Source organism: Prorops nasuta, unplaced genomic scaffold (genome assembly GCF_024137725.1).
Source record: "Prorops nasuta isolate Cenicafe-Biocafe unplaced genomic scaffold, Cenicafe_Pnas_1.2 PNAS00065, whole genome shotgun sequence".
Taxonomy (NCBI): Eukaryota; Metazoa; Arthropoda; class Insecta; order Hymenoptera; family Bethylidae; genus Prorops; species Prorops nasuta.
Window position 1 is genome coordinate 198,308 of NW_027116862.1, and position 285,125 is coordinate 483,432.

A 285,125-nucleotide genomic window follows, 5' to 3' on the forward strand; every position below is an offset into this window, starting at 1 on the left:
ACCTGGTAAGACTCGATTTAAATTAATTAAACAAACGAGCGATTCAATCAGTCTGTTATTTGGACTCGTTTTGTTGTTCCAATACGATGATTATATGTCATTTTGCAGACTATTATTACTACTACTCGTTTTACAGGTCTATTGATTTAATTCTGTCCATAGCTCGCTTTATGCAACCATACCGTTGGTTGTACAAATTATGCAAATAAACTCGATGAATCATTCATTATAATTGTTGGTTTATCTGGAGTTTGTATAATTCTATGGAAAATATTAAATGTAAATAGAACAAGGAGGGATCTTTCATTTGAGCTTTTGCTGGATAACACGAGGCACAAGTTTCGTTATGGAGCATCTTCCTGGGTGACCTCATCAGCAATTTCGAGAGTGCGTCACTCTCAATTGCCTCGTTTAGAGTACGTCAATGCATGTCACTCTTGTACAATGTGGTAAAAATTTTAACGTCTAAACAGATTTGTCACGATACTCCTCGACCACTTGTCAGACAAATTTAACAAATTATTTTTTGTTATCTACAAAACTGCAATTTTTTAATTAATTATTATATAATGTTTAACAATATATCAATGATTTTATAATACTGGTGACTTTTTATGAATTTTCTAGAATTGCAGGGTGACGTTGATAAGTGTTGGTGAGTGGTATAGAATTTTGATTAATTGGATTACAGTAATTTTATTATTAGGATTTAAGAAATTTTAATTGTTTATTTAATTGTACAATAAAATTTACCATATTTCGATGATTTTATAATATTGTTATGGATTTCCTAGGAATTGTAAAGTGACAAATAAGACTTGGTGAATAGTCTAGTGGTGTCAACTGATTAGATTGTAGTAATTTTATTATCGTTGAAACATATAATACTTTATAGAAGTGTTGGACAGTTTGTAAGAATCTGTGGAAAATAAGGTCTAATGTGATAACCCAATGAATAGGTCAAACCACTGTAATTTCATATGTTTAATTTTAATTTGGAGATTTCGACTCTTTTGTGAAAATTAAAATGTATTTGTTATTTAAATATGTTTATAATGATGTAATTTAGTTTCAAAATTGTTTATTGTACAATTTTTTATTCGAGGAATGGTATCTAAACGTGCAAATGGTGAATACACTATTTGTCATTCAAATGGGTTCTGGATCTTTATGGTAATATAGAAGTTTTTGAAAATATATTTTTGAAAATTAGTTTACTTGATGTAAACTATTTATAAAATTTTATAATCTATTTCCAGACAATAAAATGAAAACAAAAATTATTTTTCATTAGAAAAAAGTAATCTATTCGTAATTATTTCATTTTATTAACATATGAGATTTTTTGCTCCCAAAGATGAAATACTTTGTTAGTACTTCCAGATGATAAAAATGTTTTGCAATTTTAGAGTGGTTATAGCTACTGGTGCAAATTATTTTCCAGGAATAGCTTATGCTATACTGCAAACTTATATAAGACTTATGTGAATATGACTCATTAGTACTCAAACAACACTCAATAAAGCAAAAATATTCAATATGCAATACTTCTTGAGATGAGTTTAAATTTGCAGGAAGAGGCTTATCGATAAAGAGATGGTAATATTGTTTCTATATATTTTTATTATGAAAAAAACATTATTTACAGTACAAGTTGTTCTCATTTACGCGCTATTAGGATTAAGATCGTAACAAATATTTCACAATAAATTCATTGAACAATAATTTATGATCCTTGGCTTTGAGCCATCTCTTCATTAATTTTCATTTCAATTTACACTTTTCACACATATGGATATATCTGTAAGTATTCGGTGCATTTTAAGTAACGTTTCGTCACTTTGGGGAATCAGTGATAGTTTCAAATCTAGAAAAATACTTTCTTCTTTACTTTTCCCTCATTCTCTTTAAACATTATTTGAAACGATCGACAAAGATCAAATTAAACGATTATTTAATATAAATTGATTCACAGATTTTGTTCTGCTTTGCACGCCCTGCGAGAAAAAAAAAAGAATCTCGACATACGAAAAAGGAAACAGACAATACAAAGTCCAGGAAGTTTGTTAATAAAGCAAAATCTAAGAGTATACATTCTACAAAGTTAAAAGAGCTCTATGTAATTTAACCACTCTTCAGACTTGTTCGCTCTCTCTTCGTGCGTCCAATCTAATTTGTATCATCTTGTTTAGGTCAAAGACCGTCTCCAAATCTCATTCGTTCTTCTCCTGTTTCAAGTTATTATAATCCAGCTGATCATCCTCGTCTATCGAAACAAGAATAAAATTGTATAATCTATTTCAGCATTGAATTGGAGAAATCAAAGACAGTTTTAATTACCCTCTCCTTCGTCTTCAGTTTCCTCAATGGGAATCACATTTTTCACCTGGTTATCTTTATCATAGTCAAGGTTGTCATACTGATCATCGTTCTCCTGAGCTGCCCCTCCTTCGTCCCCACTAGAAAGTAAATAAAATGGATTCAATAGTTCAATTTAAATATTAGATATAACAATGAATCAGAGTAAATTGAAAGAGAGTGCAACTGACCCAGCCAGCCTTCCCAAATGATTAGGCTCATCGCCCACTTCCTGCACGTGAGGCTTAACCCTGAGCCAATCAGGGTTGGCATGCCTATTTAGAATTTCCTCTCCAACATGCCTGCCTACATTTTCCACAGGACCATCATCCAAGTCAATTTCCTGGGCTTTCCTTTTCTCCTTACTATCGTCCACTTGGCTAACTTTCGACTGGACGTCGATGTTTTTCTCTATCTGTAATTTTTCTATAATAGGTATAGGCACCACTCCTGCAGGAAGCTTCATCTTCAACCTGGACGTCTTCTCCAAGGGCTGCTGCGATACCGAACTCGTGTTCGCTCTCATTGGACTGTCGAATTTCAACACTGATACAGCCTTCATGGTACTCGTCGAGGCTGTACTCTGAAAAAGAATTTTTCTCTTGTAATTTCTTGTTTTCTTTGTGAATTATTAGCAAAATACCAGTCATAATAAATAATCCAGAAGGATACTGTGTTTATTCATTATTTTAATAATAAGAAAATCACTAATTAGTGCGATTAGTTTAAACACTTCAAATCACCACGGTTAACCAATACTTACCTGAAATGCTGCTCATTTTTTGGCCTCCTGTAATTACCGCGCTCCAAAAGAAAAATTGTGAAGCATGCAAGCTGGGAAATTCTCAAGTTTTTAATTTAGATTAAAATTAATCAAAAGCTAGTAAAAGCTTATTAATTTGCTTAAAATATTATTTACAAGGTTTTACTTTTGTTTTGTTCAAAAATAAATTATATCACAATAAATAAAAGTTTCTATATTATTTTTTTTATCCTAAATATTTATTTTCATTCGACCAATTGAGTTTTTCAACAAACTTGTACAATATTTTAAGCAAGGCAGTGCGAGGGTAGCAGAAAAAATACCAGCAAATAAAAATAATAAGATTTTATTAATGCAAGTAACACAGAGATACAGGCACACTGCAGGTAACATTTAACGGGCCAAGCTTTCTCAAAAAGAGAAGAAAGTAACAAAAAATAAAATTAGAGCCTATTAAATAATAACAACAATAGAAGAAAATACTAGAAAATTTATGATTCACGTAAAAGTTCAAATTGACTTGGGTTTCATCTAACAGCATTTAATAATAACTATTTTTCAATAAAATATGATAATAAATTGAATATTGCATCGAAAATCATTTACTGGTAATTATCGCGTTATGCAGGCTGCGTTCCGAGTCACGAATATGCGCGCTTAAAGCGCTAAAATTCTATAAGAAACGTTTTGTAAACTATATACTTTAAGCGTTTAGGACTCCATTTGGAACACAGCGGCAGTAACTCGCAACAGTGCTTATTTATATGACGAGTATAATTGTGTGATTTATAGTAAGAAAATAAAAATATATTAAATTCTATAAAACTTAGTGTCATGCCCTACTCATGCTATCTAATGAAATGCACGCTCTATTAAAGCTAATTAAATATAATATAAGCAATTGACTAATAACGTTTAAAATTATATTTGCATAATTCACAATTGTACTTGAAAACTTTTTCCTATTCGTCTCAATTTTTGAACACATTTTCTATTATAAAGAGTTTTTGTTAAATATAATTGTAGCACATAAATAGATTTAACTCCAAGTGAGATTGTTAGTAAAATTTATTAGAGTAAGAGACATGTGTGATTAAAAGTTCTTTTTCACTGGTAATCGCAGAAGCATAATTACTTTACTTGCAAAATTAATACCAATGAGGTGTAAAGTTATGCGAGCTTTTTCTAAAGCACAAAATATTTTGTGATAGAAATGATGGCTGAAATTATTTTGATAAAATTGAATCCTAATAATATTACTGTGTATCAAACAATAACAGTGTTGCGTATTTCTAAACTACATTAATCAAGCCTCTACTTAACGGAAACAACGAAGACTAATGCTACAATAATTAACAACGATATTTCTACACCAAGTCAATTCAGAAATAAGCTAAATATCTCATTTACCTCCCGCTTTGTTTCATGCAAACTACAATACAAGAGATTTTATAACCCTTGCACGATTGTACAAAGCTGTGAAATTTTTAAAATTCCCTTCAAGTATACCAATGATCGATAAGGCAGAATAAACAAGACAATAGTATAATATAAGTAATCAAGGTTTAAATATTTTTAAAGTAAATTTTCTGTTAAACAGCAAAGAATTAATTGCTTTTCGATATTATTCTAATAGCAAAAAACAGATAGTTATAGAGTACTATAAATCCCATAAGACGTTTATCTTACAATATTTAAATTGTGCAATAAATGCCTTATGGCCTTACTTTGAGCATTCGTGCCATAAGAGATCTTTACAGGCTGGACAGTTAATGTTTTTATAATTGCTAAAAGCATAATTTGTTCTTACTAATGGTTAATAAGAATAGAATTTACATTCTTTTGTAAGGATTGTAGTTCATCGTTATCCTCGTTTATCCCTTTCGCCACATTGTCGTCTGGCCTTTCCAAAGGTTCCACTTTAGAATCCTCTGGTTTGGAGAGGGAGGTCCTGAAGACCTTAGGTTTCTCGATTTTTGCATCTTGAGGTCCTTTCGACGAGGATGGCACGTTCGAGTCTTCCTTTTGTTCAATTACACTAGGAGGTGCCAAGACTTGCTTGGGCTGCTCGTCGTCTTTTATTTGACCATATTTGTTCTCATGGTCGTTTCCTCCTTGCTCGTTATACTTTTTTTGTTTCTCTTTAAAATCATAAGGCAGAGGCAGGGCTGCGTGGTTCTCCTTAGGGTCCACTGGGACTATGTTACCATCTTGCAGAGCAAATCCTGCTCGACTGATGGAATTCTGGTTTTCATCGTTGAGTTTCTCGTTGCTTATCAAAGCATCCCCGATAGCATGATGATCGCGTGGAGCATGTAGAGGCTGCGGATTTACGTCAACGTTGCTGGGCCGACTTACCTGTTGTTGTTGCTGTTGTTGCTGTTGCGGTCTTATTTGTTGCTCACCCTCGTCAGGCTTTGCCAAATTGGCTGGACTCGGTCCTTGGGATGTCACTTTGCATGATTTCTAAAAAGATACAAATCTTTTTAACAATCTGCCATAATATTCCTCTTATGCACTCTTTCTCCTCTTCTTTTAATTACCATTATGTTTCAAATATGTAAACCCCTTTTGGGTACTTAATTCGAGAATAGTTTTTAATCCTAGAGTACAATACTTGTATCTTTCAAAAAATAAGTACCTTTTATAACATTTAATAATCTACGATGTTGCATAATCTAAAGCTTAAGCCTTTACCTGCATGGCCATTAAATCCAAAAGCCTCATGCATTTACCAGTTGGTCACGACAATGACTAACAGAATTCAAATGATAAGAAAACTTTTAGACTTCCATAATTAATCAATAAATACATCTAACTATGTTGCATATCACATTTAATACAATATTCTCACAATTTACAATTTACTTATAAATCTGAACGACATGGCGATACCTTGGAGTCTTCCAGCTCAGTCTGGAGTTGGAAAACTTCTTTTCTCAGGTGTTCAATCGTACTATTAACATTTCCATTATTTTTAATCAAATCATTGTATTTATCCTCGAGCATCGACTTGTCATTCTCCAACTCCATGTATTTGCTTTTCAAATGCTCCATGGATTTCTCTTTATTTTCTTGCGCCAATCTGAGCTTCGATCGTAAATCCTGCAGAGTTGACTCAAGTTTGCCGTTTTCCTTCAGAGCTTGCATCTGGCTCTTCTTGCACTCGTCTTTGACGTCCTCGTGTTCAGTTTGTAACAGATTATATTTTTGCTGCAAAGAATTAAACCTTTGCGTTGCCTCGATGCTATCTTTATCCCTCAACGTCTTTTCCCTCGAGGCCCTTTCCTGCAGCTCCTGCTTAACAGCCTGTATAGAACTCTTCTCCTCAGCCAACGACTTTTCCAAACGATTCTTGTACTCAAATATCACTAAAAAAAAAGTACAAATTAATTAAACTCTTGATTTAACATTAAGCTTACAAATCTAATTAATATAACGAACAATTATAAATCACAGAATCTCACAAATAAACCTTATAAATAAAATAATTAAACGAGATTAAAAAATATATTTCCTTATAATCCTAAGTGAAGTGAAATTAAAGGAACAATTTAATCAAAGAGAACAATTGCCAATAAAGTGGATTCTGAAACAGTTGAAGGATTTTATTGTTCAATGAGTTTCAAAATTGGGCTTCACCGTACCTTGTAGCTGAGTTGCCAGGGCTTCTTGTTGATGAGCGCAAACCATATGAAGTTCCCGTAGCCTAGCCATTTCCGAGGTGGCGGCACGATAAAGAACTACAAGTAGTATCATCACCACTCCGCATCCCCCGTACACGGCCAGTCGACCACCTCGCCCCCTCCCAAGAAGAGAGCTGCTCATCTCTGCAAAAATACTTTGTTATAAACAAAATTCTAAAATATTTTCTATTAGCAATAAATAATTTATTGCTTTACATAAATTAAAGAAACAAAATTTGCAAAACGTATAAAATAAACAAATAATAAAATTGTTAATCAATTAAAAAAAAAAATGGTTCTTTCTTCGAAATGCGGTTTCCCAGGGGAAGTAACATTATTGCAGCTGCGCAAATCCACATAGGAAGGTCAAGGGGCTAGTTTGCTCGTGCGGGAAAGTAATTGTTGCTCCTACGCAAGGTTTTCTGGGACTCGGAGTGAAAGTCTGCCAACAACCTAGTGCTTAGAGCTTTCGCTATTCGCAGTCGAGGATGATTCCTCTGCATTGTTGAAAAATAATCGAGCCTTTATTTTTTTTCCCCAACTTTCCCTTTCTCAAACGCTCACGTGTTGATATATGTATATATGTATAAACATTTCTCTTCTGAGTCGAGGAGCTGAGCAGTTTTGGAACAAATGATTCATACTCTAATTTAAATGCTTGGATCTAGGTTGAGAGTCACTAACCGACAAAGATTATGCAACACTGAAACAGAAGTAGAAGCATGAAACAGTTTGAATAAATTTTTTCTATTATTATTAAAAAAAAATACCAATATCGATAGTACAACATTTTCAGCAAAAGTTTGTTTTTATTTATCGAATATAAATCCTTATTATTTATCTTTCAATACTTTACAACAAACCGTCTTCGTAATTAAATACAGGAAATAATTTCAATGGAGTTTTTTTTATAATTATAGAAAAGAATACTCAAACCCATGGAACAAAATTTTAAGAAAATTATTCAGTGTTCATAAGCATTCTTTCTTGTTTACCAACTCGACCGAGTAATTCTTTATTTCTTTTCCGTCAATATTCATTCTTTCCATGGATATTTGTTGTTTTCTTTCGCAGAAGTATCATTTCCTTTCTCTTTTTCTTTATAAAGTCGTTTGTTTTCATTGGCCGATGGCTATTTATAGGATTTATGGTCGTGAGAAGGGGGGGGGGGGGACTCTGACTTTACAAGGTGAATCCCAGTGGGCAGTAAAAACAAATAAGAGGAGGACCGTAACTATCTCTCACGTCGTACCTCATAATTTTTGCTAATTACTCGTCCTCACAAGCGACCATACGGTATCTCGCTGCGAGGACACGGAAAATGGTAATTGCATGCTCTCACGTGTTGAGACTGTACCGTTCTCTCCCTCTCTTCCATTAAAATTACGTACTACTATGTACATATATTAATTCCATTGTGTGCAAAACTCACACTGGAATCCTTCCATAATCATAATTATTATTACAAGAACGATAAATTCTTAATTTAGCAAGTCCTTATTTTAATCGAGTATTATCATTTATAATATATATGGTTCAGAACAAAAAATTCCTGTGATATATAGCTGGAGGTTCCCAAGCAGAAATGTTCGTTTTGAGATATTTTTGGAAGGTAGAAGTAGCTCTTTTTTCAAGGATCATTCAGTCGAAGGTCAGAAATAGGTTAGGCAAAAATAAAATCTAATCCGTTTATCAGCCAAGGTCAAATGAATAGATGTTTATAGGGCCAGGAGTACCCGGGCGGGAATACCTGGGTGTAACCCTCTCCATTCTCATATTTTTACTGCTGCTGGAGCGTTTCCCCTTCTCCCTGTTACGTGTCAGCAGGTAACTTAGGTCGAAGTATCTGGTTTCAGCGATAAAAGCCATGCAGAGCAGAGCGGCTCTTGTGAAAAAGTGGCCTCCGTTGTCATAGAGAGGTCAGGAGGAAGCTAAGTGGTCAGAATTTTTACGAGCTCTGCTCAGTAAACTAATCATTCGACACCCCATACGTCTCCTGAAATAACCACAAAATTAATATGCCACGCCTTGCTATTTCAGTCTAATTATTATTATTAAATTGCAGTAAATACAAAACATGTGAAAATTGCTTGTACCTCCCTTGGTCAATTTTTGTTTCAACTGTATTAAATAAATAATTATTGCGTTATTTATAAATTTTTATTTCTCTTTTGTAATTAAATTGGTTTTAATAAGTGCGATATAAGGGTTAAAGTTTCAAAGTAATTTTCGAAACGCCTTTTATAATGGAGATATAACTATATAAAAGAGTAGGAGAGAGGTTATATGGCATATAAAGTGATACATTTTTCAGGCACATTTCCCTTAGACACGAGAACCCATGGCGCGTGCTCGGAAATGTCAGTGAACTCGCGAGTATCCAACAGCTTTGGCCAACTCCCTCAGGAGAAGTCGTTAATTTTTCCATATACTTTTTGCAAAAGCTTCTCGACGACTTGAGTAACGAGGAAGTGTTCGATGGTAGCCTGTAGCCATATGCAATTTTTGGTTAGGTTCAGGGGTACGTGCATCCAATCCGAAATTAAAATGGAGATTCTTTTGTAGTTACCTGTATTCAATTTCACACGTTTCAAGTTCATCATATTACTTTTCCTATGCATCAAACTCGATAAGCAATAACGCTCTTTATCGCACCCTAGCTTCGAGTGTCACGCAAATCTATTCATTTAGCAATTCCCCTCTTTGGCGTCTCGCGCATGCGCAACTGGTGAATTCGATTTACCCGCCAATTTATTAACATTGCGCAAATTTCACGGCTCTCTTTGTCGTCCGTTATACTCGCGGTTCTCCTCCAAGACGCAGCATTCCGGCTTGTGCAAAATACATCATGCCATTAGCGTAAATCTCACGCGAGCGTCAAATATTTTCCTTCGGTGCATAAGAAAGCTTGGCTAAACGCATAATGGAGAAAATCGTGGTGTGTGAAATATTTTCTCCCGAACTTGAGCAGAGAATTAAACTGGTGATCACATGTACGCGAGGAAAATAATTTAGGACAGACGAAAAATTCCGCTTCGTTCGATAAAAGATTGCAGTTGCATTATGCAAACGACGCCCGTACACGCTAAACGCTGACTTGAGAGCGTTTTGCAAACATTCAGTAATTCTGAAGTTTTTCATTATAAGACTACATGAAAAATACTGCATAAATATGCGATGCGCAAAAACCTGTTGAACGACCTATACCCATTAATTTTATCGACGTCGTCCCTGCGGTAAATTTATTTATAAATCCTGCAGCCTACTGAAATTATTTCGCATTCATTTCATCTCTTATTGCAAACGAACCTCTGAAATGTGAGAGGATTGTGGTTAGTACATGCTTGTGTCAGATGTAAAGTTTGTTTTAACGGTTCGAGCACGGAAAAAAGATTATAAGCTTCCACTGTGTTGTATCTTCTATACATATAGTTATATAGTACACAGATTCACACAAATAAACACATGACAAATTTACACTTTAATTCTCAACACTATCGCGTAATAATGGGGTATTAACCATTATTAACCTCACTAAGCTAGCGTAACGTTTTCATTCGGGGAAAATAAAATTCTTGTTTTGCTTTGTTTTATATATAATAAAAAAAAACGCTTGTCAGGAAAGCCTTAATTGCTTTGCAATTCTTCGTTTCACTATTAAAACTATCTGGATCATCCATAATCACTCACTTTCTACGTACTCTAAATATACTCTTAGCTTATATTCGAAATGCACAAAACAATTGTTCTATCTAAAAAACAATGTGGAAGTTATCTGAAAACAATGTAGACCAGATAGCGTGCATAAATAAATAAACTGGAACGAAGTATAAAATTTTGATAATTCGTAATCGATTTGGTAGATAGGCGAAACACTGAGAAAACTATCTCATTAAACAATCAACAGTGAATTTTTCATGAATGACCGTCAGTTGTGCTAATTTATTTTGGTATAATTGAGACACTTTAAGTTTGATAAGAGAGGTCAAACGAGAAAGTTGAAAGTAAAAAATATTGCTGTATTAAAATATAAGACAAAGACATACGCTTATTGGAACAAAAGTGATTAACAATTGTTGCCCTGATAGTTGATAAGCTTAATTTTTGTTACACATGTGACTTTCAGAAGCTACAGGTTTTATGGGGAACGAATATAAGTATTGAATAGAGAGAAATAGTACCTCTATATGGAAAATAGGAGAATTATCCTCTCAGCTTTTCATGATCAACCTTCACCCGCGCACGATAAATATTGCAAAGTTGCCACGTCTAACAAATTCCACGTGTGAATGGCTGGCGAGGCGAGCCACTAACCGAAAAGACACGAACGAAATGGGTTCAGTGGAGACGACTTTGGAACGAAACACAAACAGGTTAGAAACTGCTGGTGTTAAGCTGTCAGGGGGATTCGGCGCACAGCAGGACGCCTAGAAAACACGACGCCATTACGCCAGAGGGGTCCAACCAATAGCGAGCTTCCACTGCGCTCACCGACCAATCAGAAGCGTTTCTCGTACCAACCTTCATTTATTGCAACTAGACTGAACCAGTGGTGCTTAATTAATCTCCCTAAATCTCTACTGATATTACCTCATATATTACGGAATCGCGCCTTAAATAATTTATTATTACATCTGAAATATACTGTTTCCACTCTCTACTGAAAACAATATCAAATAAAATCAAAATTGTTATTCGAATGTACGCATATTTACCGCCTAATAATGACAGGTGGATAAATTGAAAAAAACTTATCTATAACATATTGTTGCAAAACGCGTCTAGTTATATACATAAGCAATAAAAAAGATAAGAGCATATTCGTCACGTTATTTCTGATCATTAAAATACTTTATATATGTTTTAGTAGTATGAAACTGAAAATTGGTAAGCAGATGGACTTATCGGGTTGAATGAGAAACACTGTATTCAAATGAATTCTAGGGACGCGAAGGTTAAGGTGTAGGACAGTTGGCGTAACTGGAGACTCGCGGGGCACGGCTCGACAGGCTTCGGGCGGTCAGTCAGGAAACTCGGCTGCACCGAATCGGAACAAGGGAGCAAGAAAATCGCAGGAGCCAGGAGAGAGAGCCGAACTCGTCTCTCTCGGCCCTTTTTTGCTTCCGGCCATCGGAAGTTCAGTCGGAATTCCCAAGTTTTCCATCGGCCGGAAGTGCCCGGTAGTGCGAAATCTGGCAAGGACAACTTGGGATTTTCTCGTCTTCCCGATTTCTCTCTCCCTCTCCTTCTCTCTCACTCCATCTTTTTCTCTCACTCTTCCTCTCTCTTTCTCTATCTCTTTTTCTCACTTTCTTCCTTTGATCTCCTGGACTCCATTCCGGTTTCCCGTGGGTCGAGAACTGCCGAAAGTCGTGACACAGTGATGTGGAGTGTTTGCATGGTGATCCCTGTAGTCGTGGCCACTACGTGCCTACGTGACTGTGACTTGCCCGTTTCCATCCCGAGTGACGTGCCGAGATGCTGTGAGTACTTTTTCTTTGGAATTTTCTTATATTTTCCAGCAATTCCGTATCCAACTTTGTGCCCAAATTCACCAAAACATAACCAACAATTCTGCTTGTAGAATATTCCCGCGAAAGCTTCGATCCCCACAATAAGCTTTATTATTCTCCATTCTAGCCAATTGGCAAAATATACGAAACAATTTTCACTCCTAAAAAACACTTCTCCTAAACAGATAAATATTTCTAATCGTTTAGGATCTGGCGAAATATATTTTCACGTTTTATCTCTATCTTTCTCTCTCTCAAATAAATATACGTATTTTTCTACCCGATAAAGCGCGAAAGAAAGATTTATAGTGTCATTTTCATTTTCTCTGGTAAAGGGCTGATCTATTTTTTGAAAAATTGTAAGAAATGATATGGTAAAACTAGTTTCTTTGTAAAGCAAATGGAAAGCCTTGCTTGGATGCTACGATCCGTGTCCTCAAATGGCGAATGCACTTGCCTCGTGTTCTATTTCCTAGTTCTATCAGTCTTCTTACATTATTCGTAGCGTTGGAACACAAAATTCTCGTTTTAAGATCTGGACTGCGCGTATAACCGAAGGTAAAACTTGGTTTCTCGTTATAGAGAATCTAGTGGGGCGGTATTGGGAAACTTAGAAAATCCGAGTAGTAATTGCAATCTAATTAGGGTCGAGGTGGTTGGTAAGAAAAATTGGAAGCGGAGTTGGAAATTGCTTTGGCGCTTGCAGCGTAGTTACTCGACGCTAACATGGACGGATTTCCCAAATTTCCCCGACGGCAAATGAAAATTCCCTTTCTACGAATTTTCTTCAGTTTTCGGTACCCTGCACTACCGTTGAATGTAACTAGTTAAATCTTAGCTAGATCTAATAATAATAATAATTTACGAAAAAACTCTGAAATTGGAAGAATGATTATTTGTTTAGCTTTACTGCACATGGAACAATTTAAAATTTGTTTAAAATGTTTAATATTTTTTTATCAACGTTGACGAATGAAGTTGGATACATTTCAGAGGTTTCAGCCGCCAGTCTGGATATTACGATTGAAGTAATATGTCCTCGCGGCGTTATATTCACCCTAGCAACAAGCTATCCGTAAAGAATTAACAAATCTCAACTTCATATTTTCACGGTTTCTCGTTCCGTACACGAGCAGTGAATGGAAAGATAGCTGGAGCAGCATTTTCTTATCAAAGAGGAATTTTTCACTGGGAGAAAAGCGTGAAGTAGTTGAACGGCGTCGATCAGCAAAAAATACTTTTCGCATTTGGAAAGAATCTGGTAAATCGTGAAGCAAATTAGTAAATTTGGATGGATCAAATAAACAAATGAAATAACTCATTAAAGGCTTGAAGCTTGATTTATCCAAATCTAGATACCTGTACAATTATCAAAAAATTACATTAATGATTTTTGGTAATAATTTTAACCGTGAATTTTCCAGTAATTTAAATCTTGATTTTTTGGCATAGATTGGACATTTGATAATAGCCGAGCCACAAAGTGACAAAATCACGATTCGAGATTAAGTATCATGAGCGGCTTGCATTATTGAATGATGCTATTGTCCGAGTATCGAGATTGATTTTATTAATTCACGTATCCAGCAGACTTCGCACTGTTTGGAGACTTTCTGTCGCCAACTTTGCATACAACGGGGTGAAAAATCGCAACGGTGCTGGGATTGTAAGAAGCAGCAATTTTCTCACAAGTGAACAGAAAACAAAGTGCACTTAAATTGAAGAAAAAAAAGTGTTTCCTCGATATTGTTTAAAGGAACGAGACGTTTGAGTAAAGCTGTGAAAACAGACACCATTGGAAATAAATGAAATATTTCTTTACGATATTGTTGAAAAGGATTAATTCGAATTCAAGGTAAGAATATTTCTTCTTTTATCGTGCAATCAAAAATATGAAAATATTATTTACTTTAAAAATTCAGAAATTCAAGGATAATATTTTCTCCCACCGAGTGAACATTATAATGGTGACGAATTGCAGAGGAGGAAGCCACTAGGGATATTTGGGATTGTTCCTAGTGGATGGAAGATCTCTGATACGTGAGTGTAAAAGTACCGAAAGGTATTGTGTTCGCTATGTGCATATGCACACAATAGCAGTGAAATGAAAATGTGTAACTTTATTCACATACGACAAAGGCCCTACAAAATGACAAAATCACCGATGGATAGTGCCGACAGTATACATATGCATCATTACACGTTTTACCTTAATATTATACTGTGTTGGTAAGTACACAGCGAATATTTATGAATATAAAATTTTTTTACTGTGAAATACGATGGGTGCTCGACATCGGTACTCCAATAACTACTGAAATAGTAGTGGAGAATGGCGTCCGATCGGTTCCAGATTCTTCCACTTCTTCCAACTTTCTCATCACCGATTCCATATTTTCTTAAAAAATACATTTTTTAAATTTTATTCCTTATACTTTATATAAATATAACTTTTTCCAAACAAATGCATTTAATACTATTTAAAATTATTTTCTTACATCACTGTTACTTTTCCAAGAAACGTGTACGTACGTAGTACCTTAATATACCGACTGGTCGGTGGTTTTGGTGTTAATTACGTGGCATAAATTCGTTATCATAATCTTGCTATTATTTACTAGCATACATCGATTGTTGCTAGCTGCAAATAAAGCTCGATTTTGAATGAGATAGCGAATAATTATGGGTACACAGAGGGAAAAGTGATGTTTTTATTAGGGACAATTTTATAGTGGAATTCGAGTGGTGATTGGAGGGAGAGGAAGAGCGGAAGGTTGAGCACCGTCGGCTTTGAGGACCGCTAGTTTTTGTCGGGATCGATTTGCCGGATAGGAGAAGCATACACGTTCCTCAGGGTCGAAACACCTAAACGAGCAGTCGTCGTGTTAGGGGATCGTGGTTCTCGGGTTGGATAGTGAAATAAAAGGAATAAATGGAAACAGGAACATTCAAATTCCATACTGTGCCATAGACCAACCCTAGACGAGCTCTACCTAAGTCTAGCTATATATATACACTTCTCGCTTGGATACATCAAAATTAAATTTTTCCATGCGATTAAAAAAATTACTATTAGCCTACATAGCTATATTCGAGTAACTCGTCATGTCTATAGAATTTTAAGAACAGAATTGTTCAAGGTTAATTATAATTATAAAACATCTCGAGGATTATAATATAATTAGAATTTATTCAGCTATATTTGTTTTTAATTTACAAAAAGAAGTTTAGAAATTAATGTGTTATGTTTAGAGATATGTGGAATTGAAAATGTTTAACTAGACTATATTATATACCGTATAATTGAAATTCAAATACAATTATGTAGCTTTTTAAAATTTGCCACACAAATATACAAAAAAAAATTAAAAATTGATGCATTATATTTAAAGATGAGTGGAATTGAAAATGTTTAATTAGACTAAATTATAAACCGTAGAATTGAAACTCGAATGCAATTCTGTATCTGAGAATCAATATTTCAATCGTTTTTCCATTCGAGCGATTTTCCTTTCCTTCTATACAAATCTTGTCACTTTGTAAAAACCACATCATTCTCAACAAAATATTACGTGGAGGAGCTCGAATAAAATTTTGTTGGACGCAGATGAAAAGGACCTGAATAGGCTCGATAAAGTTCTTCCGAGATGCAGGACGATTAAAGGGGAAGGAAACGAACAGCGCAAAAATTTTTTCCGACAATCCAGACAATTAAAGGCGAGGGAAATGAGGGAATCGAGCAAAATTTCGCGGTACCCCACACGTGCCGCAACAGGATTCTAAATTCCTTGATTTTCCCAAACATCTGTGACGTCACGATATTTATCCCGATACCTCGCGACAAACCAATCTCGACGGTAAACCAAAACGGCAAATGCAACTGTTACTAAAATAGCCAACCATAAAGCCCAGTTTCTGCCTGCTAATTAACTCTCGACAAATAAACTCAATTTTCCCCCAAATTGCATCGTCTAATTTGCATAAATTTTCAAAAATCATTTCGCGTCTGTAAATTGAATATAGAATTATCAATAAAAAAAAATTGCGCGTGACAGAAAGATAATTACTCGTGCAATTAATTCAATCTTGACGAAAGAATGATAAAAATTGAGAATAAGTACAAAAACAAAGAGTCGAATAATTCATCGTTATTATACGGACGAAAATAATATAATTGCGATCCGCTAAAGCGCGAATAGACACTTAAAGGAAACCGAAATTTCAGCAAGAAGCGAGAACGCTTTTAAAAGCTCTCCTTTTATGCCACGAGAATCTTCGCAACTTTCCAAAGTTCCGCTCATTTTCGAGGCAAAACTTTCGGCGCGACGACGAATTTCTGCTCGCTCGCAAATGGGTCACCCGAAGGCGTTGCCATCGGGAACGATATGCTCAGTTAATGCAGTTGTAATCGTTGTTGCAATTCCAATCGTGCGTTCGCGATCGACCGTGCAAACGGAGCTTCTTTAATTTACATATTTAAAAAAATAATTTTTTTTTGAAAAAACTACGCGTGCACTTTGTACATGCCGATTATAAATAATTATCCCGTGCACGAGCTCTTAATTTCATTCAACACGCTTCATTTTTTTCCAAGCGTGTAAATGTTGATTATATATATATTTTTTTAAATTTTACAATTTTTTAATTTTTTAATTGTCGAAAATTCGAATCATCGGTCGAGTCCTATTTACGCTTTTGGTGATAATTCATATTTTAACTCGTAAGGTATATATATAAACGTATATACGAGTGAGATTTTCGCGTTTATTTCATAAACTCCAATCCATTTTTCCCGTTGCTTCGACCGAGTGGAAAGTGCACATTGAAATAAACAAAATTCAATTGGAAATAACACGGTTTCGTCACGAACTTTGCCGAAGATGTGATTAAACTTTAAAAAACCGATTTTGTTATTATTTTGTGAAAAATCATTTTTGGATACCGACGGAGAACTTGGAAATTCGAGGTTCAAGGGAAACGGTTGCAAGGTCACGAAAATCATGGTTGCCTCGAGCGCATAAAGAAATCATTAAGTGGATCCCACAACGTTATCGAAACACCACGTTAAAAAAAATATCAAAGGCTTAAGCGTTTTCCTTTTGGGTAAATAAATCTCGTTGGTTAAAAAAATGTCTCTGTAAAATTTGGTCCACGCTCTTAGCCCCCGCTTGATTGGGCGTTAATAACGCTTTTTCTTGGCTGCTTAGTTGCTTCTTAAATGCAAAAAAGCTGTCGCAGTGTTTATTGGATAATTATCAAAAATCATGATTATCCCGAATGCAGAAAGAAATCATTAAATTGGTCCCACAACACTATCGAAACACCACGTTGAAAAAAAAAATTATCAAAGGCTCAACTGTTTTCCTTTTCAGCAAATAAATCTGACTGGCTAAAAAAATGTCTGCGTAAAACTTGGTCCACGCCTTAGTCCCCGCGTGGTTGGGCGTTAATAACGCTTTTTCTTGGCTGCTTCGTTGCTTCTTAAATGCAAAAGCTGTCGCAGTGTTTATTGGATAGCTGTCAGGACACTCGGCAAGGCTGAATGTGCTGCATTTTGAAAAGCAAATCAATACCACCTCTCTTGTGCACTCGCACGATGGAATCTCGAGCACACGATCCTCCACTGGCTCCTCGTAACGTCTGCAAAATAACTCGTAAAGTCGAAGAATTTTTTCTTTGAAATAATAAAATTCCCAGATAACGCGTAATAACACGGCCAACGTAGCATTTATTGTGCAGCTAGAGGTGTGCTTTGTACGCGCGGCGTTGGACGAACGTGTGTGCGTTTCCTTTCTCGAGAATCAATTAGTGCAGAGCCAAGAGATTCTAATTGTAAGAGGCGTTTATTTTGAGATGGAGCTGTGTGGAACGATGACGAAAAATGAGAAACCTTGTGTAAGAATCTCGATTGGTGAATCGAGACTGATCTGTTCTATATACACGTGTGTGTGTGTGTGTGTTCGCGAGGATAAATTGAGCGCTTTCTTTCCCTTCGATATTCACCGACCAATCGACTCTCGTCCTCTCTCGATTTTCTCTCGAAGCAACGACCTGGTACCCCGAAGGAAAAAGTGGAAATTTGCGTCCTAATGAAGGAACGCTCGAATAGCATTTCTCTTCTTGGTTGGAAAAACAGGAGGGTTCTTGTTGTGTCTCTTTCGGGAGGAAAAGTACAGCTAATCCCGAACGAGACGAGGTAATATTCCGAGTAGCGAAATATGGCGGGAAAAACAGTTAATTCAGAAAAGTAACTTGCCTCTCATCGATCCACCGTTTGCTCCTCATATTTCCATGATTTTCTTTCGTTCCTCTTCGGACGGTGATTCGAGGAAAATAAGAGGTCCGTGTTGTGCGGAAAAAAGAGTGGAAAAAGTTGGGAGAGGTAGGGTTTGGACGGGGGGGGGGGGAGCTGCAATGACGCGTCTTTGTCTCGACTAGATTCGAGCATCCTGTGTTTTTTTCTGTTTTTTTTTTGCGAGCATTCTGAGGTAGAAGGAGCCCATTGTACCGAGAACATTCGTGATCTACCTTATCAGAGAAAGGAAAATAAAAAATGTAATGCACCGTGACGTATCAGAACTTTCTAGAAACGCTGGTAAACGTCAAAAAGCTTCTACCAAAATTGTATCGCTGTATCAATAATTTTCATTATCCTTACAGTGACTGGTAAGACGCTACATTAATCTGCAAATAAAAAATTCAACTCTTTTGGTCTGTTTTTTTCCTCGTCCTTGAATGGTACTGACCGAAGCCAGGTTTCCCACCTGTGTTATGTAGAGAGTGAATTTTTGAGGTTATGAAAAATGAGAGATGAGAATGATTCGATAAGAGTAAATAAACGATCGGTTCTATTGGATCAAACGTTCCTCGGCAGACCTCGCGCTAAACGCTTAATATTTGCTGCTGGTATTTGTACCTTCAAAATTGCGTCGATAAATAACCGCCGGTTGATTTCTGACACTCGTTTTATTAATATAAGTACGAAATGTGAAGCGACATGCATCCGTATAAATCAAGCACGCTCGAAGCTTTGCTGTGTTTGGACGGAATGCTGAAATTCTGCATTCCGACGTGGAAAAGTCTGCACTGTGACATACAGCGATTCTTGTGTCTTTATTTTTTTCATTCTTACCTATATTCTTTTCCTCCTCCTCGAGATTTCCTAAAACTCCCCGAATTTATGAAACAAACTCGCTGGGCTTTTTGTCCGAGGGAGTTCTTGTTTACATTCTTTCGATAAACCGTTAAAAACTGAGCGATGTTTACGTTTTGCACAATGGCAATAGTCGCTCTGATTAAATCTGTATATAAATTTTACTGAGAAATCTGGTAGGTTTTTCTCTCGTGTATTGGAAAAAGACAAAGTTGCCTGGCTCGCAATTTTAGGAATTTTATGCTCGTTTTAATTTAAAAAAGAAATCACAATATAATTCACTGTAATTAAATCTGTATATAAACTTTACTAAGAAATCTAGAAGGTTTTACTCTCTTGTGTATATTAGAAGAAGCCAAAGATGCAGAATTTTAGAAAGCCTGGGCTAGCTCTGATTCCTGTAAATTCACAATAACAACAGGAGCTTTTGGTGCAAAGCCTCGGAGAGTAAATAGGGGGGGATGGGGGGGTATTCCCAGTATTAAACGTCGCGACGGTTTGCCTGAATTATCAACAGTTCTGTGTCTGCTTAAACGCCCATGTTTGCGTTCTTAATGGCGTTCGAAAATTCGAAACGCAATGACAGTGAAATACCATGGCTGTTCTATTTGACTTTAACATTACTTGAGCATGAGTAATAAAGGTCGGTACACAGTGTAACGTGTAATAGTCAATGGCGACTTGATTCAATGATGCCAATGACACACGCCGCGTCACGCAGTGTTTCTCAAACTATTCCGCGCGAAGTTTACAAGTGCATCATAACAAAAACATTGATTTCCAAAACAAAGAAAAAAATTCCAGTCTTCTTGGAATTTAAAGAACTAAAATTCCTGCGAAACGAGTGAAACTTCCAACGAACGCATTTAATTCGAACGGAATTAAATTAAAGTATCGGTTCGTACGGATGTTATTATGGTTATTAGAGGATATTTCGCGTTCGGAAATTGATTTTGTTTGGTAGTCACGGGCACGAATCTAGAATTTCCAATTTTCACCTGCGTGAAAATTCCAGTTTGCTCCGGGTTTTCTCGAAAACGTCTCTAACTTCTATTTCCAGGTCTCCCTGCATGCTTGTGTGCGTGCAAGTGTGTGTATACGTGCACGTCGCCATCAGGCCTCGCGTTCGATATTTTAAGTTCTACGACCGGCGTTTGGATTACTCTCTCTCTCTCTCTCTCTGTCTCTCATACTCCTGCTCTCCCTCCTCTCATGTCCTTGGAAAAAATTCGTAATTTAATTCCTCCAGCAGCATTTTATCCACTCTAATAAACGTTCATTTTCCCCTATTCCGACTAAATATTATAAGGATTTTAACGAACGTTTTACCTCCCCCCCCCCCTCCCCCCTTCAGACGCGTCAGTGTCAATTCACGAATCTCGTCCCTTCCGCTATCAATTAAATTTCGCTTCTACCAATCGATGAAGGAGAGAATTTACGAAAAGCGCGTTAAATCCGTCAGTCATAAGTCCGAGTCAATTGATTTTAAATTCGAAGCTAAAAACATATATCGAAATGGCTGAAAATCGGCGGAGGAGCTTTTTTTTTTTTTTTTTTTTTTTTTTCGAAAATTAATAGCGATGGTCCATTTTTCGAGGAAAACCCGATAGGACGCTAAAAATGAATAAATGGACGAATAGTCTACTTAGCATAGAATTAATGCACTCGCGCGATATATCTTTGCATCATGCATATTAATCTTAATCGGAACCACACCTCTGACGTAATACCACGTTTTTTTTCTTCAAATGTCGAATAGCAAGTTACACGGAGCCGATATCGTATAACCTATGATAAAAGTTTCTCCATAAATTATTAATTTCCGGTGGAGACTTTGTCGATAATCTCACTAACTTGGTTAAATAGAATATCGATTAATTAGTAACTATCTCGCATACTATTCCCTTAATCGATATTCTCTCCTTGATCTCTTTATTTAATTATATTTATTTGTGTGTGTGTGTGTGTATATATATATATATATATATATATATATATATATTGATTAATCAAGCTTCTCTTATTTCGTTAATATCGAGTTTCTTAATTTCGCAGATGTAATCTGTTGAAATTTGTAAAATTTAGGGAAAGTTGAGCATCACTGTAAATGCAAAGTATGGGGTCTGCTAAAAGTGTGAAACACGAAACTCTTATAATTCTCATTTTGTCAGGATGTTCATCCGGGACTTCCCTGGGGGAGGGGGGGGGGGATGAATTATTAGAGGAAAGTTTGGAAAATTTTCCGGCGCGTGAGGAAAATAAGAAGGGATGGGGAAGAGGTAGATGTACGACGAGGGTTTTAAGGAAACAGTCTGGTAAGCTTGGGAACGAAAAATAGTATCGGGTCGAAAAGTTTGAGACGAACAAATAGCGCAATGAGGAAAATAGCTTGGTGACTTTTCACTGGATGTTTTTATCTGGTATAGAAAATGATAAATATTGTTAAGTATAATTTTTTCGTGGAGGCTATAATGAATAATAGGAGGGAAATAGTGTATTAATATTTTCCAAAGTCTGAAAAGACTGAGGTGTGAGTATTTTAAAGGCAGAATTAAGCCTAGTAGACTGGATCGAGATGAAGTGCAGAGTTGAGAACTCTCAGACGAGGAAAATAATGCAATGATTTTCACTAAAAGTTTCCATCTTGTTTGGAAAATGAGAGAAACGATTAAATACACGAATATTTGTTAAAAGTTTTGATGAGTAATTGGAGGTAGATAATATATTAATTTTTCCTTGGTATTTTCCAAGGCTCGGGAAAAATAAAGATGGATGGGAAATGAGGTATTTAAAGGGCAGGTACGAGTCTAGTAGGCTGGAGCGAGTAATAGTATCCAGACGAAATTTTTCAAGAAACTGAGTAGCACAAATTGGGTTAAATATTGTTGGAATAATTATGAAGATATTTTGATGAGTTTTTACTACCAGTTATTATCCAGTGTATATAAAAAATAATAATAAAATACGAAATAGTTTTCGTGAAAGTTGTGACGAGTATAATAGGAGGAAAATAATAGATTAATTTTTCCTCGGTATTCTCTAAGACTTGGGGAAATTAAAGAAGGGTAGGAGGTATACGAAGGGTACACCTATATATATATATATATATATATATAAGGAAGAAGTCTGGTAGATTCAGGCGAATAACAGTATCGCGTCGGAGGCACAAAGTTACGAACCGTTTCCATACACAGGCGAGCTCACACTCACCGACACACTTGCATTACTCTCGTATTGTGGATGGCAGCGCTTTGCTGGAGTGTGTCGCTGTGTGTGTGTGTGTGTAAAAGAGAGAGAAGGGAACGGATTCGTGGAGGATCACGATACACGATGGTACGGTCTCGAGCTAGGCCTTCTGCACCGCTGAGGCAAAACCAGCAGTGGTTCTCAACTAGCGGCTCCCTAAAAACTAATTCACACCAGTGGCTCTCAACTAGTATCTTCTCTGAACTGAAAAAAAAAACAATTCACCTAATCTCACCTTCCAAATCCACCAAACATCGAACCAATTACAACTCGATATTACAAAAAGAACAATATTAAAAATGTTTTGTCGATAACACAGCATTTCTCATTAATAATTTCATCGTTGTAAAATTGAAAATTTTTTAGTTTCTAAAGTTAATCAATTTTCTAGTGTAGGTGTTATAAGGCAAGGTTAGGAGGAGGGGGGGGGGGGGGGAGTAAAGGATATCGACGCTTTGCATGGCAATTAGCATAGAAATGGGACTAATGGTGGGGTTACGTTTTGCAGGCTGGGCAGGATGGGGGACGCAATGCTGTTAGACGCGACTAGAAGCGTCTAAATGTCTCCTGCGAGGGGGTCGCTAGCACAGCATGAGGGAACGCACCCCCTGCGCGAAAGACACCCCCCAAAAGGCCCCGTCAGCTCCGTCCAGAGGTGAGTCCTCGCCCTTGCTCCCCTTTAGACAATAACTCCCCCTCCCATAACATCCATAAAATCAAACCAATCCCAAAAAGCTCTCATTGCATTGAAATAAATTTTTCTCGTAATTCTCAAAATTATCAATCGACTCCAGCGTTTCTCCGTATTAAAGCTTTAATCTTAATCATATTAACAAGATACATACACTTTAACAGATACTTCAACGCGAGTTCAAGAATCAAACGAATTCGTTAAATCAAACTTTTCCTTTCCTTCGATTCGTTTCAATACAATTGCGTAGGATCGAATCGATCGAATTTTTCCACGATTCTCGTATAATATTAACGGCGAGTGACCAAGGAAGCCTAGCAATGACAACTTCCTTTGTTTCATATTTCCATGGCGATCGATGCTACGCCGGCTAGTTTGCCACTTTGAATTTTTTCCAGGCCGCCTCTAACGAAGAAAATTTTTCTCGCAGATACACCTTCGTCTCGAGCTTCTTTCTCATTCGATTTTATCGACGTTGTAATTTGCGAGCGTATATTCGTGGTGGGTGACGCCAATGCTGGACGAGAAATTTGTTGGCTGAAGCGCCCGAGGGTAAGAAGCGTCCGATTGGTGGAAAGAAACGGAAACTCGAAGGTTGCGAGAAAAATCGAGTGAGGCCGGATGGAGGGGGTTATGGGACGAGGAGAAGAGTTTGATGGAAAAAAGGAAACTCGAAGGTTGTGGCAAAATCGGGAAAAACGAGGAAACCAAGCGGAATCCACGAGAATCGTCCAATGAATGACTAAACAGCGACGTTGGCAAGTGAAGAGAGATCCTTGGAGAGTCGATGCCGGATCGTGGGATTTATATGCCCCTACTGCCACTCCCGTTACTCGTGTTACTAACCGCGAAATGCTCTTTCTGGGAGCGCAAAAAACCCACGATATGGCATCAGTGGTTGGTGACACTGGAATTGTCGAGAGAACGAGAGGGATAGTGTTTGATCAATGCCGTACCGTGGGATTCATCCACCTCCAACGCCTATGTTACCAAGCGCACGGAAGACTTGGTGGGAGACCGAAAATCCCACGATATGGTATCAGCGCTTGGTGACACTGGAATTAGCGGGGAGGGGGCTCGACATTGTTTTTCAAGGCTTTTAGCCTTACTGGCACACATACGTATCGCGTGTGTGTATATGTGTCTGTACCTCTGCGTCAGTGTTCGCTATATAGCACATCGGCAGAGTTTACCAACTATCGAAGCTTATCGCTGACTGAGCGAGCTGGGTGCGTGTCACACGCACTGCGCACACACCTATAACCGCGCACGTGACCAAATAAACTTGGAAAACATCGACACACGCACACACGCGTATACGTTCGGCCGTTGGAAATATCAATGGAAATCTCTGGTGCGGGGACTACGTCAAGGGATTAATTGACACGCACGGAGAAGTTGGCAATAAAATCTGTGTTTCTATAAACAAAAGTCTTGGCCGGAATGAACGGTACTTCAGACGTTTACTGAAAGTTGAAATTTTCTGGGCGGGCAGTCCACTCGAGTCCTTTTTAAAGCTGGAACGGAGGATGTATGGAAAAAAATGCCAACGAGGTTTGAGATTAATTTCTGACAAGAATTTGTAGATGGATAAATTTTCTTTTCGCGCTTTTAATTGTACCTCGCGGTGCTTATATTTCTTTGTATATTTACCGTCGAGACGAGTCTCTTGTGGTGTTTCGTGTGGAGCGCTTCGTTTGTTAATGGGTAAAAGGTTTTTAGCGCAATTGCAAAAATTATATCGTGTAGGGACCAAATAACACGAGTGCGGAGAAATTAGTAACAAAAATTATGGTTTTATAAAAAAAAGTGTTTTTCCAAATGAAGAATAAATGTTGAAAAGTATATAAACTGATTATTGTCCTGTTTAGCGGTATTAGTGATTTATATCAAAGGCCCCGTTTGTTGATAAGTTGGACAGTTTTTGTCTGGGAGATAAATTCTTCAAGAATAAAAGGTGAAGGGATGAATTGTTCTTTTTTGGAGGATGGTAAAAAAACAAGGGATTTTTTGTAAAAGCATTTTAGTGTATAGAGGCAAGAAGGTATTCACAAGAAGCAGACCTGAAACGCAGCTGTACGCACACGGATTGCGTAACGCAGCGTGCATACATAGGGTGTTTGGAAAGTAGTCACGCAGGTCGATCGCAGCTAGCCAAGAAGGTGCCTGTGCCTTGTGACTCGAGAATCGTCCGTGCGATGACAAATTTTTTCCTAGACACGCTTGCTCCTCCCCCAGAATTGCTACCCATATCGCAATTCGTTCCTTCTTCAACATTCACTACTCCATCAACAGTTTTCCAAATTTTAATTTCAGTATTATTATTATTTTTCAGCCACATTGTTTAAAATAAAAAGAATTTTCTTCGATATAAACCAAAATAAACAAGCTTTAGAATTTGCATTTGTTATATTTGTTTTCCTTCAACCATCGGTAACAGCATTTAGTAACAATATCATTCAACATTGACGAGTATTAATCAAAATATTATTTCTTCGTGATTGATATTCTTGATCTCTGTCGTGTTTCCAACAATAATTGTCAAAATTTAAGTTTCATTACAATTGTTAGCGTTGAATCATCAGTAACACTAGGCAAATATTTGATAACAATGATCAACGTTAATAAAAAAAATTTTTTTCCTTACTAATATTCTTAAATATATTTGTGTATATCAACCAGTAATTTCTTAAACGCAAAATCCATCGAAATCATTATTATCCATCATCGATAATGAGAAAAGTATTATTCAACGCACGAGTCAACATTAATCGAGAAATTATTTTCCATCGACTTACAGATTCTCGAATTATTTCCCTCCTGAGAAAATGACGTCACGTTTTTTCTTCCTCTTACAATAAGAGCTTGATTTTCCTACGAGCATCGATATACATATCTATCACTGGCATCTTCTTCGATTAAAGATATCGGAATTTCCGAGTAACCGAAGCAGCCGATATCCAGCGATCCTTGAGTTACAACGATAAACATTTCAGTATTCGGAATTTTTCGTTTAATCTCGTTCAGAATTCTCCAAGGAGCATCACTGAGAATTTTGTGGAAAAGGAGGTAGAGTCTAAGAGAGAGGGAGAGAAAGGATTAAATTATGTGGAAATAAGAAGCTACTCTCGGATATTTAACGGGAATTTTTTGAAGTATCAATACCGCTTCATTTTTAATGATACTTATTCTTACTCGACTTTTATCTTGAAACTTATCAACGTGTTCTCTTATCTCTCGCACGCCCCTAGCTTTCCCCCCTCTTCGAATTTCAAAATTTCAGCCACCTCCTCTCGAATCGCTTCGGAAAATGAACGACTAATAATCTACCAGAAGCATCGGCTGAAAATCAGCTTTTTCATTGCGCTTACGTTGCCCGATAAGATTATATCCCCTTTAAAAGCGACGCACACGTCGAAAAATACAAGCCGCGCTGTCCTAAAACAGACGTTGTACATATTTACAAATATACTATATATATAATACCTGCTTTCCTCGACAGAGAGAGCAAAACAATATTATCCGCTTTCTTATATCTTTTCATCCTGCACATTTTCATTCTCGTGCTAATATTTTCCTCTTGTTTACATCGTGTAATTCGTATCGCGTTGTAGCCTCTATAAATGGGCACGTAACTCCTCTTTGTTTACCTATCTCTCTCTCTCTCTCTCTCTCTCTCCAGCTTCCTAGTAATAGCCTTCTCAGAGCGCCTATAGACTTTTGTTTACATTTTTTCCTTTTTCTTTCCTCTGTTCATTCTTTTTCTCCGAAGAAGGCCGAGGGATCGAAGAAAACGAAACCGAATATGTAAAAGCAAACTAAACACTCGGCATTTGGCACTCGACCAAAGTTTATAAACCGCTCCTAGCCGAACCTAATCGTTCTAAAGCTGAACGCTTGGATAGTTTCATCCGAGTTTTGTCATTGAAGTTCGAGTGAAACGCTTTCGCGTCTACGCTTGGAATCGAGCCGGTGTAATGACAATTTCATGATAACAAGTGACTACGTAAATTAGCGCGAGGAGTACGATAAATAATTATCAACATTTTTCAACGATCGACGGAGAAACTTTGGGTGAATTTCTACGCGCGTGGATCGTTTAATACCGATAATCTCTTTCGTTCGGAGGTGAATTTTCCAGGTAAGGTCCGGTTGACGATGAAACTCGGTCGCTATATATACATGTGCGTGTACCAACTATCGCTCGAAGATTAAAAACTCGTGGCAGAATTTTCTCCCTCGCATCTTCGACCGATAAAATTTTCAACTTTCAAACCTCGAGATAACAATATAAAAAAGCAATAAAAAAAAGTTGCACAACTCGTCAGCGTGTGATTTAATCACGCTAGAAAAGAAAAACAAGCAAATTTATTTTTAGATTATAAGGAGTAGCAACTTGGTTAGAGCCGGAGTAACACATTTGTGAAGCTGTCTCGCTCGAGAATCAACTTAAAATAATGATAATTGAATGAGACGGTGCGGAGCAATAATCAAGCAGAAAACTCGAGTTCGACGGATGAAAATACCTGAGAATCGAATTGATGAAAATATCAACAAACCAATCGGTGCACGAGTTTCGCGCTATAAATTTACAATTTTTCTAATTAATGAAAATACGCTCGATTACTTATCAATAAAAAATAAAAAACTTGGAAAATGAACAAATGATTAAAATATATTCATAAAAATGTGATTCAAATGATTCTCGAATCATTTTTGGAGATAGGATGAAGCAGTGTTTCCTGGGAAGAATAAATAAAATGATAATTTTGTGGAGCGTCCAGGGGAAGGGGGGTGGGGGATGGTTGTGAAAGTAACGATAGAAGAAATATTTGCCACAGGATTAGTTAATTAACGTGTTAATTCAGGTAGCATAAGCTTGGAATTTCTGGCACGAATAGAGCTGCGGCCAAGCAAACGTGGAGTTTGCAGGCTAGCCGGTCCCCCCTCCCCCTGCCCACCCTTGGTCCTCTTCGCAGGAGGGTGCAACCCCTTCGGCGGGGCGGTTATCGATTCCGACCACCCCCTTCCTTCTCATTCCCCCCCTTCTTCGTGCCACCAACATCCATTTCCGGCCAAAAGGGCGTCGAAGCCTCCGAGAGAGTATAAAAGAACCTTTTTCTATCTTTATTTTCAATATTTCTAATGGATATAAATGTTAATACTCCCATATATATATATATATATATATATATATATTCTTCATACCTTAACAAACACTCTTTTCTATATTATTTAACAAAACTTTCTCATTTTCTCTTATATTGCTCATCCTGCACAGGAACTTTGGTACGTTTCATACTTTTTTTTACCTTTCTCTCTCTCTCTCTCTCTCTCTCTCTCTCTCTCTCTCTCTCTTTCGTTCGTTCGTCCTTTATCCTCACTTCATTATATCTCTTATCCCATTGTTTTGTCAAACCAAAAAGCAGCTCGCTCTCACGCTAATCTTCTCGCCGCGTCCAGTCCGGTAAAATTTTACATCAGGTTCAATTTTCTACAACGATTAATAATCAAAGAGGGACGACGAGTCCCACTTTAAGCTTTGTTTCGTGCCTTTCACGATAGGAGGGGAGGGGAGATTTACGATCTATCAACATCGAGGAAAAATTCAAACTAGTGCGAGAAGAGAAGCGTATAAAGGGTAATGAGGTTACTGGACGTATAGCTGCGCAACGTTTTCCTTCGATCGATCCGGGGACTCGATAATCAACCTTTTTCCCAACGCACAAACTCGTGCAAAATGCAAAATCTGGTCTATCGCGTGTGTAAACCGTGAAATAATTTAGCCTGGACGAACATTCGGCTTTGTTTATAAGGAAAATTTATCTGTTTTTCTTGTTCATCCTTTGTCAATTATTCCCTCCTTTTTTTTTGTTCATCTTGAATTTTTCTATCCAAAATGCGAATGATAAAAATTAACGTTAATTTATTGTTTTTATTATTGGCAGAAATTTGTTCGTTTTGAGTTTTTTTACCACATTGTTTACCCCCCTCTTTTTATATATATATATATATATACTTCCTGCTTTTCTCACCTTAAAGCATTTACCTCCAACTACATTTCTCTATCCTCACCTTTATCTTATCTCTCTACTTTGAGTTTCTTTTCCTCGTTGAAATTGTATCATTAACTAATAGAAAGAATAGTCGAAACTTTAATTTTAAGCCATGTTATATTTTCCTAATCTAATTTCCAGCTCTCCGCCCCCTCCACCCCCCACTCAACATTTTACACAATTATTCGAACAATTATACCACTGTACAAACCGTTTTATTTGTTTATAATAACGCCCGTCTACCATTTATCGACTTTTTATCTCATATTTCCTTTGTACATACGGTTATAAAGCTCACTTTGTACGATAATAAACATTCTATTGTGTTATATTATTTTTCCAATCCTCTTTTATTCGAAAACGTAACACTAAAAATTGACGTTTGAAAATCTTCGTTATTCACTCGTATAGAACCATCCACCTTGAGTGTCCTTAATTGCATCGTCCTCGTTTCTCCCCCCTCCTTTCTCTCTCTGACAAATTCCTTAATCGAAATTAAAGCCACGAAAAACTCAGCGCTGAACAATCGCCTTAATTCACAGTTAGAAATCCACTCGTTAAGATCGTCTCTGAGCTCATTATCCTTGTTTATATTCTCGACGTATACTACTCCCTCGCCCCTCCCACTCCACGATTTTCCACCTCCAACCGAAGCCAATAATTCCAAATTGTAATTTGGCGCGAAAAATAATGAGATTTTTGAGGGAAAACAGCTTGACGACGGATTTCACTAATCGAATTGTTTTGGCGATAGCGTGAAGCCGAGCGGAATGCGCACGAGGGCTGGGTTGAGTTTGCCGGTGGGAGGGGTTAGGAGGAGGGGCGGGGTGGAGGAAAACAGGTCGTGGGAGTGGGTTATTATTCGATTTTACGTTCCGCCCGTGTTTACCGTTTCCACCACGCAGGAATCGTTCGACTCGCCATGGTCCTTTCCTGTCCTCGTTCGCTCGCCAATTCGACTACCGTGCATCTTTCATCGTCCACCTGCAAAACTGACCTATCCCGAACCTTCGAACTATGACGTCACAAGGAAAATTCGCTTTTCCCTCGTAATTCCTTCGGCCAATTTTTCCTTTCAACGCTTTTCAAGTTCAACCGTGAAGCTCGGGTCGATCGAGACTCGCGTCAGATCGCGATTGTTCGATTCGGATTTGTTAGCTTTGTGACGTCACGAGGAAAATTCGCTTTTCTTCGACCGATTCGATCAATTTTCCAATCTCGCGCTTCTCAAATTCGGCTGTTCAATTCCGATCGATTAAAATTCATAATCGCGATAGAAATGGTTCAATGGTGACCTTTCCAAACCTACGCTTTATAACGTCACGAGGAAAATTCGCTTTTCACAAGATCGTGTGATAAATTTAACTATCACGCGCTTCCGAAGCTCGGTTGTTAAATTTCGATCGATTAAAATTCATAATCGCGATAGAAATTGTTAAATTTTAACCTTTCCAAACCTACGCTTTATGACGTCACGAGGAAAATTCGCCTTTCTTCGACCGATCCGATCAATTTTCCAATCTCGCGTTTCTCAAGCTCGGCTGTTAAATCCCGATCGATTAAAATTCATAATCGCGATCGAAGTTGTTAAATTCTCACCTTTCCAAATCTACGCTCTATGACGTCACGAGGAAAATTCGCTTTTCTACGACCGAATCGATCAATTTTCCAATCTCGCTCTTTTCAAGTTCAGCAGCCGAGTCACGGTCCATTGAAACTTATAATTACGATCGAAATTGTTAAATCTTGAAGTACTCGGTTCTGTGTAAGATTTATGACGTCACGTGGAAAATTCGCTTTTCTCAAGTTGCCTTAATAAATTTTCCAATCTCGCGTCTCTCAAACTCAGTCCTTGAGCTTCGATCGATTAAAATTCATGATTAGGAAAATTCTTAAATTCCGACCTTTCCAAACCTACGCTCTATGGCGTCACGAGGAAAATCGCTTTCCCGAACTTTTCCTACAAATTTTTCTCATTCTCGCGGCTCCCAGTTTCAGCGATGAGGCTCGATCGGTCGAAACTCGGGATTGCGATCGAAATTGTTGAATTAACTGGGGTGTCGAAGAGTGAAAGTACATCGAAGGGGCAGCGATTAATTTAAGCGAGTCGCGCCGTTAAATGGCGGCATTAAAGCTCGATGTAAATTAGAGCTTAGTTGGAACAATGATTTTCCCGAGCGCTATATTGGAATTCTTCATTTCTCGCGTAGCTGCTCCAACGTGGAACTGCGCACGGAGCTTCTGTAAAATTCTATGCATCTCTGAGCGCCTCGTTATTAGAATCCGGTGTGCTACGACTGAAAAAAAAAACGTGAAAAACTACTTGAATTTTATCCACCCTCTCCTTTACCTTTTGTGTTACCCGTGCTTCCATTTTCCTCCAGCCAATATAAAACGATCATTTCGTATAGTTCAAGAATTCGCTGATTAGTCACTCGTTCGTCAATCGTGACGGCGTTCCGAAATCGATTTGAAACCGTTGACTCAAAAAATCTTTTACATCCCACTCTTTCTTTAATTTTTAAACAACAATTTAAAAGATTTTCAAAATGAAAGCTAAAAATTAAAATTTTTAATCAACCACAATTACGAATAAAAAAATTGTTAAGAATTTCCAGCAGGAAAATTGGAAAATTGTCAAATGAAAATCTGCCCAAACGAGTATTTAATTCGTAGCTTGATTCCAGAACATGGCGCAATGAATAATCGATCGGACTTTTACAGCTTTCCAAAGTTTTACGTGATTTGGCGCGAAAGAATCGTTCGTCGAGCAACCTTTGTGCAGTTTTCGTATTTCAAACGCGAAACTTCAACGTTAAAAACGGGGTAGGAATGAATAATTGTATCGGATGATACTGCCATAAATTTTTCATCGTTTTTCATTTTTCCGGAAGCGTAAAAAGAAAAACTGGAGAACTCGAAGAGTAAAATAATTAAGAATAAAAACGATATATTTTCAGAGGCTTCGTGGGCTGACGCAGGAGGGTTGAAGGTGAACGGCGGGCCGTTGGGGGCGGCGAAGATTTCACCAGGAAGTCTTCCCGGGGATAAGATGGTAGCGTCTGCGCACGAGCTGGACGATCCGAGCGTTAACCATCCAGCGAGTGCGAGCAGCGAGCGTCAGCAGGGAGGCAGCCACGGTTGCAAATCGTCGCAGAGTGCTCAGGACAAGCGCAGTCGCTTGAGCAACGTCATCAACAACCTGAGGAAGAAAGTACCAGAGCCGAAGAGCCCGGACGGTTCGCCAAGCCCCAAGGACGACCGTACGAGCGTCGAGAGGAACCTGGAGACCCTGGAGAAATACGTCATGACGGTCCTCAATGGGGTCATAGAGGACGAGGAGGCTGAAGAGGAGACCAGCGACGGCAAGAAGGAGCCAGGAAACTCGGAGAAGTCGAAGGACTCTGGAGAACCGGAGGAGAGTGCCGAGGAGGACCGTTCCAAGGTCACCGATAACAACCTGGAGCCCTCGAAACCGACGGAGAACGGAAGAGAGGCAGCGGTACCAGCCGAACTTCCGGAAACCACGAAGGACGACGTCTTGGAGAACCAGAAGGATAATGGCGTCGAGGAGGAGGACCGTTTGGAGAACGGCAGAAGGTCAGAGGTCACTGACACTGGTGGCTCGAAGGGGGACCAGAGTGGGACCGTTGATTCGGTGGAGAACGCTGGCGAACCTCCGAAGGACGCTGGTGGTTGCAAGGGTACCAGCGAGGATGTAGTGGAGGAGAAGAAGGAGAGTAGGTCCTTGAGCGAGATCATTTTGGATCGTTTGAGCGATCAGCAGACCTCCATCGAGGATCACGTTGAAGATAAGTTTACACCCGAGGACAACGCGGAGCTTCGTGCCATCTGCAGGGATCTCCTGGATGACCTTGTGACTGGTATCAATTGTGGTACCGATGGGAACGACCAACTAGGAGGAACTGGAGAGACCTTGGAGGGGTCCCAGGAACTCCAGGCTAGTCTCGAGTCTCTCACCAGTCTGCACTGCAGTTTGCCCTTGGACAAGGTCGCTCCTGTTCTCCAGAATTGCACCTCCGACCTCGCCCCTCAGGCACCCACGAGTCCTCAACCTGCGACCTCAGCTGGGTCCACAAAAACCTTGCAGAAAAGCAGCTTGCCAAAGGTCAGCCACCTTTGCCTCTACTGCGACAGAAAATTCCTGTCCATATCCCTGAGACAGAGACACACCGAGAGGGTGCATCAGCTGGGTGGTGGCAGAAGATCCGAGAGAAACTCCAGAAGAGCCTCGCAGAACTGTCAATACTGCTCTGACAGGTGTGCGGACAGCCTCGAGAGTCTCTTCCAACACATGGTTCACACCCATGCAGACAAGTACCATGCTTGCCTGCAGTGCACCACTAGATATCTCACCAAGGACGCTCTGCTCACACACACCACCGAGATTCATCAGAATCTCGACAAGAATGTCGTGCAGGTAATTACACTCCCCTTTAAACTCGCGAATTACTCTCGTTATTAATATCGCAACATTGCTCGAATCTTCCAACGACTTGTATCTTATCCGAAGGTCAAAACTTGACCTTTATTTCGTTACTCGAATCACACTCGGAGTACGGTTTATCTTGAGTCGTATCTATACATCGGATAGAGAGAGATTAGAGTCGATTGCCAAGTGTTTTGAAACGGAATGTGTTTTCTAGGAGAAGGCGAAGGAGGCGTTACCGGTTTGCAAGGACGCAACCAGTAGCCAGAAGGAAGTAGCGAATCCGAAGGACAGGAAGACGGAGGGTCTGGAGAACGACGTCAGATCCGAGGCGACGAATCCCTGCAAGAAGGAACCTAGCAATTCCGAGAGTTCGGAATTCGATAGCAGCTTCTACAGCAGCGTCAGTTGCAACATTCGTGAGAATCTGCTGCATCACTTGGATGGGAAGTTGCACCCTTGCCCATCCTCGCCACCACCTCCGGCTGCAGCAGCTTCGTCCTTGGAAACGAAGCAGCAGAATTTCTACGACCAAAGCACGAATCAGATTCAACTGCCAATCGACATCTCCTTAACAGCAGCCACGCCTGTTTACAACAAAGAGTACAACGAGGAGTTCCTCAACTCCAGCAAATACGCGCAGAAACCTGGGAAGAGCCGGTCTCATCCACGAAGGGTATCCTTCGAGAAGTACAACTTTCCAAGGAAGTACGATGGTAGGGAGCAGTGGACCTGCTCCATCAAGGACCTCAGCAAATTTGACATATATACTCAGTTGACTTTGAGAAAAAAGCAGCAGAAGCTGAAGGACTCTTCAGGGTTGGAGAGGCTGCAACCTATAGTCCTGAACGATCAGGAGGCACCTGGCCAAACCAATCTTGAAGAAAAACTCCAGTCCACGGAGTGCAATCGTGTGGACAGCATTGCTGAAGAAGCTAGTCCTGTGGAGAATACGGACAGGAGGTGCAGTAACGAGGATCGTAAGACCAGTGAGAACGGTTCGGACTCCTTCGACAAGAACGAACTCTCCTCTGGTCAGATTTCTTGCTCCTCGAACGTACCTTCCCCGAGCACGATTTGCTCTTCTTCGTCCTCCTCCTCACCATCCATCACTGATACAGAGTTCAGCACAGAGTTTGCGAAATTCATGATGCTGAGGAAGTGGAGTGAAAAGGGCAAACAAGACTCGAAGAATCAGCAAGTAGTCTATGCAGAACTGACCGGTGAATGGTCCAGGCCACGCGTTTATATTTGTGGCGCCTGCAACGCCAAACACGTAAGTTCCTCTCTCGACTAGAATAGATCACGCCAAATTATATTTATAGATGGAGAGGCGTCGATTTTAATTAGGGTCGAAAAATGCCAGTTGTAAGATTTTTGCGGTGGTTGTAAAGTGCAATTATATGGCGTAGATTATTTATCGAGTAACTGCTTGATCTTTGACACTTGCCCGATGCAGGCCAGCAGTTGGACAACCATAATTCATCACGACACGAGCTCTTACGACAGTTATCTAGCGTGTACCCTTTCCAGCACAAAATAACTCTCCACATTTACACTTATATGAAATGCGTGTCACCTATTTTCTCAGTGAGCTTTTCACAACTCCATTCCATCCATATCTCAGTCCAATTTATAAGAAGATAATTGTGGATGAATAATGCAAAAAGTTGCAATTACGTTTGATGGTTCACGAAATTAGAGATTAAGATTGAATCACACGTGGTGAATGCGAGATAAGGATTTTGCTTGGTAGTTATTCGAGTAGTTTTCTATATCTATTTGATTCGTTTTTGATCGATCGTTCTTTAAATTGCACGTTGCTCCTCGATTGTGAAGAAGATCCTAATTTTGGTTAACGATTTTGCAGGTGACCTTGAAAGAAATGGAGGACCACAAGTCGTCGATGCACCCGAACGTTTGGTGCTCGCACTTTGAGTTTTCTGGGGATCAACGCGAGCTCTACAAGCATTTGTTTCTTCCGGGTAGAAGCGTACCAACGGCGAAGGCGAGGAACGCCATACTCTCCGAACGAATTTGCACGAAGTGCTCCAAGATCTGCGTCAGCTTGGCCGAATTGCACCGACACATGCTGGAGTGTGGCGGGGACCAGGCGTGGCTTTTGGGACTCTTCGGCAACGGCAAGAAAAAATGTAAATGGCGACCGTTTGGTAGTCGAAGTCGACGTAGACGGCAACGTGGGATGAAGAGAAATATTCAGAACTCGCAGACTCCTAAAAACAACAACGTGCCCAAGGAGAAGCCCAACAGTGGACCTAGGGTCCGGCCTAGCGACCGTAAGCGTCCGTACTCTTTTCATGATCTATCTAAAAATTTAAGTTACTGATAAGATCGTAAGATGAAGTGGGGTCGAGTAAGGAAACGCGACCTTTTTTTTGTACATAGATGTATATTACTTACATTTATATGGAATGCTTTATATTTGCATTTTGGTTCAAACTATGTAAACTTCTGGACAAAAAAAATATGCAGAGTGCATGAAATGTACAGTTTTCTGTATAAACGTGAAATTGTTAATCCTGAATTAATTATTGTTTATACAATTCTGTTGATGAAAAGCTTCGAGATACAGTAATACTAGAAACGAGTATAAGTAAAATAATCACAGAAATTTTAATTTTCAGACAAAATTCTACATTTACCCCACTTCGTCTCATTTCTCACTCTAAAACCCGACAAAAAATACAAAATATTGTCCGAGTAACCTTGATTAAAATTTAATTCCTCGTTTGTGACATTTAGTGAAGTTTTATGTTATTTTTATAGGCGAAAGTATCCAGAAGATGCTGGCCAATTTGCCACCGAAAAGAGCAACACGAAAGGTCCTCCAGGAGAGTCAAATGCGAGTTCAGGGTAGATTACGGAACGTAAGTTTCAACGCGTAAAAAACCCTTTTTTAATCTACTCAAGGGAGATAGTGTATATAGAGATAGGAATAAATATACTCGACGAGATTAATCAAAGAAATTTAAAAGAAAAATGGCAAAAATGAAAATACAAAAAATGTAGTAAAAACATAATAATACAAGGGAAGTATCAAAGATGCAAAATCAAAGAAGAAGAGGATTTAACGAGGGTGGACGAGGTAATTGTGGGAGATTTTACCTAGATTTCCCAGGGTCTGAGGGAAAAAATGGAGACTGGGTGATGATAAGGCAGCAAGGCTGTTGGGTGGACTTGGACGAAATGGATATAAGTGAAGTATTGATTAGTCAGCACAGTTACACGTGTGCACACTCTTGCATTTGCCATGGGCAGGCAGCGCCCATACACGTGGCGTCACGTAGGCCAAAGGCTCTTTTCATGTTCAACTCCGACTTCGAAACAACCCTTGGGACCAATGCAGCTTCTCCAACCGTCGCACAATCGTCAAAGATCCCCAAGAGACTGGCGAAATTCCTTTCCTCATTTTATACGCTCTCCTATTATCATGAAAAATCTACGAAAACCTCCTAAACTTCATTCCCTATTAAGAAAAATATGTAGTAAATCCCCTTCTTTTAGTCTTAAACTTGCCAAGAAGCTTACCAAAGTAGTATTATTTTATTTAAGAACACTATTTGAATGTTTTAAAGCCGATGTACTCGTTTATAAAATATGACAAGATTAGAATTTCTGTGAAAGCCTCGCCCCTCCGTAACGACAAAGTTTTCATAACATCCTAAAATGTGCTTTTCGTCTTTAAACGCTAAGAAAAATTTATTGGAAAAAATATTGCCCGAACCTGGAAGCACAGTTTAGTCTCTTTAAAGATGATATACTCGTTTGTAGATTGCATAAAAATAATCTAGTTAATCATTCGCGCAGACTAAAGTATTAAACGCCGAAACCTTTATAAGCCCCTGTGCAAGGTTTAATTTAATTTTACGTGCATGGTTTGTAAAGAGAGCAAAATATGATCGCACATGATTTGTTACTGGTTTATTAATACAAAACTGGGGTTTGCAAATAAGTTATATCCAAAATACTCTGTTAAATCCTTCTTTCGTATGGTAATTCAATTTTTGCCATTGATTTACAACACTGATTTACAAAAAACTGTATGAAATTATAGGAGCTTGATGAAAAATTGTAATTTGTTTATTACGTTCGCTACAATATTCCAATATATTCGATGTAGAATCTAGAAATAATTAAAGTACTGCTTTTAATTAATTTATCGTTTAACAAAATTAGTGTATAAGATACAGTAGTGCCTCGACGGCGGTATAGACATGTCTATACCTACTTTTATGTACTTGCCGTCGAGACACTACCGTGTCTCTTGATAATTACTGTATCAATTATTATACGTTACTACAATTTTGTTAAAATTTGCAGATGCAAACACGGTCCAGACCCAGGATCGAAGGGGAGAACTCCACAGCTTCTCGAATATCACGAAACAAAGCTGTACTCAGGAACAAATTGTTGAAGAACGCCAAGTCGATTCAGAGACACCGATGCAGAAGCGACAACCTCTCTGCTGTGATCGAGAGCGTGGTGAATCATGTGGATCCTCGGTCCTTAAGGTCGATCGATGGTCAGAGGAAGGAATCCAGGATGGAGAGTGAGAGGAGCAGAGTCGAGAGTGGAGCAGTGGGCAAGCGAAGGTACCTGAAGACGAGGGAAATGCTTGCAAAAATCCAAAGAGGAAAGAGTTTAAGAGCTGCGGATTCGAAGAGCGAGGAAACTACGAAGAAGAGGTCGAAAGACGAATCTAACGAATCTAGGTCGAAGGTCGGATCGCCACCGACGCCTAAGAGGAAAAGAAACGTGGACCCTATAGCCTCGTTGAACGCCTCGCTCAAGGCCAAATCTCAACTGAGAACACAGGATGGTAAATTCGCAAAGAATCCTAACAAGGATTCTCCTAGGAAAGAGACTAAATCACCGGAACAGGGTAAGGCTAGTCAGAACACTGCTCAGGAGTCGCAGAAGCAAAGAGGTAAAATGTCAAAGGGCAAGTCGTTGGATAGTCTGCCTAGAAGGACAACAAGATTGTCCTCTGACAGCGAAAGAATGCCAATCTTGGAGCCAGTCAATAGAATGGGCGAAGAGGCTACTGAGAAAACTAGCGATTTGCCCATTTTGTCTCCAGCTTTGATGGAGAACAAGAAGACAACAAGGATGTCCTTGAAAATGGATAGAGAAGAGAAGAAAGATCCTGTTGAAAAGGAGGAGAAGCCAAAATCGAACAGAGGCAGGAAACCAAAGGGCTACGTCAAGCCTCTTGAATCGCAGAGTAATAACGTCCCCAAGGTCGAGGGTAACTCGAGGGGGACAAGGTTGAAGGGGAGGAAAAGCGAGCCGTTAATTTTGAGTGAGAAGGAAATCCCCAGAAGAATCGACAGCTTGAGGAGCACGAGGAGCAACGATAATTTATCGGAGCTTACCAAGGACGTTAAAAGGGTTAACAGAGATAAGAAAAAGGATCTTCTTAGACATCCAGAGACCAGAAGCAAATCCGTGCAAGAGGGTAGACTGGACTCTAATGATGAAACAATCAAGGTTGAGAGAGTGCCTATGGAAGTGAAGAAACTTTTGAGATCCTCTAGGATTACGAGGTCCCCCGATACTTTGACGAAATTGAGCGTTCAATCTCGCGAAACAATAACCAAACGTAGCCTTAGGCAGTCAAGCAAGTCGAAGACTTCGATTAGAAAAGAGATCTTGGACAAAATCGAGCCTGACACTGCGGAGACCAAGGTCCTTTTGAAGAAGGAGAGGCAGCCGAGGAAATCCTTGCGTTCGGAGAGAAAATTTAGTGAGGAGATGGAAAGCAGCACTCGTTTTGAGACAATCGTGCAAATGCACAAGGAACCTGAGGAGCCAAAGACGAGCCATTTGGAAGTGGGTGAAAACTGTTCGAGGGAAGATTTGGAATCGGAGGAGAAAGAAGAGTCTACTGGAGAGAAAGAGAAAGATTTAAAATCCATGGAAAAAGAGGGTGAAGATGAGATTGTAGAAGATAGTAATGATTCGTTAAAGAAGGGTACTACGTTGGGTAGAAAACGTGGTAGAACGAAGGTGGAAAGTTCTACAAAAGTAAGTGACGACAAGAATCGAGAGAGGACTTTGGAGAACGATCCTATCGAGGAGGAGGAACCTGATAAGGATTTGAACTCGAAGTCTGGAAAGAAGTCAGAAACATTGTTGGATGTGGAAAGCATCTCGATGGAAAAATTTAACTCGCAGACGATGAACGTGAACTTAAATAATTTGCAGTTGGAAATGGGAAATTCTAACATAGATAGTGGGAAGGAAAATACACTGGAGACTTCGATGAACGCACAGAAGTTGAAGGCATCGAGACCTAGGAAGTCTTGGGGTACGAAGAAGGAGAGAACGTCCAAAAGGTCGTTAAGCAATGTCATTGGAATTTTAACGGAAGGTGTGAATATTCCAGTGGAGGTTCAACAGAGCGTTGTGTTGACCATGCAAACTGTAGTTGATAATGGAAATCCTGAACTTCTCCAGAGTAACCTTCAACAGCCAGCGGATAATAATGCAACAGAATCCTCGAACGAGGAAATTAAATCCTTAGAAAGTAACGCACAGGATGTTTCAATGAATCAGGAAAACGAGGGGCCTTCCACTTTGTCGAATGTTAGGACGGAATCACCCTCCAACGATATCATCCTGGATTTATCCAGGAGAAAACCCAAGGGCAAAGGTTCGTTCTTGGAAAAAATCGTGTCGAAAATTGCCAAGCAGAAGGATGCGTTGCTCGAAGGCGAAGTCGGATCATTGCTGGATAACGCTGCCGATGAACTGACTAGTATTCTAGATGAGGTTGGCCCAGCTTTGACCGAGAACCCAGAAATTAGCGAAAGGATTGACAGTGGACCGGAAAAGGTCGATAATTCGACTGACGGAGAAATACGTGAAATATCGAATAAATTGGAAGATGAGCCTATTAAAGATGTGGTTAACATAGATGAGGCTAATGATGAAGTGGGTAATGAAAATATGGTTAACAAAGAAGTGGCTAACGAAGAAGTGACTAACGAAGAAGTGACTAGCGAAAAAGTGGTTAACGAAGAAGTGGCTAATGAAGAAGTGGCTAATGAAGAAATGACTAATGAAGAAATGACTAATAAAGATGTTGCTAAAGAAGAAGCATCTAACGAAGAGGTGACAGAGGAGAAAACAGTAAACATTGTTGAAAGGGAAATTTTGGTAAAGGAACCGAATGTTACCGAGATTGTTGACACCTCAATGAAAGTTCAAACCGAAAATTCTGTTAAAAAAAGCAAGAAAAAATCATTGGATTCTGCAAGTCCAAGAAAAAATAAACGAAAATGTGTAGATAAAAATGAGCCTGTTGAAGAAAATCCTATTGCTGATGAGCAGTGCATAGCTGAAATAATGAAATTGATCAACGGTTCACGAGTAGGGAATAACGAATCATCAGAAAGGAATGAAGGAAAATTGGACAATGGTGAAAAAGAAGCTGCTCCCACTAGTAAAAGAAAAGCGATAGACGAAACTGTATCAACATCTAACGTAGATGACAATGTTACTGAAGAAAATGATTCTAAACTTGTCGAATCTGTAAAGAAACTAAAAACAGACCAAACTATCCTAAATATAGACGAGCAAGAATCAAAAATTGAAGATGCCGAAGCTGGGAAAACATTTAAGAAAAGGGTCAGAAGGAAAACAGATGTGAAGGAGGAAGTTAAATCTTCCAGACGTGGTAAGAGAAAATCGGGATCAAAGGACGAAATCCCAAAAACTCCTGAAGACTCCTTAGAATTAGAGGCATTACAGCTTCCAGAAACTCGTAGGAGGAAATCTTCTCGAGGTAGATCATCGATTAATTCTAGCAAACACGATGTCACTGTAGTGGAAGATATAAGTGATCTTAAGGCTTTGGATGACTTGCCAGTAGAAACGTTGATAACCGCAACAGAAGGTATGGATGAAAAGAATAAAGAAAAACTGAACGAGGATAAAGAAGAGAAGATTAATGAAGAAGCAGAATTCCCAACACCTGTTAAGAAACGTGGAAAGAGGAAGAAAGTCCATGAAGCATCCGAAGCTGAAGAGCTGGACAATTCTGACACTACAGATATTTCAGCAACAAAAACCGAGTCAGTTGATGAAGAGATGCCAAACAAGAGGCAGATACTCAAGAGAAAAGCTAAGATGAATATATCATTGGTGGATGATGATTTGGTTTACGATCATATCTTGATTGATTCTGAATCATCTTTAGAAGGAGAAACGAAAGAACCTGAAAATCTAGCAAACAGTATGGAAGACGACAAATCGACCAGCGAATCTCTAGACATTCCTGATAACGAATCGTTCAAAATTCCTGAGGTAACCGAGACTCTTCAGCACAAGAAAAAGACAAAACGAAAATCTCTGATCGACGACCTTGAAGGCCAATCTGAATCTGAGGCTAGTGATAACGTGGAGCCAAGAAGAGTCGAAGAAGCGATAAACGATGCTGAAGAAGTAAATGAAGAATTGGAAGGATCTGTTTCAAATCTGAAGGATAGAACTCGAAGATCGAGCTCCTCCAGTTCCATAGACTCCTCATTTAGAACCACAAGGTTGTCCAAGAGAAAACAGCTGGATTCTGATCCTGATTATATCGATTCTGATACCAAACAAGAGCAACAGGTGGTAACTGAAAATAACGAAATTAATGCTGGTTCCCAGAAACGACAGAGCCTGAAGAGAAGGGTTAAGAGAAACATTCCTTTCCTAGGAATGGAAAGTAATGAAAATTGTTCAATAAAACTGCCAATAGATCACGAAAAGCAGCAGGAACCTGAAGAGAAATTAGAAGAAAAAAGTGAAATTCTCGAAGAATCACATGAAGAAGCACAAGTCAGCATTACCACAATGGATTCTGAATCAATAGAAGCAGAAAATGTTTCGCAGAAGAGACAGAGTTTAAAAAGAAGAGCCAAGAAGGACGTCCTTTTAGTAGACACTGATTGTGGTGAGAATATTTCAACCAAACCTTCAGTGGACGATGAAAAACTTGTGGAACCTGAAGAGAAACTGGAAGTAGAATCAGACAAAATCGAAGATGAGAAAATATTTGAGAAATTGGAAACTGTGATTGGGAACGAAATTACTCGAGAGAATAACGAAGAGGCTGGCAACAGCACCGAGGATAGCGTTCAATCAGAATCATCAGCCTCTGAAAAACCTCAAACTGATGACGTTCAGCACCACGAGGACTTCCAAGCACCAAAAAAGCGAGCTGCAGGCAATTTCGTGGTGGTCCACACGAAGAATGGGGAGATTCTCATTGTGGAGAAGAGAAAAAAGCTCACGAAAGAGGCTGCTCGATTTTTTTGCGACGTTTGCGCGACCAGCTTCACCAGGAAAAGCTCCCTGAAGAAACACAACATGTCTCAATCTCATTTGTTGCAGGTGGCAAAATCAGGTAAAGAAAAGAACGACGAGCAGAACCAGGATGAAATAGAAAAGTTACGCGAGAGCTGGAATAATGGAGAGGGCTCTACAAATGAGGATAACTCTGTCGATCAAAGTGACCTTGAGAGAACCAATAAGGAGAAACAAATTAGTTTGGTCAAAGAGCTCTCACAGTTCTCCATCCCTGAAACCTCGAAGACAGTGATAGGAAGCGAGGTCACCATGGAAGCTCTGGAGGACGAGCTTTTGGACGAGGAAATTTGCAAAATCACGGAGAACATGAGCCATGAAGAGTACGTTCTCACAGATCACGTGAGTCCTGTACCTGAATCTTCATCGACGCCTATTAAAGTATTACCAAAACTCGAAGGGAAGAAAAAGAGGTCTGAGAGAAGAAAGGAAAAGAAGAAGAGTTTGGCTGAAGAACATTTAGCTTTGGATACTCCAGAAACTGAAGAGTCTCTGGTAGCTTGCAAAGAAGTTTTCAACGATGAAGAACCAAATTTACAAACGTCAAGAGTATTGATGCCGGAAGTAGATTGTAGTACTGATACAACGGTTGTTTCTGATGTAGAACAGAAAATCTCCATTGACTGCAGTTCTAATGAAAATGAAATGTCTATACGTAAGTGTAAGTCCAGAAAGAATCAAAAGAAAACTGTGGAACTTTCTAAAGATCAGGACAACGTTGAAATAGACCAGGCTGCGAGTGACAATCAAACGAATAAAATTAGCTTGAGACCTCGAAGAAATCATAAATTAAACTTCAGTAGCTTTGACGACTTTGAATTCGAGGATGAAAATTGTATGGATCTGGCAGAGACAAATAGTAGTTTGAAGATGGATGAAGATAAGAATTTTGAGGAGCAAGAGGACGCAGTTGTAACAGCTAAATCGAGGAGAAGTAAAAAAGAGAAACTAACAGAAGAGCCTCGAAAATTAATTTGCTCCATTCAAACTGACAATTTGATACTCGATACTCCGGTGGAACTTTCCAATAAACAGAAGACGTTCAAAAAAACTCTGGAAAACGAAACTAGAACAGCGTGGTCAGCTACGAAATTCGACGAAGGAGATTTATCGGAAAAGGGGAGAGGCGACGATAAAGGATCTAATGTGAAAATTTCTGAATTCGACAGTGATGAAAATTCAATGAATACGGATATGTCAGCAGATATCCAGAAGCTTTTGGATGATTCTGAATTAACTGAGAATACCCAGAATGACTCTCAAATGTCCTCTGATGATTTTGAAGTCCCAGTGGTAACCTCATCATTGGAGACAAATCTAGAAGAGCTGATTGTAGAATCAAAATTACCTGATACCGACAAAGATCATGTAGTCGAAGAGAACGAATTAAAGGAAACTGTATCTAAAAAGACAGCAAAGAAACACAAAACTTCTCCAAAAGGTCATGGAAGATCAAGAGCAAAAGGTAGAAGTAAGAAAGAGAACAAAATCCAAGGGATTTCGAGTGAAAGTGATGGAAGTGATAACGAAGATGGCATAAAATCACAAAATAAGAGCAAAATAGTAAAAAGTGTTTTTGGTAGAGTTTTCTGTGGAGAGAAAACTGATAAGGTAAAAGAAGTGTTGAATGATTGGATATCAAAATCAGAGAGTGACACTGATGAGTCCAGAATAAATGAGGACTTTGATCAATCCTTGGAGAGTGCTAAGGGTCAGGATGACAAAAAGGTAAAGTATGGATCTAGAGGGTCTTCTAATATTAAGAGAAATTCTAAGAGAAATTCAAAAAGAAGTAGTTGGTCTCCCAACAATGGCAAAAGTTCTGGGTCCGAAGATGAGAGCGAAGAGAAGATGTCTAAAGAAAAATCCAGAAACTCTTCCAGGAGTCAAAAGAAACACGATTCCCATTCTAGCCAATCAGATTTGACCCTAAGCGAAGCACTCATGTCAAATTCCAGGTGCAGAGAGAGCAAGAAAAGAGCAGAGGAGAGAATATCCCATTCGATTGCCTATGAATTGATGTATCTTGGGGATCAAAGTGATAAGAGGCAAAAGTTTAAGAAAGATTCATCCTACGAACTAAGGAATCAGTCTAAGAGCTTGAGCCTTGATGAGCACGAGGTAAAGGATAAGGACAGTAATTTGGAAAATATAAAAGAAAGTGAGGAAGATGATAGGGAGAAGAGAAAGAAATCTGTATCTAAGAGAATTAGGAGAAGGACGGAGGATGAAGATTGGAAGGATTTGATAATAATGAAGCAACCAAGATCCGATGAGTTTGAAGACAAGAAGGGTAAGGAGACTCCTAGCAGGATCTCTACGTATACTGAGATAAGTTCTCCAGGAGACAGCAGTCTAGCTCCTAGTAGTATCAGGAATCGTTCACCCAGTCCTGACATAAATTCTCAGTCCAGAGACTCTGAAACTGAAACCAACGAAAGAAGAATTTCACCTTTGTTCATACACGAAACACCAGATAATTCTATAGAGTATAGTTCAAATAGCGAGAACGAGGAGGAGGATGAGATTGGTGGAGACGAGGCCAAAAAGAACAGCGAATTTTCTGGGGAAAAGGTTGTTATACGTTCGCCAACTTCCAAGGACAGACCAGAAGTCATCACCATAGCACCCACTGACGCCATAGAGGACAATGCACTGGATGCCCCTCAAGAAATTAAAAATACCAAATCTAGGCAAGGAAAGGTACTGAACTTCGATGAGGAGCTGTTCGTTGAATGTTGCTCAAGATTAAAGGCAACTACAGAAACAGAATTAAGGGGTGCGAAAAAAATCAAGCTGGATCACTCCGAATCTTACCACAAGAAAGAGGACCAAGGATTCAGGACTGGCAGAGACAGATGGCGAGATGTTGAAAGTCAAAATAGTCTCGGTAGCTTGCTTGAATCGGTCAATCAAGTAAGTTGTGAATTCAAATAACGAGTTAGAATTGCCTATATACATGCATTACACCAAATTTAATTTAATTACTGAAAACTTTCTCATTCCTATCAATAATGTATAATTAGTCGAATCAACATTATACACTAATGATCATTTAGACAGTTTAATGTTAAATTAATTAATGCTGTTATTGAAATTTGTACAATAATTTTGCAATTAGAAATTACAAATAAATGGAAGAAATATTAAACACGAATTTGAACACAAGTATAAATAAAATATGTTTTATATTTATTATATATTGTTTCCCCTCGAAGATCTTAGCTAATTATTGTTCAATATCGACGTTAAAAAAAATGTATTCTATAATATGTATTTTTTTGTAGTTGTTGGGCGAAGAAATGTACAGCAGCAAGGAGAACAAACGAGGCGGACGAAGAAGCACTAATTCAAGTAGATCCGCCAGTCCTGATATATCTCGTATTGACAATCTTGGATATGAGGATAGTTTAGACGTTGCTTTCGAAGATAACAACAAACTTCGAGATAAAATCGAGCAACGTATGCGAGAAAGCGAGAATTTAATAGCAAATACGTTTAGTCAGAAGAACCACAACGATCGTCAAGTATGTATGGAAAAGGATATCCAATTGGATAAGAATCCTTACGACTTGGATTCTGGCTTCAAGGGTAAAATGAACTCTTTGGGGGGACTCCTGGACAAAGCATTGTCCAATTTATTGCATAGCAATGGAAAACATGATCATAAGTAATTAAAATTAATTAAATTACATAATTCTTACTGTTATTGTAAATATTAACTATCCAACTAACAATTTCTTACTTTTTCAGTGGGTCTACACCGATGAAAGTTCTGGCGGAACTAGCCTGTGCTCGTGCACCCACATCTACAACGCCAGAGGACTCAATAATGGAAGGCAAATCATCGCAAAATTTCACAAAAGATCCGATCGAGAACCCAAGCATAGTTTTGTCTAAGGAGTCTCAACTGAAAAAGATTAGAAACCCTATTAAAGAGCTGTTCGAAAGGAAAAAGGAGATGAAGCACAGGAAACTGCATGAGAAAACCAAGTCAGAGGCTGCACTACGAGAGTTGAATGTTCAGAAGCAACGTAAAACGAAGAAAACTAAGAAACATCCTGAATTCCCTCTTATTAGAAGAAATGAACACCTTGGAGGTTTGGCAGAGAAGAAGAAACGAAGAGACGGTTTTGACAACAGGAAGGAAGAATATTTGTCTGATAAAATCAAAGATGTTTATGATTTTGATGATGAGGAAAGTCAAGTGGAGCAAGGCCTTGGGTCGGTTTTGTCTTATAGGAACAAGGAAAAAAGCTACGAGGGATCCGAATGGAAGAAAGAAACTGAAGAAAAAAGAGGAAAGGAGAGAAGCTATGAAAACAACTGTTTAAGGTCTAACGAGGTTGACATTGCAAAACTCATGTCCAAAGCTATTGGAGATACCTTGGAAAATGGCAAAGGTGACCCACTGGGTATCAAGCTTGAGTCGATGATCGACCGGAAATTCAAGGAGATGGAGAAATTCGTCCCGAAGACAAAGGGTGCTTTAAAATCTTTTCAAGGCGAGGAAGTCACTGGACCGATGGATGAATATATTGAGCGTAAGCAGACTAAAAGACCCGGCGAGCAAACGAAGCTGCAGAAATTGCAGAGAAAGCAGCGGAGTAAAAACTTGAAGAAACGAGCCAGGAACTGGAAAGACCAAGACGACAGTTCCGATGAATTTAGGACAGCAGCGAAAACTGAAGATATTGGCGTAGGCATATCCAAATCTCAACGTACTTGCTCTAAAGGAAAACAGAATTTGTTCGCAGAAATGTCATCCTCCGAAAGCGAATTTGAGGAGGAAAAATACGAGGTCAGGAACCCCAGTCGCAGAGCTGATAGAATCGACGACGTTAATTCAGTTTTGAGCTCCGGCAAGTATGAAATGGAGAACGAGGAAAATATCGACATCTGGGCGGAGATCAAGGCAGGAACCAAACGAAGGAACGAAGAGAGTGAGACTAAAAAATCAGAGTCTGAAAACTCAGAAAATCGTTTAGTGATAGACGAGCATAAGGAGGATGATCAAAGAAATTCTGAGGACGACATTGACAATCAGTCAGATCGAGGATTCGAGCTGGATGATTTGTACAGGGAAGATAGCTCGGTGGTTGAATCAGATCCTGAAGAAACTGAAGCTGTTAGAATTAAAGAGGATGAGAAGAGGGGCGTGGAAAAATTACCCGAGATAAAAAATCATAAGCAAGAGGAAGATTTAATCCCATTAGAAGAAGCTTTAGACCTTCTGGATCAATCAACCGAGCTTAAAGCTGAAAGTCAACTAAACGAAGCTGGAGCTGACGAGTTGAACGATGATTTTAAAAAATCGATCATAGACGAAAATATCGTAGAGACTAATTCGTTGGGTCAGAACGATGAGCGTGAAGAAGATATTATGGAACTACCGGAAAAATTGTCGAGCAATGAAAAACCACAGGAGCAATCCGATAATTTGCCTCTTCATGTTTTTCTCAGCAGGAAAGTACAGGAATCGAAGAAAAGAAAGCAGCAACAATTGAGAAGAATGCAAGAGGAGCAAGAGAGGATATTGATGGACCTGCAGCCAACCAGAAGACAGAGGAAGTGCGCAATTGGCAAACAAGGATTATTAGCAGAGATCAGTAGCTCCGATGAAGAAGTTCTAATAAAGGAATCTAGGAGAAAATCGGGAGAAAAACTGGATTATGAGAGACAGCACCGTAAGCCCAAAAGAGAGTCCAAGGAGAAGAGGAAGGAAAGGTACATCGAAAAGAAGCACGAACAGATAATAGCAAAAGAACAGAAGGCAATCGAAGAAGAAATTCTACGAGAACTGGGGAAGAAAAAAGATTCGGATGAGAAAAGTGATAGAATTATGGAGGAGAAGGACTCGGATTCTGAAGAGGGTGCTTCGTCCGAGAAGAAGAAACATCAGCAGAAGAAAAGATTTAATAAAGATGAAGAAAAGGGCAAGCAGGATAATGAGATAAGTGATGCTGAAAATAATTGCGAGGAGGAAAAGCGACCGGTTGAGGAGGAGAAGAATGAGGGGACCAAAAAGAAGTTATCTAAATCTCCAACGAGGAAGAAGCCTATAAAAGTCGAGGCAAAGGTAACTGCTAAGAAAAATAAGACACCAACTACAGAGAAGAAGAGATCGTTGTCTGTGAATGGAAAGGAGCCGAAGGAACGTAGGTCTTCTTCGGGAAGACGAGAGTCCGATGACGAAGAATTGAAAACAACAAAATCTTGGAACAAGGTGGATGAAGGTGTAGGTGTTGCTATTGGTAGGCGAAAAAGGGCTGCAGCCAATCAGCTCTATTACTGGTCAAGTTCGAGTGACGAAGAGGAAATAATAGAGACTGCGCCAACTGTCGAAGAGGAAGAGGACGATCGTCAGGAGCAGCATGGTTGGATCGTCGGTGATTCCCACAAGAGGATGATTACTATGCTAGCTATGGAGAAACAATTGAAGGAAAAACGTCGCAGAAGCGAAGATGAATTTGAACCTGGCAAGGCAAAAAATAAGAAGCACAGGAACAGCACCTCTTGATACTTGTTTCTCGATTAATATAGACAGTAATTTTTACATTAAAAAGTAAATAGCTGAAGAAGCTGTTCCTCGACTAAAATAGATTCTAACGATACTTTGCCAAAATGACTGAGGCAAGGTAATATGATAACTGTTTCTATAATTGTATGTTTTTTCAAGCTTGCTAAACAATTTTCACGATTTGATCAAAGGAGACTAAAGGAGGAAAAGATGAAAACTCTTCTTGCGTATTTCGTAATTAGCTTTTTAAGCAATATGCGAATTAAGAATTTCATATAAATTTTCCGTTCCTAGATAAGTCATAGGAAAAAGTCTAAACCTTTTTGTTAAATCCTCGAGATATGAGGCCCTTCACTGTCGAATATTAGTTTAGGATGCGAGATTGTAATAAGAAATTTAGCATAATTTTATTGCACTAGAGCCTGTTTGACCTTAAAGTTCCATTTTCTATGGATCAGTCAGCACTGAAAGCATATCATTTCCAATTGTTTATTATTGAATTAACAATAATTGGCGATTAACGTTAAACTGTCCTGCTAACTGCGTATACCGAGTAAACTACTGCCAGAATATGTTAGAATTTTGTTTGCGTTCATTGTTTCAGATTAAATTTTTTGGTTGTTGAAAGCAAAAGCTAGAAAGTGATTGATGTGTTTAGGAAAATATAAGAAATAGCGATTTGTACATAGCCGCTTGGCGTTATTATGATAAGTTTAAGCATCCCGAGATAATTCCAAGATCTTATTATAAATAGTATAAATATAATCTTGTTTAGACTGAATGTATGAAATAGAGAAAAGGTGTGGAATGAATACCTTTAGACAATACTAGAAGGGTCATAATTGACTTTGAGATTTTCTCAAGAGACTTTGATTGATCGGGTGAAACTAAAACCAACTTGCTTAGCGTTAAACTAGCGAGCAGGGGTCCAATCGCTTTTCGCCAGCTTTTTGTGATTCGTACATATCGCAGACGAATTTGGAAGGTAATGAAGGGTTCGGGAAAGCAAAGTGAATCATAACGTTTCAATTGTTTGGTTTTTGTTTCTTTAACAAAGAATCGCTTAAGTCCAAGAAAAATTTCTATGCAAACATTCGGTTTACGTTCGTTACTTTTCCTTTACATAATAATAATACTAGATCTCATATTAAAGGCGTATAAGAGATATGCCACGTATTTAACTGGATGCTTATTAATCGACGCGAAAATTATATACATATATAAATTCTTTTATATGCCTAGTGGATGCACATAATACGCAGATTTTCATATGATATACAAATAAATGATGTATGTATAACATAAATGATCAATGATAAATAGACTTTAATGTAAATGTACTGCCATAATCATATTATACGAAAGCCTACGCGATTAGTTTAATAATATTCCTGTAAAGATGAAATGTTAGCACAAAACTAGGCAACAATCCAGTGTAAATAGAGCATATTTTCAATGTGTCTGGAAAAGTATGTTTTGTAATATAAGGATTGCAAAAGAAAATAAAATTATTCAAGAATTCTTTCTCTTGTTCGTTCTTTTCTTCCATTTATCCTTGCAAAAGTAGTCTGCCTTATTATTTTCTTGTTGTGCTAATTGAAAATGAGCTAATAATTTAATTTCAATCCACATATTGTTGTAAGCCGAGTGAGTAGGAGCAGCCATTGCAGGATATAAGTTGTATCGGTATATGCATCGTATTGTATGTCAAAAACTTAAATGGATTGTTTATCAGTTCCCTTGGAGACCAGTGAAATGAACACTTGCTCAATTGATTGCTTTGCTTTGCTAGCTAGACCAGCTTAGTCGATGTCGATAGGAGTGATTTAAAATTCCATTTTTTTAATTCAGGGGGTTTTTGGGGGGCTCCTTTTAAAACCACTCAGAATAGTAATCTTTAGCGATTTCAGCTAATTGAAGAAATGGGTACGAAGGAATATATGATCATAGGGCACTCCGCTCCGAGGTTTTCACTGAAGGACTGGCAGCTTCACAATTGTCACAGGTAGATCAGCTAATTTAATTCTCGAAAATATAAGAGTAAAACCTATCTAAAAATTGTACAAATATTTCCAGATACACGTGTAGTGAAATTCAGCAAGAATTTGCTGATTGCTTCTTGGAAAAATCTAATAATCTTCGTAAAAAAAGTGAAGAAATTATTAAAGGCAATAAAGAGGAGACGGACTTTCGATTGAAAGAAAAAATAGAAGATATCGAATATCGTAAAAAAGAACTGCTATTTATTAGAAAAGAAATTTTTCTGGAAATAGATGCTCTTAATTTATATAAGGAACGACTTTACGATACTTTGTCCAGCTTGAGAAGAAATGCCCTTGTTATATGTGAGAAATGCCTCGAAATTAGGTGAATTACATTTTTTTTAAATTTCTATTATCATCGTTTTATCATAATTATTTTTTTACAGAGAACAAAGAATAGGGATAGACTTAGTTCACGACGAAGTGAACAGAGAATTAACTAAAGAATCCAAAACGATAAAAGCTGCTGAAAGCACCATAATTAGGACATTAGAACAGACTCAAGAGCAAATTCGAAGATTAAAGGCTTTGATGTATTCGTTAGATCGCGATCTTCAGAATAAAGATAGTAGTTTAAGAATTGACAAGAGGAATCTTCTAATCAAAGAAAACAGCATAAATTTAAATTTATATTGTGGAAAAACTACTCTTACTCCTTCGTAAGTCTAATCAATAAACTATAAGTGTATTTGACAAAATAATAAAATAAAAAAATATATTATAGAACTGCAAATCTCGACGACTGGATTTTATACACACAAACATTGACAACAGAAGCAGCCAAGGAAGGGAACTCAGCTAAACAGCTGAGATGTTACATTAATCATATTATAAATCAAACTATTGAAGATTTAAATAGTCAGAAGAATTTAACAGATGCTGCATTTTTAAAACGGATAGGTGACACTAAAGCAACAAAAACCAAGCTGGAGCTTCAACATACAGAAGTGAGTTTCTCCATTTTTTTCTTTCACATTTTTATGAAATTTTTATACTTCTGCTTATTTATATTTCTTCCAATTATAGATTATGCGCCAAGCAAAGGAAATGGGTCTAAATATTGAACGTTTACAAAAGGCAATAGAAGAAAAAGAACCCTATATGGCTGTGGCACAGACCAGATTAGGCAATCGTTGTCAGAGACCTGGTTTTGAGATGATATATGATCGTGTAGAATCTAATTTAATCAAAGAAATCTCTGATATTCAAGAAATAGTAGCTACTCTTAAACAGGCTTTAGCAGAGGTTTTAATTTCTTACCATTAGCAATTAAATTTGCATCCATTTACATTACTGAGCATATGTTATAACTCTTTTCCAATTTTATTCAGGCCCAAGCTTCACAGCGTCGCTTGCTACAGAATCAGATTCAAATTGAAGAAGAAATCAATATCAAAACGAACACATTGAAAATTGATGAAGTTGAATGTATGACAATGCGCCAAAGCATCAGCTTTTATGCATATTAATTATACTTCAGAAGCATCATTTTACCAATTCTACCACCCATGTATAAATGTGTGATATAAGAACAATATCTGAAAGAAAGTATTTATTAAAAACTGAATTGATAAATCTTTGTCTTTAAATTACAAAAACTTTTACGCTTGTAAAACATTGCGTTTGCAATGCTATTACAATATTTAACTTCTACTTAACAAAGAAAAATTTAATATGTATATATTAATAATAAAGTACTACTTTTTCGAAATTTGGAAAAAAGAATGATAGACTTAGAATTTCTCATGTAATGTAATTTTCAGTATTACGCTTCTACTGAACATGATAAGTTTCTTTGCGATATGAAACAAAAATAAGATAAATTTGTAACCAAATTTTTTAAGATTTTTCATTATTCCTCTTTAATCTTTTAAGATGGGTATTGGACGGTATCATATCATGTCATATCAGGGCGCGTTAATTTCAGGGACTGGTGGCTCCATCCAACAATCACTGATATTACTAAACATACCTATTGTGATAATGTGATGGAGCCAGCAGCCAGCTTCAGGTTTAACGTGGTATTATAAAGTTTCCCACTCCTCCTGTATTCGAAAGCATCTAAAAAAGGGTTCAAGAAGCGCATTTATGCTCCCAAAAAAATTCTTATTGATTGCATTTTCTCATATTTCAATCAATTTTTTGTAAATATAACCTTAAGGTCGGTCCTGCTCCCAGGGAAAGTTTCGTTCGATTGTGTACACGTATATGTTAAATTCTAGCCTGTATGATGCTAGAATCTTTAAAGTCTAATTCTAACACCAATAGGAAAACAAAAGAGATATGGAAATACGTTGCTTTCTCGCGAAATTTTCTGCCAAAATGTAAAGAGCCTTCAACATAATTGAGATTAAGTACAAGGCTTGTCGCGCAATACTTGTATCATGACTTAAAATTTGACTCTCAATACTCTAATATTTTTGGAGAATTTTTTAGGAAAATATCGGTAAAAATATTATATAAACTTAGATAAATCTCTTTTAAGGAACTAATATCACATTTTTATTGCAGAAGTTCATCAGCCTCTGCCAAAATGTCTAAAAGGCCTGCTGATAATGGAGACTCTGTCTCTCAGCCACCAATTAAAAAAGTTCAATTTGAACCAATTTTGATAGGACCTATTTCTACTCTGGAAGAAATGGATATGAAAGTCTTACAATTTCAAAATAAAAAGCTGGCTCAGGTAACCTCAAAAAGGATTGATTTTACTATTGATCAATTAACCAATGATACTAACAAATCTTGTTTTCTTTGTACAGAGATTGGAGCAGCGCCATAGAATGGAAGCAGAGCTTCGTCAGAGGATAGAACAGTTAGAGAAAAGACAAATGCAAGATGATGCAGTACTAAATGTGGTTAATCGATATTGGAATCAACTTAATGAAGACATACGAGTTTTATTGCAAAGATTTGACGCTGAAACAGCGGACGAATCAGAAAATAAAAGTAAATTGAGATGTTATCTCTCTTTTTAGATCCAGTTTAGTTAATAATTATTTGGCTTTTGTGTTTAGATGAAAGTGAAGCTACTACATCATTCCTTATGCAGCTCTCATCATGGGACAAAGAAGAATTAGATGACAAGCTAGCAAATCGAGTTCAAGTTTCAAAGCGTGCTGTTTCAAAAGTAGTTCAAGCATTTGATAGATTATCTCAAAGAAATGAAAAGATAACGTTAGCTCTCAAAGGAGAATTTGATGGAGGTAACATTTTTTTAAAAACATTGAAATAATCATACTTTATAAATTTATCATAATAATTATACTCTCTGTTTATAGAAGAAGCCCCTAATATAGATGAAGTTGTGAAAAGAGCCAATTCAGAAATTCAAATGGAAAATAGGAATTTACAAGCAATTAACATTCAACTTCATGAAAAATATCATACTATTTCACTTAAGGTATTTAATTTTTTGAAATGAAAACTGATCTTCTTTGGAGAAAATTAACTAATGAAATATTAACTTTCAGATGTCCGAATTGCAAGACACAATAACAGGAAAAGATACCCTAGCAGCTGAGTTAAGAAATCAGGTTGATGATCTCCAATATGAATTAAATAAAGTAAGAGCAAGAAATGATAAATTGGAGCACCATCTGGGAGAAGCTATAGAAAAATTGAAAGCATTTCAACAAATCCATGGTACTGATGAAAAAGGAAGCAACAAGCCAAATACACTTGTAGCCTCTAGTGTTTCACAAACTAAGCTTGATGATTTACAACGTGAACTTGAAGAAACTCGCGAATTAGCTAACAATAGACTACAAGAGTTAGATAAACTACACCAACAACATAGGGATGCCCTGAAGGAGGTGGAAAAATTAAAAATGGACGTGAGTCAAAAAGAACCTTTCTTTCTGAGCTTATCTATCTCACTGAAACATGTATATTTCTTTATAAATTTTACAATACATTTTTTGCATTTAGATACGTCAACTTCCTGAATCCGTAATTGTGGAAACAACGGAATATAAATGTTTACAGTCACAGTTCTCTGTACTTTATAATGAGTCAATGCAATTAAAAACACAGCTGGATGATGCCAGACAACAGTTGCAGTCAAGCAAGAATGCGCATTTACGGCATATCGAGATGATGGAGGTACTAGTCACAAATTCACTAAAATCGATAGCATAATCTATCGTTAGCTATTATTTTAAAACAAACTTATATTTTTAGAGTGAAGAATTAATGGCGCAAAAAAAACTACGTGGTGAGTGTATCCAATTAGAAGACGTTTTAGCACAATTAAGAAAAGAATATGAAATGCTGAGGATCGAGTTTGAGCAAAATTTAGCAGCCAATGAACAAACTGGACCAATCAATCGTGAAATGAGGCACTTAATTACATCCTTACAAAATCATAATCAACAACTGAAAGGCGAGGTTCACAGATACAAGCGAAAATACAAGGAAACTTCCACGGAAATACCAAGGGTAAAATGTTAATTATGTACGATACCTACTGAATAAACATAAATTTTTAACGATAATCTTAATCAAAATTTTAGCTGAAAAAAGAGATTGAAGAACTTACAATTAAATTAGGCCAGCAATCTGCTCAAGAAAATAAGGAAGGAAATAATTCCGATGGTAGTGGGAAAGAAGAGGATGCCTCGAATTCGTTGCCAAACTCTACACAGGTAAGGATATAAAAGCTAAAATTTTCATCGATAATATTGTTTTAAAATTCATTAAACTATACGTTGTTTTAGATAAAAGAGGAAAATGCATTAACAATAAAACGAGAAGCTGGAGGTGACGAGGAAGTTGAAACGATCGAAGTAGGCGAGGGAGAAGGTAGTAAAGGTACACCTGATTCCGCTGCGCTAACATCTCCTACTTTGAAAAAAGAGAAGGATATAAAACGCGAGAAAGATATTAAGAAAGAAAATATAAAAAATGAGCACAGGGACTCTGCCCACCGTGTAAAAGAAACAAAAGTAGCTGAATCTGAGATAGTCAGGGACCTGAAAGCACAGTTGAAGTAAGAGAGAAACTACTCGTAAACTTTTAACCTATAATTTCGATGTGATTTTATTAATAAACACTAATAAAACTCATGTAACATTACAGGAAAGCTGTAAATGAAATGAAGGAGATGAAATTGCTTCTTGATATGTATAAAGGAGTTGGTAAAGAGCAGAGGGATAAAGTACAATTAATGGCGGCGGAACGTAAAACTAGGGCGGAACTCGAAGAGTTGCGGCAACAAATTAAAAAGATACAAGAAAGTAAACGAGAAGAAAGAAAAAAGTTAGCTGACGAGGACGCACAGATAAAAATTAAGAAATTGGAAGAACAAGCTTACACCCTTCAAAGACAAGTAGCATCACAAAAGCAGGTAGATCACAATCTTTCTACGTTTTTACAAAGATTATACTTACATTCTATTACTAATCCTACTTATCATCTAACTCATTTACCAAACTCACCTTCGTTAACGATCTAAATTTATAAAATTATAAGCTAATAAATGATGGAATAATTTAATCTGTAACTCGACATTTAACAAAAAACACCCCTTTCATTCTAAATTAAACGATTCTCAAAGATTTTGTCATTAACTGTAACTTCTATTGATACTAATAGAAAGCTTAATATTATTAATTGAAAAAACAATATTAAGCTATAGAAATTGAAATAAGTATGAGTATGAAGAGTAATAGCGTTTGCCATATTGTTTAATGATATGAATACGAACGGTGGTGTAACGCTGAACAGAACTGTGTCTGGCTGCAGGAGGAAGAGGCTTTACTGAACGAAATGGAGGTCACTGGCCAAGCTTTTGAAGATATGCAAGAACAAAATTCTAGATTGATTCAGCAACTGCGTGAGAAAGATGATGCCAATTTCAAATTGATGACTGAAAGAATTAAGAGTAACCAGTTGCACAAGCTGGCCAGGGAGGAAAAAGATGTTTTAAAGGAACAAGTTACGACTCTAACAACCCAAGTTGAAGCTGCCAATGTAGTCGTTCGTAAATTGGAAGAAAAAGAGCGTCTTCTGCAAAATTCTTTAGCTACTGTTGAGAAAGAATTAGCTTTACGACAGCAAGCCATGGAAATGCATAAACGGAAAGCCATTGAAAGTGCTCAATCTGCGGCAGACTTAAAACTTCATTTAGGTAAATATTTTTTAAAAATTTATGTCTCGATCGAGGAAATTTGTGTTCATGCTATCATTTTCTATCCAGAAAAATATCATTCGCAAATGAAGGAAGCTCAGCAGGTAGTTGCCGAGAAAACAAGTTCATTGGAAGCCGAGGCTTATAAAACAAAGAGATTACAAGTAAGACTTAATTAACTTTTTCTTCGGGAAATGATTCTGATGACTGCTTAACGTTTGATTGTTATTTGTTCAGGAGGAAATAGCACAACTTAGACGAAAGGTGGAAAGGATGAAGAAGATCGAATTAGCAGAGACTCTAGATGAAGTTATGGCCGAAGAGCTTCGCGAATACAAAGAGACTTTGACTTGTCCATCGTGTAAAGTGAAAAGAAAAGATGCGGTGCTAACAAAGTGCTTCCACGTATTTTGCTGGGACTGTTTACGTACGCGATACGAGACTCGACAAAGAAAGTGTCCAAAATGCAATTGTGCGTTCGGCGCAAATGACTATCATCGATTATATCTTTCCACATGAAAGGATTCATCAGCAATTGTTCTTAGTTATGAACTAACGTTGCTAATAGGTTTTAGTATAATTTGTAAACTATGCGCATTTTTATTTTCTTCCTCAAAGAAGAAGAACTATTTAAGCTACGATATTTAATTTGCTAGTGAAATCATTGGACAAAACTTGGAAGTCTTTAATGTTTAGTATTAATCTTTTTCACTCTTATTAGGTATGTGTATTAGACAACATTGCAGATCGGTGTAATGTAAGAAGTAAACGTATATTTTTATTCTCAGTCGAAAAAATTCGTCGATGTTATTACTTTCTTTCTTTTCTGGACAGTTGCCACTACTTCCGTTAAAGATACGTCAAGCAATCCCGAAATATTCATTTTTTAAAAACCTTGTGTTCCATATTTTAAAATACTGGGGAGTTGGTACTTCTACTGAGAAAGTATAATAAAATATTTCTGTTTTTTTAATGAATTAAGAGACTGCATTGAAAAAGCTTTATTATTAATTTCAGGTTACTGTTTTAAAAAGAAGAAAAAACTTGTTTGTGATTCTGAAAATCCAACGGATCGTGAATTTTTCTCGTACGAATAAGGAGACTACGATATGATCCAAATCGATATAAGCAGGATATAATTTTCAATATTGTCTTCAGGCCATTTAATTTCCAATGGGAATGTTTCTATATCACCACAAAGTATTGGAATCAGAGGTTAATTGAAATCAATTGATCAGCTGCAGCCAATTGCAATTGTGAGGATGCAACAGAAGCGTGTGAAGGAAGTGAAGGAAGGTGTACCGAAGAGAAGGGTGAGCGGAACGGGAGCATCTTAGAAAAACAGAGGCTCGTCTATAGTGACGCGCGCGTTAAAATTAAATCTAGCTTGGGGCTAACGACTACGTTCTGCCTTCGGTGACGGCGCCGACGACGATATTGGAGTTGGGTTGGGTTGGTATGAACGCGTCCTCTACTTCAGTCTCAAGAGCACATCTACACTGTGCACTCTGTTCTTACTCCAATTTTTTCACCAGCATTCTTATCCTCGTCTTATCTGGCACCTATTATAAATATTGTAAGAAACATTGGAAAACTTTTGCCCTGCGACAATAACCTCGTCCCTCCTACCCTAGCCTAATCTTAATCATACCAACAATAATAGAAATAATATTAATAACGATATCGATAATCTGGATCGTGCCCAGAACTGCATCTCCGCCATTCTTTCATTTTACCCCATCTTACTACTTTTGCTATTCTATTTTTACTCATAACACAAAACACAATAATAACAGTCATAAACCGGGCATACGATAAACAATTGAGACATAGTTTGTATATTTATACGAATCGTAGAATCTAGCTTCTTTTATGCATAGCTGAACATTTAACAATATAACTAGAACGAATAATATTGCCTGTTACATTTTAGCAATGGTAATACTAAAAATGTAGAATGAAAGAGAGAGACACATTTGATTTGGTGTAATGATGAAAACCGTAGCATTACTCATATTTAGACCTAGTATTAATAAACACTAAACATGGGATGGCTTAGTTTTGCGCTTGACCTCTGCAATACAATCCTTTTAGGGACTTGATAAAAAGAATGCAATGCGTTGCGTTTGATACATAACCATTTTTTTTTCTCCAACTGAACGTAAATCAAGATTGAAACATTGTCAATTGAAGATGATTAAATCATTATATTGATAGATGTATAATATTTATTGGCTAGGACAACGGATAAAATTATTGTTGAATGATAGTTGAACAAGCAGTAGAAGTCAACATCGTGTCATTAGGTTACTAGCCTTGATCATCTGCCAAATAACTGAGTAAAGCTTGGTTGTCACGTTCCATGCTAATTCTATGCCGTAGAATAACCACCACGTCTTACGACGTAAAATTATTCATAATTTATCCATTTCCTAAGCAATCAAAATATTTTCCTTTTTATAAAAATTCGGTTGGATAAATGTATAAGTTTTTCTACAGTCGTCTATCTCAAAGAATTATATTTATCAATATTAACTTTTACTATATTGTCAACATTTGTTCTGATATATACAAACTAAAATCTCCATTTGTTTATCGGATCTTTTTCATATCTTGAATATAGGTCAGTTTAATTGTTTACTATCACAAGTTGTAACCAGAAACTTCCTTTACACAGAGGGTTAAATGTACTTTTGTAAAATCAAATTATTGGCTAAAATCACTATGACAATCATACCATTTAAAAAAGTTAGATAAGTACAAGATCCGTTTAATTTTTGATAATAACTAGACTTTTACAAAATTATCTTAGCCCTTGTCTAATAGTGCTATGGATATTTATAATAGTGTAGCCACATTGGAGTTATGTGCCGAACTTTTAATAGTATCAGTCAAGTTTCTTATGTAATGAGAGCAAAAGAAAAATGATAAAAGCCGCTTCATTTGTAAACTGAGACAAACGGTTGTTATAGATGGATCGGGATGACGATGATTTTGGTGAGGGTTTCATTGCGGAATCGCATCCTCTGAGGCCGACCCATCTGTCAGTTCCTCCAGGAATGAGACCTGATTCGAGAGCTCCTAGTATCAGTAGCAGTGTTAGTGACCTTGACGTCCCAATTTATACCAGGGAAACTACTATACCACTTTCCGCTAGAAAGGTAAGTGAACTTATCGACAAACAAATCATAAAATACACTTCTTTCTCCGTAAATAATCCGTTTGTTTACTATGATATAATACAAAAACGCTGAGTGGCGTCTGGTGATAATAATTATTAACGCTTTTTCATTAAAATCATCGAGACTGCTTTATCGATATATAAACATCCGTAATGGCGGCAAAGAGGTTAAAGTCGAACCCGTCGAACCAATAAACGACATTCTTTCCTGAATTATCGGCATTAACTCGATTATCAACAGTTGTCGCGTCTAAAAGCTGACGAATCACATAAATAGAAAAGATATTTATTAGACATAAACGAGCTCCGAGAAAAAGCGGATGAAAAGTGTTTACACTGATCGGATTAATCGATCGAAGCTAGAAATGCTGTTGAGGGTAAACAACCAGTTGAATCTGGGCACAATTGATTAGAAAATAGTGGGTAGTTATTGACGAAAGCACATAGTAGCGCGTGAAAATGATCAATCAGCAGTGAATGACGTTGAAGCAACACGAGGCAAAACGGTACACGTGCTATTATTAGACGTCTGTTGAGAAACTGTTGTTATTTCCGGTTAGGTTAGGGAATTTCGACAGGTGTCGAATTTTCGCGTGGCATCCCTCGCATTTTTTTCACTTACGTTCGTTCTCATCATTTTGAAGATGAACACGTGCGAGGCGCTAAAAAAATCATTTCTCTTATCTAATAAGGCACGAGATATCTTGGATGAAAATTCAATTGCGTCTCTGTATTATTATGCAATCGGTTGTCGTTTAGTTCCCGATAAGATAATAGTAACAGTATCGGCAAGTCATTTACCTTTATCTGTTTATGTGGATTGTAATAAATGGCATTTATAAATGCAAATTATCGGCCGATGCACGAAAGACCTTTGAATCATCGGTAAATGTTGTAATTATTAAATATGTACGGTAAATAGGTTAAAAGATTTGAAGGACATAAATTGATAATTGAATGAATGAATTGTCAACCGATACAGAAAATTCAGATGGAAAATGATAACAAACGATGTACCACATTGCTGTGTATATGCTGTAATACAAATACAGACGTAAAGTATACGTCCCTGTGTAATGTAACTGAACCCCTACACGAATGACGTAACAAGCATAACATACGCACGTTTTAGTGACTGGAGAGCTCTTTTCCTCCCCCTCCCTCTCTTTCTTTTTTCCAACGTCTCTTCTCCTTTTCTATCTTGTTTTTTCTATCTGTCAAACCATCAGTATGCATTTGACTCGATTTGATGTATTCCAAACAGTCCAAACGTTCGATTGATTTTTCTCTATAATATATATGCATCAAATAAATACACTTATGATTATTTCTAAAAGATTCTAGCTTGGGCATACTGATTTTCATTTAGACAACAAGCAAATATTGGTAAGTCCGCTGCACATATCTTGCTCTGTTTGTTTCATTCGTCGTCTCTTTTGTACTATTTCAATGACTTCATTCCTTGTTCTCTCACTCCATCAATTTGTCTGTCTTTTTCCACTGCCCTTCCTCCCTCCACATGATGAAATTCCAGCTAGATTTGCTCTTGTGACGCAATAACTAAGCTTCTCGGGATTACGCTAACTTTTCTTCTTCACGTCCGCATCGTTACAATTCTTTTTTATGTATTTTTCTATACTGAATGCTGCTCGTATGCATTTATGCGTTGAAATCGATCGATCGGACACCGTAAACAAAATCGCTTATAGTAGTAGTTGTAGTCTTTCATCCTCACCCATCGACACTTCTACATTATCGATCCTGCTTCTTCGTTCTTTCTCGCTCCTATATACCGAGAGTGATCTTTCTTCCCTTTCGAATTTTCTAACCTATAATCTCCTCGCTCGCTGACTCGGAAAACTTAAAAATCACTGACTCGATTAGTATTTAATCAATATTTATACAGGCACTAAAAATATGTCGCACTCGATATGGGATAACCTTCGTAATTGCTTACTTCGATAAGATCTTTTCAATACTAATACATGATCTTAGAGAAATTACAAATAAAAAGTTATTCCAATTCGATATGTGCTATATATATATATATATAATTAAACAGGTCTCCGCTCTTCTGTTTATCTTTGAACGAAAATCTGCAGAGTTGGATGATATGTATCGGCTTTTTTTAGAAGTTATTTTTTTCAGAGATTATAAAATTAAATTAATTCGTTAAGATAGGGATTGAAGCAATTGTGGGGGAATAGAGTTAATCGTTCTTAATATTTTTTTCTCGAGCAGAAATGATGAAAGTGGAGTAATGGGTAATTAAGGGGTTTTCGAATGGGCTGTCTCGGTTCGCTCGAAGGGTGGAAATACAGGGTAGGAATTTTGCGCCTGCGCCAGAAAATGGAGCGAAGTTGGTCGTCATACTATATTGCTAAAGAATAAGCGCACACGAGAATCGAACGGGAGTTTCTACAGTAAACTAGTCGGTCTTAGCTGTGCAGCTGGAAAACAGTAAGTGAGAACAAGTTTTCTGACAAAAATATCACACACAAAAAGCATAGTCTCACAGTTTGAATCCTTCGTTCTCAGAAAAATCACAAAACATACAAAATGGTGCCTCCTTTATTCCTCTCCACAGAAACTAACAAAACCTACGCCTTTCTTCCAGGAAAGTATAACCAACAAAACCGATCGGTTTATTAGCTTGCTATGTGGTGTGATAAAATGCAAACATGATCTGAGATTTCTTTTCCCTCGTTTCAATCCATTTCGCCAACAGAGGCAACGTATGTTATGACCTCCAGTTAACCTTTGCCCTATCACTCTTCTCGGAATCCACACTTTCAAGAATTACAACTTAAATTTTACCGGTTTTACGCGTAGATTTCGCATCGAGGCTTCGATCAAGCAACAGTACTTATTACGTTCGTTAAACTTCAACTGGCGATATATTGTAACGTATGTTGTGCATTCGATTGTTCTGATGTAGCCACGTGACCTCTCGTGAAATAACCTTACCGGTAAGGAACGAAAAAGACAAGTCGATAATACAAATGCGGCATTGTTCGAAGAAAAATAATGAGAGAAGCATTTGATTAATTACTCGCGTCATGCTACTCGATCATCTGTTGCGTAATCGTTCATCGAGATTGCGCAATCTTCCAAATATTCAATTGACCGATTACAAATTGAAAAGACCTGTCGCTCAACTATCTTCACCATTTTTCCTATTCCAAAATTCCCATCGAATACTTTTCTCACGTCCCGTTTGCCGTATTCTACTTTTACTTTTTTTTCTTACAAGCAGCTTCGTGATGGATGAGAATAACGAGAAGGTAATTAATATCATGCCTCAGTGGTGCACATAAAATTTCTATACTCTAATCAAAACAATGTAAAGTGCGGTAGTAATTGTTTCTTCTATAAAGTCCGCTTTCATTGGCAGTATTCGTTCAAAGAAGTCAATTAATGTATTTGTCTACTAATAATAGATATTAAAAGCATTCTTAGCTAATCCTCCTATTAACTAATTCAGTCGAACGAGGACATTCAGGAACAATCTGCCACTCCAACTGCCCTCGCTCCTGCTCAGAAGGTAATGTAGAAATGAATGGTACTGGAAATATTTCTTTTTTATAGTATAATAGCATTACTATTCATTTTTCTCGTTTTCTTCCCTACCCAACCAGTCCAGTAACACTGATAAGGATTGGGTAAGTGCGACATGAATAGTATTCTTTCTCTTATTTTATACTATCCACTAAAACCCATAAAGAGAAACAGTTCTATAGGACACTCCTTTTTGGCCTATAGCTGATAAACCACCGATGATTCAGGTGTGTGTTCAGAAGATGTTTGCATACGTGCCTTTTTTAAAATATCCAATCGTGCACCTATGAAAAAGGAGATATCAATTAGTGTCAAGTTAAAAGTTTATTTAACGCTAAAAGCAGCTTAAATATTAGCTTTATTTTAATGGGAAATTTTGCCTGATGTATCGATAGTAAATATAACCAATTCATTTGTCGTCGGGTAATTTATAATCTACTAATGACCTTCTCGTCCATCTATAAACTTTTTTAACTTAAAAAACAATTTAACAGAAGGTTTTCATCATAGATTTTGTTAATTGCTGTTTCCCATTCATTCTTAGCGTTCGCTTTATAAATGTTGCCGCTGTTTTCTAGATACACATAAGCAGATTAAATATCGGCTTGTACTGTTTACTTTTTTTTAGAAAAGTAAGAGACGAAAAAAGTGAAATACACTGATAACAGCCGTACTTGATACATCGGATCAGAAAAAAAAGAGAAATGTTAAGATAGCAGACCCGAATATTAACTCGTATGAGATAATAAGACTGCTATATTGAACAACTACATTTTTCATGTTTTCGAGCAGTGTCGAAATTCTATCGATAAAAGCGAGATTATCAGTTCTCAAATAGATATATTTGCTTGATCCTTCGTGGAACCGATCGAACGGTCCGCGTTTAAGGTTTTCACATTCCCAGTACAAATTTCAGTAACAAAGAACGAGACTTGCGACCGATCTGTAAAACAAAAATCAGGATGAAAAAATATTATCAGTCCAGTGACCCTGTTTACTATCATGAAAAAAATACAGAGGAACATACTAACAGCAGCATCAAAGCCATGTTGAATATTTTAATGAGCTGATATTTCACATACCAGAATTTATCAATCACAATGGCATTTTATTTCTCTTCCAATAGTCCATTCCAGCCAATTAATATATTAAACTGACTCAAAGGGCCTGAATTGTTATTAATGCTAACCTTTCAAGGGCACAAATTAGGAGGGTCGTCAGTCATCGTAGCAGTGTATATTACTGAAATAAACAGAATTTTTGAAGATGTAATTATCATCGCTTATTTAAAATTTCTAAAGATTGATTTGACTCGAGCGAAAGTTCTAGAATGCTTTGAACGAGTTTACAATATCAAGTAAATCAAGATTACGTTCGTTCGAGTGGGCACTCCAGTTGTTATTTCTTTTTTTTCGTAAATGTAAACATTAATTTGCGTGCTCATCCATTAATCTATCCATTCATCTATCCATCAGTCCGTGCACTCGTTTACAATGTTAGTAATTGCAAAATTGGCACACGTGATGAGACGAATATCATCATTAACAAATTGTTTCCGCTACACACCACTGTGATGTCTGGGCAAGATAATATCAACGTTATGCCTGAAATAATGCGCGTAATAATGAAAATCTAATGAAAAATTCATATTCGGCTGGAATCAACGAATGATACGTGGGATAATAAAGACTTAAAAAATTGGTTTATTCAGTATTAAAAAAAGTTCAGAACTAATAAAACTTGAAAGAAAATTTATAGCGTGCTTGTCTTTGCATTCGAAAGAAGCCACGCATAATGATGGAAGGATCAAGAAAATTTATCGAATACTGGTTTGTGTTCTTACGTGAAGGTTATGTTCAGGTTCCATACGCTCTGTATTATTCTAAGTGAAGAGTATTCAATGAGAGGAGCGAGGAATTGTTTGGTGTTTGTTTAGCTTTGGCATTGGGAGAAGGAAAAAGCTTGTAATGCGTTTGGACTGGAGGGGTTATGTTACTTATGTTTTCAATGGAGATCCAGGTGTCGCACAAGTGGTCTAAAATATGGAATGGAATATGGACTCACGACGAGATGGATGGAATACCGCTGAATAGTCGAGCAATTTGCATTAAAGTGACGCAAGTTCGGATGACCCGTCCTCACACCAGTCAAACGTCCAACTGTCGTCACGAATACTCTCGATTTTTACTCGTCCTCGCATTTCCAATAGTTAACGGTCGTTCGAAATTCAAAACAAAATTGATCATCGTCCGAATGACGCTGTTGATACTCGATCTTTGCTGTCCACCCGAAACTAAAAATCAACTCATCGAACAAACATGTTTTCTTAATTATCGCCAAACACAAGTGCCTTACGATTTAGCGAAAATATCGTAAACTTTTTCTCATCCGCATTCGAAGCTCAACAATTGCACAGATCGATTTGATTGACGCTGACTGGGTAATTTGTAATTCTATGTACGCAGTTAAGCATGTTGTGTCAATTTATGTCAATTTGCGTATCGTCAAGAAGCTTTTTTCACCATCTTTTTCTTCTTGTCGAGTCAAATGGTTGAATATCGTCGGTCGAGCGTGAATTTTTTGACTTACCAATCCTCATAGACAGTTTCAAAACGCATAATGTTCATTATAATATTTGAGCAATAATCAACTTCATTTATCGCACAAAAGATAAATAAGGGGTAGAGAGAAAAGTTAGTCACAGTGGAAAAAGAAAGGTTAGTCTCTTGTGCATTGAGAAGATTTGGATTTTGGAGGGGGAAGGAAAGGGAAATGAAAGGAGGAAGGAAGAGGTTTGTGGGATTGACTACGGATGCGGGTTAAGTGAGGAAAATAGATAAAAGTTTAATAGGTATAAGGTAGGACGTAGGTTAAGGCGATCGCCTAGCCGAGACGAAATGAAAGGTCGAAAGAGGAACGACCAATCAGAATCGTGGAGTACTCTGTTCCAGCATATGGTAGCGCTGAATAGAGTGGAAGGCCTGGAGAGGGAACTAACCAAATTCGCCTTTCTCTTCGTTCGCTTTAGCAGAGACAGTTGCGCGCGCGCGATCGTCACCGAAACGTGATCGAAGAGATCAAACTTTAAGAATTCTCTCAGAACATTTTTTTCTCCCAGTCTCTCTCTCAACAGTGAAATCACAAAACTGCGTGTATTAATAGTGACCGGCAGCTTCCACAGCAATGGGTGAGACAAAACTGCTCAAGGTACGAATTATCTTTTTCTTTCCCTCGCTGTCACTTGGACTTGAACAAATATTTCTGAATTTCCAGACCTTACGATCCTTAACCTCTACGTTGACCCTTTTGCCTTTGTCATATGAACTCACGAACAGGCCATCGACCTGAGTGCGGTAAATCATAAAGTGGTTGTGTCGATGGTTGTTTCAATCTTGTCTGCGAACTTTGACGATCGACTGGAGACCTAGGACAAAAATAACCGTAGAAGAGGCTCGTTTGAAACGATTTAGAAAGAAGGCGCGACCGTTGTCGTTTGTAAATATTGGATCTTAAACGAAGGTCGAGCAAATGTGAGAATTTTTCTGTCAAATGTGAAAAAAGTGCTTGTACATTCTTGCAAATTGCCATCATTTAAAGGCTGCCCATCTTCGGCCAGAGTCATTAATGCCCAAGAGCAGCCATGAATTTTCATCAAGTTTTTCCTGTGTTCGTTCGAAGAAACCGCCAGTTATCCCTTCCGCCTTCTGTCGATCATTTGAATTTCAGGTTATTTAGCAAACTTTGTACTTTGACGGAAAAAAGAGGTGATAAACTCTTTGATATGATTATATAGAATGAATTTCTACACGGACGCAGCATTTCCGCAATTGCTTACGAATTACTTGGAAGTAGCGAAGGTTTTCATTCTCTTTCATTCGTATCCTGAGAACTTTCTAATTTTTTATACATATACAAATGTGGTGTTATCTCTGTTATTGCTATTTTTCTTGGAAGTATTTTGTCCCAACAGAGACGATAATAAGAAAATACACATGTCCAACTGTTGAGCGCCAAATGTGGGAAGCTTAGGTTAAAATTCTTTCTCTCTTGTAAGAAAAAATAGAATAAGGGGGGGGTGCAAATCAGAGACGGAAAAGCATTAAAGCATGAAGGTGACATAAACGGAAATTCAAGTCGTTAAATTTAATGCGGTAGGTTGTCTATAAATAAAACTTGCTCCAACTTGCGCAATTACGGTAATTAATTGGATTAGATCTATCGTTTTTTTCTTTTTTAATAGAAAGGTATTTACGTTTTTATACATGATTTTCTACACCTGTAGAGTATTGGACTATTTCACTTTCACGGCAAGAAATAGAATGCTCGACGGCGATGATTCGGTGTCGATTGGCTGCACGTGGAAAAGAAATCAAGGAAAACACAGATTGAATTCAATAGGATCGAATTAGAGGTGACCTTAGCCGTCCCGAGACATTGAAAAATACTTATATCATTATTTCTATAAAGTAACCTTCCTGCGTGTACATGATGATGATCCTTAAACAAATGCTTTGTTATCCCCACCCACGTACATATGAAATCTCACTAATACATACACGTATCGTTAAATCATCGTTCGTGATTCATCCATTAAGATCTCTGTGCAAGAATTCAAATTTAAATTTAACGGTTTCTATCCAAAAAGATTTTACCTCATCAGTTACATAAACAAAAAAAATGTTTTTTTGCAAAAGGAATAACTATTTTTCTACGAGTTCTTATCGGCTCAATTTAACCGTCGACTCGGTAACAGTTATTTATTTAAAAAAAAATTTTTTACATTTCAATTGAAACGGATGAATAATACATTGACCGATACAATGATACACAGCGCGGAAATGGAAAATTTAAGTGCTAATGAGGAAGAATGGAATAAATTGTGGAGTGCAATGGTGAAAATGGCATGCAGAGGTGGGTTTCGTTTGAAATTCCGAAGCTCCATAGAGAAACGAAGCTTCTATTTTTAGAAAGACCGACGTAAAATGACGCGGTACCATCTGGCCTTGTTGGGGAGGCCCGCCGTAGTTCGGCCAATGAGAGCTCGGCGCAGGTGACGTGCCTCCAGCTTGACCAATGAGTATCCCCTCCCCTCCCTTTTCTTCATATACCGGATTAAACTAACACCACTTCTACTTCTTTTCAATATCATCTTCCCTCTCCCCCTTTTTAACCTCCAGTTGGCAATAATTTTACCATCAGATACATTGTTGCTTACATAATTCATAGAAAATGATGCAATCAGAAAGCATCGAAAACAACGAAATCGAATGCTCGAATTTTTATAAAATAAAAACTAGCTAGTGTGTTACGATTTGTCGGTTAATTGGGCCGTTTAAAAATGGTGCAGCTATTATTTTTTGCTATTTAATTAGCGAAAAACTAGGCGTGATGAAATGATTCGTCACGATGAAATACTCAAAGACTGACACATATAGATATGTTCACGGTTAATTCGAAACACGTGTCATTTAGCGATTCGTTTGAGAGGAAGGAGGGATGGTAACGCAGTTCTGCAAGTATATTAAAAATAATCGATATTAATGTTCTAATAATAGCCTACACAACAGTTGTAATTTTACTAAACGAAAATAGAAGCATATTGATGAAAATTCTCCGTAAAATGATGGCTTTTCCAATTTATAATTACTGTCCGAATAGGAATTACTGGAAAATATGTAAAACGCATGATTACACTTATAAGTATTGGGTAACGTACATATAACAATGTGCAAAGTTCATCCATGAAAATAATAATGAGACAAAACAGTTGTAAGTTGAGTACAAAGATTACAGAAGCTGCTTTCTATCAAGTCCTCGGTAACAAATATCCGATGCAGGAAAAGTTTATGTATCATTTTTCGTTCTTTTCGAAGACTCATTAGATGTCCGCAAAGTTCGGCAAAAAAAAATGATAACCTAAATATCACTCGTTTTATCTAAAATGTTTTAAGTGTTTCAACGTGTCAGATCGAGTCTACGAATATTTGTATGACGCCATTTGCAAATTTAAAAAAGGAGGAAAAACTAGAAAACTCACAAGATTTTTTCGGTAAGAATACTTGTTATAATAGTGTAGTTCCTGTTGTGGAACTATACCACTTTAATTGCATTTTAACCAGAAGGTTTGTTTCGAACCTTAAAAGTATAAGCATGAAAGAATTTGGTCAACGCAACGGTTTATAAAGGCAGATATGGAAATAAAGGTCGAAATCGTCCGATGTCTGGGCATTTAGAGGTTAGAATTGAATTTTCTTGTCTTTTAGATTTATATATAGATCTATACAGGTAAATCGAAGGTTTGTAAGAGATAAAAAGTATGGTAGGAATGTATGGGAGTGGTGGGGAATAGATGGAATCGCCAGACAAATTTTCTTTGTGCATTTTCTGCGAATACACTGGTAGTTGTTTGGTCGTGCGTACGTCACGTCGATGTGTGCGCTGTGGAGGCCAAGTGTATAAGTAAAACTGGCGGGGGTAGCGACCTAGCAGTCTGCTGCACGTGCTTCGAGAACTAACTGGAGAAGCCAAGTGGTGATTGCCGAGTGTCTATTAACGTTGGATAAGAAGCTCGTGCCTATCGCAAGCCGTTTACAGCTTTGCACGGCTGTTATTACACTCGGGTTTACCTTCGCTTTCCAAACTCACGCGACTCGCGGATTAACGATCCAAAGTCAAATCCGTTCAAAAACAGACGCCACGTTAAATTCCAAGGTCTTTTTCTAATGAAATTGGAACAGAGTATGCCATATTTTAAACGCTCGGTAAGTGAATTAATCTAACTAAAAAATATATATATATATATATATATATAGTTATATCACTGAATCTGTTAATCTTTGCAAACCGACAAATTTTATCGCTGCTCTGAACACACACTTGGTAAAATTGAAATGAAACGAAGAAAGTCGAGAGAGATTAAATGAGTTTCGCAAGAGGACTAAGTGTTTCGAAAAAAAAAATATATTTTTGTTTACCATAAACAGCATTTTTATACGAGTTTCATAATACCTCTCCCCCCTTCTTTTTTTCCACTATAACGTGATCGAGAGTATTGAGTATCGAGCCATTGTTTAAATACTGAAAGATATCGAGGTTTATTGAATGGAAGAGTTTGGCTAATTGCAATTAACAAATCGTCGTTGATTGTTAAATACGCTTTGTTGCAGGGTCTAAATGGACGACTGGCATTCGCTATTGCAGCAGCCGCCCTTGGCTCGTCCTTCCAGCATGGATACAACACTGGAGTCGTCAATGCTCCTCAGGAGGTAACAAAATTTATAAAAAAAAAACTTGATATACTTTACCACTGAGATTCTCACATTCTGCTTACATTTTAGTCTAATTTAAGACCACCAATCGGCTCTAAGACGACTTTGAGTTGACCGTACAATTAAAGTCATTTTCTCGTCTCAATTAAGTCTATAAAGCGCTAAAGTGGAGTATTAATGGAATAAAATGTTTTCAGCTTATCGAGAGCTGGATCAGTGAAATCAAAGAGAACCGGACAGGAGTGCCGACGAGCCAATCAGAGGTGACGATGATCTGGTCAGTGGCAGTCTCCATATTCTGCGTGGGAGGAATGATAGGAGGATCGATGGTTGGCTGGGTAGCCGACAAGTTTGGAAGGAAAGGGGGACTTCTTCTCAATAATATTTTGGTCCTGCTGACTGTGATCTTCGAGGGCTCTGCAAAGGCAGCGCGAAGCTACGAGATGATAATCATCGGCAGATTCCTCATAGGAATAAATTCTGGCTTAAACGCTGGGCTGGCACCAATGTATTTAGCAGAAATCTCACCAGTTCACCTCAGAGGGGCCGTGGGCACTGTTTATCAACTGGTCATCACCATTTCTATTCTAATCGCCCAAATCCTTGGCCTTGAACAGATCTTGGGTACATCTGATCAGTGGCCACTTTTGCTATGTTTGACCGTTGTCCCTGCAATCTTTCAACTGGCTACTCTGCCACTTTGTCCAGAAAGCCCTAAATTCCTTCTGTTGAGCAGAGGGAAAGATATGGATGCTCAGAGAGGTAAATTTTATCAAGCTTTCTCTAAGATAAATTTTTATCGTTCTAATGATTTTATTTTTAGCTCTTTCCTGGCTGAGAGGCACCGTGGACGTGCATGATGAGATGGAGGAAATGAGAACCGAATACGAATCGGTTAAACTCGTTCCAAAAGTAACGTTGAAAGAATTGTTTATGAATCCTGCGCTGAGAATTCCATTGACCATCGCTATCATGATTATGTTCGCTCAACAATTGTCCGGAATCAATGCTGTAATGTTTTTCTCCACGAGAATATTCACGATGGCCCAATTGGATAAGAGCGCTGCTCAATCAGCCACGATGGGAGTGGGCGCCATGAACGTTCTCATGACTATCGTTTCTTTGGTTCTGGTTGAAAAGGCTGGCAGAAAAACGCTTCTGTTGATTGGATTCTCCGGAATGTTCGTGGATACTGCTTTATTGGCAATTTGTTTAGCATTCGCTGTAAGTTTGCTGCGAAACGTTAATATTGAAATTTATTTTAATGCGATCTGTACAAAAATAAGATGAAACTCTTTGTTCCAGGAAACTTCACGTGCAGCAGCATACTTCTCGATTGTTTTGGTAATCATGTTTGTCGTGCTTTTCGCGACTGGACCAGGCTCTATTCCCTGGTTTTTGGTTTCTGAATTATTTAACCAATCGGCAAGGCCAGCGGCTACATCTGTTGCAATTGCTGTCAATTGGACTGCTAACTTTATCGTCAGTATCGGATTCTTGCCACTTCAAGAAGCGATGAACGCTTATGTGTTCATAATATTCGCGGTACTTCAAGGATTCTTCACGTTCTTCATTTACAAGAAAGTTCCTGAGACTAAGAACAAAACGAGCGAGGAGATTAGCAGTATGTTCAGACAGATCTCTTATCAATGAAGCGCATAAAATTTTAATCGTAGGCAAGTGAGAAAGGAAAAAAGAAGCAACGGAGAATTTTTTAGTAGCGTATCAAACGTTTTCATCATTTTCCGCGAGATTGCTTCGCGTTCTTTAGCCACGAGAAGGAAACGTCACGCTTTTTATTGACAGTTTCGGGGACCAGGGAGAGAAATCACAACGAAGTGTCTTATATGTTAAATGGCCAAAATAGGAGGAGCGCGCTTCACTGAAAATTGTTTTATAATTTCTGTGCTCCGTTCCGGTATAACCACGCGTGATAAACTGCTCGAGCTAGTTACGATCATTTATCGGACAGAATTAACTCTATTTGAATAAAGCGAATTGTAAAGACAAAAAAAGTACGTAATGAAAAATTTCTCTAGTATTGTCTCCTGCATTGTCGGTTGGTGCCAAGTTCTTTTTGACCTTCAGTTTTTAAATATTGAACTTAGTTCCTAATAGACCCAGCAAACGATGTCAGGGCCAATATTCGTAATCGAATCTTGAAACGCGGATAATCTTATTCCTCGCTGGAAATAATGAGTTTAAATGCTGGTAGGTCGACAGGCCAAACTCGTTGATTTGATCAACGCTTCTGAATATTATTGCTTAAGACCGTAACCATGATTATCCTATTCTTTAAGATCCAATATTGTAAGCTTAGGGATCGCCATGAATGATTGTCTAGTCATTAATCACATTTCTGTTGTATCGTCAACATCCACGGATCCCTCTCTGTTTTAATTTCCAAGTATTTTTTAACTGTAGCTGAGACTTTTTTTTATATATTTTAGCGTCGAACAAATTGATAATCATTGTTTTATAATCGTTGATGATGGGACGTATCAAAAGCGCCTTTATTGATTTTAATAATTGTTCGCGTTTCTGTGCGTCGAGACAGAATTGACGTTGTATATTAAGAATTTTACTTTATTAACTATAAAGTCGCGATCTATTTTATTACTTGATTATTGCGCAGTTTTTAACAAGCGAAAAGTGTCATAATAATTGTAAATATAAACATTATATGGAATAATTTGTGTAGATATAGTCCAGAGAAAAACAAACATTAATTTTTATGCATGCACGCAGTTTATATAAATGTGTAAAAATCATTTTATTTCTCTCTGATAAATTGTGCCGTGATTTACGAAAAAAGGAAAAACAATTTCAAGTGATTTTATCGATATGAATGTAAACTTATCACATCTCAGGAAGATATACTAAATTGTAAACTATGCGGTGTTCCGTGCGATTGTTTATTCCAGGCCGGAATACACATTCATCCAAATATTTATATGTATCGTAGCTCTGGGAGTAATTGGAAATATTTTTGAAGAGCATAATATATACGTATATGATGTGATGTCTTTATTATAGAAAATAAACCTGATGTTACTAGTCCTGTCACACGTGAAACATGCGAATGAATTTATGAATTGTCTCCACATTTGTCGTTTTGTCATGTGTAGCTTCGGCTTTCAAATTTACTCTGGTTTACTCATCTTTTATTATTTTATGTCTAAACTGCTGATTTTAAATTTAATAGTTTTAGGAAGTTCCAATAATCGTGCATTCAGAGGAACACCCATGACTGTATTTTTCATGTCTGAGTTTCTTCGAAACAATCGTAGCATTTAGTTCTTAGCGAAATCTATTTTATACACAAAACCATCTATACACTGTTGAAGGACTAACTATGTTTTCAGGATGAACGTAAATATAAACATTGTACAAGATTTTTGCGTTATTTTTTAACTGTTTTCTTTTTTGCTAAATACAAATTTTAATTTAGAATAACTGAATTCATCAAGACAAGTTTTTTTCTAAATTGCCTATGGATAAGTAACCTGGCAATCATTGATTTTGTTCCGAAAAATTGACGATTGAAATGTTTTAACCAATAAGTCTCTCTATATATTTCTCTTTCTAATGTCCAGAGCAAAATCGATGAAAGTCAGTTTATAACAAACTAAATACAGTTTCACACCTTTGATCCTTGAAAGACTCATTGCAAGAAAAATAGTTGAAATACCAGACCAACAATAGTGTCACAAAGTATTCTCATCGTTAATAATTATTATTTAGTAATGCTAATATGTTTTATTGTTTAAAACTAAAATAACACGTGTTGTTTTCTTATGATGTAATATAGAAAAAAGGTTACATAACTGAAAGAGAAGATAAATTTATTCATTAATAAAGTGGGCGATGAAAGATATAAAAAGGAGAGCTACATATTTTATATTTGAAGGTGGCGCATGAAATTTTGAGCAAGTGTAACAGCTGGTAAGAAAGAACGAGGGAACGACAATTGGAGATATAGGAAGTTGAGACAGATGCCGCCAGGCACTCGATTGTTGCGGCAGCACTGGTAATAGAGAGAGAAAAAGAGGAAACAGAAAAGCAAATGGAGACGAGAGAAACAGAGAGAGAGAGAGAGAGAGAGAGAGAGTGTAGTATACGGTTAACGGTAGTAGTAGACCTGAGACCGTAGATGAGCGTAAAGAGAAGCGAAGAAGCGAATGTAAGGGGACTAAAAGCAGGAGAGGCCGGAGGCGTCCCCGTTCGTAAACACGGCCAGGCGCCAAGTGCGCAGTGGAACGGCTGCCATTTTTGTGAGCATTTGTCATCAAGGGAAAAGTTAGCGAGGAAGTGGAGTAAGAAGGGCAGCCGGCTGTCCTCCGAAAATCGTGGGAAGGCTCGTACTAAGGGGAGAAGAAAGGGAGAAAACAACAAGCCGAAATTGGAGTGAAAGGTCGGTCGCGGTGTGTCGGCACGGTAGGTTGGTTGATGGAAGTTTGGGAAAGAAACAACGTTGAAATACAGGACGCTTGATGGTGAGATTGTCGAAACGTGGCACGCTGGATGCGTCCACGAGGCTGTGCTGGCGTCTCCTGGTGAGAGTGGAAAATGTCAGAGGATGGCTCGACGTTTCTCGTGAACGTTGAGAGAATCGGTTTAGTCGTTGAGGAGGATCTCTATTCCGTGGAAAAGGTTGGCAGGCCTGGCTGCCTGTTTCCTGGTGAAGTCGTGTGTGGCGCTGTTCCGGAGGAAGGAGGTGGAGGTGGAGGTGGAACGAAGAGAACGATAAAAAGAGTTGGTGGTGGTGGCGTCGTGGTGCATGGTGAGGATGAGGTGAAGAGACAGGGGAACGGGAACGGCAGGTCGCCGCCGCCGGTTGATTCGGAGTTAGGGCTTTGCTTGGCCGTGGTCTCCGGAGAGGTCGACGACGTAGAGGGTGGTAGCGTCGTCGGCTACGAGGAGTTGGAGGAAGTAGAGGTGGGTGAGTTGCATCCGGGTGGGGCCTGTAAGTCGGGCACCCTGGGCTTCGACGACAACAACATGGTGGCCGCGATGAACGAGCACCTGAATTCGTCGAGTGGTGTTCGAACAACGCTCACGACGAGCACCACCACCACCGCTAAGGACTTTCAGCCCAACAACGAGGATGCTGACAAGGGCATCCTCAGCTTTCCCTGTGATTTTGACCATATGTACGCCAGCATGACCGATGGAGGAGCCCCTGCCACTTCCGCCCTCGGTGTCAGCCCCCTCCGAGGCAATGAAGCCAGGCAGAACGACCTCACCGAGGTCAAACATCTCAAGGAGCTCCTGCTCCTTCACCTAGACCTCATACAGCAACAGTCTGAACAGATTGTCACCAAGGACAAACTGCTCGCCGCACTTAGACAGGAAAATGAAACGGTATCTACATTTCTCTCATTCTTCCTCTTCTACCTCCCTCTTTTCACTTCTACCCCCTTTCCCTATTAATTTTTTTTAAACTAATCACCTAGTATTTTCCCTGCATCTCCTCCACTATGTATCTATACTTTTTAAATACATATACACTTTTATCTCCAGTTTCATCACATTCGTTACGATCGTTGGATAAGCTATTCTTTAATTGCCATAATTATTACACAATCGTCATGAAAAAATTCAGCCACTTTGTGTACAATATAATGCTATCGGGGTTGTTGTTTATCTCGAATATTTATCAACCAGTTCAATTTTTGTCGCGAGCATTCTAGATGTTTTAATTTCTCTACATTTTTAGCACAATTTTAATGCTTACGTTTTAAAAACTTCATCGAGATGAGTACTGTTTTCGCATGAAAACTATCAGTAGCTACATGTTTTTAGACATCGATTTGCCAATAAATTTTGTATTGCCTAGAAAACTTTACAGTCTCGTCATTAATTTTTTAACTTGGAAAGCTTTTTCTTTCCACCTTGAAGAACGGTCATCGCTGAATGAATTCTCGGTCGGTGCAACTTTGTTTCTTTCAGTTATTTATTGATGCAAATTTTTGTACCTTCTACAATTTTGGCCCTGCGCCATTTTGTAAAACGTGCTTCATAAACATTGCGCACATGCACAAATGTCATTGGCCCCCACTTTTTGAAGTGTCGTGTTGCTGCTTCTTGACTATTTCTCAAGGTCACTTGACTTACTCACCGAATGGCGCCACTTTCATCATGATCCCTCCACCTACTCCGTATCCTAGAAGAGATGATTACTGCCCTGACCTCCAACCAGAGGCCACCACTGTACCATTGTCTTCCCGCTCAAAATTCTTAAATCTGTGAATATAGCCTATTTAACAATTCGCGAAATGTCAACACTAATTGTTAGCTCTTTAGCATCATTAAAATTGTGCTTACCTTTCATTTTTTCACTTTTATTTTTTTTTTCACTTTTCTTAATTAATTAAAACTTTATACATGTTTACAAGAACTGTAATAGTATTTTATTAAGTCATTTAAAATTTTGTATAAGATATCTAGAACACTTAAAGTGAAATATGACATTGTTGCAGCTCAAGCTTCGTTTGGAGCGTATGGACAGGAGGGTGAATTTACAGAAGCTTAGGTCCGAAAGTAGTGAGAATTCCAATGTGTCTGATCATGTAGCCTCACTTTCACCATCGGCTACCAATTCAGTAACAGTGCCATCGACCAGTGAAATCCATAGGAACATTCAGTCTGAGTGCAATAGTCCTCAGTTCAATGAGAGTTTTAAAATAAGGTTGAACACTAGTGGTGGGATTACTACTGTTAAGCAGGAATATAGTGAGAATCAGGACAAATATGATACTAAGCAGGAGTCCAGTGGTGAATTAAAACATGAGTGGGAAGGAAAAAAGAAACGTAGAAGTGATCTGATTCCACTTGGTGGTGGTAGTAAGAGAAAGCGCGGCATCTCTTGTTCATCTGCAGTTAGCAATGATACATCACCTTCACAGGATAAGTTAAATAATGAAGGTAATAGAAAGTCTGACAAGAAGGGAAAAGGCCTAGTGAAAAAAGAATCTTTCCTGATTACTGAAGAACATTATTATACAGCCTTGGGTGAGCCAGGCTACACATTAAACAATATGAAGGAACCAATAGATTCAGATACTAGTACTTCTTTAGAAGTACCAAATTGGCGTGTAAAAATATATACAAGCTGCTACACAATGGAAGGAACTGAAAATTTGGACGATGAAATTTTTAACAAACGTCATTTAAAGTTAGAAAATGATGAAAGGCGGAGGAAGAGGTGGGATGTGCAAAGAATAAGGTAAAAATAATTCTAATCTTGTAAAATTTTATAAATGAATAGCTTATAACTGAGTAGTTAAATTTCTATTTCTTATTAGAGAGCAAAGGCACATAGAAAAGTTGAAGCAGCGTCAGGAAAGGCAAAATCATCAAGCAACTTGTTATAATACTAATCATACCGGACCATGTCCCTCTGCAGTAGAAGAAGAAGCTGTAACATCTTTGTGGCCTGATATCGATCAAATTCAAAGTCTTCAAGTGGACACTCAGTTGCCGGTTACTGCATTTGGAGCTCCCATTCCTAGTTTTACCCCAAGGTATACAAACATTAGTAGTCTATCGTAATGAAATATAACCGTAATTTATTAATTTACTTATATGGTTTCAGTGAGTTTATTCTACCTTGGTTAGGTACAATGCGCTCGAAGAATCGACGCCCAAAACGGTCAACTGGCAGAAGAAAATCATGTAGAAGATAAGCTTTTAATTAGATTGGACAAAACCGCTTTAAATCTCGCGCGTTACTTTTTAATAACAGTACTGATTCCTCATTATTACATTGTTTTTACTCCAGCGATTATTATAATACATAAAGTAGGGGCACCAAAGATAATTTTATTACCATTTTTCTGTCCTTTTTTTTATTAAAGTTTACGATATACGAGAAAACGAGAAAGTAAAATAGAGAGTTAGCTTTTAATAGCTTGTGCTCTTTTCTAGGTATTTTTTTTCGCGTGTACTAAAATATTGGATGAATTTAGTAAAGCTCGTGGTATATGATTCCTTTATCTTCTGTATAGATGTACTTTGTAAAAATATGTTTATAAGACTTGTAAAGAATGCCTGGAGCTTTTTCAAACGAGTCTAATGTAATGACCGATATTCAAAATTTTGTACTTAAACGATAAAATTTCGTTACGGAGAAAAATATCCGATTTAATTTCAAAATTCGATTTTAAATACCGATCTACGTACGTTTTGATATGTCTAATTTTTGACTACTTTCAATTGTTAAAGGGTAAACTGACAAAGAAAAAAGTTAGTCTATAATTTCTTTAATTAGAGACGCTTCGAATGTGTTTTGATTGACGACCAAGAATAGATTATGAAATAAAATTTTTTTATATTTTGTGAATTATTTGAATGAGGAATACGTGAGAAAGCTATTGTATAAATTATAGATAGAAAACTATGTTATGTAATAATTTACCCGGAAATTTCACAAGTGGACCCTTCCTTTTAAGTACTCGTTTGTGATATAAGAAAAAACAAACTGACAATTGCAAGTGTGAGCTTGTTTGTTAACTAATGGCACTATTTATGACGAAATTTTGGAAGAATTTTACTTTCGTCCTTTCCAAAAGTTTTGTTGAGAGTACAAATTTATGTAATATAATATAAATATATATAAACTATGTATTTATAGATGCGAAAATAGGATATTTTCAATCGTAGCTGAATGAAACCGTCTAATTCATGACAAGTATGTGTGTGCAGTTGGTCTCTCGTGTAGAATGTCTTTTTATGCAAAGAAAATTTGTACATTCTTTTATTTCATTTAAGTTGGAATGGCTAGGCTACGGTTTTTACTATTGTAAATCTGCTTCCTCTTTGTTCTTTCTTTAAAGGAAGGGAACCAATATATCGACGAGATCCAACACACTAGGAGAAATACTGTATTAAATTATATTTTATTGCTGATTCCGTACTGTTTTCCTTCATATCAGCATCGTATTATGCAATTAATTTTGTATAGAAACTTTTGAAAAGAAATGGCGTTACGTTATAGAGCAACTTAATATTGGAGCTTCATCTTGGAATTGTCCTAAAAAATTAATCTTGACTCCGAATAAAAAGAATAGAAAGAAATATTAGTTATTTGAATTTTCAACCACAAAACCAATTAACCGTCCATGAAAATTAGTAGAGGATTTTTGCTTTGACCGAAGATTTATAAATACAAGCGAAACTCAGTAATAGATTGTAAATAGAACCAAAAACTGAATTTTGTTTAATAAATCTGAAATACTTTTGTTGAAAGTTTACTGAACGAAAGATGAAGGGACAATTCCTGTGAGCGTAAAAAGCGCAATTTATAAATATAAATAAATAAACTGACTAAACAAATAAATCGTATGTAAGAAGTTACGAATACATGAGTGAGAAAAAAAGATAGTGTGTATAATACTTTTTATTTTAATTTGAGATCTGCCTTAAAAATATTGTTGTAAATATCTAAATATATATATATATATGTATATGCGTTATGTATATGTATATGTATATATATATTTAACTATTTATATATTACGAGTATATTGTAGTAGCAAAAGATCATGTGTAATAAATACGTTTTATTTTATATGTTAAATATTCAACTTTTAATCTTCCCATAAAGATCCTTGTTCAGAATTAAAATATATGAAAGACAGAAAAGATAATTTTAGAAGGAGTTTTCAACTATAAAACTAACAAATTTTATGAAAGTGAAGAAAGCGGAAAAAATTGTAAACAATTTTTTTTTTAAATTATTATAAAAACACAGAAGCTGTATTGTGTTTGTGTAAAATATGATGACATTAAACATTATTATGTATATACGTATATATTTGTATAGCAAACTTTTTTTCTGTTTCACTTATTTTTTCTTTTTTTCAATTACACATATAGTTTATTCGTACAAATCAATTATATCAGCAGGATCTACACAGACCTTAAGTATCGTAACATTTTTTTGTACACAATAGAAATATTACAAACAGGTACAAAAGCTGTACTAATTCCTTATCTATTACTATCTTTATTATTTTTTTTTATTCACTACGCTTTATCTAAAATTGATATAATTACGAATTATACAATGATGAGCAATAGAAAAGGAAACGGGAGGAACAGATAGCATCGCCTGTTCTCTCATGAGAAAATTGATTTTCCGATAAGTTTTTGAAGAATGAAAACATTGGATGTAGAACCATAGAAAAAATCAGTCAATGGATTACACAGTACTTATGTTTCTTAAAATGTATATATATGTATATGCAAATTTATGTATATATATATATATATAATAACAATATACAACGAGTCTTATATCGGCGCTTAATACGAAATTAAACCTAGAATCTTGATCTTCCTTTATGGTTTCAATATATTCAAAATAAGCTAAAAATATGTTTATCTTATATGGGAAATCTTAATATTTTTGTTTTTCATTTTTCGTGGGACTTTCAAGGCCACCCATCCTTTGGCTGGTCTAAACAAAAATATATACTATGCGTGCGAGAGATCTTTGTAGTGTATAAATTTGACATTGGCCACTTTCATTTCTTTCTGTTTTCAGCAGTGACATGACTTATTGCAATTTTTTATCGCATTATACAAGTAGATTTATTATTTAGCGATTAAAAAATGTGCGAGGCAGTTTAGTATCGTCTCATCAATGTATAAGAAACTTAAATTATAGGTATTATAAAAATACTTGAGAAATAGGTGGGAGGATACTTGAGTACAGGGGGTAGAATAGAAAGGAGCTGGGGATTAGGATTATGTAGTTGTAAAGATGCACAAATTATCACATTCTTCCATTGTAAACACAGGTATAAAGTATTTTCAAATACCTATTGATTAATTTAATCGTGACTGGGTAAATGCATTTCCTTTAAGGTGTACATGAACTATTGAAAATAATTTTCCCAATAAATCTGACTGGAGACCTCTCAAAAGCTCGTTTTTTTTATTTTTACATAATAATGTTATCTTAATAATCTTATTAACAGTTTTAGGACAGTTAGTCAGGGGCTTTTATTGGGTTAACATTAATGATGCATTTTTGATCGATTAAGATCATAGATTACACGTAGAACTGAAAGCTATCAATTGATTTATTAAAAAAAAGATATTTACAGTAATACAATGATGATCTATACATTTTTAACTGTTATTGATTGTATTTAAACTTACAAAGCAAAAATAAGGACAAATTACATGATAAAATTAAATTTCGATCAGCTATATAAAATCATGGTCCCGCTTCTAGATTTTTAAAAAATATCGTTTGTACACCTTAAAGCAAGGATCCAGTTTATATTTCCTTCTCATTATTATCGCAAAGCTACTGTAATATTGCTGGTTCGTACGACAAAAACAAAGTAAACATGCTTCAATTAAAGTTAATTATCACACAGAAATATGCTCGCAGTGTCTAAATTGTAAAAAAAATGAACATATTTTGCAAAATTAGAAATACTGAATCATTGTAACGGTAAGATGATTCGAGTGATTTTGTCATCTCTAATATTAAAGTTATATATACACATGCATATTTGTGTATTTTTTGAACGAGATGAGCTTAAAAATACGCATTGTCATATGGATTTTGTTCGGATAATAAAACTTTTTACAGAGAACTAAAATGTAACGCATGTGCTCGATTTTTAAGTTACCTAGCTCCACTGGCCTGAATCGAGCGAGGAACATCTCACTAATAAAATAAAAAGAAGTTACAGTAAAAAACAAGGAAAAGAAAAGAGAAAAGAAAAAACCGAAGCACGATAACGACCAATTTTATACATAATAATAATAATATATATAAATGTATATATATATATATATATATATATTTGTATGTATATATATATATATCAGGTATACAATTCCCAATGGCCTATACTACAAAATTTTACAATTGAAATTCATCTACTCTTGTCACAGACTGATATTCATAGTCATTTCTTAAAGGACAGATTGATCCTATTCGCTAAGCTATCGGTTAGTTATGAATAAATTAAGATGAAATGAAAGGCTGTCAGTCAATATGAAAGAAATTGTCAAAACTATCGTTTTTAATAAAACTTATGAATAATCAACTGTTCCGGTGATATTATTAGATTTGTAATGAGATCTAGCTTATAATTTAAAAAGAATAAGATCATTTTGTCTATTGATCAGACTAAGAATACCAGCCACGATATTTGTACTCTACGCGAATCTAAGTAACTTGATACTCATCATATATCAGGTATATAATTGCAAAAACATTTACAATCAATTACTTAGTTCCAGCAATGTATAAAAATTATAATACATCAGTCTGGCCACAACCGATTGGCTGGCCAAATAATTAAACTACTCTTATGTTTTAAATGCCTTCTACTCATTTACTCGCTCTTTGTTTCGTTCTGTTTAAAAAAACAGTCATGAGTACTCAATACTAAAGATTATCATCGTTTAATGTTAATAATAAATGACCCTTCTCGTTTTCCTTTGTGCTACAGAAAGTCCATTCAGGCCATTTTTTATCTAACTACTAAATTCTACTTCGCTGTACAATATTAGTGGCAATGAGTACCAGCAGCTATCTGCATCGGTTTGCAGACTATCTATTTTTCCATCTTTTTTTTGTAACGTGAACTTAAACGTTGCAAAACGTCTCTTCGTTTTCTGATCTGTTTTACGGTACCTCGTTGACATAAGATAAGCACGCTGCTTATCCAGTGTAGTAAATGAACGAATCAATCAAACAATTAATTCGAGCCGATTCAAGCAAATTAATTTAACCTAGTAAATTAATTCGTTAAATGAAACATGTCAACGAACTAAACTGTACGAGTCAATGAATGAAAAATAAATGCATCGGTGGTAAATGAATTTGACAATTAAAACCGCATTCCTACTTCGTAAAACAGATAAAAAATTTTTATTACGTTACGCTACCTATTCACCTTACAAAAAACTAGCACGTTAACAATAAGAATAACGTTCTACTCTGTCGGTTTTACGACGTATAATACAATTTTCACGAAACATTGCGGCTTTATTTGCCAAAAGATCTTAAAAAAAATATGAAAGCTCGAAAAATATACAATAAATAATGAGGACGATATATTTATATAAATAGTCATATTTAGTACACCTTCACAAATCCTGATCACCTTTACTTTACGTATACTATATCAAAGTACCGAGCTTACTATTCATATAAATATATCATTTATAAAGATCCTTAAACGGAAGTTTGATATTAATCAACTTCGGAAGAACTCTGTAAATGTGCACGACACACCATTATATCATAAGTTTATTTGTACAGTTCCTTAACTTATTCTATCGATATCGCTGTTTCTCTCAGTGCCGCGTAAAAATATGAGTCTCAAATGACTGACTCACCGCTGAAAAATCAAACGATTTTTAAATTTTTCAGCTCACACATTGCTACAAATTTCATGCAAAAATTCAAATCGATTAAAAATTGTTTGAAAACTCTCGAATATAGTGCATGTCCCTTTCATTTTAATACCATACTGTATCACAATTGAATCTATACACATTAAATTACTGGAAGGTAAAGTAGAAAGTAGAATGTAAAAAATGAAACTCGAGCGACCAGTACTTTCAATTGCAATCAGTTATTTTTTTAGGGTTACTTCAGATATCGTCTATTTTCAGTTACCCCAAACGTTTTGAGGGTTTTCTCCTCGATATGGTTGGTGAGGAGATGGTCATTCTTGAAGGATTGCTTCAACAAAGCTGTACATTAAATTACTCGTGTAGCTTACTTAGAAAATCAATGTAAAATTCTAGACCAATAATTTGGACCGTAATCCTAAAATCTTACGGCTAGTTGATTTTGAAGAGGAATCACCTTTAGACAGTTTCAGTTCTGAGAAGAAAATCTTGTTCTCTTCGGGAAGTGCTTGATCAGGAGATGGCTAGCTGCCCCGTGAGGGTTCGACGGTTTCCAATATCGATGCCATACAATTGCTAAGAAAATCTCACGGCACCTTCTGGATGAGCCAAAATAATGCAGCCATACACAGATCTTATATTTCTTCATATAAAATGTTCCTCATTTCCATTGTATTTTCTTATCGCGAGAAAAAAATGACAGCAGTGGTGGGAAATAACGGTAGCTGCCGTAATAAACTAGCCAATTGCTTCCAGTCGTTCAGTTCGCTCGAGTACTTGGAATTACGAATTAAGCGTAGTTTTTTTAGTCAATTTTGATAAAAGAGCCGGTGCTAGCCCCAGTTCTGATTAACAGGGGAGTTTTTCTCCTGGATGTGGTAACTGGTTGGTAAACATAATTGCCTTGGATAGCACCGGTAAGCGTCTTCTGCCTTTTGGCGGTGTTCGGGCTGATTTGGTATTCGAACTCTTTTGGCTTTGTAATATTAAGCTGCATGTGCAGGGCACTTTTGTTTTCCTCAATGTCGATCTCGTCGTAGAGTTGCTCAGTTATGTCCACGTCGCAATCCTGACTGCTTTCGTCGTAACTATCTGTGACAGAATTGGCTGCGATATGAGTGTGGTGAATTGTTTGGTCGTACACCGTTCCTTCCTCCGTTGTCTCGTCACCCGAGCTTTCCGTTTCCTCCGACAAATCGGTGTAACCAGTCAAGTACTTCATCTCGCCCCTTTCGAGCAGCTCCAAATGATCCGGATAAATCATCGCTTTCTTTATAGCCAGGGGATCTTTCCGCGACCATTTCTGTACCTCTTCATCCATCTTTGCCACCTTCGCTGGATTTATCGCCCAAAGGCAGCCTTTCCTCTGGTTCCCGTTTCCCGCTGGCTTCTCGATCTTTTCAAAACATTTATTCAGCGACAAATTATGCCTCACCGAATTCTTCCAACCATTTGGCGCAGTTTTGAAGTATGGGAAATGTTCGCTGTAAACAATGTTTCTCTATTAGTTTCAAACAATACCTCTGACAAGCATTATGAATAAACTAAATTTCAATAATCGCGTTACGATAGAATACAGATTGAGTTTAGGTTTATTTGAATAAAGTAAAAATCGTAAATTACGTTTATTGTAAATTAATAAAAATAAAAATCGAATTAGACAAAATTAAATCCATGTGTTGAGTCTAATTAAGCAAGTATCGACCAAAGATTCATGGTTTGTATTATTGGTGGCAGGAGATGGGAAGGAAGAATAAAAGCGAATTGCATTTTCTATGGGGACTGTACCCCGACATGCACCTGGTGCACCTACAAGGGCCCCTTACAAAATGGCAGCTTGCTTCGAGTTCTTCCAATTGGTGCGAGAAAGAAAGGTAGTAGGAGCAAAACAGAACATAGGGTGGGGTGATTGAAAGGGAAAGAGAGAGAGAGGAAGAGAGAGGGGGCTTGAAAGGACAATACTTCCCCTCGTCCCTTTCCCTACAACGTCTCCCCTCAACTAGGCACACGAGGGCTTCGAGCAGTCCCGAGCTCTTCCGGCCAAATGGCCCTAACCAAACCAGTCCTTGGCCATATGACACCGTTCGAAAATTTCCTTTTATTTTTAGGGTCCCAATATACAGCAGTAAAATTCTCTCATTGCCAACCAAGACTAATTATTTCAAAGAAAACAAAATCTAAACGTACTTTAAAACCAGATTTAAAAAAATTCTGAACTTCAAATAATTCTTCAATATAAAAAATACTATCTAATGAAGCATAATAAACAAAAAAACAGGCAACAAAAACATTAATTTAAAAAAATTATCAATTTTAAGATTGAAATTTCTACGTAAATAAAAAAAGGTTCTCGTTAATCTCAGCCAGGGGATGACTCGATAGTCGAAGGATGATCGCAGAATAAATCAGTTTTTGGTAAGGGAGAGTTTGGCCCAATGGCCTGAAAGTCGAAGGTCGACCATGACATTGAGTGAAAGGGGAGTAGAAAGGAGGAGAATGAAAAGAGGAAGATGGGAGTACACACGAGTGACGTAAAATTAGGGAATAAAAAGGGAGCTAAAAGGTGAGAGAAAACGTGTAAGCTCACCACATAAAGTTATAGATCTCCGAGACAGGTAATGATCCAGTCTGGCTATTCTTAAGCGCCATAGCGATTAGGCATGAATAAGAATAGGCAGGTTTGGGATAGAGTTTCTCGTCAAAATCGTTTAAGCTGTAATCCTTTTCCCTTTTGACCGCTGCCATGCTCGTGCTAGGGCCAAGATGAATATTGTTGTTGTAAATCTGCTTTCTGACGTGGTGTGTCTGGCTGGTGCTAGGCAGGACCTTGAAGTTCTGCACCCTGATGCCTCCTATAGTGTTTATCTTAGCAGAGTGTGTCTTGATCTGCGGGGGAATCGTCTTGATCGTCGAACCCGTCAATTTAGCCTTCAAGGTCACCTTGGGCACCACTCGGTGCTCCTCCTCGGAATCCTCGTCGCTATCCGAGCCATCGTTGTCGTACTGTCCCTCGGTGTCCGTATCGTTATCATCGTCGTTTTCAGCATCGTTGCTATTCTCGTTCTCCGTCTCGTTGTCTTCCACCTCCACCTTGACCTCGCTCAGCTGTCGCTCGCTGCTCGACGTGAAAGAAAAGTTCCTCGTGCCTGGCGTCGGTGACCTCGTGATGTCAGGCATCACGGAATTCGGGTTCACCATAACCGAGGCTGCATCGTTGCCACTGAGGTCCAGGTTAAAATTGCTGCAAATATCAATCAACAATTAGTTTTTAATTCCATGAAAAACCGATCACCACGTACTCTCTCCCAGTCACTAACCGGTATATAAATACAAAAATCAACGATAAACGTGCACTAAACCGTAGAAGCGGTAAAACTTATCCAAGAGAGAATAATAATTAATGGATATACCGAGGAACGAAGCAATGCTGATAAAGCTGTAATACAGCGAGCAATAAACTGAAATTGGCATAGCGTTCTGCTGATCTTCCAACTTGAAGCGGAGATGTTTAGAGATAAAAGGGTGAATATCCATACCTAGTAGAACTATTGCTATTTCCATTAAGCATGCTGTTGCCATTCAACCAGCTGTTTTGGTTCCCAATCGGGTCGTCGTCGAGCTCCAAGGGTGCCAAATCAGCAAAGTTGAAGCCGAGGTCGTTGAGACCGCCGATCACATTATCGGTCTCGCATTTGATATCGACGTCGAGCATCTCCTGCAGGGAAACGCTGTCCGCACCAAGATAGTAATCCATCGTGAGCCAGGGGTCCCTCGTTAGCCCCTGTTCCAACCCAGCACTGGGCAAGCTCTCTGCTTCCAACATTTGTTATAACTGACTGGAAAACACAAAACCAAAAATCAATGAGGGATCTCTCAACGATCGAACGTATTATTCTCTCTTATAATTAATCATTGTTGCTTTGTAGAATTAAATTACACTAATTACGCTAATTAATTATGCAAAATTAATTTCCACTAATCATAACGGGCCTATTATCGTGGCATTGATAAAGGGTGAGTGATTAGGGGGTGGGGGGACAAAGAAGTGAATGAAGGATCGACGAGGTGGGATCGATGAAATTGATCCGGCTTAATGAGCGTAAATGCATGCGTAAATGTGAGCTTCATTCGCCGTGAATCGTATAGCTCGAAAATCCGTCGGATGAGAATTCTTACCAATGTTTGAATCGCGGCAAGGCCAATAGATTCCCGCGTATGCGTGACCTCGCTTGCCGCGTGTGAGAAACACACAAGCACAAACACACACGCACAAGGGTGTAGTAATATTGGTGCGCGGGCGCGGCGTGAAGCGGGAGAGCGATACTGTGTGTGTATATATATAAAGTAAGACTTGGACTGAAGTGGAATGAACGTCTGAACGAGCGACGAAGAGCGAGAGTAGTTGGTTGGTGGAGTGGGGATAGCGAGGAAGAGGGTAGGGGTAGACACGCGCGCACACATACAACCGGACGGACGGACCCACACACGGAGTAACAGGTAAAACGAGTAAGTACGTTCAACGAGGCTTTTGAACTCACAACCGGCTCGTGGGTGTGACTGACTCATAGTACTATAGTCGATTTACTATAGAACGCGTGGCTCGTAGTATATCCCCCTCCCCCCTCCTTTACCTCACCCAATATCTCTCCTTCACTCTTTTCCCCCTTGACGTACCAGCGAGACTCCTTCGACCACCCCCCCCCCCCCTCATTCTCTTACACACTCCATGGCCGATGTGACACCGACTCTACCCCAACTCTGCCACGAAAACTATACGAGCTTTCTCTTATCATTCTCACCGATCGCTTTATCCATCTTCATCCTCCCTTTCTACTTTCAATACTTTTAGCTTTGCTGCATATACGCGTATTTTTCTTGGTTTTCTTTTGCTCTTCGATTTCTATGAATTGTGTCTTCGTGTTTTGGTTTCTAACCTCGAAACGTTTATTTTGTATTTTGAATCGTGTTTTTGTTTGGGAGAGCATGGACGAGAAGCTCTTCAAGGTAAATGGTTTTATTTGTTTTGTTTTGTTTTTTTTTTTTTTTTTTAATAATTCATAAGAATTACTCGAAAGAGCTAGCAGAAATTAATGGTATTCACTGATTGATCTGGTAGTCGAGGATGTACAGTTGATGGGAAAAAATGAAGGTCGGTATAAAGCGCGAACTAATAAATAACGAGCGAAGATGGGTCGTCGACCCGGATAAGGACAGGCAATGGCGGGTGGTCGGAAAACAGCGAGAGCATTTATAAGCAGAGAGATTCTTGTTTAAATGCCGTCCGATAGGCTAATCTCAATGGGAATTCCGACTGGAGCAAGAAGGTGGAAGATGGGGAATCGATTTTTGGCGGGAAAAGTTTGATTCGTCGAGTTTCGATATTATCGAATTTTGTAAACGATTAGGTATTATGCAGCGGTGGTGGGGGAAGCAGATGCTGATTATAATGGGTGGGTTTCTGAATGAAAAAAGAACAAAGGGACTGGAGGAATTAAAAAAAAATTGAGCGTGCGGGGTGGGGGAGGGGTAGGAAGAATGTGTGTAGATTGGGTAAAGAAAAATGAAGATATGGGAGGTGAGGAGGGCAGGGGGGGGGGGAATGGCGCGAAGGAGAAAACGGAGGAGTAGAAAAGCGAGGAGAAGGAGAAGGAGAGAGTTCGAGCACGTCTGGTGCGTCTGGCGATACGCGAGTTTGCTGGTCTTTGAAGAGACAGAGTCAGACAAAGGCAGGCCTCGAAAGAGAAACAGACGAAAATAAAGCGGCCAAGGGCCCAAGGCTGTTCCAACTCAAGTCTTCCAGTCCCAGGATGAAAGAGCACTGAGCGGAACGAGACACGCTCGCATTGTTACGCCTCATATCCTTCTCTTTTTTTCTTACCTTCTTCTTCTTTCTCTTCTCTTTCTCACTATTCCATCTCTTTCCTTCTTGAGTACTCACTTTGCGCGCAGTCCTTGACTTATTCGCTTACCAAATTTCTCGCAATTATATCTCCCTGCGCATTAATTCACTTTGCTCTCTAACGTTTTATCTTTCAGTAAAATATAACGCAAGAACCAATCATACATCCTACAATTTTTCTTTTTACTCGAATCAAAAATATTCGAGCATTATGATGCCTCTCGTTTTTCGGGTTATGAGACAAAAAGTTTTCACGGAATTGTCCTAACCTTCTTGGTATTCGTTTGTTGTCGTTTCTCGAGGGTTCCACGAATTACGAAGCGAGCGGAGAAGGCTAATCCGCTCTAAAAGGATACAAAATTTGCGGTAACAGCAAAAAATGGCTTATCCGATGACTTCCTTTCAGGCAGAGTTAACATTTCAAATAATTCTCGGTAATTCGTGATAATTGGTAACTCTAGCTTGTGTGTGAATGACGGAATTTATTGTTTTGGATTCGTCTATAGAAAATTCCGAGTCCATTTTCGGCTACTCCTAGAGTCCGGCCGAGCAATTAACAGGGAAATGAGAAAAATGGGCTAGAATCGAGCAAGCTAAATTGCTTCGTTATACAGGCCATTCTATCTGGTAACTATTTACAACAATTGACGAGATTTCCCTTTCACCGGGCTTTCGAAACTTCGCCGCTAGACCGCCGCGAATACTCGGGGACTCCGTCCAAATGAATTCTCCATTCAATTTCGCGTGATTAATCACTTTATTATACGATTTCGTAGAGTCACGAAAATTGATTCGGTCCAAACGACGAATCTAATTAAAAATCTACGCTACGATTAAAACCCAGGTCTGTTGCTGAATTTTGAAAATCTCGTAGAATAAAAAATCCTATTCGCATATGTAGATCAAAAGAGCTTTCTAATGGTCTAAAACAGGGAAGTGGTATTTATTAGCCCAGGTACTGGAATAAAACGTAGTAGGATAGGTTAGGTACGATTTCTATGATTTCTTCGGTAAAGTAATTTGAATAAATTCCGCTATCTTGAGACGCGTACATTTTTCAGTAGGTTTTTAGAATAGCTTTCTAAAATTTTAAATAGAAATAGTATAGAAATTGAAGTCTTGAGCGAGGGATTTAAACAAAAGTTGCTAGTAGGATAGGTTAGGCATGCGCTGATAAGGTAGAATTCCAAAAGTATCAGTAGCAGACTCTTTTTTATCCCTTTTTTTTTATATATAAAATCCTTCAAGAGTGAAGTTAGGTACGGGACCGGGACGGAGCAGCGAAGTTGCGTGCGCTTGGGAGCCAGGTTGTTTCTTTGTGATCAAGCGCCAAGAACCGGTTTCTGGACGAGCTACGAACTTATCAAGCGAGTCCAATGTGAATCGCGCCGTTATAATAAATGCATTTTCGTCTATTCATTGTCCAATTCCAGGCAAACCAAACACACACTTGCCACCGCAGTAAGAATTTATTTTATTACAACTCTCGATCCTCGCCTTTGTGGCAATTTTAAAATTCTCGGAAATACTGTTGCTATAGACAAAGCCGACGTTAGCTGTATAAAATCGGTCACCCTTCAATATTAAACCTACAAATAAATAGTTAACAGTTATCCAGGAATTAAGAATACAACCGTTATATACACCAACACAATGGACACAATAGTGAAATCTCAATAAAGATCCTAATATAACCTTTTATTAGAGAAAGATCCCATTAAGGAATTGCTGGAAAAATCTGCGAGTTCCAGGTAGGTCTACGAACGAAACGTCCATTAGAATAGAAAATTCTGACGACTGAAACTCTGGCGGCTAAAATTTGGGTAGTAAGAACAAAAGCGGTAATTCCCGCGTGTCCGGAATTTCAATGCGGTACAATTTTGGTTATACCTGCTTCGTACCTGACGCACACAGAGTTTTCCTGATCCTTAAATTCTATTCAGCGTCTACCTGACCCCCGGGTCTTCCAAAGAGACCCAACGCTGTTCCGGCTCGCTCGGAGACGAAATTTACACTTCTACCTGCTGAAATCCGCCAGTTCCTCGGCTTTGCCGCGCAAGGCCAAATTTTTCCCTAAAACCACCACGTTCCATTCACAGCGGCTCTATTATTCTACCGTCGGATTTTTATCTTCGCTATAGGCATCCCGGCAAGCTCGGTCTCTTTTCTCGCCAATTAAGAGAACTGTCGTTTCTTTTTAGGTAACTATTTTCATGTACAAAATAGAACCAAAGTTCGACTATCGAAAAAGGGAGAAAGAAATCGAATGAAACAAAATCAACGGGAGAATGTGCTTGTAGAAATATATATTTTGACGAGTAGGAAATGCGACGGGGATAAAAGTGGAAAGTTGCGGGGTGAGTTGGGGCGTATCCAGAGGGCGCGGAGCTCTTCTCGGGGATCCGCGATGGACCAACCGCACGTATCCCCCCCCTCTCCCCGTCCCTAGCTTTCCCCCCGCAAGCCTTACCCAAGTATCGATCTGATACTCTCCACCACTCGCCATTTACGAGTTTCGATGTCTGCGCCCCGCGTTAATTCTGCGCATGCGCAGCGCAGCCTTTGCCCATCTGTGTACACACGTTCTCGTGCCTGCGTGCGCACACATTTCTCCCACGTATATGTACGTACGAGCAAACAGGGGCTGCTCCACGCACGAATATTCGTTTTTCACCGTGTGCAGCCTCGTTTAGCGCGCGTATCGAGAGGGAATTCAGCCCTTTGCGTAACCCCTTTCCACCTCTAACTTTCAAAATCCAGCCTCTCTGTCTCTCTCACTCCTGTATCTCCTGAATTTTTCTAACCTTCCATAACGACCCCCAACAATGCCGTTCCTCTGTCACACACGTTTTAAAAACGATATGACGAGATATAATAACGCATAACGAGGTGTAATAAAACCTGACGTAGAACGAAGTAGCAAATAATTCTGAAACAATATCGTGTTTTAGTTTATAAGAAGATAAAGATCCGCGTGTAGAATATTTCGACTCGGTGAATACGGGACGTTCTAATATAAACAAATATTAATACTCGATGCCTCTCTAAAATTTAATAGACTCAAAAATACTTACCATATATCGTAAATGCATGATTTATTATTAATCTAGTCTCGTTTAATGGCGCCAACTATAAATATTTGTCCTTATAATATATATATACATATAGGTACTATATATCTCTCGTTGAATTTTCTGCTTGATTGGTGGACGATTGGATAAGTTAGCGCGAAAAAATTCTGCAGCGACACATCAATAAATTTAATTGATGATTCCCGAGAGACGTTCTATTTTAGTTCTGGTCTCATTAGACAAGAGCGAGCTCGTAACATTAAAACTTTTAGCTTTCACCAAGGATGAGTCAATCGCGGATTAAATGCTTTGAAAAATTTTGCCGGTGAAGAAATTAGACGGAGACAGAGGTTCTCAAACCCTCCATCCAAATTCCACGATCGATATTCCATATTTGTCCTACGATAATTCTAGCAAGGTCCGTCCCGGGGGTTAATGCTACTTCATTTTACCTATTAATCCTATCGATTTTTCCAGCTTCAAGCCCATCGTGAAAACTTTATCCTATTATTCTTATCGGCGCAATATCACACGTTCGATAGAACCGTGCAAGCCAATTGGATTAACGAGTTATTTATTATTGTCCAAGGTATTACTCTATAAAATATATTCCACAGGATTAAGGTTGTAAGAAGGGAATCGTATAGGTGCTTCGGTGGGAGAAATAGCAGGAAATAAATAAAACGGACGAAGATTAATGGATTTTTTGCTATATATAGTATTTTTGCAAAGAAAATGAGTAAAACGGAAAATTTTAGGAACGGCCTATTGAATACTCGTGACGATAGACGTATGGCCGAGGGTAGAGTTCCCAGAAGGTTCCCACGGTCAATAGCTTTCCTGGCGACGGAGCTCGAAAGTGTTCTCTCTCTCTCTCTCTCTCTCTCTCGCTACTCCTCCTGACTCTGTATCCTTTCCGCCTCCTTCTGATTTTCCTTTGGCCGCTTTTTCTACCTACTATTTTCCCGTTTTTCGGAAATTTCTTCAAGCACGTATCTCGCAGGTAAAATCATAAATCAAGATGCTTCCCGAAATTATTTTTAACTTTTGTTGTTCATGGAAAAATTTATTCAGTCCATTTACTAATTTAACGAATCCACGCCCTTCCAAACGGTCTCCTTCAATTAGGCCGCACATCCGCCAATTTCATACGCTTTCATTGCTTTATTTTTAGCGACTATCAACTTTTCATCGAATCAATCGCGGAATACCGCCACCACCCCCAGTTAAAACGTCTCGTTTCAACATGAATTTTACGTTTATCCAGTGCACCATCCAAAGTTACCGCCCAAATTAAACAAAAACAAATTGACTTATTTACGCTACATGCATTCAGCCGTGAATGATTTTGCGACCAGAATGAGAGGTGTCTATCGTAAATAGCGAAAAAAATTACGAGCGAATTTCGATAGACGAGAAGAAATTTGGAGAAGGAAATATTTAAGTAAAGAAATGAGAGAAATATTGGCAAAACATTTATCGAGTCTTTGGGAATGTCAGAGTGTTTCTCGATAAGTCACTGGTTGTTAGTCGAGATGTGGATATAAACAAAAGCTACTCTGTATTGTTTATACTCGTACCGTTGGTAACGTCATGCGTGCATCTTTGTCAATTTCAAGCAGTCTGTTTGCTTCCATCTCTCTCCGCGATGCTTTTCCCGCCCAAAACATACTTCGTACCATCAGACACACGTTATTCATGCTAGTTATTCGTAAACAAATGCATGCGAGCCTCTAAAAACAGTAGACGTTCGTCGAATCGACGAAAAATTACAAGAAATTTGTACACTATAGCTGAATTATTTTGACGAAGAAAAATAAATGGACGAGATGGGTTGGGTTGGTTAGATGTTCGAAGGGTCGAGGGGAGAAATGGTGGAAACTGGCAGGAAAGAGAGAGAAAGAGGGAGAGAGAGAGAGAAACGACAAATCCTGGAATTCGAGCGCGGGAATATCGCCGGGATTAGCGGCAATGAAAAATGGCCGTGTTTCGTAAAAAAATGATAAGGTAAAGGACAGAGCAACTCTTGTTTACAAATTGTTGGAGGATAGGGGAAGAAAAGGCGCGAAGAAAGTGGAAAATTTCGATCGGGGACGGAGGAGCTCGTTCATCGCGTACATTGACACAAGAGGGCCGGCAAATTTTTATCCGACTCGATTTCCCCTCAATTTTCCCACTTCAATAACTTATTACGATAATTAGCACTTACCTTTTGTTCGACGATCCTCGAAGTACGTCGTCTTGCCAGCAAGATAACACTTTCACACATATATTTACGAGAAATTATGCGATTTTCGGCAGCTACCACGTACAAACGAACACCGACACAGGGCCCCCTCACGGAACTGAGGCAACGTTGACGGTGGACTTGTGAACAAAGACCACGCACGATTTCAAATCCCCGGTGGCTGATTGGCCGGCCAGTATCACGTGATCCGACCGCTCAAATCTTATTGGACCAGCCGTCCAGACTACGAGGACATTTTAAATAGAGCCCAATGCACATGGCCGACAATGAAAACTACTTTTTTACTAAAATAAATAAGGATCGATCGATAAAATTTCATCAATAATTCATTCTTCGATATTCACTTTTAAAATAATTCTCATTAATCCTAACTGGATTCTTGTTTTAACGCGGTTTTCTCTGCTCTGTCTGACAGAAACATCGCCCTCCTCCCTAACCTTCCCCACTTCAAAATGGCCGAGCCCAAAGTTGTCTATATTTTTCTAAATTTACGCTGAATGACGTTTTTCTTTTGAAAATGTGCTCTCAGAAAAAATATTTGACTATTTTTTTTAATGGTATGTCCTGAAAATTTTACACATCTTTTCCCTCTGTAGAAAGAAAAATATTTACGACTTGAGAGATCGAAGATGACGGACGAGTCCATTTGAGTTTACTACAGAGGGGCGCCTGGCAGGTTGGTTAAGAATGAAAACTACGTACAGTAATGGCGGGAAGCACGTTCACACACACATATTTGTTGCGTGACGTAAGAAAGAATGTACAAACCATTATCGTATTTTACGATTGAGTCTGTGTGATTTATGCGATACGTTGGTAAACATTAAATCCCTTTTCGATTGATGAAACGACATAAAGATATTTTTATTACTGCTAAGGTCAATAACACTTCCTCACGGCGGTTTTTTCGTTTTTTCTCTATTCCCTTTTTCTTATTTTTTAAAATGAAAATATTTAACGCACTTTTCAAATTGTTATGGATTTCTTATAATGCAAATTCATAAATAATTATCATTCATTTACTACCACTGTTTTTTTGTTCGCGATTGTTATTTTTTCCAGTACAAAATTGAACATCTATATTTTTTCCAATATTTTCAGATAGTCGTTTATATCATTTTTTTCCCTTTAATTTCTTAACATGTTTCATTACAATCTTATCTCTGTAAAAATATGTTCTTTTTTACTTTTATCTTGTAAATATTTTGGTATAAACAGCATTCTCTGTTGATGTTTTCACTTTTCGTTTGCACTCTCGTATATTCTTATCTTGTTAATTATTTTATTTTCAGTTTATTGTATCACCAATATTGTGATTTCAATTATTGACTCTCTTACAGTAACATATTAATTCAAGTCTTCAAAAAGTATATTTTTAAGAATACGTAACAGTTATAAAATCTATAGTTTGTATAACAATATTAAACATTTTCAACGATATGCCTTCGACTTTTTCTTATTGCACATATGAATATCAAACTTTTCTCTCTTCCTCTCTCTCTCTCTCTCTCTCTCGTGATATTCTCTGTTAAATATATTCACGAGTTCTTAAAAGTTTCTATGAATTTGCCACTGATGGAATTATTTTCATGTAAATTTCAATTCCACGTAGGAATATATCCTTGTTCAGATACTCATCATGATCATGCAGGAGAATTTTTGTTTTGTTCATTGGCGAGAAGCAAAGGGCAGGAATTCCAATCTAAAACGAAATATATTATTTCAATAAATTCTGTTAAAATCAATCTTGTTTTAACATAAGTAAAGAAATAGTAAACTTACTCCTCGCAAGTAACGACTGTCTGTTCCACCCGGAAATATACCAATTTCCAAATTCAGTTCAAGTTCATCTATGCTCTTTTTGAAAGCCATCCAAAACACGTTAGTCTCATCTAACTTAGTATTGTTAATACTGGGGTCTTTTCTTTCAAATACGTAAAATACTCCTTCTCCAGCTTCCTCGCACCATTTTTTAATTCTGTTTTCAAATTCAACGTGATCAACGTCCGTGCTTAAGCGTAAATCGAATATTGCAATAAGCTCGGGTGGTACAACATTAGTTTGCACTCCTCCCTAAAAGAATATTATTTCTATCATTAATGTTATTTCGATAATTTGTGTAGTAAAAAAGAAAATACTGTAGTATAAAATTACTTCATCTTTTTAACAATAGAAGATTATTCGCCAACCAGAGGGTACTTACCATTTAAAGGATTCCTAATGAAACAGGCATGAAAACAAAAGATGCGGTAAAAATTATGAGCAATGGAATTCTTATTAAAAATATTAATTTTTAACTAATAATGGCTATTTCTAAAATAAAAGTTATTTTGATAAATATTACAGTATTTTAAAAACACACCTTGATTTGAGTTAGATTTATGGAAGTAACATCTCCCAATTGCTTCTTTGAGTCCTTTAGTTTCTCTTTCTCAGCTGCTCGCATATCCATAAAATGATCTATGATAACCCTTAACTTTTCTCCAGCAGTATTATCCATTAACATAGAGCCATGTCCAGGATTGCCTGTACAGTGAATCTCTACATGCCAAATTGATCTTTCACCGTAGAACATAAAAAAGCTTTCAGTTGGTGAAGCCACTCCTTCATCCAGGGAAAATCCAATATTCAAAGCATCAAATTCTTTTGTCTTAACAAACTCTTTCATTCCCAGAATACCACCGATCTCTTCATCTGGTACAAAAGATATATGAATAGTTCTTTGGAATTTTTGGCCATTCAGTTTTAAACGACGGATTGCCTCCAGATATTGAATTCCAACACATTTCATATCCTGAGCACCACGGGCATAGATATTTCCTTTATCATCCATATTTGCACCAAATGGTGGGTAGGTCCATTTATCCTAGAATCAAATAAATTTACTGCTTATACAATCAAAGCTGAAAAAGTAAAAATACAATCAAATTTGGCATTGACAAAAATTATTTATAAAAATTCATTACAAACCAAGTTTAATCTTAAAAGTTTAATTTACCATCATAATAATAATTTTGAATATTGCTTACTTCAAACACAGGAACCACATCCATGTGGCTGTTTAATAAAATTGCTGTTTTTGAAGGATGAGTTCCTACCCATGTGAGTACAACAATAGGTTTGTCCGGATGGCAATGGTAGACTTGGATTGGCAAGCCAAGGGAAGCTGCCTGTTTTCGTAAGAATGCCACACAGTCATCTGAAACATAATTCTTCTTAATACTAGTCCATAACTTACAGTGTACAAAAAATTACATTATACGTATAGAAATTTAAAATTAAATATTCAGTGGAATTTTCCTCATAGCAAAAATTTATAAATTACAGCTTTCAGGAGGTCACCTTTAAACAGATTAATCATATATAATCCAACAAAGGAACCAAAGATAAAAATATTCTTTCACTCTCATTATCATTATATTGAAATATTAAGAAATTATTAAGAAAATTACAAAAATTAAAAAAATTCGCACATCCTCTAATTCAACAATAATTTAAACTTTTAGACGCGATATACATAGTGGAAAGCCAGCCGGCTTGTATAGCTTGGCAATCGTTGTATTTTAAAATAATTAAAGCTTTGTATTAAATTACGAGTTTTACGTGAATTTTTTCGGGAATAGTGTCAAATAGTATTAAGAATTCCAAACTAAAACCAAACAACAAAGTCTAATCAATGGCTAGTAGTAAAAGCGGAGAAGGAAAAGACGAAAGAACTGTTAAACAATTCATCAGATTAATTAATGGATTTTGAAAATTGCTATTCTCTTAAAATGACCCAAGAAAATGAAACAAAAAAGTTGTAGAAAATTTCGTAAAATCAGAAGACTTCCTATGTAGATATAACGCTTCAATAGTGGGGACGACAGGCAGCTACAAGCTGAAACAAGAATCTCTCTTATCCCTCCTTCTGGAAAATTCTCGTATTCTTATCAGTTACAGAAAATTTTTTAAATTATTGCACCCAATCAAAATTATGCCAGAGACACGAAAATAGAAGAAAAATATAAACAAATTTCATTGTAGAAAAATGAACAAGGATAAGGTGAAAGGTCAGGCAAGATAATTGAAAAAGGACGAGGTAAGTAGGCGGGTAAATAGCGTTGCCGAAGAATTTATGAAAAAATCTGGGACGACGAGAGAAATTTAGAATGTTGAGAGGGGAATTGTGTACGAGATAATTTGGGTACTAGTGTGTAAAATCGTGTAAAAATAAAAATAAGAGAGAAGGGTGGGGCATACAATGGCTGGGAAGCGTCTATGACGCTGCTGCGTCCTGGCCAAATTTACATCTCGGATTAAAAAGGGCTACTCTTGTAGAGGAAATCAACTGGAATCGAATGTAGCGAGTCTGTTGAGTGGTTGGAATATCAACGAATTGGATAATTATATACGAGCTAAGTAGGAAACGGATCGTTGAGCGACCCCATTCCAAGCCAGTGAGAATGATTTTCGTTTTTAACGGGCTATCCAGAATAAAATTGAATAGTTTCCAATGGTTTATTGCACAGGTCGAACGCGAATGAGAATTTTCACACAATGGAAAATGACTTACCGTAATTGATGTTCGGTTGAACGGATGGAATTCGGAGGTACTCGCGAAAATTCTCTACAGCTGTTGCGTCCAGCTGAGATTGAGGTGGTGAAGACATTGCGTGGCCTGCTGATCGCGTCGGACGCCGCTGACTCGACTGTCACAGCAGAAGTCTGTCGCTGCATGCGGCCAATTATATCTTCTTATCTGCTCTGACGTCAAACCAGCGGACCAATCCATGGACTACAACGACGACGCGGGCTCGCGATCCAACGCGAATCATCTTTGAATCTCTGACGGATCAAATTTCAAAAAAGTGACCTTTAACCATGATTCAAACTTCTCTTCCTTCATTTTTATACCAAGCGACTATTCTTCTTCGTGCAGTCGTACTTCTGGTCAATCTTTATTATAATGATAATAAATCTATCGTCTTTTTGGACGGTGGAGCCTGTTACGTTCAAAAACTATAGTCGCTAGCGCGGTATTTTCGAATCTTTTCGAGATCAAACTGGACCAAAATGATACTGTCCACTATGAATTCATCTACTTTTGGAAATTATCTCTCCCAGGTCAAATTTTATCAAAATAACCTTCGATCCTGGGTCCACATTTTCTTTTTCTTATCATCGATAATTATTATCAGCTATTTTTTTGATAAACATTTAAAAATTTCTGCTTGAAGTTTTTGTATGATTTTTTACAGAAGCAGTCTTCAGCTAATTTTTGCTTGATATAGCGAGCTTCTGAAAAAACTGAATTATTTTTAAGATACGAGCTACGTTATCTATACTCTTTCGTTCACCTTAAAACAGTGTAAAATCTTTAATGATACAAATGTAGAAAAAACAAGATAGACTAAGAAGAATAATTAAAAAAGAAAGAAATATAATCATTTTTAAAATAATAAAAAATCTTTATTTTCAAAATAATTTTTTATTTATTTCCTCGTATTCTTCTGAATTCTAAAAATATAATATAGTAACGAATAAAGGGTAAAAAAATAAAAAGAAAGATCTATAAAACGTACCAGTTGAGATATAGATTAAAATTCACCTGTGTGCTTTGCGCACGGCACTCTAGTTTATTTATGATATATCTTGATCTTTTTCACGTAATATATGCGTAGATCACAAAGCTGACACAAGCGACCGTATATTTTATCGTAAGATGCAGGCTGGTTGATTGGATCTATGATAAGACGCCCGTCATTCCAAACATTGGGAATAAAGTGATTAAAAAGGCAGATATTAATTCATAAAATGTATTCCGATTTATTAAATTTCATGTATGCCTAAATACGAGTTTCTTTACATATTATGCCATAACATATATCATTCAGTTTGATATTGATGAACTTGTTACATTTATTAAATCAGTATTACGTATTAAATTATCATACAATATATATGTAATGCAACATGGCTATAACTAAGCACATACACGTAACAGTGAATCGCAAATAAAAAAATTATGTATTATCTGACGTATTATTATAAAGTTTAATATGTAAATATATGTTTTTATGTATAATAATTGCTATGATCCGTTCTTTATTTACAACATTAAAACGACTACTCTAACAAGCTATATCATGATATCGTGTAATTCATAACAATATTCATCTCTTATTAGAATGTCATTATACAGATATAGCAAGATCTATCAGTGAATTGTACAACGGGTTATTTTAATAATAATTATCATATTAATAATAAGCATAGTAGCTGCAAAGCGATTTTTTTGTCTGATATCGTTACACTAATTGTTCATTGAAATTTTAAAAGAGATATAGGAGTTTTGAAAGAGGATATACACGAATACTTAATGTTATCTTACAAAAATATTTACACGCTTTCATTTTATATTGTGGGTAGAGGAGGACATGAGCTGTACACTATTTTTTCCTTCGTCTCCCACTTTCATCATTAGCTTACACTAGTTTACACGTTTGTTACAAACTATTGGATAAAGTATAAAAGAATTTACGAAATGCCAAAAATATGTTTGTTTAGACTTATTACATTCATCCTCTTTAGCTCCGACGTCCTATTCCTTTTTAACCCCTTCAACGTCTTCACCAAATCTAAAAACGTAAAAAACCCAAGATCTTTATGCACCCCTTTAAACTGGATTTTTCTCCTTTTGTAAATTGATGAGATCTTTATGCAACTGAAAATTTCATTAAATACTTTCATAGATAGTACATAAATATTACAACTGAATTTTAATGCCTTACTTCCTAATCACAGATCTCCAAACTTTGATATTTACTTAGAAGAGATGATTACAAAAAAAGGTAATAACAATATTTGTACAAATATTTTTTCCTCCCAGCGTTACATTCCCTATCCATTTTGCTTCTCTAGCGATAAATTAAGTATTGTTACAAACATTAAGTATAGAAGTTTAAACAAAAATTGATAATCAACTCGCATAAAAGTTTCTTCCGTGTAATAAATGAGCCAACAAATGAAAAGATCATCAATTACAATAAATCCTGCCAATCCTTTTGCTTGGAGAAGATACATTATTCTTTTTCGTAAAATTAATAGTTCGCGTATATAAATCAATGTTTTTCAATGTGTTTTTGTTCAAAAGCAATATCAATCTAATGCGCGTTTTATTTTGTACTTTTATCAGTGAAGAACTATGGCCCTATTTAGAAGGTAAAATGCATTGTCTGCTATAAAAGAATCAAATTTGAAAATTATAAGAAAATACTATTTTATATCACGCAATGCTCATGGGATCTTGATTATCTTATTTAACATATAGTTAATTAAAATTTTTGAAAAAAGTAAAACCTATAGACTTTTCTCGCAAATATAGTTTCATTACAATCTTGGATCAAACTGCTTTAATTATTTTGTAAATGATTTTGATCACCAAGATGTAATAGATAATATCCAATTAAAGTAAATGTAATTAAGAGCATTGAAAACTGTGAATATAGATTGTAGGGCCTTAATTATTCACGCATCAATTCATTCAACATGCACTTTCAATACTGCCTTTTCTAATAAAAAGAGAAAAATAAAAAAGGAAAAAGAAAAGAAACTAAAATCGATAACATTGAAATGTCCAGGTACAAAACACTGGTTCGGAAAGACCCGAGAACGTCATTAATATCGCAAAGTATAAAATAAATTAATATGCGAATTGCACGCAGTACTATCCGAGTGAAACTCAGAATGAAAAATTTTAACATGTACTATTTATTATCAACTAATCATCGGGGTTTTACAATAAAATATGAAATATATTTCTATATATAATACGGTGCGTCAAATAAAACGACCCAAAGCATAGTTTCAAGGAAACACGTTTACTTCGATGACTACAAGAGATAACGATTTTTCGCAGACTTCTTGATACAAATAGAAAGGAGTTTCAATAAAGTCTTATACTAAAAATTGATATCTCTAATAGTTAAGGAGATAAAGGTTTCTTTGCATACTCGTCATGAGACGTTTTAAATGACAGTATAAATATATGTATATATATATAGAAATTTGGACACACTGCTGTGACTTAACATTTCTTCCACATTAGACAGAATAACACAGCACAGTGTCTTTCTTACCTACAAATGTATGCCTACAGATCGTTTTAGAAACTATGGTTAAATAGATAGCATGATATTATCAATAATAGTACGACTATATGCAAGGAATATTTACAGAATAATTCATCATTATTTCTAGTTCAAATGTGTATAGTTTATATATATAATTAGAAATGATAAAAGTATTTGAACCATGATTATTTACTTGGATTACTCCAACTTTCATCGTAATTCTATTATATATATATATATATTTATATGTATATATAAACATTTTGAGGAAACTAATTTAATGTTATACAATACAAGGTTTCTTTAATATTTTGTCATTTTGACAACCAATTCGTTGAAACACCAACATTTCATTTAACAGGTTTCAGCGATCGATTCAAATATATGCTAATATGTTGAAAATATTTAACTGTAGCCTTAGGTCACATGAATTTCATAGAATATCCTTCAAACCCGTCTATTAGTTAATAATACTTGACTGTACTTTTCAGTCTGTCCTTTTTTCGTTATTGACTAAACGCATTTCAACAGGTTGCGCTATATGTATATAATGCATATGTATACATTTTAAATATATATACATACATACATACATGTATATATTTTAAATACTTATACATGTACATAAGATATATACACACACATTTATATATATATATTTATATAGTTGTCAGTTTATCTTTTTACACGAACTTTTCGCGCTTTAGATCGTGTAATATTTTTTAATTGCGATGATTTTGTTGACTAATTCGGGCTTTATCCACATTTATTCTAAACTTTCAACAAAGTTACTCTATTATGCGGAACTATCTTTTCTAGCAAGCTTGATTGGCGTTCGGCGATACCGTTACCAAATTTACCGACAAACTAAGCTATAAATTGCAATTATCTTATTAAAAACCTATTTACCGACTATGTTGTCAGTGCTCGATGATCGCCAAAATAGTTACAGGAAAAATCAAAGAATGATCGAAGAATTCTTCAGTTAGTGCGCTGGGAAGATCCAGAATTGCCCAGCTACATTAATAATAGTAATAGTAGCAGCAATAATATAAGTCAATGATCAGTTTTATAAATTGATACTACGATTAGTATATATTTAAAAGGATCATTGATTATTCCTTGGTTGTTCTTTGTTCACTCATAGTTTGTTGAATAATATATCTTGCTCACTTTTTCAATGCACAATGTTGGATAAGACAAGCGTCGGTTACGATCTGGACGATGGATGATTGAAGAACGTCTTTTGGGTCTGCGGAGGATGTTGGAAACTTGTGGCTACGGTCGGTGGCGTTGCAGACTTGAATTTTGGAGGTGGTGCAGCTGTGGTGGTCGGTGGAATAAATTGCGGGGGATAAGGATTTGATCCTGGCGGCGCCTGTGCGGTCTGGGGTACTAAGAATGGTGACGTCTGTTTGTTGCTTGGTGACTGAACCGGTGTATTTGAAAATGTAGGCGATGTTGTCGCTGGCGTAGCTGGATAAGCCGGGAATTGCGAACAAGTTTTATTTTGAAACTGTGAATAGTGAATAACCGAGGTGCCTGGAGGTGGAATATAGGGTTGAGGTGGTAAAGGATACCCTGGTGGTGGATTCGACATTGGTACCTGACCCGGAGATGCTTTTCGAGCTTTCAATATTGCCTCCGCTGTTAAACCTAATAGGTAAAATAATAGTGTAAATGATAATATATCGTAAAACAATCTTGTGCCAAGGTTATATCATTTTACTGTAATAATATTTTACCTTGCTTGCGAGCCCTTTCTTCCTCATCATCGCTTAAAAATAATCCAAATTCACGTTTCAATCTTTCTGTAAGATTTTCGCGTTGCCGCTCCACGAGGGTTGGTGCTGCAGACCAACCAATCGTACCTTCTTCGCCACCTTCATTGCAAATTAAATTGAATAAACTTTCTATTCTTGTAAACTATGTACAAAGTATTTCAGTATCTCCCATGAGTTAGACTTTACGTTTACCTTTCTTTTCCTCTGCTTCATTATTGGTAAACAACGGTAAGGCTGTGAGTCCAGGCAAATCATGATTCACAGCTGCCTTGGAAGCTTCCTCGTCAGAGCTAAGGGATGAAGTACCACTACTCGCGCTATCCGATCTGCCTCTTCTTGCTGCTTTATCCGCATTCGTATCGCTGGTTGGTTCAGGCTCTGGGGGAGTTCCGGATGATTGTTGTTTTCTTTTTCGGTACTCGGATATCGATAGCTACGAATTAAGACAAAATGCATAATCAAAAACGGTTCGATTGGGATGTCCTATACAAATTAAATGACACGATGATATAAGCTACTTAGAGAAATTAATAATTTTAATAACAAGAGAAAAAAAAATAACTGGCTGAATGATGAAGCGAATGAACTAAATAAAAAAATCTGCGCAAGCAGAATCTTAACTAAAGTCCTACCGTTCTAACCTTGCGTTTCACAGGAGGTGCAACTTCCTTGAAAGGGGAAGGAGCAGGCATATTGTTGGGTACCACTGTCCTTGGATCTTTCCTCTTAAATTCTTTTTGAGGCTCCTCCTCTTTAATAGGATTAGACTCTTGTGTAACATTTTGTACTGTTGGCTGTGTTACATTAACTCTTGTGAGATCTTGAAGAGATGGAACAAATTTATCAAGTGCAACAGTTTTTACATCAATTGGAACAATATTATCTATTCTATCCAGTTTGTCTACTTCTATTTTTTCTAGCCTTTCTATTCTTTCCAGCTCATCCTTCGTATTTATTTTGCGCGGTTCATTTATGATTTTCATTTCTACTGATTGTTCCTCCTCAATTTTCACTTCTAGTAATTCTCGAAAAGCTGTAGACAGTAGCGACTTCTGCTCGGATCTTTCTACATCCTCGACATCCGCAAGGTCAATTGTCGATTCTATTATGGCTGCCTCAAAATCTAATTTAGTTTTTGGCGCTGGAGTATCAGTTTTCTTACGAATTCGTTCGCTCAATGGAGGGATCGATTGGAAAATCATTTGCGGCTCCATCGGTTCTAAACTCTCCATGTTAGATGAATTTTCTATATTTATATCCAAACTCTGTTCCGTGTTCTCCGTCTGCGTATCCGATACGGAGTTCTCCGATGACACAATACCTTCTTTCTTAATAAAATCTCCGCACTCTTGGATCTCTTTCGAAAAGCTTGATGAACTAAACTCACAGTCCTTTTCTTGACTCGTTTCGTGATTGACCTTGAACATTTTAAAAGGTGCTTCGTAATTAGAGTCATCTATTTCCTTATCCTCAGATTCGGAATCTTCCTTGGAGCTGTCCATCAAACCTTCGATACCATCCATGCTTTTGTTATCTTTTTCTGAACTGGTATCAACCTTTTCCTTATAATCGTTACCATCGTCACCGGTAATTTTCTTCATTTGAGCTTCTACGTCGAATTCGTCTATCGACAAACTGTCCTCCGACTTTGAATCGTTAGTATACTCCTTCTGAATGTTGAGCTTGCTGTTTTCGTCAGTTTTTCTGTCGTCGTCCGACTTCTCGTTTTCGCTGGCAATGCTCACTATCTCAGCAATGCCTCCACCGAATTCCAATCTCATTTCTGCTACTCGTTGCTTCAAAATGGCGTCCGACTCCATAGTAGCTACGGGCGAACTCATATCATCCATTTCTGTATCAGGTTCATTTTGATCTACTATTTCTACAGTTCCCGTTCCTTCCTCCATTTCTACAAATTTTTGAACTGCCTCCCTTTTAACCACGAATTCAGTTTCATCCACTTCGTACTTTATCGGTTCCTTCTTCGCTATCTCTTCTGATGTAACGTCAAAATCGCTTTCGTCTTTTATTTCCGACTTTAACTCTTCTTGTCCATATTCTGATTTAACCGATGCCTCTGCCATTGTACACTGTTCATCTTTCTTTTCTATTTTTATCTTGTCGAGCTGGTAGTTCTGGGTAACATGATTTTGTATTGGTGATTGTGGTGCTTCCACGTAGTCGTCCTGCAACATCAATAAGCTTATCAGCAAATTCGCTCGTTCTAATTCATCGAAATTCATTGGATTGTAACGTAAAAGAGTTCAGTTAAAAATATAAGAAGCAATATGGAAAATAACCGAGCTCATTCATGTTACAAGCCAATATAATTACTACGAAATGTGAAGTGTCATATAAAAATTTTGATGTTTTAGTAGATAACTGAATTATAGTGATTGATCAAACAGAAAGGTGTGTCGTGATTTTAACACAGAAATACAAGCACATACGATTAGAAATCTAATGGGGCATTCCATGTAAAGTGGGATGATTTTTGTCCAAGACTGGCTGTATGCAAAGATGTTCTGGACTGTGACTCATTATCATTCTGCAAGAAGTAATCTATAAATATAGATCAAACTTAATTCATTCGTCCTTTAAGAATTCCCTACTACCATTTGTTTCTTTCGTTTTCTTTTTTTTTTTGTAATTATAAAAATCGAACCCCGAATTATTTAAACCGGAATAAAATCGTCCCACTTCACGTTAGAGAATAAATCTCACCTCTTGAGAGCAGAGAGATCTCCCGTTGGAGTTGGTATCCGGTACCAGCATAGTAGGAGTAGTAGGCGGAGTATAATTATCGGACGACAAGCTTTCCCTAGCGATTCTTCTCTTTTTTGGTGGCGCGATCATTTCGCTGGGAGGACTTTCCGCCCTGGGTGAGTCACATTCTTCAGAAATGGCTTGACGCAGCCATCTCTTCTTTGCCGATCCAGAGGACACGTTGCATGCATTGCTTCCCGATGATGATTGCTGTTTTCGCTGTGGTGGAGAATCACATATAGCAGAAACCGAATGAGCCGCTTGTACCAAAGTTGCCAGACTTTTAGCAGCGTAACTTTGGCTAAGGAATTCAGCGGATGGATCAGACCCAACAGCCAATTCCGATGGTCTGCATAAAGCATTTATAGAATTCTGATTTGAAGGTAATGGAGATACTTGAGGAACGGTCGACGGAGGGTCCGGAGACTCTTTCAACCACTCGTTCATGAGAACTTTCTTCGTTTTAGGGAATTTGAAGCCAGGGGCGAGGGGACCCACGGCAGCAGCGACTAGAAGACATGCGGAAGACAGAGGAGTAGATGGCGTTGAACTCTGGGAACTACTACTAGCTCCACTGTCGCAAGTTGGACTTTTCGCTGGTGTTGGTTGCTGCAATGGTGGTGAGCTTGAACCTGGTGCGTTGGAATTAGCCAGTGCCAGCAACAATCCAGCATCCGTCGAGATCCCTGAAGATCCTTCCGGTTTCTTGCCTGGAGTCTGAATGTGGGCATATTGTCTGCTGGGGGGCCTGTTGGATCTCAATGGCGGGCTCTGCATAGAGTTACTTTCCTCTCCGGAAGAAACATCCGAATCTCCTGAATTCAACCTTGATCTTCTATTCTGAGATTGACTCGTTGTTCTTGCTCTTCCTTTTCTCCTCTTCCTCCTCACTACTCTTTCTGTACTCTGTTGTTTAATGGGCTTGGCAGAAGCAACAGCCTCATCTATATCGCTCTGCGTACCTCCAGATTCTTTTCTCTGAGCATTTCGAGCTTGCACTTCCTGTTTTCGTTGTTCGGCTTTCTCCAGTCTCTCAAAAGCCTTCATAATAGCCTCCATTTTTCTCTCTTCTCTCGTCATTTTCTTCTTATCCTTTTTACTTTCCTGTGGCGTGGCTTGTCCAGGATTCGGTGATGTTTGTGCTTGAGGAACCATCACGGGTAGTTCTTCCTTCGGTTGGCTCGCCTGACGAGGCGTACTTATCACACTTGTAGTAGCCACTGCTTTCTTGGGAAGTCCCGTTGTGATTGTTGCTGGAGGCGTAGTGATAGTTTGCGTGACCGTTGCCGCGGCAGCGACTGTCGTTACTGTTTCATTATTGTCCTCGCTGATTGTGTTTCGACGTCCTCGCCGTCGCCTTTCCCGTCCGCTATGATTTACAAATACAAATTATTACAATTACTCGTATCACAGTTCCTTTTGAATTATAAATTTATCAGATTATATTGATTCATAAGGGTATAAAGAATACCAGTTGCAAACTTACTCTGCATTCTCGGCAAGAGCACCATTGCTTCCTCTCCTACTAAGCTGAGCAGAATTGTTGAATTGACATTCCCGTGGATTGTTGCAAGCACAAATAACAGGCATCGTCGCTGAATTAGAGTTTGGCGACAATAATAAATCGTGTTGTTCGTGTTTGATGGTAATTTCTGCATTCTTTTCTATCGCAGTAATAGTGACTATGTACAGATGAAGTGTTCCTTTTTCTATACAATGCTTGACCTCCGCATTCGGTTTGCAACTTCTCCGCACGAATCTCGCATCGTTTCCGTATGTTCTAGTGTCCACGCAGACCTCCGTACCGTCACGTGGTAATCGATAAAAAAATACGAAAGGTCCAGGCCTCTGAGCATGTTGTCTACCCTGCGGATGAGACGGCCTGTGCTGTGTACTCAGCATATATTTACCACGCAGTTCCAACACCGGCGTATTCGGTAAAAGATACATGGTTGCAACTAGGAACTAAAGGAGAAGATACATTTTGAATTATTGGCATATTTGTTAAATAAAATGTACTAAAAATTATTCATTCTAAGATCCATACTCACTTTGAGATTATTACTATGAACGTTGAGTCTGCATTTCCCAGTGGCAATGGCATTCATGTTGCTCTGTCTGAGTTCTCCGTGAGTACCGTTGACCTTGATACTAGATATCCTCGCTCTGAGCTCAGGACTGTAATGATTGGTGACTGCCTCCTCGTATCTCTCGATCCATTGCCTCAGTGGTGCCATGTTGGAACCCCAGGCATCAAGTACATCGTCCTCTTTTTCCTCCCCGCTCATTCTTCGCTTGGTTTTTCGTTTTCCAGGACCCCGTTTCGTTACTTCTTTTTTGCGCACCGCACTCGGCTGTCTCGGATGAGGTTCTCTTCGTTGGCGCTTCGACACCGTGTTGTTATTATTGTTGTTATTATTATTCAATCGACGAACCTGCGAAGACTCTGATTTCCTGCGTGGAACTTGTGTCATCGGCCGTTTCTTCTGACCAGAATTTACGCCTGGATCAGTGTCTGCAGAGCTTGTTGACGAAGTATCCGATGAAGTGTCAGAATTCAGCAGCTCCTCGCGCTTTCGCATCTGTAGCGTCCGCGCTCGTTGTCTATCCACCCGACGAGGACGACATATCTCGCAAAGATACTCTTCAGGAATGTTTGAACGATCTATACCCATACAGTCAACATGTTGCCATACTCTGTATTTAAAAAAATAATAAATTAATTATTTATATTCCCCTATATAAGTACTAGTAACAGAATGCAAAGCTTTGATACTAACAGACATCGATCGCAGCATATCATATATCCATCATCATGCTCAAAATCACTGAAAAAAAAATTCATTTCATTATTTAAGTTAATGTTAAAAAACTTTAGACATTACGAGATATGCAATAGTTTTCTTACCAGATACATCTGGTCACACTATCCTCGTCGTCACCTTCGCCTTCTGGAGCCGTTTCAGTCTCCTCACCTTCTGGCTCTGCTTCCCTTCCTGGTTCACTACTGATGGCACTAGCAGCATCGTCTTCTATGTTTGCACTGGGAGGCACTGGAAATAAATTAAGCAGATGGAAATTAGCTCAAGTTAAAATTAAATGTTTAACGACGCACACAAATATATATTTACCTTGTCCATAAATGAATGAATTCTGGGGCGTAGGTGTGGAGCTTCCAGCACCATTAATTGGCTGCTGCTTTGGATGAGGTGGTGGCGAAGGTGGCGGCGGTGTCCTTGGCGGTGGTGCTCCGTAATTGTGGTCTTGGAGAACAAACTGGAGACACTACAATTAGACAGTTGATTTTCAAACCATGCATCACAAACTACCCTTTAACCTTCATAAGAATAATCACGTGGATAAAAATCATCGAGCAACAAAAATTTTAAGCATACGCCTTGAGTTAAATCAGTAAAAATGGTGTAGACGCAAAATATATCAAACTAAAGAGAAGCTTACAAGTTTGTTTGAAATTTTCTACGAGAAAAATATAGATCTAAACACAAATGACAAACACTTTGCAAAAATGCCTGCTCAAGATGCTATGACATTACCTCATAGGGTAGAGGCATTCTTCTAACAGGAGATTTGGGGGACTGCTGAGAGTCTTGATCTTTTAACATTTTTATTTCTAGCTCCATTCTGCAAGAAGGAAACATTAATTAATATATATATTTTATTTAAGAAACCGTATATTAATCTTATTAAAATAATTCATTTGAGTACTAACGAGTTATCATCTTTACGAGGCTCTGTGTTCACCACAGGTAGAAGAGTTTTGATCTGACCGCTACCTTGAGGTCGAACTTGTTGAGGATACTGAGGAGCCACAATCAATTGCTTCTGTTGAATAGTTTGTTGCTGAATTTTTACAGGATTCTTGTGAATCAACATATGTGGCATATTTGCGGTCGGTTGAGGCAGCAATGTCTTAATATTAGTCTTCTGCATTGGCGTGGTTGATGTCTGAGCTTTCAAGGTCGTTATGTGTGTATTCAAAGATGTTTTGATGCCAGGAGCCTTCTGCGTGTGATTCCTTTGGATGGTTTTCTGGGGAGGTATTGTCTTGATACATCCTGGCTGTTTCTGAACACTCTGAGGACCCAGTATATTTTGCTGCGGCTGCTGAATGATTTTCATCGACTGAGAATTATTGTTCCTATGCATTGGAGACTGAACATTACCAGGAGCACTCTGGGACTTTACAGTATTGGCCAATTTTTGAGAAACCCCCCTGAGTGGTCCCTGTTGAGCATTAGGTGATTGATTCTTCGGTATGCCCATTCTCAATATCATTTGTTGCTGCTGCTGCTGTAACTGCTGTGATTGCTGCATCTTAGCATTAGAGGATGACTGAGGTCTCTGGTTATTGGGTAACGTGGCTACTTTTTGATGAGCATTGGTGACACTATGACTCCTCTGATTGGGATTTGTTTGTTGCTGAAGCTGTGCCACAGTCTGAGTCTGTGGAACAACCTGCTTAGTGATGATATTAGATCCTTGCTGCAACTTCGCTAAATTTGCCACGCTGTTGCTCTTGGTAATATTAGTAATGGTCTGTGGCCTGGCAACAGATGCAAGAGACTGAGATTTCTGAAGAGTTCCTTGAGGCCTTTGTTGAGGTGGTCTCTGAGTTTGAACTTGTTGCTGATTCTGAACTTGCGTTTTCTGTAACCCAGCTACAGAATTACCATGTTTCTGCACATTATTCACAACTCCCTGTTGCCTCTGAGGCCCCACCTTTTGATTTTGAACCTGCAGCTTCTGCACAGTTTGCTGGTTAGTCGGAAATTGTTGCTTGTGGTTCAATTGATTGCTCAGCAATGGTGTTTTCTGATGATTATATACCTGCTGTACCTTTTGCCCACCAGCATTAATTTGTGTTTTGGCTAGACTATTTACATTCTGCTGAACTCTCTGTGCTCCACTATTTGTTATTTGACCAGCTGATACCGCAGTGGCTATCACTTGGGATTTCTGTGCAGATTGAATTTTCTGTGTGGAGTTTCTCTGACCAGTCTGATTCATACAAGTTACGGTTTTCATCTTCTGAAGATTCACCGTCTGCGATTGACCAGCAACCGGCGTTTTCACATGAAACCTGTGGATATTTGACATTGCTGTCATTGTTGCAGTAGTGATTGCCTTCACAGAGGCCGTTGCCAGGATCTGTTGTGCAGATACAGGTTGCAGTTTCTGATGCACGCTGCTTGGTATACTCGTTGCAACGTTGTTTGTATGCTGTTTTGCAGCAGTGGCATCAGCACTGGTACTTTGAACCGGTTTAGAAGTTTGTGTAAAACTTTGGGGACTAACAACCCCTTGCATTGGGTATACATGAGCCACGGTGCCGCCTGGTGAATGCAATGCGGCTGTTTTCACTGGAATCTGAGCTACTTGAGGTACAACAGCGTTATTCTGCTGTTGCAGACCACTATTAGATACTTTTTGTGAGACTACACGTGTGGCCAAGACCTGAGTAGTGTTGGTAACAACTTTCTGGGTCTCTCTGATGATTTTGCCAGGTGTTTGGTTACCACTGGAAGATTTCTGAGCAGCGGATGCTGCTAATTGCGTATTGCACAGCTCCGTATCATGTGTTTGGGGGTTCTGGGACTTGACCAAGGGTGGGTCCTCGGGGACGACGGTCGGAATTCGATTTGGGACCGTCGTGAGGATCGTTTGAATGGGTTTGGGTGGCTCCTGGCCACCACAACGATCGACGCTGGGGCTTTCCGTGGAAACGGCCGGCGTTTCCACGGTCCCCAATTGGAGAACGAAGCTCATGGTGGATCCATCCGTAGGCGCCAGCGCTTTCGAAGCTCCGCCAGAGGTTTCGATGGCTTCCAGGTGTTCTTTCTCATGTTTACTTGGTTCGCTGCTCGGTCCAGGGGATGAAGGGGCGGGTAGATCGGGCCCTTGGGACTCCTCGCCACCGCCTTTTCCACCCCCGGATAACTTTGTTACCGACAGGGTCGACGTCTTGAAGGCCGTACTTGATCACAACTTGTTAAAACTCCTTCGTGTCCCCGTTATTGTGCTTCCTTCTCAACCCCTCCCGACCTTCTCCCGTGATTTTTGATTCCGCTATTTGAGGGGTCTGGACCATAAGCTGAAAAAAAAACCAAATCAGTATCCAATATGAAAATTCCCTAGAATCTTATTCTAGAACAATTTTTAATGAAATTTAGCAATATTCATGTTAGTATATATATATATATATGGTATTCATAGAGGGATAATATAAAGCTTTAATATAAATCTTTTAATTTCCTACATATCAATCTTACATTGAGTCAGATTGCTTACTTTTACCAGAGCTTTCTAACTGTCGATAGTTAGCATAGTAGGAGATTATACAGTCGCTCGTACATCAGTCTAGAATTTTAGCATAGTTTGCTACGAGCCAATGTTGCCTCGTTGCTTTCTAAGCTGGGAAGACGGAAGTGCGAGATTCCGTCCGGTCTTTGTGGATCCTAAGTAACTTTCACGTCTATCCCATTTACCTTGGGCTATTCTCGCGCAGTGTAAACAGAACGACTTGATTTTTTCTCTTCGAGTGCAAAACATCGCAATTCCTATTTCAACGCAGTCTTTTCGAGGTAAACGAACGGAGTCTGATCGATCGCTGGTGGTTTTTCGACACATGACGCTGCGTTGCTGGATAAAAAGTGGAGAAGGAAATTCGATCAAGCGGCGAGTATGCCGAACAGCGTTGACCGAGGTTATGTTCGACGCGGGAAAAGAGAGGGGGAAGGGTGGGGGTAAATTTAATTTTATCCAATGCTCGCAAAATGATTCACGAAGTAGAATTATTTTCGTCAACGATGTGCAATCGTGGCTGAAATAAAAGTTGCTTTTCCACCGATGAAGCTAAAAATTGAGTAATCCGGGAATCAAAATGGTGATTGGCCGCGTACCAAAATTCTCTTTGGACGTTCTCGAAAATTCAGTGTTTTCAGGCTTCGTCTCGATTATTAATAAATTATTCATTCGGTTGGATCGTGCGCGGGAGTCGCGTAAGTTGAAAAATAGTCAAATGCGACATTGCAATCCTCGCAATGTTGGCAGCAATGAGATCTGCGCCGACCTACTTACCGTACCTCGACCCTCGCATCGATTCGATACCAACGAAAATTCCTCATCTTTCAACCGCAAAACGATCCCCCCCATCCTTCCTCTAAGCAATTGACCCCATTTTGTGTCTTTTTCCAACGAGTCTTCGCTCTACCTTACCGACACAAAATCATAACCTCTGGAAAATTTTGAATGGTAAAAATAAAATACGCAAGGTTGTTGTGTACAATACTGCACTTTTACTGTATATGTTGTATTTTATCAGAGATTAAAAGTGGAAAGAAAAATATTCTGTTGTATCGATAAGGTTTTATTGCACTTTAGTTATAATCCTTTTTACGAGTAATTGAATATCATTCCTATATCAGCCGGTGTCGCTTAACATCAACGGCCGATCAATGCGAAATATCAAATGTAACAGAAACCGTGACGCGAGTAGAAATACCAATTAACCGTGAAATTTAATCATTATCCATCATAGAGCTTTCTGTCTTTTTTGTTTGATTAAACTGCTGTTTTACTTGCTGATTTTTATGCATTTATTGATCGAAGTTCAGATTCTCAGGGAAATTTCGATTTTATATGAGGTGATAAATATTGAGAACGAAGACTCGAGCATCAAGGAGTGAAACTGTAATGCAATGCTCTTTTCGTTCGACGTACGTTTACCCCCCCCCCCTAACTCGCTATATCCTGATCTACCATAACATGTACTCGTACCAACGCAAATGGCACCGGTAGCCATCCTCGAAGACCACGTCTCTCGCAAATACGCATTTCCCAGCACGAAAATATTCTCGAAACTAAAGTGGAATAACGAAATTTATTTTCAACGAAATCACCCTGCAGCGGAAGGTCGATCCATGAAAACGATTAAATTTTATTCTATATTATCAATGTAAAATAAGGATAAAATAATTATTAGTTAGTAACGCGGCTCGAGAATACTGCCAATTTGCTGTTAAATTAATTAAAGATAGCAGCTATAACGGTGATCTTCGAAGATGGAATGCTCTTGGAATTGTAGCATTTATGTGAGTTACTGTACTTGCACAGTATGTCGCCTCCTGAGAGAGAGGAGGGGGGATAGAGGACTTTACGCGCGCGTGCGTAGCATTTAGAAGTGCATCCACTGACCGTACAGTCCAGCTGATTACAATAAGCAAAATCCGAGGCATGGTAATTATTAAGCTTTCAAAAGTAACAATACATGATTTTGCAATCTTGATCAATTTTAAATCAGCAAATCTAATAATATAGCGTGAACCTGACACAGCTGTCGAATATCCGAACGACCAATACCCCTCTCGCTTTTATTCACGGAGAAGCCATAACATAGAACGGTTTATCTTCATGAAGACCGAAGTTAGCTGAGCATGTTCATAAGAAGTATAAATATTTATAGAAAATACGAATATTTACAATCGAAAAGAATTCTAATGCAAAACTTCTGATCTAGCAGTTCTTTGTAAGTTTTCAACATTGAGCATCGGCTATTCAGTCGTACTGGAAAGTTTTTTGCACTTTACATACACATGCGCGTGTAGCAGAGGTTAGTTTGCTGTTGCCATAGTAGAGGGCCGAGAGAGTAGTCAGGGGTGGGGAGGGTTATGTGTGTATGTGTAGAGAGAAAGAAGGAATTAAAAGGTAAAAGATGGCGCGTAACAAGAGAGGGGGAATGGTTGCGCGCGCAGCAGCAAGTATCGCGCTGCTCCTCGGTTCGATATCCGCCAACTATCGCCGCTTCCTTCGTCCACGGACCGAAGTTGCAATTTCTTCCTTCGTCTCTTGCTCGACAAGATTGCAAGCTACGGGGAGGAAGGACGCTCGGAGAATTCCGGAGCTGAGACTGGAAAGGAACGAGCCAAGGATGGTGGGGAAAAAGGAAAGTAAGAAGGAGAAGAACGGAGATGTTAAAAAAAGACGAATGGCGGCTGAAAGGGGGACTGAGAAGTTCTAGCGGTTGAGAGGAAGAGGGCGGTTGCACAGACAAGAATGAGCGGGGAAGACCGAAAGAGAAGCTTGGTTAGGTTAGGTAAAAGGAGAAAGAGAGCTGAGAGAGTGGAAACTGTCGAAAACGAGAGACGAAGAAAGATGGATGTAAAATTGGGAGAAAGAGAGATGAAAGCTTGGTTGAAAAGTGAAACAAAGAGAGAAATAGAGGCGAAAAAACAGGATGGGTGAAAATTGAAAAGAGAGCGAACAGGCAGAGTTTTCGTTGCCTCTTACGATCCTTTATTCGCATTGTGCGCCTTCGTTTCTTGCCATTATACATCCAAGGCTATACGTATACAAAGAATTAACAGTATATGTGAGCCAGTAGAGTATATCAAATATCATAATAAACCCTACAAAGATAAACTACAACGGTTAGTACATAAAAACATAGTGATAGCTTCTTGTAAACGCATAAAATCATATGATATCCAACAAATAAATTATTGATCAACACTAATCAATGTAATTATTATACAGAAAAGCAACGAAGAATAAAGATTAATTACATAGAAGAAAATAATATACAGTCTAGGTTAAAATGAGCAAAAACCCGCATTAGCCAGGAATAAAACTGTCAAACGGATACAAATGAGAAGAGAGCTAATTACGATGGGAATAAAATTGATGAGTGTCATCTCTGAAAAAGCTACTTTTATTTCAAAAACAGCTCGAGGTAGTATTTTTATTCGGCACTTGTTAACCATCAACTAAAAATTAATCGAAATTGGATCTTGCTGAAAATAAAACTGAGCAGCGACTCTCACTGTCTAGCTTTTACCAGGAAAAAACTTAAGAGCTTATGCAGATAGACTCGAGCATCCGGCCAAGATTTTTCCGTAGCTTGACGATCGACATTTAATGCACGTGCACGAGGAGAGTAGGAAAATAAAGGTATGAGAGAAAAATAAGCAGGGAGCACGAATGGCAAATCGAGATATACGCAAGCAAGCGTGAACGTGCGTTAAGCAAAGTTGCACGCGGCTGGATGAACGTGCCTGACGCACGTGAGTCTCGAGGTTATTTACACAGAATCTCGCCGTCCATTCAATTTCTCACCATTCTATTATTTTTAGAGAGCAACGCCACTTCTTTATCTTTATTCATACCGTCGAAACACTGTTTCTTATCTCCTTGCACCTTTTTCTTCGCGAAAATCAGGTTTTTTATTACCAATAATTAACTGATCATTAATCTTCATAATTCATGATCATTACACACTGCTTAAATACCTGTAATTTGTTTTTCTTTGGCAAATGCAACCGATAGATCGAAATTTACTTTCCCATACAAGCATTTATGTTTATATATCTCAAACTGCAAGTAAACAAACCTGAATTCCAAGAAAGCAACTTACTTAAAATTGTATTTACGCTGATTGTTTGGGTTGTAGGTCTGAGATTTTGTGGCTGAATATATTGCGTATTTCGGTATACGCTACAATTGCAGGCGTTGCATTTGCGCGAAGCTTGCTCCGCGTAGGAGGCCATTAATAAGCGATGACGTAAACGGACAAAAACGCGTCAAATCTTCGTGATATTGACCGATTGGGTAGTAGCGCCTGGAAAAAACATAATCTTAAAAAAATTCAAGTCGAATAACGACATTCTTCACGTGGTAAGTTGTATCTAACCTTCAAATTATCTAGATTAATTGTGGTAAACATTCTTTTCTCAGAAGTAGTCAACCATTTTGCTGCTTAAGAATATTTTCAAAATTGAGACAGCAACTCCTTGTATTACCTAACCTACATTCATATTTTGTTTTCAATTTTATTTTAGGAAAAAGTCCGAACGAACAAAAAAGCGTAATTTGTTGAAAAAACCGATAGAGGTTATGTATGAAAGGGTGGGTCGAAATAAATAGAGCGGAATTTGGTTGATGCGAGTGAGAGACTAATAAATTCACAGATAAGCGGAAGCGTGGGTGATTCTTGGTGACAATGAGAACAGTGGGCGAAAATATCGACCGTAAAGGGTAATTCGTGCATTAAATAGTAGAGGCGACACTTGCTCGTAACATTTTAATACCAAGAAGATCGTTTGATGTGAAAAATACACAAGGAAAAAAACGGTCTTTACGCCATACGACTTTATGGCATATTCAGCTGCCGATCGATATTCGCAGAACTTTCAAAGCCCGAGCGCCATGTTAAATTCGAGAGAATCCTGCTAAATTTTACTTATCCCCGTAGGAAATGGCATTTAAACAGCTCTTACTTAACCAAAACCTCGTTAATCCTGTCAACACGTTTCAAATAACCCGGCATTTATATCTTTCACAAAAAAATAATAATTTCTTTTCAATCTCAACGCGTTTCTTTTGGAGTAAACATGACTGAAACATTTTCTATTTGTTTTATTATCTAAATAAACAAAAAAATCTATTCCTTAAGATAATAAAATTTAGTTTTTGAAAATTTCTAAACAATTACTTATTTTCGTGCGAAACCCATCTTTTACCACATTTTGGGGGAGGGAAACCATATAGGTTTTTATCGAGAATCTTTTTGTTAACAAGATTTTGGTTAGAAATGTGTGGATAAACTGGCATTGCCCGTAAATGATTTAAAGTTTCTTGAAGAGAAGTAGAGATATCTGTGAATAAGAAGGGAGATAGGTGGAAGGGGGGGGGGGTGGATGTTGGCTGGAAGCGAATGGCGAAAGAAAATAGGAAAAACACGAAGTAGGTTTGGGTAGGGAGGTTTGGAGCGAAGAGAAAAAAACGGGTAAGAGCGAGCTGAGGGAGGAAGGAGGGGAGTAGAAAGAAAGATGGCGTTCGACGGGCGAGTCGAGCGCCGTCTGGTAGCATTTTTCTATTAACGCCATGAAATAGTGGTGTAGCGCTGCTCTAACTTTCCTTTCGTGAGGTTATAGCACGTTAACTCTACGTTGATAAATATTCAAAACAAATCCATTTCAAATTTACCCGGCATATCATTACTTTTCCAAAACAATCATCCGTTTCTTGTAAAAAATATAATAATTTTTTGCAAACGGAACGGCTACTTTTTCCACAATTTAAGAAATGCTTCTGACCAATACATTATTAATATATCACCAAGAATATATCACTTATGCATTCTCTTACAGTTGTAATTATCCATAAATGTTTGTCAAATTAGGGCAATCTGATGTGACATTGATACTCAGGCATTCATATGGTACACATTATCAAACTACTCCTATTAGAGCCAATGTCTCTCATGATGAAAATAGTGTTTGCTGCAAACAGCGAAAATAGATATTACCTTCTTTATTATTTCTTTAGATAAAAGTATCTATTAACACTGCACATGATTATTGATAAAGGGATTATTGGAATATATATCGTTATAAAATAATCACTTTAAATGTAGTTGGTCCATTAAAAATTATTATATTACAAGCAGCAGTTTTGTTAATGATAATTATCCAATTGACGAGATACGTATTGTGCTTGGAACATGGAGCAATCTTTGGAAGACTAATAAAGGACTTTATAATGAAATTAAATAAGTCTTTAATACTAAACAAAGCAAATGCATGTATGGAAATTAACAATCACACAAGTCCACTATTTACAACTGTGTGTATATATATGATGTGGTTGACCTGCCCTCACTTACCACTTTTCCAGCCAATGGTGCCACCATGTAAAAATGAAAATTGCAACTTTATGATAAATATATCTTTCAAAAGGTTATAATAACAAATCAAAGAAATTTTGGAGGGAACTTGTTGACCAGAAATGAGAAAATCGTTTGTATCTTCAAAATATTTTTTTTGTGCTCTTGGAATATGGTTGAGGCTAAAATTGCGGGAAGGCACCACCACAATATAGCACATTTTATCAAAGAACGTTTTATACACAAAATCAAACATATTAGTAATTATTACTGGCTAAAGTAGAATTAGCATAAAATATATAGAGCGATGTAGTCTAAACGTCACAAATGGTTCGGTAGCTGGTAGCTATGTTTCCTCTTCAACCGCACCAAATTCGTTTACTTTTAGGAAAGATTAATCGTCAGCTCGCACAATTGCTCGTGTCTCGTCAATTTGTCTTGGTAAAAATCGAGAGAAAAGCGTCGCTTACCTTAATATGACAGGAATACAGAAGCTCACTTTGAACTTGGATGTAAACACAAGCATTTTTTTACGGAACAGGCACCAGGGCAGCTTAAATAATTCACGATTAAACACTTCTTACATCGCGAACGATCTTTCAGCACTATTGAAAATTTTACTACGTTATTAAATACCGTAATAAATACAAGATTTCACGATCTCTTCGGAAAACATCCATCGAAAACTAAAGATGGCAGCCATTCTTCTGTACAAAACAAAGGTTCACATCCACGGACTCTCCAGCGATAAAACCTCGAACCCAGATTGCTTCCGGCGCTATGATCGGCCCGCCAATTTCAATTACCCATCTAAGATTCTCCATTTCTTCTAACAGTATCTTTTCGAAATTCGTTATTGTTTGATTTTTTAATACCTTTTTCCCGGTTTTATAAAGTGCTCAAACTTTTGGAAGTTTTCATTGTGAACGAGGCAAAAAAAAAAGAAGATATTATAGTTTATTCAAAAACTCTATTTCTAAATTACTCGATAGCTGGCACTGGAATCGATTAAGTATTTCCGACATCTAACGGCAAACTAAGGAAATACTATCATTGCCAACTTCAAGAGATTTGAAATCAGATGCATACAGCTACATAAGTTTTTAAGTTTTTATTTCACTAAATAAAGAAATAATTTTTTATTGGCTTTTCTAAATACTTCGTTATGCCGTAATACGGAGGATTCAAGTGTTTTATTACTATTTGAAAGCTTGATTAGCAACAGAAGATATAGTATACAATATTTGGTTAGCTTTTTGTCTGAGACAACACATATTTGCAATAAAGGTTGGTACTATTTGTTACATCCTTGTATGAAATAGAATTCTTCCTGCAATGTCCCATTTCCTAGAGTTTATTGATTTTTGTGTAAAAATATTGAATAAAAGTAGTCGTGTGAAGAACTACTCATGGCAAAGATATTCATGTTTTCAGCACATTTAGCTGAGTTAAATATCAAATGTATAACTGATTTGGTGCTTTCTGATTATTGTCACTATTCAAGAATTGTTTATTGTCAATAACTTAAAAATGGCTGATGTAGATCCACAATTGAAAAGACTGTTATTACCAGCTGAAGAAACATTATTTGAGCAACTACTAAGATTTGGATTGTATGTTGGAGCTGTTTTTCAAATTTGTTGCTTACTGGCAATCGTTATTTATCAGTCAGGCCCATCTGATGGAGTTGCAGCATTAAAGGTTTGTTCTCATGCAGACTGTATTAGGTATATACTAACAACAAGATATTTTTATAATAACAATTATTTAATATAGGATGATCCAAGTGATGTTGAATGTTCGGAAAACAGCCCCCAGGTTACTCCAAGAAAGCCCCATCGTCCACGAAAGCAGGAGAAGAAGAAGAGAAGATAAAAAACAGAGACTATTATTTTAAATTAGTAATTTAAAAAATCATTATTTATTATTACCATTTGATCATGACATTGTAAATATTCTAAAAATACATTCCATAAATATAGTCATTATTTAATTTAAATTTGCATAATTACAGTTTAATGCCAAGAGATATAAAACTATTCAAAGATATTTTTGATCAATATGGTATTTTCTTGCTTCCTACTTCTGATATTTATGATAACACATACAATGGGGGGTGGGGGAGGGGGGATAGAAAATTGATATTTAAAAAAAATGAGTATGAGAGTGACATCTATCGAAGTTTTGCAAGTGATATTCGAACGAAGGATCTTATTGAATCAACTACCTTTATAGTTTATTACCTCTCTGTTTCCCGATTATCCTTGGTTTTAAAATTTAAATCCAACCGATTTACACAAATACACGTAATACGTATTAAAAGTTAGAGAAGTCAGAGAGCTGTTCAATCACCTATACATCTATATTCAGCTTTACCGCAACAATTGCACATAGTAATAATTAGCAATCTATTTAAATCTTAAGATCCTTAAGATGGGTAATGCTCAAGGGAAACTCGAAGTAATTGAAAGTCTCGAAGACAAGCAAAAAGAGATAAAATCGGAGGTGACATCAAGCGGAGAAAAGAAATTAAAGCCTTGCTGTGCTTGCCCGGAAACGAAAAAGGCGAGGGATGCGTGGTATGAATTTAAGTTCCATTACTAACCTAACACCTTAAGATCAAGAGGTTATATTATAAAGATAATAATCTTTTGCTATTTAAAGTATTAAGTATGTAATGTTATGCAATTTCGCATTACGATTTTTGTATATTATCTTAAACCTTAGGTTAGTTTTTACCTCTTATCTAATTATCGATTAAGATTTACTTAAAACTTTAAATATAATAGTAGTTTTTTAATAAGATGATATATTTATTTGTAAAATAGTATTAATTTTGTATATGTAAATATTATGGTTATAAGCCATGATTAATGTTTTATTTCAGTATCATGGAGAATGGTGAAGAAAATTGTGGTCCTCTCATAGAAGCTCACAAAGCTTGTATGAGGAATATGGGATTTAATGTTTAATATTATCATATCCCGAAATATACCTTTAGATAATTTAAAGATATTATTTGTACATTATTTACAAGATGTTAAATAATACTTTGTATCTCAGACTTTAGTCATTACTCCAATAAAACATGTAAATAAACTAGTATAGGTAACTTAAATCTTAAAGACAAGTTATTAAAATAAAATTGTTTTTGTTGTACAAACTATACTAATTAATAAAAAATTTATTTTGGTTTATAATATTTATTCAAACTAAACTTGTTAATTTTACTGCAGTTTCCTGTTCTAAAAGAATATTTGAAAATCAATGATTGCTTGACTCTATAGAAGAATGTAAAATTGCATTAACAAATTAATAGTAAAACCTTAGTAATTTTTATGATTTTTATTTATTTCATTATATGATTTCTGGGTTTTAAAATATATATGAGTATAAAAGATAGTTTCAATATTATTTTTTCCTATAATATAAATTTTTCTTTTTAATAAGGGTAACATTATATATAAGATGATTCGCAAATATCATTATATTTCTAACTTAGAGAATAATATTAATATATTCTAGTAAAGATTGTAAAATTGAAAAATAACTTCTAGTATCGAAATACTAATAAATAAGCTGATCAGAATTAAACATATTACTACAACATTATTAGTACAAGTTGTTGAATAGAATCTGGTTATAAGCAGCTCCATATAGGATATTTTTTATGTTAACATTCATTGCAATATGCAGAAAATACAAGTCAAAATAGGTACATTCATGAAGAGATAAAAAATATTGGTTACACAATTAAATTCAATATCATAGCAAGGCGTGTCTTATGGTGGAACAGGACAATTGGCTTTATCCATGTAATCAAGTATTATTGGTTTTTATAGAAAAATAAATGTTACAAGTTGTTGTTTAATAAATTCTATCATCAAGCAAATATATTTAAATAGCTAAAGCTTTAATTCAAAATCATCATAGTTACAAGAATTTAAATTACATGAAAATAGCTCCATGCCCGTAAGACTTGAAAATTATTCTTTTAATTAAAATAATGTTCACAAAACTTGCACAAAATAATAGTGATAAATATCGAATATAGTAGCTTCACTAATAAAGTATACATTTGAATTTAATATGCCAATATTAAAAAGGTACAATTTGAAAAATATAATTAATCCTAAAGAGCGTTTAATGTACAATGAATATAGGAGAAATGTTTAATTTGCACATAGTGTAATTAATTTGCTAAGCATTCAGTCATGATTGTTGTATATGGTCCTAGAAGGCTAAAAGACAAGCTTGCATACGACCAGTACATTATTTAATATAGAAGCTATAAAACAATGATGCAAGCCCTTACTCAATACATGGTCAAAAATCCTTCAACTATAATAAATATCTTTCAATTTTATCAGTACAATTCGTGAAAATTGATAGAGTAGTAATACAGTTTTGCTAAATTATAGAACTTTAAAGTATATATATTTATATAATATATAAATAACATGTAAATGGACTAGTTCATTTTTATTTTCACAGCATTGGAATTGGACTTACGAGCTAGGGCATGAAGTAGCCCTTTAGCCGATGATTAGATAATTAAAAGGAATAGATTATACTATATACATATTTTTTTCTCAATTAATATGAATTTGTTGTACTTTGTGTGGTGAATAGCGTACACAATATAACAAAGAATGTGCAAACGTGTGAAAATGTAAATATATTATTTACTATATATATTACAACACTCTGCAACACAAGTTGTAAAAATCTCAAGCACAAAAATGAAGAAACGCGTGCAAATGAAAATTTTGAATCAGTTCAAATCCAGTCTAAAATAAAGTCTATTAAGGGAGACGTCAATTAAAACTTTTTAACGAATCCCGCAACTTACTATGCAAAAAATTCAAATATCTCATTCTACATTCAAGTGATGAAAAATGGTGACAACAGCATAGGATCCGAAACAGTTTTTCTACAGAACGAAAAGGAAGTAATCTACAAGTGTAACACTTAGTGGAAAGGTCAAGGATGAAGCAGGGACTATATATATATATACTGTTGATCTAGGAAAGGCATACCAGGTGATTGGTGTCTTCTTTTTTTTACTACTTTGATAAGTTGGCGAATTGCCAAAGAACAAGATTTCCTGAGCACATTTCAAATTTCGGACTAATACAGGAACAAGCTAATAAGCAGGAAAAATACATTATGACTGAGTAGACAGATCTATAAAAATCATTATTACGCGAGATTATATCTTCTCGGTTATATATACAATGATATTATATGGTACCCACCAACTTTGCAAAAAGAAATTAATTATGACCCAGTATTGCATTGAGTGTTTGATGAAATTTTGGTAAATGTCATTTATAAAAAAAGGGAAAATGAGATAATCTTAGAACAAGCTAATTCAATTAGTAAGCGTCTAGCTTAGAAATATTTAACACCACTCTCTTTCTCAGTTATATTGAGGAACCTTTTCTACGCGTAGTTAACCAGTTAGCTGCGAGATTTGAAGCTATAATTTGAAAGAGTTGATTTCCAAGAGGAATACCTACAAGATTTTCTTCGATATAAGTCTCACTACTAAAAAATTTGAAACAGTAGCTTTTAATAAATACTTAATAATAAAAACAATTTTTTTGTTTCGTTGTTGAGTATACCACTTTTACGAATTGAACGAACGATTAAATTATGTTACTTCATCAGATAATAATTAGTATTATGTTTTTCACTTTCATCTTCATATTGTTGAATATAACAATTTTTAATATATTGCAAAAAATTTATGCAACTAATTACAAGCTTCGTATAATTTCCGGAAAATTATTACATATTATTTTAAATCTATTTTAAGAAATATTTTCTCTCTTCCTCTATGCTTTCTTCACATATTTTGAATTGATACACTTATGTGTTTATAGAGATTTGTAAGATTATTAAAGTATTATGTGGTTTTGAGAGGAAAACTATGGTTTAAATTCATATTAAGGTAATAAGCTGGTTAGTAAGTGTATCATGGGAAAATGCGTGCGGGGGATGATAATAGTCGACATTGAATGAACAAGAGCATCACAGTTATAATAATAATCTCATTTCCTGCCATGGTCTTTTTTGTTTGTATCACCGATTAATTTGAAACAATTGATAGACTTAAAATATTAACACAGTTGGCTCAATGGAACGATTATTGAGCAAATCGCTTTTTTAAAGGAAGCTAATGGATAAAGAATATACATTTTTTGGTTTACTAATCCATTCAGAGAATTTTTCTTTTCACCCAATGTACGATTTTCACGATAAAGCAGTGTAGAATCTTGAATTTTTATCATTTGCGATGACAAACTTATTTACTCACAGAAAACTGTTCTCCCTTTATCCATACTGCAAGAATAGAGCAAGGGAGTTGGAAAGTTAGTCAAAAGCAAATAATATATTAATAACGTCTTAAATCCTTAATACTTGATATTATCGTTAATACTTATTGGTAGAGCTCATTACGTTTGTTGACGAGATTACGAAATATCAGAAACGTTTCGCACGAGATTACAAATTATCAGGAACGTTTTATATCTCAAAATACATTCCAGATTTAATTAAATTACAATTAAATAACACTGCTATAATATAATTAATAATAAAACATTTAAACTTCATAGATTTATCAATCAATTACAATTGTTCATGCTTCTAATCTAGACTATATTGTTAAAAGAAATAATAATTTTACACATAATTATCTCGTCGTAAAAAACATCACGATTTACAGAATATCGGTCAAATAAAATCAATTAAAAATATTTCCATAAAAAATGTTACTCTAATAACAATTAGGCATTTTACTCTTCTCTTATGATTGTTAAACTTAATAATGTAAGAATATTTAATTTATAAAATTTTACAAATTACTTTTTACTATAATATGATTCTTCAAAAAACGCTTATCCATCATGAATATAGCTACAGATGCAAGAATATTAATAAATTATATTTTTCCAGCTACTGGATTGGAGCAAACGTTGCTAATAGTAAAATTTAGAGCACTGCGGTCATGTAAGAGCAACAACTACTGACAAAAATGCTTTATAGCTATTTTGTAATATCATACCGAATTTCTTGTTTTCCGAGCTGGCAGGTCTCACCTATCTTGAGGAACGCGCAATGAGCAAAGAATTTTGCTTTGCTGAAAAGTAAGTTTACGTACATTGGTGTATTATTAAAAAAGTATATTAATGAAGAAAACTATTACTGCTATTATTTTAACATACATGAAATTGTAGTTCAGTGTCCATTGTACCCGTAACAGCGACCACTTGATATTGCCTAGCCTTCATTGCTGCAGTAGACTTGCGAATAAGACGCATAGCACTAGACGCGCTACTCGTACTGCTAAACTGTGCCATTTGTGCTGGTGTATGACTAGGATCCAAAACCAACATCGTTATTGAACCATCTCTCAGAGTTTCCACTCCCATTATCGTCCTACTATGACCTGAAAACCAAAAATTTTCCTCTAACATTTGTAAAATATAACAACTTTAGCTGTTCCTTCCCAACAGAATCTATAGAAAAGATACCTTGATGCTGTAAATATAGAGGTGGTTTGAAATCATCACATCTTTGAAAGTATCGTAAAACCCAATTAAATAGCTCTGGATGACCACCATCTGAGCTAGTTGGTCTGTGAAAATCCACAAGCTGGCACCTGAATATGATGGAGTAATCATTGAATATAAAATACATTCATATAAGAAAGAATGTGAACTATGTAAAATAGAGAATAATGCGTACTTTATTCGTAAGCTAGATAAAAGTGTGACTACTTCTGTAGCACCAATCCATTTTCTGGTATTAACAAGCTTAGAACCAAGCTGCTCAGCTCCTTGAACATCAAAGCCCATGCTCCAGGCATATTCAATCATCTTTTGTAACCTGGAGATGGAAGGCATAGAGCTACGTAGGGGATTGTCAGTTGAACTGCCACTTCCCGAACTCCATGCTTTAAATACTAACTCATTGTACCCTGTATGCTGTAAAAGAGACGAAATTAACATTTGCATATTCCTGTAGCCACAGCCCCATCCTTTATCTCCATAAGTTGTGGCATAATGGTCCACTGTAGAACACATCCAAGTTGACATGACATTACTACAAGCTTGGCTAACTGCTCGTACTTTTGAGACCAGCCCTACAACCAAAACAAATCTATTGAATAATACTATTAATAGTATTTAATTTTATATACACATATTTAATCAATGCAAAACTTACCACGTGTACAAGAGCTTCCATCATCAATTCCACTGCTTTCAGCAACTCTGAGCTCATTTTGTTTCTCATAATAATCTGCTACTGTCATTTCACCCGCATATACAGCCCGCTGCATATTAGTGACACTTTGTTCTCTAAAATTACCCTGATTATCCATACCATATTGGGCTCTGAGCATTTCAAATTCACGTTGTTCCCGTAATTTTCTCACTTCCATTTCTCTTCTTTCCATATCTTTTGCTAGCAATCTGTCTGTTGAAATGTCTGGTGTAACTGGTGATGGTGTTCCCTTTTTACTAAAATGATCTTCAATATGTGCTGTGAGATCATCACTGTTTTTAAACAATGTACTAAGGCATACTGGACATGTTGGAGTATCATTAGCAATTGTTGCTATATCAGAGTGTGTAGCTGATCCATTTGCAGGGCTAAGAATATCTTTATGCTCAATATTGACATGCAATTCAAGATCAGAAGAGTTTGGAAAAGATGTAATGCACAAGGGGCAGTTGAATCCCCCATCTCTTGATGAAGGTGATTCTGGTGGGAGAGATGGAGAAGTGAGATCAAAATGTTTTCGATTAATATGTTCCTCTAATCTTAGAGGACTGTCTGAACTATAATCACACATAGGACAGTTTTGAACTGGAAGCTTTGGAGAAGCATGTGAGCGTAATTGTAGATTTAAGCCTGATCTTAATGGAGACCCATGTCCAGCAGCTCCTTCTAATACTAAAATTTGAAATATAGCAATAAATATCTTTCATCACTCTTTTAAGATATAAATTTAAAGTAGTTTATTTTATTTTACCATTATTAGCATTATTGTTATTGTTGTTATTGTTTATATTAGCACTTGCGCAGGGTTGTTCTTGATTTTTAATATTTACTTCTGGTTGTTGTAACTGCATTGAATGATGGCTTGGTGATGCACCCCAACCATTTTGAAGTTGAGGAGGTCGTAAAAACATTGCTGGTGCTGGTCCACTACACTCATTGTACCTGTGGTCGTCCAGTGAAGAATCATCGTCAATAAAAGCCATCATATCATTATCAGGGGTGCTACAAACATTAGAAATTCTCTTAAATTAATTGTCATTATTAATACTGTACAATTTAAATTTAGAGTAATTTTGTATAAATTAATTATTTCAGTATTATATGTGGCTTTAAAATAATAGCAAAACGTTTTAATTATTGCTCAAGTTATAATTGTATAATAAAAATAGATGAAATTTTACTAATAATATTTAAACATAATCACAAATAAACTTCGTTCTCTCAAATAAAATAAGAAATTTAAAATCACACCGATTAAAAGTAGATCGAATACATAGCGAAAGCATGTACTAACCCGTATAACACATTCATGTGTAGCTGCACATAAAAATTATGGTAGTATGATATAGTCTGACATAATGATTTGGCGGGAAAGGTATGTATTATATACAATATCGATATTAAAATATCGAAATTTACAGTTTTAGTAATAATTCTTCGCTGTACATGTTCGATATATATTCTAATATTTTAAGTTATATTTATGGGAAAAAATCCATACAGGAAAATTATATATCTATCAAGAAATTTAATTTAAAAAAAAAATAATTATATGCGCGATAAAATTGGAGTCATTTATTAAATGCATTTATATAGTATATATATATATATTATTTACCTTGGTGTTAAGTAATCCAAGTGAGCACTGTTTACATGAATTAACATTTCGGTTGGTGAAATTTCTCCTAAATCGCAAAAAGGACAATTCGCAGCGCCCTGTAGATGATAGAGTACCATGTGAGACCTCATTTCCTCATCATTAAATCCTTCCAAACCGCAGATCTCGCACGTGTAATTTATTTCCGGTGGTTTGCTGGATGCCATGGTGAAGCCTCGTAGGAAAAGCGATAATTTTTTCAATTAACGCACAAATATTTGAAGAAATATGGCATGCGAAAAAAATTGCTTTTAATATTAAATAGCTGCATCTATAAATATTGATTTTTTTAACAACATATCCCACAATCAACCGAGGATTAATCGTGAAAGGTCTCAAATCTGCATGTTACGAGACAGCATATTAATAATTAACGTTGTTACGGAAAAGTTTTGATGGAAGTTTGATGGATTAGGGTATTATGCAGCACACTTTATTTTTAGGAAGAGCGTGAGATTTTATTAAATATTGGAGATTTGGATTGGCTAAAGCTAATGGAAATTATGTGAAGAATTGAGATGTAACCAATAATAAATAAATAGAGGGAAAAAAGTGCATTTTTCTTGGAAAGGTGAACTCTCACCTTGCAGCTTGTATATCGGGTAGTTATATCAATAGTATAACCAGAGCATATAACCTAGGCCTAGGAAGTCTCGCCTAGTTGATTCATTGTTTTTTGTTAAGAAATGACCGAGGAATCCATACTGCGGATTTTAACATAAAATTCAGTATTATTGAGTCGAGGGAAAGAGAATAACAACAGTATAATAAGGAAAAATGGTTAAATAAAGAAGTATTGGTAGGCGTGTGGTAGACTGACAGTTCTGGTCGTGCAACGACAAGATAGCGCTTTTACCCTTGGAACTCACTTTTGAACTAAACAAACCAGCGTCTCTAGTCTCTAACAGGAAGAGGGTTCATATCGGCTTGATGGGTCGGGCTGACCCATTTAAGACCGCCCTACGTGCTCTCGACACCGAAACATACTTTTCTTCGCCACTTTGCTGCACCTGCACTTTCGTCAACCACTGCCACGGTGCCACCACCTACGCGGTTACACCACAGATCGATCAGAAAATTTTCTACTTTCTACTTTCTACTTTTTGACCCTCTCCTCTCTCTCGCTCCCTCTTACTCTTTTTACTCTTAAGTTTTATCGGACATACCGTGAAGGATCGTTTGCCCAACACAGTTTTCTTTAGTAATAGTTTTCACCACATGTATATAAGTATAAAAACACAACAAAACTAATTTATATCCCTTTACGCCTGATAAAAGCTATCCTTTGTATCTTTTGTAAAACTAACCCCTATTTTCTAGCTCATCTTTACCGATTCAGTTGGTGGTAAAGAAGATTGCATAATGAAGAAAAATTGACCCAATGATATGGTAGGTCGAAAAATTTGGGCCGAAGATATTGGGAGCTTTCCAATTAGACTTAAAAATTGACATAATTGGGTCAGTAAGTATTCAGTTTACAGAACATAATTTTCGCAGAAAAATATTTTTGCAGAAAAACGCTAACTCTGAGTCAATTATATTAAATGGCAGAAAATTGCTGTAGTGATACGTCAGTCATCGGTATTTTACGATTGAGATTAAAAGAAAATAGCTTAAATGGAGTATAGAAATACTGACAGTTTGACAGGACAAGGTTATGATACATGGAATTGAAAGTCAGATAAGTAATTTCATTTTGTAATTGAAATGCTACATACATACAGCGGAAATTTGATAAATGAACAGAATCCCATAGGCCCGGTTCCACAAGCCTTGTTTAAACTGGATTAAGTTAATTTTGCTATATTTTATGTCACATAGAATATAGAGACCGTCCACACTAACACAATGACAGTGAGATAAGAATGTTTATTGGTGTATATGCATACTATCAGCGTAAACTATCGGTCAATTTTCGCAGTTTTTGAGTGTAATTTATTTATACGTATACAGTTATATATTGACACTTCGCTATCATTGTGTTGGTGTGCACGGTCTCTATAGCATAATTAACTTAATCCAGTTTAAACACGTCTTGTGGAATCGGGCCATACTCCTCCGTCTGTTCATTTGTTGTAGATACTTCTGTTCTTTTTCGCTGTATTACTGCACTAGTGCAATAAGTTAGAGCGATAAAACATATGTTTGTCTTATTTCAACTAATTGCGCCAGTTCGATAGTGCAGTGAGAAAGAACAAAGCCACTGTCACGCACAATAAAAGAACGTATCCCATAATTTGGTATAGTGCAATACTTGCCTTGTTTATACACAATTCATCTGCACCTGCGCGTCTATCACCACGATTCACCGCACGTCCGCAATCCAGCCGGTTTTGTTTCATAATTTTCAGTAAATATAAATATTAAAGAGTTTGTTAAAGATGGAATATATATATCGTGTACCGTTTATAGTATTAGAAGCACCGAACTTAAAATTGAAAAGACCATCATGGTTTGTAAAACCAAGTGCGATGACAGTATTTTCAATGATATTGTTATCCTATTTTTTGGTTACAGGAGGTTAGATCTTTTAAAAATTATAATTTCATAATTATATTTATGTGTTAATGGAATGTAATAAATCTATTTACAGGCATTATATATGATGTAATTGTCGAACCCCCAAGTGTAGGATCTACAACTGATGAACATGGTCACACAAGGCCTGTAAGTAAATTTTATTAAAACACATTAAAATGATATAATATTTATTTCCTTTTATGTAGGTAGCCTTTATGCCTTATCGTGTCAATGGTCAATATATAGTGGAAGGATTGGCTTCAAGCTTTTTATTTACATTAGGAGGCTTAGGATTTATCATATTAGATCAGACACATAGTCCATCTACTCCAAAACTAAACAGAGTTCTATTGATATGTGTTGGATTTATAGGAATAATAGTTTCTTTTATTACTTGCTGGATTTTTATGAGAATGAAATTACCGTAAGGATGTAATATTTATTTAAATAGTTATTTGTTTCATGTTAATGTAAATCTTGTTTTAGGGGATACTTGCAATCATAGTCCTATATATTTTATAAGGGTTTGTGATATACTTAAAACACACATCCACCAGCATAATGTCAAAAAGTAAGCATTTCTTTGAGTTTATATATTTTCTTTAAAAGAAATCAATAAAAACATATAAATACATATCAAGCTTTAAAATATATACATAAATTATTCAAGATCATTTTATACAATTTATGACAATAAACCCATGAAAATGAGCATTCCTTTTTTTTTAAATAAATACAAAAAGAGTAACAAATCTGGTATTTTTTTAGGCCTATACCTGGATAATAATACATCATGATCAAACAGTGTTAGATTATTTATTAATAAATACTATTAGGCTATATTAATCAGTACTGTGGTCAGCCTTTTGTCAGCTTAACACTAGATTACCCGGAAGAAGTCATTTTGACTGCTTTTTAATTTCAGTTAGAAAAAAAGTATGTTTATAATAATAGAATGTTTTAGAATTTTAAGACATTTATATATGACCATGTATAAAGTTTTAAAATCCTAAGAAATTCTATTATTATAAACATACTTTTTTTTTTCTAATTGAAATTAAAAAGCAGTTAAAATGACTTCAGGCAATCTTGTATTAATTAAAATTTTTATATTTTATAAATTTATACGAAAAGTCCTGAAATTGATAAAAATACATTAACTTTTGAATAAAAGATCTCATTAATATATTCTTGAAGGATCTTACTTGGTAAAGTCACTGCTCTTATCAATAATATGCTCAAATTCAGCAAAACTTAGTGCTCCATCATCATCCAAATCAGCTTCATCAAGAATATATTGTAAAAGCTTTTGCACATCTGTTTCACTTAGTCTTTGTGGTGCAGTGAGCCTATCAATCACTTGTCTTAAATCTCCCACTCCTAGCATATCATCACCATCAAAATCTTAAAGAATTAAACGCAAATTAAAGCATTATTAATAATTTCATAAAATTAAAAATAAACATTTTATTAGTAAAATTATACCAAAAATTCTGAAGGCATGCTCAGCTTTTACAGCCTTTGGTGCATTATCACTAAAAACTGACATCATATCTAAAAAGTCCTCAAAAGTACAATCTCCATCTTGACTAGAACTAAAAACTTTACAAATTCTGTCACCAAAAGGATTAACCCTCAGTTCAGGATACTGTAGAATTTTTGACATAGGCAGTTTCGCATTTCTATTGTGCCCAACTTTTTCTGGTGCAAGAGCTTTGAACTTTTGATGTGCATTTAAAACTTCCTTTTTGGTAAAATAAGTCAGGTCCTGCATGAAATATTAAATAGTATACAACTCTTTGTTTAAAATTTCTAATGGACAAAAGAATGCCTACTTGCCTGATAATCTTGCAGTTCTTCTTCTGTAAACTGACTCTTTCCAGCACCCATGATCAAAATCTTATATATTTTGTAATTTATATGAATATGCGTTTTAAATTCAACAAAAAAATTCTTTTTATGCAATACATTTAATACATGTTTATCAAAATACCATATTAAGCATTAAGCAGTTGCATTGTTTTGATAGCAGTAGCGCCAGTAGCTGTCAAATCATTAGAACACTTGGGAATGCACGTCTGACGTCACTCCATATTCAACACAATTCAAGCCATTCCGTTTGTTCCTTTTCGCTGCACTATCGAACTAATGCAATTAGTTGAAATAAGACAAACATATGTTTTCTCCACTCTAAGGGCCTCCGCACACCGTTTCCGTAGCTACATTACGTTACGTTAAGGCAGGATTAAACTTAATCTTAGCTTAGCGCACACAAAAGATTGCTAAAGTTAAGTTTTTTGAGGCAGGATGCTTGTAATAAACAGGTCTGAGGTGATATTTTTATATTTATAAAGAATTTTTGCAACTATTATTGTAGTTGCCTTAACGTAACGTAATGTAGCTACGGAAACTGTGTGCGGAGGCCCTAACTTATTGTGCACTAGTGCAGCAAATAGCGAAAAAGAACAGACCTATTATAAGTTTGAACCCCTGTGTGTGGCCCCTGTGTCGGCTGTGTGAACCAAAGCACGAGCAGACCAAGAGGTTCAACCGAGGTTCAACAATTGAGCAGGGAGGGGCAAATACTAATGGATCGTTCACGCGCGAATGGCGCTAAATATAATATTTTTTTCGTACATTAATTACTATAACTTATTACTTAATAATACTTAATTTCTTTATTTGCGAGAATGTAGTGTGCTGAGTGCACAGTGGTGCACAGTTGCACTCCCAACTGTTTTGAAAAATACTCAATATGATTGGTCAAATTGATATCTCATATACTGTTCAACCAATCACATTAAATATTTTTTGCAGAGCTGAGAAAGCACCCTATATACATACTATGGGTCTGTTCTCGTTGCCTACATTTTTTACACTTTGTGCACTTTTTAGGGTATTAACTTATACAATGGACAAAGACAGAAATACGGAAAGTGTAGAAAGTGTTAAAAGAGTAGGCCAACGAGAACAGACCTTATAATACATTCATATTCTGAGGGAATCACGTTAGTTCCAGGAGAAAAGGCTGGGGTTCAGATGGCGCAGCGGTCGCCACCCTTAGAGGGCAATCCCGGCAATCTCCCCCTTAGAATCTATAGTATATGTGACACATCTTATGGGTTTTAACAAGGAGTACTGATATACGATACAAATGCTGCAATAAATGTCACGCAAACTATGGAATTGTGTTCACCGCATATTAAACGTCAGGTCTGGCCGGGTCCAGTCCAGTCCAGTCTTGTTGTTGTCACTCAGTCTCGTGTCTCTCACAACTTGCCAATCTTTGCCATTTAGCCCTCGATCCTCACGCCTTTAGTCAAGTTCATATTTATTAGTTTTTTGTTTACATTAATGTTCGGACAAATAATCGATTTATGAATTTGCGTAGGTTATCATCTGATTCGATCCTTACTTGATGAAATCTGTTAGGAATATTTCTAGCCAGATTATTATCCTTGGGATTGCTGATTTGAGCACGTTTGTAAAATTGCTAATATCGCTAATATGGCAGAAGTTCGGGTCTAGTGTTGTTTGAGTTGTAAAAGTAATTGGCAAATAGTATTTAATTTACGAACGCATTAAAGGGTATTGTAATGTGAATAAAACTTTGAAGTCTCGTCGAAGTCATCATCGTGTTGCTTGGATTTTTGTACGTGAAACGATAAACATCTCAATTGAATTCTTTAATCAAGCTAGCTCAAGTCAACATCGACGTTTTAGTGTTTTTTTTCTTTCCCCTTGTATTCCACGGCTTTGTTTATTATGAATTCTGTCGAATCATTGAACCAATAATATTCAAATCTTCCTCGTTTTTCCTATTACAACTTTGTTCGAGCATCGCTTTCCTCTTTAATTGAAGCTTAGCCCGATATAACCTTCGCTCCTTTGTATTTGTCAACCAATTTTTAGTTCCCGCACTGTCAAGAATACAAACGAAAAATTTCTGTTTCTGTCAATGCTTTATAGCGTTTCGAATCAACCAAAAAAATAAACGCATTTAAATTTATTACTGAACTTTACAAAAGATTTTTTTGGCGCAATATCCTTTTAAAAGTCAGACCTTACTACTATTCATGTATTACATTAATGTCTTAACACTACAAGTTTCTATGGTAAACAGAAATCTAGTATTATCAGTATGAAAGATCTCTCTTATTTTACACAATTAAGCTTAACTTATTGTATAGTCTATTTCAAGAAAAAAGTTGGAATAAATTTAGTAAAATTATTCAGAAATGCCATTGAACCAAGTGTCAAATATTTTGAACAAACTGGCTGACAGATGTGACTTTTAATTCTTATACCAAAGATCATCTGGGTAACATGAGTTTCTTTATTGTTTATAGATATATCTTCATTCCTATTCTGTAAAACTACATAGCCATTATGGTAATACTAAAATAAAAAGGTAAGAGGTAGAAAATAATGTATGTACTAAATATACATTTTACCTATGTAGTTAATATCTTTTGTTTTTCATAGGTAACTTTTATACATTGTCATGGATCATCAGTTTTATGTAGTTGCCAAGATTTTAAGTGTTTTGATAAAACAGCAGTGATTGTGGTGTTTGGCATAAACAAAAAGTGTTGGTGTGCTGCAGCAGATACTTTATAGTGAAGCCAGTGGGCTATGGCCAACTTGAACTTTGAGCAACCAACACGCAGTATTGCGAATGCAAGTCTTGCTACACGAGCAGGTGCTGGGGGGAGTTTAAATTCTTCGGCCCTAACGGGTCATGTAACGCCCACATCGGGCATGTTTTCTGGCTCATCTGCAAATACTTCTAGTACAGCTAACACTGCAGTAGTAGCAACTAACATATATCCAGGAGCATCAGGATCAGGTGGTGCACAAACCAATCATCAAAACCAGCAACAGCTCTCACCTATGAGCAGTAGAGGACTGTTCGGACAAAGAGCTTTCACTGATAGACGTACAATGCCTGCTCTTGGGTTTGTATAACTTAATCCACATGTTTACATTAATCAGGAACCATAAACTTTCAAAATATTTACATTTTTTATTGCACCTTATTCTAGAACTTCCAATCCAATGGGTAGTATGGGCAGTTTTGGTATACCTCAAAGTCGTAATTACGTATCTCAAGGCACAATTAATAATTTCCACTCAGTATTTGGGAGTGGAGGTGGTGGTGACACTAGCACACCTCCTTTACTTGATCTTTCGGAATTTCCTTCGTTAACTAATAGAGGACAGGGTGATTCTATGCCCCAGCCTAGCCCAATGCCAGGGAAACAACCTTATGGTATGTTTTGTAAGTTTTGGTAAGCTATTATAATACTTGTACAATATTGATTGATTTATTTGTCACTTTTAATTAGTTGGAATGGTCAAGCAGCCAACATCGGAAGCTAATGAGTTCACAATGAGCTCTGAAGACTTTCCTGCGCTGCCTGGCACGCAAAGCAGAGATGGTCCATCGCCAGGTGGTAGTGTTTCTGGTGATAAAAATATGGCTGTAGGTCTTGGATCAGAACTTGGTACAGACGTTTTACATAGTAATAGGGCACCTGGATCAGAAAAATCGCAGTCATCGAAAAGAGGCATTCAAACGTCGCCCGATGGTCTGCACATATTATAATTTTTTATAAACATAACAGTAAATATTGTACGTATTTTAATACTTATGGTGTCATTATCCTTTTTGGTAGGTAAAGTAACAAATATACCAGCAAGTATGGTAAAGGATCAATTTGGTATGGTGGGACTTTTAACATTCATTAGAGCAGCAGAAACCGATCCCAATTTAGTATCCTTAGCGCTTGGTCAAGATTTAACTGCGTTAGGATTAAATCTTAATTCACCGGAAAATCTTTATCAGAATTTTGGTGGACCCTGGGCGGAAACACCCTGTCGACCGCAAGATATTGACTTTCATGTGCCGCCCGAGTATTTAATTAATGCTGCTATCAGGTACTTCAACATTAGTGAACAATATTTTCTTAGGCGGCATTCCAATAAGCTAAATCAATGCTTAATATTTCAATTTTTTACTTCTTATATATCTTTATTACCTTATATATCGCTGTTACAGGGATAAATTAGCACCAGTTAAATTAAATCGTTATAAGGATGATCTATTATTCTATATGTTTTATACAAACGTTGGCGATGTTTTGCAGTTGGCAGCTGCAGCGGAATTGTAAGGCTCTTTTATGAAAAGTTGCATATAAAACCGATAGGGATATATTTAATTTTAGAACAGAATTCTTAGGGTAACTAAGACCAACTTTTATTAACTTGAAAATGTTATCTTTCAAGTAACATAATATAGCATATTTGAGTTAATGTGAAATGGTTTTCTTTTGCTCTTAGTATTCAAGAATATCAGTGCATCTAATAATTGTGATATTTATTCATACAGATATAGTAGGGAATGGCGATATCACATGGAGGAAAAAGTCTGGATAACGCAAGCTCCTGGACTAGGACTTATGGAAAAGACATCAACCTATGAACGCGGTACTTATTATTATTTTGATGCGCAAAACTGGCGAAAGGTAGCCAAAGAATTCCATTTGGACTACACGAAGTTAGAAAGTAGACCTCATCTTCCCACGAACTTTCACCAAACTCAGCCTTGACTACAGGTATTTTAGAAGACTTCTTTTTAATAAGTCACTTTTCATAATTTTTAAAAATGTTTTTATTCTAAAATTAATGACATTTTTTCTATTTGTTGTTTTTTTTTAGATCTGCCTGCAGGCCATTGTGCTGTCTTTAAGCTGGAAAAGAACAGCTATTGTATAAATGAACAAATTTAATAATCTTTAATAAAAATATAAAATTTGAAGAGTAACGATAATATTTGTTAGATTTATTAAGCATTTCTTCCAAGTACTTACAACCACATAAGATTGTATATCATAATTCGACTTAAACCACTATTTTTTCACATGCTTTAGAATTCAGTTTGTTTATTTACATGCCATTAAACGACCCGCTTCTTCCGCAAGCTCCTGTACATTTGCGGAGGCATTTATTATGTAATTTTCGATATAAGAGCGACTATTAATTTCACAGTCCTCCAAATAATATCTGTAAACAAATTGACAATATTCAAGTGCCATTGCTTCACTATATACATTTTGACAAAAGAAATTAAAAAATTTACCTATAATTAACCATTAAACCAAAACTATTTGCTGCTCCGCGTGGAGTTGGATCGGCCAACCAATTTATTCTCCACATAACTGCTCCATTTCGCAAATGAAAATTGGCTAAGGTAGTTACAATTATATCTTCAATTAGTATAAATACAAAGTGATGTTTAGCCAATAAATATAATTACCGAAATACGTGAGTTTACGTACCAACTTGATTTAATGCATAATTTCGTCTTTTTTCTTTATATAAGTACCACGCGCACGAACGAATCAATGGAATCTTAAATATTTCTTTTATATCAACATCGTTTGTCCATAAAGAAGTATTAAAAATTTTCTTTATTTCTAAAATAACATCGTCTGATTTAAATTTATCTTGAATAGCTTTATATTCATTACTTGTAAATATTTTTGTGGGATCTAAAATTAAACGTATTATTTTTCTTATCTTACCAATTGAAAATAAGTGATTTAAATACCTTGTTTAATTTTTTCAAAAAACCAAATTCTAAATTCTGGTATCGGAGATAACGTAGAAAATAAGTTTATCAAAGGGAATTCTGCACTAACTTTTTTTACTACTTCTTTGATTAGATAATTTCCAAGTTCTATACCCTATTAAGTAATTAATTTTAATAATATACATAATTTCATATTTTTCTCTATTGATTAAGAAAGAATAAGACAAACTTTTAATCCCTTTTGGGTTGAAGCAATAGAATAGAAAATAGCTGCTTTTATTTTACATTTGTCTTCTTCGATAAAGGAAACCTCTTTTTTGTCCTTTCCAAGAATTCTTACTTCAGCTTCCTTAATACCTCTTACAGATTCTAATTAATAATTTTGATTTATTAAATAAGAATAATATTAGATATATTGTAAAAAGTGAATGCTTACCAGGTATAGTATCACATAACGCTGTGTGTAATACCACAAGTGGCTCCCTGGGCATGGATGGATGTGAAAAAATATAGCATCTTCTGTAAGGACCTACCCTCTTTTTTAAATCCATCCAGTTTTTCATAGGATGTATGGCTTCATACTCTGAAACCTTAACAATAAATTTATAATTGTTACTGACCTTTGCAAATGAATCAACAAGATATTAATGTTGGTAAATATATTCATACCTTTTGAAGAATATCACATGAGCTTTCCCAAGTTATTCTTTGAAGATGTAAAAATCCAACTGAAAACCAGAGTAGCAGTAGATCCCTTAAAGTTTCATTAAGCTGCTCGAGTAAAATACGTTGCTCCAATTTTGCATCTGTATCTTTTATCTCAGATGCTAAATCCTAATAAAAATTGTCCTGTGGTATTTAAAATTGATTGAAACTTTTTAGAATAGAAGTGTTGATATTTATTATCAAGCATGAAAAACAGATATAATTACCAAAACATCTTTTCTGATGTCGACTAAAAATTTGACTCCATGTTCAAGTCTTCCAATCATAATAAATAACCATTGATAAGGAGGTATAAGAGAATTTTTTAAAATTTTCTCACATGAAATCATTCGTCTTTCATTGTTAATCTAAAAAGAACAGATTTTGGTACATATATACTTATGTAGCAAAATTGGTCTAAGATATCAAATTTGGTTTCACATTGGTACAGATATTATAAAAGTTGAAATTCAACAAATGATAAATATGAACAAACCTCAGTATCAACCATTTTTTTAGCTGTTTCTATCACATTTTTATGCTGGACACCAAACTTTGATGATAGTGTAAGTAGAAATTTTTTTCGATCTTTTATTGTACTCTTGGTGTATTCATTGCTCAATACTCGTACTTTATTCTAAAATTTGAAAACTATTATTAAATCTGTTTTAAAATATTTTTAAATAATAGAAAGCACATATTTACCTCAATAATCCAACTACTAATGTTTGTATTTCTATAATTAAATGTTTCTCTCAATTCTTCATAATAAGATGACTTTGCTAAAAGCGATGTTTTAGAAAAATAGTTTTGTAATACCAAGTTTTTAAGATATTTACTGTATATTTGCCCAGTGAATAAAACCTTATTTGAAGCCATTGACAAATTATTTATAAAATGTAAAATATTTACTCTATTCCATATTTATCAAATACTATATTTTTCCTTAATTAGCACTGCAACAAATAATTCAATTTTGCATATCTTTGTGGAAAATCATATTTCAATCTGAAATTGGAAAAAGAGTTCCAAAGAGTTTCCGTCGCATCTCGTGTTGTACTCGTGTCAGCTCGTGATGGTTCGTGACAATCGCGGCTCGTGTTCGTGTCGTTCCGTTAAATTTGTCGAATGTGCGTTTATTTGAAAACTTATTATTATAGAATATAGACGGTTAACCCTGTACACTAAACCAACTAAACGAAAGAAACCGAATACGACGACAAAGTGCGTGAGTGGGAGGAAGTAAGGACTAAATAAAAAATCGGATCAAACAAGCCAGGCAGTTACTTGTGGTTACTGGTGGTTACCTGCTGTACGAATGTGCGTGTATTGTAATGTCGGTGAATGTGTGCTTTTTGGAGTTTGCTCATAATTAGCTCATAGCTCGGCGCTAGCGTCGGTTCGTTAGCTCAAAGCTCATTTCTCATCACTAGAAGAGAAGTCAGCACTGTCAGCAGACCTCAAAAGTGGGCAACAGAGCCCAGAGCCATTCAGAGAGGGCACGGCCGCCCGCTCATACGCTCATATCTTGTGTTGGTCCTCTCGGGCAGCGGGCAGCGGCGTATGTGTGTGTGCACAGTGTGCATACGCGTGCGTGTATATGTGTATTGGAGCGGCTAGTAGTCTTACTGGCTTACTCATCACACACAGCTGGCCGAGCCGTGAATTCTGCAATCCAATAATAATTGGTAATTTGCCGAATTGGGCCTTGCCTGCCTTTGACTTTGCCTGTACCTGCTGATCCTTCAAATACTAATCGAATCTGGCTAAGTGAATCGATCGCAAAGCACCGGCTAACCATGGTCATCAAGATCTACATATCGGGTATCAGCGGTAACAAGGAAGTAAGTCAAACCCAGCCAAACCCGTTCGCCAATTTCTCAACCGGAGAACAACAATACCGATTATCCGTGAAAATTGTTGAAAATTTTTCGATATCCTGACAATTCTCGAATATCAGGTTACGACTGGATATTTAATAACACCGGGAGCTCTGTTTATCTTGGGTTTTTCTCTTTCTTATACACACGTACATTAAAAAAAGATACGCGCACGGCAGAATCATCATATATATTAGTTATTTTATTTTAAAGGAGAAACCGAGAGAGCGAATGACGCGAGGTTTTTTACCAGGTGATACACCGTGACATCATTATCGATGTATCGAATTTCGCTTGACAATATAAGATTCCCTGGCCAATTACCACTGTCATTTGATCATTGTCACCCGATATGACGTGTTGTACGTATGAGTGTTTGGTATTGGTGATACGGTAGATGTTTGTTTGTATTTTCTAGTTGCTCACTTTGATAGTTTTGGATGTGGTCTATTTTTACAACCAAGCAGGTGTTTTCAATAATCGACATACTTTAACTCCGAATCTCGATTTCGGACTTGAACCCCAAGACTGGACAGCATAAATTTCAATTATGATTTTTCTGCAATTTGAGTATAAGGATCTAATGTTTTCTTTGTATCGTAGGTGAAGAAAAGACAGCAGCGAGTCTTTATGATCTTGGATAGCAAAAATGTAGAATACGAAAGCATTGATATTACCGAACCAGGTAAGGAAGATGTGAAAGAGTTTATGCAAAGTAATAGTAAAGCAAGGGACAGTAAATATCCACTACCGCCACAAATCTTCAATGAAGATGATTACTGTGGGGTAATTATTTATTTCTTTACAATAATCTAGAAAAATGTATATTTTATTAAAATTTATTTTCTATTGCAAATCATTAAGGACTACGAAGATTTTGATTTGGCAAATGAAATAAACGAGTTGGAAGCATTCCTCAAAGTAACTCCAGAATCCAGTACAGCGGAACTCACTACAGACTCTAAGTCAAACAAAGATTCCAGTCAGCAAAATGGAAACACATCTAGTAGGGAGGTAAGGCAATAGATCACAAGAAAAGAAACTGTTCCTGCTATGATAATGTAACACAAAAATAAATATATTGGTAAACACTATTATATAACCAGAGAGTACAAAAAAGACTAACTTGTGTCATACACTTGCTTTTACACAGTGTAGTATCTCTTATTAAATTCTATTTCCTGTCTTTTGCTCCCCTGACCTTGGTACTAAATTTGTTTTATATATAGCTCTTAGAGAAGTATTACATGTTTCAGCCTTCTACAGACAAGGATGCTGTGACAGTACAATCAGAAAGGTGAATGTGATAAAAGTGTATTATGAAATTTGATGAGTATGAAACTAATATTACACAAATTTTGTGCTTGTTGCATTTCAGTTTAGAAGAAAGAACAGGACCAGTCAGTGAAAATGGCTTAGAGGACAATAAAACAGTCAAATCACCTGAGATTGTAAAAAAAGACACTGAGGATGATGAAGCAGATCAAATGGAAGATAACGCTGATAAGAACAAAGAGGAGAAAAATGACCAGGAAAAGGAAGAATAAAATTGCTGATTGTTAGTAATATACTACAAACTCCAGCTATTCCAATGAAAAACCTCCATCTTACGTTTTCCATTAATAAGCATAATTTTGAATGCTCTATTCGTCCTTGCTAAGGTTGAGTGATGATACTGCCAAGATAATTTAAGTCACAAGAAAAACCAAACTCTACACCAGCTTTATTTTGTTTTTCATTCTTGAAGTGTGACGAATCGAATTCTAAGGTTTTTGCATTTTTATTGTTTTACTATGTTGTTAATTTATCGAACTTTGTTTGGAAAAAAAGAATAAGAATTTACAATCATAAGTTTGTTTGACTCATAATAATTAACAATTTCTGTTTTTGGAAAAAAAACGACACAATATTAGAAAATTAAAATTTATATTCTGATTAAACAGTGCAGTATTAATGTGAGGAAAACTAATTTAAATGGTTCCACATGAGACTGTATTTTGCTGAACGTTAAAAAATTCAGCTGTTTAAATGTTAAATTTTCATAACTTAATGAGCGAGAACCCCCGACAAGTCTTCGAATGATAAGCCTTCCGACATTTAATTTCGTAGGAATTTATTGAGATTGTCTTCTCAAAGTATTCTTTCATTTGTATACGCTATTTCACATGTATAATTTTACGTGAACTCCTGAGAATGGAAAAATTTTAAGGGCCTAGACTGAATCGACTCTTCCAGCCAATTAACAAATATACAATATCGAATTAGCTTAACTAATTTATGTTAAATTGTACTTCAGTAAATATTAATCAATTTAATTGCGGAATATTGCAATATGGATTCACTAGTTTTAATTAATTCTTGTGATCCTTAAACGCTTTTATAATCAAATTATCAATTGAAATCGGGAAAAAATATCCAACAAAAAAGTTGGTTTATAGATAAACAAATATACATATAATTATATATATAATGTTATATAATTTTCGCGGAAAGTTGAATGCTATGTTAAATGAGATTTAACATATATATATATATGAATGTATAAATTTGCAAGTACATTTTATTTGTATTCACAAATTTAAAAGAAAATATATTCAATACACGCGACATTATGTATATGAGTATCAATTATTGTTACAGTACGTATAAAAATTTACTAATAAATATGAAAATATAAGATACATATTCCTTAAATCCTAATTTCTTATTATAACAATGCCTTTAGTAATTTTTAACATCATTAGCAAAGAAACAATTTTATATTTCAACCAATATAATATTTTTGAATATACATCTTTATTAACAAAATTTATAACTTTTAAACAATAAACAATAACAAAATTAATAGCTTATTTCATCTAATGCTCTATAATTATTCATGCAAAAACGTGATTCTCTTAATCAAGGGTAATTAGAAAAATATTTGGTTTATTAGTACATTGCAAACTATTTTAGGCAGAAGGTTCATATAATATTTTTTTAATATTAAAGAACTATGCTTGGAGATTAAAAAGATTGAGCAAATAGTCTCGTTAAATCCAATTCATAAACTTCAAAGATTTCATTGATCATTTTATGGAAGCTCTTCAAATCATTCATCTATGAACACTTGAGGTCTCTCCTACAGGATGGGTGACAACAGCCTACAAAATAATAATTTTTAAATTGTTTTTAATAATACAAAAGTTTTGTTTTACGATTTTGTTAAAAACTTTTGTAAAAGGCATTAAGAAGAACGTTTCTTTATAAAGAAACTGAAAGCAGGCCTATTAACCGTTTGGCTGCTGACGTATTTTTTCGGACATATGCCAAAACTGCGGCACTAATTGCATGTGTATGAGAAAATATGTAAAACACTTTTCATACAATAAATTCACTTGTATTGCATTGCAACAACAAAAATTAAAAAATACCAATTGTTTACAGAAATCTCGCATTTTTGGAGTAATACAAGAAGAGCGTGATAGCGCTCCTCAGCAGTCAAACGGTTAAACTCATAAATAATATGTATTTGGAAGATATAATTGTTATCAGTATCATAATTAATATATGCTCATATATATCAATAAATTAAATGTAAGTAGACCGAGTCACACGCATATTTATTAGTACATATACACAAAATTCTAGTGAGCAAAATTTTTAATAGACAGATAGTGAAAGTAGTCCGGAGAAACTATTTTGTTAGTAATATTGGGAAAAACAATAATTAGATGATTAATATCGTAAAATAAATAATAAGTTAAAAAAATTAAGATGACTTTTATATCAGTGTTCATTTATTCCACATGAAATAATCGCCAATCACTGGTTTTAGTGACCGTTTATTCACCTACATGTTTTTTGCACTATTTATCAATATATAAACTAAATTTGATTGTAAAATATATTCGATTGTGTAAATCTAAAATAATTTACAGTTTAATAATACTAAGCATACATTATAATACAATTGCTAATTGCATTATGGCTTAATGCAATGCATCTATTTCCCAGATAAATTTCTTGGAAAATTTAAAGTCTTGAACAAAATTTTTAGTTTTTTTATGAACAAATATGATTTAATTAAAGATCAATTTATGGCTAAGATTCTTTTACAATTAAAGAAACTTCTCTAATGATTAATTATTGTACAATCATAGAGTAATTTTAGACAATTGAATATAAATAACTATTGCTTTTCAGAAGAGGAAAATGCTTGATATAATAGTTCTTATCATATTTAAAAGCTACATTTTATTCCATATAACAATAATTTAAAAAATTAATTTTACAAATAATTTCTTTTAAAAATTCAAAAAATCAAATAATAATGCAGCAGGCAGTCAATAAGAGTAATAGAAAGCTCTAACAAAATGCATTATTTACAATCTAATGACTTCTGAACAAAATTGTTTTTTTATGATTAATTTAACCAATTCTTTTATTAATAAAATGATCTTGGAAAAGAGATACATTTTATATTAAATTAAAAAGTCAATAGACTTATATACTGTAAAAAATACCCAAATGACATATTAATCTAAAGTTAAAATCTAGTCAAAAAAGAAAACTCAAATAAAGAAAGAAATATTTCTATAGGTAATGAAAGAAATTTAAATCATTAATAGTACCTCAGCTAGCACGAAGAATCCTTTAGAACAGTTTTGGAATTTTCTTTAGTAGCTATAGAAAAACATTCTTTTTTAAACTCTTTAAGAATTGTAAGACGTTTTCTAAGTCATTTGTAGTTCCAGAAAGAACTCATTTGTACTGTCATAAAATGGAACTCAAAAAGAATTATTTATGCTATCTGGGACTACAATAATTCATTGTTTCATTAAATGTATGTATGTATATATGTATATATATATATATATATATAAATAAATATATAAATATATTCATGTTATTATTGCCTGATAAGAGTAAAATATCCGCATTAATAACTGTAAAATAGGTATTCTTAATCGATGTTGTAAAAAAAGTTAAAATTTTATTTAGTGATTTGTAAAATATTATGCTATTTCACCTTACATAAAAATTGTTTGCTTATAGTATATAATATATTATAGTCGACAGAAGTAGCTTATATAGAAAAAATTTGGTTTTTATGTTTTAGGCTATGCAAAAGTAGCACTGAGTTAAACTTTAAAGAAATATTCTAAGATAATAAGATTTCTTGTCTCTCTTTGCAATAACTTCGATTTTTCAGTTAAGCTTTATTACTTTTCAAAAAGTTTAAAGCTATTAGTGAAAGATTTATTAAACATGTATATATATAATAAAAAGGTGTCAAATAAAAGCAGAAAGATCTGTTCTGCTTAACAACGACTTTGTTGTAAATTTTAAAAATAAAAATGGGCAAATTAGTGAATAACCAGATCTTATGTGTAATGATAAAATCATAAAAAGCCACCTCTGGTTATTAAAATTATGCGGTAAGTAATTATTAAGATGTAAATAAATCTGTATAGCAATACTAAGATTTACATACATTGCTGTAAACATTAACCGAGCTGATTTTATCATACAAAACTTATTTCTTATTATATTTACAATATACTGTTGGTACTCAAAAATCATGAGAATGATATTCTGCTGTATGTGGTCAGGTAAAGTTTAATATTTCCATATATTAAGTGATGCTGTTGCAAATGTACCACTAACACAGTCTTAATATATATTATATGTCTAGACAAAGTAGCTACTGAAGGTTAGCAAAGGTTAATATTATGCATTGTGATGGTATTTTAAAATTATGAAATCAATCATTAATTCTTTTCACTTATATCAGTATAGTACAGAATGAATGGTATAAAGAATATGATCTATTAATTAGGCTGACACAGGTCTTTCTAGCAAGAAAGTAAAATATTAATTATTGGAGCTTTATAATTCTACAATTAAAATATTATGCATTATTTCTTCATTAAGTACAAATTCTTCTTTTAAATAGAGACTTAAAAGCATATTATAAAATAAAACTAATAGGATTTATAATCATACAAAAGAAGCTTAATAAAATTGTAAATAATCTAAACAAAATGTTCTAAATATATTGATGTTGTAAATCATGCAATATCAATATCAACCAGGACAGTAAGTCTTATACAGCACTTCATCTACTGTGAATAGTAGTGATCTTTAGCCTTACTGATAAAGTGATTCTTATACCTCATGCAACCTTCATTAGCTTATTTTCCTTAATATTAATTATGTACTTTCTGTTTTTTGTTATAAACTCTGTATTAGAGAAATTTAATTAATCCGTACCAAAATATTTTTGTCCAAAATGGTTCGGAGCAACACAGTGAATCTCGGACGTTAAGATCTTTATCTAAAAGAAATGTATTTTTTAAGATTATTCAATCCACGGTTAAAATTCTTTAAAATCCATAAAGATTACCTGAGGAAAAGTAGTGACTAGACTCTTTGCTGCAATTGGTGTGCAAAACAAATTAGATAAAACAATATTTTCTTCAAGAACCTGATGTTCCTTTAAGACAGCAATAGCTTTTATTACAGTATTTCCAGTACCTACGAAATTTGAGAAGCCACTGAAAACTCATATACTTCCCAGCTTTGGAAGTTAATATTAATTAAGTTTAATTCAATTCTGTACTAACTTATGATAGGATACATTAGTAACACTTTTCTTTCAGATATATCATCTGGAAATTTGGCATAAACCACTCGAGCTTCGTGTGTGTCTACATCACTCTCAACTAAAATTTTTCCAATCCTTATGCTACGGCAGCAATCTCGTAGACCCTATAAAACGAAACATTTGAATCCTTTCTTTTAAATTGAATAAAGATGATTCTTCATTCTTATACCTGTTCCATAGCTTCTCCACTTCTTACAATGGAAACACCACAGTTACCTTTTTGGTATCTTAAACCTTTGTAAGTAGCTCCAGTTGGCGTTGTTATAACACATTTTGAGAATGGTAGCTGGTTCAAGCTCTCCTCTATTACTAGCCTAATCTGAAATGGTTAAGAGATAACCAAATAGCTAATCAATTTAAAGGAAAAGAAAAGAAAAGAAAAAATATAAACAGAGGGATTCAGGAAACAAAACTTACCAAACGATCGGCATAGAATTTGAAATCACTTCTAGTGGTATTCCTACAAATAAAAAATCGTCCCCACGTGATTTTAAAATTAAATGACAAGTAGTGAGGTTTAGTTTTAGCACCATTATTATTGGAAAAATAATTAGGGGGAACATGTGAGAAAAAGAGAGAGGAGGAAAGAGGATTTTACGCAGAACAACTTTTACTTACTTGTCTCGAAGAATCGTTTGCAATTCTTTAACCTGATTGTTGGTAGGTAAAATTTTTAAGTTTGGCCCGTATTCATCGTAAAGATCTTTAACATCATTGACAAGCTTTTTGATAATCGGCGTTTGATCTGTTGTGCCCATGACGAGCTTAACTTTACATCACTTTAGAGATAAAAGTGATGAAAGTAATAATTTAAATCCTGACCTGCAATCAATTTAACCTCTATTGAATACTGGTTGCGAGTGCCGGAGTCGGATACTTCCGATGGCTCCGATACCGGATCAGCCGGAAGTCAGAATAGCCGGAAGACGGAATAACTGAATGCGTATAGTTAATTTTTGCAATTTTAAACTATCTAGGGAGAGGCTGAAAACAGAAAACATGTTGTAAGCGCTAACCGCTTACGTACGCCGTAAACCACATGCAGTAAACCGTAAGCCGCCGTAAGGCGTGTAAACCGAGATCCATGTGACCACGTCACACTCCACGATTCACAAATTGCACTAGGTTGATGGACCTGAGACACGCGTTTGCCAACACCAGCGCCGCCTACCGGTAGGGATTGCCTCGGGACCTCGCATGAGCAATCTCCCGTTTCATATCTGCCAGTACTGCGGATATCGTTATATCTTTGTCAAGAATGAAGCATTGAAAGAAGACAGAAGGATATTCCGCAGTACTGCCAGTGAATTTTGAAACACGATCTCAGTTGATCTTCGTCTTAACCGCTAGATCTCTCGTCAAGTCTAGTATCTCTCTTATACTTTTTATCTGAAATCGATTAATTTTTCCATAACTTGCAATATATTTAAGAAACGAACTACAACACGAATTTGAACTAGACGATTTAAGAAACAGCTACCTTACGACAATATATGTATTAATGAAACTATTAACATGCCACCTACAATTCTTCTCGTAACACTCTCAGGTAATATCATTACTTTATTATCAGTTTTATCATTTAAGTATATTATAAGCATTTGTTGCACTTTGCAAACAATTTTTCCATGTTTTTCATAATACAAGAACAAGAATAAATAGAATATCAGGGAGAGACGTGACACGGCTAATATAGACAGGCAGTTTAGCACTTTGTTATATTTCAGGGCTGCACATTTATAATATAATATCTATTTTTTGAAATAAATAACGAAATTGAATAAAACTAGAAATAATCTATTGTTAGTAATATTGTTTTAACGTATGCAGATTCAACTTAAAATTTGTATGTAGGACGCGGTTTTTGATTAGATTTCTCCAAATTAGCGTAACGAGAAGAGTATGCTGTATGATGGAGATATGGAAAGGTTATCAAGAAATTATACCATTTCGTATATATATATCGGCGCAGAATAGTCAAGTGAAACTTTATTGTACTTTTAATCCTCGTATTCACGGTACAATTTTTTTGGAAATTATAAAAAAAATAAGGAGAGAAATAATATTTTGTTAGAACTGTGTGCAAATTTTAAATTGCCTTTACAGACAACGATAAATAATTATCGATTTACATTCAATGTAAACTGGGAGCGGGGAGGGGGGGTCAGTAACAGCTTATTATTTTATTCATACAGGGTTAGCCAGATAAAATGACTTAGGTCATGGACATAAAATGCTTCTTTACTTCGTAACTACAAGAGATAGTAATTTTTTTTATAAGGTCTTTTTGAACGCAAATCAAAAAACCCTTCAAAATGACCTTATAACAAAAATTGTTTTTTCTTATAGTTACGAGGTTAAGAAGCATTTTATGTCCATGGCCTAAGTCATTTTATCTGGCTAACCCTGTATATAATTATAATCTATATAAAACTTAAAAATATTATAGCTGTACAGTCCCTGGCCACACACATATTAAATTATTATAAGAAAATGTTTTACCTAAGAAGTTGATTGGTATATATCTGTTATTCAAATTTAATATTTAGGTTATTGAAGATAGATAATTGAAAAGTTATTTTGATTAGGTGTAGCAGCATATGCTGTAGGAAAAACAATGAAAGATGCAGGTGCGTCCAATACTACTGCGGTAGTAGGGGGTATAACAGCTGGGGCAGCTTCTTATTATTATGGAGGAGCAACTATAGTCGGAGTACCCTTGAAGATATTGGGATTCTCTTCATCAGGAATCATAAAAGGTTCCTTAGCGGCTTCGGCTATGAGCGTACTGTATGGTGGATTTACGCCTGCAGGAGGTGTCATGGCGTTTCTGCAGAGTGTGGGGGCTACTGGTGTATGATAAATATTACTACAGTTTGTTTAACCTGTCATAATAAACAAGATTTTTTATCCTTAATAATTTGCATTTATGTTCGAGATTAAATCTAAGAAAAACTAATAAAGATTAATGTGTGTGTGATGAATATAAAAATCATTAGAACCTTTTTTTATCATTTATATTTTTTAACGTTATTAAAATGTTGACATTACTTTTGATACTGTTGTATATTTGAATACCACTAATTAGTCTCAAATTATTCGGAAGTTTCAAATTTGCCTCCAAGCGTTGCAGGATTACCAACAATACCAACTTGTATTCACGATTGTGTTGGTTGGTAAAGCGTGTTTTGACATTAGTTTAAGATGGCGGTTTTTTTCAGTGTTCGTGCGTGAAAGAGTCGAATATTACGTGGTTTTTCGCGTTATCGGTGGACAGTTTGTTGACATTTAAGAATGGAGGCTGGCGCGAGTGCCGGTACCCGCACAACGCGTTTTATGATGGAGGGTGTCGGTGCCAGGGTCATCCGTGGACCTGAATGGAAATGGGGAAAACAGGTTAGATAGGTTAACAGCCCTAACCATATTCCAATACATTTCCTTCATTTTCGTTGATAATATTTTTTTCGTCTCTAATTTCTTCCCTTTTATAATTTTTTTCCTCTCTGGCGATTTGTTTTTTATACTTTACAATTCTTCAAATAAATTTTTATCATGTATTTCTTTAAGATCTAACATTATTAACTGTTTAACATCACTGACTGGTTTTATTATCTTTAATTTCCCTTCATTGTCTTGTCTTGTTTTATGTTTATTGAAATGTTTTCTAAAAAGAAAGTTTCTGTTTTTACTAAAGAATTTAAGTAGATCGTTTTTATTTATTTGGTAGTTAATGAAAATTAAACTTTATAGAGGTGTGGTAGAAGGTGCCATATTCTTTTTATTAATAAAACATGTAGAATCTTTTTTATACATACCTTTACTTTTATAAATTTGTAATTGTTTCAAACTACTGTGTTATAGTACTGTTAGCAAATAATGTAATTAAGAAACTTACTATTTACACTTTTTTAGGATGGTGGAGAAGGTCATGTAGGTACAGTAAGGAATTTTGAATCACCTGAGGAGGTTGTTGTGGTTTGGGATAATGGTACAGCAGCAAACTATCGTTGCTCTGGGGCCTTTGATCTAAGAATTCTGGATTCAGCTCCAACTGGTGTAAAGCATGATGGGACAATGTGTGACACCTGTCGCCAACAACCAATTTTTGGAATTCGCTGGAAATGTGTAGAATGCCAAAATTATGACTTATGCTCGATTTGTTATCATGGGGACAAGCATCACTTGAGGCATAGATTTTATAGAATTGCTACTCCGGGTAGTGAAAGATTATTATTGGAGCCAAGGCGTAAAAGCAAGAAGGTAATAAACTTTATATATTATATTTCTTTTATTAATTTTGATAAGCCAGATTTAAATAAAGATCTGTTGTGTTTTTTTTAGATAGCCATAAGAGGCATATTCCCTGGAGCAAGAGTAGTAAGAGGAGTCGATTGGCAATGGGAAGATCAGGATGGTGGAAATGGTAGAAGGGGAAAGGTTAATGAAATCCAAGATTGGTCTGGTGCCAGTCCACGTTCAGCAGCTTATGTTATTTGGGACAATGGTGCCAAAAATTTATATCGTGTTGGCTTTGAGGGAATGGTAAGTAAATGTATTATAAATTGAAATTAAATACTTCTGCTTTTAATATCAATTTTATCATTTTTACTGAATCATGTTCTTTTCAGGCTGATTTGAAGGTAGTTAATGATGCAAAAGGGCAAACAGTTTATAGAGATCATTTACCATTGCTTGGTGAGCAAGGATCAGGAAGATCAGGTCCTCATGGTTTGCAAATTGGTGATCAGGTAACGAATTTGTTATTAATTTGGATATTTATTTACTGCAATTTGTAATTAATGTGAACAGAAAAAGTATGAGAAACAGTAGTAATGATCTAAAATATTCTTATTTAGGTCAATGTTGATTTAGAATTAGAAATTGTACAATCTTTGCAACATGGCCATGGTGGCTGGACCCATGGAATGTTTGAGTGTCTTGGTACTACCGGAACGGTAGTTGGTATTGACGAGGATCATGATATAGTAGTATCGTATCCAAGTGGAAATCGATGGACGTTTAATCCAGCAGTTCTAACTAAAGTACAAATACCTGTACCTGTTAGCAGCTCAAATGCGGATAATCAAACTTTTGCAGTTGGAGATTTGGTACAGATTTGCAATGATTTAGAAAAAATTAAATTGTTACAACGTGGACATGGTGAATGGGCTGAAGCAATGGCACCGGTAAATTTCAATGTCCTTGATTTAAATTTAAAATCATTTCATTTTATTTTTCCATGTATAATCAGTTAATATAAATCATGTCTTAACAGACTCTGGGCAAAATTGGAAGAGTGCAACAAATATATCACGACGGCGACCTAAAAGTTGAAGTATGCAGTACATCCTGGACCTATAATCCTCTAGCAGTTACCAAAGTTGCTAGTAGTGATGGTAGTGTTCCAGGTAACAGTAGTGGAGGTATATAAAACTTTCTGTGGAACATTATATATAAATTCCACTTTTATACGAAATATTTTTAGAAGTATATTTAATTAAAAACAAAATTTTTAGAACGTTTGTCTGCCTTATTGAAAAAACTGTTTGAAACGCATGTTTCGGGTGATGTTAATGAAGAATTAGTAAAAACAGCAGCGAATGGTGATGCAGCAAAATGCGAAGAATGTTTGAAAAGACCAGAAGCAGATGTAAATGGAGTTTTTGCTGGTCATACTGCCTTGCAAGCAGCTAGCCAAAATGGTCATCTAGAAGCTATAAAAGTTTTGCTCAAGTATAAAGCAGATGTTGAAATTGAGGTAAACATGCTTTTCTTTGAAGAGCTAAATCAATATGCAACTAAACTAAATGTAAGAAATGAGTTAAATATAAGAAAGAAAAATGAAGAATGTACGGTTACATTGTTAATGCTATATTTATCGACATAACTCTTTTTTCCATCAAATTGATACGAATTATTCCAATTAGGACAAAGATGGCGATAGAGCTGTGCACCATGCTGCATTTGGAGATGAACCCGGAGTGATGTCACTCTTAGCTGGCGCTGGTGCAGATTTAAATGCCCGAAATAAACGACGTCAGACTGCCCTCCATATCGCAGTAAATAAAGGTCACGCGGGTGTAGTGAGGACTCTGTTAGAATTAGGATGTCACCCGAGCCTGCAGGTAAGTTCCACCTTACACCAATTTTTCCACATTTTAGGTTTGTCCGATAAGGATTTTGTGGAAAGATAGCGCGCGCTAAATGGCCTATAAATAATTGATTTGTCAGCGGTTCTTCGTGTTTGCATAAAAATATTTATTTCTGTTGGAAGCACAGAAGCCACGATTCGTTTAGCCGGCTGCTCATGCGAGTCCTGAATGCAGACATTTGCGGTTTATACGAGCGAAACCCGCACCGGAATCAAATCTAGTGAAATATAGCTATGCGCGGGGGTAAGATTTCGCGAAGAGACAGGCTTATTTATTTTATTCCTGATCTGTCCGAGGATGATATATTTAGGGCCCATCCTACGGCTCGAATGATTTACAACGATGCAAAGCATCGCAGACCTAACAATAACTGCGTACAGACACACACGTAAACGTTCACGTACACTAGCGAGAATTTTTTCATAGCAATGCAGCTCGTTCGAGCTGATAACGGACCAGCCAAATCCTCTTAATCCACAGCCAGCAATTTTTTACATGCCTCTTAAGCCCTCGGCCAGCTTTATCCTCACCTTGGATTTACCCTGTAAGAGATTCTTTTCAAATCCCGCTCGCTAGACCATTTCTCCCACTGCCAAGAGATTACTTCTGATTCCTTTACTTTATCTTCTCCGCTTCTTCGACTAAACTTGACCCTTTCCCTTCTTCGACTATACTTTTAATTGATTAATTTCCTCAATTTATGTATTTTATTGGACAATATAGTGGACAATTTTCACTGAAACAAGACTCGGATTGATGTGTGTTATTAGTGAGTTAAAATAGCGAATTCTGGAGGCTCGATAGAATCTCTTACCAAGTAGAACAAAATTATGAGTTACATGTGAATAAAACTCAAAGAATGTTTTTCTTGAGGCACTACAATTTTTATAAATTAATTTAAACAGTACTCAGACACGTAATAATTCAGCGAAATCTTTTTATTCAAAAACAGAACTACTAAAATATATCCTGCTAAAAGCAGAATTGTTAACCTTTATTACATTATTTAATTCTTCACACAAAAAAATTCTCTGATACATTGCTGAAATTTAAAAGATAAAACATGAGTTAAGAAGATACTATATTTTTGTTCTACAAGCTTTACATAAAAAGTTATAACAATTAACGTTCAACAAAAATATTGATCATTTAGGCCTGCAAGGTAGGTGTATTTGCAAATATTATTAAAAACTCTTATACCTCTTATTAGAAAGTGTTACTTTCAAACAAATACATTTCTATATTTTTCGTGCAATGGATAATGCCAAATGACACAATTGTTCTTTTGTTCCTCGCATCCACAGACTCAGCAGCCACGTTCGTCAATAAAGTAAAATTCCAAGGAAGGACGCATTTGATTGCTAACAAGTATATAAGAAAGCCTATTAGCTCAGAAAATAAAGTCTCCTGAAAGTAGCTTACGAGAGAGGAGAGCAGTGAAGCTAGTTTTATAAAATGGGTTTCTAGCTGGTTGTAAAATCAATAAGTTTATAGTCTACAATGAAAGTATAGCGCGATAGGAAACAGTTATGATTATATAAGATTCATGCATTATGCATTAGCCGAAAGGTTTCTGGTTTGGTTTATGGGAGTATCGCTTGTGCCAGGCCGTTCAATCAGTGCTTTCGTAAAATTTAAGGGATAGGTCGGGGCTTACCTGGAATGGCTGGAATAAATTCGAGTCGAGACCGACGTGCTAAGGTGGGTTGCTAGGGTGGCAATGAAGAAGTAAGAGTTTCCAATCAAAATATATATCACTGCATATATTACCCCGGCCCTTTTTTCCATTTTAAGTCGAATTTCGCGGAGCTCCCGGATATGACCAAACTCGGCTATATTTTATTATTAATGGCCGGGGTCTCTTTCGCAATTTACCCAGCCCATTTTCAGCATTGCTAAATGGTCACTTTTATCGGGGAATCATTTGAGAGATATTCAGCCACTGGGAATAGCTGATTTGCGGTAAATCGACGGAGATCCCGAGGAACGGTCGTACGACTTTAATCGCTATTGATACGAGAGCGAAGAATTTATCGTGGACTGCTTTTGCGTGGGGTGGAGTTTTAGGGAGGAGGAGGAGGAGGATGGGGGGGGGGGAGGGCGATGAGGAATAGAGGTTCTTTTAGAGGGCAGTAAAATTGAGATTATTTGGGGGTGTATCGTGGATTTGTGAGTGCAAGTTGGGGGTTGGGGTTGGGGTGGATTAGTGTTAATTCGGCTTTGTTAGAGGCGGGTATCTCCTCATTTGCAGGAGACTTAATTAATTCGGTTATCTTGGCAGAATAAGGCACGAATTCCAGCTGCGTTACGAGTGTCGCGGGATTGTGTTTGAGAATACGCGTTGTGCATAATTAAGGGAGGTCCGCGCACATCCTGCGAGGCAACAGCAACACGGCAGCAATGGCTACGTGCTATAATGCCGCTCTCTGGTACACCCCCCCGCCCCCTCCCACTTTCCTTCCTTCCAAACAGTTCGAAGCCAGGCCAAACCGAAGACAGCCAGGAGCGTTTTTCGCGATAAACAACCCCTACGTGACCGGCATTCTACGACGCTTCCGATCGCTCACCGGAGCATAAAAACAACCTTAAAGATTTCGATAATAAAACTGACGAAACAAATACCACTAGGCGTCCTCTCTTTCTCTTTCTCTCTCTCTCTCTCTCTCTCTCTCTCTCTCTCGTTTCTTCCGATTAAAAGTATTAAAACGGTGAAAAACATTAAGGCGCAGGGGACCCTCGCCCTCGCAAGAACCCACAATCAGCTAAGACGTTTCTTTAATGAATTCGATTAGACATTCTTTTGCTATGTATATATATATATATATATATATATACGCGTTCATTAAATTTAATTACTTTCATTTGGCGTTTTACTCCGTTTTAATAATGATTCTAGTGTTTCGAAATTTTGTTAAATATTTTCTTAAATTATTGTAATTTGTAAATACGTTATTTGGTGGTTTCGAGTGTACGCTTTATTGAATTTAACTCGAGCCTCGAAGCATTGTTATTTTAGTGGAATCGTGTATGGGGTAAGCAGTCGATTGGACCCTGGTTGGTTAAGGGGAGAAGCGACTAGAATTTTCGTTATCTTGCAGTTCTCTCGTCCTGTCGAAATAACAAGCTTTGAAGTTACACTTGCCACAGCGTCCACTAAAAATTTGCAAAATTAAATCTTCTCATCACTCTCGCGCTTTTAGTAGGAAAATTCTATAAAAATCCCTCGAGTTTGTGCAGGGTCTTTGTTAAGACGTTAAATTATGAATTATTATTATTATAACATAGGTTGGAAAACAAGGTCGTTGGTGAAAATCGTTTCTAGACTGTGGATATTTAATATATTTGTCTGCACGAAGTTACATATTTTTATATATCCACTGAATTGCAAAATTCTATTGGTCGTTTATATGCAGGACATATCAGAAATGATGATTTTAATTTTAATCACGTATTCTTGAGGATAAACTAAGTGGAAAAGTCAAATACTATACCATCCGTAGAAGCATCATTGCTGAGATAAATTAATGCTTTGATTCAATGGAAAAATTTTACTTTACTCTCACTTTCGTTGAGTTTCCTTTCGAAAAACAAAACAATGTTGTACTTTTTTACCGTTCCGTATTTCCATACACGCACACACAAACATGCACGCAACTACGACGATTATTAATTATCAGCATATTGAAATGTTTCAGGATCAAATTATTCTTAAATTGAAAATTACTATGAAGAAGTTATAAAGATACTAATATTTTTCTAGGAAGGTAAATTTTTCGAGGTACCTTCCCTCCTCTAGATCCATTGCATTTTTGCAAAATCAGGGGCACCTCGCGAAGGTTATTGCAATGGTCTTGAACGGAGCAGAGGCTATGTTTCTTCCTTTTTGCTTTATTCTTTTTAAATATACAAATTACTTGTATATTTAAAAAGAAAAAACCAAAAACGAACAAAACTCGTTACGCGTAACTCCGTTCCTGAGCATGTTTGCTCTTACCCCCGGGAAGGGATGGGAAGGGTAACAAAATTTAGGAAAAAGGAACCTGAAAAGGAAAGCCTGCCTATCACCGAAAGCTATAACGCCTACCTAGTACGCAAAGCTAAAATGCCTACCTATATCGGAAAGCTAAACCTGAAAAGAAAACACACGCACGCAAAATATAACGCAAGAACCTGAAAAGAAAGCCTGCCTAACACCGAGAGCTATAATGCCTACCTAAAACGCAAAGCTAGGGGGCCTACCTAAATCGGAAATCTAAACCTGAAAACACAAGAAAAAATATATGAAATGGTTTTAACCGAAGAAGGACCGATTGGAACCTACCGGTAGATTCTCTCGATCATTCTTTGGTTAATAAGAAAAATCCACAGTTTTACCCGTGGGACTCACTCATTCGGCGAAAATCCATCGATGATCCGTCCGCAGCCTGCGGGATATGATGACGATGACGCGAAGACGGCACTCGCGATAATTTAATTTTAAATTAATACGACGCGACTCGACGCGGATTTTTTAATCGAAGCTAAACACGCGACTCGGATATTCAAAGAAATTTTATTTTACGCGACGCGCACTTCCATCTCAAAGTGAGATCGCCCACTGTAACAAAGAGAAAAAGAAAATTTTATTGAGTTAAATTCTATTTAATTAAAGTTTCGATTTATTTTATGTAACTATGAAATCAAAACAATGATACTTACAGGCTATGAGAGTCCTTGAGGCTGTTGCCCTTGGCCGCTGCATCCACCAAAACACTGCACTATCACAATACTCGCGACGCGCACTGTCTTTTTTTATGAATTTCTTTCGATTTTTAGCCGAATTTCTACGTGCGTACTTTTATTTTAATCATACTATGCATATTTCACTATTACATTAATTTAATTAAAGCCGCACTGAAAAAAATATCCTCGATTAATGAACCATTTTTCGTTATAACAATGGATGAATTTCGTTAATATAACGAATAAATTTATCGATATAATAACGAATGGTTTATTACGTACTAAACTATTCGTTAAATGAATCAATGTATTTATTATATTAACTACTTTTTATCATTCTTATAACAAAAATTTGTTCACTACTTGAAGTATTTGTTTCCGTGGGGTATAATTAAAAATCGCAATAATGAAATTACACGTGCCTGATTGAAACAAAGTATATTTAATTATTTTTAATCGCGAATAATTAATTGGTTGTCGGTGATTACGACGAAAAAAAAACCGGCGCGCGCGATTCACCGACAACCACCACGTGGAGACTCGAAAACTGAACTGCCACTTTTGACGAGCAACGTGCTCGTCCAAAAATGACGTAATCGATTCTGATTGGTCACATTTTTGGACTACGCTGATCAGCTGCGATTACTGAGTAAGCTACGTAATGAACACTTTCAATATGGATGATTTTAAAACTGGAGCCATTTTGGATTCAAAATGGCGGTTGCTAATTATCTATTTCGACAAGAAATTACCAACGAAAGTGAGAGTAAAGAAATTTTTCCATCGAATCAAAACCCTGATTTATCGCTTTCAAATTAATTTATCTCAGCAATGATGCTTTTACGTACGTTATAATATAGAACTTTTCCACTTATATAGTTTATCCCAAAGAATATATGAATACAATTAAAAACATCACTGTTGATACACCCTATATATATATAGTTGCTGTTTTAAATATGGATGTGTTTCGATAGAGGAAACAACTTACGAGTTTCGAGACACTTAAAAAAGTGCAATATATCAGAACGTTTGTTAAAATGCTTCCAGAGGTACTTGCAAAACACGTGCTTTGATTTACGTTTACTGTTAATTTATACCATTTCGCTGGGTGATTATGAAAATGAGTGGGAGTATTATATAAGTTTCTTAATTATTCGCGAGATGCCGAAAACGTTGTGATAACTTACAATAATTACTCGTGTACTCGCAGAATTCTGAAGAAATGTTGACGGATCTCTTTCATCCCCCTCCACCCCCTTCGGACTCTGATATCTTAATGAAACGCTTTAATATCTCAGTTTATTGCATTAATTACGCCATTTCATCTCGCTGTTGCGCGCCTTAATTACTTTCGCCCTCCGATCCTTGGGATTCGTAAGATGCGCGGGATAAAATTCTAAAGATTTGCCTCTTTCTTGTTTAATAGAGTCGAATGAAATAATAAGGACGGCGAGAGATCAATCGGGGCGAATCGTTAAAATGCGACGCGGGAGGGGGGGGGGGGGGAGTAACGAGCCACGTTCGCTCGCCTCCCGAAATAATGATATATTTCGTATATTTTCAATGGGAATATTTTAATCGCACGCTCGAGTTTCCTTCGGGATAATTTGTTGAGAAAGAAAATATAGAGTATATCTCTGATTAGAAATACAAATATTCAGAATACTCTCTCTCGACGGAGGGTTAGTTATACATAGAACGGGTACCACTGGTGTTCTCCTCTATTTATTTAGTAATCGAAGCTCGCCTCTCGCTCTACAATAATATCGATCATACACTTTATTCCAGCTTGCGCAAACATTGACTCTGCTGGAGGAAATGGCAAATTTGTGTTTACGAAATCATCCCTATACGATTTTTTAATCGATGCAGTGGTGAGAGCAAGACGAATTTTCTATATTCGCAACATTATTCTGTCTTTCTGGTCGAGAAGAGTCTTTTAGATAGAAAGAAGAACAAAAAATAATCGAAGCAATTGGAAAAGGATTATCCAGTGGTGCGTATCGAGGAGGAATTTAGATTAGCAAGCTGATCCATCCTATATATATATATATATAAGAATAAATCAGCAGTATATATCAAAAATCCTCTTTAAACCTAGAAATTCTTAAAGTTTCAAACTCGAAGGTACGAGAATGATTCGTTCTGGAAAATTTTGTCGAGTGACTGTATTTTTTAATTGTTGCAGAATGTATCTCGGTTGGAGACGAAGAGGACGAGATCGGAGGTTTCTCGATAGATTTTCGGTAGAGGATCTATATATATATATATATATATATATATAGTATATCGGGTTGGTCGATCGAATTTCAGCCAATGAGGATTAATCGCCTCGTAGGAGGCACGTCCTCCCTTGACGCCAGGCAGCTCAATCTCGTCGACACGGTGTTTCAAGCGGGGCCACTTTATTTTACGAGCTCGGACAGCGACACTGGCCCATCCAACCCTTCCACGAACCCTCGCTCCTCTCCCACCGATAAATCCTCACCGAATCACCCTCCAGCAGCAGTAGCATTTTGTCAATCCACCTCTCTATTATAATTCCAAAGGTCCATTGCTTTCCATTCTTTTGTTTTTCACGCTCATTCTCCTTGGGCTGTGCTGCTACCTCATATTTTTGTTAAATATTGAAATTTTTTGTTGTTCTATATATATACATGCTCTATAACAGGACTTTGATGTAGACTAGACTTGGATACACTGACAAATGCAATTGAGCTATTTCGTCTGTGTGTATTGACTGTAGGTTGAGGGGGAGGGGGATGCTGAAAATTCGCAAGGAAATGAGGGATGAAGGAGAGGCCTGCAGGGAAGGATGTAGGGAAAGGCTTGTCTGTGTACTAAAAGAGACGAAGGGACAATCGGTAGCCCTTTGCTCTCTCGTGCGAATAATGCATTCAGCAGAGAGCCGGGGGACTTTACGAAGCCACCGTCACCACGACGCCGTCGTCGTCGTCGTCTTCTATCGAAGAAAATGCCTCGCAATTTCGATATGGGTACAGCCTCTCTCTCTCTATTTCTACGACTATGGCGCGTACGTTCCCATTACAAATCCAATACCACTATTCCTATGCTATAAGCTACCCCACTACCCATTCTTCCTTTTATCACTCCCACCCCTCCCCCTCTATCCCTCTCTTCAACAACTATTCCACATCAGCCTACCTCCAAAACCTTTTCCTTTGTGCTCCTCGAATCACGCTATTCAATCTCTTCTACCACCCTTTTCCTATATATAAATAGGACAATTTTGCTGATACTGATATTCATGGATTAATATATATATAATCACTGGTATCAGAGTACTCTCTCTCTTTTTTTTTTCAGAGAATTTCTCGCATTCGACAAATATTCGAGTGAAATCATTTTTCACCAGGGATCATCATTGCAAAGCTATTGGTTACACGTGAGAGGGTTCTGTCTCCTTTTTCTCGAGCTATTTATCTTTAATCTCGACCGAGGTTCATCGTGAAGAAATGGGGATGAAAAGTGGTTTCTTCTATAGTCCTTATTACAAATCCAATATCTATCTGGTTCGATGCGAGCTCTTATTTTTCCCACCAAATGTTTTCATCCCTCGATTCCCTTCTTCCACTGGATTTGGATTATAAGAATGTATTAGCCGGTGGGGACCAAAGAGTAACCAAAATCTTTCATTTGCTTTAAAATTTCTGTGGATCGCTGCAAAAATCATTGCAATCTTCCATCGCACAGTGGTTGTCATTTTCAACGATATTCCTATTCGCGTAGATTACACAATTGAATGTTTTTTGTGCCAGGTCTAATGGTACAGTCGTTAGGACGTTTTTGGTCCTGGGTGGATCGATGAGTGGAGGCGAGGCTGAGCGAGAGGATATGATCTTTCGCGACCCGGAGAGCAAGGAGGGCAAAATGTATTCGTTGACAGTGACAGTACTCCCCTTGAAGTAGACTCGACAATGGAACCATCTACGGGTAAACGGGGAAAGAAAATTGCTTCTTGGGTCGCCGGATAAAACGTCGGCTCTTCGTGTGCTTGCTTGGTCTACCCTCAGGACGAAGGAGAACTTGAATTTTATAATAGTTGATACATTCGGTCTATATTGACCTTTCGTAATTTTCCACGAAAGAAGCCTTCGTCTCCTTCTTCATCTCTATCCACTCCTCCCTCCCCCCTTCTCTGTACTATACATAGCATCCTCACGTTTTCATCAAACGCAATTTAAAAATTTCATCAAGTGCACTCGTGATAAAATTAGAGAAGACTGTCTCGTCAACGCGTGCTAATTATCCTTCCTTCGGAGTATCGCCCGTTTAAAGCGTTCTCTTCAGGGTGAAACGCGAACGATTCGAATCGATCCTCGGCATTTAAATCAACAAGTTAGGTCTCGATTGGTAGTTTAGAGTTTATCAGAGCAGAAAGGGATGATGGGGGTGAGAAGGAAGAGAGGGAGGATTCTTGGACCACTCGAGGCTTAGCTGTTGCAACTTGGGGTACTTAGGAACACGTTCGAGATAGCAAACTGAAACTTAAGTCCCGACGATTTTGCTTGGGCTGGCTGGTTCGGGGCAACGACTGGCTCGCCTAAGATTCTGGGTATTACACCCCCCCCCCCCTCTCCACCCCTCCTTGCAAAGGGACGTTTATTTTTCATTAGCACGAAACGGTGTCTCCTCAGTCATCGAGAAAACCCCTGTGTTCCGGTTGTGGTACAGCCCCAGCGACGAGTTTTATTTACGGAACAATAATATTGCAAAAAGAGGTAATACATTCGCCAGTGAAAGGTTTTAAAGTGGAGATGAGGTTAACGGAATTTTGGTGGATCGACCCGGTACACGCTGCGCGTCAACTGCTGGAAAAACACTTTGGTTAACCTACTGGGTGATTTGGAGGTGCTTTTGGTGAGTATGAGTTGGTGAGAGGGGGGGGGGGGGGGGAAAGGAGGGGAAAGTAGAGGGTGAGGGGGGTGGTCTATCTTGCTAACCGTTGCTGCGGATCGGGCAGCATGGGGGGTCGTAACTGTAAAAATAATCAACGTGTAGCCCTGTGTACTTCTCTCTACTAACAACGTAATACCCCGTCCGTTTTACGATCCTCTTTTGCTAACATTTCAAGCGCGTCCATCTAGCCGACTCACACAACGAGGATCGCTAACGCTTGTACAAACAAACACGCGCGGACGATGCTGCTAGTGACACGACCCTTTCATTGGACCGACTAAATACAAGTCCCTACGGAATTCCTGCGCGAGCAAAAATGTCAGCCTCGGCAAAAAAGCTTACAGCGTATCTGCAGCGTGATAACCAGCCCCCTCCCCCCTCCTCTTCCTCCTCCTCCTCCCATCTCTCATCTACTTGCTCCCCAAAGCCAGTAAAATATAATCAATCCTGCTACCAGCCCCCGACTGACTAATCGTCAGATTTTTATCTGCTTTTACTACTGAAAAAAGAAGAGTGCATCCGCTGCTTTTAAAAAACACACTGATTTATCTCCGTTCAACATGCTCCCTATGAAAAATGCTTCTGCAATGAGATTGTAACTATAATAAATCTTAATTGGAGGGGAGTGCCGAAACGATAATGAGCCTCGGATCGTTAATAGAAATTTATACCTGCGATTGATTAGGAAATATTGCTGCTGCGGTGTCGATGCTCCGCGTCTCGCTATAATTCGATGTAAAGGGAAAAATGATATTGGTTAGTATATATATATATAAATTATTAAGCTCATAAATTTCTCCAGTTACCGAAGCTTCGTTGGGTTCGTTAGCTCAATGGCGAATCAATTTGTTGCTTTAAAGATCCTCCACCTACAATAATAATAATAATAATAATAATAGTGGAGAGAGAGAGAGAGAGAGAGATCAAGTTGTTACTATTTGGGTTTCTTTCACGGGATTCGCCAAGCGTTTGACAAAGGATTTTCCTCGAGAAAAGATAGCTATGGAGGGATTGTATGTTTGGGATGGGGTTAGGAGAGCTGAGCTTCTTGCCGAAAGTGTTTCCATGGATCGGGCACGTTTTCAATGGGGAAATTCCATGCACGGAGTCCTATGAAGAATGCAGGAACCGGCCATCCAGTTGCAGTCGGTAGCCGTTTCAACGAACGCAAAGTGTTAAATCCGTTTTCTTCTTCTTTTCGTTTCACGAGGATCCTCCCCATATACGATTTATTTAAAATGCAGCTCCTCCGAGGGGCTCTACGAACCTCTTCGCCTGTACCTGCGCTTGCCATTCTCAAAGAAAATCAACCGTACAGGCTAAAATATCATCCCTCTGCAACGAATCCCTTTGGTAATTATTTTAGTCTGGCTGGTCGTAGTGTTATACTACTTAAAAATCGATCGGAGCGCATAAGCAAAGAACGCAGCGCACTTCTATACGCAAGAATAATACCTACTTGGTATTCTCGGTGAAAATCAATGATTCTCGTTGAGAATACCATCCTCCTGCAGAAATTCGATCACATCTCTCTTTAATAATTATTTTTCTGTCGTTTAATCGTAGTGTTGTACTACTTAGTCGATGGCATTTTTGAGACAAGAGTGTACCAAGTTGAAATTGTGGATATTTATAAATGTACAAGTATTTTAGAGAAAAATATTTAAACTTTGGTGGTACTTTCTGATAGAATTTGTTGCTCAAACGCGAGTGAATTGGATGACTAGAGTGAAATACTAGGCTACGCAGTGAGAAAGATTATATGCGAGGGCGTCGTGTATCCAGTGTGTAACCGTGTAGTAGTGGCACACGCATCGGGAAAAGGTGGTGAAGGGACGAGGGAGGAGGGGAGGGGGGGGGGGGGGGGGTGCTGTCTCTCCTTTCCGTTTGTTCCCCATGGTAATGCGCGAGGAAATGCAAAACGCCACACGTGGTAATGCCGCGCAGGGACCAGTTGCGAGCGAACTAGAAATGCACGCAAAAGGAAAATTCACGTCCCAACGCCACTGAATCCTGCCCCGCCGCTGCTGCTGCTTCCACTATTTTACGAAAATAAAATTTTCCTGTTTTATGCTCAGCAGTGAGCGGTCCTTTGCGTCGAAACTTTCATCCGAATATTCTGGCTGACCCTAACTCCTCCTCTTCTACTTATTTCCTTCCCCATTTCTCTCTCTCGCTCCTTCTGCTTGGTCCCAGCTATTATTTTCAAAGCTTTTCCTTTCAAATTTCACTGGTGCAAATTCACGCAGCTTTTTCACTCCTCCACTGGCCTTTTGTTCTTCGGCTGAAAATTCAAAATAATGCAGGAGTTTTGGACTGCTGGTGAATAGTGGCTTGTTTAAATTTCGTCTGCGTTGGGGAATGCTCGCTTTTTCGGCAACGATTGTTTGCGGAAAGAGTTTCGTCTTTCACGAGTCGGCTGTTCCAGAGGGAAGAGAATGTAACTCGAGATTAGTCGGAGACATTTACGGACACGCTATCACTCCCACTTGACGATTGTAAGCAGCGTTACTTCAACCGGCAGTAATTCGCACGATCTTCCGGAACTTTATAACCCGAGATTGTAAATGAAAGCACGCGGCATTGTTGCTTACAGCACGCACCATTAAACCCGATTCGCCCATTCAAAAGCCACACTTTCTCTCTCTCTCTCTCTCGAATAAAATTAAATTTATGCAAAGAATTCTGGTTATTCAACTTGCAAGCTGCACGGTATATATCGACGGAGGCTTAATTATTCATTAAACTACTGTATATACATATATATATACCGGTGGTAAAAAATCGAACGATATAAATTGGTAGTATTGCCAACTGTGGCTATATACGTTCGAGCTGAAATTTGCAATGCAAATAATGCGTTGACTGCACTCGATTAAAGCGATTAAAGCTTTAAAGAGCGCTTTAGTTTCATACTCGACGATTAAAATTCTTGTTTTCTCTGCGGCCAAACTGATTGGCCCGAGCCCTGGCCCACTCCGCTTCTCCTGAAAAACCCGTTATTGTTTTTTGACAAGACAAAATTTTTGCCGGTACTTGGGACGAATTTTTAAATTATGTAAAAGGGACGAAAAGAGAGCGAAGAATATTTGTCTCTACTCGCGTGCCAGATGAGCTTATCGATTTATCGAAAAATTGTGTCTCCTGCGAAAAATGGACCAGCCATTCTCTTGCTCCGTGAAAGGATCGATATGCACGGTCCCTCAAGTACCGATGTATTCCAATTGTGTATCATCGTTCATCTTTTCCACGAGCACAGCCCAACCTTCTCCATTTTCCCTCAAAACTCAGCCATTTCGTAAAAGAGATCCGTAGTGAAATTCATGATCAATTGGTTTCCCTTGTTTTCTAAAATATCGTCGACTAAATAAATTTAAACTCGATCCTTGAAGCATCTCGAGAGAGTCTATAGAAAAATTCTGCTGGTGTGAGAAATTGAAGCTAGTGGAACAAGTCGACCGTTGTTCAGACCTAATGCTTCTTTAAATTCCAGAGTGAAGAGCTGCGAGGGAGGGGGGGGGGGGGAGATGAGGGGGAAAGGTAAAGTCGCGCAGCGAGTTTTTAGAATTTTTATTTGCGCCCATTGCCGATTTATCCGGGACTATACCCTTAATAGAGCATATTATCTTGCTGAGCGGAAAGTCCGGGTAATTTTAAAAGTTTGCCCGTGTTGGCGTCATGCTGACGCTCACGGCGTTTCCTGCGGGGCTCGACGATAAAGAAGAACCTGCTAAAGGGGTGGGGGTAGCCGTGTAAGACAGAGATAGTGTATATATATATATACATGTATATAGATATAGCGAGAAAATGGGAGGAGTGGAAAGAGAGAAGAGAGCGTACAGTAGCCCGCAAAAGTTAAAGCCGTTCTAAAACTTTCGAATTAAGCGACAAGTTTTTACACCTTCGTCAACTTTTTCCGCTTTAAGCCTGTGCCAGCCTCTTGCAGCTTTACTCTTATACCTCTATATACTATTTCACCATTATTGTTCCATTTTTACCGAATAAAATCACATTTAAGATCCGCCAGATAATTTTTACACTTACTTTGCGAGCAACGTATCGTCTCTTTAGTGTCCTCCTCTCCGCGGTGTTTCCTCGATATTTAATATTTATCGACCGAGGAGTACCCCTCTTGGTCCAAATTCATAAATAACTTATAATCTAACCAAACTTTGCTCTTTTTATATCAAGAATTTAAACGGTTTTCGTTCCTTCGTAACCTTCGCAATAATAACTTTTGCCCCGTTGTTTGTATTTAACGGTTTCGATGAAATAATAATTTATTCCAGCCACAGTTTTAATCTATTTTACCACCCCTTCCCCCTCCCCCTTCTCTTTTGTTTCCTACCGAAGAACGGTACAAGGGAAGCTCGCTCCCTAATTTGATAGTTTTTATTCGTAGCTTCGATGTTAACGCCTCGGTGAAAAACTCGCCTCGTGCTATTCGTTGCCCAAGCATTATTGAAAATGAATGGTAAACATCTGCTGATTTCCTGGTGCAAATCCGCTTTTATCGGACTGGAGTAAGGCTGACATAAAAATGCAGAAATAATTTAAGCTCGGTAATAGGACTGTATACTGCGTTAAGTGGGTACATTTATCATTTAATTCTCGCGAGCTGCAGCTGAGACCTACAATATCCTGGCCGATTTACAATAATTACATTTGCTCGCGCGAGCATTACATACAATGTTTTTCCAGTTAGCAAGAAAGATTACCGTCCCATTTGTCTACATGCTGCATCCATTTCGACGATAGCCCTTGCAACTCTCTCCTACTCGACAAAAACATCCTACGTAACACTCAGCTGTTACACTCGTCTCGTGGTACTACCTCCTTGAAAAATCTCAGGAACTTTTATATATTACATAAATCCAGCAATATTCTAAATATCAGTAACCTGTTTAAAAACAGTCCAAGCTCCACTTTTTTTCCATTCAATTTCTCAATTATTAATCTCAAATTACCACAAAACAAATAATTAATATCTACGAATTGTTGTTAAATGAGAAATCGTTAAAAAAATATACAAAATAAAGATACAAAGTAGTATACACTACGTTAAGTCAGACAAATGTACATATTCACGTTTTCAGTCGTGAGGGAAACACAACGGTTCGTATGCACCAAAGTTTGTAATTATTTATCCTCATTACAGAACAAATAATTGACACGTAGGAATTTTGTAGAAGAGGTCGCTGAAGGAACGAATAAAACGAATACGTATATGTATATGTAAAAAGAGCAGTTTGTAGGGTGTTTAAGCAAACACACGTAGACGCATGTTTTAGCGGAGGAGAAAAGCTTGATATTAGTTTTGATGAGTGTGCGAGAATCTCTATACTCGACAGGTTGGATGACGATTAGTGTTGGTAGCAGGGGGTGAGTGCACGTAGAGTGCTCGACCAGCGTCTCGCATTAGCGAATGAAATATTAATGGCGCCTCCCTATTTCTCGATAAAGCCTAGTTAAATGGACCATTGTACCACGCCGTCTGGCATTACTAGTGGCGGAATCCCTTGCAGAATACTTAGCCAGTGTAAAATCCAATTGTACCAGCGTAGCTTCTCTATAGCCGTAGCAGAGACAATTAGTAGTACCCGACTCTTGTTTTATATTAATCGTTCGTTCAATTCATTTCGCATCAAAGCCCCCCTACGAATTTCGATTTATCCTCCATTCAATGATTCATCCGCTATTATTATATATATATATGTCGCGTAGCAGGGATTCTCCGTCGGATCTCGCGCAATTTTCACCGTCTATACAGATTCGAGGAATTTATAATTAATTTGACAAATTGAGAAGCGCCGAGTAAAATGTCAATATTACTCCTACTCGTATCAGGTTAATTTTCATAATTGCCAAGTAGAGCAAGAGCTCAGGGATTAAAGGTTGCAGCATTGTTGCGAGCGGTGAGCTGCTTTGCAAAATAGACTTTATTGCCGGGCAAACATTGAGAAGCTTTCTTGAAACTTCTCAGCTTCGATCAATTCTACCGGGGCTCGCTATTAATCTTATTAGCATCTATCCTTTGCCGTCGAAAGTAGACAGGTTCTTATTAATTGTCTTCCCGAAGGATTTTATTATTATTTTCCAACTCTCTCTCTCTCTCTCTCTCTCTCTCTCTCTTTACTTGTATGTATTCTTGTTTATTTATAAATTGAGTATGGAGTATCGAGCGAATTAATCGAAACGCGGAGCAGAGGTTTAATATTTTTGTGCAATTTGCTGGAAAGTCCAGGATGAAGAAATTGTTCAATTTTGATTGGAGCATGGAGAAGGGTTAAGAATTGAATTAAGGAGTCAGAGAGAGAGAGAGAGAGAGAGAGAGAGAGAGAGAGAGATGGACAATAGCGTGATGTTTCTTCCAATCTTACTTACCTGTTGACGCGTCGGTGTGGACCAGACAGCACTTATTTAGCCGAGACTTAACTTGGATTAATGCGTCCCTTATGGGATAGATCCAGCACTGGTCACGTGGTCCCTCGTGACCTTTTAGACTGCTACCTGCAGCTTTTCTCTCTCCCTCCCTCTCCCCTGCGAATATAGCTTTCCTGCACCTATATACCTCACTCGCCAACGTCTTCCCGCCTCTCCCAGTTTGGCCTCTCGCACGCGATGACGTAAATTTTCCAAACTTTGCCCCAGTTGAGATTTACAGGACCACCGGGATACGCGTTCTCCAACGTGACTCGCGCAGTTTCCAGTAGATTTTTCCAAATATCTCGGACCATGGGCCAAGGCCATTCCTAGCCCTTCGTCGTCTCATCATTTTTCTCCCAATCTCTCGTTCCCGGAAGTATACCTCCGTACATTTAAATCCCAAAACAACGTTTGTATATACCAATATCACAAAAAAGGGCTGATCCGCAAAATAATGTCTTATTGGTGCATGTTCATTCGCATCAAGTTTGGATCGCCCTTTATCATCGAGTTGGCGCTTCTCCGCCGCGCCTTCTTCCTTATCTGGTATCACGGGAGAACATGGCACGGCGTAGCCCGTAAATCTTGCCAAGTTTCTGCCATAGCTGAAATTTATAATACGCGTACTCCTACCGACGTTATATCGTTCCTGAGGCAGCGATGCTTCCGCGCAACAACTTTGTCCCATCCATTTGCAGCTTCGCTGATTCATTCGTTCGTCTCGCATTGGATTTTCTTACTCGCGAGCTTCTTCCGAACTGTCTAGCTGCGCTCTCGGCACTCGCCTACGGACAAACAAATTCATATATCTCAATCATTCTTCGCTCCGGGGCCAAATGGTGCAGAGTCAGCTGGAGTTTCCAAATGTTCTCTTTGGAAAATATTTCTCCTCAAGTTCATCCCCCCTCCTCTCTTTTCCTAATACATACACTTTCTTCTATACACAATTCAGCTTTGGGCTAAATGGCCCTTTTTTCAATTTTCTCGTCAAGCAACTTGGCGAGAAACTGGGTCCATTTTATCACTGGCTCTTTCCAGCCAGAATCGCGAGCTTTCCTACAACGTTTTCTCCTTAGTAGAGCCATACACAGTCGAGTAACGTTTATTGCGCGTCTAACTTCGCGTTGTGCTTCCGCGTGGTTTGTCAGGGGATTCTTCCTTTACTGGTCGGACACGGAGCGAATAGGACGCGGGATAAAGAGGAAAGGGTTACATAAATTTGCCAAACTTCCGGCGCGTAGCCGCACTCCTTCCGGCAAACTCGACTTTCTTCCACATTTTCCTCGCGTCTTCGTCCTGGCCTCGTGCGAGTTTCGTGCCTATATAGTTTTCGCTCGCCTTTCACCCTCCCCCCCCCCCCCTTCGTCCACGCGCATCCAGAAAACTTTCAGCCAACTTGCCGGCGGTGCTGATGCTGCTGCTTTCAGCCGGAAAATAAAACCTCTGGAATTCCTTCAGATTTGCAAAAATCGTGCAAAAATTTCAGAATTTCTCCTTACGCACGCGCTTGGAAAATTATGCTTTCTCCACTTTGCAATTTAACGAAAGACTCTTATGTTTTTATCACTGCTACGTTTACCGCTTGTCAAGCCACTCCCTTTTATTTTCCGCGATAACTAACTCGCTAAAGCTTCTTACGTCTCGCGTCTTACGCAACGGTAAAAATTGCAGCTGTAAAAATTCTCCCCCAGACTTTATAGCATCTCCTGATTCACGGCTTCGGAATTCGTTGGAATTGGATTTACGCAAGGTCCTACTTTCCTAATCTTCCTCGTTAGAAACTCGTAAACTCGTACACGCGAAAACACACGTACGAGCTTCATAAACGCTCATACATATTCAGCAAATTGCATAACAAATATACATGTGTGGCTGAGTCTCCTATTTTCTGTTTACCTCCTATTCCTGTAGTATTTATATATATACACCGTACAACCCGTGTACAATCTTCCTTGATAAACACGGTAGATACGAAGTAGTCGAGATAGAACGGGATGCAAAGTCCAAAGTGAAGATTTTCGCACGAACAATGGGAGACTCCATTCGGAGCATTTTTGGGACGTCGCGAAAGTAGAAGAAGAGAAGCTTTCGAGAAAGATGGAATAAAATTGTCGAGGTGACTCTGTGCCATTTTCTTTTAGCGCGCAGAGGTTTGCCAGTGTGCGGTGCTTGTACAGGTGTATTTATTGAAAGATTGATGCGCGTGAATACTCGATACGTTTGCATACTTGATGATACGAGAGTGGGGATGAGGATTCAGAGTACGCGTGTAAGCTTCCACGTCTATATATATATATATATATATATATATATATATATATATATATATATATATATGCAGTAGTGTGCGGAAGGAGCAGCACACCTGCATTATCGGCGGACCAATCTCCATTTTCTCGGTTCCCTGCGCCAAACTGCCGGTGGAACTCTAACTTAGTCTGTGCCACGATTAGAATTTAGGTTAGTACCATCAAGGAACTTTGCTACATCAGATCGGCGTCGGGATCGACTTCCAGTTTCCAGCCCAGAATTCACCCCGAAGCTGCTGCCTGCCTTTGTCTCCCTTTCAGCTTATCCCATCCCCTCTTCCATTAGTCTCATCCCATCTGCATCTTCGCCATTTCTGCGTCTATCCATAATATATTCGTCTAATCCATTTAAAAACCCTTTTTTCCGTCCCCCTCCCAAAGTACACGTTCTGTTTCCTGTATACAGTTGATAATCACGATACACCTTGTGGTGTACACACGCACAATAGAAACTGTTCGGGTTTCACCATGATTTCATTTCAATAGCTCTGTTCTCGAATTTTCGTCAATGCGAAATTGATGAATGGGAATAATTATCAATTTGGATGATTATGTCGAGAGCTGTGGGCGAGTGGAATTTCCGAAGACTCCAACAGCCATGGGTAACTGGATCCTAAAATTGACAAAGCTACGATGGATCAGCCCCACGAGTCTATCGAAGAGCTCGAAGGTAAATTTGTCGAATTGTGTGTTCGAAGCAGGAAGAATGATTATAGAATTTTTTAAGAGAGGCTCTCGATGAAATTGTTGTACATATAGAAATATACGATGAATCAAAGGATGCGGACGAACTTTGGCGACGTCGAGCTTTCGGATAGGGGGGTGGGGGTAGATGTAAAAGATAAAGGGGAAGATACAGAGGAAGCGAGGGTGGGTTGGGGTGATAAGGATTAGCTAGAGCGAGAATTTGACATGTCAGAGGGATAGGAAATATCATACTGTAAATCCTGGAGAGCTTTCGACATGGCGTCGAGGCAAATCCGAGCTTACGCTGCGCGGGCATGCTTCTTTCACGCGCACCAGTCTGGAAGAAGCATTAACGCGCCGAATGTAAAATAGGTTTTACCAAAATGTCAACGCGAGTAAATTCAAAGCAGTACCGAGTGCAACCGTCAACCCGGCCCACACGGAGCTTGCAAGCTCTGACGTGACATTAATATTCCGAGCTGTAATAATGCGAATGTCCCCCCCCCCCCCCCCCCAGCAAAGCTTATACGAATCTTACGCGAAAGCTCGTTTCCTATCACGATCGAGCAAACTGCCGTTCATTCGCACGCCGATCCAATTCCGCAAAATCCAACCAAACCTTACTGTAGTGTGTGCGTGCGTGTCTTCCCTTCGATCGCCGAAACTTTTGGCCGAACTCATCCAACCTCCCAGCCTCGCGTTTGATTTTCGACCAACTCTCGCGGAGTCCTCTCGGTCTCCTCCGCTCGGAATCCAGCTTTTTCCACGGAGCTTTCGGAAACAAAGATAGCGCGAGAAATTATTTTCTTGAGCGGATTACGTCGGTGCCGGGGCCGACGGCTCAGCGAGGAGCTTTAATGTCAACTATTTCCGGCCGGAAATAACTTATTGCGTCGTAAGCGTTTCGTCCTTATGACCGGACCGATGCATAATGCAGCCTGCATCCACTTTCTATCCTCCAACACAAGAATTAGCCATATTTCTTTTTTACGCGTGCATCGACACTTTTGCCTGTTAGGATGTATGCAAAATTATTCCGGAAGTAAAGAGCCCTCTTCAGCGCGGAGGCTACACTGTCTACTTTTTATGATCTCTTCCAGTCTCTCGTATTTTCCTGCCACGCTTGTAAGTACAAGTTAAGGTAATCCAGCTTGGATGGGAGGGGGGGGGGGGTGTCAAGGGGGAAACTCGTGCAAAAAATTGGGTCTAGTTCTATAGCGTAAGAAGTTATGTCCTAGTATAGATTATTCCATCTAATTCTCTCTCGAGTTTTGTCCTCTTCGTTCTGGTCTCTGTCTATGGTAGTGGACGTGGCACCTGTTAATGGCAAAATTCTATTTTATATATATATTAAAAGGAAGAGGAGAATTATATCGAATGGACGCTCTTTATAAATAAATTGGAGTCGATGAGCTTTATGGAAATTCCGAAGCATTATTCCGATGGGTGTGGGTTTCAATTAAAAACTCGAGGAAGATTGTTGGGGAGCCGCGAATATAAGTACAGAAATTTTTAATGAAATTAATCAGCCTCCGTGATAAGCCGGGATCCTTTTCAGCTTTTAGCGAATGATTCGCGGCGCGCTCTTTAATCTTGGCTTGGCGTTAGTTTGGCTTCTGAGAGGGCGTATCTGTCAGGTGCCGGATGGACCTTTATCGTAGTCTCGGATGACGCACCAGCTAATTAGAGGCTACCAACTGTCGATAATGGTTTCGGCTCGAAGTCTTAAATTAGCCACGGGCCAAACCGAAGCGTTCGCTCTGATCATGGGAATTTCCTGGCAAGGCAAAAAATAACTACATCCTCTCTACTTTACCGTGAAAAACGTTCAATTTGATATCCCAACCTTCTGTTTTATTCATAGTTTTGTCATTACCATCCGCCATTTGTAACTCGAGAGAGAGAGAGAGAGAGAGTAATACATATCAATAGTAATTTCTATATACCGGAGATTGCTGGTCCCTATTCGAGAAAATGCACCTTGTTTTTGCCCCTTTTTACTTATAAATCGCGTTGCGTGATCTTAGTCGCGAGTGTTTACGTTGGTAAATTTATTATCGGAGCCCGAGCTGTAGCGGAGCGGTCAGATTCTCGCGGGAGCTTAATCCGAGAAATTGTGTTTGCCGTGGGATCTCAGAAATGATGATCGGTATAAAGCAGAATTCTCATGGATTTTCCGCGTAAGCTTCTCCAGGTTACACCACTTACACGATCGGGTGAAAAATCCACGAGACAAATCCTGCTAGTTAAAAACTGCAGGCTGCGATGTTAAATCTATTTAAAAATCGTAAACTGGATGGGGGAGCCGAGGAACAGGGTGGGGGGTGGGAAGATTCGATGGATAACGGAGGGTCGGAGTGGGGGAAGTTATGCAATAAAAAATTCAATGCTTTAAGTAGGAAGCTGCCTGTATATACGGTTTGGTGGAGATTCTGGTATCCTCGCGTCTCGGTTATATCCAGCTGGAGGCTTTATCTGAAAATCTCGATCCGGCTCACGGAGCACGAATAAACAAGAATGGCGGTGGGCATAAAGAAACGAAGGCCGGATGCTCGGACTAGTCGTGCGGTGAAAAGATAGCGAGAGGAGGACGCGGAGGAGCACGGTGGTCCTTATAAAAAGGGGCATAAATTCATCAGAGATAAACACATCCCCTGTTTCTTTGCGGCTGAACGAAAGACGCGACGATTCCGGAAGGGAAGGGGGGGGGGGAGTATTTCTGCTCAGCCGGAGCTGGCTAACAGGGTGGCAGACAGGGATGATCCACCCCCTCCTAGCTTTTTCTCTTCCGGAACTCCAATCCCTAAACTACTACATCAATATTTCTTTATCGTTCAAATTATCCCATTTATATTCCAGCCTCTCCTCTCTCTCTCTTCTCTATAGACTCCGAGAGAGAGAGAGAGAGAGAGATCACTCGATAAACTTCATTTTGCAATTTCCTATTACGCGTTATCCCGAATCTCTGCTAAATCCTCATGCTTGATTTTTTTTTAATATTAGGATTGTCGTATATTTATTTATCCTTTCCCTCTCGTTTTACTTTTTAGTCTTCACTGAAAATTACTGAAATTTGTATTCTTCGCCATAGGAAATTGACTTTTGCATAATGGAGCAATTGCGAGGTTTACGCGTCTCGATCCTCGCTGCTGCCTCTGGCTTTGTGCTCTCTTTCAAGTTTTTCTTTAAGGAGCGAGGTTCCTTCGCGCGATTTCATCCCGACAAGGTACGATACGTGACTGAGCGAGTGGAATCCGATTCCCGGCTGATTTCGCTGACTCTGCGGCGCTGGTTCACTTCCGGCAACGGTCGTCAAGAATCGTGTCGTCCCGTTTTATCGTCGAATGCGCGGATACACGTGTCTCGTGCACACAGGAGAGCATCCTTAAAATTCGACCTCCGCTCGTTCCATTTCTCCCCCCCCCCCCCCTCCGTCCATTCCGTTTGTTTATACAAAAACTTTCTCGCCTTTTCGAGCCACGCTGTGGTCCAACCACTCCCCCCCTCTCTTCTCTCTATTTTTCGTCTTTCCAAATAAATAAATCTTTGAGAGCTACACGGTGAACCGTGCATCGTTTTACAGGAAACCAGTTCGAGTCTATTCCCCCTTATTTTAGATATTTCAGACGTTCGAGGCGCAAAGGAAAAAAGTGTAAAATTTTAATCTGGCTCGCTCTCGGAGCACGTGCGAATTAATTAAGATTTCAATCCAAAACATTCTCCTGCTTTCGGCTAATTGGCTTTTAATTTTTTTTACCCTACTCCGCTTCGGATGGCAAGAAGCGGCAAGCTAATCTGACTAATTTTGCAGGTACAATCGTAAACGGAATTAACACTGGCGTTGTGCTAATTATCCTCTGCTATTTGCGAGAGAGAGAGAGAGAAAGGAGTATAGGGAAAGGTGAATAATCGTTGTTATTTAATTCACTCAAACTTGAAAATTTTGCATTTGGAAAGAATTATTGTACTACTGAAAACTTTCAAGTAGTTTTCCCTGAAATTAGAGAGACTAGCACCAGTGATGCACAGATATAAGAGTTAACTGATTGTTATTATGATATTTGTGGGTGGATCCACGCATGAAAGTTTTCCAAGATAAAAAGTTGGTGTGCTTTCTTGCTAGGCGTAGCATGTTCGTGCGTTGTTGTTGTTATAGCTCAGTGCCAAGAGTAGGAGGAGGAGGAGAAGGAGGGGGAGGTACTGGAGAGACGCTTGTGAGGACTTAAGGACTTTTCGTCGTCCAGGACGAAACATTCTTCTCGTGCTCCAAGGATCCTGGCATGTTCGTCCCTTTTTCGGGATATAACTCTCGCGACGAGAAATCTTACCCTTCTCGTCTACTCCCCCTGCTTTTTGCTATCCCCCTCCCCCTCCCCAGCTACCACCCTCGCTACCCTTCTCACCATCCTTCTTCTCGCTACTGACGGCGAATGCCCAAAACTTCTTAGTTTCCCCGAGAAACACAGCCTGATGTGTTTATCTCTGATGAATTTCAGCCGGTTTTTGCCCCGCTGTGTGGGACAGAATACGTCGTGTCTCGGAACTTGACACAATAAATACAGCCATGCCTCTATCCCATTGAGGAAAACAAGCTTCCTCTTATGTAAGACCTGGTAAGCCTGACTTATTTAACGGTAACTCCCCTTCTTCCTCCGTTATACTTACAAATCAAATTAGGAGAATGCAATACACGCCAAATGGTATTACAGACACATCTTCCCGACACAAAAACATTGTGTGTGTGTGTGTGTGTGTGTGAAGAAAAAGTTCGTACTGTCCCTACTCCAGCATTTTTCATCACTTTTCTTTGTCTACTTAATTACCAGTAGAACAGATTCAAAATGATCGCTCCGACGTTAAAAGAATCCCTCGAGAAAATCTACATTTTTATGTCCATCTGTCTCCTATCTCCAATTTTCAAAAATAATTAACAGAATGTGACATAATTTCAATTGTTTCTCTTTATTTCCAAAAAAACAACCTACCCATTTCAAAAATAGTTAAACCAGTAATGTAGTTCCTCGCGAAAAGGTTCGTAAAGCTGAAATTGTGGAAGATTTCCAGGAAGGAAAATTTGAATTGCTCGTAACTCCACTTAACGGGAGACTCAATATTGTCGATAGGGACGAGAAGCTATTTGGATAAGCTTTATAAGTGAATAGAAATTTATCAGAGGTTTGCGTAGTGAATACGAACTGTACAAGTTATAATAAGTAAGCGGAATGCTTGGCACTTGGAGACGGTCGTCGTTATCCCGCTCGTAATCGTAGTCATAGCCGTAGTCGTAGTCGTACTCGTAGTGGCAGTAGCTGCAGTATCTGGCCTATCTATACTGACAAGACGAACAATGCTGACAATGCATTTTGCTTCTAGGTAGCAGCTGCACACGGATACCCCCGTTCGATATCAACTTGTACAACCCTCGTATTCCCCCCCCCCCACCAACCCCAACCCCATTTTCACCATTGCATTACCCTTTATATTCTTTTACCTGATGGAACTCTCACGAAATATTGAAAACCTTGCATTACTACCGAACGGATATTTCAGCAGGGATCTCCCCCATGAAAAATACGAAAAACAGGCGTGCTTGATTATGCCAACGTCTTTTATACAGACACAACGCATTGGTCCATGGAAAACCTATTTTCCCCCTCCTTTAATCTTACCAATGGATTCAACAGTTTTTCTCATCGAATTTCCACCAACTTTGTCTTACAAAAAGGACAATGAAATTTTTTTTAATCTCCGTACTCCTATAATTAATTATTTTCCCAAAACGAATGCGGAGAGTCAGCCACGTTGATACGCGTATCGGAAGTGAATTTATTGATTTCCGATTTAACGCTCCGCATTTTTTCCCTCGTCCTGTGATTTAATATAATGATACCAGCTTATAAGGTAAAAAGACAAAAATTTACTGATCGCAAAGCTTAATCACGCGAAATATAGTCGCTTGGAAAAATGGTTCGAACGAGATAAAGCTTATGGAAGCTACTGTAGCTTATTAAAATGAACATGTTCGCAGGTTTGGGTATTGCAGGGGGGGGGGGGTCAAGCAGGGGTCTGGGAGAGATCAGTTGGAATTTCGTAAATTTTCGTGCTCCTGTAAAATTAGGGATAAAGATTGGGAGAAGGGGATAGGCGTTTCTGTTAATGGACGAGTAATTTTGCTTTAATCGTTAAATTTCTCGCTAGAGGAAAGAAAATGGTAGGAGAGGGGCAGGAAGGGGCGGGGGTGTTGTGCGGTAGAAAGTACAAAGGTAGCACACATGGTTAACGCAGTTACCATTAAGGGACGTTTGGGCTAGTGTAGTAGATGCAATTTCGACAGTGGGTAACGACTGCATTTAAGCACCAATCGGACTCTTACAGGGGTACCGAATCAACGAAATCCTTCCTAGCCGGACTTTTGCTCGAGGTCCTTGTCCATGCGATGTCCTTACGGCTCCCGAACGCATTACTCGTGTGTATACACCCACCTATTTAGAAAATTTCATTTCTCCCATCCTTCTCTCTCCTCTGCAACGTACACGTGGCAATAATAGTTTAACAAAACTCGGTGGTTCGAACGAGGGAACGTTTAACATATTTTTATGAGCAAATGAAATATTTTCCTTAATTTCTCCCTTTCTTTGTATTTTTATTTTGCTTTGTTACTCGTCCAAATTGAACTTGTACTGATTTATGCGTTGGTGCAACAGTTGTTGCTATCGCCATATTCCTCGTAACTGTTCAATATGAAGCAGGGCTGAAGCTGCTTTAATATAAGCGAATCTCTCAAGGTTACCAGAATATCTCAATCATCGATAATTCGAATAATCCGCTAAGCTGAATTTCCGTTGGTTTGCGGTAACTATAATATATATGTATATATAGGTATAAAGAGAGAGAGAGAGAGAGAGAGAGAAAGGCGAGAAAAGTTTTGAACGGACCCCATACTGCGTACAAATTCCATGGTAGGACCAGCTGCTTCGGTGGTCAGTTTAAATCGTTAGCTTCGTTTGCCACTATAATTCCTTTATAGTCAATATTAGTTTATAGCCAATAGCCGAGTGGGAGTAAAGTCCAAACTTGCTGGAATATGGAATCGTTCGGTGTTAGTGCCGAGTCTCAAACGCACATATATATATATATATATACAATTTTTATTATCCTGCCTCTTTGAAATATCCATGGCTCTCCGATCGGGGTAAATTCTTCTCCCTCCATATCTCGCAGATTATGTAAGAACTGCAGAAAGCAGACTGGTAATTTCTCGTTTGTTGAATTGGGACTAGCTGGGGAGACGGATAAAATGATGGGAGAGAGGAGTATGACGTGTTTCCGAGGGTCAGCTTTGATTTCCGGCAAACGGAAGAATGGCTCGCTATGGAGAGTGGAGCAGAGTTTGGAGAGAAGCGAGCGGGGACAAAGTTGACTCGTTGGGCTGACCCGTGGCTGGTAGTAATCACTGGGCTACACGCCGCCGCACTAAACTCTGGCGTAATCACTGAGAGATATCTGGCCAAAGTGATCCTATCTTAGTTATATTCCGCCTATCGCTGTAACCATCCTAATGATTCACGAGAAGAAGCATTAAGTTTTTCCTTTTATTTTTCAAGCAACGAATACTAAAATAAACTTACTAACACGCTTTTTATACGAGTGGTGCGAGGCACGGGGAGAATAATTTATGAGCCGTTTACTTACCGCTGGAGGAAAGTAAGGTTGGATTGAGATTGGTATGAGGGTATACGAGAGAGAGTAGATTGTAAGTTCTGATAAAAGTCTGAGAAGAAAGAATAAGTATGGATATTCGTTGGTTGGTAGGTGGACTTTTTGGAGGAATAAAATAGCGATAGCCATCGAAGATGGATTACCCAGGGGGTTCCTCGTAAGATTAAAGGGTGCAGGCCGGAAAGAAAATGCTTCGAGCTCGCGGACAAATTAGTAGCTGTCGCGAGGACTGCTATCGCAGTATTTTCCTTCCTCGGAGGAGTCGACAATGATTTAGCAGCATGCGTTTCGTTCTTATTGTCTCGACGCGGGGTGGACGAGAGGCGTGTTGAAGAGGGAGGGGGGGGGGGGAATAATGAGGGACCGATAAGTGGAACGAGTCAACGTCGTGCCAGACTTTGGGATCGCCAGTGAAAAGGATCGAGCATTGTTGCGCCGAACAAATACCTTTGCTGATGCCATGATCCATTCAGCTTAGCCCAATTCGCTTCAATGGGCCTTCGCTCCTTCCCATAACGATACGAATGGGGATTGCTCACCGCATTCGCAGCTATTGCGGATGGGAACGTTAAAATCCCCCCTCTCCACAATTGCCACTGCTCGCTCTTCCTCCTGTATATTATGTAGTACACAGGTATACCATACAACACAAACTATATAGATCCTTTATCACCATGGAACCTATGCTCCCTTCTACACCGGAACTGTCGTTAACATCGCAGTAAGTCTCTAGAAGGGAAATTAACTTGTCACCCTCTATCAATGCACTCTATTAACTTTCAGCTTTGTAATTTAATTCCCGCACCTCCCCCCTCTCTACGTACATACAATACACACGTGTTTTGAATCACTCGTACTTCCAAACTTCCCTCAATTTTTTAAGTCAAAATTTCACCACAAGCCTTTCCTTTACAAACTCCTCATTTCCACAATTATTCTCTCAAGTAAATCTGAGATACTTTCATCGACATAAATCGACGAACCAAATAGACGAATTAGGATGCAGTGTCGGAAGGTTAGCTTCGAGGAGTCCTGTAGACGTTTCCCATAACGCAAACTCGAAAGTTCGTCGGATGCGGAAGAAGCCTGGAGAAGGAGCCTCGGTATACCTGCAAAGTTCCACACAGCAGGGAAATATTTATTTGGCTGTAATTTCCTCGGATCGATTGTCTATGACAGAGTGAAAATTTTTACCGGAAGCAAAGGCGAGTCTCTCTCGCAGTGGAGCGTCATAGCGAGGAGCATGTTTTCATTAGCAAGGTGCTTTTAATCAAGCGGGCCAACTAGTTTGCCACTATCTTGGACTTACTTGATAAGCTGTAAAACTTTAGTAGAATCTTGCTCGTAAACGTTAATAGGTTTGCTGGTTGAAGGTGATGGTGTGACCGAGGCTCGAGGAGAAGAGTGGCTGTGCTATAGGGTGTAGGGATGGAGTCTCGAGTCGATGACGGTTGGTAGAGGGGTGGGGGGAGGAGGAGGCCAGGCGCGCGACTGGGAAGGATCCTCTTCAGGTTCCCTGCTTCTGCTGCTGGTCTCGGAAGGCCCAGTCACGTGGAGGTTTAATCCCGTGCAATAAACTGCTCCGTCGCTCAGAGGACTGCTATACCGCGTCACTATCCGTTACGTCCCTCGTTCCATCAACCGGATTCTTCGCCATCTTCCTCCTTCCACGTTACAGCCTGCACTTTGCACGCTGTTGCGACGAATCAGTACGTGCACGTCCGAAACCTTTCTCTTCTCTTCTGAAATTCCCTCTTCCTCCCACTGGCTATTTCGCGTCTCCATGGTGACCCATGTGCCATGGATGCGCCGATCCATTAAAGATACGAGTTCGGCTATACCTGTCCTCTTCTTTCGACGTCTCCCCAATGTCCTTGAGAGCCTTCGTTAAGCGGAAGAATGGAGGCCACGCTCCGATAAGACGATGATACCGCGAGAGGAATCGAGTTGGAGTTTCTTTTGTATATGTATGTGTATTATTAGTGAGGTATGTATATATATATATATATATATAGAAGTGGCGTTGATCTTGCTGGGATGAGTTCTTCAAGGTACGGTGGCTGTTGAAGGTTCGATCGGTATTAAAGGTAATCTTGGAAATCGTGGGCTCCTGATGTCGTTATCGTTGGAGGACGAACGTACATGCTGTGACTGGGGAATAGGACTAACCTAGGACTTTGTTTAATGGTCTAACCCACTTCCGTGGTACATGCTCTAGCTTATCTTGGCTCTGCTTCATATAGGATTACCATGCTTCTACTAATAAGATGTAGACAGGCGGATGAACCGTCGTTACCTAATCTACTTACCTTATACCAGTATTAATTGCGAACTCTAATCAGTATTTGCAACTCCGGGTCAAAGATAATCCCTCTAGAGATCCAGGAACTCCTGTATTTTACCTTGTTTCTTATTTATTATCACGAGGTCTAAGGATAATAATAACGCTGCGGTGTGTTATGGCTCCCTGTCCATTTGGTAACGCTCCTTTTGCGAGAGAGATGTCTTATAAGCTCCGTGATAGCGAAAGGACTCGACGGATTTAATGAGAAATGCGAGGGTCCTTTGCTGCCTCGCATCTTTTTATAACGCTGAAATCCTTCTGGTGGGAAGGAGCTTACTACGAGTTACATTTTTCTAACAAATTATTCGCTCAAACATATCTCGCGATTATAATACAGCGGAATAATTATATTTTCACTCGACATTCGAACCTATTTGAGCTTGTTATTTCAAATTGAGGGTAGCCTCTAAGATATCCGAGTGATGTTATACGAATTTCGGTCTGGTTTGACTTCTCTTAGGTTTCTATGTATATATAGCAAGATGAAGGCAGCAGGTAAATTGATGAATATATTCCTATTGTTGCAAGAGAGGAATAGAGGAAGAAATATAAAGGTATGTAAAATCCTTTCGTTTATTTTCAATGCTCCTTTAGAAAAATATTTTAGATGCCAAAATATTACTCGCTAAAAACTACATCTCTCAGTAATGCGACGATTAACGATTTTACCTCGTGGTTCGAAATATTCCAAATTGATGGTATATAACCCGAGTGATACGAATTTCGGTCTGGTTTGACTTCTCTCGGGTTTCCATACAGCTAGAGGAATATAAGGGAGGAGGTAAATTGATGAATATATTCCGATTGTTGCGAGAGATCGAGGAATAGAGGAAAGAATGTGCAGGTATGTAAAATCGTTTCGTTTATTTTTATCGCGTGTCCTTTGGTGAAGTGAGCAGCGATGGAAGAGAGCAAACTTACGCAAATCGAGTTTGTCATAAAAATTCGCAGCCTTCGAGGTATCACGGTATACATATATGTATTTTATACAGTCTGGCCCCGTGAAACACAAGCTTCTCGTATTTTCCGCCTTGTCTTTCGAGCGATCAAAGATCGGAGCGTGTGCATGCGTCCCCGTTTTTCCCACTTCTCTTCGTTATCCACTCGACACGTCGATGTCTCTCGAGCCTGCAGCCTCGGGCTCCCCCCCCCCCCCTCCCCTTTGCAAAAATTCCTCCACTTCTGGGTATTCCCAGACTTCACCTGAAATCAAACGGACCATTCTGGATCTTCAAATATGGCTACTCGAGCAATTAACCACCGGTGTTCTCCATAATGCCTCGTTCTATCGTTTCTTCTGGGTCGATGATAGAAACGTCTCGCTGACCTCTGACCTTTCCCTTATTCCTCCTCCAAGCTATGATTAAAGTGTTTAAGTTGGAATTGTGCAGGAGAATGATTTAAAGAATGGGGACGTTCGGTCTTCCAAGAAGGCGACTGTGCTGCTGCTGGCAGAGGCGAAAGCAGAGCCAGGGAAATGAAATGAAGTGAAAAGAAATGAAATAAAGCTTTCATTATTTTCGCGAGATACATTTCTAGGGTTTAGGAGAGCATTGGGTGACGTGATAAACGATGGGGACATTCAGTGGGAATTAAATGCGGTGTCTCCTTTAGCTTCCGAGCAAAGGTAAGATGCGAGGAGGTTGGAGAGAATGGGAGTTTTCGTCAGATGAGATTCGCGGTTTATTAAAGCGCGCGACAATCCTGATGGGGCGATATTGTGGCGTTGCTGAAGAAGATCCTAGTGAGTAATCGTTGACCTATATATATAGCTGTGGGTGGATTATTCTCACGAGTTTTACTTGGTGTTTATAATTGCTCTACTGTGCAATTTATAGACACTCGAGTATAGGATGGCGATTGCGATTGGTAAAATATAGAAGAAACTGAAAATTTGCTGAAGAGGAATAATTAATGTAGAAAATGATTGAAAACTGAGTGAAAAAGATTTTAACTACTAATATATATATATATATATATATATATATATATATATATATGTATAGGAGTTTTTGGAAGGTTCTCTATAGGAAAAATCTGTGCATGTTTTTTTATATCTAATATTCAAAGTTTTTTATGATCTATCCATGTGTTACAAACGAAACGTAATATTTTATCCAGTTTTATGGTCTCCGAGTACGAGGGACGTTAACTGTCTGTAACAGGGTTGGACGTGTTTGATTCGACAAATTCTCCTCCCGACCAAAATTGCCGAAGGAAAATTTATTTTGCTCTCCCACGGTCCTCGCGATAGGGCTCACGAATGATAAAACTTGGATAGGTTTCCATTGAACCTTCTTCGATGCTGAAGTTTTATCGTAAGACTGGGTAATGAATATTTAACACTTATAAGCTTTACGCGATGGAGACAAGAGAAGCGAGTTGGGGGAGGAGAGAAATTTTATCGAGGACCTGAAAAAAACTGCAGAAATAATAGAAGAGTATGTGGAGAGAGTTACTTGTACTACTAAAATTGGGCACACGGTGGTTTGGCTCACAGGCGCTATCGAAACTTTATAGTCGAGCCACGTGAAGCTCGACCTATGACGTCAGCAGGAAGATCTAGCCGAATCACTCAAATTACATTCTGCAAATGAAATTCTCATCATTCGACGATTCCATTCTATCGCTCATCTCGAAAGAAGCTTTTCTTCATAATTGCAAGGAAGCTTCTTGAGGGACTCTCTCTCTCTCTCTCTCTCTCTCTTGCTTGGAAATTTAGTTTGGTCCATGGTCGTCTCTATAAGTTTATATTTATGTAGATTCCCCGAAGCTGAAGAGAAGTGGAGGAGGCACCTGCTAAATATGGAGTCAACTCGAGGCGATCCGGTGCAGTGCAGCAGTCCTACGAGTCCCTTGCATTCCCCTGTAACGCTCTTCAACCCTCTCGAAACTGCCGAATCGAATCGGTAAGCGATTCCAAGTAGCTCTACTGGCTGGCCCTTCACCGTCTCTCTCTCTCTTTCGGACAGCGAAGCTCGCTCGCACCCTGGCAACTTCCCACCACTCGGCTTTATTCTTCAGCAGGCGTGACGAGAAACCAATCTCCGGCATACCCAACGTAAAAGATGCTATAAAATGCCGATAAAGCGACGGTGTCGACAAGTTTTTCGTATCAAGTGCCGACAAGGACTCGCCAAACTCCTTCCACCCCAATATTCTTTCAACCCCCTCCCACGTACCCCCTCCCATGTGAATTATCACTCTTTAATCGCTCCGACTCTTAATTCTGTCCTAACAACTCTTACGACTACCTTCTCTCTTCAGGTACGTAGTGGAATTTCCGGAAATTCTTTTCTTACGGTCGAAACGCAATGACGTTGTGTATCTGATTTATACTTGGGATTTGGTCAGAGGTACCGAAGTCATTCGATGCAATTAAAACGCTCTTCAAGGTCACTCCACGAGGATAGTCAATTTTCCTCTTCAGGCAAATCTGCCCTTTTTCCAGACCCTGCAGTTTCAACCGTTTATCGATCACCCTTGCAGCACGACGCAGCAGCCATTTTCTCCCGCAACCAGACCATGTTTCAGTGCATAAAGTGCAACAAATCAGGATGTAAGTTACGTAGCCACTTTTGGCTTCATAACGTCACACGGTGCTCAAGATGAATGTTCCTTCGCATTTCCGGTTCCGCTATTCTCCGTCTTCCGGCCACCGTACCGTTCTTCCATTCCTCTTCATCTTCCCTCGAGCCACCATTGCACAGTAACAACCCCACACTTTGCTGCAAGAAGAGGGACCAAAGCTCCGATGGATCTTGTCCAGTTTTCCTCTTGAAACACAAATCCAACTCGAAGAATCGTTACATTTCCTCCATCGCGGAATTTGACTGGCTTCTTTTTCGACCTAGTGGAAAATTTTCTCTGCGCTTTGGGAGGAAGAGCCGTTCCTCTTTCGCCAACCTGTTAGCTGCGAGATGAATCCATAAAGCAGCTCGAGTTTTAGAGCAAGAGGTAGGGGAGGGGGTGGGGGTGGGGGAAGGCTGACGTTCGCCTTCGAGGGTTGATTTACGAGGCATAAAATTAACGGGGAGACCCGCAGAGAGATGCTGCTGCTGGTTGGGAGTTTTCACGTGGCAGGATCCTGCGTTAGGCACACTCGCCCAGCGCCATTCAGCCAACTTACCAATGAACCACCAACCAACCAACAGATTTATCCCGATGATGAATTCGAAACTTTGGCCATTAAGATCGCCTCGTAAAAACCGGAATCTCTTACCGGGCAAGATTTTAATCTACCTCTATTGAAAGCTTCCGTCGGCTAATTCATTAATACCGACTTAATAGTTTATGACGGAAGCTCACCCGCCTCATACTTTAATATAACGTCATCTTGCTTCCAGTCGTTTCGATTTATAATGGAAACTTTGCCGAGACTCATTAAAATCAACATCCTTCCCAAAATCTATCCCGGAAGATTCTAAATATTAAAGCTTGGATCCAGCAAAGTGTCTCGAGTTCGAGTTGGTCTCTTTCCGGGACCATACCTTCCTTTTTTAATCTAATCCAAAGTTGAGGCAATGAGAGTAGTCTGGTTCTCTCTGCTTAGGATGCAATTGGATGTATCTATATGGAAGACAGAGAGAGAGAGAGACTTTTCTACAGCGATGCGTCACGAGTGTGGTTTACATAACAGAGAGAGAGAGAGAGAGAGAGAGAGAGGGAGAGAGCAGAAAACGCAAGAGCGAGTTAGCAAGGATTCCGGCTGGTTGGGCTTTACGAGAATTTATCGGAGAAATTACGGGAGAGAGAGAGGGAATATCACGCGCGGCCATTTCGGTCGAGCAAAGATTTTACTGTGGCCATTTTGGCCGGTGCTATTCGCCCCTGGACACTGTTCGAGCCAGTAGAGTGGAGAGGGAGCAGCTCCTATCCATTGGCGAACCTGTTACACGGCTATATCAGCTTGCCAGGTATTACCGTAGCCTAGCTCGCTCATAAAAATTGATAAGCCCGCTTCACGTCCTACGGGAACCGCCAGATAACTTCGGACAATCAACGCTCCTATTGGCCTATAACGCTTTTTCCAAGCCCAGCAACGTAATTGCTCACAGTATGTTACAATTATACGACAATTTTAAGCGTTCTCCAAATAGATATCCGAACAGTTACATTTCGAATAAAAATTCTCTCTTTTCTTTTATAATTCTCATTTGAATATTTTCCTGGCATAAATTTTCTTCTAAAATTCACCACAGATTTATAGCGGAATAATCCACAGTCACTCCGAGAGACTCTCAATAATCGAAGATGTTGTATCGGTTCGACGACGCAGGATCCTGAGGAAAAGTTTGTAGCCCCTCATCGACTTGCAATAGGACGATGGATCGTGCGAAATATGACGTTTGATGCTTTCCCGTTTCCACGGCTGCTTCATTACTCCGCATTTATTCTCCACGTATCGCGTATCGCGATTCCCTCGCTTTTTTCTTTTTGTAACTCGGTACTCCATCTCCGTTTACGATGGTCTGGGTAATTTTATGTTTGCGTTTGATGTCCGTAAAGGCTGTTAAAGTCGCTCCTGCGGCCCTTGGAAAGGATGGAAAGCGAGAAACGTGGGTGGATCCCCCCCCCTTCCCTACTCCGTCCCACTCCTCCCTCGACACACCTCCACTCTCTCTCTCTCTTTCGCTTTCTTCCTTCATCACTCCCACGCCTCCTTTCCGCATCGAGGTGGTAATTTTTTTTCCATCCTCTAGAGGTTTTAGCCACTCTTTTACGGCTCGCACCCTTAATATTTAAATTATGCTTTCATTTGCATGAGCTCATTTGCAGTTTGTCAAAATGTGCCCGTATTTAACGCGGAGCAGTGTTTCCTTGCTATTGGAGTCGAGCATCATTTTCTTTGATTAATTCGTTTCGCTGCAGGACGGTGCAATTATGACCGGTATATTGGTGTTGCGTTATATCGATTGAGTTGTGTATGTGTAGGTGCATGTTAGTGATCAAGAGAGGGGTCGGAATGCGGGCAGTCTAAGGAGCTTAGACGGTTGGAATAGCCTCGCTCGATCTATTTGCATCTCTCTTTTGAGGCTGTAGTACGCTCGGCCACCGCTAGGTGGCCATCGGCGTGAGAGCCTTTCTCGAGTGCACGAAGAGGTTTCGCGTAGTACTTATACGTGCTACGGTATATAGATTGTAATTTCGGTGCTATCTCGAAATTTTTGAAGCTTTTTTTTTCGGCTTGGCAAGAGGCGAGACCCTTGAAGGAATCCGCATTGCAGTGTATCCTTTCCAGAGGTGCTCAACTTCGCTCCTAAATTTTACTTTCACACCTTTGGAGCTTTTCTGTATTTTAAAACATCTACATAATTTTTATCGTTTTTTGACGAATTTAAAACTCTCGTAAACGTTGATCAACGTTGCATTTCATTTTCCTGTCCCTTCCCCTTTCACCTTCAGCACTTTTTTCAATTCCCAGAAGAGCTTTTGTATCGATTCACGTACAATACCATATTCTCGAGAAAGATAAGCCTGGCGCGTGTTTCCTCGTTGTCCTGCGAAGATCCGAAATTGCTTGCTTATACTGATAAATTACATACAGCGTGCCACGGCTGCTGAGTTTGGTAAGGGAAGATTGGAAGATTGGAAGACAGTTGGCTTTTGACGCAGAGAGCAGAAACTCGCGTGTATGTGTGCGTGTGTTGCAGGATCAGCAAGAGCAGAGGAGCGGACGAAGGAAGCGTAGAGTATAAGATTAATATACGAGAAGTACGAAGCGAGGAATATTTGATGATCCGATAGGGTAGATCGATAGTTCAGAGGCATTCGATGGAAAGACTGGTTGGGGGGCTGTGAAAGGTTCGAAAGGAGGAAGAATCCATTTGGATCGGCTGATCAGAGTCGAGTGAAGCCAAACGAGGAGCCTGGGAACAATAATGCGAAACGGAATAGGAGAAAGCCGAAGAGATAAAGGTTCGCAAAGGGGGTGCAGAGAAAGAGAGGGGGGAGGAAGCTGAGGGAGTCGTTGTGCGTTGGTTGGCTGGGGGATGGAGGGGATGCTCCGAAGGGCTAGGGAAGCATGCAACGATGGCCAAAGTCTGATTAGACGAGGATTACCAGCGTTAATGTTGGTGAAATCCGGTAAAGTTGACCGGTCCGGTGCGGCATTGCTCTCGGTTCGTCCCGGACCGGAGAGCGAAGCCTGGTCAAACGGGTGGAAACGGGATGGAGCTGAGGAGGAGTGGGGGGGGGGGGGGGTGCAAAGGGTATAAAGCGGACTGGGCGCAATGGTCCGGCAAACTGATGCGGCTCGGCACCACACGCCCTACCAAATTGATTTACTTGACAAAGATTGAGTTACCGAATTAGAGCTGCCCCTCGTTATTCAAACCGAATGCCGTAATGATGCGCGCGCTGCGCGATCCTATTCTCCACGCTCTACCTTTGCCTCTTACGGATTAATCTTCGATAACCGACCGTTCTCGATCATCCGGACCATCCACTTTGCATCCCTGTGCTTCTATACTCGTTATACCTGCTGTGTGTATATATGTATATATGCAATTTTTTCTCAATTTCACTTCACAGTTTCTCTGTGGTTGTCTTTTTCTATTCTGTACAGTGTACAGTGGCTGTATAAATCTTTTATCATAAATTAGGTTCGTTTCTCAATTTAATTCGTCACTTTGATGCAAAGTTCGATTCCTGCGGTGGGAGGAACTTGATCGAACTTGGATGGTTGGATTTGGCCGAGTTGGGAGTTGGTACCGTTTGTGGGGAATCGAGGAGGAGTCCTCTTCGGTGAGTGGTGCAATCAAGTTATTATGATGGAACCGCGGTGTTTGCCACGGGTCCTTTGACGAGGTCGCGTCGATCAAGCTTTTTTGTCTTGGTTAACTGTATGTGTGCATGTATGTGTTATTGATCGTTAAGAAGGGCGAACCATGCGAAAAGGAGCAAGCAAACGTTAGTTCAAAATTGACTTTGAGCCGGCACATAAAATTGTGAGAAATCTGGTAAAGCTGCTTTTCGAGGAATCGTCGTGTTTTCTGTATTTTGTTGCTCGAGAGATCAGGACAGCGTCTTACCTCGTTATTTTCAATAATTTGCGAGATCCTGCAGAAAATAGAATGTTCGTCTAAGGAGGGAGAGGAGTGGAGGAGGACGCAGAGATAAAAGAGTCCGTATAAGCATATTAGAGATCAACTCCCCGGTCCTTCAGGAGCATCCCGCTTTCCTCTGGCTCTTTTATACCACGCTGCTTGCTAACTTTACGCACACTTTTATCTTGTTTCTGAAATAGAAGCGAGGCGGAGCAAAAGAGCGCACGAGGAATGATACGTACGCGTGCAGCACGGTTTGGGATGGTATAAATTTTTCAATAATAACAAGAAGCTTGGACCATCGGCTATGCGAGGAATATGCGCAGTGGAAATCATAAAAAATGAAGCGTTTGCATCATCCTTATTCGAATAATTCCCTCGTTACTTGGGATTTATTCGGTAATAATTTTCATCGGCAAAAAATGATGGAGAACGCGAAAGATTTGCCGTGCTTCGATAAGGGAGAAATGTATATTCTGGGTCGATCTCCTTGGCTTCCGTTTATTGTGCGAGGGTATAATAATTTTCGCGGAGCTGCGGTTGATGAATGTTCGAGAGGCACGAGTGAAAAAGTGCAAAGAGTTGGACGATACAAGAGGAGGATAAGAGGGGGGGGGGGAGGGGGGGTACTAGTTTGGTACGTTCAATAGCGCAGCAGAATTAATAGGATTCTTAGTATTCGGGAAACTTGGAGGAGTGGAGTGGAGCGTGTGCGTGACTAGGATTGCCAGGCTTCCTCCTTCTCTAGAATCGGACGTGGGGAGGTTCCGGAGCGGAGCAAGGTGCTGAGAGGGGATGGATATAAAAGTTCCAGCAGCTTATACCGGATCGCATAAAACTGTTATCCGTCAGCCGGCTGCACTATCCCGCTGAGAAAGTTGCATTGGGATAAAGAGAGGGGGGGGGGGGGGGGAGAAAAACGAGTGGGTTGTAACGGAACGAGGAGAGAGAAATGGCGGGTGACGGTGGAGAGGGGGGGGTTCTTACGTACTTACCGGATGGTCTCGCGTTTCTGTATATTACTAATTTTGGAGAGTGCATATTGCCCATTATGGAGCGGTGTAAACTCGAGCGTAAAATTACTATAAATAGTATAATAGGAAAGAGAGGGGGGGGGGGGGGAGCCAGTAGCTTCGCGAAACTGGATTCTGGTGGATTATACCGCTAGAGCCGAGAGAGCGGCCAACTTTCAGCCGTGGCTGCATTTACATGCCTCTATTACGCCAACGCGTATTCATTTTCACGTTTCACCTTTCGCAGTTGCGCCAAAATGGCAAACGATAACTTTGGTGCGCGCGCCGCCTACAACCTCTTCTTCCACCTACGCGTCTTTGCGTGCCTTTTATATATATATATATATATATATATAGTTTTACTCCGAAGAAAATTCATTAAAACCATCCACCTCGAAATAATCCAGAATACTCCGTTTCGCGAAGCTCTTGTACACACGTGTATTATATTGTGTAGTATATATATATATATATAAGGGAATATTGCCCTTTATATATATATATATATATGTTCTCCACGACTACCTCACTCAGCTCCTCGACATTTTTCCTCGGCCAAACTTTATTCCTTTCTTCGATCCCCCGCAACGTCGCTTCCATTATACACAGGTTCGAGCGAGCGTCGCGGCTAAATTCAGGGAACGAGGGATCTCGCGGCTGAAGTAAGCCACTGGTCAGAGTTCGGAGATTCGCAAAAAGTTGGAGAAGAGGAGCGATGAAGAGTTTCCGCGGAGAGCAACGTGGCGCGCGGTGGTGCAAGTCGTAAATTACGTCGTCAGGGCACGTAGGGAGGCGTTTCAGAAATTATTCAACTGTCTCTGCGGGATTGCCGGCAAAAATACAAAGGCATGATTTATATTCGATCGTGCTTCTTATGCATTGAATGTTCGCGAGGCCGGTCACGTACCGGCAAAGAAATGAAAAGAGGCGGCCCAAAGGACGTGTCCGCGCCTCTTCCTTTTCATCCCTGACGTCCTACCCCCCCCCCCCCCCTCCCTCCACACACCACCGCTTCCTATACCTATCGCAGCGATTTTCAATATTTAGCTACACGCCGCGTATGACCCCTGCAGGATCATCCCCACACTCGACCTTCGGGACGATTTTAACAGAAATTTATTTTATATATTTTATACACGTGCGTATATAAACCCTCGCAAATTCATTATCCACTTATTCGGATACTTTTTTTTTATCGTTGTTATTGTTCCTCCTCGAACAAGCTTCCTCGATACAGCGCGGATCCTTTCAAAGGATTTTCAAACTGGCCTCGATTTATCCTTTTACCGAGCATTGTAGGAAAGTTTTTTACGCCATTTTCCAGCGGCGGCTGGACGTAAAATACTTTCCAAAGTCCCTAATTAACGAGGATATTGGGAAAAGAATTTATCACTTCCCTCCGCGATATCCCGTGATATGCTACTGTTTTACCAGCTTCCGCGATATTTTTAGATTAATATGAGAAAGTCCGACGATCGTTTTTGCTCGTTCTTCAGGGTCGATCGTTCTTTTCTTTAACGGGGCACGCGGAGTTTGTTAATAATTCTTTGTCTACGCTGTTTCTTCGGAAATTTTATGTCCCTCCCTCCCGCGCATAATGAGGAGTCGAGTGAGTTTTTCCAATGCTCGACTCTGTATCCTGGTTTCAATATGTGCAGGGAATAAGCCGAAGTATATTCTTGGCGTAAAAAGTTTTACAACAAAAATGTACATGAAATGTATCCTCACTGTCGGTATTCACGATCTATTTCAATTTTGATGGGCCCACTGTTGGGGAACGTTCGCCTGAAAATTTGAACCAACAATGCGTGGGGAATATCAGAGTAAGTAAGTTCCTTCTACAGGGCGCGTAAAAATCTTAATAACCGCGCGAAAAGGATCCTATTATACGCTTCTATATTTTATTCATAAGGATATAACGTCTAAATATAGCTGTTATCTCTCTTCGGAGATAAACCGTGGTGCTTTCGCAACGGCAGAAGAGGAATTTGCTTTCTACCCGATATTTCGGACGACTTCTATTAATGAACCGGTGTGGAACGACCGAGAGCTGCGAAGAGGCTCTACGTGCTTAAGTGATTGCAGGAGGAATAGCTAAAAATTCATCAAATTGATTTTTAACGAGGGCCTTAATGACAGAGGTACCTGGTCCACCGAATTCGATTGCTCTTTTCAGCCTTTCGACTCTTTCATTTTTTCAGATCCGACAGTTTCGAGTCTACTCGAGTGGAATAACGTTAAATAGGGGAAACATGTACATTGGATTGCGTTAGGAGTGTAAAGGGAGGAGGAGGGGGGGGGGGGACTAGAAATTGGAAATTTATTGAAAACGAGCCGCAAGCTGGAATTCAATGATCAAGTGTGTAGAAATTGTTTGGCGAAGGCTGTGGGGAAACAATTGGAGCTACAGGATGGTACAAAGAATAAAAAGAGGAGGAGGAGGGGGAGGAAGAAGAAGGCATTCTCGATTATCATGGAGTTTCTAGACGAGGCAAATTTGCGCTGGCGGATATTTCTTTCGCTCCGTGGAGAGAAAAGCGGAGGAGCGAAGTTTCCTTATCTTATCAGGAATCCTATTCTCCAACTCCGTGGAACGAGTAGCCGAGACGCTCGGATCAAAGTTAGACCATCTCCATCGCAGATAGCAAATTCAGTATAGACCAGAGCCACTATTCACTGAAGCGTTTCCCGATTCTTCGTTACCGACCGCTCTCTTCCTATTTTTCTTATCTCACCAAAACGCCATCTTCCAGATGAATTCGCGCTCCCTCGCAAATCACATCAGCCTTTCTACAAATTTTCTCCCGCCCGCACATCCAGATTTATTCTTTTACAGCTCCGAGAAGTACATACAGATATCTCGCTTGTATCGATTTATCATATGAATATATGTAACAGCTATACCTCGCCAAGGTGCGCCACGAAAAACTCAATCCACATCGAAGACAGGATTTACACAAAATCTTCTTATTCGGGAATTTTGCTCCGCTGCAATTTCCTTATTTCACCGTACCGTCGCCGTTCTGCCGGAGCTTTTAATATTTATCTCCATATTTTCATTTATCAATCAATTCGCTCCTAACAATTTTTCTTCGAGGTCTCCGTCGTTGACTCGAGGGTGAACCTGTACGTATACACACACACACACACATATATACGAATAGTTATATGCATATAGCTATAGGATAATTTCTTGGACTCTCGTATCAAGAATTTTCATGTCCGTTCGCGGGAATCCAGTCTGTGGTTATAACGAGCGGGACGCGTTTCCACTATCAAAGAGTCCAGCAGACTCATCCACGGAGCAGACACGAACGCACACACTCGCAGAGGCTCCACCTGATAGCGAGCGTTGGCCTTGGTAGTGCGAGCACGCTCTCCGCACCGGTGCTCAGCCAACATTAATCTCCCACTGCACCCTAGAAAATAATAGAAAGTAGGTAAGTCACCCTCTACTTTCCAACTGGCAAACTCCCCCCTCCTCCACCCCATATATACTTTCTCATTCCCCCTCGAGTAATGCAATTTCTCCAAAACTTTCTTCTCAAAAATCGCTCGGTGAAATCCCGTGAAAATTTCACGGTCATTCGAGATATATTCCACAAAACTTGGATTCCCGCCAAGATATTAAAAACTTTAAGTCGATTATCCAAAGTTTGCTCTGCTTCGAGCTGAAAGTGTCGAGAGCCAGCATCGTTTAATTCGTATTTTGTTTCTGGTTCCGGGAGATTGTTTCGGGGATCGAGATCGTTTGCCGTGGATCCTAGTAGACTAAAGGAGAGGGGGAGGGGAGGGGGAAGGTTGGGGTTTCAACGAGTCAGGCCTGTCGTGATTTTCGACCGAGAGAAGCGGGATTATCGCGTTCATTGGGAAAAGTCTCCTTTCATTGGCAGGGAGCTGAACGATCACGTCGCTGGTGATGAACGGCCGTGCTCACGTGCGATTAATAGAGTAAAGGGAAGCCGACGTGGCGTGGGTCCCCACGGGACAAGGAGAGACACGTCCACCAGGTGACCGGGATAAATCGTCCTTCGTTCCTCGCTCGCTGACCGATAACACCGCCTGGCATTAATTTCGAAAAACAGTCAACCTTTTTGAATGAGCTCCGGCAGAATCGCGGTAACCAATCGGTGTACCTATATATATATATATATAAAGATAGAGAGAGAGAGAGAGAGAGTTGGATGGATTTTCTTTGAATCAATATTTTCTTCCGAATGATAGATGATAAATGATATTACGATTTGGCAGGAGATAGGAGAAACGTTCGCATAAATCGATTAGAACTGATATAGATTCTCGCTCGGGGTTATCAATGCGCATTTATCGCGATAGTGAGGGAGCATATATATATATATATATATATATTGAAAGAGAGAGAGGGATTTGGTGGATGTTAAAAATCTCAAGGGTTGCAGAGGAGAAAAAGTTCTTCTCGTGACTACATATATATATCGACGTGGACCCAGTATGGCTTTGGCTCTACTTACAGGGTCGTTCCGGAATTCCATGCAAATGGTAGCCAGCGTTGGGATTGCGGAGTCGTCCGCACACCGATGACAACGATGACGTTGCAATCCTAAGACGAAAATCCTGAGACGCAGCTGACTGTCGTCGCCCTCTTAAATCCAACTTGGTCCAAGGTGCTTTTGGCGCAACGAGAGCTGCCAGCGGCACGGATATATGCTAAGCACCCCCCCCCCCCCCTCTTCTACTCCACCACCAATCTCCAATCACTTTCTTTCATCGATCTCTTCAGCCCTCCAGAACCCTACCGCTCTTCTCCTCCTGAACCACCCTATTTCTTCCGGCCCCATCTCCATTGATCCCTTATCGCATTTACAAACATTTTTGCCGGACCACCTTTTCTTTGCCGCGCGTTAGCCCCCGCGCAATCTTTATTCTCATCCTCCTTTTATTGAATTTTTTTTAGTCTTATCGCACATACCACTTCTTCGATTCATCTCTCCATGCAACGATTTTATTGCTTTGGTATACGTTGCTGATTTCGTGGTTGGAGTATTTTTAATTTTTTTGCAAAGCGTGGTATGTTTTTCGCGTGCACAATGTTGTTTCGGTGTTAAATTTTGTAATTGTGGATAATTTTGGAATGTTTTAAGAAATTTTGTAGGCGAAACGTGGTTGTGCAACCGGGATCAATAGGGTGTCATTTTTTGTTCCCGAATCTCCGAAACACGTAATTATGCAAATTTTGGAAGTTTGCACGCGTGTGTGTGTGCACAGTTTTGCTAGTCATTGGTGCGTAACGGTAGAAAAGTGGGGAGGTGATTATTATACGATTAATGCTACGGAGCATTGAAAGTCGTGTCCGTTTACCGATTTGGGATGCCACGAGGTTTACTATTGATTAGAGTCAACTTTCGCTCGAGAATTATTGCACGTTTTAAAGCGACGCCAAAGTTTCGTTCCTCGGCTGTAAATTGGCGAGTCGCCGAGCTACTCGCTCTCTCTCTCTCTCTTTCTCTCTTAATATTCGAGAGGACCGGCAGGAAAAGGCAGCTCTTCGTAATTTAATTTGAAACTTTTCACGGAGCTCCTCAATTTCCGACCGAGCCCAACGATTTTTCCTCGAATCATTCCAATGCTCGGATTCGTCCACGCGTTAGAAAAAATCGCGCGAAGAAAAGAAGGAAACTGATAGAAGCTAGAAATTGATACTGGATGGGGCATTTAACAAATTCTTTTCAACTTTCAAAGTAGGTATCTGTTTCGCTCATTCAACTTTAGATTCCAGCTGCTCCTTCAAGACTCTACCGTAAAATCTTGTTTCGCTCTCCTTCCTCCCTATTTGCACATTTTACTCCTTTTTTCTGACTTTATAAGGTAGTTTTCTCCAAAGTATGCTCCCTTCAAACTAATTGCATAGCTGCAAGAACATTTATTGCAGATTATTAAAAGTTACCAAGCTCGAGAGCCACGGATATGAGAGACAAGTATTTATTAAAAATCTTGCCGAGTTATATTGGCAGCAGTTTAACCAGCTGTTAAAATTGCTTTCAATCATCCGTGCTTGTTTAATTTGTCGGTAGGAAAATTACTCGATTTTCTCTCCGATACACCATGCAAACATGGTAAAAATCGGCGCTTGATCCTACGAATACTCTGATTTTTCCTTTTTGGGTTCTATTTACTCAAAAAATAAGACCATATACGCGAAACGTATATTTGTGGAAGGCACTCGTTTACGAGTGTATCAAGCACGTCGTCTTTGCCTCTGCCTATATGGATTTAAACGTTCACGCTAGATTACGCAAATGGGACGATAATGCGGAGAATCGTTTCGCGCGAAACTCGCAAGCGAATAGCTCGATCCGCTTTAACGTTGATCGTCCAAGAGTGTTTTTCTTGCCATTCTTAACTGTGTCTGTCTGTATAACTCTATCTGGAAAATCTACTTAAAAGCAAATATGCTGTGTACTGAGAAAGCAAAATAGAAAATGTCGGCAGAAATAAAGGAGGGAAGCTCGTGGAGAATATTTGCGGAAAAATTTAATATAAATTTATTAGAAAATTTTGTGGGAATACCTGCTAATGATGTTTCGTTATTAATTGGAATCATGAAATTTCGCGTCAAGCGCTTTTCCCTATAGAATCGTTATTATAGGTCGTGCACGTGAAAATCATTGTGGAAAGTCTGGTCTCTTTGATGTTAGCCTGAAAACGAGCGAAGTGTTAATTATTGATAACGAGTGTGGTGTGTGGAGAGGGGTGTATTTGTTGGTGGGTAAATTTTTATGAATCGACAGTTTTAGAATTTTTCACTCGAAACCTAGCTGACAAGGGAGTATTTCAACTTTTTCATCCTAATGGATTGGCTATTTGGTTACTTTTCCTTTCTTTATACAAAAGTTGAAAACTTTCAAAAGTATTATAGTCAAAGAGTATTTCGGTCTTTGCAGCACTTTTTCAAATCAGCCTTCTTTTTACCCTGAAATTTATTGCCAGGGGAAGCAGACGTATTTATAGTAATTTTAAACATTTATACGCTTTATATCGAACTTGGAAAGCCCCAAAGCCATGAATATGATAAAAGTAGCTTTGCATGCATTTTCAATGATCATATACACGTGCTGATTGGACCACTTACCATTCTCCGCTAAAATATTTTTCCGCTCGTATTCTGGCAATCGAATATTTATTGCAGATTAACTATGTAATTAAAATTAACCCGGCTATTAATTCACGATTCTATTATAACGTGTTCTTGCATCCATTCGTTCAGTTGGCTTTATCAACCAGTGATTTTCTTCTTTCTCCCAAGAAGCTGGATATTAATATCGAAAAAAAGTTTGTTTAAAAAAATGGAAACAATGGAATAATTATTCAAACAGAATTAATAAATTATTTATACAATATTTCGAATATTCTCATGCAAAAATATATCAGTTTTGCTGCTATTCCCAGTCCGATAAAAAGTTTTACGAACGTATCTCATTCACATTCGTGGAGAGCCAAGGCACAGTGTGCCAGTCAATATTTCACCTAAGGAAGCATTTGCGTTGCTTAGCGAGCCATTTTCCACTATGGCAGTAATTTCCCGTTTTACAGCCAAATTACTCAACTACAAAGGTAAACCAGAAAACAGTGGTATATCGACGAATCAAAGCTCAACGTCGATCAAAATAAATTTTTGCAACGAATAATCGAGTACCGATATTTGCAAAGAGAGGAAATTTCGAAATGGAAAAAATCAGTCGCTGGCGTATCAATTGATTCGTTGAAACAAATGCTGATCGAGGTGATTTTTATCGCAATGCGGAATTTCATTTACATAGACATTAGGCATTGTCCCATTAATGTATTTTCTTAAGTGCTCTCTTTCCCATTCAGCGATGAGGCAATTTTAATGCGGAAACAGTATGATGCGAGACTCGAATCCTTACTCGACTGGATTCCAAACGTCTGCTGCGTTCAGCTTCGATACTTTGAAAGCTTTCAGCAATCTTTCAATCATCCCGATATAACCGAAGATTCATACTTAAATACACCATAAATAAAGCCGAGAAGAATTGAAAGTTCCAGAAAGAGAGAGAGAGAGAGAGGGAGGAGAAGAATGGACGAGCTACGGAGGCTTCCAATATATATATATATATATATATATATATATATGGATGACGATATTCGAAATGAGATAAGAAAGTGGGAACTGGCGTTGGAAGAGATTTGGCAAAAAAAAAAAAGTAAAAGAAATATAGGAATAATACCGGGCGCGGTTGGATCGTCGAGAGGAAGTTTGAAATATTAGTAGGTACTCGCCTGGCTGGGAATTATAAATTGAATATTCCCGCGGTATCGTCGCGCGGTGCGGCGTGGCGCTCGGAAGTTGGAATTTACATCGGATTCTGGCTAGAGAGTATTGCAAAAGCGAGTAAGCAAAGCTTCGAGCGTGGAAGAGGGATGAAAACAGGGAGTGGGGGGGGGGGGTAGGTACAGAGTCAGAGAGCGACTACTTCGCCATCTAATGAAAGCGTATTTCCATAATTATTCTACTCGACTGGCATTTATCTGCATCTCGCAGTTCAGTGGCCCCATGCAACGTGATGCATTGTCGGCTTATATCTACGCAAGCAGGAGTGGGAACTTGCGAAAACTGCCATAGACGTTTAATGTTCCAAAACGGTAATGGCCCCCCCCCCTCCCCCTTATATCCCCCCTCTCTAGCTGTCCCTCTCCTATAAGCGGCCATTGTTCGACGTCCGACGCTACTGCAGGGAACGCAGTTACTTATCTCTGGCAGATCTCCTTAGAACCGGAACCCACTATACGGATGATTGAAACGCGGTTATCGACTGCTTTCAGGGCATCCAAAATTCTCATTGCAAACTTCATCCAGTTTCTGCCATTCTTCCAACATATATTCCTTCCTACGTCCCCCCTCCCTCGTTCCAATTTCGAGAAATCTTTGGAATCCAACGTGGCTGGCTTGTGATACGGTTGTACTACTTGCGGTGCTGCCGCAGTAATTTTTCATCGACGTTTCTTCTCGCGGGTGTCAGGGGTGTGTGCGTGTGTATCGAATAGAGGTGTAGGTGTCTCTGTGCGAAGCGCTCCTTGTAAATTCCGCCAATGCGCGATGAGTCGTGCGATGCTTAGGATGAATTTTCCAGACTACGTCACTCTGATCGAACAGAATAACGCTAGGATAAACAGGTCACTCTGTTATCTGGCTTTCTCTGTCTGAAATATTTTCTCGAATCGAGCCAATTTTTTCGTATTTAATCCTCGCGTGTAAATGGGTTAATCCAGAGTCGAGGGAAAATGGCCTATTAAAGGAAATTCGCAAAGTCGTAAGAGATCAGAAATGGCTCTTGCGGAAGCAGTTCTTGAAGAGTTGATTATCGGAGTTTCGGCGAAAGGAGTAACTTTCCGAGGATCATAATTAAGGTCATGAGGAATAAGGAATAGATGGGAAGGTTGGGAACGGAGCTTCTCTCCGAAAGATAAGCCGTTAAGCGATTTAAATCAACGATAAGTCAGCCCGACGAGCTGTTCGTTGAATGCCAAATTTCGACCACTGGGAATTTTCGTGTTGCAACGTTGCACCTTGTGCACTGAAATTAATTCAGTTTTTTTGCCAAATATAGGAACATTTAGTGTCATTTAACACGTTAGATCACTCTCAGCCTACGTTTAGTATCTACCAAAAAATTCTCTAAAGTTTAGTTTTCTCAAATTTCTAGACGGATAAATAGATGTTTGGATTATTAGTGCGGAAAAAGAGGAGAATTGGAAGACGAGCACGTGGTCGACTCGCTGGTTCACCTTGAATACGTGCATCTCGTTCGTTCCAGGACTAAAGAACTTGGCAGGATTTTGCATTAGCCTGCGTGCTTCCCGAATGAATCTCCACATTATGAGAATCCGTGTGCTCGAGAGACTAACATGGCGACCCTCCGCATTAAAGTTATTTATTACGCCACTAATGCAATTGCACTGCAAAATTTCTGCCGAAGCTATTCTCTTTATCACACACACACACACACACACACACACACACACAGACGCACTCCTATTTCTCCCATCTCTCACTCTCCCTTTATTTTATTTCTCTTTGTATCTGATCTCGCCTTAATTAGCCCCCTGCCCACACCTCTCCTCTCAGCTCCACCGCTATCCTGATAGCGTAATAAATTTTGCAAAGCTCGCTCTGTAATTGGTTTGCTTATTCACGAATTACAATAACATGCGGATATTTTCACTGGCTTTTATCCGATGCCAGCTCCTCTTGGCAAATGGCAATAATTTCCAACGATATCGCGAAATTTCGATTCCAATTTCACTCAAATTATCCGGCCTGAATTTTTTTTTATTGATAAGAGTAGGCTAATAAAGCGGGAATCGAATCTCATTGTAGAACAAATGAAAAGAGTATTCCATGTTCCTCACATAAATCAGATTTCTTCAACAGTTAATGGAAATTTTATCTTTCTTTGAACTTAGGAATGCTAATCAATGCAATATAATACTATCTCTGATTCTACTTTAATCAAGACTACGTAAATGCTAATGTAATAACTTGCTCCACCTGTAATTGATTTTGGTATTCATGCAGCATGATAATGAGAGAAATTTTATTGCAAATTTGTATTATATAGGAGCTTCTCAAATATGGGGAACGTGATGCAAGCTTTTATGTAAAGTTACAGGGAATGGCGTGGAGGAGGGAAGAGGATAATTAATTGCTCGCATATTTTAGCTTTCTCTCCCCATCTCGTTTGAATGATCCAATTTTCGTCGATAGTAATACATTAAAGTTCCTCGCTAATAAGTTGGCCTACCGAAAGTAGTCGGACGTCCAGTTTTTCGGATTGAGATGAAAAAGGGTTGAGAGGGAGAGGGGGGGGGAGAGCATATATATATATATATATATATATAGTTACGAAGGATCGATGTCTGGAGTAGCTTTGAACGCTCGACGACGCGACAAATATTTGTCGTGAGTCAGATATCTGGCTCGAAGAAAGAGGGGGGGGGGGGGGGGGGGGGGGGGGCGAGAAGAGAATCGGAGACAGAAAGAGCAAGTGGAGAACTCGCAAAACGGTCCGACAATAACTCGGGCATTCGGGGGAACCCTTTGACCGTGTGTCGGCCCGTTGGATGCCGCTCTCCACTTGTTAAACAAGCATGCGTCGCAGAAATGGAGCATTCGTATCAGCAAGCTCCTCATATTAAACCGATATCACTCTCCCCTCTCCCCTTTCGTCTCTCTCCAAGAAAGTCGTATACCGAGCTCAATCCTAATCCACAACTGTGAAAGCGATATTAAATTTATCCTCCCACGAGTCTCAGAACCTCCCCCCCCCCTTCCTCCTCATCTCTCTCATAAACCTACTACAGCCTCTAAAATAATAATTGAAACGTTTGCTGCGTATAGTATCATCACAGTTTGGAGCGTTATTTATTTCTCCAGGCAAATGGGAGATTAATGAAAATCGAGACTCTCGCGATCCTTTTATCTATGATCGTCGAGTATATATATATATTTTATAGTAACTAGACTGGTGCTTTATCTATATCGCGGTATATTCGACGGAGAATTGGCGTATTATGAGGTAGTTTGCCGGTAATGTCGGTAAGTGCGGATCGTGATAACCCCGGTGCGTAGCTAGCTTCGAGGTACGTTATGGGTCGAGGGGATAGATGAGTTTCGGGAGAGACGGAGTCTCTCGGCTCTTCCGAAATTCCTAACTTGTCCAACTTCGCGTTTAAGTAGGACCTTATTATACGCAACGACCAATGAGAATCACCCGAGACTGTCCCATTTTCAAATATACGTCCATCGCTCCCCCCCCCCCCCCTCCCCCCTCATCCCATTTTATTTCACGTCCTCCTCTCCGAGCGCCCTATCAGCCCCGCGAGTGAACCTTCCGCTATATAGGAGCTGGAAACCTCAAATTGCATTTATGAACGCCACCTACGTGACTATGATGCATCGTTGTCTTTTTGGGTCAAAAGTTCATGGGGAAAAAGAAGAGGGAAGCAGAGGTGCAATCCGTGGAATTTTGCTAAACTGGATAATTGGGGGATAAACTGTAGGATCGTTCGGACCTTCATCGGGATAATCAAGGTGGAATTAGGAGCTTTTAACGAGTGTAATATCGAGAGCCTCGATTATTTTTCAGGAGTTCCATACTACTGCAAAGATTTTTCGCCCGGAGAGAATTTTATAGATTTACCGTTTGGCGGAAGCTGGCGTCCTGGATATAAATGAAAAGCTATCGCGAAAGAGGGGTACGGCGTGCGTGAAAATCTTTGTGATATGCATCGAGAATAGATCAGGAATGGATGTTGCTAGAATCGAAGGCGGTTACGCCCATCCCAGAGCAAATCTATTGCAACAAAATATGCCGAACGACGTTCTTGGGACATCCTACCGTGTAGCTTTCAAGTTCCTTCCCCTCCTTCCTCCCCTCTCCTCCTTCTTTTCCCATCCTCCGCGTTCTCTACGCGAGAGGAATAAATCAGTGGTCCAACTCCTGCAGGGACGACTCCCCAGTGCTGAGTGTCCCACTATCTCCTACAGGAACGGCCACTGCCATTACTTTATCGACCGGGCTACGTGTCGTTATCTAAAAAAAGAAATACGTTATTTTTATCCACCAATAGTGCAAATATCTCTCAGCTCCGTCGCTTCTCTCACCCCTGAGCCCTTGGCCCTTGACCGTACAGAGAGACGTCTGACCAATAAGCCTCGATACTACTTAAAATAAAAAAAACCATCATCAACGACCGAAAACTTTGATACACGCACTGTGCAGGGTTTCCTCTCATAAAATTCGGTGCAAATAGGCCTTTTTCCTACAGCGCAGCCTTTGAAACGCACCGAATACAAATATACACGGAAGGAAGACAACGCGAAAATATTGAGCGTTTAAATTGGCGTTGCGCGAATGGGGAAATGGGTCGATCAGTTTTTGAAGCAACGAATGGCAGACGGGCGGGACTGTAAATCAGATTCGGAGCATTCGCATTCAGGACATTGACGGCCATAAACATGTCAGCGAGCGAGCAACATCTCTGCTACGGGCTTTGATCTATCGCGCATTATTTCGCAAACTGACAACCCTGAAACGTTCTTCCAATGAAGCCTCCTCGTACACACACGCGCGCGCGCGCATCGCAGGTTCGCGCGAGGAGCTTCAATTTTCACGAGAATTTTCGGTGTGCAGCTTTGAGGAGAATTTTTGACGATGCTCGCGTTATTGGCGACGCGGAATAAGTACCGAGCGCTATGCTCCGCCAGTAGTATTATCGGTGTATGGCGCGGCAGTTATTTACTCGGTGCAGCGATTATAACGCCTGTAGAATTAAGTAGTATGAAATATTCATGGGCATCCTTTACGGTGCGGTGCGCGCGAGCGTGTATTATTTTATTAGCGGTGGACGCCATTGGTGGGATGCGCGTAATAGAAGAGAAGGGGGGGGGGGGATAGTCTCGATTGTTACGATCTCCCCCATTGTTTTATATTATAATTTGTCACCGCGCCCGAACGACGCGACGCCTGCTTTTGGCGATCCGCCAGTGACGTCTCAACTTTCCAGAAAATTTCACACCGATTCGCCTCTTGGAAAACACGTGCGCGAGCTTTCCCTTTGTGGCACACGAGCAAACGCGCGCTAAACAAATCACCTCGAACGTTTCGAATTTCACGCCAAAAGAGGAACGACGCTGCGGATATAAAAATTATGCATTATTTAACACGCGTGAAATTTCCACTGTGGAGTTATTAGCCGACGCGAGAGTCGCGTTTGTTATTTCGTCGTCGATCCTGACGATCGTAATTCGTGCTTTTGTTTTGTAGCTGGGCGCGAGAACGCTCGTGATTTTTCGTGGAAATTAAAAGCCTCGCGATTGGTTATGATAAATCGAGTTAACGCACCGTTCGTATAATCGTCATTGTGGATTGGCCATTGTTTTTGCAAATGTGCAACGAGAATAACGCTTGGCTTGAACGTACGGGAGGGAGAGATACTTCGCTTTCACAAATAAAGTCGTATAAAGCGATTTAAGATGCTATAGATAAACACATCGTACATCTTTTCCCATGGTTGGCGATTCTTAGTGGATATTTTCACATATACTATGTTATAATGTTTCGGATAGTGTATTGACAAAAAATCATTGAGCCATAAAACTGGATCGTAAAGCTCTGACGAGGACATTTTTATTGTCTGTATATATCGCTTATACGAGGGTGGAATTGACTCACAACGACAACATACCGTTTATGTTTGCTAAGCGTCTGTTCCCTTAAATATATATTCCAGTAGAAAATATAGTAGGATTCCGAAGAGATGTTACCTATAATAAAGGAAAAGGTTTTATGTAAAACCAGCCTGCAGCGGTATCATATATAAATTGTCTTATTCTTGCCGTTGCTTGCATAAACTACGAGTCGTATCTTAGCAGACCCACCTACACACACACACACACACACATATATATATATATATATATATGTAAAAAAGAAGTAGCTACGTATAAAGGATCCGGTTTTTAGAGGAGTAGAGAATAGGAAGGAGGAAATATTTCAGTAATTTTCATTAGTATCTGGAGGGTGGATAGGAAGAAAAGGAATGGTGGAATTTGCTGGAATAGTTTTGATGGTGGTTGATGATCGAAGGTCCAAGAGGAAGTAGCAATCCGAGTTTCCGGTTCAAGGGGTGGAATATATCGGGTGAGCGATCAGAGTTTAGGGGGTGGATGGCGGTAAGAGGGGTGGTGGGACGCTAGGGGCGGTGGACGATTAGAGATTCTGGGTGGCACGTGGGGATAAAATAAAATTGGAAAAGGTTGGTGGAGTTGGGGACGACGAGAGGTCTGCTGCTGGCTCTGGGTCGGGAGGGGGTGGGTGGAGAGAGAGAGAGAGAGAGAGAGAGTGCGAGAGGTCGGACAGGCGTGTGTTGGTTGTGTTTACGGTGGCAGTTACTAGCCGTAAAAGTAACGCCTAACCGAGAACCCACTCGCCACCGCGCGCCGCACACCATTCCGTTTCCCCGTGTCCTGTCCTGCATGAACCTCGACTCTCCTCCATCCATTCCCGGCACATCCACTTCTCTCTCTCTCTCACTCACACAAGCAGCGATCCTTTATCGCCTGTCACGTCCCGCCAGTGCCTCGATTTTCACCGATAAAAGCTAACTGATGTCGCCGCCCCGTAACTGCCCAACGGGACTCTGGCCGATTTATGTGCGGTTTACAGGTGTGTCTCAAAAATTTCCCCCAATAAAAAGCAAAACCCTCCACGGCCAACTTTTGCCACCGATATACACTCCCAATAAGCCTTTCCTCCCAGTCCTATTGGATAAACGGCTTTGCAAAAGCGACCACCTTCTCCCGTACCCTCGTTCCCACATCCTCGGTATATCGAGGTTTAATATTAACGGAGATACGGTAAGTATATATATATATATATATATATATATACAGGAACCTTCTTTATTTCGAAACTCGAATCGGTGCAAAAGGACCAGGAACGTCGAGCATTATGGGAGCATTTATGGCTAATTTACTTATGGCCTTATCAACCGAATTATCGCGTTCGCCAGGATGAATAATTTTGGGAAAACTGTTTCGGAGATTATGGGATAAATGGTACGCAGCGTTCTCAATGTTTTATCGCTAATGGATATTTTGTTGGGGTAATAATTTACGTAAACTGGATAATTACCCGCGATAATTGGCATTGGCTCCCTTAACGGTCAATCGCGTGTCAAACTACGTCCTCGCTAAGTGGTTAAGCGTCATCCTCATCATCGACACCATAATCGCGATCATCCTGCACTTACACATAGGTTCGTATAGATGCGTCGTAATTAACACATGTAAATCTTTAGCCTGGAAATGTAGCGAGGCCTGCGGCAAAGAATTAAGCTCGATCGAGACCATGAAGAGGAGTAGTGGTGTGTAGCTCGATTATCCTTATTGGTCCGTACTTTTTCGGAAGTTTTATGCCACTTTACCGGAACGACGCGAAGAGCATGTAACTTTCTTGGCCATTGTTGTAATGAAATTGCTGCATTGCATAACTTTATTCATTATGGTAAGCCCCGAAGGCCAAAGGGGCCAGATATATAGGGATTAGGCTTTATGCGTCTTTGCTGCTTTGGTTTGCTTCAACAGGAACGGAACGGGGTCACTCTTCGCTCTCTCTCTCTCTCTCTCCTTCCTCCTCTCCTCCTTCCTTCGATATCAGATGGAGACAATTTTAAAGAGCAGCTTGTCTTTATTGGGATTTTTCTCATGAATAGATTCGATTCCTCTTAACATTTACGATGGGATTTTTGCCAACAATCCAGTTAGTATAACGGAATTGTAACAAACTCGGGAATTAACTTTTCTCCTGTATTGCATTCTGTGCATAGCCGGTTAACGTTTACTGCTCCTAGAAAACTTTACGGTGGCTTTGCGCAATTTAAAATACAATTTCATAGGAACATTCAATTTCTGATAAAATCTTCGTACCACCCCCACCCCCCAGGGTCATAGTACCACGATACGAAGGAATGATAATTAGGAAAAGAGAGTCCCTCGATTGTACAGGAAGAAGGTTGTATCGAATGGAGAAATAATATTTTAGAGGATATTGTTTATCTTTTGCATCGAGAGGGTCTTTAATTTTCTTATTTCAAGTAAATTACACGGCTGTCGTAAGAAAATGTCAAGTCGATCGTTGCACGAACAGATGCGTCTGCCTCGGAGAGTATCTTTGAGATTTCGGTGTGTCTGTGCGAGTGAGTATACCCTTAGGTTGAAGTTATCACAGGAGTATCTACTGCGCATAAATCAAGACCTGGAGATTACGAAGCTAAGACTGCGGAAGTAAAAGGATTAACGTGCCGTGGGGAAGAAAGTGGAGTGAGATGGGGGTTAAAGGACGCTATAGAATGGAAAGTCCATAATTACGAAAGGAACGAAGGCGTTCTACGCATTATTACTGTATCATTAATGTGTCCGAAACAGCAGCAGCAGGTTACCTTTCCTATTTCTTTCCTTTTACCGTAAGTACTCTCTTCCGTTTCCTCCCTCGACAAACCTCTACAGAGAGAGAGAGAGAGAGAGAGAGAGAGACTCTCTCTCTCTCTCCTAAAAACAATCACGAAACTCTCTGCCAAGTTTTCTTCTTGCTCCTAATCTAATTTGGTCACTGCAATCGTTGGTCGAAAATCCTCGAAAGTTTCCTTCCTCCAATTGGAATAAACGAGATAAAATGGAGTATTTTGATGAAATTCGTGAAAATTTATTGAGAAACGAGACGAGGTTCCTGGTGGAAGTAATTTACGAGGATCATTTTGTTTTTCAATTAAGGGAATAAGTGGCGTTACCCTCGAAGGATTAAAGTGCACCGTTGGAAGGTTAGCGGAATATCTGCGAATCGCCTTAACTGGAAAAGGGAGCAGTGCAAATATTTTGGCTACCATCTCATATTGGAGAATCCAGGAGAGACGCTTACGGCAAAGTTGTTGTCGTAAATTTGGGATTCTTGTCTCTCTTACGTAAGGAAATCTCCAAACGAGGCATGACCCGCTTCCCGTCGTCGCCACCACCGAGTCGTTCAGCCTGTAAACCCTGAGTCTCGCGCTTTCCAAAACGGGAGGAGCGGCATACCGCTCCTCGGTGTGTCTCTCTGTCACGCCACTGTGAAATTCACCCCCCACTCCCCTCTCCCCTCGTCGAGTTAAAGTGATTTTCGAATTAACCGAAACGCACCGGCGAAACTACCCCGATGAAACTGCAAACACATAAACTTCCGAGAAACCCCTCTCGACTTTCCTGCCACTTTACGCTGATGAGGACGCGGTGCACTTGCCAAGTTTACCAATGTTTCAGCCACGTTCTTCCCAATTTAGCGAGTTGCATAATTCACGCAGTCGAGGCATACGGTCACCTCGCCACCGGAAGTCATAGTTTCCATCAGAGTTCGAAGCACGGGACTCTGCTTCCTGTCCGTTTCCTAAATGATGCAGACTCTGGTGGAGCACCGTATAAAGTCCCATAAAAAACAGAACGGTCCTCCTGCAGGTGTACCAAAGTTGATATACGGGAGGGGAGGGAGGGGGGAGGAAGTTTAGCTACGCGAGCTTAACGCTCGTTCCTCGATAAATAAAAGGCAAAGTTCGCCGGAGGAGCCGATGCATTCGATAGTTAGCAGGCTGGCCGCGTCCTTCTTGCAGTTGCAAATACTTTAATCTCGTTTTCATCCTAATACCTCGGTTGGTTCGAGCTCGGCTCTGGCAACAGTCGTTTCTTCCAGCTCTTTGTGTAGCCTGCTAAAGCTTTTCACACACTACAAAAGATTTTCTAGGATCTCGTAGCTTCGCAGTTGAAAAGATTTGAACGGAAGCAATTACGGATAATAGCTGTTCTCTTTTCAAGTAGTCTTTCGACCTGGCAAAAATAGACCATTCAAAATGAATTCCATCAATGGCCATGGGCAAACCTCCCGCTCGAGTATTTCAAATTACTTTTGCTTTCTAAAAACCCTCGAATTATATCATTATTATTATCAACCGTTCCGTGCCTGAATCCGATCATCGATCACGAGTGCGGTGTCCGTATCTTCCGTTAGGAATGACGTTAGGAGAACGGGGGAAAAATCGCAAGAGTTTTCTTGAATATCCAATGCTGGTGGCAGAGTAAAGGAATAAACTAAAGCTGTGTTTGGTTGGCTATCGCGAGTGGGGGTGGGGGAATTTTAATAGCGCAGGCTTGATTAGAACTTGATAAAAGAAGCTTTTCTGTATAATAGAGTGGTTGGGGAAAGCGTGTGGTGTGCAGCTCTAGCACAGCGGTGTGTATACTATAATGTAATAGAAGTTTTCCCATTGGTAAGGTGTAAAGGATCAAAGATCCTGAAAGTTTCTCCGCGGCCCTTAGCCTTACCTGTCCCCCCCCCCCCCCCTCCCACTCTCTAGTCTAGACCCAATGGAGGCAAGTTCTACTTCTAAACTAGTTTGCGAATAGCGAATAGCTCGGTGGAGGAAGACTGCACGGGAGATCCAGGGAAAATCCTCCTTGCGTGAGCAAATCAGCTTTGCGTGCGCGTGCACCGGCTCGATATCTCGCTGCCGCAGAGCACACGCGCTCAAAATTGATCCCCCGCATTTTCAAGCTGGCAATTTATTTACGAGCTTAAGAAGCGAGTCAGAATTAGTATTGCCCAAGCATATATGTATATATATATATATAGGTACGGGCTGTGCAGAACGCGCTCATCCCGATCAGAATCTACGAGGCACCGATACGACGAAGAATCTGCGATAAGCCACCGGCACACACCGCTCTATACTACATGCTCTTTCAGCCTTCGCTTTAACCCCTTCTATGCCTTCCGCTATCTCCTCAGATATTTATTAATCATCCCCAGGAGCTGGCAAAGAATCCAATAAACGGAATATTGCTTTAGCTTCACCACCCAACATCACTGGATCACCGTCTAATGGATATTTATCGCTCAAATGGAACTCCAATAACCTTTCTTACCCCCACACACCTCTTTCCTGTATATCGATCAATCTCCATGAAGAAAATATCATTCCTTCGATTTTAAATCGTTTTTGTGTTCCTATAATGCTGGATTTGGAAATTGTGTATGTGTGTGTGTGGTGTTTGCGTTAATTAATACAGAAATTAGGAGTCATCTCCCCCCCCCCCCCCTCCCCTATCCTCCTGGTGCCATCGAGCCTAAACCAATGGAGAAACGCACATTCTATTTTTCCCTGGTGCACCAAAGTAATTCTAGCAAAAAATCCCAGCATTTTTACCACCTACGCTTTGATTCGCAACGTCGTGTCGGGTCTGGTCGCGTGTCTGCTTTTAAACGTAATTAACATTTTTTTGCCACGGAATTTTTATTGCACGGGCAAAATGGGTTCGTTTGGCTTTTTTGCTCGAAAAATAGAGGAAAGATGAGTTCCAGTTGGCGGAGGTAACCCGGCTGGGGGCGGGCTCTACGTGTTTTTTCCAAAACGAAAATTGTTGGCTTTTATACGACGATGAATGTAAAAAGTTTCATGTTCGCTTTCGAGTCGAATGCTTTTTGTAGCGCCACTGCGCGCCACCGTCGCTGAATATCGAAGTAAAATTTTTACTTCGGTTTTGCGAAATGCTTGGGAACATTGGGAGAAATAAAAATGGCAGTTTCACTGTCAGCGATAAATTCTTTCCTCGGAGGGATGCCGGCCAATCTTATCAAAAGATATCCTTAAATTAGGGATAAAAATGTCGAAATATAGTAGCTACGTTGAAGCTAATGACACGCAACGATAAGGAGGATCGCTGAGGTTTGGGGGGTGGGGTGGGGGGGAGCTCGCCGGAATCTCTTTCGAGATGTAACTTTAATGGGAGATTGGAAGACGTTGACGGTAATATTGAAAAGTTAAACGTCGTTTATGCGTTATTAGGCTATAAGGGAAACTTTTGAGAGATTCTTTAAGGGCTTTGGGATATTTTCCAGATAAAAAGTCTCCTGCAGAGAGTTGCATAACCCGATTGAGCGACTAGTATATAGGACTGTTACCTGAACCGGAAACGATGGGACAGCAGGTGATTTTTAGCTTCTGTAACGCTGCCTGGGTCGTATTTGTCCGTTGAGAGGGAACTTTCGAAGCAGCTTTTTCAGGATCACTGATCATTCCGCCAAGAGTGCTAAATCCTTGCGAAAAGTGGATTACAATGGCTCCGACGTTTACCGGGAGATGGACCAATGTGTTGCGCCATAAACTACGCTATAGGATACGGAGTTTTAGCAAATCTTCCCCTCTACGAGTCTCGTGTAAATTGTTATTGCTCGTGAATCGCCAGAGCGATTACCGAATCTGCGCTACCACTGGTCTCTTCAGGATCCACAAGAGGCACTTTCATAAACGCAATATCCGCCATCTTTCCTTAAATATTGGAAATCTTCCTCGGGACTTTGTAGAGATGCTGCAAGTACTGCAGGACGTAGGCAGTAGGGTGGAATCAGTATTTTTCAAGGTCGTTCTTGGTCTACCGATTTATAACGTTGAGGAGGATAAATTAGTTAAGGACTCTTCATCTGCACGCCCCTCCCCCTTCAGGTACGCGTACGTGGACCTAAAAATATCTCTTTCCTGGAATTTTTCTTTCTTCGACCACTCCTCCCTGTGACTGGAGCAGGTCGAGGTCGGTCTATGAATTGTCTTGTCTGGTCGAAAGTTACCTACGGGTGGATCGAGGATGCCGTAAACTGCCGGGAGCACCGCTCCTAGCTACGTCCTGGACTGTTCGTGACGTTTGCGGAAGTCTTTGCAAGAATTTCCGGCAGACTTCCGGTTGCCAGGTCAAACTCACTGACCCGTCCCACAGCTCTAGGAGCTTCCTCTTTACTTCCTTTGAGATCCTTCAGAATTATATCACTTTAACCTCTTTATTATCAATATATATATATATATATATATATATATATATAGAACTTTCAAACCTTTCACTCTACCAGAGTTAATTTTCATCGGGAATATTCTTCCTTGGTCCCCTATAAAATTTAAAGCTTTTGTCCGAATCTTTCTTTGATTTCTTCATTAGAGATTCGGTGCACTCGACAAACGTCAAAGCTTTGTCTTATCGAAACGATTGGAGAAAATGAATAGGTGAAAGTTTAGCGAATGGTTTGGTACTTTGTAGAGTCAGCCTATAAAAGTAATCCGGCGAATGGGGAACGTAGCCGGGGTAGTAAAATGAAACAACGTGGCAGTTCTGGCTCAGCGTATCTTTGATAGTGGAAAACGGTGCGAAAGTATCCAAGTACTTTGGATGGGGGGTGAGGGGGAGGGGGGGGGGGTAAGGGAAGGCCAACTGACTTTTTGGCAAGCAGCATTCGATGCTGGAATTCTCGTCGCCAACTCGCCACTCGAGGGAGACCACCTCGTCCCGTGTCTGGAGTTCCCCTCCCCCCCCCCCCTCCTCATCCTTCTCCCAGATCAGCCCTCGAACTTATTTTTCATCCGGCACAAAACAATGCCTCTCCCCGCTCGTTACGCAACCACCTATACATATATACACACGCGGAAGGACGATTTATGATCTAACCTCGGCAGAACTTTAGATCTCGGGACGATCAAACGGAAATCATTCAAAATATTTTATTGCGTGCTTTAGTACATTGTCTCTGCGAGGCTGTAAAATCTTTAGGATCCAGTCGTATCGGCCGAATTATCCATATTCCTCGAGGGATCACTTCGGAAACTTAGTTGATTTTATTGAAATTTGCTTCGAGAATGTTTCACGAGGATTTGATGCGCGACGCTGGGATTTCAAGAGTTCCGGATAGCTGCGAGTAAATGACAAGGGAAATGGGAAAAGTGAGAATAAAAAGGTTATTACCGGACTTTTTTTTTCTCCTTCCTTCTCCCTCCCCCTTTGCTTTTCCTTTCTTTCTCTTCTCCATTTCGCTGTCCATCTCGAAGTAGGGATCACTCGAAGCTTTACACAATTTCATTTACGAGTTTGCAGCAACGAGATGTAATCTTTTTGCGAGGGCTTTTCCATGGCTAAATCTCGTAAGCTTTTCTAGTAGCTCTTGGAGAATTCGATGAACCGTCATTGATGTCAAATGAGAATTTTCATTTGTTTGTCAGAGCGCGCGCCTTCCTCCCTCGTACACACATTGTCTTCCGCTGCGATAAGCTGGAATCTTCCGCTTTTTCCTTATTGTTTCTCGAATCTACATAGTGATTCGATCGGTGGTGGGGGTGGGGGTGGGGGTGCGATGCAGGGAATATACAGTGGATGTTAAAACATTTCCATTCTCCGTACGTCCCTAGGTCTCTGCAAGGTAGTCCCAGTACCAGAAGAGCACCCTAACCAAAAGCACTTGGTATGATCGGAAAGGATTCGGTCCCGGTGTTTTCCGGTGACTGGGAACATCCGTCCTGAGCTAAAAGATTACGGTTCTTCGATTTTTAGCCCGACTACTAAATTCAACTTCGCTGGTAACCGCCCCTCCGAGCAAAATCCCAACCACCAAAGGATCCAGTACAGCTTCCACATGCAATTTCCCTCTTTCCCGCGTCACGATATAAATCGGCGCTAGGAGAATAAGTGGTAGCGATTGTCTGCAGCGTTCGCAAGGAGGGACCAGTGCAGCTTGTCCTCCGGTAAAATATATAAGTGAGAAACCGATCGGGAAACACTCGACGCAGTTGCCAACTATCCTGAAAAATGCATCCTGCGGGAGATTACTCGCTCCTGCGAAATGACGAATACAGAGGGAGCGGGGAGTAAGGGTGAAAAAGCAGAGATGTTTTGGTCCAATGATAAATGGGGAGTGAGAGCATGAAGATTAGGGAGTTGCGGCTGGCTCGGAGGTGCAGAGTGGAGGGATGTAGTGGGAAAACAGGGTATGTGCAAAGTTTCTGATGGATGACAGTGCTAGGGGCTCGGTCGGGCCAAAGCACAATACTCGATGATAGTTTGATGGCCTGATCGACATTGACACAATGACGACAAGTTTGCTCGGCAGTGACGACTAAGCAGCACCGCGTCGCGTCGTCCGAAGGATTGACGCGCGCTGGTTGAACCAATAGCTTGATGGATGACTCAGCCTCGCTATTCTGGCAGCGGGTTAAATGCTTCGAGGAAAGTCTGCAAGGTGGGGGGGGGGGGGCGATGCTGAAGAGGACGACGAAGAAGAATAAAACCAGCGCACTCTTTGCTTTATATGCAGAGCTAGAAATCACCTCGCGTGTCCAGCCTTGAGGAGAGATAAGAATCGAAGCATCGCGATACGGCGGGAAAAGAATTGACCGGATTTCCCAAAGAATCTTGGATAATTTTTCCCTTTCGCAGAGTTTTATTGGGGAGAGAGTGGCCGCAGGGGCTAGTCGAGCGATAGCTCGGGGCGGTTCTCATGAGCGCGGAATACAGTCCAAGCTCTTTGTCGTGACAAAAAGAGTGGCCTGCGGCTGGAAGTTGACCCGTTGCAAGGGAGCAGCCGGCTTAATACTGAAAGCAATAAGCAACGAGTGCTTGCGGTGACCCGCAGGACGCAGAGCAGGCTTTTCCAAAGTTATTGTTGCCTTCTTCCCCCTCATCCTCGCCCCCACCCTGCCCTCTTGTCCATCCTGCTAAATTAAATTTTCTCTCGTATACGAAGAGACGTTTCTCTCTCTCTCTCTCTCTCTTTCTATTCCCCCAAGAAATCCAAGGACACGAGGCTTTTCGTCTCCTCGTACGCCAATCCATCCACAGAGACTTCGAGCCTCGAATGACAAAGGAGTTTGGCCAAATTTCCTGTATAGAAAATTAGAGAGCACGAGGGAGCTAGGAATTTACAAGTTATCTCGCTGGATCTTCCATGGACGTACTTTTCTGGAATGGCGCGTGGAACGCACGGACATTATTCATTCTTTTCTCTATATATATATATACACACACACACGTGTGTTCGCTCTCGATCCGCGCGAGAATCACCTTATTTTACCCGGAGCGGCTTTAACGGCTCCCCATATTGGATTTTGGCGCCTTCAATTTTTTCCTCTACTCCCATCTTTTTTGTATCGCTCTCCGCGCGCCATTTCACGACGATTGAACCGAAGGAGAGACAGCCACGGCTATCCGGAGCCACACCTTCGTCGTAAAGTGGCTTCGTGCGTGTTTCCGAAGAAAAAAAGGAGTAAAAAGTAGCATTGGTCCGACAATGGCAGAGGATGGACAGGGACCCTATCGATTTCTCAATATCACGCGTGGAGGGGAGGAGTTATCGCAGCAGCGGGTTGCTCGGGACTCTCCGGCCAAAAATCCAACTGAATAATTGAGGTTAATCGTTCGCGTGTCAGGCTTGATTCCTCCAGGGAGAGTACAGGACGCGAAAGGTGTTTGCAAAGCTTGTTAACATCCAATTTCTGGCTAAGCAGTTTAAGGGATGTAAGACGTTCAACTATAATTGGTAAGGATCTGGTACAAGGATGATTAATGCAATAGCTCGCCTGCACCGAGTTTCAAGTTCAACAATTCGTGCATCCTCTGGCCACGGGGGGTTTGGAGAGGCGCTGTTAAAGGGAGAAAGAGGTTTAATCGGCTTTCCGCTGATTCCCAAAGTACACAATGAATGGGCGCGCCAGGGTGGTGTGGTAGCTGCAGACATAACGGTACGAGTGGTGAGTTGAAAAGAGGGAGAAGAGGGGGGGGGGGGGTAAGGGAATGCGTAATCCTCGCGGCAGTAATTTATATTAATTAGCGAGCGCTTGGCCATTCGCGCGTCCGACATAAATTATCGCTGTTAATGATGAATGTTGGATATAAGCGCCCCGTTATGCAACCACTGTACGGTTATCACGAGGAGTTTGTTCAGGTATGGAGGTGTTGATCATCGGCACACAGGAATATATTCATCCGATCCGGTTCGGACGGATCCACGCGTTTCCTGTGAGATCCAGTCAGTTTTCCAAAGTCAATTTCGGAGTGCACGCAGGGTCGCTTATCATGGTGTTGGAGCTTTTCTATTCTTTTGCGTGTAGTATATATGTAATATTGGTTGCTGAGCGTTATATAGATATGACCTTGGTCAGAATTCTAAAGTATATATATATAGATTGTAGAGCGCACGTGTGCTCCTACTTGGCGAATTTCAGTGCAGACAACGTCATTTAGCATATATAAGGCGAGACAGCGTTCTATGATCCAGTGCACAGTACTCTACTAGATCACTGTCTTTTTCTCTTTGTTAGCTGTTTTACTCGAGAGAGTCCCAGGCACACGCCGTGATTACAATTTGTCGACACATGCCAGGCGCAAATGCTACACGAAATTACCAGGCAGCACAGCTCGCTACCTGATTACGGAGTGTCTGTTAGGAATTTGCAGCCCCCTCGACTGCTCCCCCTCCCCTCTTGCGAAAGATGAAAGCTGCTCGACGCGTCTCTCGAATCCATGAAAGCCTCGCTCTGTCCCACACACACGTACACACGGTTACGAGCTATTACTGTAGCTTTCCCTGCATGACCCATCCAAGTCTGATGGCTGCTTCTGACTTTCCTATTTGTTGCTCGACGATAATCGAACCTGCCGCCGCGTCAGAATTCACATTCGAGGATTAAACTTGTCCAATAACAATTCCTCCAAGTCGATAAACTTTCAAATCGACAGGAGGAATCCTTGTTTCGAGAGGAAAAGAGTATCGGGGGTTTTTTATTGTTAATATTATTGAAATCCAAGTATTCCTGCTCGAGGAGTTGAATTTCACAAGTTTCTTTTGAGATCGTTGCCTTTATGGATCGAGCGAGCGAGAGTTGATCGTGTGCAGAGCTCGATCCATCGAATAAAAATCATCCGGTGGTGTTCCGGAGGTACATCGATCGATCTGTGGTTCCTGCATCGGGGGTGCAGGAAGAGTTCAGTAGTGTAGGACGAAGATATCTCCGGCGTATAAGGGAGAACGTGGTAAGATCGTGTATTGAGAGGCAAAACGAGGTAACAGTGTGTTAATCTCTGAAATACTTTATTAATTACATCCTTCGTTTGGTTATATATTAACGTTTATTGTGTAAACTCGTATAAAAAAATCAATATTTAAAGTACCTTATAAAAATCAGCTAAAGTATCAATTTATCCTGGTCCTAGGTTTGGCAAAACGAAATTTTGCGCAACGTTTTGTTCATATTCGCTTAAGAATATTGAACAAAATGGTTTTGATTCGTCGTTATTAGTCAAAGTACAGACTATTTATAACAAAATAATTAAATTTGCTGTATTTGCAAATCGTTCATAAATTATAAGCCTTTTCCCTAAAGGTCGTTATATTTTGCTCTGGTCTTCCTTCTACACACACATAACTGGCGAAAGTTGCTGTCGGTTGAACTGTGCGAGTTGAGCTAAGTAAACGGGCTTGAGAGAGAGAGAGAGAGAGAGAGAGAGAGAGAGAGAGAGGGGGGGGGGGGGGTAGGGGGGGATGGTCGGAGGAGTCTAATTTATTCGTTTCCGCTTTGGAGGACATTTGAGGGCGGACTGGCGGCGGATGCGCGCCTACTGGCAGTCACGGGCCAAACGGGAACAGGGAGCATCATAAATGTAGCCCGGATCTGGGAATTGAATAACCAGTCGAGGCACGAGCGACGTAACGAGTTGGCCAACTCTTGTTCTTAGCACTCGGTCCATGGTGTTCGCTCAAGCGAGGATCCTTGGATCCTCTCAGTCAGCAACCTTGCTACACGACCCGCATACCACTCCCTCTTCCTCCCTCCACCCGCGCCATCATCCACTTTTCCTCAACAGCCCCGAAAGGAACCACCTACTCCCCCCTCCCCCTTCCCCCTAAAAAGTGGAAACTGCAAACGGCCCCCTACAGGCTCCTCCGGCTGCAATCAAGCGAATCTACGCTTCGACCTGGCCCTTCCTTCCTTCCTTCCTTCCTTCCTCCTTCCGTTTCCTCGCGCTTCGCTCTGCATAATCTTCCTAGACGTAATCCCTCTTCAACTTCTCTCAAATACATACATATATATATAGTGCTGTATCTCGCGACTCGTTCAACCTTTTGCACAATTTTTATTCTATCCTCTCTCAACCGTGTGATAAACTGTTACATCTAAGTTGATATATATAGATGTATATTATTCTACAGCCACGCTTTAACATTCAGATTCTATTGCAACCCAATCCCGTTTGCTCAACCTTAATTATTCATCGACGGATTGGTCCGCGTTGCCGATCCCTCCGCGCTCTTAGAATATTTACCTCGATCCCGTCCATTTGCTGATTGACGATTATCGATAATGCCAACTACACCACGCTAATCCACCCTCAAACATCATTAGCATAAATCGCAAATTTCAACGACAAACCTTCCCCGCACGTATACTCTCTGGTATCTGTATATTTGAATTTATATGCGTTTGCTGCTCGAAAGAGCCCGGAGCTATAATTTACTTGATTATTAACCGATCAGCATTTTCTATTTTTCTTCAATCTGAGATTCGTCAGGGATGTTTCAAAATAAAATTTAAGCAAGTTTGATTTTTATAAAATTTTGTATTATAATTTTTATGTTTTTGCACATAACGTACTATATATTCGTGATATCTTAAAGCTCTGATTACTGCATCTTATCACCTTGAAGTATTCCAGATGAATTACACGTATACTTTCCAGTATTAATAAATTTACATTTATGAATTTGTGCATTATTATTTCTAATCAGAATTTTCCACCTTTTTTCAAGCTGATATTAGTCAGGGACGCTTCAAGATGATATTCAAGCAAGATTTGTTTTGATAAAATTTTGCATTATAATTTTGATGTTTTGGCACATCACGTACTATATCTCCGTGATATCTTAAAGCTCTGATTAGTGTATCTCGTCACCTTGGAGCGGGCGGGATGAATTAGTCCCGTCAATATTTGCGGTGCAATCAAGCCGCTTTAAGCCCCATCCCTTGGCGCTTATTCCTCGCGCGGGGTGCACTGCCACTGATTGTCATCCGCGTTTCCACGAGCTAGCCGCTTGTTCCATCGCTGTTGCTGTTGTCTTTTCTCATTTTCCCAGCTCGGTCGCTCGATCGGTACACACGGACATTGACGCGTCAGCCTCTTTAACCTCCATTCCGTTCGCCACCGTTCAAACTTTTCCCACGCGTGCACTCTCACACCCCCCCCCCTTCCTCCTACCCCCTTGAAGAACCACCACGAATTTTACGTTTTACGAGCTAGGACAAACCGTGCTTCGCTCGCACCTTCCATTTCTCCTCGATTAAGGTTTACCAGCACCTTTTCTCCGGAACGTTCCAGACATCTTTCTTCTCCCTCTTGTACACCCCAAAACTTACCTACTCTCCTTATCAGTGTTATTCCTATGGAATTTGACGATTATTCCTCGCCCTGAATCGTACACTGTATAATCCAGTTACTTTGCAATGGAAATCAAAGTAAACCCCGAATTTTTCTCACCCCCCCCCCTCCAAACCCTCTTAATTTAGTTCCTCAGCTTCGTTCGACTCGAGTATTTTTGATCACTAAAAAACAGCACTATCAATTTGCATAAAAGATAAAATTATATATAAAAATGATGAACGATTCACTATCCGAGTTATAGATCCACCACCGTTATTTATTACTTCAAAAAATTCTAATAATAAAGACGTGAAATTTCTGCGTCAGGTGGAACCGTTCTCGAGTTATCAGTGTGTGAATATATATATATATATATATAGAACGAAGGTATCACTCAGAGTATATTTGACAGAAAAATTTGGTTTCGAGCCACGAAGGTTCTTCCTCGGTTCAGGAACGACGTAGATTCCAAGGATATCGGGTCTCTCGGAGGGGTTGGGGGAAAATAGTGGAATTAAAGTTGGTCAAAGTTATTCTCATGCGGTATATATGGTACGTGGAGGAGAAGTCGCGGCTGGCCATGAATCGAACGTCATTTGTTAAAGTTAAACGAGAAGGAGGCGGCGCTGCGCGGCGTCTTCGGGACGAAGGGGTTGTAACGTACAATCGTGGGCGGAATTGTGGGTAGGGGGGAGGAGGGGGGGGGGGAGGCGCTGAAAGGAACGACTCCGAGGGTGTCGACTCAACGGCGTAGGACTCTGTCGCAAATTGAAACTTCCCATCTAACGCGCCACTATTTTCTCGTTCCGATCTTACAAATCTTTATTTGACAGCGACGGGACCTCCCGTGAAAATCAATGGCGCCCGTCTACGCCCAGTCCGATCTATAACGCCGAGGATCGATGCTCCTTTCTTGGCCTCCCTTAACCAGATCGGATCTTCCTTCTTTCCGAAACTCTGCGAAACCCATTGAAACTTCCACCTAGCAGTAATCTCACGCTTTGCCATTAAATTATCAATTTCGCTACTGGCAATATCAAATTCTATCCCTTGATTAACATTATAATGAGCGCTCGACCTGAAACACGTAAAGCCTCCATCTCTCTCTCTCTCTCTCTCTCTCTTTCTCTGTGTTGTATACCCAACGTTGCATCAGTGAACAATGGGACGGAATAACTCGGATAATTAATCGAGCCATCATGCAGCATTTCTGCGATAAAAAATGGAACAACTTGAGGAATTCGCGAGATTGGCGTAATTGAGGATAAGACGTACTAAGTTTCCTCAAGAGTGTTTGTGTGTGTGTGAAAGAGGAATATATAGGGGGAGTAGATAAGGTCGTTGAGAATAATGGTGGGGATCGAGCGATCTTCTTTGCCATTTCCCATTTAAATCCAAGCTATTTTTCTTTCGTCATTACCTTTGTTTCACGTCACCATCTTTTCTGTATTTACCGGGAGGAGCCTCGCTATGTGCATTTTCTTATCGCCCTGAAGAGTGTCTTCATCTTTGTCAGGCCTAAACTCTCCTATCTCTATCCTTCTCTGCACTTTTTACACTAACATTTATATATATATATATACAGTTATAAAGTTTCCTCAAGATTTGTCTTATTATTGCAAATATTAGTCGTAAAGCTCGCGTCCGCACGATAATATCAAGAGTCATTTCCTGCATCTTTGCTTTTTGCGCGATTTAGTAATAGCCAGACTTTAGCGTCCGCAGCATCTTCTATCCTCCTCCTCCTCCTCGCGTAAGATTCCCTCATCGACGTCTTTGTTTTGCGCAATTTGCTATTACGTCTCTGTTTATCTTACTCTTACACACATACATGCATGTCTTCTCTCTATTTCTCATTCCCTTTCTCCGCGTGTTATCCTGAGAGCTATATAGTGGCGTGACACATGGGCAGCATTTATAGCGCGCGCGCGAGATAGCACCGGCGGTTCTCGACAGCGTCGGCAGATTTATCCTCTACGGTTATTGGAGTTATACAAAGGATTTTTCCAACCGATCCCATAAAGTATCTGTGCCTGATGCCTATTATTTACGCAGCAGCACGGACGGCCTCTCCCGCTAGACAGCGAGTATCTGTTCGGGCTCTACTTGTTTCCTATCTCCAGTCCATGAAACTAGCCTTCTTTTGTTTTTTCCCAGAAATGATTAAACTTGCAAAATTCTCATCGCTCGATCGACTCGACTATTGCAACGAAATATCTTCTTTCTGCTATATAGGTAGCACGAATATCTGTTTATACTACTTGTTTTTTATCTAGCCAGTGAGAAAAGTATTTTACTTTTTAAGAAAAGTGATTAAACTTGCAAAATTTTCATCTCTGCATTAATTTTTTTAACAAAATATCTCTTTCCTGTCAGGTAGCACGAATATCTGTTTATACTACTTGTTTTCCATCTAGCCAGCAAAACAAAAAAATCTCCTTTTTTTTTTAAATAAACGATTTAGCTGGAAGAATTCTGCCCTCACGATCATCCCTCCTAGCGAGATATCTCTCTGAACGCTGAGAGTTTTTCACTACTGGATTAAATCAAACGGACAACGGCGAGAAATGTATACGCGGGTCACGAATTTTTGTCACGTATGGGTGTACTATATATAGGATTTGCAGGAGGGATGAGAATCGTTTGGTTGATTATATCCGGTATCGTCGTAGCAGCTTCAACAACATCCGGCCTTGGCGATTCGTTTGTTTTTCCGACTAATGCGAGCCGCGCGTTGTTCTCCATTAATGGATGGTTGCTGTTTCCGGAGGTTTTATCATCGGCCCGGATACTCGCTGGACTATCGCGCGCCATGCACCGAAACTGCTCCGATCCATCCAGTCACGGGCTTCTACTGCATTTGGAATTCCAATTTTAGCCTCTCCCAGTTTTACGCTCCCGCGAATCAGGAAGCTGGTAATGGAGTTTACTCTTTTTAATTGTAATCCGCTCTGGTGCTGGCCAACCGTGCTCTGGTACCGTATCCTATGGTATATCAATTTATCGTTCATCGGATAAGTTTCTTATTTTCCAACAGAAATAAATAAAGGGGTGGGGGGAGGGGTTAAAGGCAAAGGGAAGCAGAAGCCAGTCTTTGATACGAGACCCGAGCGAGACGCTTGTTCTTGCAAATTAAAAGAAAAGCGAGCATCCGTGGAACTCTCTCCACCCCTGCACGACGGTGTATCTGATGCTGAAAGGCGAACAATCGGAGGATAAAATCGAAAGACCTCGTTAAGACGTTGAGTTTTAGTGCGGGGGGGGGGGGGGGAGTGAGATGGCACGGCGAACTAACGGAGGCAAACTCATTTTCCAGGACTCGGAAGGAGATACTCCGCTGCACGACGCGATCTCGAAGAAGCGAGATGACATGTTGGCTCTGTTGTTGGACCATGCGGCAGACATCACCCTCACGAACAACAATGGCTTCAACGCTCTGCACCACGCCGCGCTACGCGGGAACCCAAGGTGAGTGCTTCGCGTCGACGCTTTTGTCCACGAGACGCCCTTCAATGCCCTTCCTCCCCCCCCCCTCCTTGTCCTCCCCGCTATACACTCCACCGCTCAGCCCCGACCCGCTCCATTCAATCCTTCGATGAACTAAGATCCCGGTAGTCAGACTTGCATCGGGCAACTATTATAATAACCGGTATAAGGTCGTTCGGGCCAAGTGTCCTCGGTTTTCATTACCAAGCTTTGATAGATTCTACGATGATCAAATATATTGAATGGAAAGTAATCTATTGTCGAATTTATTTGGTTGGTCCAATAGAAGATGTATACTTGTTTTTTATATTTCGTGTATTTGATCACTGGGAAGGTCGATGTTGCGAAAGATTATTCGACGAATGGTAGAAATTTTAATGAGAAGAAAATATACTTGCAAGGTTATAAACTAACTGGGACTACGTTAGATGCTAATTTGTTAAAGATTGATCAATCTCAAAAGCGATTCTGAGAGAATACACACTTGATAACGTAGTTCTAGAAAACTAGCAAACTTTGAAACGAATTAAGAATGACTATATAGAAGTAAATTACAGTGATATATACACAGATCATAAAAAAATAATCCAAGAGAAATCCATGCATTTGAAAGTCAGTGTGCCAAAACTAATGGGAAAGATCGATAAATCCAGAGTCAGGAAAACTAGTTTAAACTAGCGTTATCGATTCTTAGTGAAATCATGGGAAACTAAAGGATTCTTCGGAAATATATAGGTATTTATGAGTGAGCGTAGGCGAGAGGGCAAATGTTGGATCAGCGAAATTGCCATGGAAGAGAAACATCGTTATTGGAATGGGGTGATTATCAGTGGGAGGTATTCGGAAGTCGGGGGTGAGTGCTCGCTCGTGCCATCGAAACTTGGGATCGTGGAAGGAACGAGGACGTTCCGTGGTAATACCTGTATAATTTGAACTGGGTAGGAGGGGGGGGGGGGGGGATTGGTAGAAGTCAGTGCAAGTGTGGCCGTTTTCATTCTCGTTACTCCGTCTTTGGCTGGAGGTAATAAGCCGAAGTGGGCAAATCGTGTGTGAGAGAGAGAGAGAGAGAGAGTGAGGGAGCAGTAGGATCCAAGGGGAGCAAATTGAACAGGAAAATGGGAGGTGAGAATCTAGGTAAAATTGACTCGCTACCTCTCTTGAGAATGACCGAGTCGATTAGACTCGTGCAGAGACGACGAACGAACCGTCTCTCCGGACTACATCCCTCTGTATACCCCCCCCCCCCCCTACACCCTTCGAGAGGCAGTCCAACATTCACTCCTTTTCTATACACTCTTATTCTTATTATCCGCATCCTCCCTCGTTCCTCTCGAAGCAGCCCCTCCACGAGGCTCGCATTTAACCTACTGCATTAATTTAGCCCGGCACGGAAGCCCTTTACGAGCGGCCCAATGCAGTTTCTACTTTTGATGCTAAAATCCTTTAACCCAGCTGACTCGGAAGGCTCATTACAGCGCTGCTAGGGTAATTAAATTTGCAGCTGTTGTTGTTGATGTTATGATTCCAAGGTTATCTCGCGTCGGCTAATTTAGAGGGGTCTAGTTTTCTCCTAAAAGTAAATGTGCTATTATGTATATATATATATATATATATGTAGTTTGTGCCAAGCATAGATGGTCAATTCTCAAACGAAATTACAGTCTTTGTCTTTTTGGGTATATCGATTGACGCATTGTTTGAGAAGGCTTAATGGCGAATGGTATATAGGGATATCCGAATGCGAGGGATAAAATTCAATCGACGCGTCTGACGAAGGATCAAAGGAGGAAATGGTGGCAGTGCTTTATTATTGTAACACTGGGACGAATCCTGCGAGGGATTTAAATGGAAGAGGCATTGGGAGATTCGGGCTAGCGTTCGAGGTACCATCGTTCGTCCCTAATTCGAGGATGCACAGGAGTCGAGGTAAAGGCATCAGGAGGGAGTGTAAGAGAGAGAGAGAGAGAGAGAGAGAGAGAGAGTAAAGGATGGAGAACGATAGAAGTTTCCTGGGCAATCCTCGGAGAACGTAGCCTACAAAGGCAACGGGAATCGTGAGAAGGGTAAAAGGGAGAGTAAGGGAAATTGTGGCGAGGAAGAGGGGGTAGGTATAGGGCAGGAAATTACGTCTCCGGACGTCCGTTCGTTCGGCTTCAGAGCCCTTCACAGCGTACGACTCTGGAGAAAGCAGCTTGCGGCTCTTTCGGAAAGAGAGAGCGAAAGCTGTAGCGAAAAAGACAGCTCTCTCTCTCTCTCTCTCTCTCTCTCTCTCTCTCTCTCTCTCGAAGATATCCTCTACCTGACACCAGATAGCTAAGCCAAAGATAGTAAAGAGAGATTGCAAAGCAAGGAGAGGATGTTCCTTTCAAGAAAAGATCGAAGAGAGGAAAAAATCAGCCAAGATGACAAATTGGAATGGATGACTAATAGGCTGTTCCTTTTAATAAAAGACTGGAGGGGCTTGATTTTATTAATAATAAAGTAATAAGAGAAAGGGCTCGATGTAAATGTGTAATAACGTTTTACCAGCAGGTATTCCAGTGGATAGTGGAATTATTGGGGAATTTTCTTCACTCGTGAGAAAAGGAAAAGGGGAAGAACATCGCATTTAACTCTGGGAGAGGTATGGGCATTGCTGCTGGAGTCTGAGGATACACTGCTGCGCTACGACGAAACGAATAGTCAAGTAGAAAAAGATGGATAGAGTCAGCCGCGGCGCAACAGGGGACAAGTTGGAGAAAGAAATAGAAAAAGTACGACCAACGCGATAAGCTGGAGTGAATGAGGGGATACGTTGACGACAAAACGTGACTTCCTTATGGCAGGATAAATGACGAGGTAAAAAAGTACATCCGATCCTTCCTGTAATCGCATTATTCATTAGAAAGGATCGATGAACTTTTTGTCCATCTCGTTGAAAGCGTCGAGTCGCTTTTATTTGCTTCTTCGAAACATTTTAAAATCACTTTATCGATAAACTCTCCACTCGCGAGAAAACCATCATCCGGCATATCTCGTTACTTTTAAACTCCCGCGCTGTCCAGATTCTGACATTTATATTTCAAGATCGATAAGCTATTTCTCCCCTTTAACGAGCTGCTAATTTATTATTAATTTACCTTGCACGATGCATCGTTGTACATTGCTCTCCTTAAGAAATCCTCCACTTTTTTGTACCAATAATTCTGTCAGCAGCAGAACGGAGATCGATGTGCGATTTTATCCCAGGAAACTCGTGGTTTCTCGTGATTAGCGAGATGGACGATTCGCAAAAATGTATATATTTAAATTAAAATTGCATTGGAAGTCCCGCGGAAACTGTCACGATTATTCGTGTCGAGCAAAGGAGTTTGTTTAAAGAGTTGCATGGAGAGAATCGCGAGGATTCCAGTGGCAATAAATTCCAAGGAGAGCACCTGCGCCAGCGAGACATATTTTTCGAGAGCTCAGCGCTTCTGAAAAAAGCTTTTCCATTGAACGGCCACGTTCGACGTTAGCGTCTCGTTCCACCGTATCCCGTTTGGTCTTTGGCATAAAAACGAATTTCGATAGACATTGAGTCTTTGCTTTATCTTTCACTTTCAGTGTCCTCGTGGATCGGGGCGTTTCCTTTTGCCTCTCTCGCGCTACGTATTCCATTCCATTCCATTCCATTCTATTCCATTCCATTCAGCCTGGGCCCTTTTTCCGGATGGAGAAAATGCAGCAGCAGCCACCGAATGCTCATAGTAGTCCTGCAATCACTGTTACGACCTACCTATCTTAACCCTTCAAGCACTACGTGCCACTGGCAGTATATACAACCCCCCCCCTCCCTCTCCTATGCCTGTCAGCGATTCACACTCCTGCACAGAAACTCGCGCTGTTATCGCTGAAATAACAGGAAAAGTTCAACTCTCTCGACGAGAAAGGAAAGAGCTGGCATAAAATCCTCAAATGTGTATCGCAATCTGGCTAGACTTCTTTAAAGGCAAATATTGCAACGACAAGATTCACATCGCTTTTCACTTCTGGATTCTCTCCAATTTTCTCCATTCTTATCGATATTCAAATATTTATCTGCCTATAGGTTTCTCTCGGTTTTACACTCGAGTACAAAATATGCTGGAATCTCGTCAGAAATTAAGTATCCTCTCGTATACGCGAATGGAGAAGACAATTTTTAATAGAGATCGTGCTTTGGGTATTTTTTCAACTATGAATATTCTCGAATGGAGAGAGAGAGAGAGAGAGAGAGAGTGGACAAAGTAGCAAGGAAAATGTTTGTCCAAATTAGCCATTGGCTGGCTCGTACCTTTTCGTGGATAATGAAATCGTAGGGAAATTACTATGAGTGGTATAGACGGAATATATTATTTGTGACTCGATATGCCCGAAGAGTGGTAGTAGCTGGCGATTCGATATGCTGTTTGAAAAAGCTACGGTAAAAGTCGAGTCATCGCAGGGGGATTCAAACGAGGAATCCTTTTAGTTCTGTGCAAGTATCGGGATCGGTATCTCAGTGGCTCGATACTCGTTATATCGTAGGAGGTACTATAGGTGCCCTTTACTAAAATACGTTTATGCAAAAGCAACTTGGCACTGTTCGTTGCCTTCGTAACTTTTTACTCACTCCCTATAGAGATTTCTTTACTTTTCCCATCTTCTGCCACCACCACGTTGTTCCCCCCCCCTCCTCCTCTTCTGTCCCCCTTCTTTTCAGTCCTGAAATTTTCCAGTATCATTCTTCTTATCTCGAAGCTTCACGCTCCACTGTTCTCTCCTTTTATTTTCACTTTCCCTGTCTATCCCATTCCATTCCACAGCATCATCTATTGTCTTGTCTACTTTATTCTCGTCGCAGCTTCTTCTTCCATGCAGCATCCTTCACTTTTCTTGTCACTCTTCCATCTTTCTCCCTTACGACACTGCAGTCTGCTCTCTGCTCGTGTGTCTTTTGCCCGATATATTCTTTTTCTCTTGCTTTTTTTTTATTTTCTATACGTGTATCCTCTTAACGTGCTCGCTCCCACTTTTGTTTAATCCCTGCACTATCCCCTTGTAAATTGTTGTTTCTGTAGGTCAAGGGAATAGCAGTTTATAAAGCACTGAATCAAATCAGCGACTGATAGCTGAACGATAATGAAATTTTAATCAGACACAGAGAAATTCTGTGATTTAGTGGAAAAGAGGGGGAGGGGGGAGAGTGGGTTCTGGGTGAAAGGTGGTTGCAAATGGATACAGAGACGCGTAGAGAGTGGCTGTGGCGTGATGTGGGATGCCCAGTAAAACCAAACAAAAGCAAGCAAAACAAACAAGATGGAGGATGGTCAGTGCAGTGGTGGGTAGCTTGTGACAATTAGAGTATGGCTCTGCGGGCTCTGGTGAGATCAAAGCATTTCCCTCCCTTGGCTCATGCGTGTGCTACTAACGTAATCAGGCTCGTGTGAGACGGAGAAATGGTTTGCTTTGGGTTTGCGTTATAACTTGGTGGCTGACCATATATCTACTCGTACCCCTTCCCCCTTTCTCTCTCTCTCTGCGTTTGTCCATCTGCCCATCTCATCGATTCCTCCCTCCCCCTCTCGATTCGCTTCCTTTCAACTGAAATTCGACCATTGCACTACATCAGGTGTATCATAAATCGCGTAGGACGTTTTTCTAGTTTTCTCCTATTATAGACACAGTTATCCTCTCAGAATTCTCTCCCTCTGCCAAAACGACGAACGATTCTTCGATGATTCGAGGCGAACGTGAACTCTGTGAATAACATAGAATCAGAACTTTATTGTTTTGTTTTTTTTAAATACTTCCTTTTATTTATTGAAAAAAAAATATATATATATATATAAGAAGCAGGTAGAGTCAGAAGCAAAAGTGGTTAATTATCTTTCCCTGAAATCAGCAATTTTATGTTTTCTTTTGCTGTTTAGAATTGTAAATTCGGTCAATTTTGGTAAATGAAATCTTAGCAGAAAACGCATATGTGACTGAATATTTTACCATTGATTTACATATTATACTTCTCGTCTTCTTTCTTTGTACCTCCACATTCACCGGTCACATATTTAGATTTAATCAGTAATATTACTCCGTGCTCCAAAGTTCAAGCTTCGTTATTTCTATTATTCCATTATTTATTCTCAAAGCTGCAGGATATGGGCAATCAATTTTATTCCACGGAATTTTCCAACCGTGCGAGCTGCGAGCGCGAAAGAGCGTTGTTTTTCCAAAGAAATTCCGAAATTCTCTGCAGATAAACGATGTTTTGCGAGGTCTCACTGGGAGATCGAGGGCGAGAGGCTTCCTGGCGTTATTCCCCGGGGATGGTTCGCGAGGGTAGAAAAAGAGGGTGGGGGGAGGGGATGCAGGCTGATCAGCAAGAGTTAGATCGATAGGCATAAAGTTGGAAATAGTTTGAATAATTAGCTCTGGGTCTTTCAGTCGAAAAGAGGACGAGAGGGAGTATAGCAGGGGATGGGGGAGGGGGGGGGGGGGCGAAGCATGGCAGAAAGAGCGAGCGAGGAGTCGGTGCTGGGATGCCAGCCAAAGGGGGGATGAGCATTTAAATAGCTCGTTAGATACGAGCCATTTAATTTACTCCAGCACAGATCTAATTACTTCAAATAGTTTGTTAACTTCGTTCGACTTCTTTGACACCGTTAAATAATTATTACGCGGAACAACTGAGTGGGAGGGCCGGCTATTCGATTGGGAATATATATATATATATATATAGGACCACCACCACCATCGTGTCACAGTCGACTCGAAATCCAATGAATTTGCTTAAAGTGGCTCGTCGCACTAAAGCTTCTATCACTGGAGCTACCAAATTTCAATATCGATCTTTCTCTCGCCCATCGTGAAAGATCCACCGATATAAACCCTACGATCTTGACGCACCGAGTTCACGCGCACTTTCTGCAGATAAAAATGATCCAATTAATATATAGGTAAGGAAATTCGCGGATACTCTCCTACGAGAGTGTAATAAAAAATGCAATTTTCCTGATAAAATCGCTATCGAGTCGTTTGGCCCCTTTATTATGATGAAAAACTATTATTAAGCGAGGCTCTTTGAATATTTTTCTACGGAAGGAGCTGAGTTAGGATTCCTTGACGTTTCATTTGGTCAAATTAACAGACTCGAGCATTGCCAGGTCTCGAAATATGAAATAGGAAAATGTGCGGAAAGGCGAAGCGGACCAGATGAGGTTTTTCCCCGGAAAAATCACAAAACAGCGAAGCGAAGCTTGGCAAAGAGGGGAAAGGGGGGAGGGGGTACGTAATGCGCGTGGCATTACGCAACATATTTCTTATTTCGCGCGCGCTACTGCAATTATTCCCATTCCGTTTTACGTTAAATTTCGTACCGGTCGCGAGCACCCATTATCTTTCAAAATACATGAAATATTTCCATTTTCCTCTTTTCACCTTCACTCTCGAATATCGAGATTTTCCATTGTTCCGCGTAATTTTAAATTTATGCGCGTATCCGTGCTCGTTCGTCTCTTTCTCGCGTGCCTCGTTGCTTTTAATCCACGTACTTCCACGTTTCCTTAAGTATACGTATATATCACTAGGGTAACAGTGTTTCGCAATTTTTTCGCAAGTCCAGAAACAATGAAAACTAAATTAGAACAATTGTACGATTTTAACGATCGTTGTATAAATTCGAGTGGCACTTGGTTCTCGCGAAAGTGCGGTTAGATTGACTGGCGTTATATACCTATATATGTGTGTTTTAAGGCTGGCGGGGTAGGCGCGAAGGCGAGCGTGTTTCGCGGCTGGCTGGAATATCGAATTGGCATTACCAGCTTCCGCATCATTCGAGATAACGCGGGAAATTTAGCACGACGCGCCGGGAGGTTCACGCACACTTCTCCACGGTTATATATATATGTATGTGTGTGTGTGTGTGTGTGTAATCTGGCTGGCGTTACGGGTCCTCCCGTGCCAGTGTAGGAGACTCGGCGGTGCAGTCAGGTGCAGCCGACAGGTAACCGGGACTCAAGCAAATAGCACTTTAAATCCAAAGTGCTTGCAATATCCGTGCGAGATGATTTGCTGCGAGACGAATAAAACCTTTTAGATCGAAATTCGAAAAGGATGCCACCTCCTCCACCCCCTATATTAAATACATTTCTTCCCCGCTGCACTATCCTCCCATTAAAAATCTCACGAACCAGATTTCTGCACGATATATGCCTTATTAAAAATTGCAAGTAGTACAAGTCAATGTATAAGCCGACAAAATAAACCAATCAAAGGAACTGTTCTAAACGGAATAATATCGAGATTGCAGAAAAACGTATTAACTCGATAATCACATTCGAAACTCGAGCTCGGATATTGAAAGAGATGAAACAAATGAAGTGGTAAAAGAAACTGGGTTGGGAGCGAGTTAAAGGAGAAGATTGGGAAGTTGGCGTGGAACGAGCTCCGAGCCATTAGATTTGTATCGAATTATATAAGAAGAAACGTAAAAAGGGCGAGACAGACATGTAGAGTAGGAGGGGGTTACGAGGAAGAGGGAGGGGGAGAGGGGGGGGGGACGTGGCTGAAGATCAGAGATCAGAGGATGGTACGAAACGAGCATCCAGCTATTATATCTATATCGAGTTATAATAGCCCTCGTGTTAAATCGCATGAGAGCCAAATCGCTTGGAACTAACGTGGAGCTCCACCCCAGTCAGTTTTCCCGCTCTCACACACACATATATCGCACATCCCGAAGCTTCCCCCCTGGACACAACGGGCGCTCTCCGGGTTTCCATTACAAATTACGCATTCAGCCGTTGTCACCAACTTTTTCGGCTTTCATTCATCCCCCAGTGGTGGTTCACCTACCTAGCAACCCCACCCACGCATCTCTCCATTCCGCCTATTAATTAGGAACAATAGAAAGTCACGACGCGTCCGGCTCTGCACCCTTGGAACATCAATAATGATTCCAGGCAGATGCGAAATATGCTTTTCCAGTAGCGTCATTGATAAACGAACGGTCATCCGTATTTTACATTGGAAAAATGTTAAATTTCAAAGAGTAGCGAGCTGAGAGATCCTCTTAATAAACTGTAAATGGAAATGATCGCGAGGCAGCTGTATGCAAATAGTTTGTACTTTTACTGGAAGCTTTTGGAATATACAAGAGATGCGGCTTTATCTTGAGTAGAGCGGAAAGCAAACCTCTAAGGTAGATCGTTAGAGCAAATAGACGTCCTGAAGGGATAGGGCTGTATCAAACTGAAAGCCACCTTATCGTTGTTTGTTAGCGCGGCATTAGCTGGAGGAGTACAGCTAAGTCCGCGCTCTGATTAAGTCTATGCAGTTTACATTCTGGGCTAAGTATATCCAAGTCTAGGACTCGTTTGCGTTTGTGGTATGTACCCTTCTATTTTACTGTTGATTCTTCTTACACGTGGCTACATCGCTTTATCTCGAGACTCCTGCGCTGGAGAGAACAGCTTCTTCTTTTCCTAATTGAAATCTATCGCTCAACTCTGCTCATTTCCTTATTTAAACTCCATTAAATGCAGTATGCACCTCTTTAACCTTGTTATTTCTTCAGTCACACTCCCAATTTCTACCGAAGGGGAATTACGCGGAATTCCTTTCAGTAGAACGTGTGCGAAATTATCCATACAAATTGATGTAGCTGCTCCTTCTCGAGGGCAAGGCGAAAGCAAAGGGAGATAGCCATGCAAGAGTACGTTGTTTCTCCGCTGCACTTTTACTCGAGCTATACGTGGCAATGTCGTACGTTATACTCTAATCAATTACAACAATTGTATTCTTAGAATTGAATTTGCATTTTAATTAAATCCAAAACAACCGCAATTTACTAATTTACCGCTGTGGACTGTTTCTCCTTGGCTGACAAATTCTTATCTTACTGATAACCAAAATTGTAGTTGACGTTATCTTATCTCCTGGCTAAATTGCTTCGAGCGATGCGGTCCTTGAATTTATCGATTATTTCTTCAAATACGCAAAGCTTCGCACACGATCGTACATATACCAGGTTGGTTTTCTATAAAATATCACGAAAACCCTCTTTGTGCCATGCTAATGAATTATTAGAGGAGAAAAGTTTCTTATTACGTAACCCAATAAATTCAACTCTAGTTTATATGTCTCCTTGATGAAACGAGGTACGCGGTATTTTCCGGAAAACTTTTCCTCCGGATTCCCCTCCCGATCGGCTCGCAAAATTTGTCAATAGGAGTTAAGTTTTTCTTAGTCCCGTCCTCATATTACGCGTTCCCGTCTCTCCTTGATAGAGCCCCTATGATACCGTCTTGGGATTTACTGAATTCCATCGTCCAAGATCCAATAATCTTCAGCAATTCCCGAGTTAATCTTGATTTCGGCATTCCCCCAAGTACTCGCCGGCGCATCGCGGTCATAAAGACTGTCCTTCCACTTTATTCCTATGGCGTATCGAAGGACCAACGGAATCTCGCTAAAAGTTACGGTCCTCACGTGCCAATTTTTCTCGTTAATCAAACGCCCATAGTTTCCTCGCAGGGTCGTGCTTCCTCGCTATTTGTCTTATAAAATTACTGCCTGACCTGAAAAGGACGGCTGACTAATCGCGGACCATAACTACTGAATTTCTCCGGGTGCTCTCTTGCACCGAATAATTATCCATTTATCGAGGTTCCCATATAGCTTGACTCTTACTACTTATTTACAATATTCAAGCTTACACAGCGAGGAGACTATTCGCGTAAGCTTCGATTCATTGTTTAGCTAAAATATGACCTCTTCCGGTTACTCCGTCTACCGCCGTGTATCCTGGCACGAACCCGGAAGATTTATCGCGATCCTGCTATTACTTATTGCGGTTGGGAAGGAATCAAAGCGACGGAGGGCTCTCTATAAGATATTGGCTGACTAAGCACGGACCATGTCTACTGATTGGCAAAAGACTTTGGCGCTGCTTCGGAGCGAGTGACGCGTGACTAAAGTAATTCATCGATCCGTTAAATAGCGAGCTGCTGTATTATTCGCGGTATCAGTGAGCTAACTTGAGTGGAAAATTACAATGTCGTGCGTGCGATATTCTGCGTCCATGTCGAGATAAAGTGTGTATACCTCGTTGCAAGCTGTACTACTTGATGCCTTCAGGAAGAAAACTCTAATGAGAGAGATTCTTCTTCCTCCTTTCCTTATATTCGAGAATGATAAGGTCCAAGGAAATCTCGTGGAAAATGGCGTGGTACTTTGATTATTATTCTCGTTACATACACGAGATAATAAAAATCAACTGTATATAGCTAACCTGTTGGCGTACCAATTTATTCAACGCCATCTTTATTATTTCAATGAAACAGAAAATAATTAAATCTAACCAAGTTTAATAAATATAATTATATACTTCGTTAGTGTCAGTTATTTAAGTCGTGCTATAAAAAAAAAATTATTGTTTAAATTTATCAATGTGTCAAAAATGAGTAAATATCACGCGTGTATAATCAGGTAAAAGGCCATCAAGGTTCTCTTATTGGAACAGCTCGGTCTTTGTCAATTTGGCGTTCAAGGTGAGTGCAGCAGCGTTAATACCCAGCTAGATGCCCTTTTTCTTTCTTTTCTCGGTTTCTTTCACCTTTTCTTTACCCCTTCTCCTTCTTCTTCTGTTGGGTCAGCCAAGTCTGAAAACAAACTCCTCTTATCCTACACCCCCCCCCCCCCTTTCTCGTTGAAGCTTTTCGGAGCTTGAGCCACCGTTAATATCGAATTCTTCGGCGCAATTTACGAGAAAGGCAGGGAATTCAAGCAGGTCGTTTAATTCGAAGCTAAATCCTTGCACGAAAGCCACGTCGCGGGCGGCTCCTACGTTTCGCGGAATGTTTTCTAACCCCGTGCAGAATCCTTTGGAGGATCAACTTGGCGTTCCTCGGCGCACGGAAAATACCTGGGCTTTGCGATGCTATAGATACACCTATATACATAGATATAGATCTTCATTTGCGTTAAGGGATGAAACTTTGAAAACTTTCAAATCTGGGATTATTATCCGGCTGAATCTCTTTAGACGCGTCGTTTCTCCGCGGTAATTATCAGCAGTCGGTGCATTTTTCTCGGGTGGAAATTTGAAAAAGTTGGATGAGTCGAGGAAAAAGGTTGAGCACCAGTTAGAAAGAGAGAGAGAGAGAGAGAGAGAGAGAGAAGATGGATAGATCAGGGTTGGAAAAAAGTCTGGGAGAAGAAGCGGGGGAGGCAGGAAAGTTTGGACAGGGTCCGAGAGACAAAGTATATAAGATACAAAGGAATGCTGCTCTCTTCTGCTTCCTTTTCGTGGTCCTGCACGGAATTGGAAGCAACTATCCAATTTCCGAGAAAAGGACGAAAAGAAAAGGGGGTTGCTAGGGTGGTAGGAGGAAGAGAAGGGGGTGTGGTGGATCGAGCTTAGCGGTCCAGCGATCCGGAAACTCCGACTTCCTCAGCCGAAACCTTTGAAAGATTTGATAAACGCTGACGTCACTTCTTACGATCATCCTACGAAATTGTACGCAGCAGCAGTAGTGGTAGCAGCCCCGAAGGCAGAGCCAGGATCGAATATCGGCCCGGACTATGCTTCCCCTTTCCTCCTATATCCAGTACGGACCTTCGATTTTCATATCGCGATCACGCGATGCGGAAAAGCAATCGATCCCCACCCCTACACCAATAATGAAAATCTCTATGAGTTTTGGACAGTGCGCGTTCATTCCCGTTCCTCGACTGCATCCCTTTATGACAGCTCGTTCAACAAATTTCATCCCCCCCCCCCCCTCTATACCCTCTCTCCTTTCTCTCTCCTCTTCCTTTCCCGTATTGCCAAAGTCCAGTAAAGCCTTCCTCATTTTCCTTCCACATCTCTATCCTGCCATTTCCCCTTTGACAGTGTCTGCAGCCTGTCTATCCACTGCATCCCTTTATGACAGCTCGTCTCTCTCGTCCAACGAATCTCCTCCCCTCCTCTTTTTCTTTCCAATTTTCAATATTTTCACTCTCCTGCTTCGTTCCAGGATTTATTATATCCACGCTTTTTAGCAGAGATCTTCGCTTTTTCCTGCCCCGATCGCATCTCGTCCCTTTCCCAAAAATTCATTCCTACGACCATTCGTATATCCTCGATATTTTCTTCCGTGCGAATTTCCTGGCAAATTTTCTCAGCTGCGTTTTACCCCCCCCCCCCCCCCTCTCTTTGGCTGGAATACGGCATTTATCTCGGTGCATCTTCTTGGAAGTGGGAAAAGGGAGAAAGAAAGTTGGAGGAGGCAGTATAGATTTCCGGTTGGTCTGATAAAGGTGCTTCAGCCGATATGCGCGTTCCGACGCGTTTTTCTTGGCTAGAGGAGGCCAAGCTACGTAGAACTTTCGAACTTTAAAAATCTCTCAGATAATTCTGTAGGAAGCTGGCAGCCGCGAGTAAATCTTCTAGCACGTAGCTCGCCAGTCTGGAGTGAGGTGCACGCCCGGAGGGGCTGCAGGGCAAACGGGGCAAAAAGGCACCACGAAGGCCGGGCCAATGGGAGGTGCTGCCAGAACCCAGAGAGATATGTCTCATTCCGCTTTCTTTCTTCTTAATAAATTCTCAGAGCGAACTTAAACTAATTAGGGCTGCACTTGGAGAATTTTAAGCAAAATCATTTATCCGACTCCCGATGGCCGCAGCATCCCTCCCAATACACTGTATATATCTGTACCACCACTCGCGTCTCGTTTTTCAAACGGAATTCTACTAGTTTCATCGGTATCTAGCCAATTACATCTCGATACGACGTACCAAAACACTAATAATCCCTTTCAATTGTCAACTTGTTCAACATTCTTGAGACTCTTATCCTTGATAAATGATCCTAAGGACTGTTGTTGCGAAGAGTGATCCGGCTTGGACACTGAAGGATGAATTTACAGCATTTCAATGTCTAAACAATGAAGCTGAATGATTTAGGAATATTGTACCTGTGTATTAACGAGATATTAAGCTCTTTGGTTAATCCGGTAAGAAGAGCAAGTTAAACGAGCTTCGTTCTGTTGCTATATAAGAGTGGAAATAGAATTGACGTCAGAGAGGGGGGGGGGGGGGTGGAAGGGGTACGCGTCGCTCGTTGAAACTAGTCGAGGGTCGCCATGCCCCCGAGTCATCCTTGGTCTTTACCTTTTTTTTTTAGCTTTTTTGTACTCTCTGGCAGCCCTAGCCCGAAGGGCGCACCATAATCCACGCTCGAGTACCAGACTAAAAGACAGTCCTGAACAAAGTGACCTCGTGTTTGGCCCACACCCACTGCATCAAAGCTTTTCTAGCCCGGTCGTTGGGACAAACGAAAATCTTTATAGCTACACGCATGCTACACGTGTGGATTACGAATAAATCTTGATTTTCCTGGAATCCACCCTTGCAGAATTCTAGTGGCGGTGGAGCGAGAAGGTGGAAGGAGTCAGGTGCGAGAATTTCAGGTGAAAATCTTAACTGACTTTTATTCTTGCATCTTGCACACGCTTGTTCCGGCCAAGAGAGAACGAGGTAGCAGCGGGTATCATCGTAACGAAAATGGAAGACGATTCGTGTAGTAGAATGAAAAAAGAAGAAAAAAAAAAAGAGAAAATCTCCAAGGTTTTCGCGTTTATTCCCCAGCAGAACCGAGCTTTTAATACGTCTTAGCTCCTCCGAAACGCTATGAAATAGATTATGGCGAGAGGAATATAAAAGTTCACTGAGTATGACGCATGGCTCTCAATAATTCAGCAGATCGAGGGAAGCGGAGGAAAGGAGGCGTTCGCTTCGCTTCGGGATCTCGGATAGTCGTGGCTGCTGGATCTCAGCCGTTTTCCCTTTCGATTATTATTTCTCGGATAGGTGGGAGGGGGTGGTGGTAGCAATGGTACGACGCGATCGAGTGCTTTTCCTCGTTGCGTCGAGAGAATCTTCAAAATCAATCAGAATCAGGTTTTTGCATCTGGTATTTTGCAGAAAAAATATTGCTGTTTGGTTAGGTACAATCCTTTGAGCTATTTCCGAGAAAGTAGGTCTCCGAGTGAGAGGAAAAAGAAGAAAAAGAGAGGAGGAGGAAGAGGAGGAGGGATGTGGAAAGTCCTCTTTCAATATCGGTCTTTTCGTGCCTGGTAATAAATCGTCGTCGAACTAATATTCCTGCGCAGCAATATTGCCAGTAATATTACCATGGTAAATGATCCCGATCACCGTTCCTGTGGGAGATACTCTCTTTGCCTTTCGCATCGATATTAAAATACGGGAGGATCCCTCTGGGTGCGATTTAATTTAATTTCACATACGTTCAGTGGAAGAATTCTGTCCTGATTTTTCCACCAATCTCGATCCTTTCGACGATCGACTCCTCGAAAAGAGAATTCTCGTCGTCGACCCTTGCGATCCCAAGGTCACTCGTCCTTCTCACTCGAGTCGCCAGTGGAATCTTCGCATCGACCACGTTTTCTACGATTATTTTCTTTCCAACCTTACACGCTGTGTCTCGTGGGTGTGAGATGGTGTGTGTATTATTAACACGTGAGGAAGAAAGTAAGTGGTGGCTTAAAGTAGCGAAATCAAGGAGGAATAATTCAACGTTATCGGGATTAATAATGAGAATAAAATTGCAAGACTAATTTAGGTTGCTATTTCACGCTTAGACCTTCGTTAAGACTCGAGCTTTGTCGTTAAAGACAACACGCGATACACGAATTCACTTGGGCAAAAGTCATCCATCTACCGGGGGGCAGGCAGCCTATGCGAACAATGTAATCAACTGCGAAAATCGATTTGGGAGATTAAAGCAAAGACGAACGACTTTGACCTGCAAAGTGTATGTTTATATAAGAGAAAAGTCTTTCTTCCCTTTTCTATTTCTTTAACACCGCTGACCCACTCGGTTGAAACGTTTGATTAAACTTTCTGCTACGCTTCTTAGTCCTCCATTCGAATATCACATATATTCCATGCTCGTCATAATATTTAAAATTCCAGACACATTGTTCTTATTATTGAACAAAATTATCAAAAATAATAACTCGTTTTGTCGAAGTGACTTAATAACTGTATCATTTATCCATTTGTTTTCTAGTTATAAAACGGAGAAATTCAAAGCTTTTCTACGATGTGGGATAAATTGTGAGGAAGGACGAAAATAGGAGTCAAAGTTTAGGTCAGTGTGACAGTTTGACCCTCCAATCTCCTCCATGGACTTTCGTACGGTCCACTCGACGATCATGGACTGTAATCGAAATTGCATCGGCAGGAAAACATTTTCAGGCGTTTCCTTTTTTTTCTCGAGTCTTCTCGCAGTACCTCGCGAAGAGATCAGGTCGGGACGAGGTGCGCGCTTGCTATTAAACGGCTTCTAAGGGCGTGGAATCCTATAAAGCGGGGCTTAACAACTCCCGTCTCTGCACTTAAATTCAAGATCATGAGGATTTAACTAGATACTCGAATGTATCTTAAGAAGACGAGGGGGGGGGGGGGGGGGAGAGGTAGAGCTAGAGCGGAAACCGATCGGTTCAACGTGGAGGAGAAGCGGCATACGCCACGCGCGTCTTCCCCGGCCTCGCAATTACCCGAGGGCTGCAGGGAGGCCATTCCCGCGAGGACCGGGCTCCCCCGGAGCACACGGTGCAATATTGCCACCGACTTAATCGGCTTTCGAATATATTAGACTGCTAATAATGGCCTTGAACCCAGAACGACTCGCTGGCCCAACAGGAATCATTTTAGGATTAGACTTTTCTCTCTACTATCTTTTGTTTTCCTATTTTTATTCAATTTTATTTTGTCATTTTAGATCAGAGCTTTTCTCTTCTCCATTTTTGAATTTAATCTCGCGGTGCTTGTACGAGGGCGTCCAGCGCTCGATAGAGATTCTGCTTGAATTGTTTAAAGTTTGATATCGATTTCGGAAGATGTTGTAAATTATCGAAACTTTGTGGAATAGAGGACACGGTTCCGTTGGTGCAAAGTTTTGAGTTTCGCGTTGAATTTTATATGCTGTTTCGTCGCGTAATAATTCAAGGGTGTACTTTGGGATAACTCGTGTCAAGATCGTCAGTTTGATTCAGGAATGTAACTTGTGACGAGGGGAAGGCTTTTCTAGAGAGGTTCCATGCCAATTTCCTTTTCCAGGAACTCCACATCTCGCCGCTGTTCTTATCGCTTTGCCTCGATTCACTGATAAGACGCTATGGTTCAAATCCCTTTCGCTATATATATGCACTGCTTCACACATATATGCACACACACGTGCATTTCCTCCCCCAATTAGCGACACGTACCCACCCTCTTCCCTCTATAACAACTTCTTTATTATTTGACAACGAACATCGACTTCGATAAGTCGAAAGTCCACACAGGAATTAATTAATTAAAAGATAATTAGAAACGTCAAAAAAATCACAAATTTCAGATAATTTTCTTCGGCTAACATTCCAGCCAGGTGGAGCTTGTCCGTAAGGAGCTTTTCCAGTTTTCTCCACGGAAATTAAGCACAACGACTTTCCTTAAAGGAGCTTGCTAATTGAAACTTATTTTAACATTTTTAATTGGAAGTTAATCAGATTTACAGTCCCCATTTGCACACCCGACACTCATCATTTCAATACGGAAAATATTCTACGGGTATTTGCCCATTCGCTGCGCAATATAGCTACGATATTTTACATGGATTAATACAACGCGTTGAATTATAGCCTTGGATGAATGGAGATTTTCCTTTTGCAAATATCGTTAATTGCGAAAACCACTTTCGCAACTATTCACCAAGCTTTGCTCGCAATTACCATCTCTCAGTCTTTTCTTATTATACGACGAAGGTTCTTGGGGTGCGTGCATGGTGCACACATAAAACATATATATATATATATATATATATATACGAATAATTTGACCAACGAGAGAACAAGTACACATGCTGAAGAAAGTTTAATCTACCCTGATCGTCCCTATGATCCGCCACAGCTCGTAGATCACCAAGGATGGTCCACAGGAGGGGGATACAGTTCCCCGAAGCTGGAGCATAACGAGCTCTAATAAATCCTCTTCGAGGTGGCCTGTTCGATTTGGAGAACGCGTGTGTGCAGTCCGAAAGGAACCATAGCGAAGTGTTGGTCGAAGGTACGGCGCATCGTCATCGACGACGACCCCGTAGCTTCCGTAACCCACTGCAGGCCAGATCCTTCCACCCTCGCTCCCTCCTGCTGGCACCCACCATTCTCCACCACCCCCAGGAGCCCCATCCACGAACCGACACGTCTCCGAGCGAGGGAATGTCTGCTAATCCTTTACAGGGAATTCAAGTGATAAATTCCGTAAATCCCTGTTCAAGCACACCCTTGCAGCGACCCATCTACCTTTACCATTATCCGGGCAACCCCCACCCCCCACCCCCTTCCTTTTCTCCCTCTTCCCACGAAACCCGCTTCCTCCGCTGCGAATCTAGGAGCCAGCCCTATCCTCGCTCTTCTGGAGAATGAAAAAAAAGTAGAAAGAGTGGAAAACTACGATTACAAAGACTTTTCTGCACACCCTGCAGTCTCTCCTTAATTCTGCACCGGCCGACATCATCCCTCTCCCATCCCTTCCCTTCGTCGGCCTGTACACTAAATTACCGTTGAAATTTCACAGTTTGCTCATCAGTGACTATTATTTGCCAGGGTGTGTTATATATATATAGAAAGGTTTGGGAAGAGTATAGATTTTTCAATTAAAGCTAGGTGTGCAGCTCCTGATCTTCCGATATACTCGCAGTTTCAAGGATCCGGTTGGCCGAAACGCTCCCGAAGAATTTTCTCGTTTCTATTCCGCCCCTCCGAGCACCTCGTCGGATCTTCCTAGTCCTGACCAGCATCCATTCTCGTTCTCCTTTTTTTGTCTTCGCGTGTTCGGACTTCCACGAGGCCAGATTAAAACTTTAACACTTTGTTAGCCTTTCTCGCTCGCGAAGGAGTGTAGCGGTGAGGTAAGGAGACGACGGGCAGGGCAGATCTGAAGTTGTGCCATGGTGGAAGAGGGGGAGGGGGGGGGGGGAGAGCCCGGTAATCCGGAGCTTCCGCTACGTTGGACAAATTTCAGTCTACGGACGAGTTTTGCTTTTGATAAAATGGCCCATTTTGCATTTTGCACCTCTGCTCTTATCCCGGCATGGCAGTCCTGTGGGAAAACTCGTAACCGTAATGAAAGCCTCTTATCCCGTCCTTGTAAAATGAACCAAACTACCTTTCAAAGGTGATGCATATATATATATGTCGTTTGAAAATTTGATCCGTGACGAAAATATGGAATTTACAGCATTTTCTTTGCTTCGTGCACGCCGTGTACACACGCGGATATACTCGAAGTACGGAATCACGCGAATTTCTCTTTTCTCCACGGTTTGGACTTTCTCACATGGAGAATAATTTTGCGCGTTATCAGTAGTATCGAAGATGCGAGAACCAGCAGAGAGACGGAAATGAAGGCTACCACGTCAATATCGTTCCGTTGATACCATGGTTCGTAGCTCAGGCTACTTTGGAGAAATGGCGCCCCTTTGTATCGCATTACATGTTCTATCCATCTGATAGCGAGGTTCGTGCCATTGAACGGCTTATCCCTCATCAATTTTCGCATTTCCTTAGCTCGCTTCGCGTACCTTTAATTAAACAAAAGCAAATTGCAAGTGCATCCAACAACCGCTAAATCAATCCCCTCGCAAAATTTACCTCTCGTCGTGCCAGACGTGAAAAATGCTCTCGTTCAGTGTCTCGAAGGTCAGATCGGAATATCGGATGTGCCTTCCCATGCCCAAGTTTACGAGTCTTTTGACGTTTCGATCCTGATCCGCTAGAATGGGAATACCGATCACTGGCACGCCGTAATGCAGAGTCTCACTCGTGCTTTGCTGACCTCCTTGGTATATGAACAGCTTTACGTTCGGGTGATCTATTTCACAAATTCGAATATTGTTTCGATCAATCTCATTAATTATGCAGATTTTCCAAACTTTATTAGAATCATGGAATTTCGATGGACTTTCATCGTTAGTGTGGAGAGTGTTAGGTTTTCCTTGGGAAATGAGCTTACCTAGCAAAGTCTGTTGTGGAAACCACTTTGAGACAAAAACATTTTTCGGTATCCGGTTTAGCAACGTTTTCACTTGCAACTTCAGCACGATTCGGTAAGGCAGTTTTTCTATTACGTTGACAAGTGCCTGCCTTGCCTCTTCTCCGAATGATTCAATTTTTGAGCTCGTACCGAAGCTTATATAAATAAAACCACTCGTGGATTCGTCCAAAAAGCATCTCAAGTCCTGAATGTTTCATAAATAAGTATACAGTTTATGCAAATCGATGGAGAAAAGGAAGAATAGGTGCAGGATACTTACATCGGGCAGAGGCTTGAGCCAATTATGACGAATATGCAAAGGACCTATTCTTATCTCTTTCGCTGGTATTGGTCTGACGAACGAGGCAAAATTATCCTCAACGTTGAGCACTATACTGAGATTTCTCTCAAGGTCTCTCAAATCAGGTACACCCGGACCGAGAAACTCTTCGGCCAGTTTTTGATGCTTCGGGTATATATGCTCCGACGTGTAATATATGAACGACCATAGTCTGATGAAATTTTGCAATCTTTGCCAAAATGGTAGATCGAAGCCTGTGCAATCTCCCATTTCGAAGGACGAGGGATGGGAAGGTAATACAGAACTGCCCCAGTAGTAGTAGTTGAAGTTCCAATAGCCCAAGGTCGAGACTCCTGAAAGAGAAAACAGAAGAAAATTATTGAAAAAAAAAAAAAACAAACAAAAAAAAGAAGCAAAATAAAATTTTATACAATATATAATGGCAAAACCTCACCGATGATCGGTGCATCGAACCTATGGGCCAGGCCATAAATTCCGAAGGATATAAGAGCTTCCGTGATGATGAGATCAAAAGTGACGTTACTGTTAGGTTTGATCATTTCCTGCACCTGAGGACGCTCGAAAATGAACTTTGTTATCTCGAGGTACTTGTCCCAAAAGGTTTCGTACATGACATCGATCCAAGTTATGCTCTCCCGGAATTTCACGAAATCCGTGTTATTCATGAACTTGTAGCTCTCGTGTATATCGATCTCGGTGAGGTTCACCAGAGAGGAGTCGTTCATGGGATCGGTCGTGATCGAGACGACTCGATGACCTCGACGGCTCAAGGCCGCCCACAGCGTCTCGACTCCGTACTGATGACTGTAAGCGGCCGACGCGACGACCACCAAAATTCTCCCAGCGTCGACCCATTCGACGAAGACTGCGAGAAGCAGAAGACCGAGTGCCACTCGTGTTCCACGATACATCCTTACGAACTGACCCATATCAGCATCGACCTCTCGCTTATTTATGACCAACTTAACATTTACGATACTCCTGATTGACTTTATCAACGTCTCAAGATAACGTCAGCCTTAATCGTATGCATCTGGACTACGCACGCGTTATTGCCACGAAGATATGGACTTTCCGTCGTAGATGAAGAGTTTTCCGTAGAATTTAAAATCGCGGACGTAGCCGAGACGCTGGAATAGAAATGGCCAGCGACAGCATCCCTGCAGAACAGTTATTCCTCCGCGCTCGCCAAATCTACGTCTCCGGCGTCGTCGTCTTGCGAAGCAGCGTCCGTGTTCACGATCCTTTCATCCGTGTTTCTTTTTCATCCACAACCATGAAACGTGTATCATTGTAAATGACGCCGCGCGCTCTTCTCCTCCACGTGTGTATACGGTCACGTAAATGTAGATTTAGCAATTTTCACGTAGATTTGTGCGCTCCTCTTTCGGAGAATGTCACGGTGAAATACAGAGGGACGCTGTACGGAACGTGGATACGTATGAGCAAAACTTGTCGTTTGCATAGATGTAAATTTAACAATTTCCACGTTTGTGCGTCGCTGCTCGCGTACGTAGGGCTATCTCTGGCGTTTCCTCCTCTATGTGTGTGTGTCCTCTTCTCTCTTTCACACACACACACACACGATATATCAATGCAACAGATACACGTAACAGCTCCCATGTACGCGTTCTTCCGAGTATTGGTATAAATGTAATATTCACAGCTGTACATGCGAGGTGCATCGGTGTGCGAGTACGTGTGTGTCGCAAGGACCCTCGAGGACGCCTCGCCTGCGTTTTACGAGGCACGAATTGGCACGGTAGGGCCAGAAGTGCCCTCCGAATTCCGTGACACTGTAAAGCAACGGGGTTCGCTCGGATTTTTCTTTACGAGCGTGGAATTAGAACTAAGCCACCCCCCCCCCTCCCTCCACTATCAAGGAAGCAAATAGCGAGGGACTGGTATACGCTATACCCTGTAACCTCCCCCCTCCCCATCATCCCTTTCCAGCCCTATTTTTCAATCCCATCTTCGGCAACGATCTGCCACACGACTTACGATATTGGCTTAAGCAAGACTCACCCCGAATTCCTAAACCATTCCACGCCTTCTTCGTCTTTCCCGCACCCCCCACCCCCGAAGAGTTCAAGGAACCCCCGTTCGCTATACAGTCACCTCCATATCCAATCGACGATCGTTTCTCCTATTTTTCCAGCTCCTCGCAGCACCGTTTACCCACATCATCTGTGGTTGGTCCTCTCCTCGTCGACCGGAAACGCCCGAGCGAAAACTCGAGGAAAGAAAAAATACTTCCGCTCCGCGACGTACGTCGCTGCCTGAGCTAATCGAAGACTTAATTTGGACGTTTCGCTGATGGGATCGCGCGAGAACGAACGGAGCTATCTACTATTCGCAATAAGGGAGAATTCCGTAACTATTCGAGGACTGTTTCGTATGCGGCTCTGGTTACGACGCTATCCTAAGTACAGTTGTCTAACTTATATTGAAGATGTTGCGAAGCTTTTGAGTTCGAATTGCTGTGCCGCGCACGCCACCGCATTACTTCGGGACGTTACTATACAGTTATCCAACTGTACGTGTGTGTGCGTCTGTCTGTCTGTCTCCTCCCCACCCCCACCCCCTCCGTCTTATACGTACAGCTGTGTGTACCTTACACCGCTAGTGTATTCCTGCCAAATACCTTCGAGATATTTCACCATCGCATACGCGACTCCCCTTCCCGTGCAAATATTTTCGAAATCTTTATTTCTACCCCTCCCCCCCCCCCCTTATCAAGCTATTTTAGCTCTCGAATTAATATCGATCTTCCTACATCCTATCTCATATATATATATATGTACGTATCTTTCAAAGTGCACGCGTTGCGCTCAAAGTTGCCCGAGACACGTGCCGAAACTAAATGTGTGTGCATGCGTATATACTTACTTAAGTTCTGCACGCGGTCTTATACTTAGAGTTGCGGGAGCTGCCGAGAATCCGCAATCAGTCTACTCGTTTGTATCGCGGAGCCATCGGAACCACTCGAATATTTTACAAAACTAATAATCTTTAGTCTACTATGTGTATATATATGTGTGTGTGTGTGTGTTTAACGAGAAAGAAGCAAAATTATTTTTACTCCTGGATTAAAATAATGTTTCGGGGAACTGTATTTATTGCATGGAATAAAATGATTTGACTAGTTAAAGAGTTTCCCGCCACTGACAGAGTAATTCTATTCGCGAGAGCTTTCGTTACGAGCAGAAATAATATCTATGCTATTTTGTTGCATAAAACATTTAGAGGTATAATTAATTATGCTGATTGGCAAGTCGCATAATAGCATTCTCCACTTTTGCATCTAATTAATTATGCATTACAAATTAGCTCGGGTCAAATGTACTCTCGGTGGTTCACCACTCAATCTGGATCAGTAAAGGGAGAGGATTCACTCTTTCGTTAATTTATATCGCGGCCAACTTTGTCGAAAGTTGGCTCAAACTTCCAGCCGATGCAACGTTTCTACTGTATATACTCTATATATATATATATATATTTATATATAGCGCTCTTACCGCGAATTCTAGGGTAGTTTTCAAACAACTTTTTTCCGATGCTTACCTCGAGAGCGTCTATATAGCGAAATATGAAAAAACGAAAACTCCAGGTTTTCCAAAGAAGCTTTTGGCTCGAAGGATGAAATTTTATTTTTTAACCACGCAGCTCTACAGATTTATATCATTCAGAGTGCGACGTTTCGACTACTGGCTCGATCGTCGAGGAATTCTCCGACGACAAAGGGACGAAGGGCTCGGCTTTTAGGTTTAACCCCGAAGGGATGATCGAATGATGGGAAAAAATGGCGCTCGTGTGTGTGTGTGGGTGAATCTCTCCCAGAGCGCGAGTAATGCAAGGTCGAAATGACAGTAGTCTGGAGATAATTATAATAGTTAGCACTGTACAAAGCCAGGCTGCATGGTTGTTGGTGTGTGTGCGTTGTGTTCCCCGCTGCTGCTCTACCTCGTAGTTGCATTTGCGCGGCTATGTAAATACACATTATAATGACAGCAACTCGCTCGAATATTGTCTCATGCTCTCGTGTCACCCCCCTCGTTATTTTCCATCCAAAAACACCTGCAAATTTAACCTGGAGGAAAAATAATGGCGAAAAACATTTCCAGAAGATTCCTCGTTGCTTAAAATTCTGCCATGAAAAATTATCTCGACGAATCTTTACGATCGATCGTTATCGTTGGCGATTCTACTGTGGAGAGGTACAGGTAAGTCGTGGGTCGACCTTTCGCCACGGTTTCATCGTTCGATGTTTATTTTTCGAAATCCCGAATTTCCCTATCGTTTCCTTCCTCGCGGAAAATGAATATGGCATTTATAGTGGAAATCTGGGAAATTCATCATCTTCCAGGCGCACTGACAGATTGAATTTTGCGGGAATAAAATGTATAAATTTCGCGAGAGATATAACCGTTACCATTATTTTAGCTTTATGCAATTTTTTCGAGGTCCAAAGTTTTATTTGAGATTTACGTTTTCCGGTTTGGATTTAGAGAAGGTATTGGATGGGCTGGCGGTGTATTTTATATTCCGCTGGCGGACCGCGAATTATTTATATTTCCAGTTGGACGGAACGCTATACGTATATAGATACTATTTGTACTTTTTAACGAAGGCGGAATGTAGTTTCTGGCTTATCACTGAGATGCACGGCGTCGTGGAATAGTTGGAGTTGAGAATATTTAATGGAGCGTACAGGAGCGTTGAGAATCGCAAATAAATTCACGGCAAGTTTATCGTCTGTGAAAATGTACTTCGGATTCCTCTCAATTTCGCGACTCTCGCGGAGAAACGAACAGCTGAATGTACCTTTTCTCCGCTCCTCCCACCCCCCCCCCTCTCTCTTTCCTTTTTTTCCCTCTTTTTTCTTTTACTCCCGCTGAAAAATGCCAGAAGAAATCTGTTACAATGGAGCCTGGCCTGGGAAAAAATGGAGCGATCTATGAAAAATAAAGAGGCAAAAATACAGGTCACGGTAAAAGAGAGATTTAAGTGGTGTTAAAAGTTTACGATCGAATTGAAAGCAAGAGAATCATCAAATAACTCGATAAAACATATATATGTGTTTATATATATATATATAAATGGAAGCATCGAAATGAGAAAGTGTTTGGCCATTCGCGAATGTCGGGTAAAGTAATTTTGAATTTAGAGTCTATTGATAAAATGTGCCATCGTTGCTGCATGGAGGACGACAACTTTTTATCGTAGATTGACATTTTCATCGGATTATTATTTTCGCTATAACGATCTTTCCAGGTCTTGAAGGAAGCTCTTTCGTGGAAATCTCAAAACGTACGTTGCAAAGGACGAGAGACAACTGGCTATCTCAAAACTTTTCCTTTCCATCTCTCTCGGATCTTCCTGTAACTTATCCAAACGTGTTTCGAGATACTCTTTCCTCGAAGTCGTCTGTCTTTCTTAAAAGTCATGTAATATTACGGACGTTTCACTCTACTTCACACATCGAAATCTCAACAAGAAAAACTGACAAATAAATTTTGCTACGATGTGTATTCTAAGACGTGATAGGAAAATTATTCCAACTTTATTTAAAGTGAAATATATATTACATTGTAACAAAGCGTTACAATATTTTCGGTAAATAATTACAACGTTACTAGCGCATAATTAATCGTGGCATCGTTACACTGTGTAAACATATATATATATATATATATATATATATATATATAGTCATTCTGCAAATAATTTAACACGAGGAACGTATAAAAAGTGTTATTTATTTTATCGCTTAATTCTCGCATAAACTGTTGTTAACTATTTGCAATATTCCGAGTACACGAATTGATGTATTTATTATCGAAATTACCAGGAGCTTTCTCACTGCATTCTAACGTGTGTGTGTGTGAATTAAAAATTCCGGTTCCTAAAAAGTCTGCAATGTTGCACACATCGCGTAACTTTGCGCGTAAATTGTAGTGGGACGTCAGAGAATGGAAATTCCGGGAATTACAGAAACACGGCATTCATAAACACGTACAAAGGAATCCAAAACTAAGGTTGAAACGTGATGTATTCTTTGCTGAAGAATTTTCGCTGCCAAATAGTGACAGTGGCTGTCGCATATATAAATACACAGGAGCTGCATACAAACTGAAAAGTTAACGAGTACTAATGCTTCGCGAGGGGAAATCCCGTAAACAGATTCACGTACGGAAAGTTTCAAAGTGCAACGCTGCTCTCTCTCTCTCTCTCTCTATCTCTCTCATCTATACACACGTATATATAGAGCATTGATTTTTATTCTTGTGGAAACTCGGTTTGAGGGGGAAAAAAGTGGAACGAGTCGAGCGATGGGGCGACAGGACGATTGCGATGGTTGAGCATTAATAAATATATGTAATAGGAGCGTGTATATTTGAGTCTGTATAATTAACGAGTCAGGATTTACACAATTAGCAGTTCGGCCTGGCAATTTGATCGCGCGATCACCTAAATTAGCCCAAATTGGCTCACAAAACCATCGGTCTAATTTACATATAAAATGGGACTCTCTGTTCCGCAGTTTCTGCAATTCGTTCGGTTTATACGAATAAAACGAATCAATGCGGTACATCGCCCGCTAAAATTGTCTAAAAAATCGCGGCAAAAAAGAATCATTTATCGCGAAGCACTCTTATCCCGATATATCCATAAATCAATAGATTCGCTTTATTCTCGTTGGGTAAATTTACATTTGCCACGCGATTATTCGGCAACAAATTAAAACTTCGCAGCGGCACAGCCGGGGATTTCCCGTTCAAATACTGCTGGATCAGTCGAATCATTATCGCGCCAGTCACTTTATTCGTCATTGCAAATTTATCGGCGACGAGGCGCTTGCGCTTCGCGGGGGATTGTTTTTCTTTCGCGATAAAGAGGAAAGAGGATAAGGGGAGGGGGGGGGGGTGTAAATTGTAACGAGGGGGGTGGGTGCAATTGGTCGGGGAGTGATAAAAAGTTTCGTTGTACGCAGTCAGAGTCTCGGGGTATTGTGTTTCTTAGAGCTTTGCAGACATGGGAAATTACTGGAGTCCTGGCAATTAAAGGGGGGGGGGGGGGTAGGACAAGCAATTATTTTTTTGCGAATAGCGGAGCGGCAGAGGCAAGTCGGAAGTTCATTATTGCATGGAATTACCGCATTGGTACGCGCGTGTAACTAGGTAGAGCTATGGGTACTCGTGGCGATTTGTTTGCGGACCTCCAGAGCCCGGATCGCCTGCAGATACCCGGACACCGTCGAGTTTTCCCCTATTTGTCTCCATCAAGTTTTTTCACCGGCTAAACTTTTGAACGGGAGCGCGCCTCGAGCTGTTTGCCTCCGAGCTACCGAGACACAAACACACGTACACCAACAATCCACTCATCCACCATCAACGACTTCCCCCCCCCCCTCCCTCAACTTTAACCCCCACCCTCTGGAAAGTCACCAGATTTCTTATATATACAACACTTATACCTGCACCAATTTCCCCTCTGCGATGCTCCTCTCTCAATTTTTCATCCTAATTACTTGTTTGTTTTATTTAATTAAGGCTACCTCTATTTATCCATTGCCATCGCTCTCGTCGTCCCTGCAACTTCCTTTCCCAGACGCTTCTTCCTCGTCCTGTCTCGGTGGTTCTCCACTTTTGCTCCTCCAGCAGCGGAGCACCGAGTACCGTTATTATTTAATCAAAAAACTATCGTGTCTCTCTTTCAATGCGAAATAAAAAGTGCGTCCATAAAATTTAAAATTGCCAGGGATGCGACTGAAAATTTCGCATTAAAATCCCGCCAAGGAGTTTAAAGTTATTTTTCCCCTCCGTAACGATCGAAGGGACCATAAAGAAAATTAACCGAGCAACGCCGCGTCACCGTCGTAAAGCAAACAACACGCTTCCAGATCGAAAGTGATAACTCATTGGAGAATTATTGTAGGTTTTTGGGATTTTTCCAGTATACGCGCAAGTGGAAAAGGTCCGTATTGCGTCAGACGGCGCTATAAAATTCTTCGGTCGTCGTAAATATGCAGCGTAACGCTTTGTTCAATCCCCTTTCGTTGTTTTTCCATCGATTCTTTGGTATACAATAGTTTTAGCAGGGAACAATCCTGCTGACCCGGTGTGTAATAATAGAAGTCTTACGCGTTAACAATGGTGATCGGGCAAATAGGTTTTGGGTTAATTAAACATTTTACTGAGGTATTTGCGCAAGTTGCTGTTGGAAGCCCGGGCTCTATCGAGGAAACGACGGCTTCTTGCTTAGCTGTGGCGCCCCAAAGCCCAGCCAATTCGACCGAACGGGTTTGCGAGTCTCGAACTGGCCTCGTTTCGTCTCGAATAATGTAAAGCTCAATCTGCCATGGTGCCATTCCCAAACTTCCTAGCTTAGGATCGGTAACACACATACACACACGGGAGTGTATAACTTCTCGCACAAAACCAATCAAATCTTTTCATGCACTCTAATTTTTAACCTTGTTTAAACAATGCATTTACGGTGTGTTGGTGGCTAAATTATTCAGTCTAATCTATGCGTGCTTCTCACTGTACCTTGTATATATATGTATATATATTGTATAGGTGAGATTATAAATATAGTACTATCGAAAATCTTGGATGATAAAAATGATGTGTGCAGAGTCTGGGAGGGGGGATAATAATGACTGTTGGTTCTCGGGGATAATTTAGTTGAATGCTTTTGGTGGACGTCGAAAGTTTCTCGAAGCGTTGGGAGATGTAGGCCGGCCATGGGAGGCCTCGGCCGGCAGGAAGCGACTCTAGAAATAAGTGTTTAACCTCGATCCCAGTCGTAAGTCGAGCTTTCTAAATCCAGTATGCAAGTGGAGTAGATAGTTGATAGGAGATAGCAGATATGCAAGCCCAAGCTGCATGCATTAACTTGGGCCCTGGCAAGGCCTTCTAGAATAAGTAGTCGATCCACGTACCTAAATGGGTCGACACATACACACACGCACGAGGTAATAAAGAAAACATTTTTTCCGAATGTATTTGCTCGATCGTCCAATCCAAATAATCGTAGCAACATTGCTAAAACTTACTCGAATATTGTCTCACTATTATAATAGCTATATATATATATATATATATATATATATACAGCAGTCTGAGAAGTCGACGACGGTAGAAAATTTTTCAGTAGTATAAAGGTTAAACTAGGGCGGCGAGAGGAATATAGATTTTGTCAGTCGAAGGAGATTTTTGTTAGCTCGCCAAGCGAGAAGCGACATGCTCGCGTTAGACACTGGAGTGCCTCCTGAAAAGCGTTTCCGGATTCTTAAAACGGAATCGCGATAAGTTTTTCGCAGCAAGAAGCTTGCGTCGTGGAAAAGTAGTTCCGGCAAAACAGAAAACTAGTTGGACGAATGTTTTGCTGCTCGCAGCGAGAGCCGACGAAAACTTTCGAAGCGGCCGGTGCGCATTTTGCGCCTGCGCGCGATGTCGCGAAAACACAGCTCGACTTCCGGTTGCGAGGGAGAGCGAGTAACTTTTCTATACGCGAACCATCGACGAGGAGTCGTCGCGCGCTGCTTGGGAGCAGAAAAACACGAAACTCTGCACATCCTTTACTGTGTGTATATATATATACAACACTATTGAAATATTGGATCGATCTAAAGATCGATTCTCGCAGAATAATCAAAGGACTATATATATATATATATATAAGGAGTCTCGCATATATATATATATGCTTATGGATACGATAGCAGACGCGTCGAGGGTTTCCCTTGGGAAGTTTGGCGAAGGGCAGGTAGCGTAAAGAGGAGGAGGAGGGGGAGGGGGGGGGAGGTTCGAGTTGCGGTCGCCGGCATTAAGGCTTTAGGGTTTTAAGGGTGGTTTACGGTTCGGAGTGGGGGTAAAAGCGGCCTGGGATTTCGGTCGGGGCTGGACCGAGCTTGCAATGTTCACGGCGATTAATTCATTGCCGCTTACCGCATCCAGCCGCAAACAGCCTTTTGCCCCCCCCCCCCCCCCCGCAAGCCCGCCAAGCCCGGCAAGCCCCAAAACAACGCCCCTTCAGGAGGCGGCACACCCGCAAACGGCGCCGCGCTCTCAGCGCTATCCGCGATACCACGTTTCATCGTAAGGCTACTGGCTATACGTATATACTATATATATATATATATATGTACCAGCACTCGGCACGGTATTCCTTCCGAACGTTACACTTTGTTGCCCCTGCGAAAACCACCGACAGTCAGAAAGTAACCCCTCCGCGTGTATTCTCCTAATTCCCATAATCCAATAGCCATCCTCCTACGAATTATCAACCTTGCACCCCTTCCCCAGAGGGTGACTCACGCTACCCTCCGTTTTATCGATAATTCAATAGAGAGGCTGGCTTTGCATTATGCAAACGAGGAATTATTTTTATTTATGCAGAAACTTAATATGGCGGTTTTATTATTTATTATACTACTTTTTTTTTTTGCTTTGTTAGGATTTTATCAATTTTTTAGTGGTGTATACAGGTAGATAGGTAGTAATTATAGCGTGGGCCATTTATATTGATTTTTGCTCCATTTTCTGGCACGGTCGATCAGTTTTTGACGAGTTAACCTATATGGAAAATTGGCACCGAGTTACGTTGCGCTTCGATGATCGGGGTCATTGCGGTCAAAACAATGTGTGTCACGCTCGAAAAACGGTCGCTCGTAAGTTTGCCGGATTTCACGTGACGAATCGGCCGCGTAAATCGTTGAACGATGGCACAGTTTCGCCACAACATCGCGAATTGACGAAATTTAATAGCGACTCTCGGAAAATCGCCCACGCTTTTTTCCCTCCTCTCGTTAAACCCCTTCGCTTTTCCCCAAACCAACGAACAATTTTGTCCTCCGAACCTTGCTGGAAATTAAACATTCATTTCTTTAATTAAAGCGAATCAATGCGGGTTCGGTATATACAGTATATAAAGGTGGGTTGAAAATAAATTAAACGCTGTACAACGTTCATCGAGACGAACCGACATTTTCCGTCACTTTTCTGCTTCTCCCCGATTTTCCTTTATACGCTAATCAACTCATCGATGCAAAAGGATCGAAAAGGATATTGATATCACGCGACGACTCGCTCGCGGGTCAAACGTCCATGCACCCCTCTTATCCCGAAACTTTAATGGAGAACCTCTATCTCGCGTTCATTTTCATCGAGCTTTATTTATTCACAGGTAACTATAGCTATATATATATATATATATACGAAGTTGAAAAAGGACCGTTGTTCGGATTCCCAGTATCAGCCTACACTAGAAAAACTTGCAAAGAATTCACGAACGTAACGAAATGAATGCGCTTTTAGCTCTCTATTGTTATTCCTAGAGTATTCTTCATTCTGGTTAGGTTTTTTTTTCATTACAGATCGATGCACCAGTGGTAAAAATAAAAGGAAGGAATTTGAAAAACAAATAGAGCGAACCGACTAATTTTTCAATCCTGATGCCTCGTGTTTCCATTTTGTTCAAGTCACGTTTTTGATCTCTCCCCCGAATACTCGTTATTTAATCACATATGCAAACCTACATGCACTAATATTTCGCTATTCAAATATCTCCTATATCGAGTTTAAAAGAGTATTTCGGTCAATTCCGTTCTATCGATAAGTATACACTTTGATCATTTGCCCCTCTCCAAGTCGAGTAACGTTAAATTCATTAATTCTCGTCCTTTTTAAAACATTAAAAGTCATCTCTACGCTCCTCGCAAGCCAGCCACCTATACGTATAACAATATCTCCTGACTTTGATTCAGGTCTGATTTATAATCGAGTTTATGGGGTCTTTCAAGCCACAGAGTCTGATTTACGATCGACGTGATTTATTATTATGGCCGTAAGTTCATCATATTAGAAATTATTCAGCAGCCTTATATTAGTGCAGTACGTATTTTAGTGGAGTTTCGCTGATAATACTAGATATAAGCTGTAATTACAAATTTCTCCCGATCATCGCACAGTGCGATCGTTTCTCTTGATTAGTCATGATACGAACGGGGAATAAACGGGTCAACGATATTCCAGACGTAGTTTGTACACTTTAACATTGATATACTCCACTGATCGGTAAGATTATCAAACATCGCTATGGCCGATCAAGGAAACGCTTGTACTACTGATTTACCTGCACGAATCTCGCTTCGTCCGACTATAAATCTCGCAAAGTTCATCAATTTTCAATAACCACTCGAACAACAATTTGGACAAACTGCAAATACTTGTCGAGAGAATTTTATTAGCTACTCGTCGTTACACCTGTCCTCTGCAACTCGTCGACCGACGCATTGACAAGACCAAAGCATCGGATTCCAGCCGCGTTCGAAAAGTCCCTCGCATAATTATATAATAATAATGCAGTCGGCTGGCTGCAGAATTAACGCGACAATTTCGGCTTTATTCGCCACCCGGGAATTACGGTTTCATCCAGCGAACCGTGTCAAAAGAGAGGGATTTCCTGTAATTTCCGCACCCTAAAACGTTTCCGCCCATGGCGCGCTAGATATATCAGCAGAACCGCGAGCTTCCTAAGCTCGCTGATTTCTATGAAGCGTGATTTATCGGCCTTCATCGGAGGAGCACCACCGCCCCCGTAGGAAGGCACGTATATATATATATATATATATATATAGACTGCCTCCTTTAACAAGGAAACGCGTGCGAACTAGACTGGAACTAAGGTAGAAGGAAACTGCTGCACTGATCGAATCAATGAAAAATTCCCTAATCCCTCCACTCTTCGCCCTTGGCAATTTCTTTTTACTTGAAACCTTTCAGCAGACTCTTTGAAATCTGCAGAATCCCATAATTATTATAGCTACATACATATATAGTGCGTCGCATCGATCGAGGGATTTTTTGCCAAAATACACGCAGCCACTGGGAAAGCAGAGGTCTGCGTTCGGGCTTACATGTAATTCGACTGGAATTTAAGCTAGGACGCGCATAGTGTTTCGCAGTAGCGTGGAAAACCGTTCGCACGGGATAATTGGAAAATGATCGCTAATCGAATAGTGTTTACGAGAATGGCGAGTTAAAGCGGCCAGTTTCACGAAGGTGCGATCTCTCGTTAATCGACTGTAAAAAGCGCCCTAGTAACTGGCATTAATTTTGTGTAACGACCGGGTATTCGCCCTCGAGCTTTTTATTGCCTCGCACTGCCCTTTCACTCACCCCCTTCGCTCTCTCAGCTCGCCAACGCTCCAGCCTTGCTAATTATAAAACTGCGTGAAATCTGAAAATGTTCACAATAGTCTTTCAACGGCTTCGATGCTTTTGCTGCAATAATTTTCCGTGCACGCCTGGCCACTCCCCTGGCCGAAAATTCCCTCGAATCTTTTTCTCCGGTAAATTCATTTCAAAACTATAAGATTTCTAATCTATACTTTTGTAGAACCAATTATACGCTAAAATTTATCCAAAGCCTGGTGTTAGTTTCGAGGGAAAAAATGAAAACTTTGTTTTCTAAATCAAATTAAAATAATTCTTTGCTCATTTTTTTGTTCAAAATTCATCAGAATTAAGGTAGAATAATTTTGTATAGAAATTATGCGAAAACGAGCAGAGCACTTTGCGCTTCTACTCGGAATTGGTGTATTTGATGAGTTTGGTCGACGCGTATAGTAGTGTGCGTCGTTGCACGCAGCGAGTCTTACGTTGACAGTTGCCCGAGGCTTAATGGGATCATGTAGAGAAAATCAATGTCAAGTGCATGCGTGTCCACAATGTAGCGTCTTGCACGCAATGTCACAATGTAAGCGAAATTGAATGCCACCACAAAGCCTTGCCCCAGTCCCTTCATTGTCTTCTGCAACTGAAGGAATGTGCAATTGCGTAACGTCCCTGTATGAATACCCACCGCGTTTATCATAGCTCCACCATCAATTTAAACCTCTTACGCGGCTCCGATAAATCTTGGCGCGCGAGCCTCGCACCAAAAGCTTTATTACAACGGAGATTGACATATTATTTTTCTTAATAATTTTCGACTTTGGTACGCGTCGATACATCGTGTTGCGGAAGAGCCCCACCGGCAGCCCTCGACATTGAAAATATCCGGTCATCTCGGTTATCGCAACAATTTTTCACCCTATTGCAGGCGCTGTTTAATAAGAAAAAAAGGACCTTGGAGGGTGGCTCCGGAGAACAGTAGCCTTTGTGATTGCCGGCTAACACTATTGACGTCGTCAACTCGAAGTGGCCCAAGTTGCCCTTAATAAATTCAGTTTTAATGAATTAATTAATCACTTTATCGTTCCACGTTAAATTCTCTACGGTGTCGAAGAGCTACACACTATCCTCTCTTCTGGAAATTAGCTTTTCCTCTAAAACTTGACAATTTTACTAGTTTATCCATTAAGGCTTATGCGATTAGAGGTGGATAAAATATGGTTATTTTCATAAACAGTCGTTGATTGATCATCCACACCTCGTACGTGTGTATATATATAGGGAGAGTAAAAAAGGGATATTTAGTTATCTGTGGATTTTTTCTGCAAAATTCTTTTCAAAATCGTTGACTTTAGCTGGGAAAAATGGTAAGGCTTATTTATATATATATATATAGTAGTGTCATTGTTACTAGATTTATAGAAATCAATTTTTCAAACTCAGTCGAGACTTTTTTTTTCTAAGAAAACGATATACATTTATCGATCCACGTGTATATTATTCGAGGAGAGAGAAAAAGTATATTAAATAGAAATTTTATCGAACTTGTAACGTCTGTATTAAACCCGATCTATATTGGAAATACCACATGTTTGGGTCAAAACGCCAGTTAACACCTGTTAATTATTTTTTATTCAAGCAGTGCAAGTGTCGTGCATGTATTTTTGCCAATCTACCTTTGGCATTATGCATCTCTATTATTCAGAGCGATGAGTTTTTAGATTTAGCATTAAAGCCCGTAAGAAAACCAGACTAGTTCGATCGAGCAAAAATATGACGACCTGCGATATTTCAAACTAAGATTTCACGATGATATCTGCAAAATTGCACAAATGCTTTAATATAATTAATTACTCGACGATAAATTATAACACCTTATGAATGCAGGGAGCCCCGTTTGAGAAGATGCTCCTGCAAATATTTGGGAGGCGAGATTACGCGAATGTCTTTACGAAGTTAAATACTAGTTAATGACGTCTTTGCAAATATTCGAGAAACGGATAGGGGAGAAGCGATTGATGGAGAGCTTTCCTTTCAAAGATTTCTAATACCATGGAAGAAGAACACGAAGAATCGATGTAGATGCCTGAAACGAGACGCGAGACAATCTTCGATCGATGCAACTTAACATTCCCCTAATATACAACAAAAACATACATATATAACTCACAATTGAAGTCAGTTGAATTTGTCGAGGTAAAAGGATATTCCCTTGTTGAGGAAGTCGTAGGGTCAACTATTTAAATACATATTGGAGGAGCAAGTGTGATTAGAGGTTGACCGGCTTAATTCTAGTTAGCGGCAGCGTTTCGGCAAATATTCCACTGAAGTTGGATCCTCTTTCGGAGTAGGTAGAAGCGCGAGCAAAGACCTCCTTCCTCTCGCAGTTGCCACGGATGCACATTGAACGGCATCCAGTTAGTTGTAGCGTTTCTCCAGGCGTAACGGGTTTCTCCGGATAGACATAGATACATAGTATATACACGGAGATAGAGATGGAAACAGATCCTGTGGAGAGGTCGGCTGATAGTGGCGCTGCGAGCCTTAACTCGGATAGTCCAATAGGGATTTGAGGTTTAGCCTTGGCCAGTCTGCAACAACAAGCTTCGAAACCTTATTGGCAGATCGCCACACACCAGACCCACTCCTTTCCATAAAAACGTCATAAATCCTGAAAATCTTTCACTCTGACACAATTGTATCTAGGGAAGAAAATCTTTTAAATTCGTTACAGAAATTCCTCAAAGTTTGTCCTGTTTCAAGCATTTTTTAAATTACTAGTTAAAAATAAGTGTATAGGACGGTGATAGGTTGCTTCCATCAGGAATAATCAAGGAGTCCGGGAGGAAACTTTGAATCCTTCCACTTGCACCTTTTAACTTTTTTTCTCCCCCCCCCCCCCCCTCTCTTTCTAAACTCGAGTTCTCCACAGCTCTTTCGCTCTCATAAACACGCAGCGTACCTACCAAGCGCGAAGTTGGATTAGATAAGTTTGCCGTTTAGCCGGCTCTGGATGGGCTTAGCTGATTCCAGTCGACTTTACTTCCCTCCCTCTTCGTCTATTCGTCTCTCGGTTTGGTTTTGTTTGGTTTGACTCGCGCGAACCGAGTCTTCAGCCTGTAAAGTGAGCGCCGCTCAAGTGGCTCCCAACTGCGATTGGATGTCGTTACTCCTTCACCTGGAACGCGTCTGCACCGATTCATCGCTTCCACACAAAACAAGTCTCACCTCACCTGAGAACTTCAGCATTCGTGATGAATCCTTCGCGATACCAATTCTATTACCATCCACTCTTCGACTTCTCTCGTACCTGGCTTTTGCTCCAAAATTATAACAGTCGAGAATCTCTGATACTGATTTATGATTCTTTTAAATAAAAAATTTTCTTCTCGATGATTCTTATTTTCCTTGTAATTATGATCGAATGTAGAATGGAGAATGAGACTCTGATTAGAATTTGTAGTCGACGAGTGAAGCAAAAAAAAGAGAAGAGTGTAGCGATTATTCTTGTAGAGAGATCGAATGAGGGAATTCACTGTGCAATAAATTGCAAGGTTCCAAAAAGTCGCATTCCTTTCTTTTCGAATTTTTTAATAGAACTTGACACGTGCGATCTTGCAACTACCCCCTACAAAGATAAAGCCTCAACTACCCCATCGTGTCGTAAAAAATAATGCATTGGCTAGAAATCCACTTCTACGCCATTCTCGATACACGTTACGTAATATAGAATTCTCGTGAAATTACTGCAAGAAAATAACTCTACTTTCTAGCGTAATGCATAATATATATATATATATATATATATATATATATATATATAGGTATTGCAACTTGAATTGGAAAATTGAGATTATTAAATTGGCGAAATAAGAAAGAGGATGGAAGATTCTTTGCGAGAGATTTGGATTGGTTGTGTAAGAAGTGGGAAGGAGGGAGGGTCAAGAGTGGAATGAGCTAGAGAGCGGAAGTAGGAGTAATTTAGGAAAGAAGAAAGCTCGTATATCTCGTAAGTGGCTCTCTATGCTAACTAATCCCTGCGTGGTGGTGGATCTCGCGAAGATGTCGACTTAATTTTCTAGTCCCTCGAGTAATTTGTTCCGGATAGGAGGGGCATTAAGCAGATGTAGAACCATCTAGGAACCATGACGGGTAGCCCCAGCCGGTACAGAAGGCGTTTTGCTGCGGAACTGAACTGTCCTCCTCATCTGGCAAGGGCGAACGATAGCCAAGAGTAATTTTACGGACACCGAGCAACTCACCTCACCATGACCTCCCATCCTTTCCCTTTACCTTCTCTTCTTTATCCTTCCCGATAGCAAGTAGCACCAGCACACACGACTCGATCAGAAGCAAGGTCAACCAAATGCAATTAAGAATGTCCGATATGAGAGGCTCGGACTGTACCTACTCCCATTATCCTCCAGGAATTATTCAAGTGTCGCTAATACCGAGCTCCACCCCTCTTCCTGCCACATTAATCATTTCACGTAAATAAGGATAAGAAATTTTACAATGCTTTCGTGGATAATGCTCCACGTATTTACGTAAATCTCTTTATATCCACTTGTTAGCCCATTCCCTTACCACACCGATCTCTTTTCCCATTTTTCACGTACACTCCTACACACGTGTGGGCAAAAGCTTAAGTGGTTATTCTCTTCGAAGATACGGGACACGTACAAGCAACAAAAGTACCAGCAATTTCGACAAAACAGTTCCATTTAGCTTTTGTTGGCTGAAAAACTGAATCTAAGGTGAAGAAAACTTTCCACTGTGCTTTTCTTACGGTGTCTGCTTATAGCTTGATGATGACTACTTGCGAAGGGAATCATCTCATCGGAGCGTAATGGCATTCGTCAAGAAAAATCGCTTTTCACGAGGATATTATTGAGTTGGAATACTAAATTATTCACAGAATGGGAATGATATTGCTAGAGTGAAAACAGGATAATGGCAATTTTGCTATTACCCAAGTTCGTTGAACATAAAGGAGACACGATTAACCTGGCAAGAAATTTATTTGCTTAATAGGAGAAGATTTGCTCGGGCAACTGCATAAGGGAAGGTTAATGGTGCGAGTGAGATGAAGATACCACGATTGGCAGGGATTGGAACAAGAACGCTGATGTATTACGGGAAATGTGTAGCCAGCATGCGGCTGCCAAGCTGCTGTAGTGATTGGATGATTGATCGGCCAGGCTAGCTTGAAATATGAAGCGAATGTCGCGGACGATTCCTGCTTCAATGAGTCCTATATACCATCGAGAGCTTTTTTTTATTCACGATTCCCATCTTAATCAGTTTTCATCTTGCACTTCCTTTCCATTGACCGTGGTGCTCTCTTCCTTTTCTCCTCTGAAAATCTCATTTTCTCCCTTCAATTGCTTTTCAATGGATTCCCAACAATAATCAGGATGAAATTTCATCGCTTACACACCTTTTTATTTAAACTCCATTTATATGCATTCTATATAATTCAAAGCAAATTTTTCACTCGTCGATTAACTCGCAACTCTCCTTTTCACGTCTATCGACGAGCAGTCTATGGTCGATCGTCTTTCTCTCAAAGCTCGCTTTTCCCTTGATAATAATATTTCGAACGGTAATCAACTCGCTTAATTGAGAAGCTCCGGCTATTTTTATTTCAATTCAATTTGTTCGATATATTCTCTTAACGCGATCCTGTTTAATACCTTAAAAAGTAGCACGGAAGTATATTAATAAATAACCAAACAAATAATAACGCTTGCGCAAGTTTCGGATCATAATACAAATTTGTTGAAAATTTTCCAGTCCCACGTGCGTTATGAAAATTTAATTTGTAGCGCGAAGCTTGTAAAATTGATATTAATGTATGCAAACGTAGCAATTTTTGAGTTATTCCAATTTAAACGTGTATCGATAATCGAATCTCAAAATAAATATCTTGATTGTTGCAATTATACCTCTTAATAAATCATGTAATAGTATTTTCTTTTCGTTGCACTGATAACAATCGCTCGGTGCACTCTGGTGTATCAACGTAACTGAGTGTAATCAAGAAGAAACGCTACAATGAGGAACGCACAGCTGGCGTAGCTTTCTTTTTGTCGAGCTTTCCCACAGTGGAGTTAGTCGACGATAAATGGCTTTGCAAACCAAAACTGATGGAAACGTCGTTCGAGTGATTTGCCATTTTTTTTTTTCGTTAAATAAGCATATAATATTCGTTATAATTGTAATCAAACTTAAGAAATAACACTGGAGAAGAGTTGCTTTTAACGCGAAAATTTATCTATGCTTCGATCCAGAAAATATTATATATATATAGGGGAAGGTAGCCCAAAGCGGGCCACTTACGCTTTGTAGATCAAGAAAACTGCGTTTTTAATTGATAATTAAACATTCTCGGTGTCATTAGTCAGGGTAATTATCTGACTATAAAGTAATAAAACAATCAACATTTAATTTCATAATTTTTGTTTATGCGAAGAATAAAAAAAAGTGTTTTTGACCCGCTTTGCCCCATAAGTAGGCCTAAAGCGGGTCAGTCTTTTGGTCAAAGCGGATTACCGCTATAATAAACCATACAAATGTTATTAGATACATAAAAAAAAACAAATTTGAATATTTGACTTTATGTTATAATTATTTTATCAAATTTTAAGTTAATGGAATATTAACATTAACATGAAGTATATTATTGAACGAAGTTTCTAAGTTTAATTTCATTCTTGGCAAAAATTACAAAAATAAGATCCTCGACCAGAGTAATTTGCAACGCATATTTCAACAATTCAATTTCTTCAGCGTCATTGAATACCCTATGAAATCTACCGAGCTTTTTTTCACAAGTTCCCTTTTTTGATATATCTTTGTAAAGTGGAGTATATAGTTTATATTATATTTTCTTGAGGCGGTTCTAATAGAACTTTTTTACTTTCGTCCATTGCCTTTTGCATTATGTCTTGACTCCAAGACGTCTGATTTGTTTTTTCCTTTGGTATTTATTTACCATCTGTAAATTATTCAACAAAAGCTATCAATTTACTTGACCCGCTTTGCCCGGCCCGCTTTGCCCGAGAGTACACTTTTTAGTTAAATAATTATAACTTTTAAGAAAATTATCCAAAACAATATTTTCGCATATTATTTTAAAGCTAAATAACGCTGGTTCGAAATAGTATCAAGAATAAAGAAATAATTATAATACTTTTTAAATGATCTAGAAAAAACTAACCTTTAAAATTTTTATCGGCGTCAACAAAACTGATTTAATTGCCACTACTTTTATAGAATACGTCTCTGCCGACGAAATGCTACTAATTTACATTCATAACTGTTGTATCAATATCACCAAATCAAAATATTAATACTTATTGTTTACATAAAAGTGTAAGGACAGTGACCCGCTTTAGGCGGGGTACCCGCTTTGCCCGGGCTTCCCCTATATATATATATATATAAATATACTATACGAAGAGGCTAGGAGAAATATCAGGGTTGGGCCCGGCAACTAGCTTGAAGATGCTATCGATTTAACGTGTGTGGCAGAGGCGTGCACGAAAATTGCCGGGTATTTCCATATTAACGCGGTGGCTACGTTGGAGTAGTGGCTGGTGGCAGGACACGTTAATAATCACTTAACGGGCTTTAAAGTTGCATCGTTCGCGCTGCTAAGTCGGTAAGGGCTTAGTTTTGTTTAAGATTTATGACTGCACAGTTTAGAGAAGAGAACGGTTATGGAGGAAGCTTGATGGAGAAAGAGAGTGGGGGGGGGGGGAGGGGGTGTAGCTCCATATATATATATGTATATAGTAAATATGTGTGTGAGAGCCCGTGTTCTCTGGCCGAGCTAGCTGGCATATACGGCTTTCCAGTACGCGTCGTAACATTCATCGAGATTACTACTGCCAGCGCCACTCACACCAACCCTGCACGGACGATACGCAGCAGCTCGTGACATAAATTTGTAAATTCCTCCAGCCACTTGTGCCTCCTTCTATTCCTCCTCCTCCTCCCCCCCCCCCTCCCACTATTTGTTACTGACCGTCTTTCAATCCCCACGACACTCAGCACTCGAAACTTTTTTATTCATTCCAAAGCATAGCTCTAAAAAAATAATATTAGCGCGAGACTTGCGCATCTCTACTTTTATACTTCAATGCTATACATTCCCAGTTCTTTATTACGAGCGGCGAGATCAAAGAGCTAGCTCTGATAATACTCATCAATATTATTTATAGTTTACGTCCCTTCCACTCTTATTTATTAGTTGTTTTACTCGCGTCAGCGAGAGTTTGCCATACTCCCTTATGAGTAAATATGTCAAGTGTCGTAAAATACAGTCCACTTTACATGTATGCACTTCTCGTAACTTCTCAGAAAAAAGCATCATGCCTATAAAGTATGCCGGAATTTATTAGCTCTCGCACAAACTTTTTCTATTTAGCTCGCGTTTGTCTTTTGTCATGTTACACCGTATGGGCTATTTATTTTGGTATAGCGAGAGTGAGAGGGGCTTTCGAGAGGAGAATTAAAGGGAATGAGAGGGAACGTGTTATACAAAACAGTGGATGGATGCAAGGCAATGATCGAGAGCGCGGAATATAATGGGGTTGGTTCTGTTTTTGCAGTCTCCTCGATCGGTACAAGCTCTCGCGTGCACACAATTAGGAGAATATTAAGGGGGCGGGGAGCTGGAGAGGCTCGAGGAGGAGCAGGTGGAAGGAGGGGGTGGAAAGGGGCGCAGAGAGAGAGAGAGAGAGAGAGAGAGAGAGAAGAGAAAACGAGGTCGTAACCGTTGGATTTCTGTGGCGCACCCTCGACCGTGCGAGAAATGACCCTCTATTACTGAGAAACGCCTGCGGGAGGGAGGGAGCGGCAGGGGTGGCAAGGGGTAGCAAGGGGCGAGGGTGGCTTTGATAACGCGCTTAACTAAGCGACTAAACGGATGTAAATCTATGCAGATTGCCTGCTGACAAAAATCTCGCGTCCTCGAGCGACTCGAACATCCTGAACGAGCTCTCAACCGAGCTGGCCTGACTCTCCTCGCCGTTGCCTGCAGCCGGCAGGCAGGACTTTAAGGACGCCCGTGGGACGAATTAGGTCGCTAATGGGACACCTCCTCCCCTAATAAGAACACGCGATAGCGCAACCAAATATTCAACGTGTTCGTCTATATCCGAGACACACTCCGCTATTAACTTTGGGGACCAAAAACACGATATATATATGTATATATGACTCTCTGGTCCAGTTTGGTCCAGTCAAGACCACTAATCACCCATTCAATCCATCTTGCAGTCTCTTTAACGACCCCGAATGATAATTCTCTCTCTCTCTCTCTCTCTCTCTCTCTCTCTCTCTATATATATATATATATATATATATATGTATATATAAAATCCTGTCGAATGCTGAAGAGTAGATATCTCCCACGCGCGATCCGACGATTGATCGGACCACAGCAGGATACTTTGGAATCGGACAGGGTCTGTGGATTATATTTGAATGTGTCTTGCGAGGGGGCTGCAGCGTTATACGAGGTAAGAGGGATAGTTCCTCGGGTGGTATCCAATGTGAAATACCATTTCATTTTACATTTTCATAGAAACTACTGGCAGACTCTTTTAGATGCAAATGCAACGTTTACCTAAGCAGTCTGCGATGCATCATCTCACTCATGCGGAACGTACAGTTGAGAAAACCACAAAGCTCGTGTCGTACGTACCTGCTACGTTATAGTCTGTGTACGCACGCGTGTGTACGTGAGTCTGTGTGTGTGTGTGCCGAGCACGCATGCGTTTGTACCAATTCCACTACACTCTTCGAGAGTCTCTCTCTCTCTCTACTCCATTTTGGTCCCTCTGATAACTTTGTTTCCCGATTTTCCTCGACAAATTAAATACTTGGATTTGTACGAATGAACTTTCTTGCCATGTACCGATGGCAAGAGTATACCTGTGTGTATTTTCAAGCGAGTAATCCGTCCCTTTTTCAATCCCCACTTTGCAAGCCTTTTTGAAATGTAGGAACGAAGCAGCGAGGAATTTTGAAACATTCATTCACCTTCGTTTTTTCCAAGCGTTTGGCTGGAAGATAAAAGTCCTGGATAATTTGCATCTATACTTAGAGATTCGTCATTACAATATATTTATTGGTGAATTCATATTGGCTCGTAATACAATTATAGCCTCGCGAAGAAACGTTGGCAAATTAATAGTGATGCAATTTGGAGTGTAAAAAGCAAAGCTAGGAGTTATCGAGGAAGTAGTCGAGGAGGATATTAAGCGTACACCAACTAAAATCGTTAGAAGCGAAATAGCCAAGTTATTGGAGCGAAGTTGGAATTGCAGTTTGAGGCTCGCACTTGGCCTCGTTAGACGTCAGCAGGCGAGCTGGCATAAATCAGGTTGGGGTCAGCGTCTGGCTGGAGGGGGTGTAATTACCAGCGGGGGGTGATTATACGAGGCCATACTGGTATGTGCGTCGTCGTTGGAGAGAAAAGGGAATGGGAGGAGGGCTGATTCGCGCAAGAGTGCTAGACTCCAGTAGGGAATAAGGCAGAGTGAGAGAGAGAGAGACTCGTGCAAAAAGGGCGAGCAATCTACATACATTTACATTGCACAGGTTTTGTTACGGAAACGACCCTCTGCCGATCCGGACGAGCATCCACCACCACCACTGCCACTCGCTTCTACCGCCCACGCTTTATTTTATTTTATGCTACTGCTCCCTACCAATTAGATCACCAACTTCCCCCTCGTCTCGCTATTTATGCTCCTCTACTACTCTTTTTCGACAAAAACTTTCTCAAACTATAATCACCGCGCGAGAGAACCAGTCGACGCGCTTCAAGCTGTCACGCTCATAGTCGACGACATCGACAACATTGCAGCTAGCACACATTCCCCCTCCTCGCAGTTTCATCAATCATTTTCTATCTGACTTTTATCACGCGTATGTAAAACTGCGCGTTGTGCTATTACTGTACGAATAAATATCTATTATAACCCCTTCTGAATATTCCTATAATATTTGCTAGTTTGTTATCGTCTCGGTCTTTATATATATGTATAGTATCGAAGGGAAATTTAACGAGTCTCGCGAAGCAGGGGCCCGAAGTCTCAAAAGAAGCAGAACTCATTAGACGAGATAGGCGCGCGCGCGAGTGCGAGTGCGGCCTTGTCCCATCAGCCCCTAGGGCCGCGACGAGGGGATGAGGGCTTCACGGGGTTGAAAGGGGTGGGTTTTGAGGGACGAGGTCTATCGATTTGTGGAAGCCGAGGAGACTAACGAGCGCTGCACGTGACGTGAAAATAAGACGTCGCGTCGCGGCCGCTAAGCGATCGACGTTCTACTTTATCTCGCAAACGCGCTGAACGTGCCGCTCTTATGATGCCGAGCTTCATTAATAAAACCACCACCCTCCACTACGTTAACGGGTCATGGGGGGGGGACGTCACGAGTTAAAAGTTAAACCTCCCCCCCCCCGAAAGAAACTCGGTCAGGTCATTTCCACGAAAATCTCCGAAATTATTAAACTTCCCTCTCGTGTCCGACTATACGTATACTCGTATCACTGTTTGTTAATTCGCATTATTGCCGTGGATTTAACGCGATTCTCCAGACTTCACCTTTTAACCGAGTGTTTCTGGAACGAAGAGACACGTCGCGTCGCTTTGGGTTAAATTATAATAATCTGCAGATTTCCTGGAGAATTTTTGCAGGATAGCACGTACAGGGGAGTGGCTCAACCACAGGTCAGACGGAAGATCGTCATTGTACAGAACGATCCATGATTACAATAACGATTCAGCCATTCGCTTCATTGTTATTACAGCTCCATCCGGAAGCATATCAGTGAGGTATTACCGGGAAATTCGACAAACCACAGACTCGTGCTAGTATTTTTCAAAATAAATAAAATTGGCGATGAAATACAGGGAATACGGTTAAATTACGATTCGATCTTCTGACGTCGCGTAATATTTTGAGCGGAAAAAATTTGCACGCTTTTGCTTGCTCGTGAGAGCCGAGAGAAACCTGTTATTCCATCTATGCGTCTCCCATCCGGTTGCGCAACGTTTTCTCGAGCATCCTGCAACGAAAAGGATGAGATGGTTCGCCTCCGCGATCCTTCAAGAGGAAGCTTGACGAAAGTGAGAGGAGGGGGGGGGGGGGGAGTGAAGCTGTAGACTGGGCTGCTACACAGGGTTCGAGACACACATACAACGAATGCACGCTACGGATCGAGGCCAATATCGCTGGGCTGCCACTGACATGTAACACTGAATTTGCCAAGCTTAGCCAGAAGCTTCGACACACCTGCGCGTTACCCCCTCCCTATTTATATTTATCTCTTTCTCCATCCGCAGCACGAAAAAAAACTCAAAAATAAGAAATCTCATTTTTCTACTGCATTTTTTCCTTACCTCGCACTCTGCGTGATTTATCGATTCTATCGCTCCGTCTCGTGTCTGTACGTGTGCGTTTCAGCGCGTGCACAATTGATTTTCCAGAGTATGGAAAGTGCTTGTATTCGTTTGAAGAATTTAGCGCGAGTTATTATAACGTATGAGTGAGTGGTGCTTCGCAAAGCTTTCACTGGATTTTTCTAAGGCATGTAGCACAAAGGAGCAATTAAGAATCGACTAGGGATTCCGTGGTTGGAAGGGGAGGGGGGGGGGGGCGTTAATTGCAAAAATGACGCGTTAGGTCGGACGAAGAGCAGCCGGTGGGGCCTGGAAGGTACGAAGGAGGAAGTAGAAAGCAAAATGTCAGTTTTGCACGCGAAAAGGACCACGAGACACGCACACGGGTGCAGGTGCACTCAGACGGAAATATAAGGATATATACATAGACATGCTCGCGCTGCACAAATAAAGTGAAGAAGAGGGCACTTGCGAAGTTGGCCAGTCACTTGTTGGGAGAGTGTAAAAGCTCGGAAGGTGTAGTTCCAGTTGCATTTTCCACGCTAATTAAATTAGCCAAATGACAGAAAGTACATTTTCGTGCCGCCTCTCATTTTCTTATAATTATCTCATTTCGCATAATTCCTGCTTGCCTGCCTCGCTTTACTTACGCCCTTGATACTTTATGGACGAGCTCTTTAATAATTTGCAAGATCCTTCTTATTTTTAGATTTCTTCAGAGATGTTCCATCATTATTAACACAATCACGACATTAATCTTTATACTGTTTCGCAAAAGTGCAGAGAAAATATATTATTGTAATTTCACTATACCGAGAGAGAGAGAGAGAGAGAGATGTCAAAGCTTTTTTTTATCTTGTATCAATTATAGATGGAAAATACTATTTCAAACTGTAAGAGGATAGTTTTCGGGAGGAGGGTGGCTAGGTAAGAACTAATGAAAGGTGCAGGGCGAGTTTAGCATCGATCCTGACTAGTTCTTGTGGAACGTTTGGAGAGGGGGGGGGGGTGTGTAAAATTCGCGAGAAGCCCCAACGTGTTTGCGTTTACTACCACAGCAACTCCTATACTTTTCAACCACCTCTGTCCGCACCCTCGCATTTCCTAAGCTCGCAACTTTGCAGCTGCTTCCAAGTCCCATGGAACGGGACCAGGGGTGTACCCAGCAGGATACAATTCAGTCCTAGGAAACTCCATCAATCAGCCGCGGTGCAGACGGTTTAAAAGCAGTCACTTTCCCACCGACGTTACCAGCTCGTACTTCAACCCACATCCACCCATTCCCTGCAACCCTGCTCCCCCACCCCCCATTCCTCCTCACGAGTCTTGCTCCCTAAAAAATCCGCAGTAATAAATTCTATTCAGAAAAGGATTATCCTTCGGAAAATTTTCTCTTCGCCCCTATAACTCTTCCCTCTGTTTCGCTTATTCGAAAGCTCTGATTCGATTCGATATAAACGAACAGAGTAACGATTTTACGTCTGAGAAATCAAGGTATAGATCCCTCGATGGTGGTTAATTGCGCAAGAGGATAGTCGATGGAGAGGTGGAGTAATAATCCATGGGGTAAACAATGGTGAGGAAGAGTAGATCTTTGGATAATCACGGGAAGAGGATTTCTCCAGTGGAGTGAGAAATTGAGAGAGAGAGAGAGGGAGGAGAGGCTTTCTAAATTACGTTGCATTGCGAAACAGTACGACCCGAAGCCCGAGCCCATACCCATACCGGAATTGATTGCGGAGAGATGCAATGGATCCGATGACGTCCAACGGTAACTAGAAAAGCGCCATTGTAGCCTGCAGTAAAGTCTCGTTGAATGGTTTGCCCAATAGTCTGAGCAAACTCCGAGAAAGAAGGTGAATTCAAACAGCAGAAGTTCGTGAGCAAACGAGCGAGCTCGTTAATGCGATTGCTTTGGTATCGCGCCGTCGACGAGTTCCTGCAGCTGCCGGAAGTGACGTCACGCAGACCGTCGAGAATTCCTCTCGTCGCCTCTCATCCCGTTACCTGAAAAAATTCTATAATAAGTACATGTATATATTTAATAGGATCCTCAAAGTTTTGTAATTGTGATTACTCCCCACTCCCCTGCCCCGCCCCGCCTCACCACCCCCTTAAAATTGATGCGTGCAGCTGCAGCGAAAGAAAATCCAATAGCCGCCAAATTCAGGCGGAAAAATCGACGTGTAGCGGATTTCAGCTCCAAAAACATTTGTCTCCGCCGGCAACAACAAAAACGGTCCAATGACCCTTTCAGTTTCCGGCATCGCGTTGCGGATCGTCGGCTCTAGCAAACTTTCATTCTTTATTCCAGCCGCCAACAATGCCCATTGATCGAATTGCCATAGCCCGGAATAAAAAAGGAGAGTGAGAGCGGAGAGGAGGAAATGGGAGGAAAAAAGAGGAAGAAAAGCCCAATGGAAGGATTATATTCTGCACCTTCCCAATAGCTACCGCGAGCGTGAATATTTTCTCTCTTATATATATATATATATATATATATGAGAAGAGTCGTAATTCGTTGCAAGTTATTTCATGCTCATCGCGACTTAAATTATTTAGTATACGCTTACGACGACAGGAGCTTTTATAAGTAGTAAAACGTGAAATTGGTCGGACCTTCGATATGCGTTACTGTCAATTATGCATTATCGTTTTGGCTATAGCTTGAAAATTGATCCGACAGAGTCGAGCAAATTCTGGGGTTGATATAATGCTTCTAGAAAAATCCTGCAATTCAGCGAATGGAACGAGGGGATAGGGTCCTTCACCGTAGCTTCGTAAATGAGTTTAAAGGGATTTGCAAAGGTGGGGTAGATAAGAGCTGTTAGCAATGGTCACACCGAGGCTAAAGAAGCTGGCTTGCAAGTTTTTAATTCTATGAATCTTTTCGGCGCAAGAAGCATCCTTCGACTGGATCAGAGCGAGTTTCGGGGGTTGGTAAAGATAGCAGATAGCTGAGTCCGGAGCAAGGAGACCACGATAAATCTATCGTCGAGACACTCCTACAACTTTTAGCGAGGGGAAGAATAGACTGGCTATCTTACATCTATTGTAAAGATTCGAATAGCATCGAAGCCCTGTCCAGCTTTGTGATCGCGATCCTTAATTCCATCGAATCCTATCCAGATGGTGGGGCTACGGTAAAGAGAATGAATCCCAAGGGAGTATCGGCCGTCGAACTCGATAAACGTTGCGGTTTCTTTTACGAGTCCCAATCAACCGGGACACTTTTCAACAGCGTCCTTTAATTCAAGGCAGAAAGTGAATCTCGATCCGGAAAACAATGAAATGGTCGTCATTATTTAGCTCCTTTGCTCTCCGCTGCTTTCTCCATATTTTAGATAGAGAGAGAGAGAGAGAGAGAGAGAGTGGCTGACCTTCGGAACATGATAAAAACAGCGAGGTTGCCTGGAATGCATTTCCTGACTCTGGCATTCATACGTATTGAAATATGTTTTATCGGAGCGTTTGTCCTCTAAAGAGGACTTTTAAGCTGCAGTTTCCCGGCGTACGTGTTCGCCTAGCAGTTTGGAGAATGGATAGCGCAGAAGGAAGGTTAGCTCGGGACCACGCTACTGCCTCTCGTGTGATATACGATAGAAGTTATCCAAAGTCTGGATATTGGAATTTTAATATACGTTACAATCGACCGACCAGCAGCAGCAGCACAGCCCCGTTTTCACTATCTCGTCCATTCTCCCTTTAAAATCCACCAAGCAGCCCTCTCTCCGCAACCTATTATTACTATAGCTATTATATCCTCTCTCGACCAGCACCATTATGAATTCCAGCAGCGAGTCCTTTATCAATCTACACGTGTTATCCCAGCATCCTAGTTGAGAAAAAAAACAAAAAGAGAGTTATTATCACTGGCTGATAAGAGGCTTCACAAGGTGCGTCCAGTTGCAAATAAATAATGAGCGCGCGAGTAGCGCGATAAAATCAATGAGCGAGTGGTGAGAAGCGATGGCGAAGAAGAGGGCGGGGAGAGCGCAGTAGTGCAGCCGTTGGAATGGCGCGGCGGCGGTTGCGAGCGGGCGGAAGGCCAGGCCGAGCTAAGTTAGGTCGTAAAACATTCTCGTAAAATAAGTTGGTGAAAAGCTTGCGAGGCGGTGCAGGCTTGAAAAAGGGGGAGGGTGGTGGTAGTTGACAGTGAAGTTTTGCAGGAGTCAGTTGGATGGCGTACGTAACCGCTGTGCGGCCAATAACGACTCGCGCGACAAAAATCGCCTCGCCAGTTAAGTTTACGGCACTGTAAGCTGCAAAACTTTCCTCCCTCCCCGGCAACTCTTTATCGGCGAATGCTTGTGCTGCTGTCGCGTGCTTCGACAATCCCACCATAAATTCCCCTCCTAACTTCCCATCGAACGACTCGCGAGCGTCGATTGTTTCGTTTGACCGATCGCCGGAACAAACATTTATTTTACCACTGAAACAGTAGCGTCTGACTTGGCTCGAAACCATTCTGATTTTTCAAATTTCGGCGCATGTGTGTGGGCGAGAGAATCAAATGGAATCGTCAGTTGGTAAATTGGTGTCCCTGAACTATATATATATATATATATATATGCATATAGAGGGATGAATGACTGTTGGCAGAGTCGTATAGTGGAGCGGTGCAACGCGAGACACCGAGAAAGGAAATTGTCTGGAAATACATTTGGATGGAAGCACGTACGTAAGAGGAAAGTAGTAGTCTCTCGTAGCGCGCCATGGAGTTTTCTATTTATCGAAAAGGAGGGCGGTTTATTTCGGCTATAAATCAATTGTCCATGCATGCGATGCATCAGAATGGCTTGGTATGCATTCGGTATGCATAAAACGGTCCTGGGCACTTCCCGCATCCCTTTGCTCCCCCTATCCCGCCGTCTCTCCTCTTCATCTCCCATGCCACTTTCCGAAGCCCCCCCCCCCTCCACCTACCCCGTTCTCCAGCCTTGTTATATTGGGATCCGTGTATCACGTCGCTATCGCGTTGGTATGCGAAACGCTACACTATGGTCACCCTACACCAGACCATCTTTCTCCCTTTTGCTCTCTGCATCGGAGCGTCCGACACCCATACACCAACCGGACTATCCCGGCGCTTCCAATACCCCCCCCCCCCCCTCCCTCAAGGAAATCCCAAAACCGATTTTACTACACTAGGAACAGAATCCTCGAAGCTGCTTCCGATTTCATACTTTTATTTTATCAGTGGAAAAAGAACGAGACTCTCTCTCTCCAATTCTTTCCTTCGGACACGTCACTTTAACGCCATCGAATTTTCTATTCCGCCGAGGCCATCTCCACCCTCTCGCCTTCGTCAGATTTTCCAAAATTCATACTTTCACAAATCATTGTAACTGAATTTCGCTAGCGAAACTTGCAGCAATGCTAATTTCAGCCTCTACCACGGTCGAGAAATAAATTTCAATTATTCGCCCGGTGGCCCTTCCATTAGAAATTTTATGATGATATAGAGTTGGTCATTATTGCTCAAGTGGTGATACGAAGCTTAGCCACGCTGGCGCCATTTATAATGATGCTAATTTTAACCTTGACTGCAATCCTGAAATAAACTTGCGTCCAGTTTATTCATTAAAACTTACGATGCTCCAGGCTGGATCCAAGCGTCCTAATTGCTATTTGCATCTTGAACGTAGCCACAGCGAGGGTGAATAGTTTTTTAGATTCCCAGCTCCCCCCCCCCTTTTTTTTCATTAATTAATTATCCAGTGTACCAAATTTTCATTGTAATCAGTTCCGCAGGATATACCGGGTCTACCACAAGATTCTCGCAAATCTTGTTGAAAATGTGTTTTCGGGTCGTGCAAGAATTTGCCTAAATTCCAATCAAGTCGATGCTCGACCCAAATTTTCCTCGCTGTTGGAGGTAAAGCACACACACACGCGCGCGCGTAGACACGATCGAAGGAGATATCAGTTTTATTGCGGGACTGCTGGCCTCGACTCTGAAACTCCGGAAGCAAAATCTTTCGCGTTTTCTTGCTCCGCGCATGATGAATGGTCATTCGGCAAAGCTGAGCCTTGGCTTTAGACCCCATTATACCCGAAACATACGTCACCCGTCTGCGCCTCGCAAAAACCTCGTGGATTGAAAAAACTTATTGGTTTCCATTGGGAATAACCAAATCCATTCGCCAAACAGTGGGAGAACCTTGTGACATTTCGACATTTTATTCCATCGAAAGGTCGGAAATCGTTTTTCGTCATCCAACCAAACTTCATTATTACTATCCGAGTTGTGTGGAGCCTTTGAACGCATCGATTATAATTTTACATTATCTCCATACCTATAGAATTGGCTTCCTATCGTTTCAAACGATTGCATTCGGAAAACGCTGACAATACGACGCGCGTTGTTTCAATTATATCTGAATCATCCATCAGATCTGACCTGGCTGGATCTGAAAAATTTGCACAGTGGCCAAACATCGTTAAACACTGCGAGTAAACCGGCGAAAATTTCCGATAAAACTAATTTCATTAATGAAAACAAGCAGGATATTCGGTTAATTTGATCAAATGTAACTCCTGGATAAACAGATTTGCGCATCAAGCTGAGCTAGCGGTATCTCAATATTGACATTGGGATCGCCATGAAAGCTCTAAAAACTTTTCTCTTTTTGCAAATATTTAAACTATATTGTACCTATATATATATATATATATATATATATAGATATTATAGAATATTTCGTTGGTATGCTTCGGGCATCGAGAAGCGAATGAAAATGCTCGCGGGTCACGCGTACACGATACACAGTCCTAACGTAATGCGGGTTGTTTCCGTGAATTGGAAAGAAGATTTTTTGTGAAAAAGTGGAAAATTTAATTTTCTCGTTAGCCTCGCGCAAATAATATTTTCTTTGTAAATAGTTTCTCCGGCCTGTTTCTCCACTGGCGCGATTATTAGTTTATTCCTCGCGCAAATACGAGCAGATTTGCGTAACAACGCGTCGCCCGCGCTATATACTACTAGAATCGAGATAAATCAAAAGCGACGAGGAGACAACAACGGTTAACAAGACTCGCTCGGGCCAGTATATCAGGCGGAGATACACAATAAGCAAACGGGACGGTTTCCGGGACATATCTGAAATTGCGATTTGGTCGCATTACGTCTCCTCTGCCATTGGGAGTTTCGGGAACGTCCAGCAGCGCTGAATTCGTTGCTGCTCGGAGAATGCGCCTTCCCAAACAATACTCCAGTCCGCGTATAATCCGTGCAACTGGCATCTTTGTTATCGCTCCGGTAAACGCAATGATAAACTACCGAAAGCTGCGATATACGCCATTCAATTGCTAATTGCACCATCGTTTAACGTTTCCCCCTCCCATACGCGGGTTTATACTACTGTTTCTCACTCGAGCAAGTAGTAAGAGTCAATAATTCACCTTCCAAACGAGTAGAACAGATCAACGATTATTCGACCGTCGCAAAAATAAACCTTCATTTGAAAAACGGGTCAACGTTGTGGATGAGGCGAGACGAGAGGCTGGTTGAATAACGAATAAGATTATATATTCTTTGGTCAATTGGACGATTATCTCGTTGAAGATAAATCGTGTATTTATACCGCAGTCCAATGAGAGCGAGCAATAATTGAATCGTTGGCAGGTTGAATTTCGTCTTGGTGGACGCAGAAGGGTGTTGAAGGTTGGAGTGGGGGATGCAGTGGTGGTGGAAAGGGTCCGGCCAAGAGGTATAGTTCTCTATTGAATTTGGCGAGGCAATAGGAAAATTAGCAATCAGCGCATTGGACGGCGTTTATTGGGCTAACACCGGTTACTCATTATCACGATTTATGCGTTTAATATCGTTGCACTTGTATTTAGCCGCGTGAGTTTGGGCATGGTACACCGGTCCCATGTGTGTTTGCTCGGCCACACGGAGAATAATGTACACGCAAAAGCGTTAATGAGATTTAAAAATAATGGTGATTACCCGCATTACTCACCGTGTACCTCCAACGACTCCCCGTAATTTCGCTGTTCTTCGTGGTATATCGCTTTCTTTCTACCATATATACAACACCACCACGTGACTGGCGTTAAGCAAGAGGGTCTCTCCCGGCCAATCCTCGATATTCTCCAGTTTTTCCCATCCAATGCTTTCGCGCGAATGAAATTTAAAGCCCTCGTTCGTTCATCCGGACGCAGAGTAGGCGAGTTCATTCACCAATCCTATTAAGAAGTTAGCGTGGGATTTTTTGTTCCCACGCGAGACTCTCGATCGAGGAGGAGCACACCGGGGATGCAGTCTTCGTTCGGATCTCAGAAAAGTGTTTTTTTCATCCGGACGAAGAGGTAAATGCATAGTGGCTCGCGCAGTCCACGATAATCCCTGTACTAAAATTACTCCGCGAGTAGGACATGGCTAGTAGTATATATAACCCACACACATATATTACAAGCTTCGTTACAATCCCCACGCAGTCCCACGCTCACCTCTGCTATTCGACCGAGCAAATTAAGAATGATCACGTTAGGTCCGTGTAAAATGTTCAATGCGAGTGGGACGCCACACGCGCGTGTGTATGTGTGGTAGCGATGAAACGTTTGACGGAGTGCTGACAATCATTGTTATTCAAAGGTACGTACGATAATGATCAGACATGGAAACATAAAGGGTGAAGGCTGATGGGGCAAAATATAACGTCATTCGCGAGTTTCGAAGCTATTATTCGGGGAGCGAGGGAGCGAGGGAGCTACTGGGATGGATCGCTGGTTCGAGCTGGACAATAGATTTATCGATCAATTACTGCGGTGAGGAGCGATAAAAAGTGAAAAATACAAGTGACGAGCCGATCGACGTGGCCGGCCGGGCCGGGACGCGTCGATCGTGAACCGACGATCGAAATCCGGAGCTGAGGGAGCATTTCACGCCGCGGCAAAATTGTCCATTCACCGTTTACGTCATGTAAATTACAATGTAACGTCAAACCTGTCCGTTCCAGTGACGTCGATAAAGCCTCCATAAATACTAGCACTTGGCCCCTCTCGTTCACTTGGCACCTTTGTAGTTAAATTGCGATTGCCGTTAGCACATTACTGCGCGCACAGTGCACAGTAGTGCATATCAGCCATTTTCGAATAATCACCTTATACTGTATATGTGTATATATATACAGTCTCGTCGGAATTAGTCATTTGCTCGTTTAACCAACTTCCACTCATATGTATATATATATATATATGACTAACTCGATGGCTGGCTCTCTTTCCAATGGAGGAGGAGGACTCGGGGACGTTTTATCGAGTGAAGAAAAAAAGCTAGCAAACGGTACCAGGCGGATAATGGAGAAAATAGAGAGAAGAAGTCGAGGGATGAAAAGATCGAGAGGGTTGAGAAATGGCAATCGGTGCTTTCACGTCGTCGTCGGTCTGACGAACGTTGCAGCTGGATTTTCCAAGGGGTGCTGATGGTGCCGAGGGCCCTTCGTTCCTCGAGCCCCACTTGCTAATGAACAGCAACTATTAAACGCTCTACGCACTCGTTCACAATGTGCAGCGCTTCTCGAAATACAACCCTCCCCCCTCCCCCCTCCCCCTTATCTCGTGTATCAACATATATAGGAAAATTTCAGATAGTTAGTTCGTCCTCTTAATTTGCCTATCAAATCCATCGAGAATTTTGTTATTCCAGGCAGAGATAATTCTGTCATAGTCGAAAATTTTACACACCACGTATATAGAGAACAAAGTGTAATTTTTTCCGAGAAAAAACGACGACGAGAGGCCGGGAATCCCGCTCTCTTGCGAGATTCGCTAAATGCGGGAGATGGAGGAGCAAGTTCGGAATGGAAAGACGTACGTTTCGAATCGGGCGAGTTTGAAAGTTGAGCCAACTGTAGAGTAATCTTGGCTTGCTTCTCGATGGAGAAAGAGTTAAGGATCCGCTGCAGGATTAAAGCTGCAAACTTGCCGATCCTCTTGGCCGCGTCGCGCGTCTAGTCCTACCCCGTGAAACTTGAGCTTGTCAAGGACAAACTCTGGCGAAGAACTTGATAAATCCATGCGTTCTGCCCGCTTGATACCGTTCATCCGTCTCCCTTTCTCGTGGCCGAGAATAAAGCCCTGGAGCAACGATTTTCAAAGGAGCTGCAGGACCCTTCGAGGATTCTCTTGCGACTGTATTTATGTACATATAGCACATCCTTCTAAACAGCGGAAGTGCACCGACTGGATCATCGTAACGATGCAAATTGCATTTTTCTCGCAGTTGCAATTGTGTGGCTCGACGAGCTGGCTGCTCTGTAATCGGCAGTTTCGCCGGTGGAAAATGTGGGGGGGGGGGGGGGCTGATGCCTGGATAATATACGGAAGCGCGACAAATACTAAAAATTGCAACTCGGTAAAAAGCTTTAAGTGGAAAGTTTTCAAGTAGCGTCGTCGCTCGCATCTCCCTTTCCCATTTCAAGGCCCACCCCCACCCCCCTCTCACCCAACCGTACCGTCGCCCCGACGACTCCTATACAACCCATCCCTAACTCCTGCTCTTTTCTTCTTTTTCAGACGCGCGGCGGCATCGCGAGAAAACCACCGGCGTTGCTGCAAGCTCGCAACTGCAATCTCCCTAGCTCCGCTCTGGATAAATATAAACAACTTAAGTTCCGCGAGCGAGGCGTCTGCGGCTCCTGCTATGACATAATTTAATACGCGCCAGCAAACTCCGCGCTTAGCCACCAACGTCAGAGATTTGTATTTCAGGTTGGCCTGTCTGCCATTCTCCCTGCCTGCTTACTGCTTGCCTGTCTGTCTTCCTCAACCCCCCCCCCCCCTTACCCTCCTTCCGGCCGCCCAAGCTTATCTCTCTTTACAAACTTCTGCCAGTCACTCCAACCCATCGGGCTCCCTCGAAATAAAAATAAGACGCGGTTATAAGCGTCTCTCGTAGGACGTGTGACCTTGATTGATCGAGCAGTAATTAATCCAAGAATGTAGAATTTGGAATCGACAATTCTTTCCTTGTCACACGGTAATCGGTTATATCGAGTGGAATTGGAGATTGAGAAATATCAGAGTGAGCAGTATGTACGTGGCTTTTCCACTGCGTTCGAATAAACAGCTTGAAGAACCGCGTTCCATCGAGCGTCAGATGGCGATATACTCGCATAACGAGTGTTATAACGAGGCGCGTCGGATTTCAAAGCCGTTTCGCTGACTGGACTCGCTTCGTCGTCGCGAGTGGAGGAGGTCAGTGGCATGCGAGACGCGTCGTCAAGAACGAACCCGAAGAGCAGAAGCCTCCTCGCTGCA

General features: G+C 39.6%; 21 protein-coding genes and 2 long non-coding RNA genes across 39 annotated transcripts; 13 read left to right on the plus strand and 10 right to left on the minus strand.

The window, feature by feature from the left end:
• Positions 1–1,612: 1,612 nt before the first annotated feature.
• Positions 1,613–11,209, minus strand: LOC136784713 (Golgi integral membrane protein 4-like). Of its 2 annotated transcripts, none has more exons than XM_066745577.1 (7): positions 10,989–11,209; positions 6,769–6,951; positions 6,017–6,492; positions 4,958–5,587; positions 2,550–2,941; positions 2,341–2,459; positions 1,613–2,266 (listed from the first exon to the last, which is right to left on the minus strand). In XM_066745577.1, exons 2-7 carry the CDS (start codon positions 6,947–6,949, stop codon positions 2,214–2,216), a joined length of 1,851 nt encoding a protein of 616 aa, XP_066601674.1. In that variant the 5' UTR covers positions 6,950–6,951; positions 10,989–11,209; the 3' UTR covers positions 1,613–2,213. The 2 variants fall into 2 exon arrangements, with proteins under 2 accessions (XP_066601674.1, XP_066601675.1); XM_066745578.1 differs by having other exon boundaries at positions 5,480–5,587; positions 10,989–11,208.
• Positions 11,210–11,841: 632 nt separating this feature from the next.
• LOC136784683 (titin homolog) lies at positions 11,842–51,324 on the plus strand. 3 transcript variants are annotated; one of them, XM_066745532.1, is made up of 9 exons: positions 11,842–12,290; positions 23,228–23,374; positions 32,427–33,907; positions 34,134–35,192; positions 35,787–36,219; positions 36,704–36,804; positions 38,258–46,207; positions 46,579–46,961; positions 47,045–51,324. In XM_066745532.1, exons 2-9 carry the CDS (start codon positions 23,311–23,313, stop codon positions 49,809–49,811), a joined length of 14,238 nt encoding a protein of 4,745 aa, XP_066601629.1. In that variant the 5' UTR covers positions 11,842–12,290; positions 23,228–23,310; the 3' UTR covers positions 49,812–51,324. The 3 variants fall into 3 exon arrangements, with proteins under 3 accessions (XP_066601629.1, XP_066601630.1, XP_066601631.1); XM_066745533.1 differs by having other exon boundaries at positions 35,787–36,213; XM_066745534.1 differs by lacking the exon at positions 23,228–23,374.
• A 353-nt stretch (positions 51,325–51,677) lies between these two features.
• Positions 51,678–53,511, plus strand: Tektin-C (Tektin C). The gene is made up of 6 exons (XM_066745573.1): positions 51,678–51,816; positions 51,888–52,178; positions 52,240–52,512; positions 52,578–52,800; positions 52,880–53,098; positions 53,185–53,511. The coding sequence occupies exons 1-6, from the start codon at positions 51,734–51,736 to the stop codon at positions 53,320–53,322; spliced, it is 1,227 nt and encodes a 408-aa protein (XP_066601670.1). The 5' UTR covers positions 51,678–51,733; the 3' UTR covers positions 53,323–53,511.
• A 358-nt stretch (positions 53,512–53,869) lies between these two features.
• Positions 53,870–58,791, plus strand: Bre1 (E3 ubiquitin-protein ligase Bre1). 2 transcript variants are annotated; one of them, XM_066745536.1, is made up of 14 exons: positions 53,870–54,299; positions 54,365–54,536; positions 54,613–54,799; positions 54,868–55,056; positions 55,132–55,253; positions 55,324–55,686; positions 55,781–55,954; positions 56,033–56,290; positions 56,365–56,496; positions 56,569–56,840; positions 56,930–57,197; positions 57,578–57,980; positions 58,050–58,144; positions 58,218–58,791. In XM_066745536.1, exons 2-14 carry the CDS (start codon positions 54,387–54,389, stop codon positions 58,497–58,499), a joined length of 2,895 nt encoding a protein of 964 aa, XP_066601633.1. In that variant the 5' UTR covers positions 53,870–54,299; positions 54,365–54,386; the 3' UTR covers positions 58,500–58,791. The 2 variants fall into 2 exon arrangements, with proteins under 2 accessions (XP_066601633.1, XP_066601634.1); XM_066745537.1 differs by having other exon boundaries at positions 57,596–57,980.
• A 506-nt stretch (positions 58,792–59,297) lies between these two features.
• Positions 59,298–75,382, plus strand: LOC136784686 (solute carrier family 2, facilitated glucose transporter member 1-like). The gene is made up of 6 exons (XM_066745538.1): positions 59,298–59,556; positions 60,953–61,141; positions 71,886–71,984; positions 72,185–72,749; positions 72,811–73,211; positions 73,293–75,382. Exons 2-6 carry the CDS (start codon positions 60,953–60,955, stop codon positions 73,638–73,640), a joined length of 1,602 nt encoding a protein of 533 aa, XP_066601635.1. The 5' UTR covers positions 59,298–59,556; the 3' UTR covers positions 73,641–75,382.
• LOC136784711 (uncharacterized) lies at positions 65,143–67,221 on the minus strand. 2 transcript variants are annotated; one of them, XR_010824446.1, is made up of 4 exons: positions 66,563–67,221; positions 66,092–66,323; positions 65,751–65,961; positions 65,143–65,662 (listed from the first exon to the last, which is right to left on the minus strand). It is a non-coding gene; the product is annotated as an uncharacterized lncRNA (long non-coding RNA). The 2 variants fall into 2 exon arrangements; XR_010824445.1 differs by having other exon boundaries at positions 65,143–65,961.
• Positions 75,383–75,998: 616 nt separating the features above from the next.
• Positions 75,999–81,558, plus strand: LOC136784695 (male-specific lethal 1-like 1). Its single transcript, XM_066745550.1, has 4 exons — positions 75,999–77,351; positions 78,470–79,215; positions 79,295–79,513; positions 79,585–81,558. Exons 1-4 carry the CDS (start codon positions 76,557–76,559, stop codon positions 79,673–79,675), a joined length of 1,851 nt encoding a protein of 616 aa, XP_066601647.1. The 5' UTR covers positions 75,999–76,556; the 3' UTR covers positions 79,676–81,558.
• Positions 81,559–81,686: 128 nt separating this feature from the next.
• Positions 81,687–96,690, minus strand: LOC136784696 (uncharacterized). 2 transcript variants are annotated; one of them, XM_066745551.1, is made up of 4 exons: positions 96,559–96,690; positions 88,916–89,215; positions 87,967–88,620; positions 81,687–86,863 (listed from the first exon to the last, which is right to left on the minus strand). In XM_066745551.1, the coding sequence occupies exons 2-4, from the start codon at positions 89,200–89,202 to the stop codon at positions 86,185–86,187; spliced, it is 1,620 nt and encodes a 539-aa protein (XP_066601648.1). In that variant the 5' UTR covers positions 89,203–89,215; positions 96,559–96,690; the 3' UTR covers positions 81,687–86,184. The 2 variants fall into 2 exon arrangements, with proteins under 2 accessions (XP_066601648.1, XP_066601649.1); XM_066745552.1 differs by lacking the exon at positions 96,559–96,690 and adding an exon at positions 89,556–89,689.
• A 1,258-nt stretch (positions 96,691–97,948) lies between these two features.
• LOC136784684 (aminoacylase-1B-like) lies at positions 97,949–101,439 on the minus strand. The gene is made up of 5 exons (XM_066745535.1): positions 101,153–101,439; positions 99,627–99,796; positions 98,960–99,463; positions 98,380–98,670; positions 97,949–98,299 (listed from the first exon to the last, which is right to left on the minus strand). The coding sequence occupies exons 1-5, from the start codon at positions 101,247–101,249 to the stop codon at positions 98,156–98,158; spliced, it is 1,206 nt and encodes a 401-aa protein (XP_066601632.1). The 5' UTR covers positions 101,250–101,439; the 3' UTR covers positions 97,949–98,155.
• A 964-nt stretch (positions 101,440–102,403) lies between these two features.
• On the minus strand, positions 102,404–122,886 carry upSET. The gene is made up of 13 exons (XM_066745540.1): positions 122,411–122,886; positions 112,992–115,373; positions 112,816–112,903; positions 112,393–112,546; positions 112,170–112,314; positions 112,042–112,089; positions 111,313–111,958; positions 110,748–111,226; positions 109,220–110,630; positions 107,128–108,681; positions 106,688–106,928; positions 106,457–106,594; positions 102,404–106,367 (listed from the first exon to the last, which is right to left on the minus strand). Exons 2-13 carry the CDS (start codon positions 115,046–115,048, stop codon positions 105,922–105,924), a joined length of 7,407 nt encoding a protein of 2,468 aa, XP_066601637.1. The 5' UTR covers positions 115,049–115,373; positions 122,411–122,886; the 3' UTR covers positions 102,404–105,921.
• LOC136784694 (uncharacterized) lies at positions 117,892–120,768 on the plus strand. Of its 5 annotated transcripts, none has more exons than XR_010824441.1 (4): positions 117,892–118,707; positions 118,814–119,340; positions 119,410–119,950; positions 120,115–120,768. It is a non-coding gene; the product is annotated as an uncharacterized lncRNA (long non-coding RNA). The 5 variants fall into 5 exon arrangements; XR_010824442.1 differs by having other exon boundaries at positions 118,814–119,009; positions 119,091–119,950; XR_010824440.1 differs by having other exon boundaries at positions 117,893–118,707; positions 118,814–119,009; positions 119,108–119,950.
• A 136-nt stretch (positions 122,887–123,022) lies between the features above and the next one.
• Positions 123,023–123,989, plus strand: LOC136784689 (protein anon-73B1). Of its 2 annotated transcripts, XM_066745542.1 has the most exons (3): positions 123,023–123,227; positions 123,375–123,641; positions 123,717–123,989. In XM_066745542.1, exons 2-3 carry the CDS (start codon positions 123,471–123,473, stop codon positions 123,813–123,815), a joined length of 270 nt encoding a protein of 89 aa, XP_066601639.1. In that variant the 5' UTR covers positions 123,023–123,227; positions 123,375–123,470; the 3' UTR covers positions 123,816–123,989. The 2 variants fall into 2 exon arrangements, with proteins under 2 accessions (XP_066601639.1, XP_066601638.1); XM_066745541.1 differs by lacking the exon at positions 123,023–123,227 and having other exon boundaries at positions 123,266–123,641.
• A 132-nt stretch (positions 123,990–124,121) lies between these two features.
• Cox17 (Cytochrome c oxidase copper chaperone COX17) lies at positions 124,122–125,146 on the plus strand. The gene is made up of 2 exons (XM_066745543.1): positions 124,122–124,519; positions 124,828–125,146. Exons 1-2 carry the CDS (start codon positions 124,374–124,376, stop codon positions 124,910–124,912), a joined length of 231 nt encoding a protein of 76 aa, XP_066601640.1. The 5' UTR covers positions 124,122–124,373; the 3' UTR covers positions 124,913–125,146.
• A 203-nt stretch (positions 125,147–125,349) lies between these two features.
• Positions 125,350–133,046, minus strand: LOC136784699 (zinc finger-containing ubiquitin peptidase 1-like). The gene is made up of 8 exons (XM_066745554.1): positions 132,762–133,046; positions 131,854–132,067; positions 130,987–131,237; positions 130,176–130,907; positions 129,696–130,092; positions 129,482–129,609; positions 129,173–129,396; positions 125,350–129,087 (listed from the first exon to the last, which is right to left on the minus strand). Exons 2-8 carry the CDS (start codon positions 132,057–132,059, stop codon positions 129,043–129,045), a joined length of 1,983 nt encoding a protein of 660 aa, XP_066601651.1. The 5' UTR covers positions 132,060–132,067; positions 132,762–133,046; the 3' UTR covers positions 125,350–129,042.
• A 478-nt stretch (positions 133,047–133,524) lies between these two features.
• LOC136784701 (oligosaccharyltransferase complex subunit ostc) lies at positions 133,525–135,321 on the plus strand. Of its 2 annotated transcripts, XR_010824443.1 has the most exons (5): positions 133,573–134,412; positions 134,486–134,559; positions 134,619–134,836; positions 134,899–134,983; positions 135,181–135,321. XR_010824443.1 is itself a non-coding variant. In XM_066745557.1 (4 exons), exons 1-4 carry the CDS (start codon positions 134,274–134,276, stop codon positions 134,915–134,917), a joined length of 450 nt encoding a protein of 149 aa, XP_066601654.1. In that variant the 5' UTR covers positions 133,525–134,273; the 3' UTR covers positions 134,918–135,156. The 2 variants fall into 2 exon arrangements, 1 of the variants encoding a protein (XP_066601654.1); XM_066745557.1 differs by lacking the exon at positions 135,181–135,321 and having other exon boundaries at positions 133,525–134,412; positions 134,899–135,156.
• Positions 135,322–135,409: 88 nt separating this feature from the next.
• Positions 135,410–136,831, minus strand: LOC136784700 (calcium and integrin-binding protein 1-like). The gene is made up of 4 exons (XM_066745555.1): positions 136,252–136,831; positions 135,898–136,180; positions 135,618–135,816; positions 135,410–135,548 (listed from the first exon to the last, which is right to left on the minus strand). The coding sequence occupies exons 1-4, from the start codon at positions 136,300–136,302 to the stop codon at positions 135,527–135,529; spliced, it is 555 nt and encodes a 184-aa protein (XP_066601652.1). The 5' UTR covers positions 136,303–136,831; the 3' UTR covers positions 135,410–135,526.
• An 827-nt stretch (positions 136,832–137,658) lies between these two features.
• Rga (Regena) lies at positions 137,659–141,244 on the plus strand. Of its 3 annotated transcripts, none has more exons than XM_066745561.1 (9): positions 137,659–137,799; positions 138,762–138,823; positions 138,898–139,370; positions 139,458–139,684; positions 139,761–140,003; positions 140,091–140,352; positions 140,474–140,581; positions 140,804–141,029; positions 141,133–141,244. In XM_066745561.1, exons 3-8 carry the CDS (start codon positions 139,048–139,050, stop codon positions 141,021–141,023), a joined length of 1,383 nt encoding a protein of 460 aa, XP_066601658.1. In that variant the 5' UTR covers positions 137,659–137,799; positions 138,762–138,823; positions 138,898–139,047; the 3' UTR covers positions 141,024–141,029; positions 141,133–141,244. The 3 variants fall into 3 exon arrangements, with proteins under 3 accessions (XP_066601658.1, XP_066601657.1, XP_066601659.1); XM_066745560.1 differs by lacking the exon at positions 137,659–137,799 and adding an exon at positions 137,840–138,064; XM_066745562.1 differs by lacking the exon at positions 137,659–137,799 and adding an exon at positions 138,095–138,527.
• Positions 141,029–144,147, minus strand: LOC136784703 (malonyl-CoA decarboxylase, mitochondrial-like). 2 transcript variants are annotated; one of them, XR_010824444.1, is made up of 11 exons: positions 143,417–143,745; positions 143,208–143,348; positions 142,939–143,079; positions 142,676–142,840; positions 142,443–142,596; positions 142,236–142,375; positions 142,025–142,160; positions 141,753–141,965; positions 141,554–141,659; positions 141,285–141,477; positions 141,029–141,164 (listed from the first exon to the last, which is right to left on the minus strand). XR_010824444.1 is itself a non-coding variant. In XM_066745559.1 (11 exons), the coding sequence occupies exons 2-11, from the start codon at positions 143,588–143,590 to the stop codon at positions 141,357–141,359; spliced, it is 1,491 nt and encodes a 496-aa protein (XP_066601656.1). In that variant the 5' UTR covers positions 143,591–143,667; positions 144,019–144,147; the 3' UTR covers positions 141,339–141,356. The 2 variants fall into 2 exon arrangements, 1 of the variants encoding a protein (XP_066601656.1); XM_066745559.1 differs by lacking the exon at positions 141,029–141,164 and adding an exon at positions 144,019–144,147 and having other exon boundaries at positions 141,339–141,477; positions 143,417–143,667.
• Positions 143,940–147,209, plus strand: LOC136784705 (SH3 domain-binding glutamic acid-rich protein homolog). Of its 2 annotated transcripts, none has more exons than XM_066745563.1 (5): positions 143,940–144,555; positions 145,195–145,377; positions 145,456–145,605; positions 145,848–145,888; positions 145,970–147,207. In XM_066745563.1, exons 1-5 carry the CDS (start codon positions 144,511–144,513, stop codon positions 146,136–146,138), a joined length of 588 nt encoding a protein of 195 aa, XP_066601660.1. In that variant the 5' UTR covers positions 143,940–144,510; the 3' UTR covers positions 146,139–147,207. The 2 variants fall into 2 exon arrangements, with proteins under 2 accessions (XP_066601660.1, XP_066601661.1); XM_066745564.1 differs by lacking the exon at positions 143,940–144,555 and adding an exon at positions 144,917–145,058 and having other exon boundaries at positions 145,970–147,209.
• Positions 147,210–147,365: 156 nt separating this feature from the next.
• kri (krishah) lies at positions 147,366–152,328 on the minus strand. Its single transcript, XM_066745539.1, has 7 exons — positions 151,859–152,328; positions 151,658–151,700; positions 151,410–151,559; positions 151,200–151,344; positions 150,980–151,110; positions 150,847–150,910; positions 147,366–147,734 (listed from the first exon to the last, which is right to left on the minus strand). The coding sequence occupies exons 1-7, from the start codon at positions 151,996–151,998 to the stop codon at positions 147,691–147,693; spliced, it is 717 nt and encodes a 238-aa protein (XP_066601636.1). The 5' UTR covers positions 151,999–152,328; the 3' UTR covers positions 147,366–147,690.
• Positions 152,329–152,491: 163 nt separating this feature from the next.
• Positions 152,492–154,258, plus strand: LOC136784709 (interferon alpha-inducible protein 6-like). Its single transcript, XM_066745574.1, has 2 exons — positions 152,492–152,789; positions 153,829–154,258. Exons 1-2 carry the CDS (start codon positions 152,756–152,758, stop codon positions 154,098–154,100), a joined length of 306 nt encoding a protein of 101 aa, XP_066601671.1. The 5' UTR covers positions 152,492–152,755; the 3' UTR covers positions 154,101–154,258.
• A 198-nt stretch (positions 154,259–154,456) lies between these two features.
• mib1 (mind bomb 1) lies at positions 154,457–230,487 on the plus strand. The gene is made up of 10 exons (XM_066745553.1): positions 154,457–154,636; positions 155,153–155,500; positions 155,582–155,782; positions 155,869–155,988; positions 156,097–156,426; positions 156,516–156,663; positions 156,757–156,998; positions 157,168–157,365; positions 227,701–227,852; positions 230,400–230,487. Exons 1-10 carry the CDS (start codon positions 154,535–154,537, stop codon positions 230,416–230,418), a joined length of 1,860 nt encoding a protein of 619 aa, XP_066601650.1. The 5' UTR covers positions 154,457–154,534; the 3' UTR covers positions 230,419–230,487.
• Positions 230,488–246,422: 15,935 nt separating this feature from the next.
• LOC136784702 (UDP-glycosyltransferase UGT5-like) lies at positions 246,423–249,118 on the minus strand. The gene is made up of 5 exons (XM_066745558.1): positions 248,688–249,118; positions 248,213–248,586; positions 247,912–248,137; positions 247,551–247,770; positions 246,423–247,480 (listed from the first exon to the last, which is right to left on the minus strand). Exons 1-5 carry the CDS (start codon positions 248,977–248,979, stop codon positions 247,195–247,197), a joined length of 1,398 nt encoding a protein of 465 aa, XP_066601655.1. The 5' UTR covers positions 248,980–249,118; the 3' UTR covers positions 246,423–247,194.
• Positions 249,119–285,125: the final 36,007 nt, after the last annotated feature.

Coding starts and splice junctions, on each gene's coding strand:
- LOC136784713 (XM_066745577.1), bottom strand. CDS start 6,949: ATGAGCAGCTCTCTTCTTGGGAGGGGGCGAGGTGGTCGACTGGCCGTG. Junction 6,493..6,768: donor CCTGGCAACTCAGCTACAAG/GTACGGTGAAGC, acceptor CTTTTTTTTTAG/TGATATTTGAGTACAAGAAT. Junction 5,588..6,016: donor CTGAGCTGGAAGACTCCAAG/GTATCGCCATGT, acceptor GTATCTTTTTAG/AAATCATGCAAAGTGACATC.
- LOC136784683 (XM_066745532.1), top strand. CDS start 23,311: ATGAGGGAACGCACCCCCTGCGCGAAAGACACCCCCCAAAAGGCCCCG. Junction 36,220..36,703: donor CCGGCCTAGCGACCGTAAGC/GTCCGTACTCTT, acceptor TTATTTTTATAG/GCGAAAGTATCCAGAAGATG. Junction 46,208..46,578: donor TGCTTGAATCGGTCAATCAA/GTAAGTTGTGAA, acceptor ATTTTTTTGTAG/TTGTTGGGCGAAGAAATGTA.
- Tektin-C (XM_066745573.1), top strand. CDS start 51,734: ATGGGTACGAAGGAATATATGATCATAGGGCACTCCGCTCCGAGGTTT. Junction 52,179..52,239: donor GAGAAATGCCTCGAAATTAG/GTGAATTACATT, acceptor ATTTTTTTACAG/AGAACAAAGAATAGGGATAG. Junction 52,801..52,879: donor TGGAGCTTCAACATACAGAA/GTGAGTTTCTCC, acceptor TTCCAATTATAG/ATTATGCGCCAAGCAAAGGA.
- Bre1 (XM_066745536.1), top strand. CDS start 54,387: ATGTCTAAAAGGCCTGCTGATAATGGAGACTCTGTCTCTCAGCCACCA. Junction 55,687..55,780: donor TGGAAAAATTAAAAATGGAC/GTGAGTCAAAAA, acceptor TTTTGCATTTAG/ATACGTCAACTTCCTGAATC. Junction 56,497..56,568: donor CGTTGCCAAACTCTACACAG/GTAAGGATATAA, acceptor ACGTTGTTTTAG/ATAAAAGAGGAAAATGCATT.
- LOC136784686 (XM_066745538.1), top strand. CDS start 60,953: ATGGATCGGGATGACGATGATTTTGGTGAGGGTTTCATTGCGGAATCG. Junction 61,142..71,885: donor TACCACTTTCCGCTAGAAAG/GTAAGTGAACTT, acceptor GCTTTGTTGCAG/GGTCTAAATGGACGACTGGC. Junction 72,750..72,810: donor AGATATGGATGCTCAGAGAG/GTAAATTTTATC, acceptor TTTTATTTTTAG/CTCTTTCCTGGCTGAGAGGC.
- LOC136784695 (XM_066745550.1), top strand. CDS start 76,557: ATGTCAGAGGATGGCTCGACGTTTCTCGTGAACGTTGAGAGAATCGGT. Junction 77,352..78,469: donor TTAGACAGGAAAATGAAACG/GTATCTACATTT, acceptor ACATTGTTGCAG/CTCAAGCTTCGTTTGGAGCG. Junction 79,216..79,294: donor TGGGATGTGCAAAGAATAAG/GTAAAAATAATT, acceptor ATTTCTTATTAG/AGAGCAAAGGCACATAGAAA.
- LOC136784696 (XM_066745551.1), bottom strand. CDS start 89,202: ATGTTGGAAGCAGAGAGCTTGCCCAGTGCTGGGTTGGAACAGGGGCTA. Junction 88,621..88,915: donor AATAGCAATAGTTCTACTAG/GTATGGATATTC, acceptor TGATATTTGCAG/CAATTTTAACCTGGACCTCA. Junction 86,864..87,966: donor GAGATCTATAACTTTATGTG/GTGAGCTTACAC, acceptor CATTGTTTACAG/CGAACATTTCCCATACTTCA.
- LOC136784684 (XM_066745535.1), bottom strand. CDS start 101,249: ATGTCTTCACCACCTCAATCTCAGCTGGACGCAACAGCTGTAGAGAAT. Junction 99,464..99,626: donor ATGTGGTTCCTGTGTTTGAA/GTAAGCAATATT, acceptor ATTTGATTCTAG/GATAAATGGACCTACCCACC. Junction 98,300..98,379: donor ACAGTCGTTACTTGCGAGGA/GTAAGTTTACTA, acceptor ATTTCGTTTTAG/ATTGGAATTCCTGCCCTTTG.
- upSET (XM_066745540.1), bottom strand. CDS start 115,048: ATGAGCTTCGTTCTCCAATTGGGGACCGTGGAAACGCCGGCCGTTTCC. Junction 112,315..112,392: donor TTCATTCATTTATGGACAAG/GTAAATATATAT, acceptor ATTTATTTCCAG/TGCCTCCCAGTGCAAACATA. Junction 111,959..112,041: donor ATATGCTGCGATCGATGTCT/GTTAGTATCAAA, acceptor TTTTAAATACAG/AGTATGGCAACATGTTGACT.
- LOC136784689 (XM_066745542.1), top strand. CDS start 123,471: ATGGCTGATGTAGATCCACAATTGAAAAGACTGTTATTACCAGCTGAA. Junction 123,642..123,716: donor ATGGAGTTGCAGCATTAAAG/GTTTGTTCTCAT, acceptor TATTTAATATAG/GATGATCCAAGTGATGTTGA.
- Cox17 (XM_066745543.1), top strand. CDS start 124,374: ATGGGTAATGCTCAAGGGAAACTCGAAGTAATTGAAAGTCTCGAAGAC. Junction 124,520..124,827: donor AAAAAGGCGAGGGATGCGTG/GTATGAATTTAA, acceptor GTTTTATTTCAG/TATCATGGAGAATGGTGAAG.
- LOC136784699 (XM_066745554.1), bottom strand. CDS start 132,059: ATGGCATCCAGCAAACCACCGGAAATAAATTACACGTGCGAGATCTGC. Junction 129,610..129,695: donor TTATCTAGCTTACGAATAAA/GTACGCATTATT, acceptor CATCATATTCAG/GTGCCAGCTTGTGGATTTTC. Junction 129,088..129,172: donor ACACTGAACTACAATTTCAT/GTATGTTAAAAT, acceptor CTTACTTTTCAG/CAAAGCAAAATTCTTTGCTC.
- LOC136784701 (XM_066745557.1), top strand. CDS start 134,274: ATGGAATATATATATCGTGTACCGTTTATAGTATTAGAAGCACCGAAC. Junction 134,413..134,485: donor CTATTTTTTGGTTACAGGAG/GTTAGATCTTTT, acceptor ATCTATTTACAG/GCATTATATATGATGTAATT. Junction 134,560..134,618: donor AACATGGTCACACAAGGCCT/GTAAGTAAATTT, acceptor CCTTTTATGTAG/GTAGCCTTTATGCCTTATCG.
- LOC136784700 (XM_066745555.1), bottom strand. CDS start 136,302: ATGGGTGCTGGAAAGAGTCAGTTTACAGAAGAAGAACTGCAAGATTAT. Junction 136,181..136,251: donor AAGAACTGCAAGATTATCAG/GCAAGTAGGCAT, acceptor TATTTCATGCAG/GACCTGACTTATTTTACCAA. Junction 135,817..135,897: donor GCATGCCTTCAGAATTTTTG/GTATAATTTTAC, acceptor TAATTCTTTAAG/ATTTTGATGGTGATGATATG.
- Rga (XM_066745561.1), top strand. CDS start 139,048: ATGGCCAACTTGAACTTTGAGCAACCAACACGCAGTATTGCGAATGCA. Junction 140,004..140,090: donor CATTCAAACGTCGCCCGATG/GTCTGCACATAT, acceptor CCTTTTTGGTAG/GTAAAGTAACAAATATACCA. Junction 140,353..140,473: donor TTAATTAATGCTGCTATCAG/GTACTTCAACAT, acceptor TCGCTGTTACAG/GGATAAATTAGCACCAGTTA.
- LOC136784703 (XM_066745559.1), bottom strand. CDS start 143,590: ATGGCTTCAAATAAGGTTTTATTCACTGGGCAAATATACAGTAAATAT. Junction 141,966..142,024: donor TTTTGAAAAAATTAAACAAG/GTATTTAAATCA, acceptor GTTTAATTTTAG/ATCCCACAAAAATATTTACA. Junction 141,660..141,752: donor TTATGCATTAAATCAAGTTG/GTACGTAAACTC, acceptor TAACTACCTTAG/CCAATTTTCATTTGCGAAAT.
- LOC136784705 (XM_066745563.1), top strand. CDS start 144,511: ATGGTCATCAAGATCTACATATCGGGTATCAGCGGTAACAAGGAA. Junction 145,378..145,455: donor ATGAAGATGATTACTGTGGG/GTAATTATTTAT, acceptor CAAATCATTAAG/GACTACGAAGATTTTGATTT. Junction 145,606..145,847: donor GAAACACATCTAGTAGGGAG/GTAAGGCAATAG, acceptor TACATGTTTCAG/CCTTCTACAGACAAGGATGC.
- kri (XM_066745539.1), bottom strand. CDS start 151,998: ATGGGCACAACAGATCAAACGCCGATTATCAAAAAGCTTGTCAATGAT. Junction 151,111..151,199: donor ACTAATGTATCCTATCATAA/GTTAGTACAGAA, acceptor CAAATTTCGTAG/GTACTGGAAATACTGTAATA. Junction 147,735..150,846: donor TTTTGGACAAAAATATTTTG/GTACGGATTAAT, acceptor ATTATTTTGTAG/GCTGTTGTCACCCATCCTGT.
- LOC136784709 (XM_066745574.1), top strand. CDS start 152,756: ATGCCACCTACAATTCTTCTCGTAACACTCTCAG. Junction 152,790..153,828: donor TCTTCTCGTAACACTCTCAG/GTAATATCATTA, acceptor TATTTTGATTAG/GTGTAGCAGCATATGCTGTA.
- mib1 (XM_066745553.1), top strand. CDS start 154,535: ATGGAGGCTGGCGCGAGTGCCGGTACCCGCACAACGCGTTTTATGATG. Junction 156,427..156,515: donor GGGCTGAAGCAATGGCACCG/GTAAATTTCAAT, acceptor ATGTCTTAACAG/ACTCTGGGCAAAATTGGAAG. Junction 157,366..227,700: donor GATGTCACCCGAGCCTGCAG/GTAAGTTCCACC, acceptor CTCATTTTCCAG/GACTCGGAAGGAGATACTCC.
- LOC136784702 (XM_066745558.1), bottom strand. CDS start 248,979: ATGAACGACTCCTCTCTGGTGAACCTCACCGAGATCGATATACACGAG. Junction 248,587..248,687: donor GTTCGATGCACCGATCATCG/GTGAGGTTTTGC, acceptor TTTCTCTTTCAG/GAGTCTCGACCTTGGGCTAT. Junction 248,138..248,212: donor GGCTCAAGCCTCTGCCCGAT/GTAAGTATCCTG, acceptor TGAAACATTCAG/GACTTGAGATGCTTTTTGGA.